At 44.9% G+C, this 272,500-nt stretch overlaps 7 protein-coding genes across 16 annotated transcripts; 3 read left to right on the forward strand and 4 right to left on the reverse strand.

Annotated features, from left to right (window-relative positions):
• Window positions 1-8,877: 8,877 nt before the first annotated feature.
• RHBDL1 (rhomboid like 1) lies at window positions 8,878-61,275 on the forward strand (the record flags this gene model as incomplete). Its single annotated transcript, XM_056536558.1, is given in 8 exon segments — window positions 8,878-9,109; window positions 34,172-34,330; window positions 34,945-35,169; window positions 42,657-42,805; window positions 55,066-55,178; window positions 57,296-57,396; window positions 59,302-59,362; window positions 60,555-61,275. Coding segments are annotated over 8 exon segments (1,119 nt in total). The 3' UTR covers window positions 60,827-61,275.
• A 3,354-nt stretch (window positions 61,276-64,629) lies between these two features.
• On the reverse strand, window positions 64,630-70,589 carry LOC130285226 (uncharacterized). Of its 4 annotated transcripts, none has more exons than XM_056536563.1 (6): window positions 70,492-70,589; window positions 68,157-68,305; window positions 67,248-67,341; window positions 66,135-66,294; window positions 65,427-65,579; window positions 64,630-64,930 (listed from the first exon to the last, which is right to left on the reverse strand). In XM_056536563.1, exons 2-6 carry the CDS (start codon window positions 68,282-68,284, stop codon window positions 64,788-64,790), a joined length of 678 nt encoding a protein of 225 aa, XP_056392538.1. In that variant the 5' UTR covers window positions 68,285-68,305; window positions 70,492-70,589; the 3' UTR covers window positions 64,630-64,787. The 4 variants fall into 4 exon arrangements, with proteins under 4 accessions (XP_056392538.1, XP_056392537.1, XP_056392536.1 ...); XM_056536562.1 differs by lacking the exon at window positions 70,492-70,589 and adding an exon at window positions 70,423-70,443; XM_056536561.1 differs by lacking the exon at window positions 70,492-70,589 and adding an exon at window positions 70,386-70,439.
• A 72-nt stretch (window positions 70,590-70,661) lies between these two features.
• On the forward strand, window positions 70,662-105,172 carry STUB1 (STIP1 homology and U-box containing protein 1). Of its 2 annotated transcripts, XR_008847299.1 has the most exons (8): window positions 70,662-72,263; window positions 76,984-77,182; window positions 95,527-95,692; window positions 97,008-97,098; window positions 102,653-102,709; window positions 102,813-102,929; window positions 103,713-104,257; window positions 104,428-105,172. XR_008847299.1 is itself a non-coding variant. In XM_056536559.1 (7 exons), the coding sequence occupies exons 1-7, from the start codon at window positions 72,081-72,083 to the stop codon at window positions 103,836-103,838; spliced, it is 939 nt and encodes a 312-aa protein (XP_056392534.1). In that variant the 5' UTR covers window positions 70,662-72,080; the 3' UTR covers window positions 103,839-105,172. The 2 variants fall into 2 exon arrangements, 1 of the variants encoding a protein (XP_056392534.1); XM_056536559.1 differs by having other exon boundaries at window positions 103,713-105,172.
• Window positions 105,173-109,670: 4,498 nt separating this feature from the next.
• On the reverse strand, window positions 109,671-119,788 carry JMJD8 (jumonji domain containing 8). 5 transcript variants are annotated; one of them, XM_056533194.1, is made up of 11 exons: window positions 119,404-119,540; window positions 117,213-117,307; window positions 115,544-115,676; window positions 115,282-115,374; window positions 115,148-115,196; window positions 114,969-115,065; window positions 112,731-112,799; window positions 111,317-111,436; window positions 111,178-111,245; window positions 110,949-111,083; window positions 109,677-109,980 (listed from the first exon to the last, which is right to left on the reverse strand). In XM_056533194.1, exons 3-11 carry the CDS (start codon window positions 115,636-115,638, stop codon window positions 109,900-109,902), a joined length of 807 nt encoding a protein of 268 aa, XP_056389169.1. In that variant the 5' UTR covers window positions 115,639-115,676; window positions 117,213-117,307; window positions 119,404-119,540; the 3' UTR covers window positions 109,677-109,899. The 5 variants fall into 5 exon arrangements, with proteins under 5 accessions (XP_056389171.1, XP_056389168.1, XP_056389169.1 ...); XM_056533193.1 differs by lacking the exons at window positions 117,213-117,307; window positions 119,404-119,540 and adding an exon at window positions 115,870-115,889 and having other exon boundaries at window positions 109,675-109,980; XM_056533195.1 differs by lacking the exons at window positions 117,213-117,307; window positions 119,404-119,540 and adding an exon at window positions 115,763-115,857.
• Window positions 119,789-123,762: 3,974 nt separating this feature from the next.
• Window positions 123,763-145,334, reverse strand: LOC130283763 (E3 ubiquitin/ISG15 ligase TRIM25-like). Its single transcript, XM_056533191.1, has 2 exons — window positions 145,234-145,334; window positions 123,763-128,862 (listed from the first exon to the last, which is right to left on the reverse strand). The coding sequence occupies exon 2, from the start codon at window positions 128,824-128,826 to the stop codon at window positions 127,255-127,257; it is 1,572 nt and encodes a 523-aa protein (XP_056389166.1). The 5' UTR covers window positions 128,827-128,862; window positions 145,234-145,334; the 3' UTR covers window positions 123,763-127,254.
• Window positions 145,335-153,499: 8,165 nt separating this feature from the next.
• Window positions 153,500-168,133, forward strand: LOC130283762 (E3 ubiquitin/ISG15 ligase TRIM25-like). 2 transcript variants are annotated; one of them, XM_056533189.1, is made up of 2 exons: window positions 153,500-153,692; window positions 164,900-168,133. In XM_056533189.1, the coding sequence occupies exon 2, from the start codon at window positions 164,974-164,976 to the stop codon at window positions 166,570-166,572; it is 1,599 nt and encodes a 532-aa protein (XP_056389164.1). In that variant the 5' UTR covers window positions 153,500-153,692; window positions 164,900-164,973; the 3' UTR covers window positions 166,573-168,133. The 2 variants fall into 2 exon arrangements, with proteins under 2 accessions (XP_056389164.1, XP_056389165.1); XM_056533190.1 differs by lacking the exon at window positions 153,500-153,692 and adding an exon at window positions 153,705-153,834.
• Window positions 168,134-260,484: 92,351 nt separating this feature from the next.
• LOC130285330 (olfactory receptor 2A14-like) lies at window positions 260,485-261,243 on the reverse strand. The gene has a single exon (XM_056536688.1). It carries the CDS (start codon window positions 261,241-261,243, stop codon window positions 260,485-260,487), a length of 759 nt encoding a protein of 252 aa, XP_056392663.1.
• Window positions 261,244-272,500: the final 11,257 nt, after the last annotated feature.

A 272,500-nucleotide genomic window follows, 5' to 3' on the forward strand; every position in this document is an offset into this window, starting at 1 on the left:
TCCGGGAGGAGGATATATATAGTGTCCGGGCGGAGGATATATACAGTGTCCGGGAGGAGGATATATATAGTGTCCGGGAGGAGGATATATACAGTGTCCGGGCGGAGGATATATATAGTGTCCGGGCGGAGGATATATATAGTGTCCGGGCGGAGGATATATAGTGTCCGGGCGGAGGATATACAGTGTCCGGGCGGAGGATATACAGTGTCCGGGCGGAGGATATATAGTGTCCGGGCGGAAGGATATATATAGTGTCCGGGCGGAGGATATATACAGTGTCCGGGCGGAGGATATATATAGTGTCCGGGCGGAGGATATATAGTGTCCGGGCGGAGGATATATATAGTGTCCGGGCGGAGGATATATATAGTGTCCGGGCGGAGGATATATATAGTGTCCGGGCGGAGGATATATAGTGTCCGGGCGGAGGATATATATAGTGTCCGGGCGGAGGATATATACAGTGTCCGGGCGGAGGATATATAGTGTCCGGGCGGAGGATATATAGTGTCCGGGCGGAGGATATATACAGTGTCCGGGCGGAGGATATATATAGTGTCCGGGCGGAGGATATATATAGTGTCCGGGCGGAGGATATATAGTGTCCGGGCGGAGGATATATACAGTGTCCGGGCGGAGGATATATAGTGTCCGGGCGGAGGATATATACAGTGTCCGGGCGGAGGATATATATAGTGTCCGGGCGGAGGATATATACAGTGTCCGGGCGGAGGATATATATAGTGTCCGGGCGGAGGATATATAGTGTCCGGGCGGAGGATATATACAGTGTCCGGGCGGAGGATATATATAGTGTCCGGGCGGAGGATATATACAGTGTCCGGGCGGAGGATATATACAGTGTCCGGGCGGAGGATATAAATAGTGTCCGGGCGGAGGATATATAGTGTCCGGGCGGAGGATATAAATATTGTCCGGGCGGAGGATATATACAGTGTCCGGGCGGAGGATATATATAGTGTCCGGGCGGAGGATATATACAGTGTCCGGGCGGAGGATATATATAGTGTCCGGGCGGAGGATATATAGTGTCCGGGCGGAGGATATATATAGTGTCTGGGCGGAGGATATAAATAGTGTCCGGGCGGAGGATATATACAGTGTCCGGGCGGAGGATATATACAGTGTCCGGGCGGAGGATATATACAGTGTCCGGGCGGAGGATATATACAGTGTCCGGGCGGAGGATATGTACAGTGTCCGGGCGGAGGATATAAATAGTGTCCGGGCGGAGGATATATAGTGTCCGGGCGGAGGATATAAATAGTGTCCGGGCGGAGGATATATACAGTGTCCGGGCGGAGGATATATATAGTGTCCGGGCGGAGGATATATAGTGTCCGGGCGGAGGATATAATAGTGTCCGGGCGGAGGATATATACAGTGTCCGGGCGGAGGATATATATAGTGTCCGGGCGGAGGATATATAGTGTCCGGGCGGAGGATATATACAGTGTCCGGGGGGAGGATATATAGTGTCCGGGCGGAGGATATATAGTGTCCGGGCGGAGGATATATACAGTGTCCGGGCGGAGGATATATACAGTGTCCGGGCGGAGGATATATATAGTGTCCGGGCGGAGGATATATACAGTGTCCGGGCGGAGGATATATACAGTGTCCGGGCGGAGGATATAAATAGTGTCCGGGCGGAGGATATATAGTGTCCGGGCGGAGGATATAAATAGTGTCCGGGCGGAGGATATATACAGTGTCCGGGCGGAGGATATATACAGTGTCCGGGCGGAGGATATATATAGTGTCCGGGCGGAGGATATATACAGTGTCCGGGCGGAGGATATATACAGTGTCCGGGCGGAGGATATAATAGTGTCCGGGCGGAGGATATATAGTGTCCGGGCGGAGGATATAAATAGTGTCCGGGCGGAGGATATATACAGTGTCCGGGCGGAGGATATATATAGTGTCCGGGCGGAGGATATATAGTGTCCGGGCGGAGGATATAAATAGTGTCCGGGCGGAGGATATATACAGTGTCCGGGCGGAGGATATATATAGTGTCCGGGCGGAGGATATATAGTGTCCGGGCGGAGGATATATACAGTGTCCGGGGGGGAGGATATATAGTGTCCGGGCGGAGGATATATATAGTGTCCGGGCGGAGGATATATACAGTGTCCGGGCGGAGGATATATACAGTGTCCGGGAGGAGGATATATATAGTGTCCGGGGGGGAGGATATATAGTGTCCGGGCGGAGGATATATATATAGTGTCCGGGGGGAGGATATATAGTGTCCGGGCGGAGGATATATAGTGTCCGGGCGGAGGATATATAGTGTCCGGGAGGAGGATATATATAGTGTCCGGGCGGAGGATATATAGTGTCCGGGCGGAGGATATATATAGTGTCCGGGCGGAGGATATATATAGTGTCCGGGCGGAGGATATATAGTGTCCGGGCGGAGGATATACAGTGTCCGGGCGGAGGATATATAGTGTCCGGGCGGAGGATATATACAGTGTCCGGGCGGAGGATATATACAGTGTCCGGGCGGAGGATATATATAGTGTCCGGGCGGAGGATATATACAGTGTCCTGGCGGAGGATATATACAGTGTCCGGGCGGAGGATATAAATAGTGTCCGGGCGGAGGATATATAGTGTCCGGGCGGAGGATATAAATAGTGTCCGGGCGGAGGATATATACAGTGTCCGGGCGGAGGATATATATAGTGTCCGGGCGGAGGATATATACAGTGTCCGGGCGGAGGATATATATAGTGTCCGGGCGGAGGATATATACAGTGTCCGGGCGGAGGATATATACAGTGTCCGGGCGGAGGATATAAATAGTGTCCGGGCGGAGGATATATAGTGTCCGGGCGGAGGATATATAGTGTCCGGGCGGAGGATATATAGTGTCCGGGCGGAGGATATATACAGTGTCCGGGCGGAGGATATATACAGTGTCCGGGCGGAGGATATAAATAGTGTCCGGGCGGAGGATATATAGTGTCCGGGCGGAGGATATAAATAGTGTCCGGGCGGAGGATATATACAGTGTCCGGGCGGAGGATATATATAGTGTCCGGGCGGAGGATATATACAGTGTCCGGGCGGAGGATATATATAGTGTCCGGGCGGAGGATATATACAGTGTCCGGGCGGAGGATATATACAGTGTCCGGGCGGAGATATAAATAGTGTCCGGGCGGAGGATATATAGTGTCCGGGCGGAGGATATATAGTGTCCGGGCGGAGGATATATACAGTGTCCGGGCGGAGGATATATACACTGTCCGGGCGGAGGATATATACAGTGTCCGGGCGGAGGATATATACAGTGTCCGGGCGGAGGATATATACAGTGTCCGGGCGGAGGATATATACAGTGTCCGGGCGGAGGATATAAATAGTGTCCGGGCGGAGGATATATAGTGTCCGGGCGGAGGATATAAATAGTGTCCGGGCGGAGGATATATACAGTGTCCGGGCGGAGGATATATATAGTGTCCGGGCGGAGGATATATAGTGTCCGGGCGGAGGATATAAATAGTGTCCGGGCGGAGGATATATACAGTGTCCGGGCGGAGGATATATAGTGTCCGGGCGGAGGATATATATAGTGTCCGGGCGGAGGATATATAGTGTCCGGGCGGAGGATATATATAGTGTCCGGGCGGAGGATATATAGTGTCCGGGCGGAGGATATATAGTGTCCGGGCGGAGGATATATATAGTGTCCGGGCGGAGGATATATATAGTGTCCGGGCGGAGGATATATATAGTGTCCGGGCGGAGGATATATAGTGTCCGGGCGGAGGATATATAGTGTCCGGGCGGAGGATATATAGTGTCCGGGCGGAGGATATATAGTGTCCGGGGGGAGGATATATAGTGTCCGGGCGGAGGATATATAGTGTCCGGGCGGAGGATATATAGTGTCCGGGGGGAGGATATATAGTGTCCGGGGGGAGGATATATAGTGTCCGGGCGGAGGATATATACAGTGTCCGGGCGGAGGATATATACAGTGTCCGGGCGGAGGATATATACAGTGTCCGGGGGGGAGGATATATAGTGTCCGGGCGGAGGATATATATAGTGTCCGGGCGGAGGATATATACAGTGTCCGGGCGGAGGATATACAGTGTCCGGGCGGAGGATATACAGTGTCCGGGCGGAGGATATATACAGTGTCCGGGAGGAGGATATATATAGTGTCCGGGGGGGAGGATATATAGTGTCCGGGCGGAGGATATATATATAGTGTCCGGGCGGAGGATATATATATAGTGTCCGGGGGGAGGATATACAGTGTCCGGGCGGAGGATATATAGTGTCCGGGCGGAGGATATATAGTGTCCGGGGGGAGGATATATAGTGTCCGGGGGGGATATATAGTGTCCGGGGGGAGGATATATAGTGTCCGGGGGGAGGATATATAGTGTCCGGGCGGAGGATATATAGTGTCCGGGAGGAGGATATATATATAGTGTCCGGGCGGAGGATATATATATAGTGTCCGGGGGGAGGATATATATATAGTGTCCGGGCGGAGGATATATATATAGTGTCCGGGGGGAGGATATATAGTGTCCGGGCGGAGGATATATAGTGTCCGGGCGGAGGATATATAGTGTCCGGGGGGAGGATATATAGTGTCCGGGGGGGGGATATATAGTGTCCGGGGGGAGGATATATAGTGTCCGGGGGGAGGATATATAGTGTCCGGGCGGAGGATATATAGTGTCCGGGAGGAGGATATATAGTGTCCGGGCGGAGGATATATAGTGTCCGGGCGGAGGATATATAGTGTCCGGGCGGAGGATATATAGTGTCCGGGGGGAGGATATATAGTGTCCGGGCGGAGGATATATATAGTGTCCGGGCGGAGGATATATATAGTGTCCGGGCGGAGGATATATATAGTGTCCGGGCGGAGGATATATATAGTGTCCGGGCGGAGGATATATATAGTGTCCGGGCGGAGGATATATATATAGTGTCCGGGCGGAGGATATATATAGTGTCCGGGCGGAGGATATATAGTGTCCGGGCGGAGGATATATATAGTGTCCGGGCGGAGGATATATATAGTGTCCGGGCGGAGGATATATATAGTGTCCGGGCGGAGGATATATATATAGTGTCCGGGCGGAGGATATATATAGTGTCCGGGCGGAGGATATATAGTGTCCGGGCGGAGGATATATATAGTGTCCGGGCGGAGGATATATATAGTGTCCGGGCGGAGGATATATATAGTGTCCGGGGGGAGGATATATATAGTGTCCGGGCGGAGGATATATAGTGTCCGGGCGGAGGATATATATAGTGTCCGGGCGGAGGATATATATAGTGTCCGGGCGGAGGATATATATAGTGTCCGGGGGGAGGATATATAGTGTCCGGGAGGAGGATATACAGTGTCCGGGCGGAGGATATATATATAGTGTCCGGGCGGAGGATATATAGTGTCCGGGCGGAGGATATATAGTGTCCGGGCGGAGGATATATAGTGTCCGGGGGGAGGATATATAGTGTCCGGGCGGAGGATATATAGTGTCCGGGGGGAGGATATATATAGTGTCCGGGCGGAGGATATATAGTGTCCGGGGGGGGGGGATATATAGTGTCCGGGGGGAGGATATATAGTGTCCGGGGGGAGGATATATAGTGTCCGGGCGGAGGATATATAGTGTCCGGGGGGGGGGGAGGATATATAGTGTCCGGGCGGAGGATATATAGTGTCCGGGGGGGGGGAGGATATATATAGTGTCCGGGGGGAGGATATATAGTGTCCGGGCGGAGGATATATAGTGTCCGGGCGGAGGATATATAGTGTCCGGGGGGAGGATATATAGTGTCCGGGGGGAGGATATATAGTGTCCGGGCGGAGGATATATAGTGTCCGGGGGGAGGATATATAGTGTCCGGGGGGAGGATATATAGTGTCCGGGCGGAGGATATATAGTGTCCGGGCGGAGGATATACAGTGTCCGGGCGGAGGATATATAGTGTCCGGGCGGAGGATATATAGTGTCCGGGCGGAGGATATATAGTGTCCGGGCGGAGGATATATAGTGTCCGGGGGGAGGATATATAGTGTCCGGGCGGAGGATATATAGTGTCCGGGCGGAGGATATATAGTGTCCGGGCGGAGGATATATAGTGTCCGGGGGGAGGATATATAGTGTCCGGGCGGAGGATATATAGTGTCCGGGCGGAGGATATATAGTGTCCGGGCGGAGGATATATAGTGTCCGGGGGGAGGATATATAGTGTCCGGGCGGAGGATATATATAGTGTCCGGGCGGAGGATATATATAGTGTCCGGGCGGAGGATATATATAGTGTCCGGGCGGAGGATATATATAGTGTCCGGGCGGAGGATATATATAGTGTCCGGGCGGAGGATATATATAGTGTCCGGGCGGAGGATATATATATAGTGTCCGGGCGGAGGATATATATAGTGTCCGGGCGGAGGATATATAGTGTCCGGGCGGAGGATATATATAGTGTCCGGGCGGAGGATATATATAGTGTCCGGGCGGAGAATATATATAGTGTCCGGGGGGAGGATATATAGTGTCCGGGAGGAGGATATACAGTGTCCGGGTGGAGGATATATATATAGTGTCCGGGGGGAGGATATATAGTGTCCGGGCGGAGGATATATAGTGTCCGGGCGGAGGATATATAGTGTCCGGGCGGAGGATATATAGTGTCCGGGGGGAGGATATATAGTGTCCGGGCGGAGGATATATAGTGTCCGGGGGGAGGATATATATAGTGTCCGGGCGGAGGATATATAGTGTCCGGGGGGGGGGGATATATAGTGTCCGGGGGGAGGATATATAGTGTCCGGGGGGAGGATATATAGTGTCCGGGCGGAGGATATATAGTGTCCGGGGGGGGGGAGGATATATATAGTGTCCGGGGGGAGGATATATAGTGTCCGGGCGGAGGATATATAGTGTCCGGGGGGGGGGGGAGGATATATATAGTGTCCGGGGGGAGGATATATAGTGTCCGGGCGGAGGATATATAGTGTCCGGGCGGAGGATATATAGTGTTCGGGGGGAGGATATATAGTGTCCGGGGGGAGGATATATAGTGTCCGGGCGGAGGATATATAGTGTCCGGGCGTAGGATATATAGTGTCCGGGCGTAGGATATATAGTGTCCGGGCGGAGGATATATACAGTGTCCGGGCGGAGGATATATATATAGTGTCCGGGGGGAGGATATATATAGTGTCCGGGGGGAGGATATATATAGTGTCCGGGGGGAGGATATATATAGTGTCCGGGCTGAGGATATATATAGTGTCCGGGGGGAGGATATATATAGTGTCCGGGCGGAGGATATATAGTGTCCGGGCGGAGGATATATATAGTGTCCGGGCGGAGGATATATAGTGTCCGGGCGGAGGATATATATATAGTGTCCGGGCGGAGGATATATAGTGTCCGGGCGGAGGATATATAGTGTCCGGGGGGAGGATATATAGTGTCCGGGCGGAGGATATATAGTGTCCGGGCGGAGGATATATAGTGTCCGGGCGGAGGATATGTAGTGTCCGGGCGGAGGATATATAGTGTCCGGGGGGAGGATATATAGTGTCCGGGGGGAGGATATACAGTGTCCGGGGGGAGGATATATAGTGTCCGGGGGGAGGATATATAGTGTCCGGGGGGAGGATATATAGTGTCCGGGCGGAGGATATATAGTGTCCGGGCGGAGGATATATAGTGTCCGGGCGGAGGATATATAGTGTCCGGGGGGAGGATATATAGTGTCCGGGCGGAGGATATATACAGTGTCCGGGCGGAGGATATATAGTGTCCGGGCGGAGGATATATAGTGTCCGGGGGGAGGATATATAGTGTCCGGGCGGAGGATATATACAGTGTCCGGGCGGAGGATATATACAGTGTCCGGGCGGAGGATATATACAGTGTCCGGGCGGAGGATATACAGTGTCCGGGCGGAGGATATATAGTGTCCGGGCGGAGGATATATAGTGTCCGGGAGGAGGATATATAGTGTCCGGGCGGAGGATATATAGTGTCCGGGCGGAGGATATATAGTGTCCGGGGGGAGGATATATAGTGTCCGGGCGGAGGATATATAGTGTCCGGGGGGAGGATATATAGTGTCCGGGGGGAGGATATATATAGTGTCCGGGCGGAGGATATATAGTGTCCGGGGGGAGGATATATAGTGTCCGGGCGGAGGATATACAGTGTCCGGGCGGAGGATATATAGTGTCCGGGCGGAGGATATACAGTGTCCGGGCGGAGGATATATAGTGTCCGGGGGGAGGATATATACAGTGTCCGGGCGGAGGATATATACAGTGTCCGGGCGGAGGATATATACAGTGTCCGGGCGGAGGATATACAGTGTCCGGGGGGAGGATATATAGTGTCCGGGGGAGGATATATAGTGTCCGGGGGGAGGATATATACAGTGTCCGGGCGGAGGATATATACAGTGTCCGGGCGGAGGATATATACAGTGTCCGGGCGGAGGATATATACAGTGTCCGGGCGGAGGATATACAGTGTCCGGGGGGAGGATATATAGTGTCCGGGCGGAGGATACGCTGCTGCGCTGTGATGGATTCGGGGTCTCAGGTGATGAAGCGCCCGCATCGTCCCCTCCTCCAGGCTTGGCCCCCCGATCCCCGGGCTGCCATTGGCTGCTGCCCGCCACACACCCCCGTCCAGCCTCATTGGCATTCGCAGGCGGTGCCCGGGCCTGTGTGCGGGGCGGGGGATGTGACTGCTCTCCGCCGTGTGTAGACGCGTGTATCGGGTGGGCATCACCTGGATCTCCGGTGGCCTCGGTGTGTGCAGCCCCCGGCCCCGCACCTGTCATCTCCTCTGCACTGGGCAGGACTGGGAGCTGTCAGTCATCCCTCCATCCTCCCTCCTGTCACCGCTGCATGTTCCCCCTTCTCCTCCCGCTCCCCACTCTCTGCCTGTAACCCTGGAGTGGGGGGCTGCTCTGCAGGAAGACATCTCCCCCCACCACAGTGCAGCGCCCCCCACAGCCCCTCTGCGGGTATATGGACAGGAGCTCCCTGCTGCGCCTCATCCAGGGGCAGGTAAGACACGGGGAGGAGGGGGGAGAGGGGGCACAGGGGGGGAGAGGGGTACGAGGGGCTCAGAGAGGTAGGATGAGTGAGAGAGACAGAGGTGAGAGAGACAGAGGGTGAGAGAGACAGAGGATGAGAGAGACAGAGGGTTAGAGAGACAGAGGGTGAGAGAGACAGGATGAGAGAGACAGAGGGTGAGAGAGACAGAGGGTGAGAGAGACAGAGGGTGAGAGAGACAGAGGGTGAGAGAGACAGAGGGTGAGAGAGACAGAGGGTGAGAGAGACAGAGGGTGAGAGAGACAGAGGTGAGAGAGACAGCATCTACTGAGTGTATGAGAGAGACAGAGGATTAGAGAGACAGCATCTACTGAGTGTATGAGAGAGACAGAGGATGAGAGGGACAGAATGAGAGAGACAGCATCTACTGAGTGTATGAGAGAGACAGAGGATTAGAGAGACAGAATGAGAGAGACAGCATCTACTGAGTGTATGAGAAAGACAGAGGATTAGAGAGACAGCATCTACTGAGTGCATGAGAGACAGGATGAAAGGGACAGCATCTACTGAGTGTATGAGAGAGACAGAGGATGAGAGGGACAGAATGAGAGAGACAGCATCTACTGAGTGTTTGAGAAAGACAGAGGATTAGAGAGACAGCATCTACTGAGTGCATGAGAGACAGAGGATGAAAGGGACAGCATCTACTGAGTGCATGAGAGAAAGAGAGAGAGGATGAGAGGGACGACAGAAGATGAAAGGGACAGCATCTACTGAGTGTATGAGAGAGATGGAGAATGAGAGGGACAGGATCTGATGAGTGTATAACAGCGACAGAGGACAAGAGAGACAGCATCTATTGAGTGTATGAGAGAGACAGAAAATGAGAGCTAGAGCATTTACTGAGTGTATGAGAGAGACAGAGGATGAGAGAGAGAATGTGAGAGAGACATCATCTACTGAATGTATGAGATAGACAGAGGATTAGAGAGACAGCATCTACTGAGTGTATGAGAGACAGAAGATGAGAGGGACAGCATCCACTGAGTGTATGAGAGACAGAAGATGAGAGGGACAGCATCCACTGAGTGTATGAGAGAGACAGAGGATTAGAGAGACATCATCTACTGAGTGTATGAGAGACAGAAGATGAAAGGGACAGCATCCACTGAGTGTATGAGAGAGACAGAGGATTAGAGAGACATCATCTACTGAGTGTATGTGAGACAGGAGATGAAAGGGACAGCATCTTCTGAGTGTATGAGAGAGACAGAGAATGAGAGAGACAGCATCTACTGAGTGTGTAAGAGAGACAGAGGATGAGAGAGAGACAGCATCTACTTAGTGTATAAGAGACAGGATGAGAGAGACAGAATCTGCTGAGTGTATGAGAGAGACAGAGGATGTGAGAGACAGCATCTACTAAGTGTATGAGAGAGACAGAATCTACTTAGTGTATGAGAGACAGGATGAGAGAGACAGCATCTACTAAGTGTATGAGGGACAGAGGATGAGAGGGACAGCATCTACAGAGTGTAAGAGAGAAACATCATCTACTGAGTGTATGAGAGAGACAGAATGAGAGAGCCAGCATCTACTAAGTTTATAAGAGACAGATGAGATGGACAGCATCTACTGAGTGTATGAGAGAGACAGCATCAACTGAGTGTATGAGAGAAACAGAATATACTGAGTGTATGAGAGAGACAGAGGATGTGAGAGACAGCATCTATTGAGTGTATGAGAGAGACAGAATGAGAGAGCCAGCATCTACTAAGTGTATAAGAGGCAGATGAGATGGACAGCATCTACTGAGTGTATGAGAGAGACAGAATATACTGAGTGTATGAGAGAGACAGAGGATGTGAGAGACAGCATCTATTGAGTGTATGAGAGAGACAGGACTAGAGGGACAACATCTACTGAGTACCAGAGAGAGAGAGACAGAATCTGCTGAGTGTATGAGAGACACAGAGGATAAGAGGGACAGCATCTAGTGAGTGTATGAGAGAGACAAAGGATGAGAGGGACAGAATCTACTGAGTGCATGAGAGACACAATGAGAGGGACAGCATCTACTGAGTGCATGAGAGAGACAGAATGAGAGAGCCAGCATCTACTAAGTTTATAAGAGACAGATGAGATGGACAGCATCTACTGAGTGTATGAGAGAGACAGCATCAACTGAGTGTATGAGAGAAACAGAATATACTGAGTGTATGAGAGAGACAGAGGATGTGAGAGACAGCATCTATTGAGTGTATGAGAGAGACAGAATGAGAGAGCCAGCATCTACTAAGTGTATAAGAGGCAGATGAGATGGACAGCATCTACTGAGTGTATGAGAGAGACAGAATATACTGAGTGTATGAGAGAGACAGAGGATGTGAGAGACAGCATCTATTGAGTGTATGAGAGAGACAGGACTAGAGGGACAACATCTACTGAGTACCAGAGAGAGAGAGACAGAATCTGCTGAGTGTATGAGAGACACAGAGGATAAGAGGGACAGCATCTAGTGAGTGTATGAGAGAGACAAAGGATGAGAGGGACAGAATCTACTGAGTGCATGAGAGACACAATGAGAGGGACAGCATCTACTGAGTGTATGAGAGACACGATGAGAGGGACAGCATCTACTGAGTGCATGAAAGACACGATGAGAGGGACAGCATCTACTAAGTGTATAAGAGACAGACGATGAGATGGACAGCATCTAGTGAGTGTATGAAAGAGACAGAGGATTAGAGAGACAGCATCCACTGAGTTTATGAGAGAGATAGGACTAGAGGGACAACATCTACAGTGTATGAGAGACAGCATCTGCTGAGTGTATGAGAGAGATAGAGGATGAGAGAGACTGCATTTATTGAGTGTATTAGAGACAGCAGATGAGAGAGACAGCATCTACTAAGTGTAGAAGAGACAGGATAAGAAAGAAAGTATCTACTGAGTGTATGAGAAAGTCAGAGAAGAAGAGAGACAGCACCAATTGAGTGTATGAGAGAGACAGGATGAGAGGGACAGCATATACTGAGTGTATGAGGGAGACAGGATGAGAGGGACATCATCTACTGAGTGTATGAGAGAGAGAGAGAGGGTGAGAGGGACAGCATCTACTGAGTGTATGAGAGAGACAGGATGAGAGGGACAGCATCTACTGAGTGTATGAGAGAGACAGGATGAGAGGTACAGCATCTACTGAGTGTATGAGAGAGACAGGATGAGGGAGACAGCATCTACTGAGTGTATGAGGGAGACAGAGGATGAGAGGGACAGCATCTACTGAGTGTATGAGGGAGACAGAGAATGAGAGGGACAGCATCTAGTGAGTGTATGAGGGAGACGGGATGAGAAGGAACATAATCTGAGTGTAAGAGAGACAGAGGATGTGAGAGACAGCATCTACTGAGTGTATGAGAGAAACAGGATGTGAGAGACAGCATCTACTGAGTGTATGAGAGAAACAGAGGATGAGAGGGATGGTATCTACGGAGTTTATGAGAGAGACAGAGGATGAGAGGGATGGTATCTACTGAGTGCATGAGAGACTACATTGATTGAGTGTATGAGAGACAGGATGAGAGATATAGCATTTACTGAGTGTATGAGAGACAGGATGAGAGAGACAGCATCTACTGAGTGTATGAGAGAGACGGAGGATGAGAAGGACAACATCTACTGAGTGTGTAAGAAACAGACAATGAGATGGACAACATCTACTTAGTGTATGAGAGACAGACAATGAGAGGGGCAATATCTAGTGAGTGTATGAAAGAGACAGCGTATTAGAGAGACATCATCTACTGAGTGTGTGAGAGAGACAGATAATGAGAGAAATAGCATCTACTAAGTGTATAAGAGACAGACGATGAGATGGACAGCATCTTGTGAGTGTATGAGAGTCAGAGGATAAGAGGGACAACATCTAGTGAGTGTATGAAAGAGACAGCATCTACTGAGTGTATGAGGGACAGGATGAGAGAGACAGCATCTACTGAGTGTATGAGAGAGACAGGATGAGAGGGACATCATCTACTGAGTGTATGAGAGAGACAGAGGATTAGAGAGACAGGATGAGAGAGACAGCATCTAATGAGTGTATGAGAGAGACAGAGGATGAGAGAGACAACATCTACTGAGTGTATGAGAGAGAGAGGATGAGAGGGACGGGATCTACTGAGTGTATGAGAGAGACAGAGGATTAGAGAGACAGGATGAGAGAGACAGCATCTAATGAGTGTATGAGAGAGACAGAGAATGAGAGAGACAACATCTACTGAGTGTATGAGAGAGATAGGATGAGAGGGACAGGATCTACTGAGTGTATGAGAGAGACAGAGGATGAGAGAGACAGCATCTACTGAGTGTATGAGAGACAGCATCTACTGAGTGTATGAGAGAGACAGGATCTACTGAGTGTATGAGAGAGACAGGATCTACTGAGTGTATGAGAGGGAAAGGATCTACTGAGTGTATGAGAGAGACAGAGGATGAGAGAGACAGCATCTACTGAGTGTATGAGAGAGACAGAGGATAAGAGAGACAGCATCTACTGAGTGTATGAGAGAGACAGAGGATAAGAGAGACAGCATCTACTGAGTGTATAAGAGAGACAGCATCTACTGAGTGTATGAGAGAGACAGAGGATGAGAGAGACAGCATCTACTGAGTGTATGAGAGAGACAGAGGATGAGAGATACTGAGTGTATTAGGATTTGGGAGACAGTACGTAGTGAGTGTATGAGAGCACTTTGGTTCTGTGAGCAGAGACATCTAGGATTTGGGTAATGTAGCATCATGTATAAATGATGAGACCTGAGAGATATCACTGGGAGATTACAGAGAGCACAGCCATATATGTGACAGCAGGGACACCATGAGACAGGTATGATCCAGGAGACAGGCGGGTTGTACAGAATTCCTTTCATTATACCTGTCACTCTTGGTTTCTTTATCTGACTTGTTATAGAAGGTGTCAGTCCGGGGCTGGAGCGGTAGAGCACATGGGGAGGGTGAGTGACTCTGTGCGGTAGGATCCTGACCTGTAAGTAGTATAAAACCGTCTGTGTGTGTGATACTGAGAGATGTTCTATAGACTGCACCGGCCTCCATATCAGGCGGCACAATGGGCCAGTGCGTCAGTGAATGTAAACCATAATGTGCCAAGGGCCTCACTACAAGGGGTTAAAGGCCAATGCAGAAATTACAGATCAAACAGGGTCTCTATTGGTTTTTACATTTAAAAGCAGTTCTAGATTTATTTGTCACCGTTATATATGATGTGATACTTTTTACTACATGATATACTGATCCCTAAAAATGTGTTTATGTTCATACCATAAGGTGGACCTAAAATCCTATTGTCTAATATACTGTTGGTATACAGAGTAAAGGAAGTAACAATATACAGTAACTACTATAATACTGCCTCCTATATACAAGAATATAACAACTATAATACTGCCCCTATATACAAGAATATAACTACTATAATACTGCTCCTATATACAAGAATATAACTACTATAATACTGCTCCTATATACAAGAATATAACTACTATAATACTGCTCCTATATACAAGAATATAACTACTATAATACTGCCTCCTATATACAAGAATATAACTACTATATTACTGTTCCTATATACAAGAATATAACTACTATAATACTGCTCCTATATACAAGAATATTACTACTATAATACTGCCTCCTATATACAAGAATATACCTACTATAATACTGCTCCTATATACAAGAATATAACTACTATAATACTGCTCCTATATACAAGAATATAACTACTATAATACTGCTCCTATATACAAGAATATAACTACTATATTACTGTTCCTATATACAAGAATATAACTACTATAATACTGCTTCTATATACAAGAATATAACTACTATAATACTTCTCCTATATACAAGAATATAACTACTATAATACTGCTCCCTATATACAAGAATATAACTACTATAATACTGCTCCTATGTACAAGAATATAACTACTATAATACTGACTCCTATACACAAGAATATAACTACTATAATACTGCTCCTATATACAGGAATATAACTACTATAATACTGCCTTCTATATACAAGAATATAACTACTATAATACTGCCCCTATATACAAGAATATAACTACTATAATACTGCTCCTATATACAAGAATATAACTACTATAATACTGCTCCTATATACAAGAATACAAGAATATAACTACTATAATACTGCTCCTATATACAAAAATATAAATACTATAATACTGCTCCCTATATACAAGAATATAACTACTATAATACTGCCCCTATATACAAGAATATAACTACTATAATACTGCTCCTATATACAAAAATATAAATACTATAATACTGCTCCCTATATACAAGAATATAACTACTATAATGCTGCTCCTATGTACAAGAATATAACTACTATAATACTGCTCCTATATACAAGAATATAACTACTATAATACTGCCCCCTATATACAAGAATATAACTACTATAATACTGCTCCTATATACAAGAATATAACTACTATAATGCTGCTCCTATATAGAAGAATATAACTACTATAATTTCAACAAGTAGAAAGACAGGTGGCTGGCACTGGTATGGTATGGATGTACGCGTCTGGTCAGCAATCAAACATACCGGTCTCAGCAGCGAGGCTATAGTTCGGAGCCCTCTCTCCGTCGCACCTTGGTGCACAAACCGCCAAAGGAAACAAAGTCCATGCATAGACCAAGAAAGAAACACTGCGGTGGCACTCACATTTCAGGTGATCAGGTAGGCTTCTTTATTTTCTTTGTGCATATAAAATCAATGCATAGCGGGGCGTCAGAGGACGTCCTCTGACGCCACGCTATGCATTGATTTTATATGCACAAAGAAAATAAAGAAGCCTACCTGATCACCTGAAACGTGAGTGCCACCGCAGTGTTTCTTTCTTGGTCTATAACTACTATAATACTGCTCCATATACAAGAATATAACTACTATAATACTGCTCCTATATACAAGAATATAACTACTATAATACTGCTCCTATATACAAGAATATAACTACTATAATACTGCTCCTATATACAAGAATATAACTACTATAATACTGCCCCCTATATACAAGAATATAACTACTATAATACTGCCTCCTATATACAAGAATATAACTACTATAATACTGCTCCTATATACAAGAATATATCTACTATAATACTGCTCCATATACAAGAATATAACTACTATAATACTGCTCCTATATACAAGAATATAACTACTATAATACTGCTCCTATATACAAGAATATAACTACTATAATACTGCCCCCTATATACAAGAATATAACTACTATAATACTGCTCCTATATACAAGAATATAGCTACTATAATACTGCCCCTATATACAAGAATATAGCTACTATAATACTGCCCCTATATACAAGAATATAACTACTATAATACTGCTCCTATGTACAAGAATATAACTACTATAATACTGCTCCTATATACAAGAATATAACTACTATAATACTGCTCCTATATACAAGAATACAAGAAGATAACTACTATAATACTGCTCCTATATACAAGAATATAACTACTATAATACTGCCCCTATATACAAGAATATAACTACTATAATACTGCTCCTATATACAAGAATATAACTACTATAATACTGCTCCTATATACAAGAATACAAGAATATATTTACTATAATACTGCTCCTAGATACAAAAATATAAATACTATAATACTGCTCCCTATATACAAGCATATAACTACTATAATACTGCTCCTATATACAAGAATATAACTACTATATTACTGCTCCTATATACAAGAATATAACTACTATAATACTGCCTCCTATATACAAGAATATAACTACTATAATACTGCCTCCTATATACAAGAATATAACTACTATAATACTGCCTCCTATATACAAGAATATAACTACTATAATACTGCTCCTATATACAAGAATATAACTACTATAATACTGCCTCCTATATACAAGAATATAACTACTATAATACTGCTGTGGTGAGGGTGTGATGAGGGCAGATGGAATTACCCTAGGGGCAGATAGCATTAACCCCTTGTGTTCGTGACGCCAGTGTGTGGTTTAACTGCTTCACCACCCGAAGATAGGCCACTGGATCCTGGGCTTGGCACAGGGGCAAATAATGACTCAGACGCCAAGTTACGGAACAACGGCAGCTTTACTGAGTCAGACAGGTGTAATAGTTTATACAGCTTAGCTAGGCCCACAGAGGTGACCAGTGACTTCAGAGACCACAGGGCTTGCTGGGAATTATAGAGGACTTGGACAATTTGATGCAGGACCACGATGACTTGAGACAGATTGACTTGGACTGACTTGACTGAGACTGACTACACCCCGTTTGTCGTTTACCAGGTTTTGACTTGGACCTGGGGGTTGTGGACTTGTGGATCCGTGGCTGTGTGGTAGACTTTAGGCCTCTTCTGGACTCCAAACTCTGACAGGACTTGACCTCACTGCAACTCAGCTAAACAGAAAGAGAGAGAGAGAGCAGAGGCTCCACCCAGGGCTTATATGGGGGAGACTCTGGAGGGGTCTCATAGGTCGTCCTGTAGGTCACATGGTCACTGGTACCTTCCCTGGTTACAATTACTTGACAACAGGTCTTAAAGGCATAACACATTTTATATTCAATACACTATACAACACGGGCACTTAGGAATATACTTAGGGTACAGGTGCAGGGGGGGGGGGGGTACGGGTCAGGTGTCACTGTATGGAGGCTGCCTGACAAGGCAGCATGGGTACAGGGGTGCAACTCCTGTACTGGGCCACCACAAACTCCCAGTCTTAACAACAGCCGCCCTTGGCGCCCTGTCCTGGAGGGCAGACGACATTAAAGTGGCCACTGGGGCCTGGTGATACAAACAGCTCCTGGGGCATTGATACCGAATGTCCTTCTCAGGTCTGAGGAATAAACAGGGCTGTGGAGTCAGTAGAGAAATGTTCCGACTCCGGAGTTTTCTGTACTTCCGACTCCGACTTCCCGACTCCGACTCCTCTGTATTAATATGCAAATGTATTTTATACATTCCTTGAAGGAAAGAAAGGTAACATACCTGTCATTACCACAGGACTACTGGCTGGGAAGCCAACAGTCTACTGTATTGAACAGTTTGTGTGCTGATCTGCTGCTGAAAATAGGGCAGTGGGAGGATCATGATTTCCCTAGTAGAATTCCATAGTCATGTTTAAAGTTTAAAGCGGTACTCCGCACCTAGACATCTTATCCCCTATCCAAAGGATAGGGGATAAGATGTCAGATCGCCGGGGTCCCGCTGCTGGCGACCCCCGGGATCGCCGCTGCGGCACCACGCTTTCATTACTACACAGAGCGAGTTCGGGGGACGGATACAGAGCGATACAGTGGACGGAGCAGCGTAATGTCATAGCTCCGCCTCTCGTGACATCACGGCCCGCCCCCTTAATGCAAGTCTATGGCAGGGGGCGTGAAGACCGCCACGCCCCCTCCCATAGACTTGTATTGAAGGGGCTGGCCGTGATGTCACGAGAGGCGGAGCCATGACATTACGCTGCTCCGTCCACTGTATCGCTCTGTATCCGTCCCCCGAACTCGCTCTGTGTAGTAATGAAAGCGTGGTGCCGCAGCGGCGATCCCGGGGGTCGCCAGCAGCGGGACCCCGGCGATCTGACATCTTATCCCCTATCCTTTGGATAGGGGATAAGATGTCTAGGTGCGGAGTACCCCTTTAAGCTAACAATCGAGTTTACAAGTTTTTATAGCCTTAGCTGAATGGCAGCAGTTTTTCCAATGGTTTACCGCTTCAGTCTTGAACTATTGACCCTCCATTCCCTTCACTTATACAAGTGTCTCTAGTCCTGCAAAAAACATATTTCCTTTACCCCCTATCAGTGAGAGGCTAGGTTACCCATGGGTTCCCTGTAACAGCAGAACACAACACTATGGAAAGTATTGCCGCTCCTAATTGTGCGTTGTCTGCCATATAGTAAAGCACATGAAAAGCTTCTTCACGGTCACTTAACGTGTTCGTTTTGCGGTTACGTGAGGCACTGCATGCATTGGTCTTTATTCTTAAAGTAGAGAAGATATTAATTATAACTTTTTGTGAATTGGGACATTTAAACTTGCTTTTCTTTTTTTTTTATTCCAATCTAAATTTAGTAGGAGTCGGAGTCGGTGCATTGTTTGCCGACTCCGACTCCAGCTACCCAAAATTTCGTCCGACTCTGACTCCTCGACTCAGACTCCACGGCCCTGGGAATAAACAACAAATAACTGGGGACGGGTCCATGTAGCATTGGTGAGAATGTCCTTACAGGCTCCTTTGTTAGCAAGGGTATGGATAACCGGGATGGTTAGACATATAAAGTTTTTGAGTCTTGCAGCTGTATACATAAACACATTTGATTCAGACAACATAACAATATTACCTTTATACATGGTAGCTCTGTCACAATACGTGTTTATCTAGCTCCCAGGAGAACTCTCTGGCCAGTAGAGCACCGTGGACACGATGGACAGGAAAGTGGTTAGACATTCGACATTATTGACTATTATGGACTGGGATTATAGACTGATTAGCTACAGTCCTACCTAGGCATGACATTTGACTAGGTTATACACAAAGCACTATGTACATGACATTAGCATTATCTATGCTGGACTGACCAGATATCACGGTATTTTATACTGATAACTTTATACAAAGGTACTATTACTATTCTCTGTACCTGGCTGATAACTGTCCCTGGCAGTGAGTACGCTTCACCTGACCTAGTCAGGATACCTCCTATACAAATTACCATTGGTATTAAAGACATTAAACTCTCAGATGTTTTTGTACAAACACATTATATACGTTTATTACAATGTGCCTGAAACAATACAACAACGACAATAATTGCATTACTTGTGCCAATATGAATAAACAAAATATATTACTCTGAAAATATATTTTTGGTGTACCACTCCGCAGTTCTGGTACGTTTTGAAGTTCTCAGTAAAGGATCACGGCTAGAAGCTGGGCACGTACACTTACGCAAATTGTTACAGGAGTTCTTGGTAAGTCCACCAAGCACTTTTCTTAAACGTTGCAGGAACCTGAAAACAACACTAGTACTTCACAAAACAAAGTTAGTAACTTGGTAGCAAAGTTATCACATGTGTACTCTTCAGCTTGGGTATTTGCCATCCCAGCCTCGCCTGTCAGACTGCTTCCGAAGCTGGGATATATAACGGGGTCCATTGGACTGTGCCCCCTCCAATTGACTCACTCTTGTATTCCAGTTTACCCGGGATAAGGTAGACTTGGTAATGGTGGGGCTGATGGTAACCACAATTTGCACTGCAGCAGCTTGCGCCACTGTGGGAACAGTAGTTGGTGCCTGTTGGGCCGGCCAATTCTCCTTCTCAACAGGAATAGGCTGAGGCACTTTAGTTGGTCCCCGCTGATTAAGCCAAAACTCCTCAACCACAGGAGTAGGCCTGGGCACATCCGTAGATGACTTGTGCAGGAACTTTGGTGCCATGACAGGCGCCTTGGGCAAGTAGACCTCCTCCTCTTGGACGGGGTCTCTGACTTTAGGCGGCAGCAAACCAAAGGGATCTGTGTCCCAGTCGTCCGATGGGAAGTAAGCAAAAGGAATCTATGTTGGATTTTTTGGATGGATCACCACTGCCGCCCACTCTCCTCTCTAACTTTGTACAGGAGTGTATTCCATGATCTCCCAGCTCTCTAAAGAATGCAGTGGTGTGGGGAGATAGTCTCTTTGTTTGGCCCGACGATTGACCAAGATGGTCCCACCATGACGACAGTCCATTAGGGTGCCAAACCCCCGCACTTTGTCGAATTTTACTACTGTGGCTCTGCGCCGTACCAGGGGTGGCTCTCCCTCTCGGGGATGGTCCAACATTCTAATGTACAGGGCCTCCAATGCTTTGGTGTCTTTCTGCTGTGCTTGTCGCTCCTCATACGGTAGCAGCTTCGGCCCATATTCCTTCATTCTTTGTGCCCTCATGCCCTCTACAATTTCGGCCACCTGGGCTTCTCTCCTAGCCCTCTCGGACTGGGCCGTCGGCACTGGGGGATGGGGCTTACCTGGCAGGGGAAGAGGGGGCTCTCTTATGTACTGGATCAATCCTGGCTCATCGTCAAATAGCCACCAGGGCAACAGTGGTGACCGGGAATGTACTACAGACTTCTGGACCTGGGGGGTTTGCTCTGGGCTAGGGGTAGAAGGAGCGGTAGAGAAAGCGGCCTCAGTCGGGGTACTCACTTCTGACTCCTCTGTATGGATCTCCGCCCAGGATCCCCAGGTCCGATGGTGAGGGGGCAGCCTCATCGGCGATGATCCTCGGAAAGATGCCAGCGTTCCCTCCACCGGGGTTGCTTGCCAGTCTCCATCATCTTCAGGCAGCGGGACTTGTTGGCAGGTTTTGGAACGATCTGCCAGCTCTTGGAACATTTGCGCCATGGCCGCCGCAACTTACCGGGCCTCTGGCGCCATCTTGGGACTCTCGGACCTTGTGCTTGCCTGTTCATGTTACTCCACTCATAGACTTCCGACAAACTTAGAGCATCCGGCAGCGCTGCACCTTTTATGCAGAGCTTCGGAAAAATGGCCGCTGGTTGGAAGTGCGTCAGCTGTGCAGCGCTGACTTCCGCTCCCCCAGCAACAAGGGATGGATCTTTACAGTTCCACTTTGGCATAGATAAAGCAACATGGTTTCCACGCCCAGGGGTGGGACGTTGACCAGCGAGGGACATTTTCGCGCGCTTCTCCAGCACATCTTTAACCCTTGCAGGTACAGGCAATGGTTTGTTACATAGCATGACTTCGAGCCTGATTTTACACATGGTTGGCACAGTTCTAGGACAGTTCACAATGGCAGATAACAGTCTTTTCTTCACCTCCCCTTCTATTTCACAAGCGCCTCAGATTAAACACTTTTTATTGATAAAGTCCCGTACACTTTCTGGTGCAATTTTTGTTCGCATTTTCAGTTCAATTTTCACAATACTGGACACAGTTCAGACAGGGGGGAGGGGGGGGTAATTTTCGCATAAGGTGTACACCCATATCCTGCCAAAAGTTGTGGTAGGGTGTGATGCCGGACAGATGGAATAACCCTAGGGGCAGGTGGCATTAACCCCTTGTGTTCGTCACGCCAGGGCATGGTTTAACGCTTCGCCACCCGAAGGTAGGCCGCTGGATCCTGGGCTAGGCACTGGGGAAAATAATGACTCCGACGCCAAGTTACGGAACAACAGCTTGGCCAGGCCCACAGAGGTGATCAGTGACTTCTGAGACCACAGGGCTTGCTGGCACTTATGGTGGACTGGGACAATTTGATGCAGGCCACGCTGACTTTAGACCAGGGGTCTCATACTCAAATTATCCAGGGACCAATGGAGGTAGCAGCTGGGTGAGGCTGGGCCGCATGCGCCCCTTACATATAATGCCCCCCATCATGCGCCCCTTATCATCTACCAGCAACACCCCCCACCAGCAGTAGCACCCCCATCATCCACCACCAACCCCCCATTCCCCCTACCCCGTGTGGTAATAGCATGAGCTAACGGATGATGGGGGTGCTACTTCTGGGGGTTCCCCACATTAAGTAGGCAGCAGGTTCCCCACATTAGATACGCAGCAGTTTCCCCACATTATGTAGCCAGCAGGTTCCCCACATTAGGTAGTAGCAAGTTCCCCACATTAGGTAGAAGCAGGTTCCCCACATTAGGTAGAAGCAGGTTCCCCACATTAGGTAGTAGCAGGTTCCCCACATTAGGTAGTAGCAGGTTCCCCACATTAGGTAGGTGTAGGTTCCCTACATTAGGTAGTAGCAGGTTCCCCACATTAGGTAGAAGCAGGTTCCCCACATTAGGTATTAGCAGGTTCCCCACATTAGGTAGAGGCAGGTTTTCCACATTAGGTAGTAGCAGGTTCCCCACATTAGGTAGGTGTAGGTTCCCTACATTAGGTAGTAGCAGGTTCCCCACATTAGGTAGAAGCAGGTTCCCCACATTAGGTATTAGCAGGTTCCCCACATTAGGTAGAGGCAGGTTTTCCACATTAGGTAGTACCAGGTTACCCACATTAGGTAAAAGCAGGTTCCCCACATTAGGTAAAAGCAGGTTCCCCACATTAGGTAGTAGCAGGTTCCCCACATTAGGTAGCAGCAGGTTCCCCACATTAGGTAAAAGCAGGTCCCCCACATTAGGTAGAAGCAGGTTCCCCACATCAGGTAAAAGCAGGTTCCCCACATTAGGTAGTAGCAGGTTCCCTACATTAGGTAGTAGCAGGTTCCCCACATTAGGTAGTAGCAGGTTCCCCACATTAGGTAGTAGTAAGCTCACCACATTAGGTAGTAGCAGGTTCCCCACATTAGGTAGTAGTAAGCTCCCCACATTAGGTAGTAGCAAGTTCCCCACATCAGGTAAAAGCAGGTTCCCCACATTAGATAAGAGCAGGTTCGCCACATTGGGTAGTAGCAGGTTCCCCACATTAGGTAGAAGCAGGTTCCCCACATTAGGTAGTAGCAGGCTCCCCACATTAGGTAGTAGTAAGCACCCCACATTAGGTAGTAGCAAGCTCCCCACATTAGGTAGAAGCAGGATCCCCACATAAGGTAGTAGCAGGTTCCCCACATTAGGTAGAGGCAGGTTCTCCAAATTAGGTAGTAGCAGGTTCCCCACATTAGGTAGTAGCAGGTTCCCTACATTAGGTAGTAGCAGGTTCCCCACATTAGGTAGTAGCAGGTTCCCCACATTAGGTAGTAGTAAGCTCACCACATTAGGTAGTAGCAGGTTCCCCACATTAGGTAGTAGTAAGCTCCCCACATTAGGTAGTAGCAAGTTCCCCACATCAGGTAAAAGCAGGTTCCCCACATTAGATAAGAGCAGGTTCGCCACATTGGGTAGTAGCAGGTTCCCCACATTAGGTAGTAGCAGGCTCCCCACATTAGGTAGAAGTAAGCACCCCACATTAGGTAGTAGCAAGCTCCCCACATTAGGTAGAAGCAGGATCCCCACATAAGGTAGTAGCAGGTTCCCCACATTAGGTAGAGGCAGGTTCTCCAAATTAGGTAGTAGCAGGTTCCCCACATTAGGTAGAAGCAGGTTCCCCACATTAGGTAGAAGCAGGTTCCCCACATTAGGTAGAAGCAGGTTCCCCACATTAGGTAGAAGCAGGTTCCCCACATTAGGTAGAAGCAGGTTCCCCACATTAGGTAGTAGCAGGTTCCCCACATTAGATAGAGGCAGGTTCTCCAAATTAGGTAGTAGCAGGTTCCCCACATTAGGTAGTAGCAGGTTCCCCACATTAGGTAGAAGCAGGTTCCCCACATTAGGTAGAAGCAGGTTCCCCACATTAGGTAAAAGCAGGTTCCCCACATTAGATAAAAGCAGGTTCCCTGCTTTCACTGTATGGAGGCTGCCTGACAGGGCAGCAAGGGTACAGGGCTGCAACTCCTGTACTGGGCCACCACACTGCCTTCTATATACAAGAATATAACTACTATAATACTGCCTCCTATGTACAAGAATGTAACTACTATAATACTGCTCCTATATACAAGAATATAACTACTATAATACAGCTCCTATATACAAGAATATAACTACTATAATACTGCTCCTATATACAAGAATATAACTACTATAATACTGCCTCCTACATACAAGAATATAACTACTATAATACTGCTCCTATATACAAGAATATAACTACTATAATACTACCTCCTATATACAAGAATATAACTACTATAATACTGCTCCTATATACAAGAATATAACTACTATAATACTGCCTCTATATACAAGAATATAACTACTATAATACTGCTTCTATATACAAGAATATAACTACTATAATACTGCTCCTATATACAAGAATATAACTACTATAATACTGCCTCTATATACAAGAATATAACTACTATAATACTGCTTCTATATACAAGAATATGACTACTATAATACTGCTCCTATATACAAGAATATAACTACTATAATACTGCCCCCTATGTACAAGAATATAACTACTATAATACTGCTCCTATATACAAGAATATAACTACTATAATACTGCTCCTATGTACAAGAATATAACTACTATATTACTGCTCCTATATACAAGAATATAACTACTATAATACCTACTCCTCTGTGTATGATGGAGGTACAGGATATATTATACTGTGTCTGTGTATAATGGATGTACAGGATATATTATACTGTGTCTGTATAATGGAGGTGCAGGATGTATTATACTGTGTCTGTGTATGATGGATGTACAGGATATATTATACTGTGTCTGTATAATGGAGGTGCAGGATGTATTATACTGTGTCTGTGTATGATGGAGGTGCAGGATGTATTATACTTTGTCTGTGTATAATGGAGGTACAGGATGTATTATAATGTGTCTCTGCATAATGGAGGTACAGGATGTATTATACTGTGTCTCTGTATGATGGAGGTGCAGGATGTATTATACTGTGTCTCTGTATAATGGAGGTGCAGGATGTATTATACTGTGTCTGTGTATAATGGAGGTGCAGGATGTATTATACTGTGTCTGTGTATAATGGAGGTAAAGGATGTATTATACTGTGTCTGTATGATGGAGGTACATGATGTATTATACTGTGTCTGTGTATAATGGAGGTACAGGAAATATTATACTGTGTCTGTGTATAATGGAGGTACAGGATGTATTATACTGTGTCTGTGTATGATGGCGGTACAGGATGTATTATACTGTGTCTGTGTATGATGGAGGTACAGGATGTATTATACTGTGTCTGTGTATGATGGAGGTAAAGAATGTATTATACTGTGTCTGTATAATGGAGGTGCAGGATGTATTATCCTGTGTATGTGTATAATGGAGGTACAGGATGTATTATACTGTGTCTGTATAATGGAGGTGCAGGATGTATTATACTGTGTCTGTGTATGATGGAGGTACAGGATGAATTATACTGTGTCTGTGTATAATGGAGGTACAGGATGTATTATACTGTGTCTGTGTATGATGGAGGTACAGGATGTATTATACTGTGTCTGTGTATAATGGAGGTACATGATGTATTATACTGTGTCTGTGTATGATGGAGGTACAGGATGTATTATACTGTGTCTGTGTATGATGGAGGTACAGGATGTATTATACTGTGTCTGTGTATGATGGAGGTACAGGATGTATTATACTGTGTCTGTGTATAATGGAGGTACAGGATGTATTATACTGTGTCTGTGTATAATGGAGGTACAGGATGTATTATACTGTGTATGTGTATAATGGAGGTACAGGATGTATTATATTGTCTGTGTATAATGGAGGTATAGGATGTATTATACTGTGTCTCTGTATAATGGATGTACAGAATGTATTATACTGTGTCTGTGTATAATGGAGGTACAGGATGTATTATAGTGTTTCTGTGTATAATGGAGGTGCAGGATGTATTATACTGTGTCTGTGTATAATGGAGGTACAGGATGTATTATACTGTGTCTGTGTATAATGGAGGTGCAGGATGTATTATACTGTGTCTGTGTATAATGGAGGTACAGGATGTATTATACTGTGTCTGTGTATGATGGAGGTACAGGATGTATTATACTGTGTCTGTGTATAATGGAGGTACAGGATGTATTATACTGTGTCTGTGTATAATGGAGGTACAGGATGTATTATACTGTGTCTGTGCATAATGGAGGTACAGGATGTATTATACTGTGTCTGTATATGATGGAGGTAAAGGATGTATTATACTGTGTCTCTGTATAATGGAGGTACAGGATGTATTATACTGTATCTGTGTATAATGGAGGTACAGGATGTATTATACTGTGTCTGTGTATAATGGAGGTGCAGGATGTATTATACTGTGTCTGTATATGATGGAGGTACAGGATGTATTATACTGTGTCTCTGTATAATGGAGGTACAGGATGTATTATACTGTGTCTGTATGATGGAGGTACAGGATGTATTATACTGTGTCTGTGTATGATGGAGGTACAGGATGTATTATACTGTGTCTGTGTATAATGGAGGTACAGGATGTATTATACTGTGTATGTGTATAATGGAGGTACAGGATGTATTATACTGTCTGTGTATAATGGAGGTATAGGATGTATTATACTGTGTCTCTGTATAATGGATGCACAGAATGTATTATACTGTGTCTGTGTATAATGGAGGTACAGGATGTATTATACTGTGTCTCTGTATAATGGAGGTACAGGATGTATTATACTGTTTCTGTGTATAATGGAGGTACAGGATGTATTATACTGTGTCTGTGTATAATGGAGGTACAGGATGTATTATACTGTGTCTGTGTATGATGGAGGTACAGGATGTATTATACTGTGTCTGTGTATAATGGAGGTACAGGATGTATTATACTGTGTCTGTGTATAATGGAGGTACAGGATGTATTATACTGTGTCTGTGCATAATGGAGGTACAGGATGTATTATACTGTGTCTGTATATGATGGAGGTACAGGATGTATTATACTGTGTCTCTGTATAATGGAGGTACAGGATGTATTATACTGTATCTGTGTATAATGGAGGTACAGGATGTATTATACTGTGTCTGTGTATAATGGAGGTGCAGGATGTATTATACTGTGTCTGTGTATAATGGAGGTGCAGGATGTATTATACTGTGTCTGTATATGATGGAGGTACAGGATGTATTATACTGTGTCTCTGTATAATGGAGGTACAGGATGTATTATACTGTGTCTCTGTATAATGGAGGTACAGGATGTATCATACTGTGTCTCTGTATAATGGAGGTACAGGGTGTATTATACTGTGTCTGTATATGATGGAGGTACAGGATGTATTATACTGTGTCTCTGTATAATGGAGGTACAGGGTGTATTATACTGTGTCTGTGTATAATGGAGGTACAGGATGTATTATACTGTGTCTGTGTATAATGGAGGTACAGGATGTATTATACTGTGTCTGTATAATGGAGGTAAAGAATGTATTATACTGTGTCTCTGTATAATGGAGGTACAGGGTGTATTATACTGTGTCTGTATATGATGGAGGTACAGGATGTATTATACTGTGTCTGTGTATAATGGAGGTACAGGATATATTATACTGTGTCTCTGTATAATGGAGGTACAGGATGTATTATACTGTGTCTGTATGATGGAGGTACAGGATGTATTATACTGTGTCTGTGTATGATGGAGGTACAGGATGTATTATACTGTGTCTGTGTATGATGGAGGTACAGGATGTATTATACTGTGTCTGTGTATAATGGAGGTACAGGATGTATTATACTGTGTCTGTGTATAATGGAGGTGCAGGATGTATTATACTGTGTCTGTGTATAATGGAGGTACAGGATGTATTATACTGTGTCTGTGTATAATGGAGGTACAGGATGTATTATACTGTGTCTGTGTATAATGGAGGTACAGGATGTATTATACTGGTTCTGTGTATAATGGAGGTACAGGATGTATTATACTGTGTCTGTGTATAATGGAGGTACAGGATGTATTATACTGTGTCTGTGTATAATGGAGGTGCAGGATGTATTATACTGTGTCTGTGTATAATGGAGGTACAGGATGTATCATACAGTGTCTGTGTATAATGGAGGTACAGGATGTATTATACTGTGTCTGTGTATAATGGAGGTACAGGATGTATTATACTATGTCTGTATAATGGAGGTAAAGGATGTATTATACTGTGTCTCTGTATAATGGAGGTAAAGGATGTATTATACTGTGTCTCTGTATAATGGAGATACAGGATGTATTATACTGTGTCTGTGTATAATGGAGGTACAGTATGTATTATACTGTGTCTCTGTATAATGGAGGTACAGGATGTATTATACTGTGTCTCTGTATAATGGAGGTACCGGATGTATTATACTGTGTCTGTGTATAATGGAGGTACAGGATGTTTTATACTGTGTCTGTATAATGGAGGTGCAGGATGTATTATACTGTGTCTGTGTATGATGGAGGTACAGGATGTATTATACTGTGTCTGTGTATAATGGAGGTGCAGGATGTATTATACTGTGTCTCTGTATAATGGAGGTACAGGATGTATTATACTGTGTCTGTGTATAATGGAGGTACAGGATGTATTATACTGTGTCTCTGTATAATGGAGGTACAGGATGTATTATACTGTGTCTGTGTATAATGGAGGTACAGGATGTATTATAATGTGTCTGTGTATAATGGATGTACAGGATATATTATACTGTGTCTCTGTATAATGGAGGTGCAGGATTTATTATACTGTGTCTCTGTATAATGGAAGTACAGGATGTATTATATTGTTTCTGTGTATAATGGAGGTACAGGATATATTATACTGTTTCTGTGTATAATGGAGGTACAGGATGTATTATACTGTGTCTGTGTATAATGGAGGTACAGGATGTATAATACTGTGTCTCTGTATAATGGAGGTACCGGATGTATTATACTGTGTCTGTGTATAATGGAGGTACAGGATGTATTATACTGTGTCTGTATAATGGAGGTGCAGGATGTATTATACTGTGTCTGTGTATGATGGAGGTACAGGATGTATTATACTGTGTCTGTGTATAATGGAGGTGCAGGATGTATTATACTGTGTCTCTGTATAATGGAGGTGCAGGATTTATTATACTGTGTCTCTGTATAATGGAGGTACAGGATGTATTATATTGTTTCTGTGTATAATGGAGGTACAGGATGTATAATACTGTGTCTCTGTATAATGGAGGTACCGGATGTATTATACTGTGTCTGTGTATAATGGAGGTACAGGATGTATTATACTGTGTCTGTATAATGGAGGTGCAGGATGTATTATACTGTGTCTGTGTATGATGGAGGTACAGGATGTATTATACTGTGTCTGTGTATAATGGAGGTGCAGGATGTATTATACTGTGTCTCTGTATAATGGAGGTGCAGGATTTATTATACTGTGTCTCTGTATAATGGAGGTACAGGATGTATTATATTGTTTCTGTGTATAATGGAGGTACAGGATGTATTATACTGTGTCTGTGTATAATGGAGATACAGGATGTATTATACTGTGTCTGTGTATAATGGAGATACAGGATGTATTATACTGTGTCTGGGTATAATGGAGGTACAGGTTGTATTATACTGTTTCTGTGTATAATGGAGGTACAGGATGTATTATACTGTGTCTGTGTATAATGGAGGTGCAGGATGTATTATACTGTGTCTGTGTATAATGGAGGTACAGGATGTATTATACTGTGTCTCTGTATAATGGAGGTACAGGATGTATTATTCTGTGTCTGTGTATAATGGAGGTACAGGATGTATTATACTGTGTCTGTGTATAATGGAGGTACAGGATGTATTATACTGTGTCTCTGTATAATGGAGGTACAGGATGTATTATACTGTGGCTGGGTATAATGGAGGTACAGGATGTATTATACTGTGTCTCTGTATAATGGAGGTACAGGATGTATTATACTGTGTCTGTGTATAATGGAGGTACAGGATGTATTATTCTGTGTATAATGGAGGTACAGGATGTATTATACTGTGTCTGTGTATAATGGAGGTACAGGATGTATTATACTGTGTCTCTGTATAATGGAGGTACAGGATGTATTATACTGTGGCTGGGTATAATGGAGGTACAGGATGTATTATACTGTGTCTCTGTATAATGGAGGTACAGGATGTATTATACTGTGTCTCTGTATAATGGAGGTACAGGATGTATTATACTGTGGCTGGGTATAATGGAGGTACAGGATGTATTATACTGTGTCTCTGTATAATGGAGGTACAGGATGTATTATACTGTGTCTGTGTATGATGGAGGTACAGGATGTATTATACTGTGTCTGTATAATGGAGGTAAAGAATGTATTATACTGTGTCTGTGTATAATGGAGGTACAGGATGTATTATACTGTGTCTCTGTATAATGGAGGTACAGGATGTATTATACTGTGTCTCTGTATAATGGAGGTGCAGAATGTATTATACTGTGTCTCTGTATAATGGAGGTAAAGAATGTATTATACTGTGTCTGTGTATGATGGAGGTACAGGATGTATTATACTGTGTCTGTGTATAATGGAGGTGCAGGATGTATTATACTGTGTCTGTGTATAATGGAGGTGCAGGATGTATTATACTGTGTCTGTGTATAATGGAGGTACAGGATGTATTATACTGTGTCTGTATAATGGAGGTAAATGATGTATTATACTGTGTCTCTGTATAATGGAGGTGCAGGATGTATTATACTGTGTCTGTGTATAATGGAGGTACAGGATGTATTATACTGTGTCTCTGTATAATGGAGGTACAGGATGTATTATACTGTGTCTGTGTATAATGGAGGTGCAGGATGTATTATACTGTGTCTCTGTATAATGGAGATGTGGGTGTGCAGTGTATAGACCAGGAAAAGCACTTGGGTTGCAGATCCTTTCGGTGAAGGTGAATGTATGTGAGTGGGAGAGATCTGTGATGTGGGGAGAGGAGGTCACGGAGCCGGATGTGTGGGCGAATCGTGATATGAAAATAAACTACAAGATGGAATCAATAGAAGATGTAATAATAGGAAAGAAGGTATGAATGGGAGACAGTCTGCCCTGATGGTGGGGGAAGGGGGCACATAGGGCAGGTAGGTGGGAGCACTGTAAGGGGGAGGGGGGGGCACTGTGCAGCGATGACTTCTTCCTTGGGCTCTATTTACATCATGTTTGGTTCATTCCTTCTTAGTATCCATCAGATGTGTCTGTGTACATAATACTGTATATACTATGCTATTCTACAGTGTCTTGCAGAAGTATTCACCCCCTTAGAACATTTCTACATTTTATCCTGGTAGAACCACAGATTCAGATTCCTGTCATTGGGATTTTATGTAATGGACCAGCACAATATAGTAGAGTGGTCTTCAAACTGTGGCCCTTCAGATGTTGCGAAACTACAATTCCCAGCATGCCCGGACAGCCGTTGGCTGTCCGGGCATGCTGGGAGTTGTAGTTTTGCAACATCTGGAGGGCCACAGTTTGAAGACCGCTGATATAGAACATCTACAGGGATGTGGAATTCCTTTCGGACGTGCAGTACCGGGCGTCGGGCAGGTGAATTTTTCAGGCCCTTAGCCCGGCTTCCAGCAAGTAGGGCCGGACCTAAAAGCTCCCGACAAGTACGGCAGCACTTACAGGGGTGTATGGAGGGGGCTCCAGACTTGTGCCCGCTCCATACGCTGCGGCCTCCAGCTGTTTTCAGTAGCGTTCTTAGTAGCTCCGCTCAGAAAAAGCGTTCTAAAGTTATTACAAACTTACGGTAAATTCGATTCGTCACGAACTTCTCGGCTCGGCAGTTGATGACTTATCCAGCATAAATTAGTTCAGCTTTCCGGTGCTCCCGTGGGCTGGAAAAGGTGGATACAGTCCTAGAAGACTCTTTCCTAGGAATGTGTCCACCTTTTCCAGCCCACCGGAGCACCTGAAGGCTGAACTAATTTACGCAGGATAAGTCATCAACTGCCGAGCCGAGAAGTTTGTGACGAATCGAATTTACTGTAAGTTCGCTCATCTCTAGTTATTACCATTTAAAGAGACCCAGTCAAACTAAAAAAAAAAAAAAAAATTAAATTAAAAAAAAGCACCTGGTCATTAAAGGGGAACTCCAGTGGAAAACTTTTTTTATTTTTTATTTTTTTTTAAATCAACTGTTGCCAGAAAGTTAAACATATTTGTAAATTAGATATATATAAAAATATAGCACCGGCGCAATGTCAGATCGTTTTATGCAGCCTAGATACAATAGAGTGGATCCCTGTGTTTCCACTCAAAAAATAGTTAGAACTAATAAAGAAAAAATATGTATCGGCACAATTGGAGATATATACAAGAAGCTAACTGATAAATCACTAATAGGTTAAATGTAGAAGGTTCCTACCAGATCAGCTTTAGAGGTGCGGCACTGTGTGATCCACCCTCTTTATAGCGATGGCGATAGTTGTACCACTCCGGTATAAAGTTCCGTTCACTTCATTATGTTCTGATATCCTGCGATGATTGTGATAATTGGATGGAGCTTGAGTAGTCCTGTAGCATGTGCGATGTACCGGGACAGAAGAGAGCCAAACGCCGGGAGATGATGCTCCGGCCGGAAGCTATCCAAAGGATAGGGGATAAGATGTCTGACCGCGGGGGTCCCGCCACTGGGGACCCCCGCAATCTGTAATTCGGCACCCACCTTTTTGAGCTCTCCGCAGCGCTGGAGACTCCAAGTGTGAAGGGTGATGTCCACAGGGCCGGAGTATCGTGACATCATGCCCGCCCCCTCAATGCAAGTCTATGAGAGGGGGCGTGAAGGCCATCAAGCCCCGCCCCCTCAATATAAGTCTATGGGAGGGGGTGTGAAGGCTGCCAAGCCCCGCCCCCTCAATGCAAGTATATGGGAGGGGGCGTGAAGGCCGCCAAGCCCCTGCACCCTCAATACAAGTCTATGGGAGGGGGCGGGAAGGCCATCAAGCCCCGCCCCCTCAATACAAGTCGATGGGAGGGGGCTGGGAGGCCGTCAAGCGCCGCCCCCTCAATACAAGTCTATGGGAGGGGTGGGAAGGCCATCAAGCCCCACCCCCTCAATACAAGTCTATGGGAGGGGGAGTGATGACCGTCACGCCCCCTCCCATAGTTTTGCATTGAGGGGGTGGGACGTCGTCACGATACTCCGGCCCCGTGGTCGTCACCCTTCACACTCGGAGCCTCCAGAGCTGCGGGACCCCTGCGATCATACATCTTATCCCCTATACCTTGGATAGGGGATAAAATGCATTATGGCCGGAGTACCCCTTTAACAGTGAGGCGGTGTTGTTAGGTGACACATTGTGCCACGTGACGTCGTGTTTTATGATTGTGTTGCACCTTATGTACCGTAATACCAGCTGCTTTGTCTTTTCAGCTTGACCCAGATAACACGGGTTTTGTATGTGCTGAAACCTTCGCTGCTCTGGTAAACAACCATGAGCTGCCCCTGGACCCCGCCAAGCTGGAGATGCTATTTGCCCTATCACAGGGCAATGAAGAGGGACAGATCTGTTACTCGCAGCTTGTGGACCTGGTAAGGAGTACAAGAGGCTGTTTTCTCCTTTATGAGGGGATCACTTACAAACGATTCCAGGAATGAATTCAATACTGCCTTTGAAGGGGTACTCCACCGCCCCAGCGTTCGGAACACTTTGTTCCGGAAATGCCCCTTGTGATGTCACGCCACGCCCCCTCAACGCAAGTCTATGGGAGGGGGCGTGGCGGCAGCCACGCCCCCTCCCATAGACTTGCATTGAGGGGGCGCGGAGTGACGTGATGTCCCGAGGGTCGAGACGTTACGACCCTCACAGCCTGCACCCAACGTTTGGAACTAACGCTGGAAATAACGAACGCAGGCGCAGTGGTGTACCCCTTTAAGACCAAATTAGGAATGTTGGCAGTATTGCCACTACTGCAGTATATGATTTCGATCCGAACGCTGGCGCCAGAAGCTCGTGACGTCATAGCTCCGCTCTCTCAATGCAAGTCTATGGGAAGGGGCATGACATTACACATTTATGTAACCAACATAACAAATATTATTTCTTGCCAACACCAATGTAATCCAGTACTGATGGTAGTCAGCACGAAGAATCGTACATGGCGGTCATATTATCTGACATGGACGTCCTTCCTGTCACCATACAGATAAGCAGCAAGCGCTCCAGTAGTTTCCGAAGAGCCATCAGCAGCGGTCAGAGAGCTCTCCCCCGAGATGTGCTGCTGGATCAGGCTGGGCTGGGGGTCTATAAAAGATTTGTACGCTATGTGGCCTACGAAATCCTGCCCGGGGAGATGGAAAGGCGGTGGTACTTCTACCAGCATCGGCCATGCCCACCGCCTATATTCATGGCAGCCGTGACCCTGACACAGGCAAGTAACCAATGAGAACTGGTCAGATGGTAAATGTATCTAATATATATCTCATATCTATCTTCTAGCTAATATCTATCTATCTTCTATCTAATATCTATCTATCTCATATCTATCTATCTAATATCTATCTGTCTATCTATCTCATATCTATCTATCTCATATCTATCTAGCAACAGAAGAATACAGCAGCACACTGCTAGCATAAAGATATAGATAAACATGAGTATATAGATGAAACATGAGTATATAGATAAAACATGAAAAGCTATACAGCTGTAATGCAACAAATGAAAATATGAAATTATGAAACAGTGAGGTACTTAGCTTGCAAATTTGGCGGCCAAATAGCTTGGACCGTCGCACCACGGTAAGGTGACCTCATTTTGGGACGGACCCTATGAATATGAATATGCCTCTGTGTGATCAGTTCAGCAGGCATTGCAGGATCTGAAACATCCAAGGCACCTTATATACACCTGATAGAGGTGGGTGGGGTGCAAGAGCCAACATGGAGGTAGCCACTCCTTCGTATGTGTAATTCAACCAAAGAATAAGTTGGCCAGCACTATTGATTCCAAACTATTATATGGACCTGGCTGCTGTATTCTCCTGTTGCTGTATATTTAGCCCAGCAGCCTGCACCTGTAAGCCAGGTCCTTATAATAGTTTGGAATCAATAGTGCTGGCCAACTTATTGTTTGGTTGTATTACACATACGGGGGAGTGGCTACCTCCATGTTGGCTCTTGCACCCCACCCACCTCTATCAGGTGTATATAAGGTGCCTTGGATGTTTCAGATCCTGCAATGCCTGCTGAACTGTTCACACAGAGGCATATTCATAGTGTAGGGTCCGTCCCAAAATGAGATCACCTTACCGTGGTGGGACGGTCCAAGCTATTTGGCCGCCAAATTTGCAAGCTAATTACCTCACTGTTTCATAATTTCATATTTTCATTTGTTGCACTACAGCTGTATAGCTGTTCATGTTGTATCTATATACTCATGTTTCATCTATATACTAATGCTTTATCTATATCTTTGTGCTAGCAGTGTGCTGCTGTATTCTCCTGTTGCTGTATATTTAGCCCAGCAGCCTGCACCTGTAAGCCAGGTCCTTATAATAGTTTGGAATCAATAGTGCTGGCCAACATATTCTTTGGTCATATCTATCTATCTATTTCATATCTATCTATCTCATATCTATCTATCTCATATCTATCTATCTCATATCTATCTATCTCATATCTATCTATCTCATATCTATCTATCTATCTCATATCTATCTATCTCATATCTATCTATCTCATATCTATCTATCTATCTATCTATTTCATATCTATCTATCTCATATCTATCTATCTGTGGTGTCCCGGTACCGCATCCAATACGGTACCTATATAGAGGTCCCCATAGCCAGAGTACCTAGGACGTCGGGGTCCTTCTTATCTAGTCCGCCCCTTGTCACCTGTCATATAGGTATTAGTAATCTAACAGTTTATTCAGAATTTATATAAATATAATTGTACAAATGTATATAATCGGTTAATTACCTGTACGGAGCGTAGCAGGACCTGCGGGTCACGTGATCAGGTAAACTCTATGGTTTTTGCTTAAGGACCTTTGGAGGTCCTTATGACGTATTGCACCCATCATTCCTTGAATGACAGTTATTCAGACCAATCAAAGTGGCCCTGCTCATATAAGGGAGCGGCGGCCATTGTTAGCTCTCTTTCCTCGTGGGCTGTTGTTAGAGGAGGATCTGCGCTGCTGTCATCCGTGAGTTTCGGCCCGAGCCTTGCGGCGACGGCTGATCATTACAAAACCGTGAGTGTATCAATCCCTAAGCACTCTGCAAGATCACCGGACCTTATCTATCCCCTAAATCCGGACGGATCTTCGCAATTAACCCTAAATTCTGAGATTTATAACAAAAGTCAAGGTCCGCAACAACTGTCAGTCACTGAAGTGTATGGAGACTGTTTGAATGAGACTGTTACTGTTCATTGGATGTACCGCAAGTCTTTAAGTAAAGTTTACCCAAGTTCAAGTTCAGCTACCTTGTGGACCTTCAGTCATTTTTTGCATACACCTATCGTTACTGGGAAGGGCGGCGATAGGCCGGAGAATTATCTCAGCATACTAGCCCTCAGCCTGGCAGCACGAACAATAGGGTTAACCTTAACCCCTGATATACTGAAGCAAAACCCTGATTACACTACCCCTACCCCAGAGGCCTACCACAAAGCCTTATTGGCGTTGCACGAACAGGATTCGGGTGTGCCTACTACAGTCGCCACTAGTGAAAGTGTACTCCCCCCCCCCCCGAAAATTAATCTACAACTAAGATGTGTAAAGTGCGCAATGAGTTCATGCTGCGATCCTCTGGTCTGGTCGGCAGAGGCGGAGCCGAACTGCTGCCGGAAAAGCGCGCGAAGAAAGCCCGCGCTGCGCCACGCCACGCCCCGCCCCTGGGCGTGGCTGCCAAGTTGCTGTGTCACAGCCGAAAAGGGAATTTGGAGATCCAGGAGTCGTCTCTGGAGGGACCGGAAGTCGGGGCTGCACCGATAACATCCTTCCTGCCGGCCGCCATTTTGGGGAAGCCCACTATAAAAGACGCCACGCACAGCGACCTCTTCAGTCTGCACAGAGAGCCGGAGAGTACAGACATGGCGGAGAGCAGCGTTCCACGTGGTGAAGTTGGCAAAATGGCACCGGAAAAGCGGAAAGTTGTGGCAGTCGCATCCTGACTTTTCCAAGAACTTGCTGACCGTCTGCAGCGGTTGTCATTAGACTAAGAGGGGGCCTGCAATCTTCCCCCACTGCCTGATGATGATGACGATTGGTCAGATACACCTCCAGCGGAGAGCGCAGGGACACCTGGAGGTGCATCGCTGGTGAGATTGTCCTCTCACCATAGAACTTGGGGCCTGTGAGCCGAGATCCCATTGGAGGAGTCTGCAGTGAGTACCCCGCCAGAGGCGGCCTATTCTTCCTCCTCCAGCCCTGAGGTCATACTTCGATCAAGCTTGCCAAGTGCACGATCGTGCTCACCAAAATTGCCGCAATGGGTGTTCGGAGATGAGCTGGAGCTGAACGAGTACATGCACAGAGTACTTCAACCATTACCTGGGAAGCCACTCCCACCAATCCCAACTGCAGAAAAAGAAAGGGCCCGTCAAGAAGCCGAGCTGTCCGAATTGATGGAAAAGCTAAAGGCCCGACACAAAGAACTTTATGCCCCCAAACATGTGCATTTGCCCCGTGAAGAGAAAGTACGGTGGCAAGAAAACACCAAAGAAATGGAGGCATTGTACATTCGTAAGTGGGATCACCCCCGAGAAGGGGAGGAGCCATTAGAAAGAAGAAGAGCAACTGTGGCCAAATTCGACAAGGTCAGAGGTTATGGGACACTCCTTGACTGCCACACTGGGCAGACCATCCTCGTAAACCGGCGAGCAGTGCAAAGGCCATATCTCCATAAGAAGTTCTACACCTTGGAGGTGGGTGAAATTGTGGAGTACACCCCTGTCCAGAGCCTTCGTGCAGAATGGGCTGCAGCGGTCACCAGACCAACAGCCCCAACACGGCTTCCCTTCAAATATTTTCCGTCAACTGATTGGGAGTCTGATCCCCTCAACTTGAGGCCGAAAAGGTCTGCTCCTAAAGCCTCCACCAGCGTACCCAGGGAGGAGGAGCCTCAACAGCCAAGTTCATCATCTTCTATGTACAGCAATGAGTCAAGTTCATCATCTTCTATGTACAGCAAAGAGTCAAGTTCTTCATTTTCTACATACCATCGAGAGTCAAGTCCTGCTCAAGTTCAGGAAAGTAAGCCCAAATTGTGGGCACCAAAGACCGTACCTAGACCCTCTCGGAGCAATGAGAGCTTGTCTGTTCCAGTGGTACCAACGCACGTACCTAGGCCCTCTCGGAGCAATGAGAGTTTGCCTCCTGCACAGGTACCAACGTATGTACCAAGGCCCTCTTCTGACATGGAGAGTTTGCCTGCTTCCAGGGTACCAACGAAAGAGTCATGGGTCCATCCTAGTTTGGAGATGGTACTCAAGCCCTATTGCTCCACTTTAATCCCGGCTAGAAAGCCTGTGTCCCCTTCTAATGCTGCCATCCACCACTCCATCCTCACCAATGTGGTGTGGCAAAGCTATGTCAATCCCATACCTGCCCCTGATGTTGGCAGATACAGAGGAACCCAGAGAGGCACTAGAAGAGTGAAGAGGAACATCCTCTAAAGAGACTCTAAAGTAATGTCCTATTGTTTCTTGTGTTAACCACTTTAATTTTGCAGCAACCAAGTTCAAGAATTGTGCCTAGCAGGACTGTGCTAAGATTGTTCCAGTTCAAAGTTCAGCAACGTAACCACTAAGCTTGTGCCTGACTATTAAAGGAGTACTCCTGTGCGCACTTTTTTCCTTTTATCCCGTCCGGGCTGCAAAATAAAAGAAAACACACTTTATCTTACCTGCCAACGAGCCCCCGGAGCTCCGGTACAGGTGTTCGGTCCCCGGGCTGTATTCTTCTTACTTCTTTTTAGCCCGGCACGTCACACAGAGCTTCAGCCTATCACCGGCCGCAGTGATGTCCCGCCTCGGCCGGTGATAGGCTGAAGCTCCGTGTGACGTGCCGGGCTAACAGGAAGTAAGAAGAATACAGCCCGGGGACCGAACACCTGTACCGGAGCTCCGGGGGCTCGTTGGCAGGTAAGAGAAAGTGTGTTTTCTTTTATTTTGCAGCCCGGACGGGATAAAAGGAAAAAAGTGCATGTCGGAGTACTCCTTTAAGTCAAGAGACTCCTAGCCTGTAGGAGATTCATTAAGGACTGTACCCGGCTGAGTTGTGGTTAAGGCCGTGTTTACCTTTCCCTTCCATGGACTCATAGTGTAGGTGGACTGCTGATCCTTACACGTCTGTTTTATGTATATGCCAGCAGCTTCATAAGAACTCTTATGCTAAATGTTGCACTTATCAGGTGAATGCGCCTGAACTATGTTGGAGTGTTGATAATTGTGTATTGTGATAATTGTGTATTGTGATAATTGTGATAATTGAGTCTGTATAGTAAATATGTATATGGTTCTTGTACACAGGAAGGTATCCTTGTGTCTATGTACATAAAAAGTGAGTCAGAGCTGTACACGAAAAATGTTGGTGTGCTGCACGTGTACACTCAACACTAAAAACGTAAATTATTCTTGTACATACAAATGTATAGAATGCTAAAGATGTTTAGTAGTTGCTAAATAGGTGACCCCCCGACTCCTCCGAGGGTAGTATTATTGCTGTCGCCAATCGCTAGCACCTGTCTCAACAAAAAAATATATATATAGGGAAGATTACCCTTAAAATAGTACTTGCACACATAGTACCTTTGATAACCCACTTCAATGCTCTGCCTATAACTTTTCAGTACTCTAGATTGCTGACTTAAATGTACTACTTCAAGTTTCTCTAGTACATACACCAAAATAAATATCTCACTTAAGAAAACACTTTAGGGATTGTAGCCTATTGAAATTCAATTCCTGCAATTGTTAGGTACACTTCTTCTTCTCCTTCTTTGCGTGTGTGAGATGCTCTACCTGGCCAGTAGGTGCTCTTGCGAGCTAACAAATGAAACACGTATTTCCTAAAGTAACCTAGGTAGGTTATGTGAAGTGCTCTAGGGGTAAGTAGCATGTAGCCGATAGACCCTAGCAGCCAACCTTGCTGTGACCTATCTTCCGGCTAGCCAGTATAACTTTTGTGTACTAACAGGTAACTCATTGTTGACGGGAAAAAAAATGTGTGAGATAATAAAAATGTCTAGTCAACTTGACGCTAAAGGTATATAGAGCTGTACTAATGTCTAGTTAGCCTCATAAAATGTGTAGAGAGCTAATAAAAATGTCTTAGGAGCTAGTAACTAGATATCAGATAGCTGCCTAATTGTCAAGTAAGCTTTAAAATGTATAGTAAGCTTAATAAAATGTCTAAGAAGTTAGAAACTAAAGGTTAGATAGCTTCGTTAATGTCTAGATAGCATTAATGTCTAGATAGCATTAATGTCTAGATAGTATTAATGTCTAGATAGTACCAATGTCTAGAAAGATTTCTGTTGTCTAGTCCAGATACTAGTAAGAGTATCAGAAAATGTAAATGTGTTCAATGTTTACTTAGGATGTATAGCAAATTTATAAGTGTCATCCTGGTCTAGTCCTAGTTCCTCTGCCTTACGGTACAGGCGTTGAGGTCGACTTATCTTAAGTAAGGGGGTTTGTGGTGTCCCGGTACCGCATCCTAAACGGTACCTATATAGAGGTCCCCATAGCCAGAGTCACTAGGACGTCGGGGTCCTTCTTATCTAGTCCGCCCCTTGTCACCTCTCATCTAGGTATTAGTAATCTAACAGTTTATTCAGGATTTATATAAATATAATTGTACAAATGTATATCATTGGTTAATTACCTGTACGGAGCGTAGCAGGACCTGCGGGTCACGTGATCAGGTAAACTATGGTTTTTGCTTAAGGACCTTTTGGAGGTCCCTATGACGTATTGCACCCATCATTCCTTGTAACGGTGAATGACAGTTATTCAGACCAATCAAAGTGGCCCTGCTCATATAAGGGAGCGGCGGCCATTGTTAGCTTTCTTTCCTCGTGGGCTGTTGTTAGAGAAGGATCCTTGCTGCTGTCATCCGTGAGTTTCGGCCCGAGCCTTGCGGCGACGGCTGATCATTACAAAACCGAGTGTATCAATCCATAAGCACTCTGCAAGATCACCGGACCTTATCTATCCCCTAAATCCGGACGGATCTTTGAAATTAACCCTAAATTCTGAGACTTATAACAAAAGTCAAGGTCCGCAACAACTGTCAGTCACTGAAGTGTATGGAGACTGTTTGAATGAGACTGTTACTGTTCATTGGATGTACCGCAAGCCTTTAAGTAAAGTTTACCCAAGTTCAAGTTCAGCTACCTTGTGGACCTTCAGTTATTTTATACATGCACCTATCGTTACTGGGAAGGGCGGCGATAGGCCGGAGAATTATCTCAGCATACTAGCCCTCAGCCTGGCGTCACGAATAATAGGGTTAACCTTAACCCCTGATATACTGAAGCAAAACCCTGATTACACTACCCCTACCCCAGAGGCCTACCACATATCTATCTCATATCTATCTATCTCATATCTATCTATCATGAATTGAGGAGGTTGGCTAATGACTGCAGAGATCTGGTGTGTTTGCTCAGTAGATCTGACGGGCTGCAGATCACCTTTAGTAGATCCTTTGTGGGGTTTTCGGGAGCCCTATGGAACGACAGCTGGGCTTATTTAGAATTGATATAGTATATATATATATATATATATATATATATATATATATATATATATATAAGAAAGCACCACCCTGCCCTGCTACCTAAGGGGTTAATAGCCCGCTGGCCTTCTTCTGCTGTTCTTAGGCCTGTCTCATCCACTCTAGATCATCGTGTTCCTGTGTTACGGGGTCAGGCTGAACAAGTGGGTCTTGCAGACGTACCACCCTGAGTACATGAAGAGCCCTCTGGTATACCACCCGGGACATCGGGCAAAAGCTTGGCGCTTCCTTACCTATATGTTCATGCATGTTGGGTAAGTGTCAACCTCCTTAACACACCATACATTGATTTCCTTTTTTTTAAATATTTCTAGTTTGAAAAAGCTCCCAGCATTCCCGGACATGCTAGGTGTTGTAGTTTTTCAACAGCTGTATATCTACAGTTTGTAGACCTCTGCCTTTTACCATAAGCGTAGAAAAGGTTCTTTTATATAAGATAACAAATATCAATAAATACAAATTGGTTAAAAGTGACTGCTCTGCCTGCTGATGGTTCCCTAGTGGTAAAAGGAGATTTAAAAAAAAAAAAAATTATATATATATTTGTATACAGCAACAGGAGAATACAGCAGCAATAATGCAATAAATGAAAATATGAAATTATGAAACAGTGAGGTACTTAGCTTGCAAATTTGGCGGCCAAATAGCTTGGACCGTCCCACCACGGTAAGGTGACCTCATTCTGGGACGGACCCTACACTATGAATATGCCTCTGTGTGAACAGTTCAGCAGGCATTGCAGGACCTGAAACAACCATATGTTTGTATAGTTATTTCTAATATAAATGTATTCTTTATTTATTTATTTATTTATTTATATATATATATATAGATATATATATATATATATATCAAATAGAAAGTAGAAGCGGCACTCCAAAATATCAATAAAGCTTTATTGATATTTTGGAGTGCCACTTCTACTTTCTATTTGATATTACTTGGGAATTGGTCTGTTCCTGAAGCTGTAGCACCCAGACGGATCTGGAATCCTTGAGCACGGTGCTCCCCTTCATCCATACTGTCTATATATATATATATATATATATATATATATATATATATATACACACACATTCATGGCCATAAATGTTGGCATTCCTGAAATGTTTCTAGAAAATGAAGTATTTCTCACAGGAAAGGATTGCAGTAACACATCTTTTGCTATACACATGTTTATTCCCTTTGTGTGTATTGGAACTAAACCAAAAAAGGGGGAAAAAAAAAGCAAATTGGACATAATGTCACCAAACTCCAAAAATGGGCTGGATAAAATTATTGGCACCCATAACGTAATATTTGTTTGGACACCCTTTGGAAAAAATAAGTGAAATCAGTGTCTTCCTATAACCATCAATAAGCTTCTTACACCTCTCAGACGGAATGTTGGACCACTTTTCCTATAACCATCAATAAGCTTCTTACACCTCTCAGACGGAATGTTGGACCACTCTTCCTTTACAAACTGCTCCAGGTCTCTTATTGGAAGGCGCCTTTTCCAACAGTAATTTTAGGATCTCTCCACAGGTGATCAATGGGATTTAGATCTGGACTCATTGCTGCCGCTTCAGAACTCTCCAGCGCTTTGTTGCCATCCATTTCTAGGGGCTTTTTGACGTATGTTTGGGGTCATTGTCCTGCTGCTTGAAACAATCTTGTTTTTCCCCCAATTTTGAAAGGGGGCCAATAATTTTGTCCAGCCCATTTTTGGAGTTTGGTGACATTATGTCCAATTTGCTTTTTTTCCTCCCTTTTTTGTTTAGTTCCAATACACACAAAGGGAATAAACCTGTGTATAGCAAAACATGTGTTACTGCAATCCTTTTCTGTGAGAAATACTTCATTTTAGTGAAAAATTTCAGGGGTGCCAACATTTACGGCCATGACTGTATATATATATATATATATATATATATATATGTATATATATATATGTATATATATATATATATATATAAAATTTTTATATATATATATATATATATATATATATATATATATATATATTTTTTTTTTTTAGGAAAAGTAAATTAAAAAAGCATAATTGACAAATTATGCTTATTTAATTAGTATTAAAAAACAAATTAAAATAAAACCTGACTCGACTGGTAGGGCTTTACTGTACAATCTCTTCCGTCTCCCATCCCCCCCCCCCCCCCCCCCCGCCGCCATGAAATTCCTCTCCGACGGGTTTTGCAGAAGCATGTAGGTTTCATTAGGTAGAGATGGTGTTAAATAAATCTGCTTGGAAATACAGGAGATATGTTTTTCCTGTGATTTTCGAGTCACCATGGTAACCAGGTACTTGAGATTGTACATGGAGGCTCTATAGATGTTTTTTTTTTTTTTTTTTTTTTTTTTTTATAAAGGATTCCGGCGCATTAAACATCAATCCTGTTCTATGAAAAAAAAAAAATATGTGTCGCTCCCAGGGTAAATAATACAAGATGAGACGTAATCTGTGAGAAATACGCAGAACAGACGGCAAGGAAGCGAGTGAAAAAGATTTCTCCCAAATAACCTTTTTTTATTTTTTATTTTTATTTTTTTACATTTTACACTACAGATTTGTAAATTACTTCTATTTAAAAATCTTAATCCTTCCAGTACTTATCAGCTGATGTATGCTCCACAGGAAGTTCTTTTCTGTTTTCCTTTCTGTCTGACCACAGTGCTCTCTGCTGACACCTCTGTCCATGTCAGGAACTATCCAGAGTTAGAACTAATCCCTATCTGCTGCTCTGGATAGTTCCCGACACGGACAGAGGTGGCAGCAGAGAGCACTGTGGTCAGACTGGAAAGAACTACACAACTTTCTCTGGAGCATACAGCAGCTGGTAAGTACTGGAAGGATGAGGATTTTTATATAAAAGTAATTTAGAAATCTGTTTAGCTTTCTGGCATCGGTTTGATTTGAAAACATTTTTTTATCCAATGAACCACCAAAAATGGGTGGAGCTCCCTTAAAGGGACATGGTCTTGTTATTTTAGCTCCGCCCAATTTTCAAAATTCTTCATATTGGAAGAGATGAATACTTTTATATGTGTATATATATATATATATATATATATATATATATATACACACACAAATAATATAAACACCAGTAGCTTTTGGGGTAAGGTAAAAAAAAAAAAAAGGATTTAGTAGGACTTTTTCCCAAACTTTGTTACAACCCATTGGGGTCCACAAGCTAATGAAGACCCTGAGATATACATGTTTGGTATCCAATGCTTTATTCCAGTGGTCTGCAAACTGAGGACCCTCCAGCTGTTGCAAAACTACAACTCCCAGCATGCCCGGACAGCCGATGGCTGTCCGGGCATGCTGGGAGTTGTAGTTTTGCAACCACTGGAGATCCACAGTTTGGATAGCACTGCTTTATTCAGTCCTGTGCTGGACTGTCATTCAGGAGCCTGGCAGAGCTGGGTGACACCCTTGTATTTGAGGATGTACAGTATATAGCGGTGAAATGTCTCATACGTTCCGAGTGTAGTATTGTAATTCACATTTTTGCACGCTCACTGCTCCCATAATTCTCTTCTGCTTTACTGAAGCACCCAGGGCCTATTCTAATGGATTGATCCCAAGGCCTTGGTCGTGGTTGTCATGGTAACACAAGAGCATAACTGTGACATCCTAATTATAGGCCCCGCTGTGGTTCCTCTTCACCCCCGGGGGGGGGGGGGGGGGGGTGCAGCAGCCTGCGTGCCGCCGACTGCTCTTATTATAGCAATATTATTATCAGGAGGATAATACTGACCCGGTTACATCCTAGAAAGACGTTATCAGCTACAGACCCAAATCTAGGGTTCTATATTGTGTCCCACTTTCGGAACATAAAACAGTTCAGTTGAATTCAAGAAGCGGCAACTACTCCGTTCGCCTTTAGATGGCGCTGGCAAGTTGTCACCTTTTGAGCGTGGCCTGATTAGATCTGATTTTACATGTCACCCTTCCCTACCTGTCAGAGGGTTTTTAGAATATAAATTAAGGCCACAATTGTGTAGGGCTTTGGGCCCTGAATCCGTACATATCTCTCATTAGTTAATTGACCCTTCCAGTGCCGAGATATCAAAGTTGAAAAATAGATGCAAATTAGGCTGAAGAGCCCACTGGGCGTTCCCATTGGAGTCCAGGACCGCCCCTTCACCAGTTAATCACTCCCCTCTGTGTGCTGGTCACCTTCTCTACCCCCTGATTGACAGCCCCTCCCCTGTAATCTAGAGGCCGAGGGGAACGCCCAGTTGACTCCAATGCCTCATTTGCATATCTTTTTAAACTCCCATATCTCAGCACTGAGGGGGTCAATTACCTAATGAGAGGTATATACAGATTAAGGATCAAAAGCCCTATACAGCCATGTCCTTACTTTATACCCTACAAATCTGCTGACAGGTCCACTTTAAAGTGTCACCAAATCCCCCCCGCACTGGTAGTGCGGGGACGCTGATCAATATGATTCCTACCATGCCCGGAACCTGCGCCGCCGTGGAGTCATATACAGAGCGGGGAGGAGAGGGAGGGCACGAATATGCATAAACCGGCCGGTGCTGCGGGACGAGTGGCGATGACGTCACAGTGCCAGATGAAGGCAGTAACCCCGCCTGTGCCAGTTAGAAGATGATTTACACATCTGGAATAATGAAGATAACGGGCGAACGGTGGGGCGGATCCGGGCATGGTAGGAATCATATTGATCAGCGTCCCCGCACTACCAGCCGGTACATCTGGTTAGTGCGGGGAGGGGGGGGGGGGGTAATTTGGTGACAGTTTTCCTTTAAGGTGAAGTTAAAAGATAACTCCCATTGGCAAAAAAAAAAAATGCCGTGATTCGCGGGCTGCCTTAAAATTAAACAATAAACAGGACTTACCTACCTCCGCTCCCCCAGTGTCCCAGTATCTGGCTCCGTTACTCCGCCGGTGACTTCTTCCTGGTCAGCACTTCATGCTGACGGGCAGCTAATTGCAGCCACAGTGATGTCCCACCCTGGCTGGTGATGCACTGAGCCTAGGCGACCAATGGCGTGGCTCAATGCATCACACCAGCGCTCAGTCTATGGTCGGCCATACGGGACATCGATGTGGCCTGTGATTGTGACGTGCGGACCATAGTCGGACCAGGAAGAAGACGCTGTGGGGAGGATACCGGGACACTGGGGGAACGAAGGTAAGTGAATCCTGTTTATTGTTTTATTTAAGGCAGCCCGGCATTATGGCATTTTTTTTGCCAATGGGAGTTATCCTTTAAAGGGGTACTCCGGTGGAAAACGTTTTTTTTTTTTTTTTTTTTTGTAATCGACTGGTGCCAAAAAGTTAAACAGATTTGTAAATGACTTCTATTAAAAAATCTTAATCCATCTAGTACTTATTAGCAGTTGTATACTACAGAGGAAGTTTTCTTTTTAATTTATTTTCTGTCTGACCATGGTGCTCTCTGCTGACACCTCTGTCCGTGTCAGGAACAGAGTAGGAGAAAATCCCCATAGCAAACATATGCTGCTCTGGACAGTTCCTAAAATGGACAGAGGTGTCAGCAGAGAACACTGTGGTCAGACAGAAAATAAATCCAAAAAAGAATTTCCTCTGTAATATTCAGCAGATTTTTTAATAGAAGTCATTTACAAATCTGTTTTACTTTTTGGCACCAGTTGATTTAAAAAAAAAGAATTCCACCGGCGTACCCCTTTAACCCCTTAAGGACGCAGCCCTTTTTAACCTTAAGGACTGAGCCCTTTTTCGCAATTCTGACCACCGTCACATTACAAATTAATAACGCAAAAACGCTTTTACCGAATATTCTGATTCTGAGATTGTTTTTTCGTGACATATTCTACTTTATTTTGGTGGTAAATTTTCGGCGTTACTTGCATCCTTTTTTGGTGAAAAATCCCAAAATTTCATGAAAATTTTGAAAATGTTGCATTTTTCTAACTTTGAAGCTCTCTGCTTGTAAGGAAAATGGATATTCCAAATAAATTTTATTTTTCTTCACAAACACAATATGTCTACTATATGTTGGCATCATAAAATGCGACATATTTTTGGTTTTTGAAAAAATTAGAGGGCTTCAAAGTAGAGCAGCAATTTTCAAAAATGTCATGAAAATTGCTAAATCTGAAGGGACAGATGTTACAGAACTACAACTCCTAGCATGCCTGGGCAGTCGAGGCATGCTGAGAGTTGTAGTTTGGCAACATCTGGAGGGCTACTGTTTGGGCACCACTGTAACAGTGGTCTCCAAAATGTGACCCTCCAGATGTTGCAAAACTACAACTCCCAGCATGCCCAGACAGCCTTTGGCTCTCTGGGCATGCTGGGAGTTGCAGTTTGGCCCCCCTAGTGGTTGCCACAGTAAAGATCGATTTACTTTCACTTTCAATTCCCCCCCACCCAAGTGCAGGTATATAGGGGGAATCAGCAGAAACTAGTGCGGGTGTATGGGGGGGATCAGCAGAAACGAGTGCAGGTGTAGAGGGGGGGATCAGCAGAGACGAGTGCAGGTGTATAGGGGGGGGATCAGCAGAAACAAGTGCAGGTATATAGGGGGAATCAGCAGAAACTAGTGCGGGTGTATAGGGGGGGATCAGCAGAAACGAGTGCAGGTGTAAAGGGGGGGGGGGGGGGTCAGCAGAAACCAGTGCAGGTGTATGGGGGGGATCAGCAGAAACGAGTGCAGGTGTAAAGGGGGGGGGGGTCAGCAGAAACCAGTGCAGGTGTATAGGGGGGATCAGCAGAAACCAGTGCAGGTGTAAAGGGGGGGGGGGGGGGTCAGCACAGCAGAAACCAGTGCAGGTGTATAGGGGGGATCAGCAGAAACTAGTGCAGGTGTATAGGGAGGATCAGCAGAAACTAGTGCAGGTGTATATGGGGGATCAGCAGAAACAAGTGCAGGTGTATAGGGGGGATCAGCAGAAACTAGTGCAGGTGTATAGGGGGATCAGCGGAAACGAGTGCAGGTGTATAGGGGGATCAGCAGAAACCAGTGCAGGTGTATGGGGGAGATCAGCAGAAACTATTGCAGGTGTATGGGGGAGATCAGCAGAAAAGAGTGCAGGTGTATGGGGGAGATCAGCAGAAAAGAGTGCGGGTGTATGGGGGGGATCAGCAGAAATGAGTGCAGGTGTAGAGGGGGGGATCAGCAGAGACGAGTGCAGGTGTATAGGGGGGGATCAGCAGAGACGAGTGCAGGTGTATAGGGGGGGATCAGCAGAAACAAGTGCAGGTATATAGGGGGAATCAGCAGAAACTAGTGCGGGTGTATGGGGGGGATCAGCAGAAACGAGTGCAGGTGTAAAGGGGGGGGGGGTCAGCAGAAACCAGTGCAGGTGTATAGGGGGGATCAGCAGAAACCAGTGCAGGTGTATAGGGAGGATCAGCAGAAACTAGTGCAGGTGTATAGGGAGGATCAGCAGAAACTAGTGCAGGTGTATATGGGGGATCAGCAGAAACAAGTGCAGGTGTATAGGGAGGATCAGCAGAAACTAGTGCAGGTGTATAGGGGGATCAGCGGAAACGAGTGCAGGTGTATAGGGGGGATCAGCAGAAACCAGTGCAGGTGTATGGGGGAGATCAGCAGAAACTATTGCAGGTGTATGGGGGAGATCAGCAGAAAAGAGTGCAGGTGTATGGGGGAGATCAGCAGAAAAGAGTGCAGGTGTATGGGGGAGATCAGCAGAAAAGAGTGCAGGTGTATGGGGTGATCAGCAGAAACGAGTGCAGGTGTATGGGGGGGATCAGCAGAAACGAGTGCAGGTGTATAGGGGGGATCAGCAAAAACTAGTGCAGGTGTATGGGGGGGATCAGCAGAAATGAGTGCAGGTGTATGGAGGGATCAGCAGAAATGAGTGCAGGTGTATGGGGGGGGATCAGCAGAAACGAGTGCAGGTGTAAAGGGGGGGGGGGGGGTCAGCAGAAACCAGTGCAGGTGTATGGGGGGGATCAGCAGAAACGAGTGCAGGTGTATGGGGGTGGGGGCTGGGAGGATCATCTATAGCAAAACAAAGCGTACATGTGTTTGGGTTATTGTGAGGAACAGCATCAGCAGAACATGCGTATGGGGGGGGGATTTGCTTCAGCAAAAGAGTGTGCACGAATGGGGGTGGTATTGGGATGAACAGGTTCATCAGAAATGAGTGTGCATATATTCGGGGGGATTGGGACAGACAGCTTCAACAAAAAGTGTGCATGTATGGAGGGGGAGGTATTGGGACGAATAGGTTTAGCAGAATTGAGCATGCATGTATACGGGGGATTGAGAGTGTGCAGGTGTTGAAGGGGGATGAATAAGTTCAACAGAACAGAATGTGCATGTATATGGGAGATTGGAACGAACAACCTTAGCAAAAGAGCGGGCGTGTATGGGGGGGGGGGGTTTACTGGGACGAATAGGCTGTAGGCTGGGAAGAGTGTGCATGAATATGGGGGGCATTGGGGCAAACAGTTGACAAGCAGCTCATTTATGTTTCAATGAGAGGGGTGGCTGATGTGTGGGAGGGATGTGTGGGAGGGAGGAAATGAAATTTTGGGATTTGTAGGCAAAAGAAGAAAACTCAAACAGGAAATACCAGTTCACAAAAAACTTGCCACAGTGTTATGGTAATCTCATGACATTTAGCCCCCATTTAGCCCCAAGACAAGCGCAGATCCTTCCTAAGCATGTCCATTACTGCCTGCCAGGTACCTACTAAAATCACCTTATGGTGGAGAACCCCTTTAACACAAGAATAGCACCTGAGGCTTAAAGGGGTACTCCGCCAAATAATATCTTATCCCCTATCTAAAGGATAGAGGATAAGTGGCTGATCGCGGGGACCCGCGATCAGCCACTTATCCCCTATCCTTTGGATAGGGGATAAGATGTTTTAAGGCGCAGTACCCCTTTAATAGCAAAAATACATCCAAATAAACGGATATAAAAGGACATAAGGTCTGTGAATGGCAGCGTACTGATTGTTTCCTGGAGACAATCGTTTTCTTTCTACGACACGAACTGAGAAATGGCAGAATCACTATACAACAAAGATGGCGGGCTTTACACCTGCAGACTATAGAGCCGGTGATAATTGTGGGTGGAGCATCTCCCGAAATTGCGGGGTAATTTGCCGTTTTCTCCTTCGTTGCCATGAAAGGCGCTGTTGAGGTTGAAAGCCATTCGTCACATCTTGTATTTAATGCAAATAAAGCCGGCTTATTTCAGAAATACTACCGCATGCCAAAAGCGAGTAGGGGGAACGAAGGCGACGATTGTTCTGGGCACCCTGCCAGGAAATAGGCTTTACTCTCCCGCACGGAAGCAACGCCAAGAGTCATTTTAATGGCGCACGCTATAACAAAACGCCTGAACCTTAAAAGGTTTTACTCAGCAAGGCCCTGGTGGTTCACAGTGGATCAAACAAGCACTTAATAGATGTTTTTCCGTGACCGAGGGGTAAAATCACCGACGCACGGATTTGCTTTCAAGGTATTTGTTGACTTGGTGGTTTGTCCTCAAAGAAATAGCGCATTAATCCGGATGAATATTTACGGTGTCACTAGAAAATTCTAGAATTTTCTGTCTGGAAACAACAGAGCGGTTATGAAGTGGATCTGGAGACAAGTATTCTGGCTATGTTTACTAGAGATGAGCGAACTTACAGTAAATTCGATTCGTCACGTACTTCTCGGCTCGGCAGTTGATGACTTTTCTTGCATAAATTAGTTCAGCTTTCAGGTGCTCCGGTGGACTGGAAAAGGTGGATACAGTCCTAGGAAAGAGTCTCCTAGGACTGTATCCACCTTTTCCAGCCCACGGGAGCACCTGAAAGCTGAACTCATTTATGCAGGATAAGTCATCAACTGCCGAGCCGAGAAGTTCGTGACGAATCGAATTTACTGTAAGTTCGCTCATCTCTAGTGTTTACACTACAAAATATTTCGGCCGGATTACGTTCGGAAATTCCTTCGCGGCAGCGTCCCGTTGCTTTCAGTGGATTCTGCTGCACCGTGCACGCGACGGAAACATCTGCCACGGAAATCCTGAATTCGGTTTCCGCCGAAAAAACTGACACGTCAATTCTTTCAGCAGAATTTGCTCAGAAACGCATTTCCCAGCAGTCCTAGAGCCAGCGTTTTCTGTTGGCGCCGGCCTTTATGTGGAGTGTCCGCAAGTCTTCCCCTTTTTTGTTGCCTAGTTTATGGGATTGTCCGGCCAAAATTGGGCTCTATGATCAACTATGAGCTTAAAGGGGTACTCGGGTGGAAAACATTTTTTTAAATCTACTGGTGCCAGAAAGTTAAAACAGATTTGTAAATTACCTCTATTAAAAAAATCTTAATTCTTCCAGTACTTATCAGCTGCTATATGCTACACAGGAAGTTCTTTTCTTTTTGAATGTCTTTTTTTCTGTCTGACCACAGTGCTCTCAGGAACTGCCCGGAGCAGGAGAGGTTTGCTATGAGGATTTGCTATTACTCTGGACAGTTCCTGAGACAGACAGAGGTGTCAGCAGAGAGCACTGTGGTCAGACAGAAAAAGGACATTCAAAAAAGAAAAGAACTTCCTGTGTAGCATCTAGCAGCTGATAAGTACTGGAAGAATTAAGATTTTTTAATAGAAGTAATTTACAAATCTGTTTTAACTTTCTGGCACCAGTTGATTTAAAAAAAAAAAAAAATGTTTTCCATCGGAATACCCCTTTAAGCTCATAGTTGATCATAGAGCCCAATTTTGGCCGGACAATCCCATAAACTAGGCCACAAAAAAAGGGGAAGATTTGCCGACACTCCATATAAAGGCCGGCGCCAGCAGAAAACGCTGGCTCTAGGACTGCTGGGAAATGCGTTGTCAGCAGAGAGCACTGTGGTCAGACAGAAAAAGAAATTCAAAAAGAAAAGAACTTCCTCTGGAACATACAGCAGCTGATAAGTACTGGAAGGGTTAAGATTTTTAAATAGAAGTAAATTACAAATCTGTTTAACTTTATGGAACCAGTTGATTTAAAAAATAAATAAATAAAAAAAAAATGTTTTCCAGTGGAGTACCCCTTTAAAGCAGAGGTCATTAAACTATGGACTTTCAGCGGTTGCAAAACTACAACTTCCAGCATGCCCGGACAGCCGTTGGCTGTCCGGGCATGCTGGGAGTTGTAGTTTTGCGACAGCTGGAGGGCCACAGTTTGGAGATCGATGACTTAGAGCCTCCTGTATAAATTCCACGAAAAGTGTCTCAATGGATGCGTGGCCTAGAAAAACCATTCGGGGGTCACAGAACTATGATTGGACAATAAGGCGGCCATTTTGAGGGTTAAGCCCATAGGTGTTGCCAATAGCTACCAGATTCCAGCTCTTATTATTGGAGGCTTTATTTTTTTTACCTACCTCAGAGCAGCCAGTACACGCGGACATCTGCGGTCCCTGTGTGTTTACTCCACATGTCATTATACCGCATAAGTGGTTGACTATAATGGATACATAGGCTACATCCTATCCAGCAATATTTTTGCTATAAGAAATGAGTGGATTGGTTACAGTAGCTGGTTCTGTGTAGTTGTCTTTAATATGCAGGCAATACTATCTCCATGCGCAGGCAATATCATTTCTAGTACTAAATTGCTTATTTAGGCCTCCCCTGAGGACGCCGGTATATACTGGGAGAAATGCGTCGGAGGTCTGTTTGAAAATATAGCAATTGATCTTCTATCTGACTTTAAAGGGGTAAAAAAAAAATTTTTTTTAATCAACTGGTGCCAGAAAATAAAACAGATTTGTAAATTACTTCTATAAAAAAATCTTTACCCTTCCAGTACTTATTAGCAGCTGTATGCTCCCTTTACTTTCCTGTGGGTGGTGGTCGGGGGGGGGAAACGTCAACCTCACACGTCGCACTTTCTGGATCATAGTAGCGGGACACTTGTTACGTTTTGGTGTTCCAATTGAGATGAGATATTATACTGTAATGAATATTCAAAAAATAATAATAATAACCTGTAAACCAGGTTGGTCCCATTATCAGTCATAGATGTTATGACAGGTACGTCGACGATATTCCCCCGTATTGTGTCAAATTCTGCTAATATATGAAAATTAATTGGCTTTACGTAGATCAAATTAGTCACATTTCCCTGTCCTCATTTGCTCCGAATACGACAATGTGTGAAATTTCAAAGGATTATTAGTCACCGACTAAAACGCTATGTTCATTGTAACTGGAACAGAGACACCTGCTGGACATAAATTACCTGCAGTTTATTTTTTTTTATCTAAATTTTTCCACAGCAGTGTTTTCTCAACCTGGGTTCCTTTTCAGCTGCTGCAAAACTACAACTCCCAGCATGCCCAGACAGCCAACGGCTGTCTGGGCATGCTGGGAGTTGTAGTTTTGCTTTGTAATAGCTGTTCCCACACTGGGCCTGAGTATTTGTGATGTATATATATGTATATATATTTTATATTTTTCTAATCTCTCCTGATCCTATATGAGCCCTACGTGGGTTTTCTGCTCTCTATGTGACATATTGATGTGTGTTCTTACAGCTTGGAGCAGCTCGGGTTTAACACCCTCTTACAGCTTATGATCGGCGTCCCCCTAGAGATGGTTCATGGGGTGCTAAGGATAAGCTTCCTGTATCTGGCTGGGGTGCTGGCAGGTGAGTCTATCATTATATTGACATATAGTGGACTGATATAACATCTGCCAGTGACTAGTGATAACATGAATTGTGCAGGAATCATTACTGTATTATGTGGTAAATAAATCATATAAATTACTTATAATACTGATCCTATATACAAGAATAGAACTACTATAATACTGCCTCCTATATACAAGAATATAACTACTATAATACTGCCCCTATATACAAGAATATAACTACTATATTACTGCTCCTATGTACAAGAATATAACTACTATAATACTGCTCCTATAAACAAGAATATAACTACTATAATACTGCCACCTATATACAAGAATATAACTACTATAATACTGCTCCTATATATATACAAGAATATAACTACTATAATACTGCTCCTATATACAAGAATATAACTACTATAATACTGCTCCTATATACAAGAATATAACTACTATAATACTGCTCCTATATACAAGAATATAACTACTATAATACTGCTCCTATATACAAGAATATAACTACTATAATACTGCTCCCATATACAAGAATATAACTACTATAATACTGCTCCTATATACAAGAATATATCTACTATAATACTGCTATATACAAGAATATAACTACTATAATACTGCCCCTATATACAAGAATATTACTACTATAATACTGCTCCTATATACAAGAATATATCTACTATAATACTGCTCCTATATACAAGAATATAACTACTATAATACTGCTCCTATATACAAGAATATTACTACTATAATACTGCTCCTATATACAAGAATACATCTACTATAATACTGCTCCTATATACAAGAATATAACTACTATAATACTGCCCCTATATACAAGAATATAACTACTATAATACTGCCCCTATATACAAGAATATTACTACTATAATACTGCTCCTATATACAAGAATACATCTACTATAATACTGCCTCCTATATACAAGAATATAACTACTATAATACTGTCTCCTATATACAAGAATATAACTACTATAATACTGCTCCTATATACAAGAATATAACTACTATAATACTGCTCCTATATACAAGAATATAACTACTATAATACTGCTCCTATATACAAGAATATAACTACTATAATACTGCCTCCTATATACAAGAATATAACTACTATAATACTGCTCCTATATACAAGAATATAACTACTATAATACTGCTCCTATATACAAGAATATAACTACTATAATACTGCTCCTATATACAAGAATATAACTACTATAATACTGCCCCTATATACAAGAATATAACTACTATAATACTGCCTCCTATATACAAGAATATAACTACTATAATACTGCTCCTATATACAAGAATATAACTACTATAATACTGCCCCTATATACAAGAATATAACTACTATAATACTGCCCCTATATACAAGAATATAGCTACTATAATACTGCCCCCTATATACAAGAATATAACTACTATAATACTGCCCCTATATACAAGAATATAACTACTATAATACTGCCCCCTATATACAAGAATATAACTACTATAATACTGCTCCTATATACAAGAAAATAACTACTATAATACTGCCCCTATATACAAGAATATAGCTACTATAATACTGCCCCTATATACAAGAATATAGCTACTATAATACTGCCCCCTATATACAAGAATATAACTACTATAATACTGCCCCTATATACAAGAATATAGCTACTATAATACTGCCCCCTATATACAAGAATATAACTACTATAATACTGCCCCTATATACAAGAATATAACTACTATAATACTGCCCCCTATATACAAGAATATAACTACTATAATACTGCTCCTATATACAAGAATATAACTACTATAATACTGTTCCTATATACAAGAATATATCTACTATAATACTGCTCCTATATACAAGAATATAACTATTATAATACTGCCCCTATATACAAGAATATATCTACTATAATACTGCTCCTATATACAAGAATATAACTACTATAATACTGCCCCTATATACAAGAATATAACTACAATAATACTGCTCCTATATACAAGAATATAACTACTATAATACTACCTTCTAGAATATATGTACTGACACATAACATTGTCTTTTTCCCCCAGGATCTCTTGCTGTTTCAGTCACAGACATGAGAGCGCCCTTAGTGGGAGGCTCAGGCGGTGTATATGCGCTATGTTCCGCCCACCTCGCTAATGTGGTTATGGTACGTTATTACCTCATCAGTCATATAAATGTCTATAGCCAAGCACCAGCCATTTTGAATTTTTAGAAGAGCCAATATACAGTTCTGACAGTAGGTTTAGGTTTCATAAACAAAATGTCCGCCAGTCTCCAACCATGTGAATAAATGTCCAGTAGCCCGGCTGAGTAGGGGGCCCTCCGGGGCGAGTCAGTGCAGTCCACTGAATATAATGAGTGCCCTCCATAATGGCCATGCTCCTGTCAGATAATACATACATTTATGATGGCAGCAGGAAAATAAATATAAAGAAGTCTCTGCTCTCTAGTAGCCCGTGTCACCGTCTGTCATAGTCCTGACATGTGGGGAGGTGACAGCCTGACAGCAGGGACATGGAGCGCGATGCGTGGAGCTGACAGCACACAGAGCACGGACAGGATTTCCACAGCTGGAGGATTGTTGGGACCGGACCTGCAGCATACGGGAAGGCTATCCGTCTTCTCAGGAGCTGTCACTGCGCTCTCCATATTGAGACGACCTAATAACAGGAGGTTTTGATGACTGTGGCCTAGTCATAGTTGCCATAGCAACTACATCCTGACCTAAATTTAATCAAAAGATGAACATCCAGCCTAACATTATCTCCTGTCATGTTGTTATGGTGCTGTTTGTCATGTCAGGTAACAGTCGCTCTTAGCTCCAAAATTGAATGGGTTGTCCCGCCTGCTGTCAGGTTGGTCAGCAGCCCCCCAAGGCGGCCATCTTAGCCCATCTATTCACTGGACTCGACCTAGAGCAGTATTTTCCAAACAGAGTGTCTCCAGCTGTTGCACAACTACAACTTCCAGCATGGATACTGTACATGTGAATACTCCCTTAAAGGGGTACTCCAGTGGAAAACTTTTTATTTATTTTTTTTAAATCAACAGGTGCCAGAAAGCTAAACAGATTTGTAAATGACTTCTATTAAAAAATCTTTACCCTTCCAGTAATTATTAGCAGCTGTATGCTTCAAAGGAAATTATTTTCTTTTTGAATTTCTTTTTTGTCTTGTCCACAGTGCTCTCTGCTGACACCTCTGTCCATGCCAGGAACTGTCCAGAGCAGCATTTCTTTGCTATGGGGATTTTCTCCTGCTCTGGACAGTCATCAGGTGTCAGCAGAGAGCACTGTGGACAAGACAAAAAAGAAATTCAAAAAGAAAAGAACTTCCTCTGTAGCATACAGCTGCTAATAGGTACTGGAAGGACAAACATTTTTTAATAGAAGTAATTTACAAATCTGTTTAACTTTCTTGCACCAGTTGATTTAAAAATCAATGTTTCCACCGGAGTACCCCTTTTACTGAGGAGGCAGATCTTTTGGGATCAGCGGTGAGCAGTGAGGACTGGAAGTGGCGGATTGGGGCAGGGGAGTATGAATACTTTTTTTTTCTTATGGGGCTAGACAACATGTTTAATAAAAGTTGATAAATAGGCCCTGAAATGGTGTCACTGAAAAACTTACTTGTCCTATAAAAGAACAGAAACTGTTTACGGCTACATCAAAAATAATAAATAAAAGTTATGGATTCCAGATTTTAAATTTTTTTTTTTAAATCAAGGCGCCACTAAGAACAAAACTAGAAAGGAGTAAGGAGGGTCCAAGTGCCCCCCCCCCATCAGTGGTGTCAGCGTTCCCCTATACCAGTGTTTTCGAAAACAGTGTGCCTCCAGCTGTTGCAAAACTACAACACCCAGCATGCCCGGACAGCCTTTGGCTGTCCGGGCATGCTGGGTGTTGTAGTTTTGCAACAGCTGGAGGCACACTGTTTTCGAAAACACTGCCCTATACACAGTGCCGTCCTCCAGTAGTGGTAGTCTCACATTTACGGTAATATATGTGATGTGTTTACAACCAGTAACATCCTGTATTTTTTTTTACTGGCAGAACTGGGCTGGGATGCGCTGCCCTTACAAGGTTCTCCGGATGGTTCTTGCGTTGGTCTGCAGTAAGTATCGACCATCTGATCGTATAGCGTGTGCGCAAAATCTGAAGCCAATGGGGAAGATTTATCAAAACCTGTCCAGAGGAAAAGTTGCCTAGTTGCCCATAGCAACCAATCAGATGACTACTTTCATTTTTGAAAAATGAAAGAAGCGATCGGATTGGTTGCTATGGGCAACGCAGCAACTTTTCCTCTGGACAGGTTTTGATAAATCTTCCCCAATATCCTTTAAAATTATAGGCGGATTTTAACCCTTTGTTAGGTTCTATTCACACTATGGAATTTCCACGAGCAAATTCTGGGTGGATGGATTCTCCTTTACAGCAGCCACCTCCGGAATCAGTGCTTAAAGGGGTACTCCGCCCCTAGACATCTTATCCCCTATCCAAAGGATGGGGATGTCCAAAGGTAGGACCCCTATGATCAGACATCTTATCCTCTATCCCAGGCATAGGCAACCTTTGGCACTGCAGATGTTTTGGACTACATGTCCCATGATGCTTTTGCAGCATTTTGGCTGTAAGAGCATCATGGGAGATGTAGTCAAAAACATATGCAGTGCCAAAGGTTGCCTATGCCTGCGGGGGATAAGAGGTTTAGGGGCAGAGTACCCCTTTAACGTTGGCGCCATCCCATTCACTTCAGCGTACCGAACTCCCACAGTGCGAATGGGCCTTAGTCAATCAGATTTTTCTAAGGATACATTAAAGGGGTACTCCAGTGGAAAACAATTTATTTATTTTTTTTAAATGAACTGATGCCAGAAAGTTAAACAGATTTGTAAATTACTTCTATTAAAAAAAATCTTAATCCTTCCAGTACTTATCAGCTGCTGTATACTACAGAGGAAGTTCTTTTCGAATTTCTTTTCTGTCTGACCACAGTGCTCTCTGCTGACACCTCTGTCCATGTCAGGAACTGTCCAGAATAGGAGCAAATCCCCATAGCAAACCTATCCTGCTCTGGACAGTTCCTGACATGGACAGAGGTGTCAGCAGAGAGCACTGTGGTCAGACAGAAAGGAAATTCAAAATACTTTCTCTGTAGTAAACAGCAGCTGATAAGTACTGGAAGGATTAAGATTTTTTTTTTTTTTAATAGAAGTCATTTACAAGTCTGTTTAACTTTCTGGCACCAGTTGATCGCCGGAGTACCCCTTTTAATCCAGGAGTGACAGTGTCTTCTTTCTCCACAGTGAGTTCAGAGGTGGGGCGTGCAGTGTGGCTTCGTTTTTCGCCTCCTTTACCAGCCGCTGGTCCCCAGCCCAGTTTCATGGCGCACCTGGCGGGGGCAGCAGTCGGTGTCAGCATGGGATTGACCATTTTGCGCAGTTACGAGGAGAACCTTCAGGACCAGTGCGGCTGGTGGGTGATCTTGCTGTGTTACGCCACCTTCCTGGCATTCGCTATTTTCTGGAATGTTTTTGCTTATGACCTGCTCGGTGTCCAGATCCCGCATCCTCCATGACAGTCACCCCCCCCCCCCCCCCCCCTGGACGCATCACACCCTTCAAGGACTTATTCTGGTGCTGATTCGGTACAAACTTTCTTGTCGACAAATGGCCAAAGCATAATGGAGATCGATCGACAAGGGTGACCGCAGGAGGACGGGGGGAGAAGAGTGACCTTCTTCAGTACTGCAGGGTGATGTCATGATGTTTGCTATGTATATGTGTGGTCAGGTGACTTTTATAATCTTTTTTTTTTTGCTGCCTTTAGAAGCTGAGCAGAAGGTGGGTTATCATCAGGCGGGTGTACCCCAAAATATTCATCTTCTTGACTGAATTGCAGGGCGATTTCTACACTGTGATATCATATCCGATACCAGCCTACTGGCCCTTTAAGGTAGTACGACCTTAAAGGGGTACTCCACTAGCCAGCGTGGAACTAAATGTTCCGAACGTTGTTTTTGCGCTGCTGGGGTCGGCCACGCCCCCTCAATGCAAGTCTATGGGAGGGGGCGTGACGGCTGTCACGCCCCCTCCCATAGACTTGCATTGAGGGGGCGTGGCCAACCCCAGCAGCGCAAAAACAACGTTCGGAACATTTAGTTCCACGTTGGCCAGTGGAGTACCCCTTTAACATGATGAAGCAGGGTTCAATACAATTCACCTAAAATGGTGGTCGTCACTACTACTGTTAGTAGCATACACTGCCCACTAGTGGTAGATGGCGGCAATAAATATTAAATATGTACCTAGCTGGTAGGGTTAAATTTATCTTCCCTATAAAGGGGGAAAAAACAATCCCATCCATGCATTACAACGATCTTCCATTCAGGACTATGGAAAAGCTGAGAAATGACACAAGTGAGGGTGGCAGTAGCAGATTTTATACATAATATAAACTTACTATATATATATATATATATATATATATATAAAATGTTTCTGGGAAAGCTTGGTGGCAAGATATATATTATATATATATATATATATATATATATAGTGGGATTTTTTTTTTTTTTTTTTAAAGGGGAAAGGGGGAAGTGCTCTTTCAAATGTATGCCTTATATTTCCTATAATTATGAACCATTAACCTCGGGTTCAACTGGGCTCACACTATGTCACCATTTCACTGTTTCCATTAAAGTCCAGGGTGCCTCCAGCTGTTACAAAACTATAATTCCCAGCATGCCCGGACAGCCTTTGGCCTTTAACCCCTCAGATGCCGTGCTCAATACAAATCACGGCATCTATGGCAATGGGGAACTTTAAATGGATGATCGGATAGCCTGCAGGACTGCAGCGGGGATCCGATCATCCAAGATGGAGGACGGAGGTTCCGTCATCTTCTTCTCAGCACTAATCAGTGCTGTGCATATGCATAGCACTGTTCAGTATCTACAATCTTAAGATTGCAAAAAATAGTTCCAAGTGGGAACGTAAAAAGTATTTGAAAAAAAAATAGTAAAAAAAATAAATAAAAATAAGTTTTGAAAATGTGAAAAAGCCCCTCTCCCAATAAAGAATTAAATGGTCCATTTTACCCCATAAAGTGTAAAAAAAATGTCCAAACTACCAAAATATAATGAGAATGACCCCGTACAGTGAATGGTGTAAATGTAAAAGTCAAGAAATTTGTCACATCATATTCCCCCAAAAAATTCATAAAAAAAACTAATAAAATATCACATATACGCTATACCGATAAAAGCTTCAGATTATGGCACAAAATTGCCGAGATAACGGGACGCTGGCACGTCAGGACGTACAGAGGGACCGCAAACGTCATCAGGGGGCTGGCTTGCGAGGAAATACAAGAAATAGCCAAGCCCCCTGATACCAGCTGCCGCCTCGAGCCGCAAAGGATTGTGAGACGAACGTCATCAGGACCTGAAAGGAAACGCTAGAACTGGGGGGGACCATATAATGAAGAAAAAGAAGACGATCCACGGCAGAGCGGTATAGCAAGCAAATGCAAAACTAGCATAGTTATTCATAAAGGGCAGGATAGTTAAAAGGTAGTTAACCCCGGTATACCCCTTTAAGGCCAAAATGGGCTGTGTCCTTAAGGGGTTAAGTTGCGTTATACGGAAACGAAAAAAAAAAAAAAAAAAAAACAGTGTGAACCAGGCCTAAATTAAAATTAACAATTGCTTTACTATTTTTATATTTGTTTAAGGGGTTCTCCACTGCCCTGCCTTCCGGAGCTCCGCTCGCAGTGTCCGGAAGTTTATTACTCCGAACGCTGTGTGCGGGCTTCCGTGTTCGAGGCCGCCCCCTTGTGACGTCACACCTGCCCCCTCAACGAAAGTCTATGGTAAGGGGGCGTGACAACGGTCGCGTCCCCTTCCCATACACTTTCGTTGAGGGGACGTGCGTGACGTCACAAGTGGGCGGCCTCGAACACGGAAGCCCGCACACAGCGTTCGGAGTAATAAACTTCCGGACACTGCAAGCGGAGCTCCGGAAGGCAGGGCAGCGGAGAACCCCTTTAAAGATAACACCTGATGATAACCCAGCGCTGACATTTTGTAGCACTCACAAAGTTGCCTCAGTTTTGCTCTCAGAAACATTTCCATTGACCCAAGTACTGAGGAACATGGTGCCAATCTGACCGCAACTTATGTTTGGGCAGAAGACACATGAATGTTTATTGGCTTTTAGAAATTTCTCCATCTGCGTGAAGGATCCTGTCACATTAGGACTTAACCTAGAAAATGGTTGGAAAAAAAAAAAAATATAATAATATTTCAGTCAGTCCACATAGTAAAATTATATAGATATAGGAGACCAAAAAAGAAAAAACATGTATTTTACCTCACATTTTTAAATTGACAGCAATTTGTAATGTCAGAAGATTAACTGGCGGCCATTTTGAACAATACAAATCTTACTGTTGGGCCTCGTGTATTGAAAATGACCTGGTTGCCCATAGCGACCAAGCTGCTGTGGTAAAGTGAAAGTTGCACTCTGATTGGCTGCTGTGGCCAGTCATGACAGTGAGGCCTACTGAGCCCAGTTTAAAAACTGCCTTGTTGCCCACAGCAACCACAGTGCTAGTTTCAGTATTTAAAAAATGAAAGTTAAGCCCTGTTTGGTTGCCATAAGCAACAATGGAGGCGGGGCAGAAAAAAAACCTAGGACAAGATTAACTGGCAGCCATTTTAAATATTACAACCAATTCCGATATAAGATGAACTGTAGTGGCGGCCATTTCGATTAAATGTTAATGGCGGCCATTTTAAAGAACACTATCATGTGCAATATTTAGATACTATACAAAATTCTATAATATTTAAATTCTATAATATTTAAATTTAATTCTATAATATTTAAATTACAAAAAATAAACCAACTATGTATTATAAGTATTTATTTATTTCAGAGTAGGCAGCTAATACAGAAAAAGATTAATTTATCGAACAAAATAGAATAGAAAGAAAAAAAAATGTAAAAAAAATATAAATTATGAACGTATATTGGATGAGGGAGTATTTAAGGCAGTGTTTCCCAACAAGGGTGCCTCCAGATGTTGCAAAACTACAACTCCCAGCATGCCCGGACAGCCAAAGGCTGTCCGGGCATGCTGGGAGTTGTAGTTTTGCAACACCTGGAGGCACCCTGGTTGTTAAACAGCGATACAAGGTGACACATTGTATCGCCATAGAAACGGTCTCTCTGCAGTTAACCCTTGACACACATCTTAAGTGCCAAAACCCTATACCCGCCGCAGCTGAAGGAGTCAGGAGCAGGGATGAGCCCCTTTATTTTCTATGAATAATGACGGAGATTGTGTCGCAATTTTTTTTTCTTTTATATATATATATATATATATATCAGAAAGATTGTATGATGGCTTCAAAAAGGACTTAATAAAATCAACATGCTGTACATGACGGAGCTTATGGCGTCCAGTTACTCAGAAAAAAGCAGACATATTGATAGTCAGTGATGGACATTGTTGTCCTCCATCTTGGCCAAGTCTCACTGCTTGGTCTTAAGTTTCTTGAAGGGTCTTTCTTCCTCATCTTCCAAAAACTCCAGAAGTTTTGGGCACAGTTTTTGGGCTACATTCCAAGTCCAAAGACAAAGCTCCACGCGGTGAGGTGTCCACTTCTCCTCTGAGGCTGCAAAACACATTGTCGCATTCTTGGTAGTGAGAAATTACATTACTTGTAATTAACTGATCCTGAGTTATATCCTGTATTATACTCCAGAGCTGCACTCACTATTCTGCTGGTGAGGTCACTGTGTACATACATTACATATCCTCTACTGATCCTGAGTTATATCCTGTATTATACTCCAGAGCTGTACTCACTATTCTGCTGGTGAGGTCACTGTGTACATACATTACATTACTTATCCTCTACTGATCCTGAGTTATATCCTGTATTATACTCCAGAGCTGTACTCACTATTCTGCTGGTGAGGTCACTGTGTACATACATTACATTACTTATCCTCTACTGATCCTGAGTTATATCCTGTATTATACTCCAGAGCTGTACTCACTATTCTGCTGGTGAGGTCACTGTGTACATACATTACATTACTTATCCTGTACTGATCCTGAGTCCAGCACCTTGCTTTACACTGCAGGTCCTGCTCCCTCCTTTTTACCTTTGTTTAGGGCGTCAGACTTGAGCTGTATCTCTTCCAGATACCTCAGATAGTGCTTCACGTTATACTGTATAGGACTGAGCCCGGGCACACTCTCCACGGATTCATCTGCCATGAAAGCCGCCAACTCTGGAGCCCCAGCCGCTAGGACCGCTGGATGGGAAGAAGACAGGATAGGAGCCATGAACTTATCACTATTGAGCCAAGCTATTAAAGGGGTTATCTGGGAAAAAACTTATATATATATATATATATATATATATATCAACTGGCTCCAGAAATTGAAACAGATCTGTAAATTACTTCTATTAAAAAAAAATCTTAATCCTTTCATTACTTATGAGCTGCTGAAGTTGAGTTGTTCTTTTCTGTCTAAGTGCTCTCTGATGACACGTGTCTCGGGAACTGTCCAGGGTAGAAGCAAATCCCCATAGCAAACCTATTCTACTCTGTGCAGTTCCCGAGACAGACAGAGATGTCAGCAGAGAGCACTGTTGCCAGACAGAAAAGAACAACTCAACTTCAGCAGCTGATAATTATTGGAAGGATTAAGATTTTTTTAATAGAAGTAATTTACAAATCTGTTTAACTTTCTGGAGCCAGATGATATAGAAAAAAAAAGTTTTTCGTGGAATACCCCTTTAAATGGTTAATGTCACCATCGCTCCTATTGGGGATGAACCAGTATAAGTAGAGGTTCATACCCACCTGAAGCCGTGGCTGGCCCAATGCCCTTCAGCTGGCACAGCTCATCGATGGCGGCAGATACATCAGGGAGAAGCTGAAACGCTTTCCTGGTACAACTCTCCACTGTCCCCGCCGGGTTAGATGCCACCATCTGCTTCAGGCGCGGACGGAACTTTCCTCTCTGCCCAGTAAAAATAAGATTTTAATTATTCTATTTTAAAGGGGTACTCCACAGCCCGAGCAATGCTGGGTGCAAGCTGCAGGGGTGTCGTGAAGTCACGTCCAAGCCTCTTGTGCCATCACACCACGCCCCCTCAATGCAAGTTTATGGGAGGGGGTGTGGAGGATGCCACACCCCCTCCCATAGACTTGCATTGAGGGGGCGTGGCTGTGATGTCACAACCCCCCGCAGCCTGCATCCAGCATTGGAAACAAAATGTTCCAAGTGCTGGGGCAGTAGAGTAACCCTTTAAAGGTGAACTCCCCTGAAATAGCCCTCCCATAGGGGTTATCACTCAGCTTTTCCAGGCTCCTGAATGGAAACCCCTGGCCAGCCATGCAGCAATTTACGACTTTGGGATACATTGCTGAAGATCAAAGCAGATCAGGAGCCCAGGAAAGGTGAGTGATATGAGAACACACCTAGACTACCAGAATGGCAGATCTGCTGTGATAGTCCTCTATTAACAAAGACAGTTCTGCCATTCAGGAGATCAGGAAGGCTGGGTGATAGGGAAACACACTCCTAGACTACTGAATAGCAGATCTGTAGTGATATTTTTCTACTATAAAAGGGAGATCTGCCATTCAGGAGATCAGGAAGGCTGGGTGATAGGGGAACACACTCCTAGACTACTGAATAGCAGATCTGTAGTGATATTTTTCTACTATAAAAGGGAGATCTGCCGTTCAGGAGTTCAGGAAGGCTGGGTGATAGGGGAACACACTCCTAGACTACTGAATGGCAGATCTGTGGTGATATTTCTATACTATAAGAGGTAGATCTGCCATTCAGGAGAACAGGCAAGCCAAGTGACAACTTCAGTAAGAGCACCCATACTGGCAGTCACCCAGCTTTCCCAGGAACACACACTTCTTTAAAAAAATGAAGCCCATTCCGCAGTAATCACTCACCATGAGTTTCCACTCCATGAGTCTCCCCAGCTCCTCCAGTGTCAGTGACTTGTGTGACTGAGCGGCCATCTTTGCGGGCAGCTCCTCCTGATACCTGGTATTATTGGAGAGAAATAAATCACGTTTCCTCCCGATCTTAAAGTGGTACTCCGGTGGAAAACTTATTATTTTTTTTAAATCAACTGGTGCCAGAAAGTGAAACAGATTTGTAAATTACTTCTATTAAAAAAACCTTAATCCTTCCAGTACTTAGCTGCTGAATACTACAGAGGAAATTATTTTCTTTTTGGAACACAGAGCTCTCTGCTGACATCACGAGCACAGTGCTCTCTGCTGACACCTCTGTCCATTTTAGGAACTGTCCAGAGCAGCATATGTTTGCTATGGGGATTTTCTCCTACTCTGGACAGTTCTTAAAATGGACAGAGGTGTCAGCAGAGAGCTCTGTGTTCCAAAAAGAAAAGAATTTCCTCTAGTATTCAGCAGCTAATAAGTACTGGGAGGATTAAGATTTTTTTTTTTTATAGAAATAATTTACAAATCTGTTTAACTTTCTGGCACCAGTTGATAAAAAAAAAAGAAATAAAATGATATATATCTATATATAAAAGATTTCCCCCTTAAGAGCTCAGGCTAAAATGGCTGATAACAGGGAGCAATATTAGACTGATCTATAGGCCATAGGGGAGATTTATCAAAACTTGTGCAGAGAAAAAGCTGACCAGTTACCAATAGCAACCAATCAGATCGCTCCTTTCATATGGCAGAGGCCTTTTCAAAAATGAAAGAAGCGATCTGATTGGTTGCTATTGGTAACTGGTCAGCTTTTTCTCTGCACAAGTTTTGATAAATCTCCCTCCATGTGTCTAACCTATGACACAGCCCACAAGATGGCCGCCTGACCCTCACCATTTGTCCAGCTCCATCAGTTGTTTCTTCTTGGCTCCTTTTTCGGCCACCACCTCCCAGTACACCTCAGAGAGCCGCTTCCACTTTTTTGGATCGCTGCACTGGAAAAAGCTGGATGTGGAAGCCATTTTTCCTGGGAAAGCCAAAATCTGCAAGAATTCCGAAAAGAACGTATTACCCTGTGTGATCCGTCCCGACACCTTCATGTTCTTAAACGGGTACTCCGCCCCTAAACTATCCCCAATCCAAAAGGATGGGGCATGTCAGGAACCATCCAGATCCGGAGCAAATCCTCATAGCAAACCTCTCCTGCTCCGGAAAGTTCCTGACACGGACAGAGGTGTCAGCAGAGAGCACTGTGGTCAGATTGGAAAGAACTACACAATGGCAACAATGCAAAACTTTATGTTTGGTGTAAAAGCAACACAGCTCATCCCCCTGAACACACCATCCCCCACTGTCACACATGGTGGGGGCAGCATCATGGTTTGGGCTTTTCTTCAGCAGGGAAAGGGAAGATGGATGCAGCCAAATACAGGACCATTCTGGAAGAAAACCTGATGGAGTCTGCAAAAGACCTGAGACTGGGACGGAGATTTGTCTTCCAACAAGACAATGATCCAAAACATAAAGCAAAGTCTACAATGGAATGGTTCACAAATAAACATATCCAGGTGTTAGAATGGCCAAGTCCCAGCCCAGACCTGAATCCAATGGAGAATCTGTGGAAAGAACTGAAAACTGCTGTTCACAAACGCTCTCCATCCAACCTCACTGAGCTCCAGCTGTTCACAAACGCTCTCCATCCAACCTCACTGAGCTCCGGCTGTTCACAAACACTCTCCATCCAACCTCACTGAGCTCCAGCTGTTCACAAACGCTCTCCACCCAACCTCACTGAGCTCCAGCTGTTCACAAACGCTCTCCATCCAACCTCACTGAGCTCCAGCTGTTCACAAACGCTCTCCATCCAACCTCACTGAGCTCCAGCTGTTCACAAACGCTCTCCATCCAACCTCACTGAGCTCCAGCTGTTCACAAACACTCTCCATCCAACCTCACTGAGCTCCAGCTGTTCACAAACGCTCTCCATCCAACCTCACTGAGCTCCAGCTGTTCACAAACGCTCTCCATCCAACCTCACTGAGCTCCAGCTGTTCACAAACACTCTCCATCCAACCTCACTGAGCTCCAGCTGTTCTGCAAGGAGGAATGGGCAAAAATTTAAATCTCTCGATGTGCAAAACTGATAGAGACCTACTATTTGTTAACAAAGTTTGAAATATCCAATAAATTTCGTTCCACTTCATGATTGTGTCCCACTTGTTGTTGATTCTTCACAAAAAATTCCAGTTTTATATCTTTATGTTTGCAGACTGAAATGCGGCAAAAGGTCGAAAATTTCAAGGGGGCCGAATACTTTCACTATGCACTGTAAGTTCAGAACGCCTGCATCTGGCTTCTGTGTTCATGACGTTGAGCCACGCCCCCTCCATTTTTGTCTATGGGAGGGGCGTGACGGCAATGGAGCGGAAGTACACAGCCGTCACGCCCCCCTCCCATAGACATGAATGGAGGGGGCGTGACTTGACATAACAAACAGAGACGCCCAATGCCGGAGTTCTGAACATTCTGGACATCTTACGTGCTATGCTTCAGGACATATCAGATGCTGTATGCTCCACAGGAAGTTGTGTAGATCTTTCCTGTCTGACCACAGTGCTCTCTGCTGACATCTCTGTCCATGTCAGGAACTGTCCGGACCCAGAACAAATCCTCATAACAAACCTCTCCTGCTCCGGAAAGTTCCTGACACGGACAGAGGTGTCAGCAGAGAGCACTGTGGTCAGATTGGAAAGAACTACACAACTTCCTGCGGAGCATACAGCAGCTAATAAGTACTGAAAGGATAAAAATTTGTTTTTTATATAGAAGTAATTTACAAATCTGTTTAACTTTCTGGCACCAGTTGATTTGAAAACTTGTTTTTTTCTCCGGTGTACCCCTTTAATCTTGTTCTATGACCTTCTTGAATAACTTAGCTACCACGTTTTCTTAGTGCTTCTCAACCATGGTTGCAAAACTACAACTCCCAGCATGCCCAGACAGCCAAAGGGAGTTGTAGTTTTGCAACACATGCAACTGTGTAACAAATCCGCAGCTGTGAGAAGTATGGGCAAGTTTTTGGCTTCTGAGCATGAGAACATTTTTTTTCCCCTATTCACTGACAGCAAGCAGAGGTCTTGCAAAACGGTACAGAAGTAACATGCAAAATATAGTAGAAATTTGCAAAACTTTGCATTGCACAAAACTGGAAATCTTCTTATGTGCTCACCCCGCTGATCTCCCGCTCACCGGCTCAGTGTCACATGGTTGCGTTCCACCTTAGATTTGCGTTCCACGCCAACAAGTATCTGATTGGCCGAAGGGGTTGCCTGTTTAGAAATCTGACTAATCAAGCGCGAAGTTGCTCTAACCGCTAGAGGTCCAACAGTGCTGACAGTTTTGTCGCCGCTCTCGGCGGCCATTTTTGAGTGGGCTGTTCACGTACGGTCTGTTGTAGTTTTTGCTCTACGACAATATGGCTGCAGCCGTAGAAGACAGCGTGATCTACCGGGGACAATCACGGGAATCCTTCAAGACTGCTCTGTCAGCCGTCTCCTGGGTCGCTGGACGGGCCGGAAGTTCCGGTTGGAGACTTCTGGTGTAGGTTCCTGGGGCTCCTGGGCTGTCCGGACCGGAGTTGAGTCAGTGCTGGAGGTCCTTCCCGGGAGTGTCGTGTTGGGAGGCCCTGATATAGTGGGGGTACTTAGAGGTCAGGAGGGCTTATACCTGCTAAATGTGACAGGGGGCAGTATACTGTGCCCTACCCTCTGATATACCTTGTACAGGGCTCTTATATAGTGTGTTACCCTCTAATATACAGTGTATAGAGTCCTATCATCTAACATACTGTGTATAGGCCTTTAATATAGGGTCCTCCCCTCTAATATACAGTGTATAGGGTCCTCCCCTCTAATATACAGTGTATAGGGTCCTCCCCTCTAATATACAGTGTATAGGGTCCTCCCCTCTAATATACAGTGTATAGGGGCCTACCCTCTAATATACAGTGTATAGGGGCCTACCCTCTAATATACAGTGTATAGGGTCCTCCCCTCTAATATACAGTGTATAGGGTCCTCCCCTCTAATATACAGTGTATAGGGTCCAACCCTCTAATATACAGTGTATAGGGTCCTTCCCTCTAATATACAGTGTATAGGGTCCAACCCTCTAATATACAGTGTATAGGGTCCTCCCCTCTAATATACAGTGTATAGGGTCCTACCCTCTAATATACAGAGTATAGGGTGCTACACTCCTAATGCACAGTGTATAGGGCCCCATCCTCTAATACACAGTTCATAGGGTCCTACTCTGTAATATATGGTGTATATAATTCTCTCTAATTTGCAGTGTATAGGGCTCTTATATAGAGTAATCTCCTCTGCTATACAGTGAATAGGGTCCTATCCTGAGATATATAGGGTGCGGGATCTTATGCGGGTTTCTTGGCGCTAATATGCTAGTGCATTGACATTCAGCACACAAAGGGTTAATTGTGTCCCTCCCTTCACTGCCGACACAGGCAGTATTATGAGGAATAGCGCCCCCCGTGGCAGGTTGTAGCTGCTCTTTTTTTTTTTCCCTGTATAACTTGTCTCCAGTGACTTTTGAGTTTTTTGGGTTTTTTTTCTAAGTATTTTGAGACTTTTCTCCCCCCCACCCTAACTCCTTGAGAGGAGGAGCCTGAGCTGCGACACCTCCTGTTACCAATACAAAGGGGTCCCCTCCAGATCTAGGGGTCCCGTCTCAGCTGTGAAATTGGGGGTGACACCGAGCATCCCGAGGTTTGGAGGGGTGACCCCCGGAGGCCCCGGAATGAAGGGGAAGGAAGAGAGCAGCAGCGGCGGAGGTCGCCCTTCTGGGGTCACCATCGGCCAGGGAGGCATCGGTGGTAGCCCGGAAAAAAGCGTCAGCGCCCAGGAGCTGAAGGAGCAGGGCAACCGGCTGTTTGTGGCCCGTAAATATCAAGAAGCCATCTCCTGCTACAGCAAAGCCATTGTGAGTATCCGCACATCAACCCGTCTCCTAAAATACTCTGTGCTGCTGTGAGACCTCCTGTCATTCTTCACTAAGGCTGCATTCACACCACGTTTTTGCAATACAGTTCCCATATCAGGTTTTTGATGAAAAACTAATTCCTCAAAACCGGACTAAACTGTCTCAAAACGTGTGTACAAATTTCAACTCGTATACGGTTTGAAAAATGATGTCCGGTTGCATCGTTTTTACGAGACAAATTTATATATTTTTACCTTTTCACTCCATTTTGAATAAAGTTTAACTTGTTTGATTGAAATTCCAAGAAAAAAAACTGCAGAGTCAAAAACCGTATGGTGAAAACTGCATGTAACCGTATGCACATACAGTTCTGTACGGTTCCCAATGACTCTCATGTTAGAAATACGGTTTATCACCCGGACCAAAAAACATGGTAGACTACAGTGTTGGGTACTGGTAAAAATAAACGGACAAAACCGTACAGGACACAAAACAAACTAAACCGGATGATGCGTTTGACATACGTTTTACAATGTTAAGTCAATGCATACGGTTTTTTATACAGTTCCGTACGGGTTTTAACTTGAAACTGTATACGGGAACTGTACAGCAAAAAACGTGGTGTGAATGCCGCCTAACCTTGACACAAGTGGGCAGGTCCCTGTCACTCTCCAGAAACACTCTGCAGCTGAGAGGATCCATTTCATGTATTTATATGATGCTCAATCCATTACCTCTGGCTGTCCGGGCATGCTGGGAGTTGTAGTTTTGCAACAGCTGGAGGTCTGCAGTTTGGAGACCACTGTAGTAGCGTAAGGTAACGGATTGAGTGTTTGGAGACCAATAGATCACTTCTCTTCTCTCCTGAAATAGGACCTGAGAGGACCCATTTCCTTCCTTTATGACACAGTCGATCATTATTCTTTTCTCCTGAAATGCTCTGTGCTGCGGGGACCTTGTTTCTTCAGTCTATACCTGTCAGTCTTTCTTTCTTCCCCTCCTCACACCATAACGCTGCCGGGTCATGTACAACCTGGCCCTCCACATCATCATCATCAATCCTTATCCATCCTCATCATCCATTCTCATCATCGTTCCATCCTCATCATCCATTCTCATCATATCCATCCTCATCATCCATCCATCCATCCTCATCCATTATCATCATATCCATCCTCATCCATCCCCATCCATCCATCCATCCTCATCCATCCATCCATCATCCATCCATTCATTCCCATCCATTATCATCATATCCATCCTCATCATACATCCATTCTCATCCATCCTCATCATCATCCATCCTCATCATCATCCATCCTCATCATCATCCATCCTCCTCATCATCATCCATCCTCCTCATCATCATCCATCCTCCTCATCATCATCCATCCTCCTCATCATCATCATCCATCCTCCTCATCATCCATCCTCATCATCATCCATCCTCATCATCATCCATCCTCATCATCATCCATCCTCATCATCGTCACCATCCATTCCCATCCGTCACCATCCATTCCCATCCGTCACCATCCGTCACCATCCGTCACCATCCGTCATCCATCCGTCACCATCCGTCATCCATCCATCATCATGTCCATCACCATCCATCCCCCCATCCATCCTCATCCATTATCATCATATCCATCCATCCTCATCACCATCAATCATCCATCCTCATCATCCATCCTCATCATCCATCCTCATCATCCATCCTCATCATCCATCCTCATCATCCATCCTCATCATCCATCCTCATCACCATCAATCATCCATCCTCATCATCCATCCTCATCACCATCAATCATCCATCCTCATCATCCATCCTCATCATCCATCCTCATCATCCATCCTCATCATCCATCCTCATCATCCATCCTCATCATCCATCCTCATCATCCATCCTCATCATCCATCCTCATCATCCATCCTCATCATCCATCCTCATCATCCATCCTCATCATCCATCCTCATCATCCATCCTCATCATCCATCCTCATCATCCATCCTCATCATCCATCCTCATCATCCATCCTCATCATCCATCCTCATCATCCATCCTCATCATCCATCCTCATCCATCCTCATCCATCCCCATCCATCCTCATCCATCCCCATCCATCCTCATCCATCCATCCATCCTCATCCATCCATCCTCATCCATCCATCCATCCATCCTCATCCATCCATCCTCATCCATCCATCCTCATCCATCCATCATCATATCCATCCATCCATCTCCTGAAATACTCTGGGGGAGATTTATCAAAACCTGTCTAGTGGAAAAGTTGCCCATAGCAACCAATCAGATCGCTTCTTTCATTTTTAACAATGCCTCTGCAAAATGAAAGAAGCGATCTGATTGGTTGCTATGGGCAACTTTTCCTTTGCACATCTATTGATAAATCTCCCCCTCTGCGCTGCTGAGAATCTTCACTATATACAGGTGAAACTCGAAAAATTAGAATATCGCGCAAAAGTTAATCGTATTTCATTAAAGGGGTACTCCCCTGGAAAACATTTTCTTTTAAATCAACTGGTGCCAGAAAGTTAACCACATTTGTAAATGACTTCTATTAAAAAATCTTAATCTTTCCAGTACTTATCAGCTGCTGTATGCTCCAGAGGAAGTTATTTTCTTTTCTTTTTGAATTTCCTTTCTGTCTGACCACAGTGCTCTCTGCTGACACCTCTGTCCACGTCAGGAACTGTCCAGAGCAGGAGTAAATCCCCATAGCAAACATATCCTGCTCTGGACAGTTCCTGATACGGACAGAGGTGTCAGCAGAGAGCACTGTGGACAACACAAAAAAGAAATTAAAAAAGAATAGAATTTCCTCTGTAGCACACAGCTGCTAATAAGTACTGGAAGGATTAACATTTTTAAATAGAAGTAATTTACAAACCTTTTTAATTTTCTGGCACCCCTTTAATGAAGCACAGTGGACCAGCTCCAGCAGATGAGAGGGCTCCCCAAATCATATCATATATTGTGGATTTGGGGTTTTCATGAGCTGTAACCGTAATCATCACAATTATGACAAATCACGACTTGATCTGTTTTGCTTTGCATGTAATGAGTCTCTCTCATATATTAGTTTCATTACTGAAATAAATGAACTTTCCACGATATTGTAATTTTTTGGGTTTCACCTGTATATCTGTCAGTCTGTGACATTTCGGGTGGGAACACACTATGTTTTAGCCCCCGTTTTAATCGTATCTGTTAACAGGAGCAGCGCACCCCCTTCACTTCTGCTGCCGTCACTCCTAGTGACTCCGTTCGGGACATATGCGCTGTGTTATGCGCACTCATGATAGGGGCTGTTGCGCTTTTGAAATGGCGCACACATCCCGAATGGAGTAAGTAGGTGACTCCTTTCAGCCATAGAATGAAATGGGGGTCCGCTGCTCCCGTTAACAGTATAGGTCAGCTTCTTGTTTTCTGCATATTTACCTTCCTTGGCCGGCTCCCGATCTGTGAAGCGCGCTCAGCTTCTGAGCGCGCTTCACAGATCGGGAGCCGGCCAAGGCCGGGTCGCGGTTAATACCGGACGTTGCCGATCCGGCTGATGTCCGGTATTAGCCCTTTTAGACACTGTGATCAAATTTGATCGCAACGTCTAAAACGGGAGAATATGCTGCCGGTTAGCTCAGCGGAGCTGTTCAGGACCGCCGCGGTGAAATCGCGGTGTCCCGAACAGCAGAGAGGACAGCGGGAGGCTCCCTACCTGGCTCCACACTGTCCGATCGGCGTTTGATTGCTCCAAGCCTGAGATCCAGGCTTGAGCAATCAAGCGCAGATAACGCAGATCAATGCTATGCTATGGCATAGCATTGATCAGTGTCTGCAATCAGTATAATGCATGTTATCGCCCCCTATGGGAGCTATAACATTGCAAAAAAAGTGTTAAAAAAAAAATTAATAAATGTGTTTTAACCCCTTCCCTAATAAGTCTGAATCACCCCTCTTTTCCCATTTAAAAAAAAAAAAAAAAAAAAACTGTGTAAGAATTTTTTTTAAATAAACATATGTGGTATCGCCGCGTGCGTAAATGTCCAAACTATAAAAATATATTGTTAATTAAACCGCACGGTCAATGGCATATGCGCAAAAAAATCCAAAATAGCGTATTTTTGTTCACCTTTTAGACCATAAAAAAATTTATAAAAACCGATCAGAAAATAAGGTCACAACAAAAATGGTACGGATAAAAACTTCGGATCACGGCGCAAAATATGAGCCCTCATACCGCCCCGTATGCGTAAAAATAAAAAAAAAGTTATAGGGGTCAGAAGATGACCTTTTTTTAAACTTATTAAAAGGAGATATCCAGTGCTGAAAAACTTATCCCCTATCCTAACTGTGGTCAGACAAAAAAATTGAAAAGAAAAGAATTTCCTCTGTAGCATACAGCTGCTAAAAAGTACTGGAAGGATAAAGATTTTTTAATATAAGTAATTTTCAATTCTGTTTAACTTTCTGGCACCAGTTGATTTAAAAAAAAAAAAAAAAAATGTTTTTCAGTGGAGTACCCCTTTAAGGAGAACTGTAGTGCAATATAACTTATAGTCTATCCTTCAGATAGGGGGATAAGTTATATTGCACTACAGTTCTCCTTTAAATCAGTAATCTCTGCTTCTGAAATACTCTGTTCTGCTGTGATAACGTCTTTTATCTATTTATAATTATTATAATTTTTTCCCACCCCGTCAGACTCGGAACCCTTCCATCGCAGTGTACTACACTAACCGGGCCCTGTGCTACCTGAAGATGCAGCAGCTGGACAAGGCGTTGGCAGACTGTAAGCACGCCCTGGAGCTGGACTGCCAGTCCGTGAAGGCGCACTTCTTCCTGGGGCAGTGCCAGATGGAGATGGAGAACTACGACGAGGCCATCGCCAATCTGCAGAGAGGTCAGCGCCCGTCATCGCTTGTCCGTGTGTTTCCAAACCAGTGCGCCTCCAGCTGTTGCAAAACTACAACTCCCAGCATGCCTGGACAGCCAATGGCTGTCCAGGCATGCTGGGAGTTGTAGTTTTGCTGACACTAGGCGTGATCTGAACTTCAGTTAGGTTATTCTTATATATATCGACATGCTACACAAAATCCAATGTACTTTGATTCGATTCCTCCTAGTTTTTCTAGATCTCTGCTTGCTGTCATCATTTTGATACCTTTTTAATTAAAGAGTAGCTCCCACCATCCTATATATTTTTTTTTCTATCCCTGCCTATTGCCCATCTATCCCTAACCCCCTTCCTGCCTTTAATTATTATTATTATTATTTTTTTTACCTTCTTAGAAATAACTTTGTCTGCCTGATAGTGTGCTCATCACCAGACAGCCTTCCCCAGGAGGCGTGATGTCACTGCTGGGGGGCCGACTTCTGCCCTTAGTTCAAATATACAGGGTGCCTCCAGCTGTTTCACCACTACAACTCCCAGTATGCCGCAGCACAAATCCCCCCCCCCCCCCCATCGCCCCCCGGCCCGCCTCAAAAAAACTCCCAATAAATTCACGGCCGCGCTACCCGATCCCTTACAGCTCCCTGTCCAAGACAGAAGCAGCAGCACAGCATGCCGGCGGGGCAGGCGCGAGGCTAGGGAGCCAATGCACTCAAGCCCCGGCTTTCACAGCGCTCGCTCCCGCCTGTCTGATTGACAGGCAGGGAGCGAGCGCAGGCAGAATGAATTAGGACCGATGCCCGGCTGGCAATGGTCCGAATTCAAGCGTGACGTCATGCCAGCCTGCAGCCGGCCAATAGGAGGGAGACCCCTAGTGGCCGGTTTTCAAATGTAAATTAAACCATTTTAATAAAAAATTCAACTGTATTAGAGATATGGTGTAGTACCATAAGTACTACAACATATCAAAAAAAAAATGTTGGTGACAGTGCCCACTTAAAGGCAGAGCAAAGGGATAGATCAGCTCACCAACAAAGCGTCCCGTCCACAGCACGGCAGGTGCGCGGCAACACCAACATCCAAGACAAAGAGAAAAGTGCCAGCGTGGAAATTTGCAGAGTCAAGTTTTAATGGTCTAAAATCAGCAACACAGGTCAGTGCCATTTAACTCTTGACATGCCAAAAATTGAACACACCAATATAAATAAATATATTTTTATATTTATTTTTGGTATGTCAAGGGTTAAATGGTCCGGCACAGGTGTGTCCCGCCTCCTCCGGATCATTCCCCACATATAAGTTGGAGATGTTCACTTCTATTGTTATATGACGCTGTGTTGCTGATTTTATACCATTAAAACGGGAATCTGCCAATCTCCACGCTCCACGCACTTTTTTTCTCTTTTTAATTAAAGTCAGTTCTGGTCATGTGATGTGCAGCTCATTTCAAGACAGCTGTGATACACGGCTCGTTCACAATACGCAGGTTCCGCTTGCAGCAGCCTACCATTCATCCCAATGGGATTCTGCTACTCTGGAAACTCCGTTGTGGAATTGGATTCCGGAACATGTTTTAAGGGGTTATCCAGAATAAGCTAAACGGCACCACATCTGCCCTCAGGTTGTGTACAGTATTGCAGCTCCGTTACATGGAAGTGAATGGAGGCCAGTTGTAATACCACACACAGCCTGAGGACATGTGTGGCGCTGTTTTTTTGCATGGTATTAAGGCTTTCTTTTATGTTCCTGGATAAACCCTTTTATTCTGTTCCCTTGGAGTGGCGCTCAAGCACCGAATCTGGATAATTTCGGCTCCGTGCTGGAACAACACGGATCCACTGTGAAAATCCAGCAAGGTAATACTCCACTGAATTTTTGTAGTGTGAATGAACCCTACGGGTCAGGCTACATTGGGATAAGCTTTTAGCTGGCTGAAGACTTCAGGGTGAATATAAGAAGATGGAGCCGTGGGTGAGTATGTACTACAACCCCCCTTCCCCCTCTCCCCCTCTCTTGCTCATCTGGGGGTCCCCTTTCTCTGATGTGCCCAGCTTCTCAGCCGCCATTTCACGTGGCTGTGCTGGGCCGGACCCCTCATGGCCTCCGGCGCCATTCTGGATGGGACAGTGCAGGGGGCCTGCCCTCCCCCCTCTTCAGGCCCCACGTGTCCACATATATTGTGGCCAGACACACTGCCCTGGCCGCGTTTCCTTCTCATTCGGCCGGGGACTTATTGCTGCTACCTTTGTTTCAGTCTCTGGGGCAGCGGGTCCCCAATCCCATGCGGCCATCCGCTTCCCAGGTGGGGGCGCAAAAAACCCGTTTACTACCCTTATTTCCGGGCAGGCACGGAATTTTTGTAAGAATGACCTGAGACCTACAGCTGCAGGCAGCGGGTCTCTGGTCCCACGCGGCCGACCGTGGCCTCATTACGAGCGCTCCAGCCCACCTACTGCTCTTACCTGTGGCCAGGTGCAGTGTCCTGGCCGCGTTCTCTTATCTGCTGCCGGAGACCCTCTGCATCTACCCCCTCGATGGTTTTCTTGGGACAGCGGCCGAGCGCTTTATTTACGGGGGAGGAACTGGCCGCGTCATTCTGCCTGTTCCCCAGCCCTGTACCTGTAATGGCCACCGATCGTTCGTGTGGCCAGGAGATGGAGGGGGCAGCCGCGTCCTGCTACAAGTTTCCTGCCCCCCGTTGCTCCTTACAGTATTTGGCTGTTGGGAGGTTGCTGTAAGCAGAATCCACCTGCCATCTTCGTAATGTGAACGGGGCCCTATGATGCCGTGCAGCTTTATTATTTCCATTCACTGACAGCAAGCCTGAGGAATTGATACAGAATGTCTATGGGATAGAGCTGGAGCTGTGGTGTGTAGCCTGCGGCTTTGACACAGGAATGTTCCATGACACGTGGGGGGGGGGGGGGTCGCCTACAGCGGCGCTGCTCTGTTTATATCCGGTTACCAACAACAGGTTACAGGAGCTCCGGTGCCGTGTACTACATGTCTCTGCTTAATCATTAATGCGGAGCCGACCGCCAGACGCAAACAGATTCCTCATTGTCCTCGCAACGCAGGATTCACCCATTGTGTCCTCCATTACACGCTGAGGGTTGTAGTTTAGGGACGTTACATTCACAGGTCTCTGTGGGCAGGGAATAGAGCTTCCCAACCAGGGTGCCTCCAGCTGTTGCAAAACTACAACTCCCAGCATTGGAGCATTGTTTCCGAACCATTGGGACCCCCTACCAGTCCCTATAACAGTTCCCCAACCAGGGTGCCTTCAGCTGTTACATAACTACAACTCCCAGCATTGGAGTATTGTTTCCGAACCATTGGGACCCCCTACCATTCCCTAGAACAGGATTCCCAGAACAGGGTGGCTTCAGCTGTTGCAAAACTACAACTCCCAGCATTGAAACATTGTTTCCGAACCATTGGGACCCCCTACCAGTCCCTAGAACAGGACTCCCAGAACAGGGTGCCTTCAGCTGTTACAAAACTACAACTCCCAGCATTGGCACATTGTTTCCGAACCATTGGGACCCCCTACCATTCCCTAGAACAGGACTCCCAGAACAGGGTGCCTCCAGCTGTTGCAAAACTACATCTCCCAGCATTGTTTCTGAACCATTGGGACCCCCTACCAGTCCCTAGAACGGATCCCCAACCAGGGTGCCTCCAGCTGTTGCAAAACTACATCTCCCAGCATTGTTTCCGAACCATTGGGACCCCCTACCAGTCCCTAGAAAGGTTCCCCAACCAGGGTGCCTCCAGCTGTTGCAAAACTACCTCTCCCAGCATTAGAGCATTGTTTCCGAAACATTGGGACCCCCTACCAGTCCCTAGAACAGGGTTCCCCAACCAGGGTGGCTTCAGCTGTTGCAAAACTACAACTCCCAGCATGCCCGGACAGCCAACGGCTGTCCGGGCATACTGGGAGTTGAAGTTTTGGAACAGCTGGAGGCACGCTGGTTGGGAAGCACTGCTTTATAGGACAAGTGGATGCAGTCAGCTACAGCCATTTTAGGCTAAGGAGACAATGGGGGAGATTTATCAAATCCTGTGCAAAGGAAAAGTTGCTGTGTTGCCCATAGCAACCAATCAGATCGCTTCTTCCATTTCGTAGAGGCCTTGTTAAAAATGAAAGTAGTCATCTGGTTGGTTGCTATGGGCAACAGGGCAACTTTTCCACTGGACAGGATTTGATAAATCTCCCCCAATGACTGTAATGCACATAAATACAGACTATTGTTCTCTGTTATCAGCCATTGCTCTGTATATAGAGACTGACTGTAAGATAGGTGACTATATAGTCTATTGTTCTCTGTTATCAGCCATTGCTGGGTATATAGAGACTGACTGTAAGATAGGTGACTATATAGTCTATTGTTCTCTGTTATCAGCCATTGCTGGGTATATAGAGACTGACTGTAAGATAGGTGACTATATAGTCTATTGTTCTCTGTTATCAGCCATTGCTGGGTATATAGAGGCTGACTGTAAGATAGGTGACTATATAGTCTATTGTTCCCTGTTATCAGCCATTGCTCTGTATATAGAGACTGACTGTAAGATAGGTGACTATATAGTCTATTGTTCCCTGTTATCAGCCATTGCTCTGTATATAGAGACTGACTGTAAGATAGGTGACTATATAGTCTATTGTTCCCTGTTATCAGCCATTGCTCTGTATATAGAGACTGACTGTAAGATAGGTGACTATATAGTCTATTGTTCCCTGTTATCAGCCATTGCTGGGTATATAGAGGCTGACTGTAAGATAGGTGACTATATAGTCTATTGTTCCCTGTTATCAGCCATTGCTCTGTATATAGAGACTGACTGTAAGATAGGTGACTATATAGTCTATTGTTCCCTGTTATCAGCCATTGCTGGGTATATAGAGACTGACTGTAAGATAGGGGACTATATAGTCTATTGTTCTCTGTTATCAGCCATTGCTGGGTATATAGAGACTGACTGTAAGATAGGTGACTATAGTCTATTGTTCCCTGTTATCAGCCATTGCTCTGTATATAGAGACTGACTGTAAGATAGGTGACTATAGTCTATTGTTCTCTGTTATCAGCCATTGCTCTGTATATAGAGACTGACTGTAAGATAGGTGACTATATAGTCTATTGTTCTCTGTTATCAGCCATTGCTCTGTATATAGAGACGGACTGTAAGATAGGTGACTATATAGTCTATTGTTCCCTGTTATCAGCCATTGCTGGGTATATAGAGACTGACTGTAAGATAGGTGACTATATAGTCTATTGTTCTCTGTTATCAGCCATTGCTGGGTATATAGAGACTGACTGTAAGATAGGTGACTATATAGTCTATTGTTCCCTGTTATCAGCCATTGCTGGGTATATAGAGACTGACTGTAAGATAGGTGACTATATAGTCTATTGTTCTCTGTTATCAGCCATTGCTCTGTATATAGAGTCTGACTGTAAGATAGGTGACTATATAGTCTATTGTTCTCTGTTATCAGCCATTGCTGGGTATATAGAGACTGACTGTAAGATAGGTGACTATATAGTCTATTGTTCTCTGTTATCAGCCATTGCTGGGTATATAGAGACTGACTGTAAGATAGGTGACTATATAGTCTATTGTTCTCTGTTATCAGCCATTGCTGGGTATATAGAGACTGACTGTAAGATAGGTGACTATATAGTCTATTGTTCTCTGTTATCAGCCATTGCTGGGTATATAGAGACTGACTGTAAGATAGGTGACTATATAGTCTATTGTTCTCTGTTATCAGCCATTGCTCTGTATATAGAGTCTGACTGTAAGATAGGTGACTATATAGTCTATTGTTCCCTGTTATCAGCCATTACTCTGTATATAGAGACTGACTGTAAGATAGGTGACTATATAGTCTATTGTTCTCTGTTATCAGCCATTGCTGGGTATATAGAGACTGACTGTAAGATAGTTGACTATATAGTCTATTGTTCTCTGTTATCAGCCATTGCTCTGTATATAGAGACTGACTGTAAGATAGGTGACTATATAGTCTATTGTTCTCTGTTATCAGCCATTGCTGGGTATATAGAGACTGACTGTAAGATAGGTGACTATATAGTCTATTGTTCTCTGTTATCAGCCATTGCTCTGTATATAGAGACTGACTGTAAGATAGGTGACTATATAGTCTATTGTTCTCTGTTATCAGCCATTGCTGGGTATATAGAGACTGACTGTAAGATAGGTGACTATATAGTCTATTGTTCTCTGTTATCAGCCATTGCTCTGTATATAGAGACTGACTGTAAGATAGGTGACTATATAGTCTATTGTTCTCTGTTATCAGCCATTGCTGGGTATATAGAGACTGACTGTAAGATAGGTGACTATATAGTCTATTGTTCCCTGTTATCAGCCATTGCTCTATATATAGAGACTGACTGTAAGATAGGTGACTATATAGTCTATTGTTCTCTGTTATCAGCCATTGCTGGGTATATAGAGACTGACTGTAAGATAGGTGACTATATAGTCTATTGTTCTCTGTTATCAGCCATTGCTCTGTATATAGAGACTGACTGTAAGATAGGTGACTATATAGTCTATTGTTCTCTGTTATCAGCCATTGCTGGGTATATAGAGACTGACTGTAAGATAGGTGACTATAGTCTATTGTTCTCTGTTATCAGCCATTGCTGGGTATATAGAGACTGACTGTAAGATAGGTGACTATATAGTCTATTGTTCTCTGTTATCAGCCATTGCTCTGTATATAGAGACTGACTGTAAGATAGGTGACTATATAGTCTATTGTTCTCTGTTATCAGCCATTGCTGGGTATATAGAGACTGCCTGTAAGATAGGTGACTATATAGTCTATTGTTCTCTGTTATCAGCCATTGCTCTGTATATAGAGACTGACTGTAAGATAGGTGACTATATAGTCTATTGTTCTCTGTTATCAGCCATTGCTCTGTATATAGAGACTGACTGTAAGATAGGTGACTATATAGTCTATTGTTCTCTGTTATCAGCCATTGCTGGGTATATAGAGACTGACTGTAAGATAGGTGACTATAGTCTATTGTTCTCTGTTATCAGCCATTGCTGGGTATATAGAGACTGACTGTAAGATAGGTGACTATATAGTCTATTGTTCCCTGTTATCAGCCATTGCTGGGTATATAGAGACTGACTGTAAGATAGGTGACTATATAGTCTATTGTTCTCTGTTATCAGCCATTGCTCTGTATATAGAGGCTGACTGTAAGATAGGTGACTATATAGTCTATTGTTCTCTGTTATCAGCCATTGCTGGGTATATAGAGGCTGACTGTAAGATAGGAGACTATATAGTCTATTGTTCCCTGTTATCAGCCATTGCTGGGTATATAGAGACTGACTGTAAGATAGGTGACTATATAGTCTATTGTTCCCTGTTATCAGCCATTGCTCTGTATATAGAGACTGACTGTAAGATAGGTGACTATATAGTCTATTGTTCTCTGTTATCAGCCATTGCTCTGTATATAGAGACTGACTGTAAGATAGGTGACTATATAGTCTATTGTTCTCTGTTATCAGCCATTGCTGGGTATATAGAGACTGACTGTAAGATAGGTGACTATATAGTCTATTGTTCTCTGTTATCAGCCATTGCTCTGTATATAGAGACTGACTGTAAGATAGGTGACTATATAGTCTATTGTTCTCTGTTATCAGCCATTGCTCTGTATATAGAGACTGACTGTAAGATAGGTGACTATATAGTCTATTGTTCTCTGTTATCAGCCATTGCTGGGTATATAGAGACTGACTGTAAGATAGGTGACTATATAGTCTATTGTTCTCTGTTATCAGCCATTGCTGGGTATATAGAGACTGACTGTAAGATAGGTGACTATATAGTCTATTGTTCCCTGTTATCAGCCATTGCTGGGTATATAGAGACTGACTGTAAGATAGGTGACTATATAGTCTATTGTTCCCTGTTATCAGCCATTGCTCTGTATATAGAGGCTGTAAGATAGGGGACTATATAGTCTATTGTTCCCTGTTATCAGCCATTGCTCTGTATATAGAGACTGACTGTAAGATAGGTGACTATATAGTCTATTGTTCTCTGTTATCAGCCATTGCTGGGTATATAGAGACTGACTGTAAGATAGGTGACTATATAGTCTATTGTTCCCTGTTATCAGCCATTGCTCTGTATATAGAGACTGACTGTAAGATAGGTGACTATATAGTCTATTGTTCCCTGTTATCAGCCATTGCTCTGTATATAGAGACTGACTGTAAGATAGGTGACTATATAGTCTATTGTTCTCTGTTATCAGCCATTGCTCTGTATATAGAGACTGACTGTAAGATAGGTGACTATATAGTCTATTGTTCTCTGTTATCAGCCATTGCTCTGTATATAGAGACTGACTGTAAGATAGGTGACTATATAGTCTATTGTTCCCTGTTATCAGCCATTGCTGGGTATATAGAGGCTGACTGTAAGATAGGTGACTATATAGTCTATTGTTCCCTGTTATCAGCCATTGCTGGGTATATAGAGACTGACTGTAAGATAGGTGACTATATAGTCTATTGTTCTCTGTTATCAGCCATTGCTCTATATATAGAGACTGACTGTAAGATAGGTGACTATATAGTCTATTGTTCTCTGTTATCAGCCATTGCTCTGTATATAGAGACTGACTGTAAGATAGGTGACTATAGTCTATTGTTCTCTGTTATCAGCCATTGCTCTGTATATAGAGACTGACTGTAAGATAGGTGACTATATAGTCTATTGTTCCCTGTTATCAGCCATTGCTCTGTATATAGAGACTGACTGTAAGATAGGTGACTATATAGTCTATTGTTCTCTGTTATCAGCCATTGCTCTGTATATAGAGACTGACTGTAAGATAGGTGACTATATAGTCTATTGTTCTCTGTTATCAGCCATTGCTCTGTATATAGAGACTGACTGTAAGATAGGTGACTATATAGTCTATTGTTCTCTGTTATCAGCCATTGCTCTGTATATAGAGACTGACTGTAAGATAGGTGACTATATAGTCTATTGTTCTCTGTTATCAGCCATTGCTGGGTATATAGAGACTGACTGTAAGATAGGTGACTATATAGTCTATTGTTCTCTGTTATCAGCCATTGCTCTGTATATAGAGACTGACTGTAAGATAGGTGACTATATAGTCTATTGTTCCCTGTTATCAGCCATTGCTGGGTATATAGAGACTGACTGTAAGATAGGTGACTATATAGTCTATTGTTCTCTGTTATCAGCCATTGCTGGGTATATAGAGACTGACTGTAAGATAGGTGACTATATAGTCTATTGTTCTCTGTTATCAGCCATTGCTCTGTATATAGAGACTGACTGTAAGATAGGTGACTATATAGTCTATTGTTCCCTGTTATCAGCCATTGCTCTGTATATAGAGACTGACTGTAAGATAGGTGACTATATAGTCTATTGTTCTCTGTTATCAGCCATTGCTGGGTATATAGAGACTGACTGTAAGATAGGTGACTATATAGTCTATTGTTCTCTGTTATCAGCCATTGCTGGGTATATAGAGACTGACTGTAAGATAGGTGACTATATAGTCTATTGTTCTCTGTTATCAGCCATTGCTGGGTATATAGAGACTGACTGTAAGATAGGTGACTATAGTCTATTGTTCTCTGTTATCAGCCATTGCTGCGTATATAGAGACTGACTGTAAGATAGGTGACTATATAGTCTATTGTTCTCTGTTATCAGCCATTGCTGGGTATATAGAGACTGACTGTAAGATAGGTGACTATATAGTCTATTGTTCTCTGTTATCAGCCATTGCTGGGTATATAGAGACTGACTGTAAGATAGGTGACTATATAGTCTATTGTTCTCTGTTATCAGCCATTGCTGGGTATATAGAGACTGACTGTAAGATAGGTGACTATATAGTCTATTGTTCTCTGTTATCAGCCATTGCTGGGTATATAGAGACTGACTGTAAGATAGGTGACTATATAGTCTATTGTTCTCTGTTATCAGCCATTGCTGGGTATATAGAGACTGACTGTAAGATAGGTGACTATATAGTCTATTGTTCTCTGTTATCAGCCATTGCTGGGTATATAGAGACTGACTGTAAGATAGGTGACTATAGTCTATTGTTCTCTGTTATCAGCCATTGCTGGGTATATAGAGACTGACTGTAAGATAGGTGACTATAGTCTATTGTTCTGTTATCAGCCATTGCTCTGTATATAGAGACTGACTGTAAGATAGGTGACTATATAGTCTATTGTTCTCTGTTATCAGCCATCAGGTAGGGTTTGTTTATTTATAAGGCTGCAGGCCTGCGGTTTGATTCATCACATTTCGGAGCCCGGGTTATTTTTGTATTTTTTTGCAGGGTAATGTCGTTTATTATTTTTTTATTTTTCTTTTTTAAGCTAATGCCCGGTTGGCACTTGTCATCTGCCCAGTAATATCTCCTATAAATAGCTCTGGCACGAGGATGAGGGAGAGAACGGGCACTGCGCCACACACAGCGTCATAGGGACTGAATGGAGAACCGACTTCAAGAAGCGCTCAATATATCCAGATCTCATTGAGAGAGAGCTGGAGAGGAGGTGTATAACTACTATATATCCTGATCTCATAGAGATTGCAGCAGCAGTATACAGATAGAGCTGGAGGGGAGGTGTATAACTACTATATATCCTGATCTCATAGAGATTGCAGCAGCAGTATACAGATAGAGCTGGAGGGGAGGTGTATAACTACTATATATCCTGATCTCATAGAGATAGCAGCAGTATACAGATAGAGCTGGAGGGGAGGTGTATAACTACTATATATCCTGATCTCATATAGATAGCAGCAGTATACAGATAGAGCTGGAGGGGAGGTGTATAACTACTATATATCCTGATCTCATAGAGATTGCAGCAGCAGTATACAGATAGAGCTGGAGGGGAGGTGTATAACTACTATATATCCTGATCTCATAGAGATAGCAGCAGTATACAGATAGAGCTGGAGGGGAGGTGTATAACTACTATATATCCTGATCTCATAGAGATAGCAGCAGTATACAGATAGAGCTGGAGGGGAGGTATATAACTACTATATATCCTGATCTCATAGAGATTGCAGCAGCAGTATACAGATAGAGCTGGAGGGGAGGTGTATAACTACTATATATCCTGATCTCATAGAGATTGCAGCAGCAGTATACAGATAGAGCTGCAGGGAAGGTGTATAACTACTATATATCCTGATCCCATAGAGATAGCAGCAGTATACAGATAGAGCTGGAGGGGAGATGTATAACTACTATATATCCTGATCCCATAGAGATAGCAGCAGTATACAGATAAAGCTGGAGGGGAGGTGTATAACTACTATATATCCTGATCTCATAGAGATTGCAGCAGCAGTATACAGATAGAGCTGGAGGGGAGGTGTATAACTACTATATATCCTGATCTCATAGAGATTGCAGCAGCAGTATACAGATAGAGCTGGAGGGGAGGTGTATAACTACTATATATCCTGATCTCATAGAGATAGCAGCAGTATACAGATAGAGCTGGAGGGGAGGTGTATAACTACTATATATCCTGATCTCATAGAGATAGCAGCAGCAGTATACAGATAGAGCTGGAGGGGAGGTGTATAACTACTATATATCCTGATCTCATAGAGATTGCAGCAGCAGTATACAGATAGAGCTGGAGGGGAGGTGTATAACTACTATATATCCTGATCTCATAGAGATTGCAGCAGCAGTATACAGATAGAGCTGCAGGGAAGGTGTATAACTACTATATATCCTGATCCCATAGAGATAGCAGCAGTATACAGATAGAGCTGGAGGGGAGGTGTATAACTACTATATATCCTGATCCCATAGAGATAGCAGCAGTATACAGATAAAGCTGGAGGGGAGGTGTATAACTACTATATATCCTGATCTCATAGAGATTGCAGCAGCAGTATACAGATAGAGCTGGAGGGGAGGTGTATAACTACTATATATCCTGATCTCATAGAGATTGCAGCAGCAGTATACAGATAGAGCTGGAGGGGAGGTGTATAACTACAATATATCCTGATCTCATAGAAATAGTAGCAGTATACAGATAGAGCTGGAGGGGAGGTGCATAACTACTATATATCCTGATCTCATGGAAATAGTAGCAGTATACAGATAGAGGGGTGGTGTATAACTACTATATATCCTGATCTCATAGAAATAGTAGCAGTATACAGTAGGGATCGACCGATATCGTTTTTTTAGGGCCGATAGCCGATAACTTATACCGATATTTCGGTATAAGTTATCGGCTATTTAACCCCCTGCGTCACCGCTGCAGATCATTGATTTAAAGCGGGCGCTTTAAATCAATGATCTGCAGTGGCTTTTGCGGGGCCATAGGCCGCCACCGCCACCACCCGCTTCTCTCCCCCTACCTGTCAGGGTGCTCCGGGCCATCCATCGTTCCTGTAGTGTCCGGGGGCGTTCCGGGTGGAGGGTGGTCCGGCGGGCCTCTTCTCCACTCCGGGCAGGCTCCGGCCTAGTACGCTGCATAGACGTCGCTGCGCAGTGATGCCCGTGTGCAGCGACGCACCTGACGTCACGGCGTAGCGGCGTCTATGCAGCGTACTAGGCCGGAGCCTGCCCGGAGTGGAGAAGAGGCCCGCCGGAGAAGAATGACAGCCTGGACCGGACCGGACCACCCTCCACCCGGAACGCCCCCGGACACTACATGAAGGAAGGATGGCCTGGACCACCCCCATTACGGGTAAGTTTAATTTTTTTATTCACTCGGAGGGTGGGGAAGGGGCCCGACCGGTATAGCGGTATGGGAAAAAATCCATACCGGTATACCGCCTAGCATCACGGTGGGGGGTGCGACGCGGTGCGGTGGGTCGGCGGTGCGGCGGGTCGAGGGGGGTGCGGTGGGGGCGGGGCATTATCGGCTTATCGGCAAGATAATTGCCAATACCGATAATGCCCAAAATCGTGATTATTGGCCGATAATATCGGCCATACCGATAATCGGTCGATCCCTAGTATACAGATAGAGCTGGAGGGGAGGTGCATAACTACTATATATCCTGATCTCATAGAAATAGTAGTAGTATACAGATAGAGGGGTGGTGTATAACTACTATATATCCTGATCTCATAGAAATAGTAGCAGTATACAGATAGAGCTGGAGGGGAGGTATATAACTACTATATATCCTGATCCCATAGAGATAGCAGCAGTACACAGATAGAGCTGGAGGGGAGGTGTATAACTACTATATATCCTGATCCCATGGAGATAGCAGCAGTACACAGATAGAGCTGGAGGGGAGGTGTATAACTACTATATATCCTGATCCCATAGAGATAGCAGCAGTACACAGATAGAGCTGGAGGGGAGGTGTATAACTACTATATATCCTGATCCCATAGAGATAGCAGCAGTACACAGATAGAGCTGGAGGGGAGGTGTATAACTACTATATATCCTGATCTCATATAAATAGTAGCAGTATACAGATAGAGCTGGAGGGGAGGTGTATAACTACTATATATCCTGATCCCATAGAGATAGCAGCAGCAGTATACAGATAGAGCTGGAGGGGAGGTATATAACTACTATATATCCTGATCCCATAGAGATAGCCACAGTATACAGATAGAGCTGGAGGGGAGGTGTATAACTACTATATATCCTGATCCCATAGAGATAGCCACAGTATACAGATAGAGCTGGAGGGGAGGTGTATAACTACTATATATCCTGATCCCATAGAGATAGCAGCAGTATACAGATAGAGCTGGAGGGGAGGTGTATAACTACTATATATCCAGATCCCATAGAGATAGCAGCAACAGTATACAGATAGAGCTGGAGGGGAGGTGTATAACTACTATATTTCCTGATCCCATAGAGATAGCAGCAGTATACAGACAGAGCTGGATGAAAGGTGTATAACTATATATCCTGGTTCCATAGATAGCAGCAGTATACAGATAGAGCTGGAGGGGAGGGGGGGGGGATGTATGAGTACTATATATCCTGATCCCATAGAGATAGCAGCAGTATACAGATAGAGCTGGAGGGGAGGTGTATAACTATAACTACTATATATCCTGATCCCAATGAGATAGCAGCAGCAGCAGCAGTACACAGATAGAGCTGGAGGGGAGGTGTGTATCTACTATATATCCCGATCCCATAGAGATAGAGCTGGAGGGGAAAAACTACTATATGTCCTGATCCCATAGGGATAACAGCAGCAGCATACAGATAGAGCTGGAGGGAAGGTGAATAACTACTATACATCCTTATCCCATAGAAATAGCAGCAGTATACAGATATAGCTGGGAGGGGTTTGGCAGCTGTCAGGTGCGATCTGATGTCATCCTGTAGTATATATGAAGTCTTCTGACCCAAGACTGACCACTTTTTTTTAACATTAAGCACTGATCTAATCTGCGGCTCTCTACCAGTGTTTTCCAGCCAGGGCACCTACAGCTGTTGCAAAACTACATCTACATCATGCCCGAAGTTTTGCAACAGCTGCAGGCACCCTGGTTGGGAAACACTGGTATAGAGCCTTTTATTCTATAAATTGGTGAGCATCAATTCAGGAGACTGCTGCCCTCTTGTGGTTAAGTTTAGAACCTCCATAGGTCACACTACTTTCTACAGCTGCGACCAGTAAATTATAGAGCAACAAATAAAGTACAAAAACCTCGATGTAAATATCCTACCCAAAATGGCTGAAGAGACAAAGCAGTCGGCGATGTTTGACCTCTAGTGGTTAAAGAATTTCCCTGTTTGTCAGTATTTTAAATAGGAGACCCACTAAACCAGTGTCTCCCAATCAGGGTGCCTCCAGCTGTTGCAAAACTACAACTCCCAGCATGCCCAGACAGCCGAAGGCTGTCTGGGCATGCTGGGAGTTGTAGTTTTGCAACAGCTGGAGGCACCCTGATTGGGAAACACTGCTCTAAACCAATCAGGTCTGGTTTGTGTGCGACGTAATCATGTGATGCGACCTAACCTGGGGAAACCTAGTGAGTCGAATCTGCAAGATCAGCCTTTTTTTGTGCGCCTAATTAATTGTTCAGCTTTTTTTTTTTTATTTAAAATTTTTTATTTTTATTTTTTATGGCAACTTTCTATTATATTTTTTGTTTCGCTTTTTCCAGATCTCTTCTCGCCGCCATTGAAAAATCTTTTTTTCCATTCAGATTCCAGAAGCCTGTCCCTGTTATACTTTTCACAGCTGAGGGTTTGTTACAGTTCCTTGCAGTCAGGACAGTTTTCTGTTGGATAAACAGCCCGAATAGGTTTTACCTGCACCGATACATTGTAACGAACCATCAGAACAGGAGATAGAACAGAGCTGATGTGTGTGTAACTTACAGTGAAAAGGTGGCAAAGCCATAGGTTGTTCTCCATTTGGGCAACTCTGAGACGGACGGGGGGGGGGGGTGTTTAACTCATTGAGTGTTGCAAACCCTGTTGCTCTACCGTCCTGCGGCTGTCCGGGCATGCTGGGAGTTGCAGTTTTGCAACAGCTGGATGGGCCGCAGGCTGAGGAACATTGAGGGAGATTTATTAGAAACTGTGTAGAGGAAGAGCGGTGCAGTTGCCCCTAGCAACCAATAAGATTACTTCTTTCATTTTTTTTTAAAAGGCCTCTAAAGGTAAAAGACGTGATCTGATTGGTTGCGATGGGCAACTGCTTCACTTTTTCTTTGCACAGGTTTTGATAAATCTCCCCGATTGTCCTAAGTAAACCAATAGTGATCTATGATTACTAAGCCGTCCTGTGCTCAGAGGTCTTAGAGTGGGTAGGGCATTACTATTGTCTTTAAGATATTATATATACAGTATATATATATATATATGTATGTATGTATGTATGTGTGTGTTTATGTATGTAGATGTATACAGTGATCCCCCGACTTATGATGGCCCCGACATATGATCATTTCTACATATGATTGCCTCTCAGAGCCCATTGTATGTTGAGGGCAGCCTCGACATATGATGCTGCTGTGTGTCGGGCCATCGTACAAACAGCTATCTGACAGCGCTGACAACTTCACCATCTGACCGATAGTTGTTTAATGTGCCCCGTTCTGCCTCCTGTTACTCACATGCTGTCCTGCTAACTCATACAGGCTTCCACTGTGAGCTCCGTGTAAGCCCCGCCCCCCCAGTGCAGCCATAGCCAATAGCCTGCAGCATCTTGCTGCAGGCATCCAATGAGCTGCTGGCTGCCCTCCCCTTCCTTTCCTATAGAGCTGTAGTCGGCAGGATGGTAATGGAGGACATTCTGTCCCCCTGAAGGTATTTAAAGAACTGTACAGTACTGTATGCAATGTCACACATCACATACAATACATATACACACTATACACCCCATACATCAATGTTTCCCTATCAGTGTGTCTCCAGCTGTTGCAAAACTATAACTCCCAGCATGCCCAGCCAGTCAATGGCTGTACATACATGCTGGGAGTTGTAGTTGTGCAACAGCTGGAGGCACCCTGGTTTGTTAAACACTCCCCATACACTCCACATACAATGGTCATCCCAGAACCAATTAGCAGTTTCCCATAGAGATATGTATTCAACATACAATGGTTCCGAGGCCCCAGAACCAATTACCATTTTTATATAGACATATGTAATCGACATATGATGGTTTCAACATATGATGTTGAGGGACCACTGTATATTATTTATATTTATTATTTAATTATTATTTTATTTATACTTTATTTAATTATTATTTATTTATAATAATTATTATTTTATTTTTATTAATGTATTTATTTAGTATTATTAGTAGTATTTTTTTTTAGTATTAATTATTGTTATATAAAAAAATATATATATGTGTGTAGATGTATATATTATATATTTTTATTATTTATTTAATAATAATTATTTTTATTTATTAATTATTTTATAATTTATTTAATTATTATTTATTTATAATAATAAATAATTTATTTTTATTAATGTATTTATTTAGTATTATTAGTAGTATTGTTTTTTTTGTATTAATTATTGTTATATAAATAATTAAATATATATATATATATATATATATATATATATATAAAAATATAATATATGGAATATATTTAGGAATATGCAAAGCAGCTCATCACACCACGTTCTCAGGTAGCAGCCCTGAGATCAGCTTTGGCTCTGGTTACGAAGTCTCAGAAACTGATCGGGATTAATGCCAGAATTCTCCCCAGAGGGGAAGAAGACCCATCTGCAGAAAGCTGTTTTGGCCGAGCCAAGTGTTCTCTATCACCAAAAGTGCAAAGGTGTCACACTAAAAAATCGTGCACAAAGGATGCGGTCTATCGCTAAGCCCTTCTCCAACAGGAGAGAGGCCCCCAACAAACCTACCCTTCACCTCCGGGCCAAAAGGCACCTGCAAGGATCCAGGTTCGATGTCCCTTTTCGCCGAAGCTACTAAGGGGCCACAAATGCACCTGGCTTCAACCTGGGTGTTAACCAAGGTATCAGCCAAGGAGCCGTATACTGATGGAATCTCAACCGAAGCCAAGATGCCCGGGGGTTACAGGGAGGTGAGGAGCCTGATGGTCACACACACCTCCCCTAGACCACCAGGAGCGACACCCAGAAGGGCTACCGCAGCCTGACAATCCTGTGTACAAAACCAACGCGTAAAAGGGGCACAGTGACATACAAAAATAATAAATAAGTGGATGAGTGCAGATATACTGGATATATTTTGGATCATCTATCCGGATCTATAAAAATTTCCCTGATCCTAGCCAGAAGGCCGGGATACCAAGGGTGAGTGCCAAAAGGGAAGGGTTAATGGTGCAGTGCTTCCACTCAATGGGGAATCCATCCAGTGAGTTTCGGCACCTCAGGGTCACCACAAATGTACCTCAGCTCTACACCCCGCAACCTCATGGCGAGACCTGGAGGAAACAGAGCACATCAGAGCAGCCATTGAGATGGTTCTATGGCACCAGCCCCGGAACGTCCCGGTACACCAGCTCCTCCATGCAGCCATCCATTCCTACCAGTGGACTACCTGATCAGAACAGATACTACACTTGATCTTAGCCAAAAGAGAACACCCTGCTCTGTACTGAGGGGCAACCCCCCCGAAACAGCTCTGGCTGAGACTTTGTAACTGGAGCCAGAGCTGATCTTAGGGCTGCTACCTGAGAAGGGGGTGTGATGAGCTGCTTTGCATATTCCTTACCCAGAAGGCCCGCGGAGTGCTAATGGTTTTTTTGAATACACTAAACTTGCCTCCCCCTCCCTTCCAGCATACAATCTGGCCAAAGAACAGCGACTAAACTTCGGAGACGACATCCCCAGCGCCCTGCGGATCGCCAAGAAGAAGCGATGGAACAGCATAGAGGAGCGGAGGATCAACCAGGAGAACGAGCTGCACGCCTATCTCACCAGACTCATCCTGGCGGAGAAGGAAAGGTGAGGACCCGGAGATGGAAGGACTAGGCCGATCTCCCATTCACGAGTATGAGAAAGCTGAGTATCTGCACATGACACAAGAGAAGGACGGTTGTATGTACATCCAGCAATGTAATCCTGTGGCTTCTGTCCCACCCCTTCTCTTGTCCTATCAAAAGGGGGTACTCCGGTGGAAAACTTTTTTTATTTTTTTTATTTTATTTTTTTATTATTTTTAAATCAACTGGTGCCAGAAAGTTAGAGATTTGTAAATTACTTCTATTAAAAAATCTTAATCCTTCCAGTACTTATTAGCTACTGAATACTACAGTGGAAATTCTTTTCTTTTTGGAACACAGAGCTCTCTGCTGACATCATGACCCCAGTGCTCTCTGCTGACATTTCTGTCCATTGTTAGGAACTGTCCAGAGCAGCATATGTTTGCTATGGGGATTTTCTCCTACTCTGGACAGTTCCTTAAATGGACAGAAATGTCAGCAGAGAGCACTGTGCTCATGATGTCAGCAGAGAGCACCGTGCTCATGATGTCAGCAGAGAGCACTGTGCTCGTGATGTCAGCAGAGAGCACTGTGTTCCAAAAAGAAAATAGTTTCCTCTGTAGTATTCAGCAGCTAATAAGTTCTGAAAGGATTAAGAGGTCAGAATCCTATAGCAGTTCCTATAAATAGATACTATATACATTAAAGGGGTATACCGGGAAATAAACTTTTATATATATATATATATATATATATATATATATATATATAATTTGTAAATGACTTCTATTAAAAAAATCTTAATCCTTCCAATAATTATCAGCTGCTGAAGTTGAGTTATTTTCTGTCTGGCACCAGTGCTCTCTGCTGACATCTCTGCTTGTCTCGGGAACTGCACAGAGTAGAAGAGGTTTGCTATGGGGATTTGCTTCTAAACTGGGCGGTTCCAGAGACACGTGTCATCAGTGAGCACTTAGACAGAAAAAAACAACTCAACTTCAGCAGCTCATAAGTATGAAAGGATTAAGATTTTTTAATAGAAGTAATTTACAAATCTGTTTAACTTTCTGGCACCAGTTGATAAAAAAAAAAAAAAAAATGTTTTCCACCGGAGTACCCCTTTTAAGGCAGTGTTTCCCAACCAGGGTGCCTCCAGCTGTGACAAAACTACAACTCTCAGCATGCCCGGACAGCCAAAGGCTGTCCGGGCATGCTGGGAGTTGTAGTTTTGCTACAGCTGTAGGTATTCTGTTCGGGGGTTGGCCTTAGTAGATTAGCGCCTTTTTATAGATGCAGTCTCTGTGTAGCGCAGCCTCTTACCTACTTTCTCGTCACAGGGAACTAGAAGACGCCAAGAGGAAACACGAAGAGGAGAACGTGGACGAGAACCGGGGCCGGACCCAGCTTTCCTGCGTAGCCACCAAACATGTAAGTGCAAGGCGTCCCCGGTGATCAGGACACTGCTCCGTTACACTGAGAGATTACAGATTTGTAAATTACTTCTATTAAAAAATCTTAATCCTTCCAGTACTTATTAGCTGCAGAATACTACAGAGGCAATTATTTTCTTTTTGGAACACAGAGCTCTCTGCTGACATCTCTGTCCAGATTTAAGAACTGTCCAGAGTTGGAGAAAATTCCCATAGCAAACATATGCTGCACTGGACAGTTCCTAAAATGGACAGAGGTGTCAGCAGAGAGCACTGTGTTCCAAAAAGAAAAGAATTTCCTATGTAGTATTAGGCAGCTAATAAGTACTGGACGGATTAAGATTTTTTTTTAATAGAAGTAATTTACAAATCTGTTTAACTTTCTGGCACCAGTTGATGTCGCTGGGGTCTGACTGCTGGGACCCCCGCGATCTCCCGTACGGGGACCTGGCACTGCCGCGACTGTGCAGCTAATGCTTTGTGTTGTCGCCCTCACTAATAGGTCGACAGACATCCCCCCCTCCATACAGCTGTATGGGGGGGGGGGGGGCACGAACGCTGCATCTCCACCTCTCCCATAGAGACACATGGAGGGGGCGTGTCGGCCGGGGTGTCATGCTGCGGTCAACACGCCTCCTGCATGGGGAGAGCCGGGGCCCCGTACAGGAGATTGCGTGGGACCCAGCGGTCGGACTAATTCGGCACCAATTCCCTATCCTTTTTAGTTAATAAAAGTGAATAGGCCCCTTCCCTATTAAAAGTTTGAATTGCCCCTTTTCCTATCTTTTATAATAAAATAATGTAAACAAAAATAAACATAATCCACAATTGTGCATTTTTGGTCATTTCACATGGCAGAAAAAGCAATCATGAAGTCATATCAAAAGAAAAATGGTACTGATAAAGACTACAGTCTCGGCGCAAAAAAATCACCCGTATACAGAAAAATTTGTGTCAGGGATTGTAAGAGAACCATTTCTAGCATGCAAACATTTTTTGTACAAAAAGTTAAAAAAATTTTAGTAGTGAAATAAAACCTATATAAACTGGGTATCGTTTTAATGGTATGGACCTACAGAATAGGGAAGGTGTTATTTTTACTGAAAAGTGCGCTGCGCAGAACCGGAAGGTAACAAATGTTGCTAAGGCTGCATTCACATCTCGTTTTTGCAATACGGTTCCTGCATGAGGTTTTTTGTATAAAAAAATAAAAAAAAATTCCCAAAACTGGACTGAACCGTGTACAGCATTATATACCTCTGTGCAGTTTTAAACCAGATATGGTTTGAAAATGGATGTCCAGTTGCATACGGTTTAAAGGGGTACTCCGCCCCTATACATCTTATCCCCTATCCAAAGGATAGGGGATAAGATGTTAGATCGCCGCGGTCCCGCTGCTGGGGACCCCGGGGATCTCTGCTGCGGCACCCCGCTATCATTACTGCACAGAGCGAGTTCGCTCTGTGCGTAATGACGGGCGATACAGGGGCCGGAGCAGCGTTACGTCACGGCTCCGCCCCTCATGACATCACGACCCGTCCCCTTAATGCAAGTCTATGACAGGAGGCGTGACGACTGCCACACCCCCTCCCATAGACTTGTATTGACGGGGGCGGGCCGTGGCTTCACGAGGGGCGGAGCCGTGATGTAACGATGCTCCGGCCCCTGTATCGCCCGTCATTACGTGCAGAGCGAACTTGCTCTGTGCAGTAATTATGGCGAGGTGCCGCAGCAGCGATCCCCAGGGTCCCCAGCAGCGGGACCCCGGGGATCCTTTGGATAGGGGATAAGATGTCTAGGGGCGGAGAACTCCTTTTAATAAGTTTTTTGAAGAAAAAAAAAATGGATACGGTTTTATGTTTGTCCTTAATTAAAGTTCTTCTTCTTCTATTTGTGGGAAGAACTTTCGGCGTGCACTGCGCATGTGCAAACTGCAAAACCGTATCGTGCAAACCGGATGAAACCGTACGCACATACGGTTCTATACAGTTCCCATTGACCACCATTTTATTTTTATTTTTTTAAACATACACAGGTTTAATCCGTTTTTTTCACCCAGACATAAAACTGTAGTAGACTACGGTTTTGTGTACGGGAAAAAAAACAGATAAAACCGTAAATGATGCAAAATGTACACAACAGGATGTCACGTTTGGCCTACGGTTTTCAATGACAGGTCTATACATACGGTTTGCAATACACTTCCATACGGTGTTTACACTGAAACCGGATACGGGAACCGTATTGCAAAAACGAGATGTGAATGCCGCCTAAATGGCGTTTTTCTTTTGCCCCACAAATATTATAATTTTTTTTTTTGTTCACTGTAATTTTGGGGTAAAATAAGTGATGTTATTACAAAGTACAGTTGCTGGCGCAAAAAACCAAGCCCTTATATGGGTCTGGAAAATGTTAAATTTAATCCCTTTTAGAAGACAGGGAGGAAAAAATTTAAGTGCAAAAAAATAAAAATAAATAAACTCAAGGGGTTAACAAGAAAAAAAATTAAGTATATATAGCTCCCTTCCAGAGGTTATAGAATCCTAAAATATCCTGTGCAGTCAGACTCTGCCACCTAAGTGGAATACAGATGGGTGAGGAGGTGGCAATGTGTTCGGCGCGCATGCGCGGGATCAGACCGCGCATGTCTGTAGTCTGTTACTATGGAAACACAGATTTGCATAGGACCTGTAGACACACAACTGATTATATATATATATATATATATATATATATATATATATATATATATATATATATATATATATATAAATTTTTTTTTTTTTTTTTTTTTTTTAATCAAGACTTTTCAAGGTTTCTTAATTTCTTATTTTAGATGCACTGGAGCAATCAAACATATAGCAACAGTATTCATGATGGGAGTTGTAGTTTTTTCACAGTTTGTTTAAACACTGCTGTACAGGATACAAAAAGCTTAGGTTGAAGGGTTACTCCGCTGCTAGACATCTTATTCCCTATCCATAGATGTCTGATTGCGATGGTCCCCCTGCTGAAGCCCCCGCAATCTCCTGCAGCACCTGGTGTTAACAAACGCCAGGTTCCTGTGGCAGTGAGGTCACAGCCACGCCCCTCGTGAAATCACACCACGCCCCCTCCGGGGGCGTGGTGTGACTTCACGAGGGGCGTGGCCGTGACGTCACGATCACAGCCTCCGGCTCCGAGCAAACAAAATGTTAAGAACGCTGGAGCACCCCCTTTTAACCGCTTAACGACCACGGACATAAATGTACGTCCTGGTGCGGAGGTACTTGGCGCACCAGGACATACATTTACGTCCTGTGTATGACCGCGAGCATCGGAGCGGTGTTCACGCCATACATGGCAGGTCCCGGTGGCTATCGGCAGCCGGGGACCCGCCGGTAATGGCCGACATCGGCGATCGCACAGATGTCCGCCATTAACCCCTCAGATGCCGTGATCAATACAGATCACGGCATCTGTGGCAATGCGCATGTTAAAATAGATGATCGGAACGCCCGCAGGGATCCGATCATCTGTAATAGCGGCCAGAGGTCCCCTCACCTGCCTCCATCCATCTCCCGGCATCTCCTGCTCTAGTCGGAGATCGAGCAGACCTGAGCAGAAGATTGCCGATAATACTGATCAGTGCTGTGTCCTATGCATAGCACTGAACAGTATTAGCAATCAAATGATTGGTATAGATAGTCCCCTATGGGGACATAAAAAGTGTAAAAATAAAATTAATAAATTGAAAAATGTAAAAATAAAAAGTAAAAAAAAATGAAAAATCCCCTCCCCCAATAAAAATTGTCCATCTTGTCCCCAAAAAGCAAAAAAAATTATTTTTAATAAACATATTTGGTATTTCCGCGTGTGTAAATGTTCGAACTATCAAAATATAATGTGAATGTTTCCTTTATTTATTTATTTTTTTGTCACGTTTTATTCCCCCAAAAAATTTATAAGAAGTCTAATCTAAAAGTTTTATATATGCAAATGTGGTATCGATAAAAAGTACAGATGACGGCACAAAAAATGAGCCCTCGTACCGCCCTATATACGGAAAAAGTTATAGGTGGTCAAAATAGGGCGATTTTAGATGACTGATTTTGTACAAAAAGTTTTAGATTTTTTTTAAGCATTACAAAAATAGAAAAGTATCCATGGGTATAATTTTAATTGTGTTGACCCACAGAATAAAGAACACGTCATTTTTGCCGTAAAGTTTACAGCGTGACAACGAAACCCTGCAAAATGTGCAAAATTTTGGTTTTCATTTAAATTTCCTCCCTAAAAAAATTATTCTTTGGGTTCGCCGTACATTTTATGGTAAGATGAGAGGTTTCATTATAAAGTACAATTGGTCACGCAAAAAACAAGCCCTTATATGGGTCTGTACATGGAAATATAAAGGAGATATGGATTTTAGAAGGCGAGGAGGAAAAAACGAAAACGAAAAATAAAATTGGCCTGGTCCGTAAGGTGAAAATGGGCTTGGTCCTTAAGGGGTTAAAGGGGTACTCTGGTGGAATTTTTTGTTTAATCAACTGGTGCCAGAAAGTTAAACAGATTTGTAAATGACTTCTATTAAAAAATCTTAATCCTTCCTGTATTTATCAGCTGCTGTATGCTCCACAGGAAGTTCTTTTCTTTTTGAATGTATTTTCTGTCTGACCACAGTGCTCTCTGCTGACACCTCTGTCCATGTCAGGAACTGTCCAGAGCAGGAGAAAATCCCCATAAGCAAACCTCTCCTGCTCTGGACAGTTCCTGACATGGACAGAGGTGTCAGCAGAGAGCACTGTGGTCAGGCAGAAAAAAAATTAAAAAAGAAAAGAACTTCCTGTGGAGCATACAGCAGCTGATAAGTACTAGAAGGATTAAGATTTTTAAATAGAAAGTTAAACAGATTTGTAAATTACTTCTGTCACCAGTTGATAAAAAAAAAAAAAGTTTTCCACAGGAGTACCCCTTTAAACACCAAAGGGGGTATTCTGATCTCAGGTAAAAAAAAAAAAAGAAAAAAAGTCAATTCTGCAGAAGCATAAAGTATCGCTTACTTGTCGCCCCCAGTTCTGAAACCACCAAAAATCCATTTGATTAACACTCGCAACTAGAGATGAGCGAATTTACAGTAAATTCGATTCGTCACGAACTTCTCGGCTCGGCAGTTGATGACTTTTCCTGCATAAATTAGTTCAGCTTTCAGGTGCTTCAGTGGGCTGGAGACTCTTTCCTAGGACTGTATCCACCTTTTTCAGCCACCGGAGCACCTGAAAGCTGAACTAATTTATGCAGGAAAAGTCATCAACTGCCGAGCCGAGAAGTTCGTGACGAATCGTATTTACTGTAAATTCGCTCATCTCTGCTCGCAACATTTTGACATTTGCACAAGTTATTTTTTTTCAATCAATGCATCAATAAACAAAGTTGGTATATATGTACAGAGTGGCGCCATTAATTCCTCATCGGGGGTACACAATGTGGGTGCAATAATCTGCAGGTATAATGCTGGGTCGGCTTCGTCTGACCACGTCCGAGATAACACTTTATTTCTTTATTGTACAAAGGACAAACATTTGGCAGAAATGGATGAACTCTTCTCCCAAGTGGACGAGAAACGTAAGGTAGGTGACTCCAGTCCGGCAGCCATATTGGTTGTCACCCAGGTAACTGTTCACTTGTTCCAATGCTGCTGCTGTTAACCCCATGTTTTTCGTGTGTGTGTAGAAGCGAGACATCCCGGATTACTTATGTGGAAAGATCAGCTTTGAGCTTATGAGGGAGCCGTGTATAACCCCCAGCGGGATCACCTACGACAGAAAGGACATCGAAGAGCACCTGCAGGTAATGTTCAGTGGAGACAGTTGTGGTATAGATCACAGCGCTGGGTCACAAGTTTAGAAGTAGAGCAGGAAAAAACCCTCAGGTATGGCGCTGCAGATCCTGATCTGAGGAAGGGAGGGATCCTCCCGAAACGCGTAATCTTGTCCATTTTATTGTTTTTTTAAATAAAATGTCCTCCTGAGGACTTTCCTATTACCTTTGGCATCCGCCTCATCTGTCTACAAGAGTCTGCAGCGCCATACCTGAGGGTTTTTTCCTGTTCTACTTCTAATATTGACTCCCAGGACGACTTGTTTCCTCCTGCAACCCATCGGCATAGCAGCGACTCGCACTACAGTACCCAGATTATATCGTGGGTGATATGCTTTTTTGCATAGATCTCAAGGTGAGCGGCCATCTATAAGCCCCGTGGGGTTGCCTCCCCACCCACCACCCGATCTATTGAGGGTAAATACACGAGGCGCCGTCCGTCGGTCCTTTCTTTTCTTTTCTCTACTGGGTCACAAGTGACTCTTAAAGGGGTATTCCGCTGCCTTGGTGTGGGCGGTGGAGGTCGGGACATCATGGCCACGCCCCCTCAATGTAAGTCTATGGGAGGTGACCGCCACGCCCCCTCCCTTAGACTTACATTGAAGGGGCGTTGTGTGATGGCACAAGGGGCGTGGCCGTGACATCATGACCCCCACACCCAACGTTCTAAACGAACCCCCTGGTTAAAAAAGTGCAGCCTTTTTTTTTTTATAAAGTTTTATTAACCGTAGATGTGACTTTCTTTTCCTGCAGCGAGTCGGACACTTCGATCCTGTCACCCGGAGCCCATTGACCCAAGATCAGTTGATCCCCAACCTAGCCATGAAAGAAGTCATCGACGCCTTCATATTGGAGAATGGTTGGGTGGAGGACTATTAGGTTAATGCCACCTTCCCGAGCACTTATTATTATTATTATTTTTTTTTTATATCTATATAATTTTGGTGGTGGATCGCACCAGTCGCAGAGTGACGTAACGTGCCTGTCTTGCCTTCATGCCTTACTTGTCTTGCTCACGTCCATTGCTGTCCACTGGGGCAGAGCTTTTCCCATCTCCAAAACCATCATCGATCACAAGCTCCGTGGTCGTCCGCTCCAGCACCTGTCTCGTCTCTCCCCAAGCAAACGCCAATAATCCGCTCTCCATACAGTGGTGGACCAGCAACAGGTCAAACTAGAGCTGCACAAAGCAGGAGGACTATGCAGCAGTACAACGTCAGATACGCAAACATGGCCGCCTGCATCCCCAGCGTGTTTCTTCTTCTACCTTCTGTTTACTGTTATGTTTTTGAGTCCAGGTTTCTCGGAGGCTTCTTCAGTTTTTGAGTCCAGGTTTCTCAGCGGCTTCTTCAGTTTTTGAGTCCAGGTTTCTCGGAGGCTTCTTCAGTTTTTGAGTCCAGGTTTCTCAGAAGCTTCTTCAGTTTTTGAGTCCAGGTTTCTCAGAGGCTTCTTCAGTTTTTGAGTCCAGGTTTCTCAGAGGCTTCTTCAGTTTTTGAGTCCAGGTTTCTCGGAGGCTTCTTCGGTTTTTGAGTCCAGGTTTCTCAGAGGCTTCTTCAGGTTTTGAGTCCAGGTTTCTCAGAGACTTCTTCGTGCAACTCAAGTACATGGAGGAAAACTCCCATTTGCCATTACATGACACCCTAGGTCATAGACTATTTACCCGTGCTGCTCTTTACTTTAACAGAGAAATCCCTTGCGCCGAACAGTCTGGATTAAATCTGAGAAGCAGTGTGAACTTGGCTTTCGTACATGGACTCCTTCCGTCAGCAATCCTTAGCTATCATGGTGGTTTGAGCCGTATTACTCTGTGTGCTGCTCCAGTGACCTCCAACCGGTGAAATGATGGCTCCCGTGTTCTGATGATGATGGGAGTTGTAGTTTCATAATAGGTCTCAGGCCTTTGGCCTACACAGATGATAACCGTATTGTCACAGGCTGTAACTTACTAACCCGCTGGGGGAATGGAGCGCTGACGACTATAGACAATGCCCCCCGTCCTCCATCGTAGCCGCCATCGACACCAATCGTATATTACTGGTGATCAGGACGGACGCCCCACCCCATCGGATTTCTTCAGTTGAATTTGTTAGCTTTTTTTTTCCCCCCTTGTACATAGACGATGTAAATATGTTCTAGTGTCTCGTATATATGCGGCTGCAGGACTATACACCTTTATGATTGGTCAAAATCCGGACACGGAGGAGGGTGGGGGGTGGGGGGGGATATAGTGTGTCTGCTTTTTCTGTGAATGCACCGTGCAAATATTAAAGAGGTTATGCGGTTTCTCTGTGACCGGACTGGTGAATTGTTTCAAGGGTTAAAGGCTCTGACTGTCAAGGTTGTCTTTATAGGTAACATCCTCTGTAGCAGTGGTCTCAAACTGTGGTCCTCCAGATGTTGCAAAACTTCAACTCCCAGCATGCCCGGACAGCCAACGGCTGTCCGGGCATGCTGGGAGTTGAAGTTTTGCCACATCTGGAAGACCACAGTTTAAGACCACTACTCTATAAGGAAGAAGAGACCCCACAATTTTAGAAACCTTCGATAGGTAGTTTAAAGGGGTAGTCCCCTGGAAAACTTTTTTTTTTTTTTTTAAGATCAACTGGTGCCAGAAAGTTAAACAGATTTGTAAATGACTTCCATTTAAAAATCTTAATCCTTCCAGTACTTATCAGCTGCTGTATGATCCACAGGAAGTTATTTTCTTTTTATATTTCCTTTTTTTTTTTTTTTTTTTTTGTCTGACCACAGTGCTCTCTGCTGACATCTCTGTCCGTTTTAGGAACTGTCCAGGGCAGCATATGTTTTCTATGGGGATTTGCTCCTACTCAGGACAGTTCCTAAAATGGACAGAGGTGTCAGCAGAGAGCACTGTGGTCAGAGAGAAAGGAAATTCAAAAAGAAAAGAACTTCCTCTGGATCATATAACAGCTAAGTACAGGAAGGGTTAAGATTTTTTTTTAATAGTCATTTACAAATCTGTTTAACTCTTTGGCACCAGTTGATTTAAAAAAAAATAAATACATGTTTTCCAGTGGAGTACCTCCTTTTAAAAAGGTTATCCACCATAAGGTGATTTTTGTACATACCTGCCAGGCACTAATAGACATGCCTAGGAAAGATCTGTGCTTGTCTTTGGGCTAAATGGCTATGTTGTGAGATTACTATAATACTGTGGCTATTTCCTGTTGGAGTTCGTTCTCTCAAACTACAAATCCCATAGTTCCTTGTTTGTAAGTGTGAGGTCACTTTCTGCCATCCCACACATCAGCCACATCACCCATTGAAACACAAATGAGCTGCAGTCCATTCAAAAGACCAGTGTTTTCTATCCAGCTGTTCCAAAAATACAAATAGTTGCAGAATGATCTCCCTCCCACCCAGCGGTCATTCCACCCATTGAAGCAGACAGGCTCCCTTTGCACATCTGACTAGTGATGTCATGTCTCGGCCACACTGCAACATGGGAAAACCCGAGACTTGAGTCATTTTGTATGCTATTAAAAATAAATATTGGGGTGGAAATCACAGAAGAAATGTGAGAGAACCTTCCCACACAGGTACAGACACTATATTATGAACTACACGAACTTTACAGCCCCTGTAGCACAGTCAAATAAAAAAAAAAAAATTCCTGGAATACCCCTAATGGTTCTGGCTGTCTACTGTCACCATGAGGGCGCACTCACTGTTTATACATTGGCCCCTGCATTAGAATCTGTTGTAGCATAAAATCTGTTTATTATGTGAATCCATATTAGATGGGCAAATTCAGTGATCACGGTGACTTAGGGTCAGGACTTGGATTTAACTCCTAACCTTGTGGGTATTCTCGGAACAGTGTGGAGAGTATACGGAGAATTGTATGATGGAGGAAAAACATCCTGTAAATACAACTTGTCAGAGGATAATGTCAGGAATTGTTCTGAGGAGCAGGCGGAGCAGTCAGGAAATTGCAGCTGAATACAGAGATGGTGTCCGGCTTCCATGTTCAATTCCACAACTCAACGCTCCTCAGTACGGATGAGCTGTAACAGAAAATAACCAGAAAGACAAGACTCCTGGGGAGGGCAAGAGAGCAAAAACATGGCCTGGTCAGATGGATCCAGATCTCTATATACACTGCTCAAAAAAATAAAGGGAACACCTAAACACCACAATGTAACTCCAAGTCACTGACACTTGTGTGAGATCCCACTGTCCACTCAGGAAGAACACTGATTGACAATCAATTTCACATGGAACAGACAACAGGTGGAAATTATAGACAATTAGAAAGACACCCCCAATAAAGGAGTGGTTCTGCAGGTGGTGACCACAGACCACTTTTCATTTCCTATGCTTCCTGGCTGATGCTTTGGTCACTTTTGAATGCTGGCGGTGCTTTCACTCTAGTGGTAGCATGAGACGGAGTCTACAACCCCCACAAGTGGCTCAGGTAGTGCAGCTCATCCAGGATGGCACATCAATGCGAGCTGTGGCAAGAAGGTTTGCTGTGTCTGTCAGCGTAGTGTCCAGAGCATGGAGGTGCTACCAGGAGACAGGCCAGTACATCAGGAGATGTGGAGGAGGCCGTAGGAGGGCAACAAATCAGCAGCAGGACCACTACCTCCGCCTTTGTGCAAGGAGGAGCACTGCCAGAGCCCTGCAAAATGACCTCCAGCAGGCCACAAATGTGCATGTGTCCACTCAAACAGTCAGAAACAGACTCTATGAGGGTGGTATGAGGGCCAGACATCCACAGATGGGGGTTGTGCTTACAGCCCAACACAGCGCAGGACATTTAGCATTTGCCAGAGAACACCAAGATTGGCAAATTCACCACTGACGCCCTGTGCTCTTCACAGATTAAAGCAGGTTCACACTGAGCACATGTGACAGAGTCTGGAGACGCCGTGGAGAACGTTCTGCAGCCTGCAACATCCTCCAGCATGACCGGTTTGGCGGTGGGTCAGTAATGGTGTGGGGTTGCTTTTCTTTGGGGGCCACACAGCCCTCCATGTGCGTGCCAGAGGTAGCCTGACTGACATTAGGTACCGAGATGAGGTCCTCAGACCCCTTGTGAGACCATATGCTGGTGCGGTTGGCCCTGGGTTCCTCCTAATACAAGACAATGCTAGACCTCATGTGGCTGGAGTGTGTCAGCAGTTCCTGCAAGAGGAAGGCATTGATGCTATGGACTGGCCGCCCGTTCCCCAGACCTTAATCCGATTGAGCACATCTGGGACGTCTCGCTCCATCCAGCACAGACTGTCCAGGAGTTGGCGGATGCTTTAGTCCAGGTCTGGGAGGACATCCCTCAGGAGACCATCCTCCACCTCATCAGGATCATGCCCAGGCGTTGTAGGGAGGTCATACGGGCACGTGGAGGCCACACACACTACTGAGCCTCATTGGGACTTGTTTTAAGGACATTACATAAAGTTGGATCAGCCTGTAGTGGGGTTTTCCACTGTGATTTTGAGTGTGACTCCATATCCAGACCTCCAGGGGTTGATACATTTGATTTCCATTGATAATTTGTATGAGATTTTGTTGTCAGCGCATTCAACTATGTAAAGAGGAAAGGATTTCATACGATTAGTTCATTCTGATCTAGGATGTGTTCTCTGAGTGTTCCCTTTATTTTTTAAGCAGTATATAAACAATGCCTGGTCAGATGGGTCCAGATCTTTGTGCTACCAGGCAGATACAGAAGTAACATGAATGGAGATATTCCTGTTAGGTGTGAATGGTTCAGACTGGTGGGGGGAGGTTTTCTCTGTGCACTGACTCCTGATACCTGTGGGTGGACACTGGGACTGTAGGACTTATATAAGCACTGTGCAACCATTTCCTGTTGTCTGTATGGCAGAAGATTGTCACCAGGATGAGGCGCCATCCACAAGTGTCAGTCATGAATTGGCTCAGGGAACATGACAGGGGGGATTTATCAAAACCTGCACAGAGAGAAATTGACCAGGTGCCCATAGCAACCAATCAGATAGCTTCTTTGGTTGCTATGGGTGACTGGTAATCTTTTCCTCTGCACAGGTTTTGATAAGTCTCCCCCAGTGAGTTGTCCCTGCTTCCCCAGCCTTCATAGTCCCCAAGTCTAAAAAGGATACTCCGGAGGGAAAAAAAAAGCTTGTAAATTACTTCTATTAATGAATCTTTACCCTTACAGTACTTATCAGCTGCTGTATGCTCCAGAGGAAGTTGTGTAGTTCTTTCCAGTGCTCTTTGCTGACACCTCTGTCCATGTCAGAAACTGTCCAGAGCAGGAGAGGTTTGCTATGAAGATTTGCTCCTGCTCTGGACAGTTCCTGACATGGACAGAGGTGTCAGCAGAGAGCACTGGAAAGAACTACACAACTTCCTCTGGAGCATACAGCAGCTGATAAGTACTGAAAGGATTAAGATTTTTAAACAGAAGTAATTTACAAATATAGCATCAGTTGATTTAAAAATATATTTTTTTCCTTCCCCTTTAACCCCATATAGACATATCTGAGGTAGATGGGGCTGGTCAGAGCATGTCAGGACCTCTTTCTAATCTGTGATGAATAAGTGACTGTCTATCGGCCATAGTTCTGCTGAATAATTTTATCCCCTAGTGGAATCTATTCTATGACAAAACAATGACAACATTCTATGAAGTTCTGAACCATTATATTTTAGAAGGTTTCAGCCATAAAACACCATTGCAAATCTGGATTATAAAAAATCAATAAAATTAGCAAAAAATGACATGGAACTTGTCAGTTAAACGAAATACATTAGAAAAATATAAATATACCCCCCCCCCCCCAGTGGTCCATGGGCAGCGCCATCAGCTTGGTATCACCAGTGCGTCCTCCATCGTCAGGTCAGTTTTGGAGGAGACGCCGGATATCGCTGCGGGTCACAGGTTCAAGCCTCATAGTAGTTTTCTGATTTCTAAAGATAAGAAGCAGCATCTCTACCCCAGGAAGGTGGAGATGAAGACACTGGTGTCCAGGTTCAGTGTTGCGTGCCACCAGCGGTCTGGGAAGTAGAGAACCTGAGGACGGAGCGAGAGCAGAGATCACCAGTCAGTACCTGCGGGAAAGAACAGGACTCTGCTTCTGGGATTTACACACAAATCTACTTCTGTGCACTGGATTGACCCCTGACCCCCCCCCCCCCATCATCTGCAGGCTCTCTATGACCCCCACATAAAGCCATCATCCTGCTCATACTTAAAGGAGAACTCCAGAATATAAAAATTGTCCCCCATACTGCCGGCAGTAAAAAAAATAAGGATGTACATACCTTCCCCCGGGACCTCTGGTAACCGTCTCCGGTCTCCGCCGCGATCCTCTTCCTGGTTGGTGGTGGTCAGCGAGTCATACTGTGCTCAGCCAATCACTGACCGCAGTGAAGTCCCAACTCGGCCGGCCATAGGCTGAGCGGCAGTGTGAGAACGCTTCAAGACACAAAATTCTTCACTACACCGGCACCTGCTGCCAGGGCCGAAAAAGTCACACTGCCGCTCAGCCTATCGCCCGCCGAGTCGGGACTTCACTGCGGTCGGTGATTGGCTGAGCGCAGTATGACTCGCTGAGACCGGAGCCGGTTACTGCCGGCAGTATGGGGGACAATTTTTATATTCTGGAGTTCTCCTTTAAAGGGGTACTCCACTCCTAGACATCTTATCCCCTATCCCGCAGCTGGGACCCCTCCCGATCTCTGTGCAGCACCCGACATTCGTTTAGAACACTGGGAGCGGGCAGCGTGATGTCATGGCCACACCGCCTCAATGCAAGTCTATGGGAGGGGCGTGGTCATGACGTCACGACCCCCGCTCCAAGCGTTTGGAACTGCTCGGGCAGCGGAGTGCCCCTTTAATGCGCCCCAAATCCAGCTCACTCTCCAACCCCCCCATATACAACCATCACCCCGCTCACTCTCAGTGTAGGCAACACCCCAAGTCCTCCCGTCTTGCCACACTTTATATCACTCATTTACCAGACGCCCTTTGGTCCTCACCTCCCCAGGTCTGATCGTGCACTCTACAGGCCGTTCTGCTGCAGGTAACAGCGGGTAGGTCTCCAGCACCCAGGACAGTGTGGTTCTGTTAGGGTTAAACCCAGGCGTCTTGTCGGGCGGGTAAAGAAACCAGCGCTGGATGTTTAAAAGGAAAACATTTTGTTCTGAATAAATTAGATGTAAAATATAACAGAATAAAATCATAGAAGTCCCCTGAGGATTCACTCACCTTTCTGCCATATATCACCTCGGAGTAGCCGGGCCCGTGCCAGTGGAATGGGACCCCCGTACCGGAACCTGCGGAACGGGTGAGAACCATTCATATAAATGGATTGGTAGGGGAAATGAAAGCTAAGCTTATCACTTACCAGCTATGCCAAAACTATAAGCCCCGGTGGTGCCAGGCAGCCGGAACGGAGGAGGGGTGTATTTCTGAAACAGAGACCCCCATTCTGTGAAGTTATTATCACCAAAGAAATACAAAGTATCTGCAGGTAAAAAGAGGACGTCGTAAATAACTTACAGTCAGGATCTGGTAGGGCTCATCCTGCTCACACCCGGTGACATCACTGCCCCCCCCCGGAATATACCACAAAAGTGACATCACTGCCCCCCGGAATATACCAGAAAAGTGACATCACTGCCCCTCCCCTATATCCTACAGAAGTGACATCACTGCCCCCCCTTATATCCTAAAGAAGTGACATCACTGCCCCCTCCCCTTCTATCCTACAGAAGTGACATCACTGCCCCCTCCCCTTCTATCCTACAGAAGTGACATCACTGCCCCTCCCCTATATCCTACAGAAGTGACTCACTCACTGCCCCTCCCCTTCTATCCTAAAGAAGTGACATCACTGCCCTCTCCCCTATATCCTACAGAAGTGACATCACTGCCCCCTCCCCTTCTATCCTAAAGAAGTGACATCACTGCCCTCTCCCCTATATCCTACAGAAGTGACATCACTGCCCCCCTCGCCCCTTCTATCCTACAGAAGTGACATCACTGCCCCTCCCCTATATCCTACAGAAGTGACATCACTGCCCCCTCCCCTTCTATCCTAAAGAAGTGACATCACTGCCCTCTCCCCTATATCCTACAGAAGTGACATCACTGCCCCCTCCCCTTCTATCCTAAAGAAGTGACATCACTGCCCTCTCCCCTATAACCTACAGAAGTGACATCACTGCCCCTCCTTATATCCTACAGAAGTGACATCACTGCCCCCCCTTATATCCTACAGAAGTGACATCACTGCCCCCCCTTATATCCTACAGAAGTGACATCACTGCCCCCCCTTATATATCCTACAGAAGTGACATCACTGCCCTCTCCCCTATATCCTTCAGAAGTGACATCACTGCCCCCCCCTTATATATCCTACAGAAGTGACATCACTGCCCTCTCCCCTATATCCTTCAGAAGTGACATCACTGCCCCCCCCTTATATCCTACAGAAGTGACATCACTGCCCCCCCCCCTCATAACCTACAGAAGTGACATCACTGCCCCCCTTATATCCTACAGAAGTGACATCACTGCCCCCCCCTTATATCCTACAGAAGTGACATCACTGCCCCCCCCTTATATCCTACAGAAGTGACATCACTGCCCCCCCCTTATATATCCTACAGAAGTGACATCACTGCCCCCCCCTTATATATCCTACAGAAGTGACATCACTGCCCCCCTCCCTTATATACACAGTGACTATAATTGTGTATCTTACGGGTTATACTGTGGCTATGCTGTATGTCCCAGTATATTTTAGGAGAACTCACCCACACCCAGAGAGTCCAGGTCCTGTGGTCTCAGGAAGTGCTCAATGTATTCCTGGAACGGGACGTCAACTGTACAGAAGGGAAGAAAAGAAACAGCTTTATACATCGGGTGGGCCCTCAGCGACCGACCTCCTTATATCCTCATGTGACCCCTCCTCCTTATATCCTCGCTCCTGTACACTGTGACCCCTCCTCCTTATATCCTCGCTCCTGTACACTGTGACCCCTCCTCATATCCTCGCTCCTGTACACTGCGACCCCCTCTTATATCCTCGCTCCTGTACACTGTGACCTCCTCCTCATATCCTCGCTCCTGTACACTGCGACCCCCTCCTCCTTATATCCTCGCTCCTGTACACTGTGACCTCCTCCTCATATCCTCGCTCCTGTACACTGTGACCTCCTCCTCATATCCTCGCTCCTGTACACTGTGACCTCCTCCTCATATCCTCGCTCCTGTACACTGTGACCTCCTCCTCATATCCTCGCTTCTGTACACTGTGACCTCCTCCTCATATCCTCGCTTCTGTACACTGTGACCTCCTCCTTATATCCTCACTCCTGTACACTGTGACCTCCTCCTTATATCCTCGCTCCTGTACACTGTGACCTCCTCCTCATATCCTCGCTTCTGTACACTGTGACCTCCTCCTCATATCCTCGCTCCTGTACACTGTGACCTCCTCCTTATATCCTCGCTCCTGTACACTGTGACCTCCTCCTCATATCCTCGCTCCTGTACACTGTGACCTCCTCCTTATATCCTCGCTCCTGTACACTGTGACCTCCTCCTTATATCCTCGCTCCTGTACACTGTGACCCCCTCCTCCTTATATCCTGGCTCCTGTACACTGTGACCTCCTCCTTATATCTTTAGTCTTATACACTGTGACCCCCTTCTCCTTATATTCTCGGTCCTGTACACTGTGGCCCCTTCTCCTTTTACCATTGGTCCTGTACACCGTGGTTCTTCCTCCTTATATCCCGTGGCCCCCTTCTTCCTCCTTATATCCCGTGGCCCCCTTCTTCCTCCTTATATCCCGTGGCCCCCCCTTCTTCCTCCTTATATTCCCGTGGCCCCCCCTTCTTCCTCCTTATATCCCGTGGCCCCCCCTTCTTCCTCCTTATATCCCGTGGCCCCCTTCTTCTTCCTTATATCCCGTGGCCCCCTTCTTCCTCCTTATATCCCGTGGCCCCCTTCTTCCTCCTTATATCCCGTGGCCCCCTTCTTCCTCCTTATATCCCGTGGCCCCCTTCTTCCTCCTTATATCCCGTGGCCCCCTTCTTCCTCCTTATATCCCGTGGCCCCCTTCTTCTTCCTTATATCCCGTGGCCCCCTTCTTCTTCCTTATATCCCGTGGCCCCCTTCCTCCTTATATCCCGTGGCCCCCTTCCTCCTTATATCCCGTGGCCCCCTTCCTCCTTATATCCCGTGGCCCCCTTCTTCCTTATATCCCGTGGCCCCCTTCTTCCTTATATCCCGTGGCCCCCTTCTTCCTTATATCCCGTGGCCCCCTTCTTCCTCCTTATATCCCGTGGCCCCCTTCTTCCTCCTTATATCCTGTGGCCCCCTTCTTCCTCCTTATATCCTGTGGCCCCCTTCTTCCTCCTTATATCCCGTGGCCCCCTTCTTCCTCCTTATATCCCGTGGATCCCTTCTTCTTCCTTATATCCCGTGGCCCCCTTCTTCCTCCTTATATCCCGTGGCCCCCTTCTTCCTCCTTATATCCCGTGGCCCCCTTCTTCCTCCTTATATCCCGTGGCCCCCTTCTTCCTCCTTATATCCCGTGGCCCCCTTCTTCCTCCTTATATCCCGTGGCCCCCTTCTTCCTCCTTATATCCCGTGGCCCCCTTCTTCCTCCTTATATCCCGTGGCCCCCTTCTTCCTCCTTATATCCCGTGGCCCCCTTCTTCCTCCTCATATCCCGTGGCCCCCTTCTTCCTCCTTATATCCCGTGGCCCCCTTCTTCTTCCTTATATCCCGTGGCCCCCTTCTTCTTCCTTATATCCCGTGGCCCCCTTCTTCCTTATATCCCGTGGCCCCCTTCTTCCTCCTTATATCCCGTGGCCCCCTTCTTCTTCCTTATATCCCGTGGCCCCCTTCTGTTTCGGCCCGTAAGGGCAGTGTTACACAAACCATATATTGCTGCTGTATATTTTGCTAACAATTGACTTCAATGACCCTAAAGGTAACACAGTTATATGAGCAGTGTCAGGGACACACGTCTACCGTCTCACTTTTATCATAGGAATAGGTGTTTGCGGTGCTCAGCCGGACGCTGCGATCTCCGTACATCTGAAGCAGCTGCTCCTTCCTGCACAGTGACCGGAACGCCTGATGGATAAAAGACGACACATAAGTTAGAAGAGGATGACACCCGCCATTGAAGGAGCGGACATAACCGAAAGACACTCACCGAATTATCAGTGATTCCCTGAATGATGACCGGCCTCTTGTAGGCGTACCTATGAAGAAAGACAGGGGGCTCAGTATTCGTGCTGCGGGGTGACAGGAGAACATGGCGGGGGCACTCAGGCTGACGTCACTCACTGATTGATGAACTCTGAGTAAGTGATGGAGGCGTCTCTCCTCTCCACCGTACAGCTCTCCTCCTCCTGCACCGGACAGTAATGGTTCCGCTGCCTGCAGACACAAACCACAAAGACGCCATGTTTCTAAAATGATTCTAAACAGCCAATCATAAAAGGGGAACTCTGAGTATACATGGGACGGTCCTAAATCCATAAACAGAGAATGGGATGTCTCTCAGTCACAGCAGAGGAGTTAGACGTAATGTTATGACTAGACCTACCAGCCGCCATGACATTCTGTGTATTCCGTCTGCTCGTCCAGCGACAGCGCTATCGTGAATTGGAAAAGGAGGTAAAGATGGATGAAAAGCCCCATTTGGTCCTGCGGTGCCCCCTCTGCACCCCTACCTACAGCTAAAAAGAAGATGGACAACATATAAAACAGGTTATAAATTCCTGTACATAATATCAGTACAAAAAGACAGTCCTGAAGTCCCTACACAGGGGGATTCAAAAGGGATGGTGCAAAAAGAAAGGCCTGAAGGTGCAGGAACATCAGAAGTCAATGGCTGATGACTGAATAGCAAAGATAAACTGGCTTAGTTACCCATAGCAACCAGTCACAGCGCAGCCCATAGCAACCAGTCGCAGCGCAGCCCATAGCAACCAGTCGCAGCGCAGCCCATAGCAACCAGTCGCAGCGCAGCCCATAGCAACCAGCCGCAGCGCAGCCCATGGCAACCAGCCGCAGCGCAGCCCATGGCAACCAGCCGCAGCGCAGCCCATGGCAACCAGCCGCAGCGCAGCCCATGGCAACCAGCCGCAGCGCAGCCCATGGCAACCAGCCGCAGCGCAGCCCATGGCAACCAGCCGCAGCGCAGCCCATGGCAACCAGTCGCAGCGCAGCCCAAGGCAACCAGTCGCAGCGCAGCCCACGGCAACCAGTCGCAGCGCAGCCCACGGCAACCAGTCGCAGCGCAGCCCACGGCAACCAGTCACAGCGCAGCCCACGGCAACCAGTCACAGCGCAGCCCACGGCAACCAGTCACAGCGCAGCCCACGGCAACCAGTCACAGCGCAGCCCACGGCAACCAGTCACAGCGCAGCCCACGGCAACCAGTCACAGCGCAGCCCACGGCAACCAGTCACAGCGCAGCCCACGGCAACCAGTCACAGCGCAGCCCACGGCAACCAGTCACAGCGCAGCCCACGGCAACCAGTCACAGCGCAGCCCACGGCAACCAGTCACAGCGCAGCCCACGGCAACCAGTCACAGCGCAGCCCACGGCAACCAGTCACAGCGCAGCCCACGGCAACCAGTCACAGCGCAGCCCACGACAACCACTCACAGCGCAGCCCACGGCAACCAGTCACAGCGCAGCCCATAGCAACCACAGCGCAGCCCATAGCAACCAGTCAGAGTCTTCATTTTCAAGAGCCAAATGTGAGACAAGATGGCGACATAGAAACATAGAAAAGCTTTTGGCATGGTGGAATTTGCAAGAACGGGCTCTGTTGTGAACGTACAGCAAAACTTCAGAATTTGGTAAATTTGGTAACTGCGTTCCGCATAGAAACGGTGAAACAATTCAAAACCACCAGGAGTTTACGTCAGGGGGAAAGTGACCAGGATTGGAGCCATGTAGGAGCGTGGTCCTATGTAGTTGTCCAGACTGACTAGTATAAACCTACAGACGCCACAAACCACAATATGGCCGACCTCATAAAAACATCTGGGCTGTAATCCGTACAGATCGCGTCTTCTTCAGGACCTGTAACTAGACAACAAACCAAAAACACTGACGTCTGCATCGATTTGCAGGAACGATAGAAGAGGATGAATTCGTGATGGAGCGACCTTTCACCACAGTGGGAAGTCCAGGCGCCATAATGTTAGAATTTGGGGCTGAGTAGAATCCGGTGACCTTATCAAGTGCATGAGGGACTCACCCTAAGTAATCGTGTTCTATGCAATGAGAAGGCACAAAGTCTACGGTCCCTTCTGTTTTGGATCCAGTCTCTGATCGCTCCTATCTGGACATTTACTGGAATAGAGGAAGATCTGATGAACGTATCTATAAGCTGAACTGTCGCCTCCACATCTACAATGGATGTTCGCCGATCCTGAATGAAACTCTACCGGAACGCTGGATCGGCCATGGTGGAAACAACGATTCCCAATGTTGCACTGATCTCCACGATCACCAGATCTAACACTATGAGACTTCTTTCTGTGGTGACTAGAGATGAGCGAACTTACAGTAAATTCGATTCGTCACGAACTTCTCGGCTCGGCAGTTGATGACTTATCCTGCGTAAATTAGTTCAGCTTTCAGGTGCTCCGGTGGCTGGAGACTCTTTCCTAGGACTGTATCCACCTTTTCCAGCCCACCGGAGCACCTGAAAGCTGAACTAATTTACGCAGGATAAGTCATCAACTGCCGAGCCGAGAAGTTCGTGACGAATCGAATTTACTGTAAGTTCGCTCATCTCTAGTGGGGACATCAAGGACTCAAGCGTATCTGCCACCCCAGCCACGGGATTTGACCCACCCGAGAAATGCATCACTGACACAGTGGAGTCCAGGTGCGGAACTATAAGGGGTGCAGAGGTAGTAGTCGCATTGGGGCCCTGGTGCCTAAGGGGCCCCCATAGCACATCAGCATCATAAGAGAACAGTATTATAATGGGCACATGGGGCCCTGTTTCAGATTTTGCATCGTGAGGCCCAGAAGCTACAGGTTATGTCTCTGGTGGAGTCCATATCCGAGGAGATGCTGGACCACAATGTGGACAGGACCGGACCACCGCCTAGACACCGATGGACATCACTCTGAACACTACTCATAGTAATAAATTGGTGTAATGTCCTCTCGATCATGGATACAAGGGACATACTCCTCCACCACACTTTTTGAATAACCATGTGTGTATGAATATATCAGAGATACATAGAACCCCTTATAGATGGTGGTTTAAAGGGGTACTCTGGTGGAAAACTGTTTTTTTTTTTTTTTTTTTTTTTTTTTTTTAAATCGACTGGTGCCAGAAAGTTAAACAGATTTGTAAATTACTTCTATTAAAAAAATCTTAATCCTCCCAGTACTTATTAGCTGCCGAATACTACAGAGGAAATTCTTTTCTTTTAGGAACACAGAGCTCTCTGCTGACATCACGACCACTATGCTCTCTGCTGACATCTCTGTCCATTTTGGGAACTGTCCAGAGTAGGAGAAAATCCCCCATAGAAAACATATGCTGCTCTGGACAGTTCCTAAAATGGACAGAGATGTCAGCAGAGAGCACTGTGGTCATGATGTCAGCAGAGAGCTCTGTGCTCCAAAAAGAAAAGAATTTCCTCTGTAGTATTCAGCAACTAATAAGTACTGGAAGGATTAAGATTTTTTTTTTCCAGTAGTCATTTACTAATTTGTTTAACTTTCTGGCACCAGTTGATTAAAAAAAATAAAAATAAATAAAGTTTTCCACTGGAGTACCCCTTTAACAATAACTTTCTGCTTTCGCAATTCAACCCCCGGCATTGTGACAATAAAGCAGGGGTCTCCAAATGGCGAACCTGCAGCTGTTGCAAAACTACAACTCCCAGCATGCCCGGACAGCCTACGGCTGTCCGGGCATGCTGGGAGTTGTAATTTTGCAACAGCTGTAGGCCCACCATTTGGAGACCACTGATTTATACTGTCGGGGGACAGTTTAAATAAAGTTTATTCAAAAACAGCATATGACATGCTCAGGCATGGTAATGCCACATACTGCTGCCAGCCAATCAAAACTCTTCTTTCATTTTCGAATATGCACTGGGAAATGCAAACTGTAATCTGATTAGTTGCTACCGACAACAAGAACCTGGGATACAGAATATGGACCAATCGGATTCCAGCTTTCATTTTCTATTGCTGGTTAGAAAATGAAAGCAGTGATACGATTGGTGGCTCTATGAACACGTTGCCCTTTCAACAAACTTTATTTGCAAATTTACAGAAAACGCTTCTAAAGGTTATCAGAGCATGCTGGGAGTTGTAGTCTAACAGCTGGCACTGTGTGCTGCACCAGATACTGATGTAGATAATACAGCGCTCCCTGCTGGCACAGCAGCAGTATACAGAGGTATATACCGTACCTGACAGTGAGGATCCCGGGGATCTGATGATGTGGACGGAGAATGACGGATAAATCTCTGCAGGAAAAGCCGACGACCTGCCCGGCCATTCACTGACAACCACACGTCCCTCGCCGCTCTGCATTCTGGGAAACGTAGTTTGTTGGACGTCACCCGAGTACCAGGCGCGGGGCGGGAGGAGGAGCGCGAGCGCACTACATTACCCGCCATGCAACGCGGCGCGGCTTCACCCGTTAACTCCTTCGCAGCCGCACTGGTTATTCAGAGATGACGATTCCAGCGCGTTCAGTTTTCCCCCGCGGGAAGCAATCACGTGACAGGCCTCGGCATGCGATTGGAAGATGAAATAAGTCACGTGATCGGTGAAGCTTGAAGCTGTGTGGTTGCCAAGAGCAACCGAACCAAGATGATCACACATAGGTAATCTGCTGCGGATTTTCTGCAGTGGAAAATACACCAGATTTTCTTGCTACCCATGGACCACGATGGAAAATCAGCTCGGAATTCTGCATGAATTTTCTGCTGTTGCCCATAGCAACCAATCAGATCACTTTCTTTTTTGAAAAGGCCTCTGCAAAATGAAAGAAGCGATCTGATTGGTCGCTATGGGCAACTGGTTAAAGGGGTTCTCCGGTGCTTACACATCTTATCCCCTATCCAGTGGATAAGATGCCTGACCCCCGGGATCATCCACGCGGCACCCCGTTTGTAATACGTCCCCAGAGCGTGTTTGCTCCGGGTCTGATTACCGACGACCACAAGGCCCTCCCGTAGGCTTGCATTGAGGGGCGGATCGTGACGTCACACGCCGCCGGCCGGCGAACACGCTCCGGGGACTGATTACAAACGGGGTGCCGCGTACATGATTCCAGGGGTCCCCAGCGGCGGGACTCCCGCTTTCAGGCATCTTATTCCCTATCCTCTGGATAGGGGAAAAGATGTGTAAGGACCGGAGTACCCTTTTAACTCATAATTTTTCATAATTCTCCTCTTCTTCTTCTTAGTGAGCTGTGGAATCATGCGGGAATGTCTGCATACATTTCCGCATGAATTCCGCAAATGTAAAAAAAAAAAAAAACTGCGGAATTCAGCAGAAAATGCGAATTCTTGCTGACATGCAGATTTTCTGTCGTGTAAATGCAGCCTTTAATGGGTCTTAAAGGAGTACTCCAGCACAAAATAACTTATCCCCTATCCAAAGGATAGGGGATAAGTTACAGATCGCGGGGGGTCCGAGTGCTGGGGCGGATCTCCTGGACGGGGCTGCCGCAGTCTGCCGGAAGTGAAGTTTCGACCCCAGCAGAAAGCCGCGGCAGACACTCCCCCCTTCATGTATCTCTATGGGATTCATGGAGGGGGCGTGTCGGCCGCCGCATCATGCGGGGATGGAATGCCCCCTTTCCTGTATATTGCCGCGACCCCGTACCGAAGATCTATAACTTATCCCGTTATTTTGCACTATAGATGTCCTTTAAAGGGGCACTCCGGTGGAAAACTTTTTTTTTTTTTTTTAAATGAACTGGTGCCAGAAAGTTGAACAGATTTGTAAATTATGAAAGTGGTGAAAAAAGACCATTTAATTCATTAAAGGGGTACTCCACTGGCCCAGCAGCCGGAACATTTTGTTCCAAACGCTGCAGGGGTCGTGACGTCACGGTCACACCCCCTCAATGCAAGTCTATGGGAGGGGGCGTGGCTCCCATAGACTTGCATTGAGGGTGTGACATGACAAGGGGTATGGCCATGACGTCACGACCCCCCAGCCCCCACCCAACGTTTGGAACAAAATGTTCCGGATGCTGGGCCAGTGGAGTGCCCCTTCAACACTTCCATTTAGGGCAGAATTGGATCTGAATACTGACATGGAATTACACAAGTAAATTTATCCTCAATTCATCAGTGTGAACAAACCCTAAAACGAAAGATGGTCTCTGTTGCCCGTAGCAACCTATCAGAGCGCAGCTGTAATTTTATTTAGTAAAAGCTGGAAGGTGCTCATAAATCAAGACATCAACCTGTATATACGAGATACATAGATGTTATTTATAGATGGCGGTTTATATGACATTATTCTGCTTTCGCAACTACTTGTGATATCAAGGAAAACTGTTCACCCACTGTTCGCCAATACACTGGGTAATAGTATGGGAGAACAGGAGACCGATGAGGGGTTAATGGGTTATATTCGTACCTGCACTCTGGAGATCTGTCCTATCTTCAGTAAATTGCACGCTGGAGGCGGCCTGTCGGCTCAATTTGAATATTCATTACCGCGGGTCACGTGATCACTCAGTCGGCGCAGCGCTCACATGACGACCTCCAGCTGTTGTAAAACTACAACCCCCAGCATGCCTGAACAGCCTTTGATTTTTTGCATAAAGCAGGTGTTTGTGCAAATAAAAAAATTACATTAAAAACTAAAAAAACAGAATTGTGCCTTTTTGACAAATAATCCAGATGATAAATCCCCTACTGATCAGTAGAGTGCGCTTAGTGCAGTGTTTTCCAAACAGTGTGTCTCCAGCTGTTGCAAAACTACAACTTCCAGCATGCCCAGACAGCTGAAGGCTGTCAGGGCATGCCGGGAGTTGTAGTTTTGCAACAGCTGGAGACACACCGTTTAGAAAACAGTGGCTTAGAGCATTGTCTCCCTGGTCTGTGTCACATGACCGGACAGACTCATATTGCAAGTCAATCCCTAGGACATGTCAAAAGTTCTTTCAAATGATAATGCACCTTGGTCCTACTTTGCCATCCACCTTATTATCTTCAGTGACAACCAACACGGCCACCATGCTTTCCAAGACCCCTGAACAGCAAATGAGCCTAGCAACGCTGTAATACAATGTTTCCCAACCAGGGTGCCTCCAGCTGTTGCAAACGTACAACTCCCAGCAGTGTGCCAGGACAGCCTAAGGCTGTCCGGGCACATTGGGAGTTGTACGTTTGCAACAGCTGGAGGCACCCTGGTTAGGGAACCTTTACCGGCAGCTTCAGTTATGTTGTTGTAGTTGTGAAATTTGTCCACTAGATGTCACTATTGACATATGATTCTACCAGTTATTCTTTAGAGAGGACATAGGGCTTCACTGGGACCCCTGACTTTTTATATCAGCAGCTCATACGGTCTCCACACGTTATGAAGTGCAGACAACATGGGGGTCCAAGAGGTCAGAATCCTATAGCAGTTCCTATCAAAAGATACTATATACATTAAAGGGGTATTCCAGGAAATAAACTTATATATATAAAAAGCAAAATCATCGGTAGTTGCAGTATCTTGTAATCACCTTTTTTATTGGACTAACAAGATTATGTAGAGAAGCTTTCGGGATTCCTCCCTTTATCAAGTTATAAGCATTTCTGAGCTCACAAGGAGAAAACACAGGTTCTATCTCACAAAATATGCAGGGGTTAAAACAACATATGTGGAGAATCTCCAATATCAGAGGACTTAATGTGGATTTAAGCTTCTTATCCCATTATCAAAATTTCCTATAACCTTTGCTAAACTCTCTCCCCTCTCCCTGCTCTAACACCATCACACCCCTGCTCCCCCTCCCCTGTCTAGTCTTATCTTCAGTCTATGGCTCTATAGTAAAATTGTCCGTCCAGCGTAACCACTATTCTCACCTCTGCTCTCCAGCCCCCCCCCCCTCATCCTTATCTGTATCTATCGTCCTATTGCTATACAATTTATGGCCCAACTTAATGTCCATTCTCCACATATGTTGTTTTAACCCCTGCATATTTTGTGAGATAGAACGTGTGTTTTCTTCTTGTGAGCTCAGAAATGCTTATGACTTGATAAAGGGAGGAATCCCGAAAGCTTGTCTCTACAAAATCTTGTTAGTCCAATAAAAAAGGTGATTACAAGATACTGCAACTACCCATGATTTCGCTTTTTGCATCACTGGACTAATACGGCTACTCCTAACTAATCTATATATATATATACATATATAATTTGTAAATTACTTCTATTAAAAAATCTTAATCCTTCCAATAATTATCAGCTGCTGAAGTTGAGTTGTTATTTTCTGTCTGGCAACAATGCTCTCTGCTGACATCTTTGCTTGTCTCGGGAACTGCACAGTTTAGAAGATGTTTGCTATGGGGATTTGCTTCTAAACTGGGCGGTTCCCGAGACAGGTGTCATCAGAGAACACTTAGACAGAAAAGAACAACTCAACTTCAGCAGCTCATAAGTACTGAAAGGATTAAGATTTTTTAATAGAAGTAATTTACAAATCTGTTTAACTTTGTGGAGCCAGTTGAGATATATATATATGTAAGGTTTTTTCCTGGATAACCCCTTTAACACCACTATCCTTCTTATGGGGGGGGTGTAGAACGTTCTCAGCTGCAATGATATGCCCTGGAACCCAGTGTTACCCAATTGGTGGTTTTCCAGCTGTTACAAGACTACAACTCTCAGCATGCCCTCAAATGATTGGAGTTATAGTTTTCTAACCGCTGGAGAGCCAAAGTTAGGAAACACTGCTCTATGCTCTAACCTAAGATGCGCTATACTTTATAATGGCGGAGGGGTGCGGCGTAGCCCCTAATAAACACGGTCAGAACAACTTAATGTATAACAAACATTTATTATAACAACCGGACAACCAAACGGAAGATTCACAAGCGGCCAATCAGAATTCAGCATTCACTAATCATCTTTAGTAATTGAGCGCAGTCATTTGCTATGTGTAGAAAGGCATGCTACACTATATACAGCGGTGTGCACGTCTGATGGCTGACTGCTGTGGTAAAGTGAGATGCTGCAAAACAGGTTGGGACAGGTTACCGATGCAGGAAGAGACATTAAACAGACATCTGCTGTGATAGTAACATCATCCCCCATCTTGTAGTCTCCCCTGCTTCTTACTTTCCCTCCTCACTCCCTTCCATAGGTAAAATTATTTTTGCGAACTTAAGTTATAACAAAATCTTTTTAAACTTAAAAAAAAACTTTTAGGCATAATTGTGTCCTATTTTCTATTCATATGAAGTCCTGTGTATCCAGAGATAAGAGGAGCCTGGACTATAAACGCAGCTCTGGATGTGAGTGCAGTATTTGCTAAGATTTATTTTAACAATCTTGGTAAAACAGAAAAAAAAAAAGATACTTACTCGGCCCTGGTCTTCCTTCTACTGTTCGGCTCCGTCCAACCCCCCAATCTTATGCTCAGCCAATTGGTGGCCAAGATGGCGCTGCGGCCAGTGATTGGCTGATCAGGCAGGTGCTATACCAAGCAGGGAGACAGAAGATACGGGACTTAGCGGAACGGGAGCTAGGGAAGGGACCAGGGCTAGGTAAGTATATATTTCTTTTCTATTTTACACACCTCCAGCAGGATATACATTTTAGCAAAATGCAGGGAAACCTCCAATTTAAGAGGTCCCCAATAATGGAGTATGATACTAAAGTTCCGCTAACACAGAGCTGGGAACTTCATGGTCATATATTTTGCTTTTAATAAAATATCAAATAAAGCCGAACATTTTCCACACATTTCCCTCAGTGTGAACAGATGTTGAGTTATTTTGTGTCTTCCTCCAGGCAATTCCAAAGGAGTTTTTCCGAAATTGTGTTGGACGTCTGTTAAAGGGGTATTAAATACAAAAATATACAGCACCAATCTACAGTGTCTAAGTATTTACCCCTCATCATAAATATACAGTGCCGGGGTCTCACTAATAGGAACTCAGTAGCTTTATGCAAAACATAGTATACAGAGAAGAAACTAGAGCAATTGCTACCGATCAAACAATAATTTTATTAACACATTATTTAAAAACATACATGAAAAAATATGTATGTTTTTAAATAATTTATTAATAAAATTATTGTTTGATCAGTAGCAATTACTCTAGTTTCTTCTTTGTATACTATCAGTTAAAGGGGTGGCCGGGATTAGAAATACAGAGGTGATTTCTTTCAAAAACAGCACCACCCCTGTCCTCAGGTTATGTGGGGTATTACATCATAGCTCCATTCACATCAATGGAATTGAGCTGCAATACCACACTTATCCTGAGGACAGGTGTGGTGCCGTTTTTTTTTTTTTTTATGGAAGAAATTAGCTTTGTTTTTCAAATTCTGTATAACCCCCTTTAAAGGGGTATTCCAGGAAAAAAAATATTATTTTTTTTTTATATCAACTGGCTCCAGAAAGTTAAACAGATTTGTAAATTAATTATTAAAAAAATCTTATTAAAAACCTATAAAAAAAATCTTAATCCTTCCAATAATTATCAGCTGCTGAAGTTGAGCTGTTCTTTTCTGTCTGGCAACAGTGCTCTCTGCTGACACCTCTGTCTGTCTCGGGAACTGCACAGAGTAGAAGAGGTTTACTATGGGGATTTGCTTCTACCCTGGACAGTTCCCGAGACACGTGTCATCAGAGAGCACTTAGACAGAAAAGAACAACTCAACTTCAGTAGCTCATAAGTACTGAAAGGATTAAGATTTTTTAATAGAAGCAATTTACAAATCTGTTTAACTTTCTGGAGCCAGTTAATTTTATATATATATATATATATATATAAATAACCCGTTTACGCCCCATTGTCAGACTCGTGACGTCACTGCTGACCGAGCTCTATAACCATGAGTTCCCACAATGCTCTCTGCTATAGAGCAGAGTCCGTAATGTAGCTTTAGGTGTTACTGTTGTTAAACTATCTATGAAGTGACATCTAACTATGAAGGATCGCACTTCACTCTGAACAATGAAGGCGGAGAAACACAACATTATGTAGAAAAGATATAAAAAACGTAAAAGTGTTAAAACGTCTTGTGAGAGGGAAGTTCTGCCCCCAACAGGCACAAAGTCGGAACTGCAGCTACTGTGATTGGGCATCTGATAGAATCAACAACTATCAACAATTTTACCATAGAAATACCCATGAATATGCCTTAGATACATTTACTCAGACTTCCCTATCTCAGTGTTTCCCAATCAGGGTGCCTCCAGCTGTTGCAAAACTACAACTCCCAGCATGCCCGAATTTGTAGTTTTGCAACAGCTGGAGGCACCCTGATTGGGAAATACTGCCCTATCCTGATAATCATCTGATTGCTGGGACCGCCACCATTCATAAGGTCGGAGGTCAGTCGTCCCTGGAATGAATGGAGTGGTAGCAAACTTAAAGAGGCAGCATGTATTGTGTATATTTGCTCAGGGAAAAGGAAATTAAATGGCCACTGCAATTATTAAAAAGTTTTGAAACATCCTAGCGACGTGTCAAAAGTTTTGATGGTGGGGGTCTTTTTAGACCTCGGTCAATTGGGAGAATGAGCCGGGAGAAGGTTGAAATCGTGATTGAGACAAACTCGCCATGTAAGTCTATGAGATTGTCTTGATCATGTGACACAGGCAGGGGAGGAGGCAGGGAAGGGAGCGCGGTCTTCTCCCGGTTCGTTCTCCTGAAAGGCGGAGGTCTGAACACTCAGATACCCACTGATTAAAAGTTTTACATGTGGCTAGGAATCGGAGCTCCGTAATACCGGTGGCGTATGGGAGAGACGAAGGTTAAAGGGGTACTCCGGTGGAAAACGATTTTTTTTTTTTTTAATCAACTGGTGCCAGAAAGGTAAACAGATTTGTAAATTACTTCTATTAAAAAACGTAATCCTTCCAGTACTTATCAGCTGCTGAATACTACAGAGGAAGTTCTTTCTTTTTGAATTTCCTTTCTGTCTGACCACAGTTCTCTCTGCTGACACCTCTGTCCATTTTAGGAACTTTCCAGAAAAGGATAGGTTTGCTATGGGGATTTGCTACTACTCTGGACAGTTCCTGACATGGACAGAGATGCCAGCAGAGAGCTGTAAATGTAATGTTTTTAAGGTCTGATCTCGATCCAGCTGTCAACTAAATAAAAAATGGCATGGAGGGGCTCATTGAATTTGGCCATAAAGGTAAAGAGGTGCTCGACTGTGGGGAAGGTCCTGTAGAAGGAGAGCTGCCCGGCATCATAATCTAAATACACAGCTACCGAGGATATGGCGGAGCCTTCGGATGTGATCTGCCAAGACTGGGAGTTGTGAAAGGCGGCTGTGTATTCGTGGCTCCAGGTAAGACACCAAGACTCCTGGTTGTAGCCTATAAAGGAGTCTGGGCCTTCTTTCTTGATCGAGGGATACGCCACGCCGATGCTCTTAGTGCCCTTTTTGCTCGTTTTCACCTCCCAGCAGTGTTTTCCAAACAAGAAGGCCGTCTTGCTGAGAACGTGACATGTTTTGAATTGACCCGACCTACTTTGACCATGTTCACTTTTAATGGAGACATATCCAACAGCTTTGAGGTTAGAGGATACTGTGAGGTAGTTGCTTGCCGTGAGGACGTCCAGCAGGATGTCGGCTTTGTGTTTTAGGTGGGGACACTGGGTGGACAGCAAGGCTTGAACTAATTTAGCAAAGTTTTCAAAGCTTCTCTTAAGTTTCAGGGAGAAAAGTATGGTGTCAAAATGGTAATGTAGGATGGGCAGTCTGCGCCGGTGCTCTGTCTTCTGCCTCTTAAGGGGCGTTTTGTCCTGCAGGACAAGCAGGGGATCATCCTGGTTACACAAATCCACAATTTTTTTCATCTTCAGGGACAATCGTTTTTGCTTCTCCTCTAGAAACATAATTTCATCTGTTATTTCCTTAAAGACTTCAATTTCCTGATCATTAATGTCGGTCTCCAAATTCTTTGTTACGTCCCGCAAGTAGTTAAGGAGGGAGCTGCATAAGTTCTTAGAAGTATCTTTCACCTCTTCTACACTCTCTTTGTTCACCTTTATCTGCTGGTTCAGAGTATTTGTCCTTTTCTTAAGACGGCCGAGTTCAGTTTCCATGTGGCCCGCCATCTCCTGAAGCTCCTCTATTTTATGGCGGGAGGCTTCCTCCAATAGCTCCACCCCATGGCGCTGGTGATCACCACTTAGGAAGCACAACATGCAAATGACAGTCTTATCGTCAGTGCAGAAAAACTTTAGGATTTCACCATGGAGGCTGCAAATCCTCTTCTGCATAGGGAATGTAATGTCCGCCAACAAGTGCTCTGAGGTCTTGCTGTGCACCTGGAGGTGTCTCTCACACAATGAGGATTCACAGTGAAGGCAGATTTTCACTGCTGGGCTCTGGTACTCCAGACAGTAGGTGCAGCAGGAGTCACCCAGACTGTAGTGATTCTCCACTGACTGACATTTTTGGGCGATGTTCTGCAATGCTGTGTTGATGGTCAGCGGGGCCTTGCTTTTGGACGCTTGCTTACACTCTGGGCAGAGGTATACACCGCTCCGGTCATGGTTACAGATATGAGTCTTAATGCAGTCGCTGCAGAAGTTGTGTCCACAATGCAGCAGAACAGGGTCGGTGTAAATAGCTGAGCAGAGGGAACACGTGATTTCCTTCTTTAGGAACATGTACGCCATTGTTGGCAGCCGTACAGGTGCAGCCGGACAGTATGTCTGAAGGAAAGAAAAAACACATAAGTCACAGCACAAAAACATTGGGTGTTACCCTTACCTGTGCCTCAGACATTTTACCTTTAACCCCTTAAGGACTCAGGGTTTTTCCGTTTTTGCACTTTCGTTTTTTCCTCCTTACCTTTAAAAAATCATAACCCTTTCAATTTTCCACCTAAAAATCCATATTATGGCTTATTTTTTGCGTCGCCAATTCTACTTTGCAGTGACATTAGTCATTTTACCCAAAAATGCACGGCGAAACGGAAAAAAAAATCATTGTGAGACAAAATCGAAAAAAAAACGCCATTTTGTAACTTTTGGGGGCTTCCGTTTCTACGCAGTGCATATTTCGGTAAAAATTACACCTTATCATTATTCTGTAGGTCCATACGGTTAAAATGATACCCTACTTATATAGGTTTGATTTTGTCGCACTTCTGGAAAAAATCATAACTATATGCAGGAAAATTTAAACGTTTAAAAATGTCATCTTCTGACCCCTATAACTTTTTTATTTTTCCACGTACGGGGTGGTATGAGGACTCATTTTTTGCGCCGTGATCTGAAGTTTTTATTGGTATGATTTTTGTTTTGATCTGACTTTTTGATCACTTTTTATTCATTTTTTAATGTTATAAAAAGTTACCAAAATACGCTTTTTTGGACTTTGGAATTTTTTTGCGTGTACGCCATTGACCGTACGGCTTAATTAATGATATATTTTTATAGTTCGGACATTTACGCACGCGGCGATACCACATATGTTTATTTTTATTTTTTTTTACACTGTTTTATTTTTCTTATGGGAAAAGGGGGGTGATTCAAACTTTTATTAGGGAAGGGGTTAAATGACCTTTATTAACACTTTTTTTTAACTTTTTTTTTGCAGTGTTATAGGTCCCATAGGGACCTATAACACTGCACACACTGATCTCTCATCCTGATCACAGGCGTGTATTAACACGCCTGTGATCAGCATTATCGACGCTTGACTGCTCCTGCCTGGATCTCAGGCACAGAGCAGTCATTCGTCGATCGGACACCGAGGAGGCAGGTAAGAGCCCTCCCGGTGTCCGATCAGCTGTTCGGGACGCCGCGATTTCACTGCGGCGGTCCCGAACAGCCCGACTGAGCAGCCGGGATACTTTCAGTTTCACTTTAGAAGCGGCGGTCAGCTTTGACCGCCGCTTCTAAAGGGTTAATACCGCACATCGCCGCGATCGGCGATGTGTGGTATTAGCCGCGGGTCCCGGCCGTTGATTAGCGCCGGGACCCACGCGATATGATGCGGGATCGCGGCGCGATCCCGCTTCATATCGCGGGAGCCGGCGCAGGACGTAAATATACGTCCTGCGTCGTTAAGGGGTTAAAGGGGTACTCTAGTGGAAAACTTTTTTTTTTTTTTTTTTTTTTTAATGAACTGGTGCCAGAAAGTTAAACAGATTTGTAAACTACTTCTATTAAAAAATCTTAATCCTTTTAGTACTATTTAGCAGCTGTATGCTACAGAGGAATTTCTTAACTTTTTGAATTTCTTTTTTGTCTTGTCCACAGTGCTCTCTGCTGACACCTCTTTTGGGTGCTTCCGTTTCTACACAGTTCACTCTTTGGTTAAAATGACACATTATCTTTATGCTCTCTCCTGTCTGATAGTACTCCTCTGTGCTCTCTCCTGTCTGATAGTACTCCTCTGTGCTCTCTGGCTGATAGTACTCCTCTGTGCTCTCTCCTGTCTGATAGTACTCCTCTGTGCTCTCTGGCTGATAGCAATCCTCTGTGCTCTCTCCTGTCTGGTAGCACTCCACTGTGCTCTCTCCTGTCTGATAGGTCTCCTCTGTGCTCTCTCCTGTCTGATAGTACCCCCACTGCGCTCTCTCCAGTCTGATAGGTCTCCTCTGTGCTCTCTCCTGTCTGATAGTACCCCCACTGTGCTCTCTCCTGTCTGATAGTACCCCCACTGCGCTCTCTCCAGTCTGAAAGACTCCACTGTGCTCTCTCCTCTCTGATAGCACTCCTCTGTGCTCTCTTAAGGTCTGATAGTACTCCATTGTGCTCTCTCCTGTCTGATAGTTCTCCACTGTGGTCTCTGACTGACAGCACTCCTCATTGCTCTCTCCTGTCTGGTAGCACTCCACTGTGCTCTCTGACTGATAGTACTCCTCTGTGCTCTCTCGGGTGTATAAGACTCTTCTGTGCTCTCTCCTGTATGAAAGACTCCTCTGTGCTCTCTCCTGTCTGATAACACTCCTCTGTGCTCTCTCCTGTCTGATAGTACTCCTCTGTGCTTTTTAACCCCTTAAGGACTCAGGGTTTTTCCGTTTTTGCACTTTAGTTTTTTCCTCCTTACCTTTTAAAAATCATAACCCTTTCAATTTTCCACCTAAAAATCCATATTATGGCTTATTTTTTGCGTCGCCAATTCTACTTTGCAGTGACATTAGTCATTTTACCCAAAAATGCACGGCGAAACTGAAAAAAAAATCATTGTGCGACAAAATCGAAGAAAAAAATGCCATTTTGCAACTTTTGTGGGCTTCCGTTTCTACGCAGTGCATATTTTGGTAAAAATGACACCTTATCATTATTCTGTAGGTCCATACGGTTAAAATGATCCCCTACTTATATAGGTGATTTTGTCGCACTTCTGGAAAAAATCATAACTACATGCAGGAAAATGTATACGTTTAAAAATGTCATCTTCTGACCCCTATAACTTTTTTATTTTTCCACGTACAGGGCGATATGATGACTCATTTTTTGCGCCGTGATCTGAAGTTTTTATCGGTATGATTTTTGTTTTGATCGGACTTTTTGATCACTTTTTATTCATTTTTTAATGGTATAAAAAGTGACCAAAAATGCGCTTTTTTTGACTTTGGAATTTTTTTGCGCGTACGCCATTGACCGTACGGTTTAATTAATGATATATTTTTATAGTTCGGACATTTACGCACGTGGCAATACACGTATGTTTATTTATTTATTTTTTTACACTGTTTTATTTTTTTTATGGGAAAAGGGGGGTGATTCAAACTTTTATTAGGGAAGGGGTTAAATGACCTTTATTAACACTTTTTTTTTACATTTTTTTGCAGTGTTATAGGTCCCATAGGGACCTATAATACTGCACACACAGATCTTTTACACAGATCACAGGCGTGTATTAACACGCCTGTGATCAGCATTATCGACGCTTGACTGCTCCTGCCTGGATCTCAGGCACAGAGCAGTCATTCGTCGATCGGACACCGAGGAGGCAGGTAGGGGCCGTCCCGGTGTCCTGCCAGCAGTTCGGGATGCCGCGATTTCACTGCGGCGGTCCCGAACAGCCCGACTGAGCAGCCGGGTCACTTTCACTAAGCTTTGACCGCCGCATCTAAAGGGTTAATACCACACATCGCCGCGATCGGCGATGTGTGATATTAGCCGTGGGTCCCGGCCGTTGATGAGCGCCGGGACCGACGAGATATGATGCGGGATCGCTGCGCGATCCCGCTTCATATCGTGGGAGCCGGCGCAGGACGTAAATATACGTCCTGCGTCGTTAAGGGGTTAAAGGTCTGATAGTACTCCATTGTGTTCTCACCTGTGTGATAGCACTCCTCTGTGCTCTCTCCTGTCTGATATAACTCCTCTGTACTCTCCTAAGGTCTGATAGTACTCCATTGTGCTCTCTCCTGTCTGATAGGACTCCTCTGTGCTCTCTCCTGTCTGATAGGACTCCTCTGTGCTCTCTCCTGTCTGATAGGACTCCTCTGTGCTCTCTCCTGTCTGATATAACTCCTCTGTACTCTCCTAAGGTCTGATAGTACTTCATTGTGCTCTCTCCTGTCTGATAGGACTCCTCTGTGCTCTCTCTTGTCTGAAAGACTCCTCAGTGCTCTCTCCTGTCTGATAGCACCCCACTGCGCTCTCTCCAGTCTGAAAGACTCTTCTGTGCTCTCTCCTGTCTGATAGCACTCCTCTGTGCTCTCTTAAGGTCTGATAGTACTCCTCTGTGCTCTCTCCTGTCTGATAGCATTCCTCTGTGCTCTCTCCTGTCTGATAGGACTCCTCTGTGTTCTCTCCTGTCTGATAGGACTCCTCTGTGCTCTCTCCTGTCTGATAGCTCTCCTCTGTGCTCTCTTAAGGTCTGATAGTACTCCTCTGTGCTCTCTCCTGTCTGATAGCACTCCTCTGTGCTCTCTCCTTTCCTATCAGATAGGAGAGAGCACAGAGAAGTGCTAGCCCACTTATTGGACTTTGTCTATGCCTGTGCTTCAGCTTGGACAAAGTTATGATTTCTACAAAAAGGAAATAACATTTTCTTATGAAGTATATTAGAAAGGTAAATTTTTGGCCAAAATGTAGAACTTAGAAAATTTTTTGTATTTGACAGTGCTTATTGAAAATTTTCCTCTTCTCTTTTCGTTTTACTCCATATATGATGTATGAGGGTAATTTTTTTTTGTGCTGTGATCTGATCTTTATCAGTACCATTTTTGCTTTGATGGGACTTTTAGATCCCTTTTAACCTCTTAAGGACGCAGGACGTACCTGTACGCCCTGCGCCCGGTATTTTAACCCCTTAAGGACTAGGCCATTTTACACCTTAAGGACCAGAGCATTTTTTGCAATTCTGACCACTGTCACTTTAAACATTAATAACTCTGGAATGCTTTTACTTATTCTGATTCCGAGATTGTTTTTCCATATTCTACTTTAACATAGAGGTAAATTTTTGTGGTAACTTCCTTTCTTGGTGAAACATCCCCAAATTTGATGAAAAAAATGAAAATTTAGCATTTTTCTAACTTTGAAGCACTCTGCTTGTAAGGAAAATGGATATTCAAAATAAAAAAAAATTTGGTTCACATATACATTATGTCCACTTTATGTTTGCAGCATAAAATGTATGAGTTTTTACTTTTGGAAGACACCAGAGGGCTTCAAAGTTCAGCAGCAATTTTTACATTTTTCACAAAATTTTTCAGTGACCAGTTCAGTTTTGAAGTGGATTTGAAGGGTCTTCATATTAGAAATACCCCACAAATGACCCCATTATAAAAACTGCACCCCCAAAGTATTAAATGACATTCAGTAAGTGTTTAACCCTTTAGGTGTTTCACAGGAATAGCAGCAAAGTGAAGGAGAAAATTCAAAATCTTCATTTTTTACACTCGCATGTTCTTGTAGACCCAATTTTTGAATTTTTACAAGGGGTAAAAAGGAGAAAATTTTTACTTGTATTTGAAACCCAATTTCTCTCGAGTAAGGACATACCTCATATGTCTATGTAAAGTGTTCGGCGGGCGCAGTAGAGGGCTCAGAAGGGAAGGAGCGACAAATGGTTTTTGGGGGGCAGGTCACCTTTAGGAAGCCCCTATGGTGCCAGAACAGCAAAAAAAAAACCCACATGGCATACCATTTTGCAAACTAGACCCCTCGGGGAACATAACATGGGGTACAGTGAACCTTAATACCCCACAGGTGATTCACGAATTTTGCATATGTAAAAAAAATAAAAAAAATTTTTTACCTAAAATGCTTGGTTTCCCAAAAATTTTACATTTTAACAAAGGGTAATAGCAGAAAATACCCCCCAAAATTTGAAGCCCAATTTCTCACAATTCAGAAAACACCCCATATGGGGGTGAAAAGTGCTCTGCTGGCGCACTACAGGTCTCAGAAGAGAAGGAGTCACATTTGGATTTTAGAAAGCAAATTTTGCTCTGGGGGCATGCCGCATTTAGGAAGCCCCTATGGTGCCAGAACAGCAAAAAAAAAAAAAAAACACATGGCATACCATTTTGGAAACTAGACCCCTCGGGGAACGTAACAAGGGGTAATGTGAACCTTAATACCCCACAGGTGTTTCACGACTTTTGCATATGGAAAAAAAAAAAAAAAAAAGATTTTTTTTACCTAAAATGCTTGGTTTCCCAAAAAATTTAAATTTTTAAAAAGGGTAATAGCAGAAAATACCCCCCAAAATTTGTAACACAATTTCTCCCGAGTACGGCGATACCCCATATGTGACCCTAAACTGTTGAAATACGACAGGGCTCCAAAGCGAAAGAGCGCCATGTGCATTTGAGGCCTGAATTAGGGATTTGCATTGGGGTGGACATAGGGATATTCTATGCCAGTGATTCCCAAACAGGGTGCCTCCAGCTGTTGTAAAACTCCCAGCATGCCATGTCAGTGGCTATCTGGCAATTCTGGAAGTAGTTGTTTTGCAACAGCTGGAGGCTCCGTTTTGGAAACAGTGGCGTACCAGACGTTTTTCATTTTTATTGGGGAGAGGAGGGGGGCTTATTTTATTTTGTGTTAGTGTAGTGTTTTTAAGGTACAGTCGCACGGGCGGGGGTTCACAGTAGTTTCTCGCTGGCAGTTTGAGCTGCGGCAGAAAATTTGCCGCAGCTCAAACTTGCAGCCGGATACTTACTGTAAACCTCCGCCCATGTGAGTGTACCCTGTACGTTCACATTGGGGGGGGGGGGGGGGAACATCCAGCTGTTGCAAAACTACAACTCCCAGCATGTACGGTCTATCAGTGCATGCTGGGAGTTGTAGTTTTGCAACAGCTGGAGGCACACTGGTTGTGAAACACTGAGTTTGGTAACAAACTCAGTGTTTTGCAACCAGTGTGCCTTCAGCTGTTGCAAAAGCTACAACCCCCAGTATGTACGGACAGAGGAAGAGCATGCATGGACTTGTAGTTATGCAACAGCTGGAGGCATACTACTTTGGCTGGGGATTGTAGTTATGCAAAAGCTGGAGACACACTGGTTTGCTACTTAACTCAGTGTTTCACAACCAGTGTGCCTTCAGCTGTTGCAAAACTACAACTCTCAGCAGTCACTGACAGCCAACGGGCATGCTGGGAGTTGTAGTTATGCAACCAGCAGATGCACCACTACAACTCCCAGCATGCACTTTAGCTGATTGTGCAAGCTGGGAGTTGTAGTTATACAAGAGCTGAAGGTACACTTTTCCACAGAAAAGCTGTTGCAAAACTATAAGTCCCAGCATGCCCATAAGGGAATGCTGGGAGTTGTGGTGGTCTGCCTCCTGCTGTTGCATAACTACAGCTCCCAGCATGCCCTTTTTGCATGCTGGGAGCTGTTGCTAAGCAACAGCAGGAGGCTGTCACTCACGTCCAACTGCTGATCCACGCTGCAGGTCAGACCCTCGCCGCCGCCGCTCCTGGGGCCCCGATCCCAACAGGGACGCTGGGGATCGGGGTCCCCAGCTGCCGGGGTCCTCTTCCCGCACCCGATCGAGTCCTCCGGAATAGGGGCGGAGCGGGTTGTGGGAGTGACACCCGCAGCAGGTGCCCTGATTGGTCGGCCGGTAAACCGGCCTACGAATCAGGGCGATCGTGAGGTGGCACCAGTGCCACCTCACCCCTGCTGGCTATGGCTGTTCGGGGCCGTCAGAGCCCTGAACAGCCTGTAATTCCGGGTCACTGGAGACCTGATTGACCCGGAATTCGCCGCAGATCGCTGGGCTGAATTGTTCAGCGATCTGCGGCCATCGCCGACATGGGGGGTCATCATGACCCCCCTGGGCGATATGCTGATCGATATCAGCAGGTATCGGACACCGGCTCACCTCCGGCTAGCGGCAGGGGGCCGGGAATGGACAGGAAGTACTCATACGTCCTCGGTCCTTAAGGACTCGGAAACGGGGGCGTAGGAGTACATCCATTGTCCTTAAGGGGTTAAACAGTGTCATACCGGGTCGGTCCCGGTGGCTTATTATAGCCGGGACCCTGGGCTAATAGCGTGCGGCACAGATCGTTGGGCCACGCACTATTAACCCTGAAGACGCGGCGATCGAAGTTGATCGCCGCATCTAAAATGAAAGTAAAAGCTTCCCGACAGCTCAGTTAGGCTGATCAGGACTATCGTGATAAAATCGCGATGTCCCGATCAGCTAGGACGCGAGCGGAGGCCCCCTTACCTTGCTCCGTCGCGTCCGATCAGCATTTGATTGCTCCAAGCCTGAACTACAGGCTTGAGAAATCAACCCCTATTACGCTCATCCATGCAAAGCTATGGCTTTGCAGGGATCAGGGTAAAAGATCAGTGTGTGCAGTGCACTGCAAAAAAAAAAAAAGTGGAAAAAAAAAAGTTAATAAAGGTCATTAAACCCCTTCCCTAATAAAAGTTTGAATCACCCCTTTTCTCATAAAAAAAAACTGTGTAAATAAAAATAAACATATGTGGTATCACCACGTGCGTACATCTCCGAACTATAAAAATATATTGTTAATTAAACCGTACGGTCAATGGCGTACTCGCAAAAAATTCAAAAGTCCAAAATAGTGTATTTTTTGGTCACTTTTTATATCACGAACCTCACAATGGCTTTGAATTGAGCTCAGCTCCTAAGTCCGCTTCAAAGTCCCATATCAGGAGGGCAGGGCATGCATGTACATATACACCCTGAAGCGAGCTCAGGATCCGGCCAGGACCAACAGCTAATCCCAGACACACAAAAAAAAATGAGCCCTGATATAGCCCCATAAGCGGAAAAATAAAAAAGTTATAGGGGTCATAAGATGACAATTTTACACATACTACCGTATTTATCGGCGTATAACACGCATTTTTTAGGCTAAAATTTTTAGCCTACAGTCTACCTGCGTGTTATACGCCGATAAGCCGCTGCAATTCACCGATTTAAAGCAGGCGCCGCTTCTCTCCCCCTTGCTATCGGCGTCGCTGCCCCTTCTCTCCCCCTGTCTATCGGCCGCTGCTCCATTGCCGGCGTCGATAGCCAGGGGGAGAGAAGCAGCGCCGGCAATTGGGCAGCGGCGCCGACAGACAGGAGGAGAGAAGGGGCAGCGGTACCCATTGCCGGCACCGCTGCCCCATTGCCTCCCCCATCCCTGGTTGTATAATTAGCTGTTGCCGGGGTCGGGTCCGCGCTGCTTCAGGCCTCCGGTGTGGCGTCCCCTGCGTTGTTGCTATGCACTGCGAGACGCAATGACGTCATTCGTCATTGCGCCGCGCATAGCAACGACGCAGGGGACGCACACCGGAGGCCTGAAGCAGCGCGGACCCGAACCCGGCAACAGGTAATTAAACAACCGGGGATGGGGGAGGCAACGGGGCAGCGGCGCAGGCAATGGGTGCCGCTGCCCCTTCTCTTCCCCTGGCTATCGGCGCCGCTGCCCCATTGCTGGCGCCGATTCTCTCCCTCTGGCTATCGGCGCCGGCAATGGGGCAGCGGCACCGATAGCCAGGGGGAGAGAAGGGGCAGCGGCGCCGATAGCCATGGGGAGAGAAGCGGCGGCAGCAGGGCTCTAGACCCCAGGAAAGGCAGGGGCAGAGAAGCCGGCAGCGACGGCCTCTCTCCCCCTGCCTTTCATAGGGGCTTCTGTGGGGTCAGAAACAGTGTATCGGGGTATACACAGACACACACACGCACCCTCATTTTACCAAGGATGTTTGGGTAAAAAACTTTTTTTTGGTAAAATGAGGGTGCGTGTTATAGGCCGGTGCATGGTATACCCCGATAAATACGGTAATTTTAGTGCATGTAATTATGATTTTCTTAAGTAGTAAAATAAAACCCATATGAATTGGGTATCCTTGTAAACGTATGGACCTACGGAATAAAGCTATGTTGTCAATTTTACCAAAAAGTGCACTGCATAAAAACAGAAGCCCCCAAAAGTTACAAAATTGCATTTTGTTTAATTTTTTTATTTCACCCCACAAATAAGTTTTTTTTTTGTTTTGTCACAGATTACGTTATAAAATAAGTGATGTCATTACAAAGTACAATTTGTGACGCAAAAAACAAGCCACTTATATGGGTCTGTAGGTGCAAAATGGTAATCGGGCTGATGTCCGGTATTAAAGGAGTAGTCCGGCACACACTTTTCTTATTTTATCTGGTCCGGGCTGCAAAAAAAAGAAAGAAAACAAACTTTCTCTTGCCTGCCTACGTTCCCCCGGAGCTCCGGTACAGGTGTTCGGTCGCCGAGCTGTTTGCTTCTTACTTCCTGTTAGCCAGCCACGCCACATGGAGCTTCAGCCTATCATTGGCCGCAGCGATGTCTCGGCCCGTGATAGGCTGAAGCTCCGTCTGACGTGCCGGGCTAACAGGAAGTAAGAAGCTAAAAAAAAAGTGTAAAAATAGTAAAAAAGAAAAGTGAATGTGATTTAACACCTTCCTAAATAAAAGTTAGAATCAACCCCCCATTTTCCCATTAGAAATAAATAAATATGTAAACAAAAATGAATATATGTGGTATCGCCGCAAGCGTACAGGTAAAACAATTCTGAAGTCCAAAATTGTGTATTTTTGGTCACTTTATATACCCTAAAAATATGTATAAAAAGTGATCAAAAAGTCTGATCAAAACAATCATGGTACCGATAAATAAAATGTAAGTTATAGGGGTCAGAAGAGGACAATTTTAAACATACTAATATTGGTGCATGTAGTTATAAAAAAAAATTCAAATAGTAAAATAAAGAAAAACCTATATAAATTGGGTATCAATGTAACCGTATGGACCTACAGAATAAATATATGGAAGGAGATTTCTCATTCTTTTCAAACGTATGGCTTTTATATGACAATTTTTTTTTAACTTACATGCAACCTATTTATCAAATAGTCGCACAACCTTGATAAATAAATCGCACGAAAGCAAAACCCGGGAAACCCGCTTACAAAAGCATTTTTTAAAGCAGAAAAGTTTTCCCTTATGTTAATAGCCGAAGTTCTTTATCTACCCTTTATTACCAGTAGCATTGCTAGAGAGTGACGGGGAGGGGGGGGGGGCGTACCGCATCAGGTGAAACCCTGACTAGCCTGCCTGGCATTAAATAGCTGCACTCCAACTTTCCAACCCATCCACCCTCCTCAGAAATTAAAAAATATTAAAAACATACTATGCCACACCACGAATATCCATTCTCTGGAGGCTTTTTTGTTTAACCCCTTAAGGATCGGGGGTTTTTTCACTTTTGTTTTTTTGCTCCTTGCCTTTAAAAAATCATAACTCTTTCAATCTTTCACCTAAAAATCCATATGATTGCTTATTTTTTGCGCCACCAATTCTACTTTGTAATGACGTCAGTTATTTTTGTTACGCCGAGCGCTCCGGGTCCCTGCTCCTCCCCGGAGCGCTCACGGCGTCTCTCTCCCTGCAGCGCCCCGGTCAGTCCCGCTGACCGGGAGCGCTGCACTGACATGGCCGTCGGGGATGCGATTCGCACAGCGGGACGCGCCCGCTCGCGAATCGCATCCCAAGTCACTTACCCGTCCCGGTCCCCTGCTGTCATGTGCTGGCGCGCGCGGCTCCGCTCTCTAGGGCGCGCGCGCGCCAGCTCTCTGAGACTTAAAGGGCCAGTGCACCAATGATTGGTGCCTGGCCCAATTAGCTTAATTGGCTTCCACCTGCACCCTGGCTATATCTGCTCACTGCCCCTGCACTCCCTTGCCGGATCTTGTTGCCTTGTGCCAGTGAAAGCGTTTAGTGTTGTCCAAAGCCTGTGTTACCTGAACTCCTGCTATCCATCTTGACTACGAACCTTGCCGCCTGCCCCGACCTTCTGCTACGTCTGACCTTGCCTCTGCCTAGTCCTTCTGTCCCACGCCTTCTCAGCAGTCAGCGAGGTTGAGCCGTTGCTAGTGGATACAACCTGGTTGCTACTGCCGCAGCAAGACCATCCCGCTTTGCGGCGGGCTCTGGTGAACACCAGTAGCCTCTTAGAACCGGTCCACCAGCACGGTCCACGCCAATCCCTCGCTGACACAGTGGATCCACAACCTGTAAGCCGAATCGTGACAGTAGATCCGGCCATGGATCCCGCTGAGGTGCCGCTGCCAAGTCTCGCTGACCTTCCCACGGTGGTCGCTCAGCAATCGCAGCAGATTGCCCAACAAGGACAGCAGCTGTCGCAGTTGACCGCCATGTTACAGCAACTTCTGCCTCTGCTACAGCAGCAACCATCTCCTCCGCCAGCTCCTGCACCTCCTCCGCAGCGAGTGGCCGCTCCTAGCCTCCGCTTGTCCCTGCCGGACAAATTTGATGGGGACTCTAGACTCTGCCGTGGATTTTTGTCTCAATGTTCCCTGCATATGGAGATGTTGTCGGACTTGTTTCCTACAGAACGGTCTAAGGTGGCGTTCGTAGTGAGCCTTCTTTCAGGAAAGGCCTTGTCTTGGGCCACACCGCTCTGGGACCGCAATGATCCTGCCACAGCCACAGTCCAGTCCTTCTTCGCTGAAGTCCGTAGTGTCTTCGAGGAACCAGCCCGAGCTTCTTCTGCCGAGACTGCCCTGCTGAACCTGGTCCAGGGAAATTCTTCAGTGGGCGAGTACGCCATCCAATTTCGTACTCTTGCTTCCGAATTATCATGGAATAACGAGGCTCTCTGCGCGACCTTTAAAAAAGGCCTATCCAGTAGCATCAAGGATGTGCTGGCCGCACGAGATTCCTGCCAACCTGCAAGAACTTATCCATTTGGCCACACGCATTGACATGCGTTTTTCTGAGAGACATCAGGAGCTCCGCCAGGAAAAAGACTTAGATCTCTGGGCACCTCTCCCACAGTATCCTTTGCAATCTACGCCTGGGCCTCCCGCCGAGGAGGCCATGCAAGTGGATCGGTCTCGCCTGACCCAGGAAGAGAGGAATCGCCGTAGGGAAGAAAATCTTTGTCTGTACTGTGCCAGTACCGAGCATTTCTTGGTGGATTGCCCTATTCGTCCTCCACGTCTAGGAAACGCACGCACGCACCCAGCTCACGTGGGTGTGGCGTCTCTTGGTTCAAAATCTGCTTCTCCACGTCTCACGGTGCCCGTGCGGATCTCTCCTTCTGCCAACTTCTCCCTCTCAGCCGTGGCCTGCTTGGACTCTGGTGCCTCTGGGAATTTTATTTTGGAGTCTTTGGTGAATAAATTCTGCATCCCGGTGACCCGTCTCGTCAAGCCGCTCTACATTTCCGCGGTCAACGGAGTCAGATTGGATTGCACCGTGCGTTACCGCACAAAACCCCTCTTAATGTGTATTGGACCCCATCACGAAATGATTGAATTCTTCGTCCTTCCCAACTGTACCTCTGAGGTCCTCCTCGGTCTGCCATGGCTCCGGCTTCATTCTCCCACCCTTGACTGGACCATCGGGGAGATCAAGAACTGGGACTCTGCTTGCCATAAGAAATGCCTCTCCCCCCCTCCCAGTCCCGTCAGGCAAGCCTCAGTGCCTCCTCATGGCCCCCATCCTGGTGACACACTGCCCCGTGCCAAGCTTCACCCTCTGCCCTCCCTCCCCATTCCCACTCCTGCTGTACTGCCTGCCTTTGAGGAAACCCTCCATTCACTCCCGGTGTCCTCGTCCCAGGTAAAGCAGTTGTCGGACAAAAAAAGGGGGAGACCTAAGGGGGGGGGGGTACTGTTACGCCGAGCGCTCCGGGTCCCTGCTCCTCCCCGGAGCGCTCACGGCGTCTCTCTCCCTGCAGCGCCCCGGTCAGTCCCGCTGACCGGGAGCGCTGCACTGACATGGCCGTCGGGGATGCGATTCGCACAGCGGGACGCGCCCGCTCGCGAATCGCATCCCAAGTCACTTACCTGTCCCGGTCCCCTGCTGTCATGTGCTGGCGCGCGCGGCTCCGCTCTCTAGGGCGCGCGCGCGCCAGCTCTCTGAGACTTAAAGGGCCAGTGCACCAATGATTGGTGCCTGGCCCAATTAGCTTAATTGGCTTCCACCTGCTCCCTGGCTATATCTGCTCACAGCCCCTGCACTCCCTTGCCGGATCTTGTTGCCTTGTGCCAGTGAAAGCGTTTAGTGTTGTCCAAAGCCTGTGTTACCTGAACTCCTGCTATCCATCTTGACTACGAACCTTGCCGCCTGCCCCGACCTTCTGCTACGTCTGACCTTGCCTCTGCCTAGTCCTTCTGTCCCACGCCTTCTCAGCAGTCAGCGAGGTTGAGCCGTTGCTAGTGGATACGACCTGGTTGCTACTGCCGCAGCAAGACCATCCCGCTTTGCGGCGGGCTCTGGTGAACACCAGTAGCCTCTTAGAACCGGTCCACCAGCACGGTCCACGCCAATCCCTCGCTGACACAGTGGATCCACAACCTGTAAGCCGAATCGTGACAATTTTGCCCAAAAATCGACGGTGAAACGGAAAAAAAATCATTGTGAGACAAAATTGAAAAAAAAACAAATGCTGTTTTGCAACTTTTGGGGGCTTCTGTTTCTACGTAGTACATTTTTCGGTAGAAATTACACCTTCTCTTTATTCTGTAGGTTCATACGATTAAAATGATCCCCTACTTATATAGGTTTGATTTTGTCGTACTTTTGGAAAAAAACATAACTTCATGCAGGAAAATTAATAGGTTTAAAATAGTCATCTTCTGACCCCCTATAACTTTTTTATTTTTCCGTGTATGGGGCGGTATGAGGACTCATTTTTTGCGCCGTGATCTGAAGTTCTTAACGGTACCATTATAGCATTGATCGGACTTGGAGATCACTTTTTATTCATATTTTCATGATATAAAAAGTGACCAAAAATGCACTATTTTGGACTTTGGATTTTTTTTGCGCGTACGCCATTGACCGTGCGGTTTAATTAATGATATATTTTTATAATTCGGACATTTCCGCACGCGGTGATACCATATATGTTTATTTTTATTTACACTGTGTTTTTTTTTTTTATGGGAAAAGGGGGGGTGATTCAAACTTTTAATAGGGAAGGTTTTTTTTTGCAGTGTTATAGCTCCCATAGGGACCTATAACACTGCACACACTGATCTTTTACATTGATCACTGGTTTCTCATAGGAAACCAGTGATCAATGATTCTGCCGTTTGACTGCTCATGTCTGGATCTCAGGCTCTGAGCAGTCATTCGGCGATCGGACAGCGAGGAGGCAGGTAGGGATTTCACCGCGGCTATCCCAAACAGCCCACTGAGCTAACCGGCACTTTTTACTTTCACTTTTAGCTTTGAGCGCGCAGCTAAAGGGTTAATAGCGCGCGGCACCGCGATCAGTGCCGCACGCTATTAGCAGCGGGTCCCGGCTTCACTATGACGCCGGGCCCGCCGTGATATGATGCGGGGTCACCGTGGGACCCCGCGTTATATCACGAGAGCGGGACCAAGGACGTACTCATACGTCCTTGGCCCTTAAGGGGTTAATTATGAGCCCCCATTTTGTGACGTTGGTGGGTGGAGTCTTGCGTCGCTGTGCTGAGGCCGGAGTTTACGCCAGGAAGGAAGACAGCGCAGCACCAACAGTGCTACATAAACAATAGTGAAGCCACAATTTAAAAAAAATGGCTCGGTACGTTACCCACCCAAAAATGTGCATGAAGCTGTATTACTATGGATGTTTCATTTTTTTAAGGAAAAATTTTTGTGCCACATATGGGGCATTTCGATAGTCTGTAAACATTCTTACACAATTATTTTGTGCCTTATTCTATTTTAACACTACATTAATTTTAAAATTTAGTGGGTACGCCAGCATGTACGTGTCCTAAAATTAACAAGGCGTGCAGTGTGTATTTTCAACGTAAAAATTAATAGTGTTAATAATATTAGTCATATACTGTATTTTTCGCCGTATAAGACGCACTTTTTCTTCCCCAAAATTGGGGTGATGCCCTGTATTAACCCTTGAGACGCCGCGATCAAAGCTGACCGCCGTGTCTGAAGCAAAACAACACTAACCCAGCTGCTCAGTAGGGCTGTTCGGGACCGCCGTGGTGAAATTGCAGGACACCAGGAGGGACCTTACCTGCCTACTCGGTGACTGCTCTGTGCCGGGATCCACTGCATGGCCGGCGCTCTCCTTCGACATCATCACGTCGTCGCGCAAACCGTCCCATCATCCAATAGGAGCGGCGTGTGTAGCGACGTGATGACGGCGACGGAGAGCGTGGATCCCGGGGAAGAAGACGTCCAGAGCGTCAAGGGACACCATGGGGACGCGGTGACAGAGATGGAGGGCGACATCCAGGGCATCGGTGATGGGTACGGAGCGGCGGGGACACGTGAGTATTAGCTCCTATACCAGTGGTCTTCAACCTGCGGACCTCCAGATGTTGCAAAACTACAACTCCCGTTGGCTGTCCAGGCATGCTGGGAGTTGTAGTTTTGCAACATCTGGAGGTCCGCAGGTTGAAGATCACGATTGGGTTCAGAATCTTTTTTTTCCTACATTTTGGACCTTTAAAATAGGCACCCTATTTTATGTCTTATATGCCGGTGCGTCCTATAGGGCGAAAAATACGGTAATTAATTTTTTCAATAATTAACATTAATGTAATAGCTTTGTTTCATGATGCAGAACAAGAACAGTTGTTAAAGTGGGTGTTAATGTCCTTTTCTGCAGACGTACGAACTTTCTGTAAGTCAGGTTGGACCTGGAATACGTAATCGACTTTTAAACGGAGATGCAACTTTTTTTCTTCATAAATAGCGACTATGGCATTTGATAAATCCATGACCACTGCAAAGTAAAAATTACTACGTGAGCAGATTTCAGAAATGTGCTTTGGAATAAGAAAAAAACAAAAAACAAAAAAAAAACTATTACGGAGTTTGACAAATCTCCTTCATATGTCATTTTTATCAAAAAGTGCACTGCGTAGAATCGGAAGCCTCCAAAAGTTACAAAATGGCATTTTTTTTTTCAACTTTGCCCCACAAATATTTTTTTTTTGGGTGAAATGATTGATGTCATTACAAAGTGCAATTGGTGGCAAAAAAATATAAGCCCTCATATGGGTCTGTAGGTGCAAAATTTTAAGAGTTATGATTTTTTAGAAGGTGATGAGGAAAAAACAAAAGTGAAAAAACGGAAAAACCCGTGGTCCTTAAGTGGTTAAAAGACGAGGTGGAAAAAATAAAAATGCAAAAAATTGCTGCATCATTAAGGGGTTAAATGCGACCGCCTACTTGAGTAACAACAAAGTAATATACAATACACCAGTGTTTTCCAACCAGGGTGCCTCCTGCTGTGGCAAAACTACAACTCCAAGCATGCTGGGAGTTGTAGTTTTGCAACAGCAGGAGGCACCCTGGTTAGGAAACACTGCTATATACTATAGGGTGTTTAGGGACCCATCCGATAAGAGGCCACCTCCGCGTGGTGGATGGGGGACACGTTTTGATCAAAAAGTGCGCTAAGAGCCTCCATTTTGTTGACCAAGTGTGCTGCTGCCATTTTCTTTTTTTACATGTTTTGTACTTGCCACAGCAGCATGCACCCGTGTATTGGGTTTAGGTGCTGGCTACATTTTCATTTTTTTTTTTTTCTTTGCTGTGCAAATTTGGGGGGAGTGGCTCCCTCTGTAGCCGTGCATCCCCTCCCCTATTTTCACAGGAGGTGGTTTGGATCGTTAGTGGATCCAACATGTCACCCAGCCTGAGGTAGGTGAGTGTTTAGGGACCCATCCGATAAGAGGCCACCTCCGCATGGTGGATGGGGGACACGTTTTGATCAAAAAGTGCGCTAAGAGCCTCCATTTTGTTGACCAAGTGTGCTGCTGCCATTTTCTTTTTTTATATATATATATATATACTTTTCCTATATTATTCAGTAGGGATCGACCAATATCGTTTTTTTAGGGCCGATACTGATAATCGGTGGAGGTTAGTGTATACCGATATTCCGGTATAAGTTATCGGCTATTTATCCCCCTGCGATACCGCTGCAGGTCATTGATTTAAAGCAGTGCCCAGAGACCGCCGCTGCCACCCGCTTCTCTCCCCCTGCCTGCCCGGGGGTCCTGAGTCCTATCACCGGCACCGCCCCCCCACCACACCGCATCGCACCCCCCACCGCATCGCCCTGGCCCCATTGCCTCCCCCATCTCCGGTTTAATAATTACCTGTTCCCGGGGTCCACTCTACATCTGGCTCCGGTGGCGTTCTCCTGAGCTGTCGCTGTGTGCACTGACGGTGACGTTGCGTCACTCGTCATTGCGCACAGCGTAACGCAGGACGCAGCAGGAGCCAGAAGTAGCGTGGACCCCGGGAACATGTAATTATAAAACCGGGGATGGGGGAGGCAATGGGGCCAGGGCGGTGCGGTGGGGGGTGCGACTCGGTTGGGGGGGCGGTCGCGGTGCGGGCATTATCGGCAAGGTAATTGCTGATACCGATAATGCCCAAAATCGTGATTATTGGCCGATAATATCGGCCAAACCGATGATCGGTCGATCCCTATTATTCAGTATATAACACTATATTTTTATATATACCTGTATATATATACATACATATATATATATGCTTTTCCTATAATGTTCAGTATATAACACTATATATTCTTCCTATATACACTTTTCCTATATTGTTCAGTATATAACACTATATATTTTTTCCTATATTGTTCAGTATATAACACTATATATTTTTCATATAACCTTTTCCTATGTTTAGTATATAACACTATATATTTTTCCTATATTGTTCAGTATATAACACTATATATTTTCCTATATACACTTTTCCTATAATGTTCAGTATATAACACTATATATTTTTCCTATATTGTTCAGTATATAACACTCTATATTTTCCTATATTGCTCAGTATATAACTCTCTATATTTTCCTATATAGTTCAGTATATAACTCTCTATATTTTCCTATAATGTATTGTTCAGTATATAACTCTCTATATTGTTCAGTATATAACTCTCTATATTTCCCTATAATGTATTGTTCAGTATATAACTCTCTATATTGTTCAGTATATAACTCTATATTTTCCTATAATGTATTGTTCAGTATATAACTCTCTATATTGTTCAGTATATAACTCTATATTTTCCTATATAGTTCAGTATATAACTCTATATTTTCCTATATAGTTCAGTATATAACTCTCTATATTTTCCTATATAGTTCAGTATATAACTCTCTATATTGTTCAGTATATAACTCTCTATATTTTCCTATATAGTTCAGTATATAACTCTCTATTTTCCTATATAGTTCAGTATATAACTCTATATTTTCCTATATAGTTCAGTATATAACTCTCTATTTTCCTATATAGTTCAGTATATAACTCTCTATATTTTCCTATATTGTTCAGTATATAACTCTCTATATTTTCCTATATAGTTCAGTATATAACTCTATATTTTCCTATATAGTTCAGTATATAACTCTCTATTTTCCTATATAGTTCAGTATATAACTCTCTATTTTCCTATATAGTTCAGTATATAACTCTCTATATTTTCCTATATTGTTCAGTATATAACTCTCTATGAGGGGCATTTACTAATCTTTTACTATGTAGTCTGGTTTTTACCCTGTTTTTTTCTACTTCATTTTTGACTATGTGCGACAAATTTACTAAATTGTTGCACGGCATTAATAAATTTGGCACACATAGGCAAAAGTGGGAAATTTACTTCATGTAGTAGAAAAAATAGTCTGTTCCTTTTTCCTGCTGTCTGAATAGGTTTGGCTGCTGGTTTCCTTCTGGATCTTTTGTTTTTGATTTTTTTTTTAGCTTTTTCACCACATCTAAATAATTCAATAACTACAGTGGTCCCTCAAGTTACAATATTAATTGGTTCCAGGAAAACCATTGTAAGTTGAAACCATTGTATGTTGAGACCATAACTCTATGGAAACGTGGTAATTGGTTCTAAAGGCACCAAAATGTCATCCAAAATAGGAAAAAGTGACAAAGAAAAATAAGTAGAACTAATATAGATAAAGCAAATCCTTACATATAAAAGTAAGAAAGATCTGCTGGGAGCTGTAAATCACTGTCTATGTCAGTGTTTCCCAAGCAGGGAGCCTCCAGCTGTTGCAAAACTATAACTCCCAGCATGCCTGGACAGCTAAAAGGCTGTCCGGGCATGCTGGGAGTTGTAGTTTTGCAAAAGATGGGGCCACCCTGCTTGGGAAACACTGGTCTATGTAGAGGACAGGATCTTCTTCAGGGGTCCTGTACAGTACAGGCAATGTCCCAAACAAGTAATGGAGTCGCCCTCACCTGGTGTCCAAAAGAGCAGCTAACCCTGATACAGGTAAAGTGTACAGAACATGTAATACCAGACACCAGTCAGTGCATACACTTCAGTAATACAGGGGTTTTACCAGTGAATGCCCATTTTGATTGGTTGGTTCTTCCAGCCATTGACACGTTTTACAGATCTGGACTGTCTGTAGCATTGTATGTTGAGTCTGGTTTCAACTTACGATGGTCCAGAAAAGACCATTGTATGTTGAAACTATTGTATGTTGAGGCCATTGTAAGTTGAGGGATCACTGTAAATTGTAGTCATGGCTCAGAAGTGGTAAACGGCGTTTAGTGTGTGTGTGTGTGTTTATTACATTTTTTTAACACAGTTTTTTTCTCCCTAAATGTACTTACACTTTTTTTTTTTTTTGGTTACTTCTTCTACAGATCTGTGTATCCTGTGGACTCCTTCGGATTCGGTGGACTACTTCGATGACCAGCGTTTTTCTTTGCTTGATGTTAATAAAATGGTTAACGAGGGCTTGTGGGGGAGTGTTTTTTGTAATAAATTTTTTTTTAAACCTGTTGTGTTTGATTTTTATTTTACTTTACTAGACAGGCTTAGCAGTGGAAGCTGTCCATTACTAAGCCGGGCTTAGCGTTAGCCACAAAAACAGCTAGCGCTTACCCCCAATTATTACCCCGGTACCCAACACCACAGGGGTGCCGGGAAGAGCCGGTACCAACAGGCCCGGAGCGTCAAAAATGGCGCTCCTGGGCCTAGGCGGTAACAGGCTGGCGTTATTTAGGTTGGGGAGGGCCAGTAACAATGGTCCTCGCCCACCCTGGTAACGTCAGGCTGTTACTGTTTGGTTGGTATTTGGTTGACAATAAAAATAGGGGGACCCTATGCGTTTTTTTAATATATTTAATTATTTATTTAAAAAAAAAAAAAACGCATAGGGTCCCCCCTATTTTCATTCTCAGCCAAATACCAACCAAACAGTAACAGCCTGACGTTCCCAGGGTGGGCGAGGACCATTGTTACTGGCCCTCCCCAGCCTAAATAACGCCAGCCTGTTACCGCTTAGGCCCAGGAGCGCCATTTTTGACGCTCCAGGCCTGTTGGTACCGGCTCTTCCCGGCACCCCTGTGGCGTTGGGTACCGGGGTAATAATAGGGGGTTAGCGCTAGCTGTTTTTGTGGCTAGCGCTAAGCCCAGGTTAGTAATGGACTCTGTCTATAAGACAGCTTCCACTACTAAGCCTGTCTAGTAAAGTAAGAAAAAAACACAACAGGTTTTAAAAAAATTTTATTACAAAAAACACTCCCCCACAAGCCCTCGTTAACCATTTTATTAAAATCAAATAAAGAAAAACGCTGGTCATCGAAGTAGTCCACCGAATCCGAAGGAGTCCACAGGATACACGGATCTGAAATGAGAAGAAAACAAAAAACATGGGTTAGTACATTTATTATCACCTGCTCACACATCTCCCGCCCCGCACGACTACAACTGCCAGCATGCCCTTACAGAAGGACATGCTGGGAGTTGTAGTTGTGTGGTGCAGGAGATGTGTGGGCAAGTGACAAGCTTGTCCCCTGCCCCCAGCTGCAGGACTACAACTCCCAGCATGCCCTTACAGTAAGGTGGGGCGGAGGCCGGGCACAGTATTTCCCAACCTGGGACTTGTAGTTTTGCAACATCTGGAGGCACCCTGGTTGGGAAACACTGTTTTAGGCCAGTGTTTCCCAACCAGGGTGCCTCCAGATGTTGCAAAACTACAAGCCCCAGCATGCCTGGACAGTCAAAGGCTGTCTAGGCATGCTGGGAGTTGTAGTTTTGCAACATCTGGAGGCAACCTGGCTGGGAAACACTGGCCTAAAACAGTGTTTCCCAACCAGGGTGCCTCCAGATGTTGCAAAACTACAAGTCCCAGCATGCCTGGACAGTCAAAGGCTGTCTAGGCATGCTGGGAGTTGTAGTTTTGCAACATCTGGAGGCAACCTGGCTGGGAAACACTGGCCTAAAACAGTGTTTCCCAACCAGGGTGCCTCCAGATGTTGCAAAACTACAAGTCCCAGCATGCCTGGACAGTCAAAGGCTGTCTAGGCATGCTGGGAGTTGTAGTTTTGCAACATCTGGAGGCAACCTGGCTGGGAAACACTGGCCTAAAACAGTGTTTCCCAACCAGGGTGCCTCCAGATGTTGCAAAACTACAAGTCCCAGCATGCCTGGACAGTCAAAGGCTGTCCAGGCATGCTGGGAGTTGTAGTCTTGCAACATCTGGAGGCACCCTGGTTGGGAAACACTGGCCTAAAACAGTGTTTCCCAACCAGGGTGACTGTTTTAGGCCAGTGTTTCCCAACTGTTTTAGGCCAGTGTTTCCCAACCAGGGTGCCTCCAGCTGTTGCTAAACTACAACTCCCAGCATGCCTGGACAGCCAAAGGCTGTCCAGGCATGATGGGAGTTGTAGTCTTGCAACAACTGGAGGCACCCTGGTTGGGAAGCCTGCGCAACTTACCGGCTTCCGTAGGATCCAGCGCTGCACGACACTGCCGCGCGACACTGCCGCGCGACACTGCCGCGCGACACTGCCGCGCGACGATCTCCGACAGCGATCGTCGCTGGAGCCTCGGAAGGGTAAGTGAACTTCTTCGCCGGTCCCCTTCAGCTGTTTAGTTTTGCAACAGCTGGAGGACTACAGTTTACAGACCACACACCAGTGGTCTGCAAACTGTGGCCCTCCAGCTGTTGCAAAACTACAACACCCAGCATGCCCTGACAGCCAAAGCCTATGGCTCTCAGGGCAGGAGCCCGGGCTGACATTACAGTGCAGCCGCCCGGGCTCCTCATACGGTCTCCCCGCTACCCACCCCCCCCTTGTCTCCCGCCCGGGCTCCTCATACGGCCTCCCCGCTACCCCCCCCCCTTGTCTCCCGCCCGCGCCGCTCAGCTCCCGCTGCTACAAGACTACAACTCCCAGCATGTCCTCACTGTAAGGGCATGCTGGGACTTGTAGTCTTGCAACAGCAGACACATGGGAGTTGTGTGGCGCTGGCAGGTGAGAGGGGGGGGATATAAATCACTGCTGTGTCCCGGTAGCGCAGTGAGGGTAGCGGGGAGAAAGTATGTCGGAGCCCGGGCGGCAGTAGCTTTTCCTGCTCCATGTTGGAGCTGGAGTAAATTTAGTCAATTTTTATGGCCGTTGCGACAGTTTATTGCGCAACTGCGACTGTCTCAGTTAATAAATTCCTGACCACTGCAAGTAAAAAGTGAAAACTTGCGTAAATTAAGCGGGAATTTTTTTTTTGACTTTCTAGCTCTTGCTAGGGAAAGTCGCACAATTTATAGGGTAGGCGCAATTGCGACAATTTTGCGCCAAAAATAGTCAGAAAAAAATGACTAAACCCCTTAGTAAATGCCTGTCTATATTGTTCAGTATATAACTCTATATTTTCCTATATTGTTCAGTATATACCTCTATATTGTTCAGTATATAACTCTCTATATTTTCCTATATTGTTCAGTATATACCTCTCTATATTGTTCAGTATATAACTCTCTATATTTTCCTATATTGTTCAGTATATAACTCTCTATATTTTCCTATATAGTTCAGTATATAACTCTCTATATTTTCCTATATAGTTCAGTATATAACTCTATATTTTCCTATATAGTTCAGTATATAACTCTCTATTTTCCTATATAGTTCAGTATATAACTCTCTATTTTCCTATATAGTTCAGTATATAACTCTCTATATTTTCCTATATTGTTCAGTATATAACTCTCTATATTGTTCAGTATATAACTCTATATTTTCCTATATTGTTCAGTATATACCTCTATATTGTTCAGTATATAACTCTCTATATTTTCCTATATTGTTCAGTATATACCTCTCTATATTGTTCAGTATATAACTCTATATTTTCCTATATTGTTCAGTATATACCTCTATATTGTTCAGTATATAACTCTCTATATTTTCCTATATTGTTCAGTATTTAACTCTCTATATTTTCCTATATTGTTCAGTATATACCTCTCTATATTGTTCAGTATATAACACTCTATATTTTCCTATATACACTTTTCCTATAATGTTCAGTATATAACACTATATATTTTTCCTATATTGTTCAGTATATAACTCTCTATATTTTCCTATATTGTTCAGTATATACCTCTATATTGTCCAGTATATAACTCTCTATATTTTCCTATATTGTTCAGTATATAACTCTCTATATTTTCCTATATTGTTCAGTATATACCTCTATATTGTTCAGTATATAACTCTCTATATTTTCCTATATAGTTCAGTATATACCTCTATATTGTTCAGTATATGACTCTCTATATTTTCCTATATAGTTCAGTATATAACTCTCTATATTGTTCAGTATATAACTCTCTATATTTTCCTATATAGTTCAGTATATAACACTCTATATGCCGCCCGCTGTCTCCCACCCGTTACTTACTTCAACAACTACCAGAAGGACACTACACACAGCCCCGCCGCGGAAGAGCCGCGCACAAGCTCCGGCAGCCAATCACAGGCGACGGCGAACGAATCAACCAATCAGCGTTCACTTTTCCCCCGGCGCTGATTGGTCAATCACCAACGACGTTACGCTGTGTTTCCAGAAGGTTCTTTTTTCCACCTATTCCTAACCTGATTGGCTGTTATATATCACGGCGGTATATTTTAAACCAATCAGGAGCGAGCGCTTTTCTCCAGTCACCGTGCAGCTTCCACCAATCAGGAGGCCGTGTGACTATTGGCTGTGACAACAGTAGCGTTTGGTTTATCTGCTGCTGCTTTTGGCGCCATAACTACTACATTCTCCTCACAGGTGGGTCGGTCGGGTGTTACATTGTACTATCTGCTCTGTCATGGCTGCCGTGTGCTGTGGAGTCTCTCACTTACCACATATAACAGGATTGAGGGTGTCAGGAAGGTGGAGACATACTTTATATTACTGATATTTTTGTCAGGTGAGGAGAATTGGCGCCGCGCCATTGATTTTCCTCACAGAAATTCTTATTTTCTTCTATGGCATGGCCTCCTGTCACCATTTTTACCACAGAAAATAAAATGTTACCTCAAAAATTATCAGAATATTGAGCGACACCACAGATTTTCGTTAAGACGCAAAATATTGTCAATGTGCGCCGATTTATAGACTTATGACCTGTCTGATTTTTATTTATTTATTTCACATTACTTTTGTACGCATCCTAAACTGGATTGTATCATAAACTGTCCAGAGGAAAGGTTGCTGTGTCCATAGCAACGAGTCAGATCGCTTCTTTCATTTTTGAAAAAGGCCTGTGAAAAATTAAAGAAGCGATCTGATTGGTTGCTATGGGCAACACAGCAACTTTTCCTCTGGACAGGTTTTGATATATCTTCCCCGGACTGTTTAGACCGCCATTCACATTGGTGTTTACAACGCTATTTTGGCTCAGTCTCCCTCCGGCGCTGTAGAAACTGATCATTCGCTTTACATTTACAGTCACACGGAGCGCATCAGCAGCGTATTTTATGTGGCACATGCAACAGCGGCCGGGGAGCTCGCTCTTGTAACTGCCGTCGGCGCATCCGCAGCGTTAAAGGAGTTCTGTAATGAAATATAACTTATCCCCTATACAAAGGGGGTCCGACTGCTGGGACCCACCACAATCTCCTGATTGGAGCCCCAGCAATCTGCAGGAAGGGGGCCTACCGAGCTCCGCACAGAGCGGCGGCCAAGACGCACCCTACATGTATCCCATAGAGATACATGGAGGTGGCGTGTCGGCCACAGCTTCTTGCAGGGTCGGAACGGCCGCTTCCTGCATACTGCTGGGACTCCGTTCAGGAGATTGCTGACCCAGTGGTCCGATGCCCCTCGATCTATAACATATATAACTTATTTCCCTTCACTACTCCTTTAAATACGCGTGGATGCGCTCTTTGGGACCCTCCCATGACCCCTTAAAGGACATCTGTAGTGTAAAATAACTCGGATAGGGGATAAGTTATAGATTGCGGGGGGTACGGTGGCTGGGACCCACTTTGATTTCCTGTACAGGGCCCCGGCATTCTGCTGGAAGGTTGCGTGTCCCTTCCCAGCTTGACGCGGCAGCGGACACCCCCCCCATGTATCCCATAGAGATACATGGAGGCGGGCTTTTCAGTCGCTGAGTCATGGGGGGACGAAATGCTCCCTTCTGGCAGAATGCCGGGGCCCTGTACAGGAGATCAAAGTGGGTCCCAGCACCCGGACCCCCCGCAATCTATAACTTATCCCCTATCCTTTGGATAAGTTAGGGGATAAGTTATTTTACACTACAAATGTCCTTTAAAGGGGTACTCCGGTGGAAAACTATTTTATTCTTATTTTTTCAAATGAAGTGGTTCCAGAGAGTTATACAGATTTGTAAATTCTATTAAAAAAAATCTTAATCCTTCCATTAGTTATCAGCTGCTGTATGCTCCAGAGGAAGTTGTGTAGCTCTTTCCAGTCGGACCACAGTGCTCTCTGCTGCCACATCTGTCTGTGTCAGGAACTGTCCAGAGCAGGAGAGGTTTGCTATGGGAATTTGCTCCTGCTCTGGACAGTTCCTGACATGGACAGAAGTGTCAGCAGAGAGCACTGTGGTCAGACTGGAAAGAACTATACAACTTCCTCTGGAGCAATGCAGCAGCTGATAAGTACTGGAAGGATTTAGATTTTTTTTTATAGAAGTAATTTACAAATCTGTTTAACTTTCTGGAGCCAATTGATTTGAAAAAAAAATTGGAGTACCCCTTTAACGACGCAGGACGTAAATGTACGCCCTGGTGTGGCGGTACTTAACACATCAGGACGTACATTTATGTCCTGTACATGACCGCGAGCACCACTATCAGCAGCCAGGGACCCGCTGGTAATGGCGGACATGAGTGATCACACTTATGTTTGCCATTAACCCCTCAGATGCCGTGATCAATACAGATCAAGGCAGTGCGATTGGTAAAATGGATGATCCGAGCACCACGGAGGTCCCCTCACCTGCCTCTGTCCGTATCCAGGGGTCTTCTGCTCTGGTCTGAGATCGAGCAGACCAGAGCAGAAGATCGCCGATAGTACTGATCAGTGCTATGCCCTATGCGTATCACTGAACAGTATTAGCAATCAAGTGATTGCTATCAGGGGTGTGGAAATTTAAATAAAAGCTGCTTGTCCACGGGACTAAAACAGAGCAAAATCTACTTGTCCCTCGTGACGATCCACTTGTCCTGGCCAATTTTTGCTTTTAGACTCTTTTTTCCTCCTCGCCCCAATAATAGCCATAACTAACTACTATAATGATACCTTTTAACCTCTTTGGGGCGCAGGGCGTATGCATATGCCCTGCATCCCCGATCCTTAACGACCAAGGACGTATATTTACGTCCTCCGTCGGCTCCCGCGATATGCCGGGTCGGTCCCGGCGGCTATCAACGGCCGGGACCCGCGGCTAATACAGGACATCACCGATCACGGTGATGCCCTGTATTAACCCTTCAGACGCCCCGTCTGAAGCGAAAGTGAAAGTATCCGGGCTGCTCAGTCGGGCTGTTCAGGACCGCAGTGGTGAAATTGCGGCATCCCGAACATCTTGAAGGACACCGGGAGGGCCCTTACCTGCCTCCTCGGTGTCCGATCGGCGAATGACTGTTCCGTGCCTGAGATCCAGGCAGGAGCAGTCAAGCGCCGATAACACTGATCACAGGCGTGTTAATACACGCCAGTGATCAGCATGAGAGATCAGTGTGTGCAGTCTTATAGGTCCCTATGAGAGCTATAACACTGCAAAAAAAAAGTGTTAATAAAGATCATTTAACCCCTTCCCTAATAAAAGTTTGAATCACCCCCCTTTTCTCATAAAAAAAATAAAACAGTGTAACTAAAAATAAACATATGTGGTATTTGCTACTTGCAAACTATAAAAATATTTTGTTAATTAAACCGCATGGTCAATGGCGTACACGTAAAAAAAATTCCAAAGTCCATTCTCCTGCATATCTATCTATGCAGGAGAGCGCCGCTTCCGGGTGTACGGCGCGTGGCGCATGCGCGGCGCTACCCACGTGACCTACACCAGGAGGAAGACTGCGATGAGGCAGCCATGAATATTCATGAGCCGGGCAGCCGCTCCACCGGCGAAAATGACGTAAGCGAGTCCGTGCTGATGCTGCGGACCTCCCACTGAGCCCCCAGCCTGGGAATACCATATAACTATAAATGAAGATATCTGGCGAACCGCTGCACAGTTTTTAATGAGGTAAGAAGTGTTTTAATCAGGATCACCCGCACTACAAGCCTGTGTAACAGGTTTAGTGCGGGTGATTCTGATGACAGATTTCCTTTAAACGTATACATTTTCCTGCATGTAGTTATGATTTTTTCCAGAAGTACAACAAAATCAAACCTATATAAGTAGGGTATCATTTTAATCGTATGGACCTATAGAATAATGATAAGGTGTCATTTTTACCGAAATATGCACTGCGTAGAAATGGAAGCTCCCAAAAGTTACAAAATGGTGTTTTTTCTTCGATTTTGTCGCACAATGATTTTTTTTTCCGCTTCGCTGTAGATTTTTGGGTAAAATGACTAATGTCAACGCAAAGTAGAATTGGTGATGCAAAAAATAAGCCATAATATGGATTTTTAGGTGGAAAATTGAAAGGTTTATGATTTTTAAAACTGAAATAAAAAGGATGGAAAAGCGCTCCACTGTGAAGGACAATATATAAAGGAGGTGAGCCCCTATCAATAGAGTAACTCACCAGATAGTGTTGTGCTAAGGGAGCGGCACAACACTCTTGTAGGCATGTTATCCTTTCGGAGGGTTGTAGTGGAGATCCCACCCGGACATCCACCTAGGACTGCAGCTTATCCCGTCCTCGGCAAGGCATAGGGAACGTAAAATGAAGATTGTGCACTTTTCCGGTGCACAGATGATAGGGATATTACAGCGCTGTCCACAACCAAGGTAAGTAGTTTAGAGGTTTTTTATTTTACATGTAACGCGTTTCTTGAACCGGAAGCTCAGTCGGGCTGATCGGGACTATCGCGATAAAATCACAATGTCCCGATCAGCTAGGACGCGAGCGGAGGCCCCCTTACCTTGCTCCGTTGCGACCGATCAGTGTTTGATTGCTCCAAGCCTGAGCTACAGGCTTGAGCAATAAACCCCCTATTACGCTCATCCATGCAAAGCTATGGCTTTGCAGGGATCAGGGAAAAGATCAGTGTGTGCAGTGTTATAGCCCCCTATGGGAGCTATAACACTGCAAAAAAAAGTTAATAAAGGTCATTTAACCGCTTCCCTAATAAAAGTTTGAATCACCCCCTTTTCCCATAAAAAAAAAAAAAACTATGTAAATAAAAATAAACATACGTGTATCGCAATGTGCGTAAATGTCCGATCTATAAAAATATATCTTTAAGTAAACCGCACGGTCAATGGCGTACGCGCAAAAAAATTCCAAAGTCCAAAATAGTGTATTTTTGGTCACTTTTTATAACATAAAAAAATGAATAAAAGCGATCAAAAAGTCCTATCAATGCAAAAATGGTACCGATAAAAAATACAGAACACGGCGCAAAAAATGAGACCTCATACCGGCCCCTACGCGGAAAAATAAAAAAGTTATAGGGGTTATAGATGACAATTTTTCACGTATACATTTTCCTACATGTAGTTATGATTTTTTTCAGAAGTACGACAAAATCAAACCTATATAAGTAGGGTATCATTTTAATCATATGGACCTTCAGAATAAAGAGAAGGTGTCATTTTTACCGAAATCTGCACTGCGTAGAAACGGAAGCCCCAAAAAATTACAAAAGGAAATTTTTTCTTCAATTCTGTCGCACAATAAAAAAAATTTACGTTTTGCCGTAGATTTTTTGGTAAAATGACTTATGTCACTGCAAAGTAGAATTAGTGGCGCAAAAAATAAGCCATCATATGGAATTTTGTGTGCAAAATTGAAAGCATTATGATTTTTAGAAGGTGATGAGGAAAAAATGAAGATACAAAAACGGAAAAACGTTAAGGGGTTAAGGACCAGAGCATTTTTTGCACATATGACCACTGTCACTTTAAACATTAATAACTCTGGGATGATTTTACTTATGAATTTGATTCCGAAATTGTTTTTTTGTGACTTATTCTACTTTAACAGTGGTAAATTTTCGTCGATACTTGCATAATTTTTTGGTGAAAAATTCAAAATGTCATGAAAAATTTGAAAATTTTGTATTTTTCTAACTTTTAAGCTCTCTGCTTGTAAGGAAAATAGACATACCAAATAAATTATATATTGATTCACATACAATATGTCTACTTTGTGTTTGCATCATACAGTTGACATGTTTTTGCTTTTGGAAGACATCAGAGGGCTTCAAAGTTCAGCAGCAATTTTCCAATTTTTAAAAAAAAATTCAAAATTGGAATTTTTCAGGGACCAGTCCAGTTTTGAAGTTTATTTGAGGGGCCTTTATATTCGAAATACCCCATAAATGACCCCATTATACAAACTGCACCCCTCAAAGTATTCAAAATGACATTCAGAAAGTTTGTTAACCCTTTAGGTGTTTCACAGGAATATCAGCAAAGTGAAGGAGAACATTCAAAATCTAAATTTTTTACACTAACATGTTCTTGTAGACCCAGTTTAAATTTTTTACAAGGGGTAAATGGAGAAAAAGTCCCCCAAAATTTATAACCCAATTTCTCTCGAGCTGCGTGGTTGTCAGGGTGATGTGTGACCTCCCCTGACATTGCGCATAGTTGCCGCACAGCGCAGGAGGACGTCACACGTCAGTGCGGCCCCGCCGAACGGGACACGCTGCATGAAGGAGCAGGCAACAGGACAGCAGGACGCCAGGTAAAACAAAAAAAAAAAAAGTTTAAAACTACTGTATGGGATGAAGGGGGACTGTATGGGATGGAGGGGGGATGTATGGAAAAATGGATTAAAATGGAGGGGGGAATAATGGCAAAAGGGGATTAAGATGGAGGGGGAATAATGGCACAAGGGCATTAAGATGGAGGAGGGAATAATAGCACAAGGGGATTAAGATGGAGGGGGGGAATTGCCCAAGAGGATCAGAGGGAGGGAGGAATAATGGCGCAAGAGATTAAGATGGAGGGGGGGTTGATTATCCCCCCCCCCCCCCCATCTTAATCCCCTTGTGCTATTATTCCCCCTCCATCTGAATCCCCTTGTGCTATTATTCCCTCTCCATCTTAATCCCCTTGTGCTATTATTCCCCCTCCATCTTGATCCCCTTGTGCTATTATTCCCCCTCCATTTTAATCCCCTTGTGCTATTATTCCCCCTCTATCTTAATCCCCTTGTGCTATTATTCCCCTCTCCATCTTAATTCCCTTGTGCCATTATTTCTCCCTCCCTCTGATCCCCTTTTGCCATATTGGATAATAATGGCACAAGGGGATTAAGATGGAGGGGGAATAATGGCACAAGAGTATTAAGAGGGAGGGGGAAATATTAGCACAAGGGGATTAAGATGGAGGGGGAATAATAGCACAAGGGTATTAAGATGGAGGGGAGAATGCATTAGTATAAAGTTAAGAACATGCCTTTTGTCCACGGGTACCCCTCGCGTTCAAGTTCCGCGCGAGGGGGTACCCGTGCACATACTTTCTGCCTTTGGGGGAACAGTCGCCAAAAAGTTTGAGAACCACTGCACTAGAGGGCTCAGAAGGGAAGGAGCGACAATGGGATTTTGGAGAGTTTTTCTGAAATGGTTTCTGGGAGGCATGTCACATTTAGGAAGCCCCCAGGTGCAAGAACAGCAGCAAAAAAAAACAAAAAAAAAAACACGCATGGCATACTATTTTTGAAAATGAATGTATGTGTAAATGTCTAAAACGCTGGTTTTCCCCCAATTTTTTTTTACAAGGGGTGATAGGAGAAAATGCCCCACAAAATGTGTTACCCCATTTCTTCTGAGTATGGAAATACCCCATGTGTGGCGCACTACAATGCTCAGAAGAGAAGGAGTCACATGTGGCTTTTGGAAAGCAAATTTAGCTGAAATGGTTTTTGGGGGGCATGTCACATTTAGGAAGCCCCTATGGTGCCAGAAAAGCAATAAAAAACCCACATGGCATATTTTGAAAACTACACCCCTCAAGGAATGTAACAAGGGGTACAGTGAGCCATAATACCCCACAGATGTTTGACAAATTTCCACTAAAGTTGGACATGAAAATGAAAAATTAGATTTTTTTCACTAAAATACTGGTGTTACCCCACATTTTTCATTTTCACAAGGGGTAACAGGAGAAAAAGCCTCTCAAAATTTGTAACCCCATTGTATGGAAATACCCCATATGTGTGTTACGCCGAGCGCCCCGGGTCCCTGCTCCTCCCCGGAGCGCTCGTGACGTTCCTCTCTCTGCAGCGCCCCGGTCAGACCCGCTGACCGGGAGCGCTGCACTGACACTGCCGGCGGGGATGCGATTCGCATAGCGGGACGCGCCCGCTCGCGAATCGCATCCCAAGTCACTCACCTGTCCCAGCCCCCGGCTGTCATGTCCTGGCACGCGCGGCTCCGCTCCTTAGGGCGCGCGCGCGCCAGCTCTCTAAGATTTAAAGGGCCAGTGCACCAATGATTGGTGCCTGGCCCAATCAGCCTAATTAGCTTCCACCTGCTCCCTGGCTTTATTACCTCACTTCCCCTGCACTTCCTTGCCGGATCTTGTTGCCATGTGCCAGTGAAAGCGTTTAGTGTTGTACAAAGCCTGTGTTCCAGATCTTCTGCTATCCACATTGACTACGAACCTTGCCGCCTGTCCCGACCTTCTGCTACGTCTGACCTTGCCTCTGTCTTGTCCTTCTGTCCCACGCCTTCTCAGCAGTCAGCGAGGTTGAGCCGTTGCCGGTAGATACAACCTGGTTGCTACCATCGTAGCAAGACCATCCCGCTTTGCGGCGGGCTCTGGTGAAAACCAGTAGCAACTTAGAACCGGTCCACCGACACTGTCCACGCCAATCCCTCGCTGACACAGAGGATCCACATACAGCCTGCCGAATCGTGACAGTGTGGATGTAAAGTGCTCTGCGGGAGAACTACAATGCTCAGAAGAGAAGGAGTGCCATTGAGCTTTTGGAGAGAGAATTTGGAATAGAAGTCAAGGGGCCATGTGCATTTACAAAGCCCCCGTGCTGCCAGAACAGTGGACCCGCCCAACATGTGACCCCATTTTGGAAACTACACCCCTCACAGAATTTAATAAGGGATGCATTGAGCATTTACACCCCAATGGCGTTTGACAGATCTTTGGAACAGTGGGCTGCGCGAATGAAAAATTAAATTTTTCATTTTCACGGACCACTGTTCCAAAAATCTGTCAGACACCTGTGGGGTGTAACTGCTCACTGTACCCCTTATTACATTACATGAGGGGTGTAGTTTCCAAAATGGGTCACATGTGGGGGGGATCCACTGTTCTGGCACTATGGGGGCTTTGTAAACACACATGGCCTTCAATTTCGGACAGATTCTCTCTCCAAAAGCTCAATGGCGCTCCTTCTCTTGTGAGCATTGTAGTGTGCCCGTAGAGCACTTTACATCCACATATGGGGTATTTCCATACTCAGAAGAAATGGGGCTACAATTTTTGGGACCCTTTTTCCTATTTTCCCTTGTGAAAATGAAAAATGTAGGGTAACACCAGCATTTTATTTTATTTTTTTACTTTCACATCCAACCTTAACAGAAATGCATCAAACACCTGTGGGGTGTTAAAGGGGTACTCTGTTACCTTGCTGTCGGAGCTCCGCTTTCCAGCATCCAGAAGTTATTATTCAGAACGATGTGTGTGTGGGCTTCAGGGCCGCCCCTCGTGACGTCACGCCCGCCCCCTCGTGACAGTCAGTGGCTGTCCGGCAATACTGGGAGTTGTGGATTTTCAACAGCTGGAGGCTCCGTTTTGGAAACAGTGCCGTACAAGACAGTTTTTTATTTTTATTGGTCGGGGGGGGGGGGGGGGGGGACTGTGTAAGGGTATATGTAGTTTTTCAACCTTTATTTTGTGTAGGTGTAGTGTTTTTAGGGTACATTCACACAGGCGGGGGTTTACAGTGAGTTTCTCGCTGGGAGTTTGAGCTGCATCGGAAAATTTTCCGCATCTCAAACTTGCAGCAGAAAACTCACTGTAAACCCCCGTCCGTGTGAATGTACCCTGTACATTTATATGGGGAGGGTGGGGGGGCAAACCTTCAGCTGTTGCAAAACTACAACTCCAGGCATGCACTGACAGACCATACATGAGTTGTAGTTATGCAACAGCTGGAGGCACATTGGTTGCAAAACACTGAGAATTTGTTACTTAACTCAGTGTTTTGCAACCAGTGTGCCTCCAGCTGTTGCAAAACTACACCTCCCAGCATGTTCGGTCTCTCAGTGCATGCTGGGAGTTGTATTTTTGCAACAGCTGGAGGCACACTGGTTGCGAACACTGAGTTAGGACACAAACTCTGTTTCACAACCAGTGTGCCTTCAGCTGTTGCAAAACTGCAACTCTCAGCATGCATTGACAGCTGTAGGGCATACTGAGAGTTGTAGTTTTGCACCAGCTGGAGGCACACTGCTACAACTCCCAGCATGCCCTTCGGCTGTCCTTGCATGCTGGGAGATGTAGTTATGCAACAGCTGGAGGCACACTTTTTCATAGAAAAAATGTGCCTCCAGATGTTGCATAACTACAACCCCCAGCATGCACCGACTACCAAAGGGCATGATGGGAGTTGTAGTTGAACTCCAGCTGTTGCAAAACTACAACTCCCAGCATGACCTTTAGTTGTGCATGCTGAGTTGTTGCTGGCCCACCGGGCCAGGTAAAGGTAGGAGGCCCACGCCGGTCCTGATCACCGCCCAGCAGGGTAGTGATTGGTCGGTCGTTCCAAACAATCACGTAATCGTGAGGTTGCACCTGTGCCACCTCACTCCTGCTGGGTAAGGGTGAATGATTTGCAGGCATCCTGGTCTGGTTCCCGCAGCATACAGGTTCGCCTTTGGTCCTTAAGTGGTTAAACGTTTATGCCGTTTACCATAGAGGATTATTAACATTATATTTTGATAGTTTTGACATTCACACACATGCTGATATCAAATATGTTATTAATTTTTTTTGGGAGGGGGGGGGTTAAAATGGGAAATTTTAATGGGGTAATGGCTTATTCACATTTTTTTTACTTTTTTTTTTTACATTTATTTAATATTTTTTAATGGGCAAATATTTATAGCAATCACTAGATTGCTAATACTGTTCAGTGATATATATAGGCATAGCACTGATCAGTATCAGGGATTTACTTCTCTGGTCTGCTAGAAGGCAAACCAGAGAAGAATACCCATGGCGAGCGGCAGAGGCAAGTAAGGGGACCTCCATTAACCTTCTTGGCTGATCTAATCCCTGTGGTCAGTCATTAGAAGTGCTACCTTGCCGCAGATGCCGTGATCAGTATTGATCTCGACATCTGGGGGGTGAATGGCGGACATCAGTGAGATTGCTGATGTTCGCCATTACCAGCAGGTCCCTGGCTGCCGATAGCAGCCGGGACTTGCCGTGCGCGATCTGACACTTATCCTCTATCCTGTGGATACATTTTATACAGTCTGCCTTTTGCTGCAGATCCACTGCATTAAATTAGAATGCATTAACTATATGAAGTGTCTGCCCACATTCCATTCACAGCAGGCTGACCGATTGGACATGCGCCATCACATTGACGGCAATGCATATGCGAGTGGATTTTCCCGAATGAATAAACATGGTGACATGGTGGGAATTTAAATTTCCATTGCAGAATTTTATACTGAAGAAATTCAGCCCTGACATGCTGCACAGAATTTGTGTGGACTTTTCTTCTACAGTGGGTTCATTTTAAAATTTTATTCATTTTATTGCTATGGTAAATAAAGTGTTTGGCCATACTCTAACATTATGTGACCTTCTTCTGTATTGACCTTATTTCTTGTTGATCACCTGCATTATTTCTCTCTAGAAAAGATACTGGAATCTACATTTGGCGCTTGACATCCATCTCAATCTTTGTGAGAAACCACTGAAAAGGGCATTATGGCTACACTGGCACTAAAATATGACCTGACATGCTCAATCTGTTTGGACTTTTACACTTGCCCTGTAATATTAGACTGTGGGCATAACTTCTGCAGGGTCTGCATTCAACAGTTGATAGAGCAGCAGGCAGAGAATGGATATTGTCCAGAATGCAGGAGAACATGTTCACCAGAAAACTTACACCGAGTCAACTTTAAACTGGGAAGTATAGCAGAGTATTATAAATCCATTCAGGGCTCTTATAGCTCCAGTGAGCTGCCTTGTACCTTTTGCATTCAGTCTCCTAGCACTGCTGTAAAGACTTGTCTGCATTGTGAGGCTTCTTTTTGTAGACCACACCTGCATGTCCACTGCAAAAGCCAAGAACATGTTTTAGTTGACCCCACAACATCACTACAGAATAGAAAATGCAGAATCCACAATGAAGTTTTAAAGTATTTCTGCATAGAGGACAAGTCATGCATTTGTGCTTCCTGCTGCTTGATTGGAGAACACCAAGGGCACCTATTTGAGCTCCTGGAAAAAGCCTCTCTGAAAAAAAAAGAAGAATTGAAAAAAGTTCAGGAAAATTTAAAGTTGGAGCAGGAAGTTTTGGAGAAGAGAACAAATGTTTTGCATGATACTCTCAGTCAAGAGAAAGGAAAAGTAGTAAAACTTAGAAAAGACTTAGAAGCCATATACAGTAAATTCTATGATCACATTGTAGATGCTCACGTTAACGTGCTTAATGAGGTTGGACGACATTTGGGACAGGTCTCAAAGCACATTTCACTTGATATTTTGTCTATAGAAAAAAGAACAGCTAAGCTGTCCGAGGACCTAGAACATGTTCAGACTGCTTGCAGCAATATGGATCCACTCACTTTATTACAGGACGAAGTATGCAGTGCTATTTATGATAGGAAGTTTTCAGCACAACCTGATACAGACAACAAACCGGCTTCTCTAGCCCAGAGAATGGACATGTTCCTGATTTCCTTAATCTCACAGAAACATATTGAAGGCATTTTGGACCATCTACCGCTCCTCCTGTCCAGTAAGTTGGCCTGTTTAAAGTATCATTTCAGTTTTTTGCTAAATGAAGCATCAGCCAGTAATTATCTTGCACTCTCTGCTGACCTCAAAACTGTAACATACTCCAAGGAGAAACTTTTCCGAGAACCCAACCCAGACCGGTTTAAAACCAGTCAGGTTCTCAGTATCTCATCTTTCTCTTCTGGAAAATACTTTTGGGAAGTGCATACCAGCAAGACTGGGGTGAAGGCCATTGGCGTAGCCTATCCCACTATTGAGAGAAGTGGTTTAAACGCCTTTTTAGGATACAATGACAAGTCCTGGTGCTTAATCTGGGGTAATGACCACATTGAAGTATGTCACAACTCTGATTGTAAACAGATTGTATCTTATGATCCCAACATGTGTACTGTCGGGGTGTTTTTAGATTATGAGGCTGGATTGCTCTCCTTCTACAAAACCTGTACACATATTCAGCACCTGCACACTATCAAAGCCACGTTCTTGGAGCCTCTTCACGCTGCCTTTTATGTAGTTGATAGCTGGATGAAGATCAATCCCCCAAAAAAGCAATGGAAATAGGATTTCATTGCAATGGACGCATAACTTGTAATACTGTAGAGATGCGGCAATGATTGTAGTTTTTTTCACGGTTAATAAAACCTTCATACAAAACTGTTTAAAGTGACATTTCATGTTTAGGAAGGGTTCATTGTTGGGGTTTGGGGCAAGTTAATAGTATTTCAATTTTTCTTAGCATATCCATTGGTAAGGTAGATTTGATAGGGAATAGATGTCTGGTCTCCCTAGAAGTTATGCAAAATGTTTTTATTTTATTTCATAACTGTTATGGAGATTACGCTTGTTATAAAAGCAGTTGTTTTAGCAGCAGAATAGGTTTGTGAAGGAAGGTTTCTATCCTGAAAAAGCATCACCTATATCTGACTCAAAATCAGGTTTTACATGGCCACATTGTACAACCACATTTGTGAGTCCATATTATGGCCCCAAGTCCTGGCCTGACAGATGTCAGATTGGGTCATCAAAATCATCAGGTGTGAACTTGCAGTGGAAATGCAGTCGTATAAATGCAGTCCTATAAATGCAGCTATATTACATCTATGTGAAACCAGCATCAGGGTGAATTCACCCTGGTTCGGTTTATCTGAACGGGGTTGATTTGGTGACAGACAGTTAGATTTCTTTAAAGGACATCTGTAGTGCAATATAACTTCTCACCTATCCGAAGGACGGGATAAATTATAGATCGCGGGGGGGGGGGGCGCTCCTAGACGGGGCCGCGGCAGTCTGCAGGAAGTGCAGTGTTGTCCCCAGCAGAAAGCCACATGTGTCGGCCGCCGCGTCATGTGGGGATGGAGTGCCCCTTTTCCAGCATACTGCCGCGGCCCCATCCAGGAGATTGCGGGGGGCCTTTGGATAGGGGATAAGTTATATTGCACTACAAATGTCCTTTAAGCTACATTTAGATGAATGGAAGGTTGCAGATAATTCTGCAACACATCTGTCATGTGTGATGGTATCCTAATAATAGCACTGATATTCTTTTATATTTAGCAGCCTTTCCCTGTTTCTGTTGTTTATTCTCATTTTTTTATAGTTGAAAAGGAACTTTAGATTTGGGGCCAGTTTTGAAGACTGTCATAGAGAACTTCAAGAGTTTTACACTAAAAAAATTATAATAAAAATAATCATATAATGCTTGGGCCATATCAAGATAAAAATATATATATATATGTGTATATATATATATATGTGTGTGTAAGTATATATATATATATATATATATATATATATATATGTATCTAGCCCCACTTCCCTCTGGTCTCCCATTTCTGTCTGGCTCTGTCCTATCCCCCAGTCTTTTCTTCCTGCTTTCAAGATGGTAGCCGAGAAGGTACCAACCACTGGCCGAGAATGTGCACCACTCTGGCCACTGATTCACTAAATTGGCAGGTCCTACACTAACCTTTTGTCTTTAAAGCATGAAGAAGACAGAAGATGTAGAGTGGTGAATATTCATACTGTTTATGATTAGATGATGTTGTGCTTTTGAATGTAGCTATATTGGGCTTAATGTTAAACCTCTGTGTTCGCTCTGCTGTTAATATTAAACTATTTTCATCGTAAACCTTTTCTATTCAAATATTGCTTGTTTATTTATCCTATACTAGTTGAGTACCAGGCGTTGCCTGTTTTTTTCTTCCTAATCCTTGTTGGGTAGGAAAAGCAAGGAGGAAGCTTTTGACCTCATATTCCGTCCTCATATATTGTCCTTATATCCTGACCACATATCCTGTCCTCATATCCTGACCTCATATCCCGTCCTCATATCTCGACCTCATATGCCGTCCTCAGGTGAGTTGTGATGAAGATATTGTGATCCAAAAATAGAAGGGGGCCTGGCTTTGCACACAAAGATTAGAAAATAAAAGGGGTGTGACTTAAAGGATGGAGGTGTCTTTGCAAAACAGGGTGTGGCATGTGTGGAGGGTGTGGCTTGCAAGCCAGACTGATGCATAAACCAGGAGATGCAGAGCGGAGATTGTGGAGTAAGACAACAGATGTCCCATATACTTGCATGGGACTTGAAACACAAACCCCATCCTTCACATAAGGAGGTAGGTTAGGGTTAATTTAACCCCTTAAGGATGCAGGGTTTTTCCGTTTTGGAATTTTCATTTTTTCCTCATCACCTTCTAAAAATCATAATGCTTTCAATTTTGCACATAAAATTCCATATGATGGCTTATTTTTTGCGCCACCAATTCTACTTTGCAGTGACATTAGTCATTTTACCCAAAAATCTACAGCGAAACAGAAAAAAAATTCATTGTGCGACAAAATTGAAGAAAAAATGTCATTTTGTAACTTTTGGGGGCTTCTGTTTCTACGCAGTGCAATATTCGGTAAAAATAACACCTTATCTTTACTCTGTAGGTCCATAAGATTAAAATGATACCCTACTTATATAGGTTGGATATTGTCGTACTTCGGAAAAAAATCATAACTACATGCAGGAAAATTTATATGTTGAAAATTCTCATCTTCTAACCCCTATAACTTTTTTATTTTTCTACGTACGGGCCGGTATGAGAACTAATTTTTTGCGCCATGTTCTGAAGTGTTTATCGGTATCTGTATTGATTGGCCTTTTTGATCGCTTTTTATTCATTTTTTCATGATATAAAAAATGACCAAAAATACACTATTTTGGACTTTGGAATTTTTTTGCGCGCACGCCATTGACCATGCAATTTAATTAACGATATATTTTTATAGTTCGGACATTTCCGCACGCGGCGATACCACACATGTTTATTTTTATTTACAGTTTTTTTTTTTTATGGGAAAAGGGGGGTGATTCAAACTTTTATTAGGGAAGGGGTTAAATGACCTTTGTTAACTTTTTTTTTTACTTTTATTTTGCAGTGCTATAGCTCCCATAGGGACCTATAACACTGCACACACTGATCTCCTATGCTGATCCCTGCAAAGCCATAGCTTTGCATGGATCAGCGAGATAGGGGTTCGATTGCTCAAGCCTGTAGCTCAGGCTTGGAGCAATCAATCGACGATCGGATGCCGCGGAGAGAGGTAAGGAGACCTCCGCCTGCGTACCAGCTCATCGGAACATCGCGATTTTATCGCGATGTCCCGATCAGTCCGACTGAGCTGCCGGGAAGCATTTACTTTCGCTTTCAGATGCGTTGGTCAACTTTGATCACCGCGTCTGAAGGGTTAACAGCGTGCGGCACAACGATCGAGGCTGCGCGCTGTTAGCCCAGGGTCCCGGCTATGATTAGCAGCCGGGACCGCCCCGGTGTGATGCGGGGTCACGGCGTGACCCCGTTTTTCACACCGGGACCGCGTGTAGGGCGTACAGGTATGCCCTACGTCCTTAAGAGGTTAAGGACCAGGCGCATTTTGGCCTTAAGGACCAGACCAATTTAATTTTTGCATTTTCGTTTTTTCCTCCTCGTCTTCTAAAAATCATAACTTTTCACGCTGTACACTTTCCGGTAAAAATTACATGTTTTCTTTATCGTGTGGGTCAAAATGATTAACCTCTTAAGGACGTAGGGCGTACCTGTACGCCCTACGCCCGATCCCGGTGTTAAAAACGGGGTCACACCGTGACCCCGCATCACACCAGGTCGGTCCCGGCTGCTAATCATAGCCAGGACCCTAGGCTAACAGCGCGCGGCATCGATCGTTGTGCCGCGCGCTGTTCACCCTTCAGATGCGGCAATCAAAGTCGACCGCCTCGTCTGAAAACGAATGTAAACGCTTCCCGGCAGCTCAGTCGGGCTGATCGGGACATCGCAATAAAATCGCGATGTCCCGATCAGCTGGGACGCAGGCAGAGGTCTCCTTACCTCTCTCCGCGGCATCCGATCGTCGATTCATTGCTCCAAGCCTGAGCTACAGGCTTGAGCAATCAAGCCCCTATCTGACTGATCCGTGCAAAGCTATGGCTTTGCAGGGATCAGCATAGGAGATCAGTGTGTGCAGTGTTATAGGTCCCTATGGGAGCTATAGCATTGCAAAAAAAAATGGAAAAAAAAAGTTAACAAAGGTCATTTTACCCCTTCCCTAATAAAAGTTTGAATCACCCCCCTTTTCCCATAAAAAAAAAAAAGCAAACTGTGAAAATAAAAATAAACACATGTGGTATCGCCGTGTGCGAAAATGTCCAAACTATAAAAATGTATCGTTAATTAAATCGCACGGGCAATGGCGTCAATCAAAAAAAATTCAAAATAGTGTATTTTTGGTCACTTTTTATATCATGAAAAAATTAATAAAAAGCGATCAAAAAGTCCGATCAATAATCAGCAAAAAATGAGTCCTCATACCGGCCCGTACGCGGAAAAATAAAAAAGTTATAGGGGTTAGAAGATGAGAATTTTTAACATATAAATTTTCCTGCATGTAGTTATGATTTTTTTCCGAAGTACGACAATATCCAACCTATATCAGTAGGGTATCATTTTAACCGTATGGACCTACAGAATAAAGATAAGGTGTTATTTTTACCGACAAATGCACTGAGTAGAAACAGAAGCCCACAAAACGTACAAAATGAAATTTTTTCTTCAATTTTGTCGCACAATGAATTTTTTTCTGTTTCGCCGTAGATTTGTGGGTAAAATGACTAATGTCACTGCAAAGTAGAATTGGTGGCGCAAAAAATAAGCCATCATATGGAATTTTATGTGCAAAATTGAAAGCGTTATGATTTTTAGAAGGTGATGAGGAAAAAATGAAACAGCAAAAACGGAAAAACCCTGCGTCCTTAAGTGGTTAAAATGATACCCATGTTATATGCTTTTCTATAATTGTACCGCTTAAAAAAAATCTCAAACCATTTTAACAAAATTAGTACTTTTCTCATTTTTTCCTTTATGGAGCTAATGAGGGGTAATTTTTTGCGCCATGATCTGTAGTTTTTATCAGTACCACTTTTGCTTAGGTTTTACTTTCTATAAATTTTTTATGATTTTTTTTAAATAAAATGTGATAAAAAAGCAGCAATTTAGGACTTTTTTTTATTTATTTTTTTTACGTTTACGCCGTTCACCGTACGGGATGATTAACAATATATTTTAATAGTTCAGACTTTTACGCACGCGGCGATACCAAATATGTGTAAATTATTTTTTTTACGCTTATTTGGTGGGTAAAATGGGAAAAACGGCCGTTTTACTTTTTTAATGGGGGAGGGGATTTTTCACCTTTTTTTACTTTTTTATTTTACATTTTTTAACTTTTTTTTTTTTTACACTTTTTATGTCCCCATAGGGGACTATTCATTTCAATCAGTTGATTGCTACTACTGTTCAGTGCTATGTATAGAACACAGCACTGCTCAGTATTATCGGTCATCTTCTTCTCTGGTCTGCTCGATTTCAGACCAGAGCAGAAGACCCCGGGAGACGGCCGGAGCCAGGTGAGGGGACCTCTGGCCACCATGCTGGATGATGGGATCCCCGCGGCAGTGCTGCGGGCGATCCGATCATCCATTCAAGTACCCCACTGCCGCAGATGATCTGTATTGATCACGGCATCTGAGGGGTTAATGGCGGACATCCGCGCGATGTCCGCCATTACCGGCGGGTCCCTGGCTGCTGATAGCAGCCAGGACCTGCCGGGCATGATGCGAGCACCTCTCCCGTGCTCGCGATCATGGCGGCGCGTAAATGTACGTCATGGTGCGCTAAGTACCACGTCATCATGACGTACATTTACGTCCATTGTCGTTAAGGGGTTAACTATCATATATTGACGTATAAATAATATGTGTACCAAGTATTATAAAAATATTTCCAGCCGTACGGAAGTTATGCTGGAACATCATATCCATGGGAACATATGCATGGGACCTTAAACAAAAACCCCGACCCTCGCAAATGGGGGTAGGATAGGGTTAAATAACTATCTTATAATTTAAGTGGACAAATAACATGTGACCAAGTATTATCAAAATATATCCAGATATTTGAAAGTTAAGCAGTAACGTATATATTTCCCACAGACGTATGAGACTTTATAGGACATCTGCAGTGATATAACACTTATCCCCTATCCACAGGATAGGGGATAAGTGTTTGATCGAAGGAGGGTCCGACAGCTGGGAATGCCCCACTGTACTCTGACTAATGCACGTAGCGTTGACCTCGGCGGTACACCCTCTCCCCATACAACTCTATATGCGGGGAGGCACGAACGCTGCATCCCCGCCTCTCCCATAGAACTACATGGAGGAGGCGTGTCTCCTGCACGGGAGAGCCGTGCAGAAGATCGAGGGGGGTCCCAGCATTCTGCTCCCCCCCCCTGCAATCAAGAGTCCTATGGATAGGGAATAAGGGTTTTATCACTGCAGATTAGGGATCGACCGATTATCGGTTTGGCCAATATTATCGGCCGATATTCACGATTTTGGACATTATCGGTATCTGCAATTACCTTGCCGATAATGCCCCGCCCCCCTGCCAGAGACCGCCGCAGCTGCTCCACTGCCTCCTCCATCCTGATGTTATAATTACCTGTTCTCGGGGTCCGCGCTACTTCTGGCTCCTGCGGCGTCCTGCGCTGTTGCTGTGCGCTATGCAATGACGAGTGACGTCCTCAACGCGACGTCACCGTCAGTGCGTACAGTGACAGCTCAGGACGCCGCCGGAGCCAGAAGTAGCGTGGACGACGGGAACAGGTAATTATAACACGGGGGATGGGGGAGGCAATGGGGCAGCGGCGGTGGTTGGACTCAGGATCGGCAGGGGAGAGAAGCGGGCAGTAGCGGTCTCTGGCCAGAGGATAGGCAGGGGGAGCAGCGGCAGTGGTGGTTGGACTCAGGAGGACCCCAGGACTGGTAGGGGAGAGAAGCGGGTGGCGGCGGCAGTTTCTGGCCACGCAAAAGCCGCTGCAGTTCATTGATTTAAGGCGTCTGCTTAAAATCATTGATCTGCAGCGGCTTCTAAGGGGGAGGGGGGAATGGCCGATAACTTATAACGGAATATCTGTATAAGTAATCGGCTATCAGCCTCAAAGTTCACTAATTATCGGTATCGGCTCTAAAAAATCAACATCGGTCGATCCCTACTGCAGATGTCCTTTACCCCCTTCACGACCCGGGTTTTTCCATTTTTGCACTTTCGTTTTTTCCTCCCTACCTTTAAAAAAACCATAACTCTTTCAATTTTGCACCTAATAATCCATATGATGGCTTATTTTTTGCGCCACCAATTCTACTTTTTAAAGACATCAGTCATTTTACCCAAAAATCTACAGCGGAACGGAAAAAAATAATAATTGTGTGACAAAATTTAAGAAAAACACCCATTTTGTAAATTTTGGGGGCTTCCGTTTCTACACAGTAAACTTTTCGGTAAAAATGACACCTTCTCTTTAACTATAACTACATGCAGGAAAATTTATACGTTTAAAATTGTCATTTTCTGACCCCTATAACTTTTTTACTTTTCTGCGTATGGGGCGATATGAGGGCTCATTTTTTGTGCCGTGATCTGAAGTTTTTAGCCGTACCATTTTTGTAATGATCGTACTTTTTGATCACTTTTTATTAATTTTTTCATGATATAGAAAGTGACCAAAAATATGCTATTTTGAACTTTGGAAATTTCTTGCGCATACGCCATTGACCATGCGGTTTAATTAACCATATATTTTTATAATTCGGACATTTCCTCACCCGGTGATACCACTTATTTTTATTTACACAGTTTTTTTTTTAACTGGGAAAAGGGGGGGTTAAATGATCTTTATTCACTTATTTTTTTTAAACTTTTTTTTTTAATGCAATGTTATAGCTCCCATAGGGGTTATAACACTACACACACTGATCTTTTACATTGATCAATGGTTTCTCGTAGGAAACCATTGATCAAAGATTCTGCCGCTTGATTGCTCATGCCTGGATCTCAAGCACTGAGCTGTCATTTGGCGATCGGACAGCGAGGAGGAAGGCAGGGACCCTCCTGCTGTCTTACAGCTGTTCGGGATGTCGCGATTTCATCCCGGCGATCCCGAACAGCTCCCTGAGGTAACCGGCATTAATTTACTTTCACTTTAGACGCAGCGTTCAACTTTGAACGCCGCATCTAAAGCCACGGGTCCCGGCCGTTGCTAGGTGCGGGGGCCACACCGTGGCCCCGTGTTATAGAATGGGAGCCGACCCATGACGTACATGTATGTCATGGGTCGGGAAAGGGTTAAACAAAAAACCAGACTCTCACAAATGGGAGTGGGTAAGGGTTAAATTTCCTATCCTATGTCCTAGCTACCGTGCAAAGTAGCAGAAAGTATAGCAACCACAGTTGCATGGTGGAATGGCAGGTAGTGGTATGAGGTTGGGATATATGGGATGCTGTTGAATCACTTCCGGTCCGCGAATCCCAGAAGTAATACAACAAGAGAATGAAAGTAGGTAAAATTAACTGAATAAATGAGCAGAGTTATAAAAGAAATACCTGAGGGGAGTGGAGAGGATATTCACCCTTGCAGTGTGCAGAAATGTGGTGTTGTGCGCTTCGATGTCTGCCGAAATGCCACTATATTATACTGTGCTGTGTGTGTGGTGCGGTCACATGACCGGAAGTACGTCATGTGGAGCGCATTTGCATTCCACAGCGTACAGGGTGAAATGAAAGTAAATGGAAGCATGCTGCTCCATTTACTTTCATTTCAACCTGTACGCTGTGGTACGCCAATGTTGCATATCAAGGTTGCAGTTGACTTACTTGAGATACTTGAGACCTGAAATCATAACACAGCTTAAAGGGGTATTCTGGTGAAATATAATTTTTTATTGTTATGCATGATGTAAAAATAAACAGGAAATGCCTACCTACACCTGTCCCTTGCAGCTCCTTTTCCATAGATCCGGTTTCATGGAATAGGAGCTGTGTAGGTGTGTTAGCATTGCTCGTTTGTTAATTTTACATCATGCCCAGTAGTGCTTAAAACATTTTTTTTCCCCAAAAAATACCCCTCTAAGCCTGCGTCTATAAGGCTAAGTTTCCACTTGGTTTTTTTCTGGCAAATTTTGGAAAACTGCCATTGCAGTATTTGAGCCAAAGTCAGAAGTGTACTCAAAAGAAATAGGACATATAAATGAAGGACTTAAACTTCTCCTCCCTTATGGATCCACTTATGACTTTGGCTAAAAAAACTGCAGTGGCAGTTTTCCAAAAACTGCCAGAAAAAAACTCAAGTGGAAACTTAGCCTTAAACTGACATCAAAACAAGGCTGATTCTAAAGAATTGTATACATTTACTTTTACTGATATTGAAAGAGAAGACCTTTCTGTAAGGGATAGGGATGGCAGGGGGCCATGAAGCCTTTTGGATTTTTGTTATGAATACTCGGCATTCCGCAGATTAGGCCACACACCAGATCTCATTTTAATCTTTAGTTCTGATTATCTGTACTCTTTCTAATGTACATCCCCTTTCCCAACTAGCTCTTGTTATTACTACTATTACATATTACTATGTATGTATTCTACCTATGGTTTTATGCAGTATACCATGTAATAACCCGCCTTGTTCTGATGTTAAAATGTTTACTGGTCACCGGGCGAGTGGGAGGAATGCAACTAGAGATTTTTCTGTTTCATCGCACTATGATTAAGAGCTTTGGTTGGAAATACTTATTTGATGGAGACGGTTTTATCAGTTTTCGCCTGTATATAAAACTGCAAGTTTGTGCAGGTTCATGTCACGTGCTGGATTTTCTTTTGTCTGTCTGGCATGTCCATTGCCACATACTGCTGTGCACCATATGGAGGGGTAAACTCTTCAGACGTAGTGAGCTGAAAATAAATCTCTTTATAACACTAATGCTATTGTAAAACGTAACTATGAACAACTCAAAGAATTATCAGGACAACAGTTTCTTTTAGGATAGTATCAAACACGGTGTATTTTGCTGCGTATTTGCTGCTACATATTTTCCTACCCATTAAAGTCAATGGGGGGGAGTTCATCAATCTGTGCTTACGTACACAACTTACGTACACTGTTTTCCATGGTGTAGGTGTTTCTTACTTGTGACACATTTATCATACTATCACAGGGGGGTTGATAAATTTGACATACATAAGCAAAAACACTTTTTTTTAGCCTACATAAGCAAAAACCAAGAAATGACTTCAGAACACAACTTTGTAACACCACCTCTTCTCCTCCTTTTTCTGCTCTAAAGCCGCATTTGTGACAAAAATGTGGGATATATATTTTAATTTAGTTTTTTTAACCCCTTTTTTTTACCCTAAATGTACTATCGCATTTTTTGTATTTTTTTTTCTCTTCTCATTTTAGTTCCGTGTATGTAAAGGACTACTATGGACTACGGTGACCAGTATTTTTTTCGTTTAATATTAATGAAATGGTTAACAAGGGCTTGTGGCTTGTGGGATAGTGTTTTTTGGAATACAATTTTTTTAAACGTGTGTTTTTTTATTTTTTTTTCGTTTTCTTAACAGGCTTAGTAGTGGAAGCTGTCTAATAGGCGGAATCCATTACTAAGCCAGGCTTAGTGTTAGCCCCAAAAATAGCTAACGCTAACCCCCAATTATTATCCCGGTACCCACCGCCACGGGGGTGCCGGGAAGAGCCGGTACCAACAGGCCCAGAGCGTCAAAAATGGCGCTCCTGGGCCTAGGCGGTAACAGGCTGGGGTTATTTAGGCTGGGGAGGGCCAGTAACAATGGTCCTCGCCCACTCTGGTAATGTCAGGCTGTTGCTGCTTGGTTGGTATCGTGCTGAGAATGAAAATACGGGGAACCATGCAAATTTTTTGCATAAATAATAAAAAAAAAATGTAAAATGCATAGGGTTCCCTGTATTTTCATTCTCAGCACGATACCAACCAAGCAGCAACAGCCTGATGTTACCAGGGTGGGTTAAGACCATTGTTACTGGCCCTCCCCAGCCTAAATAACGCCAGCCTGTTAGCGCCTAGGCCCAGGAGCGCCATTTTTGACGCTCTGGGCCTATTGGTACCAGCACCTCTTTGGCGGTGAGTACCGGGGTAATAATTGGGGGTTAGTGCTAGCTGTTTTTTGTGGCTAACGCTAAGCCCGGCTTAGTAATGGATTCCGTCTGTTAGACAGCTTCCACTACTAATCCTGTTAAGAAAACTAAAAACACCACGCGTTTAAAAAAAAATGTATTCCAAAAACCACTCTCCCCACAAGCACCCCCACACTCGTTAACCATTTTATTAAAAAAAAAAAGAAAAAAACGCTGGTTATCTACCTAATCCATTGAATCCGGAGAAGTCCTCTGCATACACGGATCTGAAATGAGAAGAAAAAACCACAGGAAATATGTTAATATATTTATGGTGCCTCCAGCAGTTGCTAAACTACAACCCCCATCCCATGATGGGAGTTGTAATTTATGAACAGCGAGCCTCCAGTTTAGCAACAGCTGGAGGCTCCCTGTTACTAAACTACGACTACCATCATGGAAGTTGTAGTTTAGCAAAATCCAGGGATGCCAGCTTATCTCCCACTGCCTGCGCCGCATGACTACAGCTCCCATCATGTCCTCACTGTAAAGTCATACTGGGAGTTGTAGTTGTGAGATGCGGGCTGGTGGGAAATGTGCGGGCGGGTGACAGGAAAGCTTGTCACCCACTCGCACATCTCCCACCTGCCTGCGCCACATGACTATAACTCCCAGCAAGCCCTTACAGCAAGGACATGCTGGGAGTTGTAGTTGTGTGCGGGTGATAGATGCGGGCGGGCGGTGGGGAGTGGAGCTGGCCGGGAACCTTGAATATAATACTACGGCATTGTCATTTCATATTCTCTGCATGGAACTGTGATTGGCCAAGGGGTCTTGGCCAATCACAGCTTCAGGAGGGAAAAATTAAACAGTGCCGTAGCTTCATATTCATGGTATCCGGCCAAGCATGCCAAATCCAAGCATGCCCTTACAGTAAAGGTATGCTGAGAGTTGTAGTTGTGTGGTGTGCGCAGGTGACAAGCAATCTGCTCCACGGCCGCTGTAGTGAAGAAAACTGTTCCCTGTAGAGAAATGTGTCCAATCAGCTGATGATAAATGCTGAGTCAACAAAGCCACTGTGATTGGCTGAGACGTGCACACCCACCCCATACTATTGGTTGTTGGGGGGTGTGCAGCCTCGCACAGCTCAGTATTTGGCGCTTGGACACAATTCAGTACACCCGATCTCCGTGCTCTCACAGCAGGATAAAGCAAACTGTATCCTCGCTATGCTTTCATCAGCCTGGGGCATGTAGAAATGTGTGTCCCCTCTGCTGGCTTTCTCCATCCCGATCCCCGTGGCGAGGATGTAGGAATGTGTGTCTCCTAGTGCAGAGGCAGGGGAGACTGCTAATGTGTCCAGGGAGCTGGTGCCAAATACTGATCTGAGCAAGGGTGCACCTCCCCACCTCCCCAACAACCAATAGTATGTGGCAGTTGTACGTGCCTCAGCCAATCAGTGGCTTTGCCGACTCAGCATTTATCTTCAGCTGCTTGGACACATTTCTCACAATCAGACAGGAGAGAGCACAGAGGTGTACTATAAGACAGAAGAGAGCACAGAAGAGTGCTATCAGAGAGGAGAGAACACAGAAGAGTGCTATAAGACAGGAGAGAGCACAGAGGAGTGCTATAAGACAGGAGAGAGCACAGAGGAGTACTATCAGATAGGAGAGAGCACAGAGGAGTGCTATCAGATAGGAGAGAGCACAGAGGAATGCTATCAGACAGAGAGCACAGAAGAGTGCTATCAGACAGGAGAGAGCACAGAAGAGTGCTTGCTATCAGACAGGAGAGAGCACAGAAGAGTGCTATCAGACAGGAGAGAGGACAGGTGAGTGCTATCAGAAGGGAGAGAGCACAGAGGAGTACTATCAGACAGGAGAGAGCACAGAGGAGTACTATCAGACAGGAGAGCGCACAGAAGAGTGCTATCAGACAGGAGAGAGCACAGAGGAGTACGATCAGACAGGAGAGAGCACAGAGGAGTACTATCAGACAGGAGAGAGCACAGAGCAGTGCTATCAGACAGGAGAGAGCACAAAGGAGTACTATCAGACAGGAGAGAGCACAGATGAGTGCTATCAGACAGGAGAGAGCACAGAGGAGTGCTATCAGACAGGAGAGAGCACAGAAGAGTGCTATCAGACAGGAGAGAGCTCAGAGGAGTACTATCAGACAGGAGAGAGCAAAGAAGAGTGATTTCAGTCAGGAAAGAGCTCAGAGGAGTACTATCAGACAGGAGAGAGCACAGAAGAGTGCTATCAGACAGGAGAGAGCCCAGAAGAGTGCTATCAGACAGGAGAGAGCACAGAAGAGTGCTTGCTATCAGACAGGAGAGCGCACAGAAGAGTGCTATCAGACAGGAGAGAGCTCAGAGGAGTGCTATCAGACAGGAGAGAGCACAGAAGAGTGCTATCAGATAGGAGAGAGCCCAGAAGAGTGCTATCAGACAGGAGAGAGCACAGAAGAGTGCTTGCTATCAGACAGGAGAGAGCACAGAAGAGTGCTATCAGACAGGAGAGAGCACAGACGAATACTATCAGACAGGAGAGAGCACAGACGAATACTATCAGACAGGAGAGAGCACAGATGAGTGCTGTCAGACAGGAGAGAGCACAGAAGAGTGCTATCAGACAGGAGATAGCACAGAGGAATACTATCAGACAGGAGAGAGCACAGAGGAGTACTATCATACAGGAGAGAGCACAGAGGAGTCCTATCGGACAGGAGAGAGCACAGAAGAGTGCTATCAGACAGGAGATAGCACAGACGAGTGCTATCAGACAGGAGAGAGCACAGACGAGTGCTATCAGACAGGAGAGAGCAGAGAGGAGTACTATCAGACAGGAGAGAGCACAGAAGAGTGCTATCAGACAGGAGAGAGCTCAGATGAGTACTATCAGACAGGAGAGAGCACAGAAGAGTGCTATCAGATAGAAGAGAGCACAAAGGAGTGCTATCAGACAGGAGAGAGCACAGAAGAGTGCTATCAGACAGGAGAGAGCACAGAAGAGTGCTATCAGACAGGAGAGAGCACAGAAGAGTGCTATCAGACAGGAAAGAGTACAGAAGAGTGCTTGCTGTCAGACAGGAGAGAGCACAGAAGAGTGCTATCAGACAGGAGAGAGCACAGAGGAATACTATCAGACAGGAGAGAGCACAGATGAGTGCTATCAGACAGGAGATAGCACAGACGAGTGCTATCAGACAGGAGAGAGCACAGACGAGTGCTATCAGACAGGAGAGAGCAGAGAGGAGTACTATCAGACAGGAGAGAGCACAGAAGAGTGCTATCAGATAGGAGAGAGCACAGAAGAGTACTATCAGACAGGAGAGAGCACAGAGGAGTACTATCAGATAGGAGAGAGCACAGAGGAGTGCTATCAGACAGTAGAGAGCACAGAAGAGTGCTATCAGACAGGAGAGAGCACAGAAGAGTGCTTGCTATCAGACAGGAGAGAGCACAGAAGAGTGCTATCAGACAGGAGAGAGCACAGAGGAGTACTATCAGACAGGAGAGAGCACAGAAGAGTGCTATCAGACAGGAGAGAGCACAGAGGAGTACTATCAGACAGGAGAGAGCACAGATGAGTGCTATCAGAAAGGAGAGAGCACAGAGGAGTACTATCAGACAGGAGAGAGCACAGAAGAGTGCTATCAGACAAGAGAGAGCACAGATGAGTGCTATCAGACAGGAGAGAGCACAGAGGAGTACTATCGGACAGGAGAGAGCACATAAGAGTGCTATCAGACAGGAGAGAGCAGAGAGGAGTACTATCAGACAGAAGAGAGCACAGAAGAGTGCTGTCAGAGAGGAGAGAGCAATGAGGAGTCCTATAAGACAGGAGAGAGCACAGAGGAGAGCTATCAGACAGGAGAGAGCACAGAGGAGTCCTATCAGACAGGAGAGAGCACAGAGGAGTACTATCAGATAGGAGAGAGCACAGAGGAGTGCTATCAGACAGGCGAGAGCACAGAAGAGTGCTATCAGACAGGAGAGAACACAGAGGAGTCCTATAAGACAGGAGAGCACAGAGGAGTACTGTTAGACAGGAGAGATCACAGAGGAGAGCTATCAGACAGGAGAGCGCACAGAGGAGTCCTATCAGACAGGAGAGAGCACAGAGGAGTCCTATCAGACAGGAGAGAGCACAGAGGAGTCCTATCAGACAGGAGAGAGCACAGAGGAGTCCTATCAGGCAGGAGAGAGCACAGAGGAGTCCTATCAGACAGAAGAGAGCACAGAGGAGTCCTATCAGGCAGGAGAGAGCACAGAGGAGTACTATCAGACAGGAGAGAGCACAGAGGAGTACTATCGGGCTTAAAACTTGTACTCATGACTGCAAATGTTGCATACTGTATGTATCTGCATGATTGAAGTTAATCTTACCAAAGTGGTCAGAAGTGTGCCATAAACCGTGTCTGAGACAGGACAAAAATACTTGCCCAAGGGACAGGAGCATATTCTACTTGTCCTTCATGACCAATTTTTAGTTTTTTCTTCCTCGCCAAATAATAACCATAACTCTCTTATTTTTCCGTCTACAGACGCATATGAGAGCTTGTACTTTGTGGAATCGATTGCACTTTGTGATGACACCTTTGATTTTTCCATAACATATGCCTAGAAACAAAAAAAAATAATGTTGGCAAGGTGAAATTGAAATAATAAAAAAAAAGAAAATGTTTTCAAATTTGATGGTTTTCTTTATTTTTTATTTTTATGCCATTTACCTTGTGGTCAGGCTAACATGTTATTTTGACACTTTAGGTCGGCCTGATTACTGCAATAAGACCAAATTGGTATAGTTTCTGTCACATTTTACAAAAAATTGGATCTTTTTAGAATGTTTTGTTTTAATTGCCATTTTCTGGCAAAAAATTAACAACGGGATGGAACAGCCTAAAAAGATGGCCGGCTAAAGTCCCTGTAGAAATGTAATCATGATGGTGTCAAAATAACCAAAAACCAAGGGCTTACCTGTGGTCTCCCAGCACCAATAGCTGTCCTGTAGCTCTGGACTGTCTCGGGCAGCTTAATAGCCTCAAGGACTGTTATATTCATTATGATTGTAATCTATCGCAAAAAAAAAAAAATATTCTAAAGCAATTATATTCTTGTTATATGTGTTTGTGTATATATATATATATACATATATATATATATATATATATATATATATGACCCATAAATGAGAACAGTGAACCCCATGTGACCCTACCTGCTATGGGAACCCCTAAAGTCTCCCCTATGTTGTGTAGTGTGGGGAGGAGTTATTCAGTTTAGTTCAGTCTGAGCTACAGGTGTGCTGTGTGTCGTGTGCTCTGAGGAGAGGCCTACTTCATATCTTATTTCTCAACTGGTCATCCTGCAATGATTACTCGCAGGCAGGAAGTCCATGGTTCTGCAGAGAAGGCTTCAGGACCTTGACTGGACCCTAGCTATCAGGATCCATTCTTCTGTCTCAAAGGTCAGTATTAATCTGTTTGGTGTAAGCACAAGTCCTAGCAAGGCAACAGGTCTCCCAAGGGGTTACACTGTACTCTCTCACCTAAAGCCAGCTGTATGTGTATTACCATCTGCACCCAGCTCAGTAAAGACGGTTATCCGTAACCTGACATTGGTGTGTCCATTTACTCCTCGTGTTTGGCCCAGGAGAAGCTGTCTCCAACCTCAGACCATGTATAGGATAACGGTACCCTGGTGTCAGGAAGTGATCAGGTATTTCTATTAACACCACCCCGTGTCACCACATACCTGTACGCCCTGAATACATAAGTGACTTTGAAGCTAGTACAGGAGCTGCACTCGCTTCAGAACAGTGAGTGTCCGCTACTATCAGTAGCCAGACACTCACTGCTAATGACAGGCAGAGGCAATCCTGCCACTGCTGGTGACTATCCCTTTGGAGACCATGATCAATGCTGATCATGGCCTCTAAAGAGAAAGTGAAACATCTGCGGTAGCTCAGAGGGGCTCACGGAACCCCAGCAACGTGATTGCCGGGCTTCCGTGAGCTAAAATGGCGGAGAAGGGTCCCCTTACCTATTGCAGATCGCCGGTTCACTGATGTAGCCTAGCTTAGCCAGGCTATATCAGTAGATTAGCAATCACACTGTATAATGCTATGCCATAGGAATAACATTATACAGTAAATGCAATCTAATTAATGCATTTCAAAGTCCACTATGGAGACTTAAAATGTGTAAAAAAAAGTGTCTAAAAGTAGCGTATATAAAACCCCCTCTCCTAATAAAAAATTTAATAACCCTTATTTTACAAAAAATAAAAATAATAATATTTGGTATCGCTGTGTGCGTAAATGTCCAAACTATTAAAATTTCATGTAAAAAAATAAATCAAAAACCAAACATCACGTCATAGATCAGAAAAAAAATATAGAAAGCAATCAAAAAGTCCAATCAGAACAAAAATAATACGGATAAAAACTAAAGAACTAATATCCTTTGCATAAGATGACTAGGGCATAAGATAACTAGGGGCGGAGTACCCCTTTAACCCCTTAAGGACCAAGGACGTACCGGTACGTCCTTGGTCCTGCTCTCCTGATATAACGCGGGGTTACACAGTAACCCCGCGTGATATGACGGCGGGCCCAGCGTCATAGTGAAGCCGGGACCCGCCTCTAATAGCGCGCAGTGCCGATCGCGGCGCCGCGCGCTATTAACCCTTTAGCCGCACGCTCAGAGCTGAGCCGCGCGGCTAAAAGCAAAAGTGAAAGTTGCCGGCTAGCTCAGTCGGGCTGTTCGGGATAGCCGCGGCTAATCGCGGTATCCCGAACAGCTTACAGGACAGCGGGAGGGCCCCTACCTGCCTCCTCGCTGTCCGATCGCCGAATGACTGCTCAGTGCCTGAGATCCAGGCATGAGCAGTCATGCGGCAGAATAGTTGATCACTGGTTTCCTATGAGAAACCAGTGATCAATGATGAAGATCAGTGTGTGCAGTGTTATAGGTCCCTATGGGACCTATAACACTGCAAAAAAAAAGTGAATAAAGATCATTTAACTCCTCCCCTATTAAAAGTTTAAATCACCCCCCTTTTCCAATAAGAAAAAAAAAAACACAGTGTAAATAAAAATAAACATATATGGTATCGCCACGTGCGGAAATGTCCGAATTATAAAAATATATCATTCATTAAACCGCTCGGTCAATGGCGTGCGCGCAAAAAAATTCCAAAGTCCCAAATAGTGCATTTTTGGTCACTTTTTATATCATTTAAAAATAAATAAAAAGCGATCAATAAGTCCTATCAATGCAAAAATAGTACCGTTAAAAACTTCAGATCACGGCGCAAAAAATGAGCCCTCATACTGCCCCATACACGGAAAAATAAAAAAGTTATAGGGTTCAGAAGATGACAATTTTAAACGTATTAATTTTCCTGCATGTAGTTATGATTTTTTCCAGAAGTCGGACAAAATCAAGCCAATATAAGTAGGGTATCATTTTAATCGCATGGACCTACAGAATAAAGATAAGGTGTCATTTTTACCGAAAAATGTACTACGTAGAAACGGAAGCCCCCAAAAGTTATAAAACGGCGTTTTTGTTTCAATTTTGTCGCACAATGATTTTTTTTCCGTTTCACCGTAGATTTTTGGGCAAAATGACTGACGTCATTACAAAGTAGAATTGGTGGAGCAAAAAATAAGCCATCATATGGATTTTTAGGTGCAAAATTGAAAGAGTTATGATTTTTTAAAGGCAAGGAGCAAAAAACGAAAATGCAAAACGGAAAAACCCCCGGTCCTTAAGGGGTTAAAGCTAAGATGGACCTTGTCCTTAAGAAGTTTGGCAAGTCTACAAAATGCAGGAACTGGCACCTCCTGATCGGCTCTAGACATAAATGGGCTACTACCATTTTTACAAGTTGATTTATTATTTAGCTTATTTTGTTAACCCTTTTCTGCACCAATACAACTGTGTTTTGGGAGCAATGTATAATTTATGGTACCATGACACTGAAATACCTAAAAAGAAATAAGTTGCTAATATCCATTATCTTATTTTTTTGCCAACCAATCTTTGTACAGCTTTCTTGATTTCGTAGTTACGTAGACTGTAGATGATCGGATTTAATATGGGAACCACAGATGTGTAGAATGTGGACAAGACTTGTTCAAGAATTCTGGTGTGCTCAGAAGTTGGTATCATATAGACTGCTCCAGCAGAACAATAGTAAATAAGGATGACGATGAGGTGGGAAGAGCTGGTGGAGAAAGCTTTCTTTCTCCCTTCTGTATTCTTAATCAGTGAGATCCCATTCATGATTTTTATATAGGACTTAAAAATGTAAGAAAGTGGCAAAATTCCAAAAATTACCAGCTCAACATGGAAAAAGATAATAAATTGTTTAATGGAGCTGCCATAACTAGAGTGGAAGAGAACTTTAAAATCACAAAAGAAATGATGAATAGTCACAGAACGACAGAAGGACAATTGTAAGATTTGCTGGACAAAAATCATTGAATTTGTACAAGCGCAAAACCAAATGACGGCCATGAGGAGGGCGCAAATTTTCTTACTTAGTCTATGGTGGTAATATAAAGGCTGACAAATTGCTACATATCGGTCATAAGCCATTATTAATAAGACCATATTCTCAGCTGTGGCAGATACAAAAAAGAAATACATCTGGACGAGGCACCGTGTGAGGGAAATTGTATAGTTCCCAGATAGTATCATATAGAGAAATGTAGGGACAACAACTGTTGTATAACTGATATCACTTAGGGATAAGTTAGCAATAAATAGGTACATAGGGCTGTGTAAATGAGTATCTACCCATATCACCATTATAATAGTCATATTCACAATTAAGCTGATCAGGTATAGAAAGAAAAAGATGGTGAATAATAGAAAAATAACATGATTATGTGTGGAAAATGGCAGAAAATGGAACATTACAGAAAATGTGGCATTGTCCATAGTCATAGTCTTTGTCAGAAACAAAAATAATATAGTTATCAACATGGTGAATGAAGAATATAGGATTCACTGACAGTAATTTGGTAATGGACACCATGATAGCACATAATACTTTTCTCAACAGATATAGATTGCATATGTATTCTTTAATTCTATTCCTGTTGCTTTAAATAGATTATGAAGTGAATTCAGAGACTGCCCAGAAGAAGTGTGTTTGTCTCTGACCTAAAATTTATGCTGTTATCTTGTACGGTATGTATGTTGTCTTTATTTTAACAATAGGACAGGATGTAGTGTCTGTATATGGATCACTGTAGTAGGACACAAGAAGAAGGGTAGTGGGCAGATGATCTGCCATAGTTGTCAGATTGAGGTGGCAATATGATAGGTGAAGATCTCTTAAGAAACTCGCTCACCTGACTGTGTTGTGCTGGAGAGTCACAACACTCAGAGAATGTATGTGTCAAGATGCCGGCTGGCAGGAGGTGGATCCTCTGTGCCAGAGAGGGATTGGCGTGGACCGTGCTAGTGGACCGGTTCTAAGTCACTACTGGTTTTCACCAGAGCCCGCCGCAAAGCGGGATGGTCTTGCTGCGGCGGTAGTGACCAGGTCGTATCCACTAGCAACGGCTCAACCTCTCTGGCTGCTGAAGATAGGCGCGGTACAAGGGAGTAGACAGAAGCAAGGTCGGACGTAGCAGAAGGTCGGGGCAGGCAGCAAGGATCGTAGTCAGGGGCAACGGCAGGAGGTCTGGAACACAGGCTAGGAACACACAAGGAAACGCTTTCACTGGCACAATGGCAACAAGATCCGGCGAGGGAGTGAAGGGGAAGTGAGGTATAAATAGGGAGTGCACAGGTGAACACACTAATTGGAACCACTGCGCCAATCAGCGGCGCAGTGGCCCTTTAAATCGCAGAGACCCGGTGCGCGCGCGCCCTAGGGAGCGGGGCCGCGCGCCGGGACAGGACAGACGGAGAGCGAGTCAGGTACGGGAGCCGGGACGCGCATCGCGAGCGGGTGCCACCCGCATCGCGAATCGCATCCCGGCTGGAGACGGTATTGCAGCGCACCGGGTCAGTGGAGCTGCCCGGAGCGCTGCGGTAGCGAGAGTGAAGCGAGCGCTCCGGGGAGGAGCGGGGACCCGGAGCGCTCGGCGTAACAGTACCCCCCCCTTGGGTCTCCCCCTCTTCTTAGAGCCTGAGAACCTGAGGAGCAGACTTTTGTCTAGGATATTGTCCTCAGGTTCCCAGGATCTCTCTTCAGGACCACAACCCTCCCAATCGACCAGGAAAAAGGTTTTCCCTCTGACCTTCTTGGAGGCCAGTATTTCTTTAACGGAGAAGATGTCCGAGGAGCCGGAAACAGGAGTGGGAGAAACAAACTTAGGAGAGAAACGGTTGATGATAAGTGGTTTAAGAAGAGAAACGTGAAAGGCATTAGAAATTCGAAGAGAAGGAGGAAGAAGAAGTTTGTAAGAGACAGGATTAATCTGGCACAAGATTTTGAAAGGACCAAGATAGCGTGGTCCCAATTTGTAGCTAGGGACACGGAAGCGGACATATTTAGCGGAGAGCCATACCTTGTCTCCAGGAGAAAAAATGGGGGGAGCTCTTCTTTTTCTATCAGCAAACTTCTTCATGCGTGATGAGGCCTGTAAAAGAGAATTTTGGGTCTCTTTCCATATGGTGGAAAGATCACGAGATATTTCATCCACAGCGGGCAAACCAGAGGGCAAGGGAGTAGGGAGGGGGGGAAGAGGGTGACGGCCGTACACCACAAAAAATGGGGATTTGGAGGAGGATTCAGAGATTCTGAAGTTATACGAAAATTCGGCCCATGGTAGAAGATCTGCCCAGTCATCCTGGCGGGAGGAAACAAAATGGCGTAAATAATCACCCAGGACCTGGTTAATTCTTTCTACTTGCCCATTGGATTGAGGATGATATGCAGAGGAAAAGTTTAATTTAATCTTGAGTTGTTTACAGAGAGCCCTCCAGAATTTTGACACGAACTGGACGCCTCTATCCGAGACGATCTGCGTGGGCAACCCGTGAAGACGAAAAATGTGTACAAAAAATTGTTTTGCCAACTGAGGCGCTGAAGGAAGACCAGGAAGAGGGATGAAATGTGCCATCTTGGAGAATCGATCAACGACCACCCAAACAACAGTGTTGCCACGGGATGGGGGTAAGTCCGTAATAAAGTCCATACCAATCAGAGACCAAGGCTGTTCGGGGACAGGCAGAGGATGAAGAAGACCAGCGGGCTTCTGGCGAGGAGTCTTATCCCGGGCACAAATAGTGCAGGCTCGTACAAAATCAACAACATCCGTCTCCAGAGTCGGCCACCAATAGAAACGAGAGATGAGTTGCACGGATTTCTTGATACCCGCATGACCTGCGAGATGGGAGGAGTGACCCCATTTGAGGATTCCGAGGCGTTGGCGTGGAGAAACGAAGGTCTTCCCTGGAGGAGTTTGCCTGATGGAGGCTGGAGAAGTGGAGATCAGGCAGTCAGGGGGGATGATGTGTTGCGGAGAGAGCTCTACTTCCGAGGCATCCGAGGAACGAGAGAGAGCATCGGCCCTAATGTTCTTATCGGCAGGCCGAAAGTGAATTTCAAAATTAAATCGGGCAAAGAACAGAGACCACCTGGCCTGGCGAGGATTCAGCCGTTGGGCAGACTGGAGATAGGAGAGGTTCTTGTGATCGGTGTAAATAATAACTGGAAATCTTGATCCCTCCAACAGATGCCTCCATTCCTCAAGTGCTAATTTAATGGCTAGAAGCTCTCGGTTCCCGATGGAGTAGTTCCTCTCAGCTGGAGAGAAGGTCCTAGAAAAAAAACCACAAGTAACAGCATGCCCGGAAGAATTTTTCTGTAGAAGGACCGCTCCAGCTCCTACAGAGGAGGCATCAACCTCCAATAGGAAGGGTTTAGATGGGTCAGGTCTGGAGAGCACGGGAGCCGAAGAAAAGGCAGACTTGAGCTGTTTAAAGGCGTCTTCCGCTTGAGGAGGCCATGACTTAGGATTGGCATTCTTTTTGGTTAAAGCCACGATAGGAGCCACAATGGTGGAAAAATGTGGAATGAATTGTCTGTAATAATTGGCGAACCCCAAAAAACGTTGGATAGCACGAAGTCCGGAGGGGCGTGGCCAATCTAAGACGGCAGAGAGTTTGTCTGGATCCATTTGTAGTCCCTGGCCAGAGACCAAGTATCCTAGGAAAGGAAGAGATTGACATTCAAACAGACATTTCTCCATTTTGGCATACAGTTGATTGTCACGAAGTCTCTGAAGAACCATGCGGACATGCTGGCGGTGTTCTTCTAGGTTGGCAGAAAAAATCAGGATATCGTCCAGATATACAACAACACAGGAATATAAGAGATCACGAAAGATTTCATTAACAAAGTCTTGGAAGACGGCAGGGGCGTTGCACAGGCCAAAGGGCATGACCAGATACTCAAAGTGTCCATCTCTGGTGTTAAATGCCGTTTTCCATTCATCCCCCTCTCTGATGCGAATGAGATTATAGGCACCTCTTAAGTCCAGTTTGGTAAAGATGTGGGCACCTTGGAGGCGATCAAAGAGTTCAGAGATGAGAGGTAGGGGGTAGCGGTTTTTTACAGTGATTTTATTAAGACCGCGGTAGTCAATGCAAGGACGTAGAGAGCCATCTTTTTTGGACACAAAGAAAAATCCGGCTCCGGCAGGAGAGGAAGATTTGCGGATAAAGCCCTTCTTTAAATTTTCCTGGATATATTCAGACATAGCAAGAGTCTCTGGGACAGAGAGAGGATAAATTCTGCCCCGGGGTGGAGTAGTACCCGGGAGGAGGTCAATGGGACAGTCATAAGGCCTGTGAGGAGGTAAAGTCTCAGCTTGTTTTTTGCAAAAAACATCCGCAAAGTCCATATAGGCCTTAGGGAGACCGGTTACAGGAGGCACCACAGGGTCACGGCAGGGAGTACTGGGAACCGGTTTAAGACAGTCCTTGGAACAAGAGGGGCCCCAACTCTTGATCTCCCCAGTGGACCAATCCAGGGTAGGGGAGTGGTGTTGAAGCCAGGGTAGTCCAAGGAGAATTTCGGAAGTGCAATTGGGGAGGACCAAAAACTCAATTTTTTCATGGTGAGATCCGATGCACATTAGGAGGGGCTCCGTGCGGAAACGTATGGTACAGTCCAATCTTTCATTGTTAACACAATTGATGTAGAGAGGTCTGGTGAGACTGGTCAGCGGGATGTTGAACCTGTTGGTGAGAGAGGCCAAAATAAAATTTCCTGCAGATCCGGAATCCAAGAAGGCCATAGTAGAGAAGGAGAAGGTAGAGGCGGATACCCGCACAGGCACAGTAAGACGTGGAGAAGCAGAGTTGACATCAAGGGCTGTCTCACCTTTGTGCGGGGTCAGCGTACGTCTTTCCAGGCGGGGAGGACGGATAGGACAATCCTTCAGGAAGTGTTCAGTACCGGCACAGTACAGGCAGAGATTCTCCATGCGGCGTCGTGTCCTCTCTTGAGGTGTCAGGCGAGACCGGTCAACCTGCATAGCCTCCACGGCGGGAGGCACAGGAACGGATTGCAGGGGACCAGAGGAGAGAGGAGCCGGGGAGAAAAAACGCCCTGTGCGAACAAAGTCCATATCCTGGCGGAGCTCCTGACGCCTTTCGGAAAAACGCATGTCAATGCGAGTGGCTAGATGAATGAGTTCATGTAGGTTAGCAGGGATTTCTCGTGCGGCCAGAACATCTTTAATGTTGCTGGATAGGCCTTTTTTAAAGGTCGCGCAGAGGGCCTCATTATTCCAGGATAGTTCTGAAGCAAGAGTACGGAATTGTACGGCGTACTCGCCAACGGAAGAATTACCCTGGACCAGGTTCAACAGGGCAGTCTCAGCAGAAGAGGCTCGGGCAGGTTCCTCAAAGACACTTCGAATTTCCGAGAAGAAGGAGTGTACAGAGGCAGTGACGGGGTCATTGCGGTCCCAGAGCGGTGTAGCCCATGACAGAGCTTTTCCAGACAGAAGGCTGACTACGAAAGCCACCTTAGACCTTTCAGTGGGAAACTGGTCCGACATCATCTCCAAGTGCAGGGAACATTGAGAAAGGAAGCCACGGCAAAATTTAGAGTCCCCATCAAATTTATCCGGCAAGGATAGTCGTAGGCCTGAAGCGGCCACTCGCTGCGGAGGAGGTGCAGGAGCTGGCGAAGGAGATGATTGCTGAAGCTGTGGTAGTAGCTGCTGTAGCATCACGGTCAGTTGAGACAGCTGGTGGCCTTGTTGCTCTATCTGTTGTGACTGCTGGGCGACCACCGTGGTGAGGTCGGCGACAACTGGCAGAGGAACTTCAGCGGGATCCATGGCCGGATCTACTGTCACGATGCCGGCTGGCAGGAGGTGGATCCTCTGTGCCAGAGAGGGATTGGCGTGGACCGTGCTAGTGGACCGGTTCTAAGTCACTACTGGTTTTCACCAGAGCCCGCCGCAAAGCGGGATGGTCTTGCTGCGGCGGTAGTGACCAGGTCGTATCCACTAGCAATGGCTCAACCTCTCTGGCTGCTGAAGATAGGCGCGGTACAAGGGAGTAGACAGAAGCAAGGTCGGACGTAGCAGAAGGTCGGGGCAGGCAGCAAGGATCGTAGTCAGGGGCAACGGCAGGAGGTCTGGAACACAGGCTAGGAACACACAAGGAAACGCTTTCACTGGCACAATGGCAACAAGATCCGGCGAGGGAGTGAAGGGGAAGTGAGGTATAAATAGGGAGTGCACAGGTGAACACACTAATTGGAACCACTGCGCCAATCAGCGGCGCAGTGGCCCTTTAAATCGCAGAGACCCGGCGCGCGCGCGCCCTAGGGAGCGGGGCCGCGCGCGCCGGGACAGGACAGACGGAGAGCGAGTCAGGTACGGGAGCCGGGACGCGCATCGCGAGCGGGCGCCACCCGCATCGCGAATCGCATCCCGGCTGGAGACGGTATTGCAGCGCACCGGGTCAGTGGAGCTGCCCGGAGCGCTGTGGTAGCGAGAGTGAAGCGAGCGCTCCGGGGAGGAGCGGGGACCCGGAGCGCTCGGCGTAACAGTATGAAGATTATGTCAACTGCAGCGGCTTCCCACACTGACTAGCAGACGTGAAGACATTGGAGGGCGGAGAGACACCCAAGAAGGTGGAAGCTGGGATTGCGCTGTCGAAGAGAGAAAGGTAGGTCCAGAGTTGTAGTAACAATAACTATTTTATTCAAGATACATGAGCACACAACACGTTTCAAAACCCATCTGTTTTTTTTCATCAGGCATCAGATGCCTGATGAAAAAAACAGATTGGTTTTGAAACGCGTTGCGTGCTCATGTATCTTGAATAAAATAGTTATTGTTACTACAACTCTGGACCTACCGTCCTCTCTTCGACAGCGCAATCCCAGCTTCCACCTTCCTGTGTGTATCTCCGCCCTCCAGATTGAGAGCTAAACATAGACATGGGCCTAATGACCTGAAAAAGCGAGTTTGTCCTTCTGTGGGAGAGAAAGATAATGCCTAAGGACTTTGAAGAGGTTGTCTACTAGAAGCTAGGAGACATGACAATGTTAAAGAGGACTGACTGCTGCATATGAGTGAGTCTCAGAGGGAGAAATGGTTACTTTGCCAAGAAGGGCCTGGAGGAAATTTTACAGATCAATTGGTGAGGTTATGGTCTGACCGCAAATTTTCTAGGGTTATGTGCATCTAGCATGTAAGGGGGTAGCTTACAATTTTCTGGGTGGACCATCACTGAAGTGGTAGAGATCAATAGATTTGTACCCTATTCAAAGTATAGAGGAAAAGTGTCAGATCGCGGGATGTCCAACTGCTGGGACCACCGTGATCACCTCTATGGCACTCCATCTCTTTTCATGCACAATGCGATTCCGCACCAGCCCTCCATGCATCTCTGTAGGAGAACACACAGCTTATTTATCTTCGGCTCTCTCATAGAGATGCAAGGAGGGCATTTCCTATCTTTACATCCAGCCTGGACCAACAGCCATGACTTCTTCCCACCATGTCATGTCTCTGCAAATTTGATGAACAGACATCTTGCTTTTAAAGCACCCTTCTGACCAAATATATACAAACTATACCAGCTCCTAATTAAACATCCACACCAAAATAGGGGTCCTTTGTGCCCCCGTACTGTAATTGACCCTCTTCCGCTCTCTTATTGCCTCTATGTTCTAATTAGTCCCCTTTGTGTTTCCACATAGTAGTAGCTCCTCCTTGTGCTCCCCTACTGTAATTAGGGCCCCCTTCTTTCCCTACTTAGTAGTTAGGTTTGGCTTCTTCGTCCACATGGTACTTGGGTCCCTATTTCTATCCCCATACATTAGATTTGGTCTTCACAATGTAGTAGTCCCCCCCTTTATTCACCCTACATACCAATAAGTGTGTGCCCTAAAATATTATTTAGTCCCCCTTGCGTTCATAGTGATTAGGTCTCCTAGTGCCCCCACATAGTAGTAAGATCTCTGTGCCCCCACATAGTAATGAGGCCCTCTTTGTGCCCCAACATAGTAGTATGGCCCCCTTTATGCACACACCTAGTAGGCGCCACATGTACCTCCATGTAATAGTTAAGCCCCCCCCCCCCTGTCATGATACAGTAGTTAGGTTCTGCTTGTTCTCAAAATAGAAGTAATGCCTTCTGGCCATCACCAAGTAGTTAGGTCCCCTTATACCTCCACATAAAACCTAAGCCCCCTTGCCCCACATAGTAGTTGGGTTTTCTTGTACCTTCACATAGTAGCAAGGCCAATAAAAATCACTACTTTCATGGCAGATACTTTCCTCTTTTAAGCCTCCCAGTTGAGGCATTGAAGTACAGCCTGTGCCAGGAAGCTGAGATCCTTGCCTGTTCCAAAAAGGAAGTGATAGGGCAGGAAGCTGATGACTCTCTGTTCTGTTGTTCTTTTCAACTGTGTGCGCATCATGAGAAAGCATATACAGTTGAAAGGAGCATTTGAAGGAGATATCCAGCCAAAAGGGGTAAAAATATAATAAGTTATTTATATATGCTCTCAATGACTCCACAATGCATTCTAGCTAATTTGTTTCAAAATCAGACCTTGCTAGAACAAAGATGAAACAAGTTGATGTCCAGTAATGTATCTAACTCTAAAATGGGAATTGTCTAGGGGTGTAAAATCTATAAAATAGAGAAGAAGATCAGATAAAGCATTTACTCCTTTAAACTGAGGTGTTGGTGAATACTTTCGAGAAGTCCATTGATGCCAAGGGAAATAAACAAACGGATTCTTCTAATATCAAACTTCTAATTTAAGCAAAAATTGCTAAACTAAAGCTTCATCTTTTTCTTAATATAATATGAAAAGACCCAACTCACCAGAAAATACTTTTTATAACCAGTAGAGAAGGGGGGAAAGACGGTAAGAAACAAATCCATCTATTTCTCTCCCCAACTGAAATAGAAATACATATTATTGTATATGTTAGTACAGTAGATTAGGTACTCTCCAGCTGAATAGTATGGTACTTGTAAGAGGTGCCAACTTGATGGCTTTTTGGTTAACTTTTTTAAGGATAAGATGGAGGTGACCTTTACAGGCTGTTTGTAATGCTGCAAGGGGCTGAGAAGTGACCACCCTGCTGTGGAGATAGCGCTGAATTGATAGAGATCAAAGAAAACTCTTCTCATGGTGCAAACAACAGTTGGGCATATAGATTTCACTATGGGATGATCACATGGTCACTTTTTCCTTAATCATAGTCATACTAGCTAATGGCCTTATAGCGTCCAAGGACAAACTTTTCTGCTGCCATGTTGCCAAACTGCACAGATGCCAAAGCAAGAAACATCAAGTATATGACACATTAAAGGTACAATGTTCAAGTGACAAATACAACGTTCCTGCAAAAAACATTAAGAATTACCACAATATAACAATATTTGTAGGAAGCGCACCTATATGGCCAAAGGGGATCTTGATCAGTTTGTTTTCCTCTCTCTCTATAGGCTTCTTAGGTTGTGGTCCTCATTATATGATGGGATGGACCGATGGAGACAGATTTTATAAACCATAGACTCTTTTTTTGATCTTGATGGTTAATATTACACTATATACATATAGCATATACTTTGTAAGTGTTACGCCGAGCGCTCCGGGTCCCCGCTCCTCCCCGGAGCGCTCGCTACACTCTCCCCACTGCAGCCCTCCGGTCAGATCCACTGACCCGGGGCGCTGCGATTCCGCTTCCAGCCGGGATGCGATTCGCGATGCGGGTAGCGCCCGCTCGCGATGCGCACCCCGGCTCCCGTACCTGACTCGCTCTCCCTCGGTCCTGTCCCGGCGCGCGCGGCCCCGCTCCCTAGGGCGCGCGCGCGCCGGGTCTTTGCGATTTAAAGGGCCACTGCGCCGCTGATTGGCGCAGTGATTCCAATTAGTGTGTTCACCTGTGCACTTCCCTATATCACCTCACTTCCCCTGCACTCCCTTGCCGGATCTTGTTGCCATTGTGCCAGTGAAAGCGTTTCCTTGTGTGTTCCTAGCCTGTGTTCCAGACCTCCTGCCGTTGCCCCTGACTACGATCCTTGCTGCCTGCCCCGACCTTCTGCTACGTCCGACCTTGCTTCTGTCTTCTCCCTTGTACCGCGCCTATCTTCAGCAGCCAGAGAGGTGAGCCGTTGCTAGTGGATACGACCTGGTCACTACCGCCGCAGCAAGACCATCCCGCTTTGCGGCGGGCTCTGGTGAAAACCAGTAGTGACTTAGAACCGATCCACTAGCACGGTCCACGCCAATCCTTCTCCGGCACAGAGGATCCACTACCTGCCAGCCGGCATCGTGACAGTAGATCCGGCCATGGATCCCGCTGAAGTTCCTCTGCCAGTTGTCGCTGACCTCACCACGGTGGTCGCCCAGCAGTCACAACAGATAGCGCAACAAGGCCAACAGCTGTCTCAACTGACCGTTATGCTACAGCAGTTACTACCACAGCTTCAGCAGTCATCTCCTCCGCCAGCTCCTGCACCTCCTCCGCAGCGAGTGGCCGCTCCTGGTCTACGCCTATCCTTGCCGGATAAATTTGATGGGGACTCTAAGTTTTGCCGTGGCTTTCTTTCCCAATGTTCCCTGCATCTGGAGATGATGTCGGACCAGTTTCCCACTGAAAGGTCTAAGGTGGCTTTCGTAGTCAGCCTTCTGTCTGGAAAAGCCCTGTCTTGGGCCACACCGCTCTGGGACCGCAATGACCCCGTCACTGCCTCTGTACACTCCTTCTTCTCGGAAATCCGAAGTGTCTTTGAGGAACCTGCCCGAGCCTCTTCTGCTGAGACTGCCCTGTTGAACCTGGTCCAGGGTAATTCTTCCGTTGGCGAGTATGCCGTACAATTCCGTACTCTTGCTTCAGAATTATCCTGGAATAATGAGGCCCTCTGCGCGACCTTTAAAAAAGGCCTATCCAGCAACATTAAAGATGTTCTGGCCGCACGAGAAATCCCTGCTAATCTACATGAACTCATTCACCTAGCCACTCGCATTGACATGCGTTTTTCCGAAAGGCGTCAGGAGCTCCGCCAAGATATGGACTCTGTTCGCACGAGGCGTTTCTTCTCCTCGGCTCCTCTCTCCTCTGGTCCCCTGCAATCCGTTTCTGTGCCTCCCGCCGTGGAGGCTATGCAGGTCGACCGGTCTCGCCTGACACCTCAAGAGAGGACACGACGCCGCATGGAGAACCTCTGCCTGTACTGTGCTAGTACCGAACACTTCCTGAGGGATTGTCCTATCCGTCCTCCCCGCCTGGAAAGACGTACGCTGACTCCGCACAAAGGTGAGACAGTCCTTGATGTCTACTCTGCTTCTCCACGTCTTACTGTGCCTGTGCGGATGTCTGCCTCTGCCTTCTCCTTCTCTACTATGGCCTTCTTGGACTCTGGATCTGCAGGAAATTTTATTTTGGCCTCTCTCGTCAACAGGTTCAACATCCCAGTGACCAGTCTCGCCAGACCCCTTTACATCAATTGTGTAAACAATGAAAGATTGGACTGTACCATACGTTTCCGCACGGAGCCCCTTCTAATGAGCATCGGATCTCATCACGAGAGGATTGAACTTTTGGTCCTCCCCAATTGCACTTCTGAAATTCTCCTTGGACTTCCCTGGCTTCAACTTCATTCCCCAACCCTGGATTGGTCCACTGGGGAGATCAAGAGTTGGGGGCCCTCTTGTTCCAAGGACTGTCTAAAACCGGTTCCCAGTAACCCTTGCCGTGACTCTGTGGTTCCTCCAGTAACCGGTCTCCCTAAGGCCTATATGGACTTTGCGGATGTTTTCTGCAAAAAACAAGCTGAGACTCTACCTCCTCACAGGCCTTATGATTGTCCTATCGACCTCCTCCCGGGCACTACTCCACCCCGGGGCAGAATTTATCCTCTCTCTGCCCCAGAGACTCTTGCCATGTCTGAATACGTCCAGGAAAATTTAAAAAAGGGCTTTATCCGTAAATCCTCCTCTCCTGCCGGAGCCGGATTTTTCTTTGTGTCCAAAAAAGATGGCTCCCTACGTCCTTGCATTGACTACCGCGGTCTTAATAAAATCACGGTTAAGAACCGCTACCCCCTACCCCTCATCTCTGAACTCTTTGATCGCCTCCAAGGTGCCCACATCTTTACTAAACTGGACTTAAGAGGTGCTTATAACCTCATCCGCATCAGAGAGGGGGATGAGTGGAAAACGGCATTTAACACCAGAGATGGACACTTTGAGTATCTGGTCATGCCCTTTGGCCTGTGCAACGCCCCTGCTGTCTTCCAAGACTTTGTTAATGAAATTTTTCGTGATCTTTTATACTCCTGTGTTGTTGTATATCTGGACGATATCCTAATTTTTTCTGCCAATCTAGAAGAACACCGCCAGCATGTCCGTATGGTTCTTCAGAGACTTCGTGACAATCAACTCTATGCCAAAATTGAGAAATGTCTGTTTGAATGCCAATCTCTTCCTTTTCTAGGATACTTGGTCTCTGGCCAGGGACTACAAATGGATCCAGACAAACTCTCTGCCGTCTTAGATTGGCCACGCCCCTCCGGACTCCGTGCTATCCAACGCTTTTTGGGGTTCGCCAATTATTACAGGCAATTTATTCCACATTTTTCTACCGTTGTGGCTCCTATCGTGGCTTTAACCAAAAAAAATGCCGATCCCAAGTCTTGGCCTCCTCAAGCGGAAGACGCCTTTAAACGACTCAAGTCTGCCTTTTCTTCGGCTCCCGTGCTCTCCAGACCTGACCCTTCCAAACCCTTCCTATTGGAGGTTGATGCCTCCTCAGTGGGAGCTGGAGCTGTTCTTCTACAAAAAAATTCTTCCGGGCATGCTGTCACTTGTGGTTTTTTTTCTAGGACCTTCTCTCCGGCGGAGAGGAACTACTCCATCGGGGATCGAGAGCTTCTAGCCATCAAATTAGCACTTGAGGAATGGAGGCATCTGCTGGAGGGATCAAGATTTCCAGTTATTATCTACACCGATCACAAGAACCTCTCCTACCTCCAGTCTGCCCAACGGCTGAATCCTCGCCAGGCCCGGTGGTCTCTGTTCTTTGCCCGATTTAATTTTGAAATTCACTTTCGGCCTGCCGATAAGAACATTAGGGCCGATGCTCTCTCTCGTTCCTCGGATGCCTCGGAAGTTGAACTCTCTCCGCAACACATCATTCCTCCTGACTGCCTGATCTCCACTTCTCCAGCCTCCATCAGGCAAACTCCTCCAGGAAAGACCTTTGTTTCTCCACGCCAACGCCTCGGAATCCTCAAATGGGGTCACTCCTCCCATCTCGCAGGTCATGTGGGCATCAAGAAATCTGTGCAACTCATCTCCCGCTTCTATTGGTGGCCGACTCTGGAGACGGATGTTGTGGACTTTGTGCGAGCCTGCACTATCTGTGCCCGGGATAAGACTCCTCGCCAGAAGCCCGCTGGTTTTCTTCATCCCCTGCCTGTCCCCGAACAGCCTTGGTCTCTGATTGGTATGGATTTTATTACTGATTTACCCCCTTCCCGTGGCAACACTGTTATTTGGGTGGTCGTTGATCGATTCTCCAAAATGGCACATTTCATCCCTCTTCCTGGTCTTCCTTCAGCGCCTCAGTTGGCTAAACAATTTTTTGTACACATTTTTCGTCTTCACGGGTTGCCTACGCAGATCGTCTCGGATAGAGGCGTCCAATTCGTGTCTAAATTCTGGAGGGCTCTCTGTAAACAACTCAAGATTAAATTCAATTTTTCTTCTGCATATCATCCCCAATCCAATGGACAAGTAGAAAGAATTAACCAGGTCTTGGGTGATTATTTACGACATTTTGTTTCCTCCCGCCAGGATGACTGGGCAGATCTCCTTCCATGGGCCGAATTCTCGTATAACTTCAGAGTCTCTGAATCTTCCTCCAAATCCCCATTTTTCGTGGTGTACGGCCGTCACCCTCTTCCCCCCCTCCCTACCCCCTTGCCCTCTGGTCTGCCCGCTGTGGATGAAATTTCTCGTGACCTTTCCATCATATGGAGAGAGACCCAAAATTCTCTCTTACAGGCTTCATCCCGCATGAAGAAGTTCGCGGATAAGAAAAGAAGAGCTCCTCCCATTTTTTCCCCTGGAGACAAGGTATGGCTCTCCGCTAAATATGTCCGCTTCCGTGTCCCTAGCTACAAGTTGGGACCACGCTATCTTGGTCCTTTCAAAATTTTGTGTCAGATTAATCCTGTCTCTTACAAACTTCTTCTTCCTCCTTCTCTTCGTATCCCTAATGCCTTTCACGTTTCTCTTCTTAAACCACTCATCATCAACCGTTTCTCTCCCAAATCTGTTCCTCCCACTCCTGTTTCCGGCTCCTCGGACATCTTCTCCGTCAAAGAGATCCTAGCATCTAAAAAGGTCAGAGGGAAAACCTTTTTTTTAGTGGATTGGGAGGGTTGTGGTCCAGAAGAGAGATCCTGGGAACCTGAGGACAACATCCTAGACAAAAGTCTGCTCCTCAGGTTCTCAGGCTCTAAGAAGAGGGGGAGACCCAAGGGGGGGGGTACTGTTACGCCGAGCGCTCCGGGTCCCCGCTCCTCCCCGGAGCGCTCGCTACACTCTCCCCACTGCAGCCCTCCGGTCAGATCCACTGACCCGGGGCGCTGCGATTCCGCTTCCAGCCGGGATGCGATTCGCGATGCGGGTAGCGCCCGCTCGCGATGCGCACCCCGGCTCCCGTACCTGACTCGCTCTCCCTCGGTCCTGTCCCGGCGCGCGCGGCCCCGCTCCCTAGGGCGCGCGCGCGCCGGGTCTTTGCGATTTAAAGGGCCACTGCGCCGCTGATTGGCGCAGTGATTCCAATTAGTGTGTTCACCTGTGCACTTCCCTATATCACCTCACTTCCCCTGCACTCCCTTGCCGGATCTTGTTGCCATTGTGCCAGTGAAAGCGTTTCCTTGTGTGTTCCTAGCCTGTGTTCCAGACCTCCTGCCGTTGCCCCTGACTACGATCCTTGCTGCCTGCCCCGACCTTCTGCTACGTCCGACCTTGCTTCTGTCTTCTCCCTTGTACCGCGCCTATCTTCAGCAGCCAGAGAGGTGAGCCGTTGCTAGTGGATACGACCTGGTCACTACCGCCGCAGCAAGACCATCCCGCTTTGCGGCGGGCTCTGGTGAAAACCAGTAGTGACTTAGAACCGATCCACTAGCACGGTCCACGCCAATCCTTCTCCGGCACAGAGGATCCACTACCTGCCAGCCGGCATCGTGACAGTAAGCTTTTCCAGTGTCCTTGCTAAATGTGATGCGAACACAGCTTTACCTACCGCCCGCAGCCCCAGTGTCTATTAAAAAAACTTTTACATCGGAATAAGGATGAATCTAAATGATCTATTAAAGTGACTAAAGATTTTTATATTGTCATAAGGGGATTTTTCTACATTCACTTTTACTGGTATTGAAAGAGATGACCTTCGTGTGAGGGGTGGGGAGGTAGGAGGTAGGATGAAGCCACAGACCAGATCTCATTTTTTTATGTACATCTCTTTTTTAACAAAAATTATAATATAATAATATAAATTATTATTATTATGATAATTATTACCATTAGTATTATGAGTATATATATATATATATATATAAAACACAGAGGGAGCCAGCACTGGATGACCACTGGGGATGTGCCCGTAATCCACCCGAACGCCAAGGACGGGTACACTTCATAATCTCTCCAAAGGAAACAGCAACAATTGCCAGGTCCAGTATAGTAGTAAACTGATATTTATTGCATCAATAACAGCAACGTTTCGGCTAAAAGTGAGCCTTTCTCAAGCATGCTTGAGAAAGGCTCACTTTTAGCCGAAACGTTGCTGTTATTGATGCAATAAATATCAGTTTGCTACTATACTGGACCTGGCGATTGTTGCTGTTTCCTTTGGAGAGATTATATATATATATATATATATATTCCTCCTATAGTTTTATGCTGTATAACATGTAAAATCACCGGGGAAGCAGGAGGAATGTAACCAGAGAGTTTTCTATGTTTCACCGCACTGTGATTGAGAACTTTGGTTGGAAACTTGAAGCTAATGGAGACAACTTTTTCATATATCATCTGGATATAAAGCTGCGAGTTTTTACAGGTCTAAGTTTTGGTTTTTCTTTTGTCTGTCGAACAAGTGCATTGCCTCATACTGCTCCATGGGGAGTAAACTCTGCAGACTTAGTGAGCTGACAATATATCTCTTTATAATACTACTGCTATTGTAAAAACTCAACTGTACCAGCAGGGTATGCACGGCGTCTGTGTTCTCCTGTTTTATTCTGCTTCATATAGACCTGATAGTGATTTTATTGGGGCTGTTGGGGTCTTTTTCACTTCTGAGGTGCCAACTTATATAGCCTAGTACTTGTTGTGGGAAAGTTGGTATCCCCTTTCTTTCTGCCTGGGAGAACGTATCTGCACTATATGTTGATCTCTACTGAACACTATTTTCTTTGATGAGCAATGGGTATTTGTAGCCATTTATTTTTTTTATTTTACGCTCAGATTCACACATACCTAATGTTCCTTTTACGCATATGTAGAGATATTATATATTGTTCTACCTTGTATTCTAGCAGTCTATAATCTGGATGCTATAGTCTCCATGTTATATATATATATATATATATTGATTATATTGAGTAAACTAATAAAGGATTGATACTTTTTACAATACTGTGCCTAATGCATTATTGTAGATTTACATGATATATATGGAAATCTAAATATCACACCTACCAGAAGGACAGTATGCAGAGTGCTATGCTGCAGCATTTTCTGTATGATATGGGACAATTTATAAGCCAATTGTTCCTCTGAGGGTAACTACAGAATATTCTAATGACATCCCCCTAGGAGCCGGCTCTAGTCTCCTGATTATAAGTTCTACTCTTGTTTTGTAACATAACGTTAAAGTTAGAATTTTCTTACTCAGTTTCTAAACTGTAATTTACACTAATCTTGTTTTGTAACATAACATTAAAGTTAGAGTTTTCTTATTTGGTTTCTCTACTGTAGTTTACAGAGCAGCACATGTAGGCAATACAGAAATAGTGCTCCATGGTGTAATAAGACAAGCCGGTAAACAAGACTGAACGAGTACTCCTTACTTCGGGTGGTTGTACAAAACCATACACAACAATGGGAATTGTGCGTATGGATAAATCCAAGTCCTGGCTGCAGCCTCCCTGCTTTAAACAATCAACACAATGAGGAAAATATTTCAGAGAAAGTTTCAGGAATGGCACGATGCCATGCATGAAATCCACATATAGCAATAATAGTAACTTTAATGGACCAACATGCGGCGCGTTTGACTGCACATGGGCAGCTTGTGCTGGCACAATGATACACGTTGCATGTTGAAGTATTTCCCTCATTGTGCACATACAAATGGGCATTTGCCCCCCCTTAACACATGTTTAAAGGGGTACTCCGCCCCTAGACATCTTATCTCCTATCCAAAGGAAAGGGAGTAAGATGTCTGATCGCGGGGGGGTCCAGCCGCTGGGGACCCTTGCGATCTCCCTGCTGGACCCGGCACTGCGCCAGAGGCTTGTGACGTCACGGCCGTGCCAAGCTCGTGACGTCATGGCCACACCCTCTCAATGCAAGCCTATGGAGTCCCATAGACTTGCATTGAGGGGGTATGGCCGTGACGTCATGAGCGGGGCGTGATCGAGACATCACGGGCCTCTGCCCCGCATCGCCAATCATCCGGCTCGGAGCAAACTTTGCCACAGCCGATCAGACATCATATCCCATTTGGATAGGGGATAAGATGTCTTGGGGTGGAGTATCCTTTAAGGAGAGTTGACACATGGTTCATTTTATTTGAACAATCCTAGAAAAGAACCTTTACTCTTCCACTCCATTGTGTATTTTTTATGACCACCAGAAAGTTTTATTTAGGCTATAGGAAAGAGGAATCACGTTTGTATTATGTAACTTTCCTGGGTGTTTTTCACAGCAACACATACATAGAGAGTTTTGTAGAAAGATCCCTTGATAGTGGAAAACACCCATCCAAAAGATTAATCCTCCCATCTCGAAAAGTCCAGTTCATAATGATGAATTATGATGAAGTTTACGGTCTTAATGTGGCTGCCAGGCAGAAATGTTCTCAGCTGGTACGTGAGCTTTATCTTCATATGAAGTAGCTGTAGCTCTTGTTAAATAAGCTTGAGCTAATAGTTATAGGGGTCAGAAAAGGACATTTGTAGACATGCTGATTTTGTTAGAAAAAAAAATTGGACTTTTTAAAGTAGTACGGTAATACACTGCTCAAAAAAATAAAGGGAACACTTGAAAAAAACACAATGTAACTCCAAGTCAGTGACACTTCTATGAAATCACACTGTCCACTCAGGAAGCAACATTGATTGACAATCAATTTCACATGGAACAGATGTCACGATTCGGCTTACGGGTTGTGGATCCGCTGTGTCAGCGAGGGATTGGCGTGGACCGTGCTAGTGGACCGGTTCTAAGAGGCTACTGGTTTTCACCAGAGCCCGCCGCAAAGCGGGATGGTCTTGCTGCGGCAGTAGCAACCAGGTCGTATCCACTAGCAACGGCTCAACCTCGCTGACTGCTGAGAAGGCGTGGGACAGAAGGACTAGGCAGAAGCAAGGTCAGATGTAGCAGAAGGTCGGGGGCAGGCGGCAAGATTCGTAGTCAGGATGGATAGCAGAAGTTCAGGTACACAGGCTTTGGACACACTAAACGCTTTCACTGGCACAAGGCAACAAGATCCGGCCAGGGAGTGCAAGGGAGGAGATCAGATATAGCCAGGGAGCAGGTGGGAGCCAATTAAGCTAATTGGGCCAGGCACCAATCATTGGTGCACTGGCCCTTTAAGTCTCAGAGAGCTGGCGCGCGCGCGCCCTAGAGAGCGGAGCCGCGCGCGCCAGCACATGACAGCAGGGGACCGGGACGGGTAAGTGACCTGGGATGCGATTCGCGAGCGGGCGCGTCCCGCTGTGCGAATCGCATCCCCGACGGCCATGACAGTGCAGCGCTCCCGGTCAGCGGGACCGACCGGGGCGCTGCAGGGAGAAAGACGCCGTGAGCGCTCCGGGGAGGAGCGGGGACCCGGAGCGCTAGGCGTAACAGTACCCCCCCCCTTAGGTCTCCCCTTTTTTTTGTCCGGAAACTGCCTCCCCTGGGATGAGGACACCGGGAAAGAATGGAGGTTTTCCTCAACGGCAGGCAGTACAGCAGGAGTTGGAATGGGGAGGGAGGGCAGAGGGTGAAGCTTGGCACGGGGCAGGGAGACACAAGGACGGGAGCCATGGGGAGGCACAGAGGCTTGCCTGACGGGACTGGGAGGGGGGGAGAGGCACTTCCTGTGGCAGGCAGAGTCCCAGTTCTTGATCTCCCCGGTGGTCCAATCAAGGGTGGGAGAATGAAGCCGGAGCCATGGCAGACCGAGGAGGACCTCAGAGGTACAGTTGGGGAGAACGAAGAGCTCAATCCTTTCGTGGTGGGGTCCAATAGACATCAGGAGGGGTTCTGTGCGATAACGCACGGTGCAATCCAATCTGACTCCGTTGACCGCGGAAATGTAGAGCGGCATGACGAGACGGGTCACCGGGATGCTGAATTTCTTCACAAAGGACTCCAAAATAAAATTCCCAGAGGCACCAGAGTCCAAGCAGGCCACGGCTGAGAGGGAGGAGTTGGCTGAAGGAGAAATCCGCAGGGGCACCGTGAGACGTGGAGAAGCGGACTTAGAACCAAGAGACGCCACACCCACGTGAGCTGGGTGCGTGCGTGCGTTTCCCAGACGTGGAGGACGGATAGGGCAATCCACCAAGAAATGCTCAGTACTGGCACAGTACAGACAAAGATTTTCTTCTCTACGGCGATTCCTCTCTTCCTGGGTCAGGCGAGACCGATCCACTTGCATGGCCTCCTCGGCGGGAGGCCCAGGCGTAGACTGCAAAGGATGCTGTGGGAGAGGTGCCCAGAGATCTAAGTCTTTTTCCTGGCGGAGCTCTTGGTGTCGCTCAGAAAAACGCATGTCAATGCGGGTAGCCAAATGGATGAGTTCTTGGAGGTTGGCAGGAATCTCTCGTGCGGCCAGCACATCCTTGATGCGACTGGATAGGCCTTTTTTAAAGGTCGCGCAGAGAGCCTCGTTATTCCATGATAACTCGGAAGCAAGAGTACGAAATTGGATGGCGTACTCGCCCACTGAAGAATTACCCTGGACCAGGTTCAACAGGGCAGTCTCGGCAGAAGAAGCTCGGGCTGGCTCCTCGAAGACACTCCGGACTTCAGCGAAGAAGGACTGGACTGTGGCTGTGGCAGGATCATTGCGGTCCCAGAGCGGTGTGGCCCAAGACAAGGCCTTTCCTGAAAGAAGGCTTACTACGAACGCCACCTTAGACCGTTCTGTAGGAAACAAGTCCGACAACATCTCCATATGCAGGGAACACTGAGACAAAAATCCACGGCAGAGTCTGGAGTCCCCATCAAATTTGTCCGGCAGGGACAAGCGGAGGCTAGGGGCGGCCACTCGCTGCGGAGGAGGTGCAGGAGCTGGCGGAGGAGATGGTTGCTGCTGTAGCAGAGGCAGAAGTTGCTGTAACGTGGCGGTCAACTGCGACAGCTGCTGTCCTTGTTGGGCAATTTGCTGCGATTGCTGAGCGACCACCGTGGTAAGGTCAGCGAGACTTGGCAGCGGCACCTCAGCGGGATCCATGGCCGGATCTACTGTCACGATTCGGCTTACGGGTTGTGGATCCGCTGTGTCAGCGAGGGATTGGCGTGGACCGTGCTAGTGGACCGGTTCTAAGAGGCTACTGGTTTTCACCAGAGCCCGCCGCAAAGCGGGATGGTCTTGCTGCGGCAGTAGCAACCAGGTCGTATCCACTAGCAACGGCTCAACCTCGCTGACTGCTGAGAAGGCGTGGGACAGAAGGACTAGGCAGAAGCAAGGTCAGACGTAGCAGAAGGTCGGGGGCAGGCGGCAAGATTCGTAGTCAGGATGGATAGCAGAAGTTCAGGTACACAGGCTTTGGACACACTAAACGCTTTCACTGGCACAAGGCAACAAGATCCGGCCAGGGAGTGCAAGGGAGGAGATCAGATATAGCCAGGGAGCAGGTGGAAGCCAATTAAGCTAATTGGGCCAGGCACCAATCATTGGTGCACTGGCCCTTTAAGTCTCAGAGAGCTGGCGCGCGCGCGCCCTAGAGAGCGGAGCCGCGCGCGCCAGCAAATGACAGCAGGGGACCGGGACGGGTAAGTGACCTGGGATGCGATTCGCGAGCGGGCGCGTCCCGCTGTGCGAATCGCATCCCCGACGGCCATGACAGTGCAGCGCTCCCGGTCAGCGGGACCGACCGGGGCGCTGCAGGGAGAAAGACGCCGTGAGCGCTCCGGGGAGGAGCGGGGACCCGGAGCGCTAGGCGTAACAACAGACAACAGGTGGAAATTATAGGCAATTAGAAAGACACCCCCAATAAAGGAGGGGTTCTGCAGGTGGTGACCACAGACCACTTCTCAATTCCTATGCTTCCTGGCTGATGCTTTGGTCACTTTTGAATGCTGGAGGTGCTTTTACTCTAGTGGTAGCATGAGACGGAGTCTACAACCCACACAAGTGGCTCAGGTAGTGCAGCTCATCCAGGATGGCACATCAATGCCAGCTGTGGCAAGAAGGTTGTAACATACCGGTCAGGAGACAGGTGGTGGATCCACTGGACCGGAGGGGCGATGACGTGGGCCGTACCTTAGGAACGGAGTCTAAGGGGCTACTGGTCTTCACCAGGGCCCGCCGCAAAGCGGGATGGTCTTGCTGCGGCAGGTAACCCCAAGGTCATTCCACCCGGTAACGACTCAACCCCTCCGGTTGCTGAGATGGACGCAGTACAGGAGGAGCAGGCAAAGAGTAGTCGGACGTAGCAAAGGTCAGGGCAGGCGGCACAGGTTCACAGGCGATAGTCAGGAAACAGGTCAGGGCAGGCAGAAAGGTTCACAAGGCGGTTGTCAGGAGCAACAGGTCGGCAAGGGCAAACACAACAATGGGAAAGCTTTCACTAGGCACAAGGCACTAAAGATCCGGCGAGGGCAGGAAGGGGCTGGGAACCTTCATAGAACAGTGAGGACCAGGCACCAATCAATGGTGCGCTGGCCCTTTAAATTTCATGAAGCCGGCGCGCGCACGCCGGGGGACAGAGGCAGCGCAGGTGGACGGAGCCGGGGGTAAGGAGATACGGGGTGCCACGCTAACCGCATCCCCGACGGAGGAGACCCTGCTCTCCCGGTCAGTGTGTCTGACCGGGACTCACAGGGACATCGGAGACTGGCGCAGGGACAGCGAGCGCTCCTGTCCAGAGGAGGGGACCGGAACGCTCACTGTAACAGTACCCCCCCCTTTGGTCTCCCCCTCCTTTTGCTACCAAGGAAACTAAGGATAAGGCTGCGGTCCAAGATGTTCTCCTCAGGCTCCCAAAATCTCTCCCCAGGACCGCAGCCCTCCCAGTCGACCAGAAAAAATCTTCTGCCCCGCATGTACTTGGACGCCAAAATCTCCTTGACAGAGAACACATCCGTTGTGTCGACCACAGGGGTAGGAGTAGGGACCTTGGGGGAGAAGCGATTGAAGATGGCAGGCTTTAGGAGGGAGACATGGAAAGAGTTTGGAATCCTGAGGAAGGAAGGAAGATGGAGTTGATAAGAGACTGGATTGATTCGTTTCTTGATTCTATAGGGTCCCAAGTAACGGGGACCCAACTTGTAGCTTGGGACCCGAAATCGGATATATTTGGAGGAGAGCCACACCTTGTCACCAGGGAAAAACTCAGGAGGGGCTCTGCGTTTCTTGTCTGCCTGAAACTTCATGCGGGCGGAGGCTTTGAGGAGAGCGGTGTGCGTCTCTCGCCAGATAGAGGAGAAATCCCGAACAAGGTCGTCAACTGCAGGTACGGGAGAAGAGGACGTCAGCGGCAGAGGTGGAAGAGGATGGCCACCAAAAACTACAAAAAATTGAGACTTGTTAGAGGCAGAGTAGTGCTTGTAATTATAGGAAAATTCTGCCCAGGGAAGCAGATCAGACCAGTCATTGTGGCGAGAGGAGACGAAGTGGCGTATATAGTCTCCCAAAATTTGATTCACCAGTTCCACCTGGCCATTAGACTGAGGATGGTGGGAAGACCCCTAGCTGACCACATAGAGCCCTCCAAAATTAAGAGACAAATTGTACCCCACGGTCTGAGACAATGTGTTTGGGAAGACCGTGGAGGCGGAAAATATGCTGGAAAAATTGTCTGGCCAACACTGGCGCAGATGGAAGACCAGGTAGAGGTACAAAGTGGGCCATCTTCGAGAAGCGATCTACTACGACCCAAATGACCATCATACCATGGGAGGAGGGGAGATCGGCAACAAAGTCCATGGCGATGTGAGACCACGGAGCCTCAGGAATAGGGAGGGGCAAGAGGAGACCAGCAGGTTTTTGGCGAGGTGACTTGTCCCGAGCACAAATCATACAAGCTTGGACGTAATCCGAGGCATCCTTCTCCAAAGTAGGCCACCAGTATCTCTGGAAGATAAGCTGGAGAGTTTTCTGTACCCCAGGATGACCTGCAAATAAAGAGGCATGGCCCCACTTGAGGACTTGTAGGCGCTGATGTGGAGGCACATAGGACTTGCCTTAAGGGAGAGAGTGTAGATCCACTGGAGCAACGGCAATTAGGCGCTCAGGCGGAATGAAAGGCTGGGGAGTTATTTAGTCGCCCACCACATCGGAAGAGCGGGAAAGGGCATCTGCCCTGATGTTCTTGCTCGCTGGACGAAAATGAATCAGAAAATTAAAGCGAGCAAAGAGCAACGACCAGCGAGCCTGACGTGGATTCAGCCTTTGTGCGGATTGGAGGTAGGCCAGGTTCTTGTGGTCCGTGAAAATACTCACAGGGTGGATGGAGCCCTCGAGAAGATGCCTCCACTCCTCGAGTGCCAATTTTATAGCCAACAGTTCCCTGTCACCAATAGAATAGTTTTTCGGCGGGAGTGAAGGTCTTGGAGTAGAAGCCGCAAGCGAGTGTCTTACCCTTGGGTGACTTTTGGGTGAGTACGGCTCCTGCTCCCATGGAGTAGGCATCCACTTCCAGGGAGAATGGCTTAGTGGGGCAGGGATGTGGAATTCCTATCGCCCGACACCCGGGACTAGCAGTTTTGGGCGCCGGGCAGGTGAATTTGTCCAGCCCTTCGGGCAAGCAGGGCCGGACCTGACAAGTGCGGCGGCGATCTGCAGTCTGTATGGAGCAGGCCGCCGACTCCTGCCCACTCCATACTCTGCAGCCTGTGTCCTCCGAAGCAGAGCATGGGAGAGGAGAAGCTGTGTATTTGCCTTCTCTCCCCTGCTCTGCAGACATGCGGGGGGAGATGAGGGGGCGTGGCTTATTTCTCCCCGTGCAGACCTGCGTCCTCTGCCTTCACTCCCCCCAGCTGTAGCTTCGGAGAGCTGAGGGGAGGAGGCATGTCTGCACGGGGAGATGCTTGCGGCGCTCACAGGGGAGTATGGAGCGGGCTCGGAATTCCTGCCCGCTCCATACTCTGCAGCCCCCGGCTGTTTTCAGTAGTCGGGGGCCGCCGCTAATAGCCAGCATGCGGCGATCGCCGTGGCTAGCTATTAACCCTTTAGATCGCCGCTGTCAAAGCTGACAGCAGCGTCTAAAGGGACATGTGAATGCTCCCTGGTGGGCTAGTGGGGTGGATCGCCCCCCCCGCAGCACGATTGCAGGGGGGGCGATCCACTATGGAGGTAGCCGGAGGGCTTACCTCTGTTCCCTGCTGTCCTGCTCTGTCATTGATAGAGCCTGGCTGGACTTGGCTCTATCAATGGATCACAGAGCACACAGATTAATAGAATTCAATAGAACTCTATTCATCTGTCTGAGGAATCTAATGATTCCTCCTATAAGTGTAATAAAGTGTAAAAAAATAAAAAAAAAGTTTTAATTAACCCCTTAAGGACTCAGCCCATTTTGGCCTTAAGGACTCAGACAATTTAATTTTTACGTTTTCATTTTTTCCTCCTCGCCTTCTAAAAATCATAACTCTTTTATATTTTCATCCACAGACTAGTATGAGGGCTTGTTTTTTGCGCGACCAGTTGTCCTTTGTAATGACATCACTCATTATATCATAAAATGTATGGCGCAACCAAAAAACACTATTTTTGTGGGGAAATTAAAACGAAAAACGCAATTTTGCTAATTTTGGAAGGTTTTGTTTTCACGCCGTACAATTTCTGGTAAAAATGACATGTGTTCTTTATTCTGAGGGTCAATACGATTAAAATGATACCCATTATTATATACTTTTATATTATTGTTGCGCTTAAAAAAAATCACAAACTTTTTAACCAAATTAGTACGTTTATAATCCCTTTATTTTGATGACCTATAACTTTTTTATTTTTCCGTATAAGCGGCGGTATGGGGGCTCATTTTTTGCGCCATGATCTGTACTTTTTTTTGATACCACATTTGCATATAAAAAACTTTTAATAAATTTTTTATAATTTTTTTTTTAATAAAATGTATTAAAAAAGTAGGAATTTTGGACTTTTTAATTTTTTTTTCGTTCACGCCGTTCACCGTACGGGATCATTAACATTTTATTTTAATAGTTCGGACATTTACGCACGCGGCGATACCAAATATGTCTATAAAAAATGTTTTTTACGCTTTTTGGGGGTAAAATAGGAAAAAACGGACGTTTTACTTTTTTATTGGGGGAGGGGATTTTTCACTTTTTTTTTACTTTTACTTTTACATTTTTTTACATTTTTTTTTACACTTGAATAGTCCCCATAGGGGACTATTCATAGCAATACCATGATTGCTAATACTGATCTGTTCTATGTATAGGACATAGAACAGATCAGTATTATCGGTCATCTCCTGCTCTGGTCTGCTCGATCACAGACCAGAGCAGGAGACGCCGGGAGCCGCACGGAGGAAGGAGAGGGGACCTCCGTGCGGCGTTATGAATGATCGGATCCCCGCAGCAGCGCTGCGGGCGATCCGATCGTTCATTTTAATCGCGAACTGCCGCAGATGCCGGGATCTGTATTGATCCTGGCACCTGAGGGGTTAATGGCGGACGCCCGCGAGATCGCGGGCGTCGGCCATTGCCGGCGGGTCCCTGGCTGCGATCAGCAGCCGGGATCAGCCGCGCATGACACGGGCATCGCTCCGATGCCCGCGGTTATGCTTAGGACGTAAATGTACGTCCTGGTGCGTTAAGTACCACCTCACCAGGACGTACATTTACGTCCTGCGTCCTTAAGGGGTTAAAGTTTGAAAGACACACATTAACCTAGTGGTCTTCAAACTGTGCCCCTCCAGATGTTACAGAACTACAATTCCCAGCATGCCAGGACAGCCGTTGGCTGTCCGGGCATGCTGGGAGTTGTAGTTTTGCAACATCTGGAGGGCCACAGTTTGAAGACCGCTGCATTAACCCCTTCCATGTTAAAAGTTCAAATCACCCCCTTTTCCTATTTAAAAACATGCAACAATAAAAATAAACATATTTGGTATCTCTTCGTGCGTAATTGTACAACCTATTAAAATATAACATTATGTATCCCGTACGGTAAATGTAAAAAAATACCAAACCACAGATTTGCAATTTTTATAATATCCCAGAAAACAAAGTTAAAAAGCTATTAAAAAGTCAGATCAATACCAAAATGGTACCGATACAAAAACAGATTATGGTGCAAAAAATTAGTCCTCATACAGCCTGGTATGCGGGAAAAAAATAAAGCTACAGGGGTTAAAAAATGGCAATTAAAAAAATGAGAAAAAGTTCAGAATTAGTAAAACATGACGTAAACGATACAAATCTGGTATTGCTGTAATCAGGCGGCCTAAAGTATAAAACTAACATGTTACCTCAACCACAAGGTAAATGGCGCAGAAAAGAAAACCACCAAATCTGCAAAATTATCTTTTACTATTTCAATTTCACTTCCCTTAATATATATATATATATATATATATATATTATTTTTTTTTGGTTCAGAGAATATGTTATTGAAAAATTAAAAGGTATCCTTATAGTAGGTAGTTATGGCTATTATAGGGCGAGGAGAAAAAATTAGAGCGTAAAAGGGAAAATTGGCCCGGACAAGTGGATCGTCGGGACAAGTAGATTTTGCTCCATTTTAGTCCTGTGGACAAGTAGTTTTTTTATAAAATATCCACACCCCTGGTGGGGTCAGGTCTGGAGAGTACAGGTGCGGTGGCAAAAGAGGTTTTCAAAGACTGGAAGGCCTCTTCAGCTTGGGAAGGCCAAGATTTAGAATTAGCCCCTTTCTTGGTCAAAGCTACTATGGGAGTAATGGGGAATGAATTGCCTATAATAATTGGCGAAACCCAAAAATCTTTGAATGGCACGGAGACCTGAGAGACGAGGCCAGTCCAGTACCGCAGAGAGCTTGGCCGGGTCCATCTGTAAACCCTGGGCTGAAATGACGTACCCTAGGAAGGGCAGATTGGACCGCTCGAACAGACACTTCTCGATCTTAGCATACAAGCGATTCTTTCTAAGGCGTGAAAGAACTAGACGAACATGGACTCGATGTTGGTCCAGGTTGGAGGAAATGATGAGGATGTCGTCAAGGTATACAACCACGCAGGTGTAGAGCAAGTCTCTAAAATGTCTTTGACAAATTCTTGAAACACAGCAGGCGCATTGCAAAGACCGAATGGCATCACCAGGTATTCGAAATGGCCATCCCGTGTGATGAAAGCGGTCTTCCACTCGTCACCCTCTCGGACTCGGATTAGGTTGTAAGCTCCTCGCTGATCCAACTTGGTGAAGATCCTAGCCCCACGGAGACGGTCGAATAGCTCAGATATCAAGGGGAGAGGGTAACGATTCTTGACAGTAATCTTGTTTAGCCCTCTGTAGTCTATGCAAGGACGGATGGATCCGTCCTTTTTGGTAACAAAGAAAAAATCGGCCCCAGCAGGAGAGGAAGATTGTCTTATGAAACCTCTCTGAAGATTCTCACGAATGTACTCCGACATGGCGAGAGTTTCAGGTGGTGAGAGTGGGTAGATTCTACCCCGGGGTGGTGTGGTTCCGGGTACCAAGTCGATAGGACAATCGTAGGGTCTATGAGGAGGAAGGACTTCGGCTTGCTTTTTGCAAAAAATGTCAGCAAAGCAGTGGTAAGGCTCCGGAAGACCAGGTGGCGGAGGAACAGCGGGGGCTTGCTTGACAAAAACAGATTTGAGGCAATGGCTGGAGCAAGAGGAACCCCACCTCATGATCTCTGGAGGACCAAACCAGGATGGGACAGTGACGCTGTAGCCATTGCAAGCCCAGAAGGAGTTCTTAGGAGCAGTATGGAAGGACCAGGAACTCCAAAGTCTCTGTATGCGAAAAGCCGATGTCCATCTGTAAAGGTAAAGTGCGGTACTGCACTGTGGCAGAAAGTCTCTCACCATTGACAGTAGAAATGAAGAATGGCTTGGGCAAACGGACCACAGGGATTTGATGCTTGTCAATCAAGGAGGCATGGATGAAATTGCCGGCAGATCCAGAGTCCAAGAAGGCGGTGGCAGTGAAGATAGACTTGGGAGAAACGGAAAGCTGCACTGATACCACAAGACATGGATAGGAGATATCCACACCTAGCAACGCCTCTCCCACGTTTACTAGGTGCGAGCGTTTCCCGAACGCGGTGGACGAAGAGGACAGTCTCTGAGGAAGTGCTCGGTACTGGCGCAGTACAGACACAAATTCTCATCTCTGTGACGGCTTCGTTCCTGCGGGGTCAGGCGAGACTGGTCCACCTGCATGGCTTCCACGGCGGGAGGCCCAGAGACGGGTTGCGGTGGACGCTGAAAAACAGGAGCCAAACGAGGATAGTGTCTTGGACGAACCCTCTCCTTCTCCTGAAGGAGTTCCTCTTGTCTCTCCGCGAAACGTTTGTCAATCCTAGTGGCCAATAGTATAAGGTCACTGAGGGTCGCTGGTATCTCCCGTGCAACTAGGGCATCTTAATTTCACTGTTTAGTCCCATCTTGAAAGTGGCACAAAGGGCATCATTCCAATTCAGCTCAGAGGCGAGGGTGCAGAATTGGATGGCGTATTCACCCACGGTAGAGCCTCCTTGGGTCAGGTTCAGCAAAGCAGTCTCTGCAGAGGAAACCCGGGCAGGTTCCTCGAATACACTCCGGAACTCTTGACAAAAACTCTGGACGGAGGTAATGGCTGGATCAAAGCGGTCCATAAAGGTGTAGCCCAGGCCAGGGCCTTCCCAGAGAGCAAGCTGAGAATGAAGGCAACCTTGGCTCGTTCAGACGGGAACTGGTCAGACAGTTTAACTCGAGATGAAGTGAGCATTGTGACAAGAACCCTCTGCACTGCTTAGGATCACCGTCATACTTGTCCGGCAAGGACAAGCGGATTCTGGCACCGGAGACGACAGCAGGCTGTGAAGAAGCAGCGGGTGCTGGCGGAGGTGACGGCTGTTGCTGAGTAGGCAGGAGTTGCTGCATCATGGCGGCCAATTGGGCCAGCTGTTGAACTTGCTGGGCAAGCTGCTGAGTCTGTTGAGCCACTACGGTGGTAAGATCCGCAAGGCTAGGAAGTGGCGTCTCAGCGGGATCCATGGCCGGATCCTACTGTAACGTACCGGTCAGGAGACAGGTGGTGGATCCACTGGACCGGAGGGGCGATGATGTGGGCCGTACCATAGGAACGGAGTATAAGGGGCTACTGGTCTTCACCAGGGCCCGCCGCAAAGCGGGATGGTCTTGCTGCGGCAGGTAGCCCCCAGGTCGTTCCACCCGGTAACGACTCATCCCCTTCGGTTGCTGAGATGGACGCAGTACAGGAGGAGCAGGCAAAGCATAGTCGGACGTAGCAAAGGTCAGGACAGGCGGCACAGATTCACAGGCGATAGTCAGGCAACAGGTCAGGGCAGGCAGCAAGGTTCACAAGGCGGTTGTCAGGAGCAACCGGTCGGCAACGGGCAAGGGCAAACACAGAACAATGCACAAGGCACTAAAGATCCGGCGAGGGCAGGAAGGGGCTGGGAACCTTTATAGAACAGTGAGGACCGGGCACCAATCAATGGTGCGCTGGCCCTTTAAATTTCATGAAGCCGGCGTGCGCGCGCCCTAAGGAGCGGGGCCGCGCGCGCCGGGGGACAGAGGCAGTGCAGGAGGACGGAGCCGGGGGTAAGAAGAAACGGGGTGCGGCGCGTGTGCGGGGACCGGCCGCCACGCTAACCGCATCCCCGAGGGAGGAGACCCTGCGCTCCCGGTCAGTGTGTCAGACCGGAACACGCAGGGACATCGGAGACTGGCGCAGGGACAGCGAGCGCTCCTGTCCAGAGGAGGGGACCGGAGCGCTCACTGTAACAAAGGTTTGCTGTGTCTGTCATCATAGTGTTCAGAGCATTGAGGCGCTACCAGGAGACAGGCCAGTACATCAGGAGACGTGGAGGAGGCTGTAGGAGGGGAACAATACAGGAGCAGGACCACTACCTCCACCTTTGTGCAAGGAGGAGCAGGAGGAACACTACCAGAACCCTGCAAAATTACCTCCAGCAGGCCACAAATGTGCATGTGTCCACTCAAACAGTCAGAAACAGACTCCATGAGGGTGGTAAGAGGGCCCAACGTCCACAGGTGGGGGTTTTGCTTACAGCCCAACACTGCAGGACGTTTGGCATTTGCCAGAGAACACCAAGATTGGCAAATTCGCCACTGGCGCCCTGTGCTCATCACAGATGAAAGCAGGTTCACTATGAACACATGTGACAGACGTGACAGAGTCTGGAGACGCCGTGGAGAACGTTCTGCTGCCTGCAACATCCTCCAGCATGACCGGTTTGGTGGTGGGTCAGTAATGGTGTGGGGTGGCATTTCTTTGGGGGGCCGCACAGCCCTCCATGTGCTTGCCAGAGGTAGCCTGACTGCCATTAGGTACCGAGATGACATCCTCAGACCCCTTGTGAGACCATATGCCAGTGCGGTTGGCCCTGGGTTCCTCCTAATGCAAGACAATGCTAGACCTTATGTGGCTTGAGTGTGTCAGCAGTTCCTGCAAGAGGAAGGCATTGATGCTATGGACTGGCCCAGCCCGTTCCCCAGACCTGAATCCGATTGAGCACATCTGGGACATCATGTCTCGCTCCATCCACTAACGCCACGTTGCACCACAGACTGTTTAGGAGTTGGCAGATACTTTAGTCCAGGTCTGGGAGGACATCCCTCAGGAGACCATCCACCTCCTCATCAGGAGCATGCCCAGGTGTTGTAGGGAGGTTATACCGTCAAGTGGAGGCCACACACACTACTGAGCCTCATTGTGACTTGTATTAAGGACATTACATAAAGTTGGATCAGCCTGTAGTGTGGTTTTCCACTTTGATTTTGAGTGTGACTCCATATCCAGACCTCCATGGGTTGATAAATTTGATTTCCATTGATAATTTTTGTGTGGTTTTGTTGTCAGCACATTCAACTATGTAAAGAGGAAAGTATTTCATACGATTAGTTCATTCAATCAGATCTAGGATGTGTTATCTGAGTGTTCCCTTTATTTTTTTGAGCAGTGTAGAAAAGCTGTATAATTTTTAATCAGTTTGACCTACAGAATAAACAGAACAGGTCTTTTTTAACCATAAAGTGCACCGCGTACAAAGCAATCCTTCCAAAAATTGCTAAATGAAAATTTCCTGAGTATTTCCTGTGTCCTCAAGGCTAAAATGCAGCCCTTAAAGGGGTACTCCGGAGGTCAACGTGTTTTTCCGTTTTTGACTTACCCTATTTGTTTTGTTTCATTTCTTTTCTTGTTGTTTAGGCTACTCTATTTCTGTTCTTTGTTGTCTTTTTATCCCCCACTTTGTTTTCCTATCTTTGCTTCTATTTCCTGTTTCTTGCTGTGCTGAAAACTACAAATTCCAGCATGCCTCATGCCTTGCTGGTTTAGGGTGGCTCCTTTTTATTTATTTTTTGTTCCACCCTTTACCCACCTTACTATTTTCCCGGGTCGGCCCCTTATACACAGCACACTATTATAATCAGCCCTGGTTGGGATACACTGGCATACACACCCAAAAGGGACTACAACTCCCAACATGTGTCATTAAGGAGTCTTCAGTCTGTGGTATTACACCAGCCTGCTGCCTCTGTAGTCTCCTGGGGGTTGTAGTTCACCACACCTCTATAGGGTATACACCAGTGATTCCCAACTAGGGCGCCTCCAGGTGTTGCAAAACTACTACTACCAGCATGCCCAAAGGCTGTCAGGGCATGCTGGGAGTTGTAGTTTTACAACAGCTGGAGTCCTACTGGTTTGTAAACACTAGCATACACACACATAACAGGGACTACAATTCCCAACATGTGTCAGGAATCCCCCCCTTCACACATAGAAATCATCCCCAGCCTGAGATTTATTCCCCCTGCAGTCTATACATCCCCAGCCCGTGCACCTTGTTATCCTCCCCTTCAGATAACACTCTTATCTTCTCTGTCTTCTTTCAGTGCAGACCTGCGCCCTCAGAAGACAGAGCAGGGGGAGGGGAGATGAGGAGCTGTGTATGTCCTCTCTTTACCCCTGCTCTGGCTTCTTTCTCTCATGCAGACCTCCATCCTCCAGGAGGGGGAGATGAGGGTGTGTGGCTTCTTTCTCTCATGCAGACCTGCGTCCTCTGGGAGATGGAGATGAGGGGGTGTGGCTTCTTTCTCTCATGCAGACCTCCGTCCTCTGGGAGGGGGAGATGATGGGGCGTGGCTTCTTTCTCTCGTGCAGACCTGCATCCTCCGGGAGGGAGAGATGAGGGGGCGTGGCTTCTTTCTCTCATGCAGACCTGCGTCCTCCGGGCTCTGAAAGAACAGAGAAATAAAAATGCCCAGACACGTTGTCCACAGCCTAATCCTAACATGGCTGACGCTGTGGACGACAGTGAGTGATCAAACACAGAACTACAGAACATCCTGGCCCACAAACAGGTAAGAAAAAAAGTCACATGCTACACAAACATATAATACATGTCAATTGCAAAAAACATGAACATTAAAAGAAGATGCAACATAGCCAAAAATCTTAACCACCGGAGTACCCCTTTAAGTGGGTTTCTTTGAAAACTGCCCTCAATTCCTTGGCATTGGAGGACAAAACACTACCCTAAGGAGTCTTGAGACCTTGAGCTTTCTCTCCTAAAGCCTAGTTACCTCATCCTTGAATGAATGCATCGGTAATATGAACTGCCTTTAAAGGGGTACTCCGGAGGAAAAAAAATGTTTTCAAAATAACTGGTGCCAGATTTGTAAATTACTTCTATTTAAACATCTAAAGCCTTCCAGTATTTATCAGCTGCTGTATGCTAGACAAGTTGTGTAGTTCTTTCCAGTCTGACCACAGTGCTCTCTGCGGTCACCTCTCTGTGTCAGGAACTGTCCAGAGTAGGAGCAAATCCTCATAGAAAACCTCTCCTGCTCTGGACAATTAATGACATGGACAGAGGTGGCAGCAGTGAATACTGTGGTTAGATTGGAAAGAACTACACAATTTTCTCTGTATTATACAGCAGCTGATAAGCACTGGAAGGCTTAAAGGGGTACTCCGGCGCTAAGACATCTTATCTCCTATCCAAAGGATAGGGGATAAGATGCCTGATCGCGGGGGTCCTGCGTTAGAATCAGCCCCCGGAGCGTGCTCGCTCTGGTTCTGATTACTGGCGATCAAGGGGACAGAGCATAGTGACTTCACGGCTCCGCCCCGTGTGACATCACGGATCCGCCCCCTCAATGCAAGCCTATGGAGGGGGCGTCACGCTGTCACGCCACCTCCTATAGGCTTGCATTGAGGGGGCGGAGCCGTGATGTCACACAGGGGCGGAGCCGTGATGTCACTATGCTCCGTCCCCGTGATCGCCTGCAATCAGACCAGGAGCGAGCACGCTGATTCTAACGGGGTGCGGCGCGGAAGATCACGGGGGTCCCCAGCTGCGGGACCCCCACGATCAGGCATCTTATCCCCTATCCTTTGGATAGGGGATAAGATGTCTTAGCGCCAGAGTACCCCTTTAAAAAGGCTTTTAAATAGAAGTAATTTACAAATATGTATAACTTTCTGGCTCCAGTTGATTAAAAATAATTCACTCTGGACTACCCCTATAAGGTGGTATCCCATTTCTGCCATATTTCAGATCTGATAGAGAGAGGAATCCTTTATTTTGGTGGGATAACCTTAACATCTGGTTTAGGATGTCCTTCTGTCTTTCTCATGTTTCTAGGACTTCTGATGTAGGGGGCTCAAAGGGGTTCTCCGCACCTAGACATCTTAAACCCTTTCCAAAGTATAGGGGATAAGATGTCTGATCGTGGGGGTCCCACCGCTGGGGATCCCGACAATCTCGGCTGCGGCATCCCAGACATCCGATGCACGGAGCGAACTTTGCTCTGTGCCGGATGACTGGCAATGCGGGGAGGAGGCTCATGATGTCATGGCCAGCCACACCCCCTTAATGCAAGTGTATGGGAGGGGGCGTGACACCCGTCACAAACCCTCCAATAGACTTGCATTGAGGGGCATGGACGTGAAGTCATGAGCAAGGCATGGACGTGACATCACCAGCCTCCGGCGGGGGAGACGACTCCCGCGATCAGACATATTATCCCTTATCCTTTGGATAGGAGAAAAGATGTCTAGGGGCGAAATATCCCTTTAACCTTTTAAGGACGCAGGGCATACTTGTACTCCCTGTGCCCGCCCCGTACTATAGCGGGTCAGTCCCGGCGGCTAACGATAGTAACATAGTTTATAAGGTTGAAAAAAGACCAGAGTCCATCAAGTTCAACCTGTATCCCTAATGAGTCCCTACTGAGTTGATACAGAGGAAGGCAAAAAAAAAACTCATACTCGAGGTAAAAATTTCTTCCCGACTCCAAATATGGCAGTAAGAATAAATCCCTGAATCAACGTTCTGTCTCTCTAAATCTAGTATCCATAACCTGTAATGTTATTACTCTCCAAAAATGCATCCAGACCCATTTTGAACTCTTACAGAGTTCCCCTTGACCACCTCCTTTGGCAGAGAGTTCCATAGTCTCACTGCTCTTACAGTAAAGAACCCCCATCTGTGCTGGTGTAGAAACCTTCTTTCCTCAAGTCATAGAGGATGCCCCCTTGTTATAGATACAGTTCTGGGTATGAATAGATCATGTGAGAGATCTCTGTACTGTCCCCTGATATATTTATACATAGTTATTAGGTCGCCCCTAAACCTTCTTTTTTCTAAACTAAATAACCCTAATTCTGATAATCTTTCGGTACAGCGGTAAAATTATTTCCTTGTCGTGAGCATCTATGCCCCTATTGATGCACCCCATGATTTTATTTGCCTTGGCAGCAGCTGCCCGACACTGGTCACTACAGCTAAATTTACTGTTAACTAAGTCCTTTTCCATGTCAGTCGTCCCAAGTGTGTTCCCATTTAATACATAATTTCTTCCCCATGGGCATTACCTTACATTTATTAGTGTTGAACCTCATCTGCCACTTCCCAGCCCAAAGCTCCAACCTATCCAGATCCATTTGTAACAGTGCACTGTCCTCTATTGTGTTATCTACTACACACAGTGCACTGTCCTCTATAGTGTTATCTACTATACACAGTGCATTGTCCTCTATAGTGTTTACCGCTTTACAGAGTTTAGTATCATCTGCAAAGATTGCTACTTACTATTCAACCCCTCTACAAGGTCATTAATAAATATATTAAATAGAACAGGACCCAAGACTGACCCCTGTGGTCCTCACTAGTAACAGTCACCCAATGAGAATAAGTACCATTAATAACCACCCTCTGTTTCATATCACTGAGCCAGTTACTTACCCACGTGCACACATTCTCCCCCAGCCCAATCCTTCTCATTATCAAATGCTTTGGAAAAATCCAGATATACAACATCCAGCGATTCCCCTTGGTCCAGTCTGGAGCTCACCTCCTCATAAAAGCTAATCAGGTTAGTTTGACAGGACCGATCCCTCATAAATCCATGCTGATATGGGGTCATGCATTTATTTTTATTAAGATACTCCAAAATGGCATCTCTCAGAAAACCCTCAAACAATGTACATACAACGGAGGTTAAACTAACAGGTCTATAATTCCCGGGGTCAACTTTTGACCCCTTTTTAAATATTGGCACCACATTTGCTATGCGCCAGTCGTGGGGAACCTTCCCTGTCAATATAGAGTCCTTGAATATTAAAAATAGGCATCTGTCTATTACTTTACTTAATTCCTTTACAACACAGGGGTGAATGCCATCTTGACCTGGCGATTTGTCTATTTTGATTTTTTGTAGGCGGCACTGTACTTCTTCCTGGGTCAGACAGGTGATCTGTAATGGGGAGTTTACCTTATCTCCCTGTATTTAACCTGGTATTTCATTTTCCTTGGTGAATACAGTGGAGAAGAATTTGTTTAATATATTTGCTTTTTCCTGATCCCAGTCTATAATTTCTTCCTCATCATTTTTTAAAGGGCCTACACTTTCATTTTTGAACTTTTTGCTATTTACAGTATATACCGTATTTATCGGGGTATACCACGCACCGGCCTATAACACGCACCCTCATTTTACCAAGTATATTTGGGTAAAAAAAGTTTTTTACCCAAATATCCATGGTAAAATGAGGGTGCGTGTGTGCGCGTGTATACCCCGATACACCCCCGAAAAGGCAGGGGGAGAGAGGCCGTTGCTGCCCGCTTCTCTCCCCCTGCCTTTCCTGGGCTCTAGAGCCCTGCTGCCGGCCCCTCTCCCCCCCTGGCTATCGGCGCCGCTGCCCGTTCTGTCCCCCTGACTATCGGTGCCGGCGCCGATAGCCAGGGGGAGAGAAGCGGCGCCGACAGCCAGGGGGAGAGAAGAGGCAGCGGCACCCATTGCCGGCGCCGCTGCCCCGTTGCCTCCCCCCATCCCCGGTGGCACAATTACCTGGGTCGGGTCCGCGCTGCTGCAGGCCTCCTGCGCGCGTCCCCTGCGTCGTTGCTATGCACGGCGCGGCGCACTGATGTCATGCGCCGCGCCGTGCAGCGCATAGCAACGACGCTGGGGACGCACGCCGGAGGCCTGCAGCAGCGTGGACCCGACCCAGGTAATTATGCCACCGGGGATGGGGGGAGGCAACGGGGCAGTGGCGCCGGCAATGGGTGCCGCTGCCCTTTCTCTCCCCCTGGCTGACCGATAGTCAGGGGGACAGAACGGGCAGCAGCGCCGATAGCCAGGGGGAGAGAAGGGCCGGCAGCAGCGCTCTAGACCCCTGGAAAGGCAGGGGGAGAGAAGCGGGCAGCGACGGCCTCTCTCTCCCCCTGCCTTTCCTGGGGGTGTATCGGCGTATAACACGCACATAGACTTTAGGCTAAAAATTTTAGCCTAAAAAGTGCGTGTTATACGCCGATAAATACGGTAGTTAAAGGGGGATTCCAGGAGTTTTGTTTATTTGACTATGCTACAGGGGCTGTAAAGTTAGTGTAGTTCATAATATAGTGTCTGTACCTGTGTGTGACGGTTTTCTCACAATTCTTATGTGATTTTCACCCCAATATTTATTTTTACCAGCATACAAAATGACTGTTGTCTCAGATTTTTCCCAGCTTGCAATGCGGCCGAGACCTGACTCACTAGTCAGCTGATGACAGGGAGCCTGTCTGCTTCAATGGGTGGAGGGAACACTTGGTGGGAGAGAGATCAATCTGCACCAGCTTTAGGCACCCTGATTGAAAACCACACTGATTTGAATGGATGCAGCTCATTTATGTTTCAATGGGTGGGGTGGCTGATGTGTGGGAGGGAGGAAGATGGAATTGTGGGATTTGTAGTCAAAAAAAGAAAAGTCAAACAGGAAATACCAGTCCACAAACAGCTAGCCACAGTGTTAAGGTAATCTCATAACATAGCCCCAAGACAAGCGCAGATACTTCCTAAGCATGTCCATTACTGGCTGCCAGGTACGTACTAAAATCACCTTATGGTGGATAACCCCTTTAACCCCTTAAGGACTCAGTGCGTATGGGTATGTCCTGGGTCCCGGTCCTGCGATATAACGCGGGGTCACACGGTGAAGCCGGGACCCGCCACTAATAGCGTGATCGCTATTAAAAGTGCCTGGCTAGCTCAGGGAGCTGTTCGGGATCGCCGCGGTATAATTGCGGCATCCCGAACAGCTGTAGCACAGGAGTAGGTCTTCTTACCTTCTCCTGCGCTGTCCGATCGCCGAATTAATGCTTCAAGCCTGAGATCCAGGCTTGAGCAATCAATCGCCGAAAACACTGATTGATCCATTCCTATGGAGATGCATCAATCAGTGTAAAAGATCAGTTAATGCAATGTTATAGCCCCCCCTATAGGAGCTATAATATTGCATAAGAAAAGTGTAATCATTAACCCTTTCAATTATCCCTTCCCCTAATAAAAGTTTGAATCACCCGGCATTTCCAAGAATAAAAAAAACAGTGTAAATAAAAATAAACATATGTGGTATTGCCGCGCGCGGAAATGTCCGAATTATAAAAATATACCGCTTTTTAAACCGCACGTTCAATGGCGTACGCGCAAAAATATTCCAAAGTCCAAATTAGCGCATTTTTTGATCACTTTTTATACCACAAAAAAGTGAATAAAAAGTGATCAAAAAGTCTGCTCAGAACAAAAATGGTACCGCTAAAAACTTAAGATCACGGCGCAAAAAATTAGCCCTCATAGCGGCCTGAAGACAGAAAAATAAAAAATGTATAGGGGTCAGAAGATGACCATTTTAAACGTATACATTTTCCTGTATGTATTCATGATTTTTTTCTCAAGTGATACAAAATCAAACCTATACAAGTATGGTATCATTTTAACCGTATGGACCTACAGAATAAAGATAAGGTTTCATTTTTGCCAAAAAATTTACTGCGTAAAAACGGAAGCCCCCAAAACTTACAAAATTGTGTTTTTTCATCAATTTTGTCGCACATTGATTTTTTTCCCGTTTCACTGTAGATTTTTGGGTAAAATGACTAATGTCATTACAAAGTAGAATTAGTGACGCAAAAAATAAGCCATCATATAGAGTTTTAGGTGAAAATTTTAAAGAGTTATGATTTTTTAAAGTTAAGGAGGAAAAAATTGAAAATGAAAAAACGGAAAAAGCCCGGTCCTTAAGGGGTTAAATGACATTTTGGGGTTAGTTTTACTCTCTTTGGCAATGAGTCTTTCTGTCTCTATTTTTGTGTTTTTTATCTGTTTTTTTACATATTTTACGTTATAGCTTTTTAATGCTTCTGCACTGCTCTCCTGTTTTAATAGGTTAAATGCTATAGTTTTTGTCATTTATTGCCCCCATAGCATTGGCTTTCATTCCTGACCCTTTTATTTCCATTAGGTATATACCTCTTACAGTGAGAATTTTTATTCTTCTTAAAAGTCTCCCATTTAGTGTCAGTATTCTTGTTTTTGAGGACATTATCCCATTTTATATTGTTAAGGGCTTCTCTGAGTTGATCAAACTTTGCCTTCCTCAAGTTCATTGTTTTTGTGGCCCCTCGAGAGATTCCCTAATTGCAGAACAAGTTATAATGTATTATATTTTGATCACTATTCCCTAGGTGTCCTTCTACCTGCACATGAGTTACTCTGTCAGGTCTGTTGGTTAATATTAAGACTAGTAGGGCGCCCCCTCTGATCAGGCCCTGCACCATTTGGGACAGATATTTGTCTTTAGCTATAGTCAGAAACCTGTTTCCTTTATAAGACTCACAGGTCTCAGTCTCCCAGTTTATATCAGGATAGTCCCCCATTTTTATCACCTCATTCTGATTTGCTGCCTTGTTTATTTGCCTCAGTAATTGATCTTCTGCCTCTTCCATTATGTTTGGTGGCTTATAGCAAACCACTACCAGAATTTTTATCTCCATATATTTCTACCCATAGTGACTCCACATTATTATTTCCCTCCCGTATATCCTCCCGCAGTGCGGCCTTCAGACTGGACTTTACATAAAATCATTTTGTCCGATCCTTCCTGAATAGACTATAACCCTGTATGTTGACCGCCCAGTCATAGCCATCGTCCAACCAAGTCTCTGTTATACCCACTATGTCATAATTCTCCATCGCAGTGATACCCGGTATTAACCCTTAGATACCCGGTATTAACCCTCAACTTTGATCGCCGCGTCTAAAGTAAAAAAAAGCATACCCGACAGCTCAGTCGAGCTGATCGAGACCACCGCGGTGTCCCAATCAGCTGTGAGGACACGAGGAGGGTCCCTAGCGGCCTCTTCGTTATCTGATCGCCGGAATTCCTGTATTGTATTCTAATTGTTACACATCCACACCGTCTATCTGGTGTAGGATTCTATTGTGGCACTTGTAGTCCGCTGCAGGCATCCTCCATTGTATGCATTTTTATGCTGGAAATCGCCCCTAGCAACAGACTACAAGGGCAGGATCTGCTCCCCCAGTATAAATGCACAACCGCATTTGGGGTTGAGCACCTCCAGCCATTTGAGACCACGTTTTTTGTTGTTGTTATCATTTTAAAGGAGTACTTCGGCGCGCACTTTTTTCCTTTTATCCCGTCCGGGCTGCAAAATAATAGAAAACACACTTTCTCTTACCTGCCAACGAGCCCCCGGAGCTCCGGTACACTCAGGTACAGGTGTTCGGTCCCCGGGCTGTATTCTTCTTACTTCCTGTTAGCCCGGCACGTCACACGGAGCTTCAGCCTATCACCGGCTGAGGCGGGACATCACTGTGGCCGGTGATAGGCTGAAGCTCCGTGTGACGTGCCGGGCTAACAGAAAGTAAGAAGAATACAGCCCGGGGACCGAACACCTGTACCGGAGCTCTGGGGGCTCGTTGGCAGGTAAGAGAAAGTGTGTTTTCTTTTATTTTGCAGCCCGGACGGGATAAAAGGAAAAAAAAGTGCGTGCCGGAGTACTCCTTTAATCTTATGGACCTACAGAATAAAGAGAAGATGTCCTTTTTACAGAAAAATGTACTGCGTAGAAACGGAAGTCCCCAAAAGTTACAAAATGTTTTGTTTTTTTTCAATTTTGTCCCACAAATATTTTTTTTTTTAGTATTGCCGTAGATTTTGGGGTAAAATGACTGATGTCATTACAAAGTAGAATTGGTGGCGCAAAAAACAAGCCATCATATCGGTCTGTAGGTGCATAATTGAAAGGGTTATGATTTTTAAAAGGTAAGGAGGAAGAAACGAAAGTGCAAAACTGGAAAACACTCAGTCCTTAAGGGGTTAAGATGCCATTTGGCCAACAAGGCCGTGTCTGTCACAACTCACATTAGGACTTGCAGGACCCGTTGTATTGAAACTGAAATGGGTTTGAACAAATGTCCTTTTTGAAATATCAGGGCGCAGGGACTGGCACCTCCTGATCGGCTCTAGACAACTACCACTTGGACACATTTATTTATAACTAGCTTAATACCCGGCGTTGCCCGGTTTTTCATTCCTAATCCTTGTTGGGGAGGAAAATAAACAAAGGAGGAAGCTTTTGACTTCATATCCCGTCCTCATATATTGTTGTCATATCCCAACCCCATATCCCGTCCTCATATCCCGACCTCCTATCCCATCATCATATCTCAACCTCATATCCAGTCCTCATATCCCGTCCTCATATCCCAACCTCCTATCCTGTCCTCCTATCCCCACCTATCCCATCCTCCTCTCCTGTCCTCCTATCTTGACCTCCTATCTCGACCTCCTATCTCGACCTCCTATCCCGACCTCCTATCTCGACCTCCTATCCCGACCTCCTATCCCGACCTCCTATCCCGACCTCCTATCCTGTCCTCCTATCCTGTCCTCCTATCCTGTACTCCTATCTCGACCTCCTATCCTGACCTCCTATCCTGTCCTCCTATCTCGACCTCCTATCCCGACCTCCTATCCTGACCTCCTATCCCGTCCTCATATCCCAACCCGTAATATGTGTATTAGGTAATGAAATATCTCCAGCTGTACGGAAGTTATGTGGGAACATACATTTCCCATTGATTTGCATGGGACTTTAAACAAAAACCCTGTCACTCACAAATGGAGGTAGTTAAGGGTTAAATTAACTATCCTATATTTTAAGTGGACATATAAGTAACATGTGACCAAGTATTATCGAAATATCTCCAGCCGTTTGGAAGTTATGCAGTAACATATATTTCCCATTGACTTGTATGGGACTTTAAACATAAACCCCTCCCCTGGCAAATGTGGGTGAGTAAGGGTTAAATCACCTATCCTTTGTTTGTTGTTGACATATAAGTAACATGTGGCCAAGTTTCATGTTAATATCTTTAGCCGTTTGGGTTTTACACGTTGAGTTTTATATATATAAAGATTCAGCTTATTTTGTTAACCCTTTACTGCACCAACATAACTGAATGTTGAGAACAATGGGTACTAATTTATGGTACCATGACACTGAAATTCCCCTAAAAAAATAGTACTATACATGTCCGTTATCTTATTTTTTTGCCAACCAATCTTTGTAGTGCTTTTTTAATTTCATGGTTACGTAGACTGTAAATGATTGGATTTAATATGGGAACCACAGATGTGTAGAATGTGGACAAGACTTGTTCAGAAATCCTTGTGCGCTCAGATGTTGGGCTCATATAGACTGCTCCAGCAGAACAATAGTAAATAAGGATGACGATGAGGTGGGAGGAACTGGTGGAGAAAGCTTTCTTTCTCCCTTCTGTATTCTTAATCAGTAAAATCCCATTCATGATTTTTATATAGGACTTAAAAATGTAAGAAAGTGGCAAAATTCCAAAAATTACTAGCTCAACAAGGAAAAAGATAATAAAATGTTTAATGGAGCTGCCATAACTCGAGTGGAAGAGAACTTTAAAATCACAGAAGAAGTGATGAATAGTCACAGAACGACAGAAGGACAATTGTAAGATTTGCTGGACAAAAAACATTGAATTTGTACAAGCGCAGAACCAAATGACGGCCATGAGGAGGGCGCAAATTTTCTTACTCAGTCTATGGTGATAATATAAAGGCTGACAAATTGCTATATATCGGTCATAAGCCATTATTAATAAGACCATATCCTCAGCTGTGGCAGATACAAAGAAGAAATACATCTGGACGAGGCACCGTGTGAGGGATATTGTATAGTTCCCAGATAGTATCATATAGAGAAATGTAGGGACAACGACTGTTGTATAACTGATATCACTTAGGGATAAGTTAGCAATAAATAGGTACATAGGGCTGTGTAAATGAGCATCTACCAATATCACCATTATAATAGTCATATTCACAATTAAGCTGATCAGGTATAGAAAGAAAAAGATGGTGAATAATAGAAGAATAACATGATTATGTGTGGAAAATGGCAGAAAATGGAACATTACAGAAAATGTGGCATTGTCCATAGTCTCTGTCAGGAACAAAAATAAAATAGTTATCAACACGGTGAATGAAGAATATAGGATTCACTGACAGTAATTTGGTAATGGACAGAACGATAGCACATAATAGTTTTTTTTTTAAGAGCTCATAGGTTGCATGTCTATTCTTTAAAGGGACCCTGTCCATAAGATTTTACCATATATAATATACATCTGTATAGAAACAAGCCAACGGGCACCAGAAAGCCTTCGAAATAATTAGAACAATGTCCGAAGCCCGCATTGCGCAGGGACCAGGTGTGTCGGCAAGAGTGGAGGTGCTAACGAAGTGAAAAGCTATATGTGGTATACAGGTAATAGAAAAAATAACGTTGCACTCAACACAAGACACAGCATGGAGGTTTTCAAATCCGGGTTTATTCATTAATATGAAGTGCTATACAGTCAAAGCAGGTTGGAGGGAAGCAGACATCAGCTCCGTGGAGCTTGCTGAGTGCAACAAATCGTTTTGCAGTGAAACTGCTTGATCACGCTACTGCAGGTAGCGTGATCAAGCAGTTTCACTGCGGAACGATTCGTTGCACTTAGCCAGCTCCACGGAGCTGATGTCTGCTTCCCTACGGTAGCTTAGCTGATGTCTGCTACCTACAGTAGCGTGATCAAGCAGTTTCACTGCAAAACAATTTGTTGCACTCAGCCAGCTCCACTGAGCTGATGTCTGCTTCCCTACGGTAGCGTAGCTGATGTCTGCTACCTACAGTAGCATGATCAAGCAGTTTCACTGCGAAATGATTCGTTGCACTCAGCCAGCTCCACGGAGCTGATGTCTGCTTCCTTCCCTCCAACCGGCTTTGACTGTATAGCACTTCCTATTTACGAATAAACCCGGATTTGAAAGCCTCCATGCTGTGTCTTGTGGTGAGTGCAACGTTATTTTTTCTATTACCTGTTTACCATATATAATGCATACCGTTCCTGCCCACAGGGATGGTGAGTAGATATAGGTTAAAAATGTCCCCCGCAGGCCTAGTGAGTAGTCCCTTCGGTGGGGAGCTATACTCACCTAGTCCCATTATCGGCACTGTAATTCTGCCTCCTCAGCATGATTGACACTAAGGACATGGCCTTCATCATTGTCTTGCTCCATCTGCTCAGGGAGCAGAGCGATGACAACGGCTGTCAATCTTGCTGAGGGGGGTGGGATTACAGTGCAGCAGACAGGACTAGGTGAGTATAGCTCCCTGTCCTGGGCAGGGAACACTTTTACATTTTTATATCATCTTATATCATTGGTGATGGTAAGGAAGAAGATTTTATCATATATAACGCGCTGCTATGAGTGCTCAGAAGACGTTTATCCATCTCTGTCATGATTACTGTATATCACTGCATAAAGTAGGAAAGCACTCACCGCATCTTTTAGATCTGACAAACTTCACTTTTATTCCTTAGTGAAGCGCAGGAAACATATGCGAGGATGGGAGTATAGGACGCTGCAATGGATAGGAATGGTGATGTCAGCCCCATTATATGTGTCATGGGTATTGACGTCACCAGTCAGGTGTTCGTAGGTAATCATGTGACCTTAAAAACAATATAGCTAAAAAAAAAATATATATATAGATATATATACCTAATCACAGTGCAAAGTACTATATACAATTATAGTTCAACGGTAGATAAGATCAAAGGCACTGACCCAGTGCTGTGAAGCATTCATCTTTTATTCATTGTGCGTAAAACAGGATAACGGCGGCTTGCCGTGATGAGTTCAGAACTTCAGTGTGTACAATTGCTGGTGACAGCTGTTTCCTTCCCAAAGGAACTTCAACGGACCATTGACTCCTCCCAGACTCAGAGCAGATGAGTCATCCACAGTGAGGGATAGAGATGGACACACCCACAAGGCAAATGTTAGCTATTTGTTTGGGATATATGGGTCCTAGACATATAAAAATTACATGTACATGATCGGGATTAGGTACTGAGTAACATCACTTTTTTTTTCACTATGACAGGTACGCTTTAACTTACCTATCAGACGTCTATAAGGGACAGTATTAAACGCTTTAGCAAAATCCAAAAACACTATATCCACAGCCAATCCTCTGTCAAGGCTTCTAATCACATCTTCATAAAAGCAAATTAGATTGGTTTTACCACTTCTATCCTTAGTAAACCCATGCTGGCTATCACTTATAATACCATTATGCCCTAAGTATTCCTGTATGTATTCCCTTATGAGTCCTTCAAACAATTTTCCCACAATGCATGTTAAGGCAAATTTCTCTGGGCTAAGAACTGCACTTCAGGACATAGACTTGGAGGAGGTGTTTTCAAATACTGGTACAGATGATAAATGGAAAATGTTCAAATCAACATTAAATAAATATACAGAAAGTATAAACGATTAAAACTTTATTTAAAAAAAATACAAATCTGAGGGATCAGCTATAATATTTAAACATTACAAAGAGATCAATAAAATCTGTAAAAAAAATTTATAAAAACAGCAACGATTCAAAAAGAGAGACAGGTGGCTAAAGAAAGCTAAACAAATCCAAATTTTTTTTTTAGATATATAAATGCAAAAAAACAAAACAAAGACAGAGCATGTAGGACCCCTTAATGATAATGGCGAGGTGGTCACTGGTGATCAAGAGAATGCAGAGCTAATGAATGGGTTCTTTAGTTCTGTATATACGAAGGAAGAGGGAGGAGCTGATGCAGGCTGGGCCAGTGCAGGTAACACATCATGTAATGTACTGAACTTGCTTAATGTAGATATGGTCCAAAGTAAATTAAAGGGGTATTCCAGGCAAAAACTTTTTTTTATATATCAACTGGCTCCGGAAAGTTAAACAGATTTGTAAATTACTTCTATTAAAAAATCTTAATCCTTCCAATAGTTATTAGCTTCTGAAGTTGTGTGGCTGTTTTCTGTCTAACTACTTTCTGATGACTCACGTCCCGGGAACTGTCCAGCTCCTATGGGGATATTCTCCCATCATGCACAACTCCCGTGACGTGACATCATCATTGAGCAGTTCTTATGAGTCCTTCAAACAATTTTCCCACAATGCATGTTAAGCTTACCGGTCTATAATTACCTGGGGAAGACCTCTTTTGGAAGATTGGCACCACATTTGCCTTGCGCCTGTCCCTCGGCACAATACCAGACACCAGAAAATCTCTAAATATCATGAGCAAGGGTACAGATATTACTGAACTTAGTTCTCTAAGAAATCTTGGGTGTAATCCATCTGGTCCTGGAGATTTGCTTACATTTATTTTACTTAAAGGGGTATTCCAGGCAAAAACATTTTTTTATATATCAACTGGCTCCGGAAAGTTAAACAGATTTGTAAATTACTTCTATTAAAAAATCTTAATCCTTCCAATAGTTATTAGCTTCTGAAGTTGAGTTGCTGTTTTCTGTCTAACTACTTTCTGATGACTCACGTCCCGGGAGCTGTCCAGCTCCTATGGGGATATTCTCCCATCATGCAAGGGATATTCTCCCATCATGCGCAACTCCCATGACGTGACATCATCATTGAGCAGTTAGACAGAAACTTCAGAAGCTAATTGACCATTGGTTCTTCTCACAGACTTGGATTGTTATATTCTATACTGTTATGTCTTTACACATGACAATTCATGTTCTGTACATTGTAATGATGATACATGTAATACTTTAGTTACTTTGCTTACTTCTACACTGGAGATGATTTTATACTTTTTTGCTTTACCTTTTACATGTTATTTGATGTGTATAAAATGTCTTGGAAAATATTTCTACATAAACAAACAGTTATTTAAAAAAAAAAAGATTTTTTAATAGAAGTAATTTACAAATCTGTTTTAATTTCTGGCTCCTGTTGTGCATCATTACTATACTGCCTGAACCTGCTGTACATGATCACCGAATTCTATACTGTCTTCTGTCTTGGGACTGTAGCTTGGAGTTACTATTGGAGCTACACGCAGCCGTCGGACCCCCCCCCCCCGTCATCTCCCAAACTGGGCCTCCACATTGCCGTGCTGTGCTCTCTGAGGTCGATGGTCCGCCCCCTCCATTCCCCCTCCTCATACAGCTCTATGGGAGAGGCCGGGAGGCACGAACGCTGCCTCCCCACCTCTCCCATAGAGATACATGGAGGGGGCGTGTAAGCCACAATGTCATGCTGCGGCTAACACCTCTCCTTCACGGGAGATCCGCAGCAAAGCCGTGGCTCCATGCAGGAGGGGGGGGGGGGGTCTGAATGATCAGACAGGGGATAAGTTGTTTTTGCCACATATTTCCTTTAAGAGTAAATCCAGGATTCAGTCATTGCCTAGCGCTGCTGAGATCTGTTGTTGTGTGCTACAATATGAGAAGACCCAACTCACTGGAATATACTGTTACAACCAGGAAACAAGAGGGGAAAGACAGCTAGCAACAAATCCAGTTGGCCCATCTAGTCTGCTCTCTCTCAGCACTCAGTAATTGTCATAACCAGGAGTGGACACAGACAGCAGAGGGCCCCTGTGCAAAGAATGTGCTTACCTCCCACCCCCCAAAGAAAGATGGAAAAAAAACTGTACTATGCCATAAAATTGAACTGCAACTCACATTAATCTGCAGCATTAGGTAGGCAGCAGTTCCTTCCACTTTAGGTAGCATAGTTTCCCCACATTCGGTAGCAGTTACCCTACATTCGGTAGCATAGTTTCCCTACATTAGGTAGCATAGTTTCCCCACATTAGGTAGCATAGTTTCCTCACATTAGGTAGCATAGTTTTCCCACATTAGGTAGCAGACTTCCCACATTAGGTAGCATAGATTTCCCACATTAGGTAGCATAGATTCCCCACATTAGGTAGCATAGTTTTCCCACATTAGGTAGCAGCCTTCCTACATTAGGTAGCATAGATTCCCCACATTAAGTAGCATAGTTTCCCTACATTAGATAGCATAGTTTCCCCACATTAGGTAGCATGGATTCCCCACATTAGGTAGCAGTTTCTCCACATTAGGTAGCAGTTTCCCCACATTAGGTAACATGGATTCCCCACATTAGGTTTCATAGTTTCCCCACATGAGTTAGCATAGTTTCCCCACATTAGGTAGCATAGTTTCCCCACATAAGGCAGCATAGTTTTCACACATTAGGTAGCGCAGTCTCCCCACATTAGGTAGCATAGTTTCCTCACATTTGGTAGCATAGTTTCCCCACTTTAGGTAGCATAGTTTCCACACATTAGGTAGCATAAATTCCCCACATTAAGTAGCACAGTTTCCCCACATTAGGTAGCATAGATTCCCCACATTAGGTAGCATAGATTCTGAAATATGAAACACAATTACTCCAGAGTGCTTGGCCTGGAGTACAGATATCCCTATATGGCAGGATGCCCTTGTTACGCCGAGCGCTCCGGGTCCCCGCTCCTCCCCGGAGCGCTCGCTACACTCCTCTCACTGCAGCGCTCCGGGCCCGGGGCGCTGCGATACCGCCTCTGGCCGGGATGCGATTCACGATGCGGGTAGCGCCCGCTCGCGATGCGCACCCCGGCTCCCGTACCTGACTCGCTCTCCGTCAGTTCTGTCCCGGCGCGCGCGGCCCCGCTCCCTAGGGCGCGCGCGCGCCGGGTCTCTGCGATTTAAAGGGCCACTGCGCCGCTGATTGGCGCAGTGGTTCCAATTAGTGTTTACACCTGTGCACTTCCCTATATCACCTCACTTCCCCTTCACTCCCTCGCCGGATCTTGTTGCCTTAGTGCCAGTGAAAGCGTTTCCTTGTGTGTTCCTAGCCTGTGTTCCAGACCTCCTGCCGTTGCCCCTGACTACGATCCTTGCTGCCTGCCCCGACCTTCTGCTACGTCCGACCTTGCTTCTGTCTACTCCCTTGTACCGCGCCTATCTTCAGCAGCCAGAGAGGTTGAGCCGTTGCTAGGGGATACGACCTGGTCACTACCGCCGCAGCAAGACCATCCCGCTTTGCGGCGGGCTCTGGTGAAAACCAGTAGTGACTTAGAACCGATCCTCTAGCACGGTCCACGCCAATCCCTCTCTGGCACAGAGGATCCACTACCTGCCAGCCGGCATCGTGACAGTAGATCCGGCCATGGATCCCGCTGAAGTTCCTCTGCCAGTTGTCGCTGACCTCACCACGGTGGTCGCCCAGCAGTCACAACAGATTGCGCAACAAGGCCAACAGCTGTCTCAACTGACTGTTATGCTACAACAGTTACTACCACAGCTCCAGCAACCATCTCCTCCGCCAGCTCCTGTACCTCCTCCGCAGCGAGTGGCCGCTTCTGGACTACGACTATCCTTGCCGGATAAATTTGATGGGGACTCTAAGCTTTGCCGTGGCTTCCTTTCCCAATGTTCATTACACTTGGAGATGATGTCGGACCAGTTCCCCACTGAAAGGTCTAAGGTGGCTTTCGTAGTCAGCCTGCTGTCTGGAAAAGCCCTGGCTTGGGCCACACCGCTCTGGGACCGCAATGACCCCGTCACTGCCTCTGTACACTCCTTCTTCTCGGAAATTCGAAGTGTCTTTGAGGAACCTGCCCGAGCCTCTTCTGCTGAGACTGCCCTGTTGAACCTGGTCCAGGGTAATTCTTCCGTTGGCGAGTATGCCGTACAATTCCGTACTCTTGCTTCTGAATTATCCTGGAACAATGAGGCCCTCTGCGCGACCTTTAAAAAAGGCCTATCCAGCAACATTAAAGATGTTCTGGCCGCACGAGAAATGCCTGCTAATCTTCATGAACTTATTCACCTAGCCACTCGCATTGACATGCGTTTTTCCGAAAGGCGTCAGGAGCTCCGCCAAGATATGGACTCTGTTCGCACGAGGCGTTTCTTCTCCTCGGCTCCTCTCTCCTCTGGTTCCCTGCAATCTGTTCCTGTGCCTCCCGCCGTGGAGGCTATGCAGGTCGACCGGTCTCGCCTGACATCTCAAGAGAGGACACGACGCCGCATGGAGAACCTCTGCCTGTACTGTGCTAGTACCGAACACTTCCTGAGGGATTGTCCTATCCGCCCTCCCCGCCTGGAAAGACGTACCCTGACTCCGCACAAAGGTGAGACAATCCTTGATGTCCACTCTGCTTCTCCACGTCTTACTGTGCCTGTGCGGATGTCTGCCTCTGCCTTCTCCTTCTCTTCTGTGGCCTTCTTAGACTCTGGATCTGCAGGAAATTTTATTTTGGCCTCTCTCGTCAACAGGTTCAACATCCCTGTGACCAGTCTCACCAGACCCCTTTACATCAATTGTATAAACAATGAAAGATTGGACTGTTCCATACGTTTCCGCACGGAGCCCCTTCTAATGAGCATCGGATCTCATCACGAGAGGATTGAACTTTTGGTCCTCCCCAATTGTACCTCGGAAATTCTCCTTGGACTTCCCTGGCTTCAACTTCATTCCCCAACCCTGGATTGGTCCACTGGGGAGATCAAGAGTTGGGGGCCCTCTTGTTCCAAGGACTGTCTAAAACCGGTTCCCAGTAACCCTTGCCGTAACTCTGTGCTTCCTCCAGTAACCGGTCTCCCTAAGGCCTATATGGACTTCGCGGATGTTTTCTGCAAAAAACAAGCGGAGACTCTACCTCCTCACAGGCCTTATGATTGTCCTATCGACCTCCTCCCGGGCACTACTCCACCCCGGGGCAGAATTTATCCTCTCTCTGCCCCAGAGACTCTTGCCATGTCTGAATACGTCCAGGAGAATCTAAAAAAGGGCTTTATCCGTAAATCCTCCTCTCCTGCCGGAGCCGGATTTTTCTTTGTGTCCAAAAAAGATGGCTCTCTACGTCCTTGCATTGACTACCGCGGACTTAATAAAATCACGGTTAAGAACCGCTACCCCTTACCCCTCATCTCTGAACTCTTTGATCGCCTCCAAGGTGCCCACATCTTTACTAAATTGGACTTAAGAGGCGCCTATAACCTCATCCGCATCAGAGAGGGGGATGAGTGGAAAACAGCATTTAACACCAGAGATGGACACTTTGAGTATCTGGTCATGCCCTTTGGCCTGTGCAACGCCCCTGCTGTCTTCCAAGACTTTGTTAATGAAATTTTTCGTGATCTGTTATACTCCTGTGTTGTTGTATATCTTGATGATATCCTAATTTTTTCGGCCAATCTAGAAGAACACCGCCAGCATGTCCGTATGGTTCTTCAGAGACTTCGTGACAATCAACTCTATGCTAAAATTGAGAAATGTCTGTTTGAATGCCAATCTCTTCCTTTTCTAGGATACTTGGTCTCTGGCCAGGGACTACAAATGGATCCAGATAAACTCTCTGCCGTCTTAGATTGGCCACGCCCCTCCGGACTCCGTGCCATCCAACGTTTTTTGGGGTTCGCCAATTATTACAGGCAATTCATTCCACATTTTTCTACCATTGTGGCTCCTATTGTGGCTTTAACCAAAAAAAATGCCGATCCCAAGTCTTGGCCTCCTCAAGCGGAAGACGCCTTTAAACGACTCAAGTCCGCCTTCTCTTCGGCTCCCGTGCTCTCCAGACCTGACCCATCTAAACCCTTCCTATTGGAGGTTGATGCCTCCTCAGTGGGAGCTGGAGCTGTCCTTCTACAAAAAAACTCTTCCGGGCATGCTGTTACTTGTGGGTTTTTTTCTAGGACCTTCTCTCCGGCGGAGAGGAACTACTCCATCGGGGATCGAGAGCTTCTAGCCATTAAATTAGCACTTGAGGAATGGAGGCATCTGCTGGAGGGATCAAGATTTCCAGTTATTATTTACACCGATCACAAGAACCTCTCATACCTCGAGTCTGCCCAACGGCTGAATCCTCGTCAGGCCAGGTGGTCTCTGTTCTTTGCCCGATTTAATTTTGAAATTCACTTTCGGCCTGCTGATAAGAACATTAGGGCCGATGCTCTCTCTCGTTCCTCAGATGCTTCTGAAATTGAACTCTCTCCTCAACACATCATTCCTCCTGACTGCCTGATTTCCACTTCTCCAGCCTCCATCAGGCAAACTCCACCAGGAAAGACCTTTGTTTCTCCACGCCAACGCCTCGGAATCCTCAAATGGGGTCACTCCTCCCATCTCGCAGGTCATGCGGGCATCAAGAAATCTGTGCAACTCATCTCTCGCTTCTATTGGTGGCCGACTCTAGAGACTGATGTGGTGGACTTTGTGCGAGCCTGCACTATCTGTGCCCGAGATAAGACTCCTCGCCAGAAGCCCGCTGGTTTTCTTCTTCCTCTGCCTGTTCCCGAACAACCTTGGTCTCTGATTGGTATGGATTTTATTACTGACTTACCCCCATCCCATGGCAACACTGTTATTTGGGTGGTCGTTGATCGATTCTCCAAAATGGCACATTTCATCCCTCTTCCTGGTCTTCCTTCAGCGCCTCAGTTGGCTAAACAATTTTTTGTACACATTTTTCGTCTTCACGGGTTGCCTACGCAGATCGTCTCGGATAGAGGCGTCCAATTTGTGTCTAAATTCTGGAGGGCTCTCTGTAAACAACTCAAGATTAAATTAAATTTTTCTTCTGCATACCATCCTCAATCCAATGGACAAGTAGAAAGAATTAACCAGATCTTGGGTGACTATTTACGACATTTTGTTTCCTCCCGCCAGGATGACTGGGCAGATCTTCTACCTTGGGCCGAATTCTCGTATAATTTCAGAATCTCTGAATCTTCCTCCAAATCCCCGTTTTTCGTGGTGTACGGCCGTCACCCTCTTCCCCCCCTCCCTACCCCCTTGCCCTCTGGTCTGCCCGCTGTGGATGAAATTTCTCGTGATCTCTCCATCATATGGAGAGAGACCCAAAATTCTCTCTTACAGGCTTCTTCACGCATGAAGAGATTCGCGGATAAGAAAAGAAGAGCTCCTCCCATTTTTTCCCCTGGAGACAAGGTATGGCTCTCCGCCAAATATGTCCGCTTCCGTGTCCCTAGCTATAAGTTGGGACCACGCTATCTTGGTCCTTTCAAGATTTTGCGCCAGATTAATCCTGTCTCTTACAAACTTCTTCTTCCTCCTTCTCTTCGTATTCCTAATGCCTTTCATGTTTCTCTTCTTAAACCACTTATCATTAACCGTTTCTCTCCCAAATCTGTTCCCCCCACTCCTGTCTCCGGCTCCTCGGACATCTTCTCCGTCAAGGAAATTTTGGCATCTAAAAAGGTCAGAGGGAAAACCTTCTTTTTAGTGGATTGGGAGGGTTGTGGTCCTGAAGAGAGGTCCTGGGAACCTGAGGACAATATCCTGGACAAAAGTCTGGTCCTCAGGTTCTCAGGCTCCAAGAAGAGGGGGAGACCCAAGGGGGGGGGTACTGTTACGCCGAGCGCTCCGGGTCCCCGCTCCTCCCCGGAGCGCTCGCTACACTCCTCTCACTGCAGCGCTCCGGGCCCGGGGCGCTGCGATACCGCCTCTGGCCGGGATGCGATTCACGATGCGGGTAGCGCCCGCTCGCGATGCGCACCCCGGCTCCCGTACCTGACTCGCTCTCCGTCAGTTCTGTCCCGGCGCGCGCGGCCCCGCTCCCTAGGGCGCGCGCGCGCCGGGTCTCTGCGATTTAAAGGGCCACTGCGCCGCTGATTGGCGCAGTGGTTCCAATTAGTGTTTACACCTGTGCACTTCCCTATATCACCTCACTTCCCCTTCACTCCCTCGCCGGATCTTGTTGCCTTAGTGCCAGTGAAAGCGTTTCCTTGTGTGTTCCTAGCCTGTGTTCCAGACCTCCTGCCGTTGCCCCTGACTACGATCCTTGCTGCCTGCCCCGACCTTCTGCTACGTCCGACCTTGCTTCTGTCTACTCCCTTGTACCGCGCCTATCTTCAGCAGCCAGAGAGGTTGAGCCGTTGCTAGGGGATACAACCTGGTCACTACCGCCGCAGCAAGACCATCCCGCTTTGCGGCGGGCTCTGGTGAAAACCAGTAGTGACTTAGAACCGATCCTCTAGCACGGTCCACGCCAATCCCTCTCTGGCACAGAGGATCCACTACCTGCCAGCCGGCATCGTGACAGCCCTAAAACTTAACTTTTATTAATATGTATTAAAGAAGAACAAAGCGAAATAATGGTGCTCAAGGTGAGTTTTAAAATGACATGCCCTTTATGCCTGATCACATCATGTTACAGGTGGAACACCACTCACTAAAGTGCTATTAGTGGGAAACCAGACAGTCCCACATTAATTGGCATATATGGCATGAGCTAAAAACGTATAATGATTTGGGGACTATGTCTGGTTTCCCACTAAAAGCACTTTAGTGAGTGGTGTTCCACCTGTAACATGATGTGATCAGGCATAAAGGGCATGTCATTTTAAAACTCGCCATGAGCACCATTATTTTGCTTTGTTCTTCTTTAATACATATTAATAAAAGTTAAGTTTTAGGGAATCCTGCCATATAGGGATATCTGTACTCCAGGCCAAGCACTCTGGAGTAATTGTGTTTTACAGTTAATCAGATCCCGGTTTGCCCTTTGGGGTATTTTGTGATTGGTAGCATAGATTTCCCACATTAGGAAGCACAGTTTCCCCACATTAGGTAGTATAGTTTGCTCCCAATAGGTAGCATAGATTCCTTTTCCTTTTCTTCGGCACCACGGGTATAGGTGCAATTTCTGGTCAGCGCTGTTATTTGCTGTGTGGGTGATTGTGTTGAGAGCCATTTCAAATATTCAGATTATTCTAAATTAACCAAAAATGCAAATACAATAAGAATAAAAAGTAATATGGGCACTAACCCTACAAAACGTAACTTTTATTCCTCTTACATCTTAAAAAAATGGTTCCACAGAAAAAGGTGTTGGGCCATGAAGCTTTTTGTGTTTTTGTGGAGTGTTCATGGCCTTTGAAGCTCCACACACCATTAATGGTGTCCCGCAAGGAGAATTCTTATCCCTTTTAACGGGATTTGTTCGGAATACTCAGCATTCAGCCGGGTTAAACCACAGACCGGATCTCATGTTTCAGTCTTCAGTTCTGGATAGCTGTATGCTTTTTAATGTACATCTCTTTTTTCTTATTAACCTAATAATAATAATTATTTATATTATTATTATGACTATTATAAGGTATATATTCTTCCTATAGTTTTATGCTGTATAGTATATAATCACCTGCCTTGTTCTGATCTTAAAATGGTTACTGATCACCAGCGCGGTGGGAGGAATGTAACGAGAGTTTTCTGTGTTTCACCGCACTATAATTAAAGCGGTTATCCACCATAAGGGGATTTTAGTACATACCTCGCAGACAGTAATGGACATGCTTAGGAAGGATCTGCTCTTATCCTGGGGCTAAATGGCTATGTTGTGAGATTACCATAACACTGTTGCTAGCTTTTTGTGAACTGGTATTTCCTGTTAGAGTTTTTCTTTTTTGCCTACAAATCCCATAATTCCATTTTCCTCCCTCCCACACATCAGCCACCCCACCTATTGAAACATAAATGAGCTGCATCCATTCAATAGACCTGTGGTTTTCAATCAGGGTGCCTACAGCTGTTGCATTAGTTGCAGATTGATCTCTCTCCCACCAAGCGATCGCTCCACCCATTGAAGCAGACAGGCTCCCTGTCATCAGCTGACTAGTGAGTCAGGTCTCGGCCGCATTGCAACCTGGGAAAAATCTGAGACAACAGTCATTTTGTATGCTGTTAAAAATAAATCTTTAGGTGAAAATCACAGAAGAATTGCGAGAAAACCGTCACACACAGGTACAGACACTATATTATGAACTACACTAACTTTACAGCCCCTGTAGCATAGTCAAAAAAAAAAAAAAAAAAACATGGAATATCCCTTTAACCCCTTAAGGACGCAGGACGTAAATGTACGTCCTGGTGAGGTGGTACTTAACGCACCAGGACGTACATTTACGTCCTGTGCATAACCGCGGGCATCGGAGCGATGCCCGTGTCATGCGCGGCTGATCCCGGCTGCTGATCGCAGCCAGGGACCCGCCGGCAATGGCCGACGCCCGCGATCTCGCGGGCGTCCGCCATTAACCCCTCAGGTGCCGAGATCAATACAGATCCCGGCATCTGCGGCAGTGCGCGATTTGAATGAATGATCGGATCGCCCGCAGCACTGCTGCGGGGATCCGATCATTCATAACGCCGCACGGAGGTCCCCTCTCCTTCCTCCGTGCGGCTCCCGGCGTCTCCTGCTCTGGTCTGTGATCGAGCAGACCAGAGCAGGAGATGACCGATAATACTGATCTGTTCTATGTCCTATACATAGAACAGATCAGTATTAGCAATCATGGTATTGCTATGAATAGTCCCCTATGGGAAAAAAAATGTAAAAAAATGTAAAAGTAAAAAAAAAGTGAAAAATCCCCTCCCCCAATAAAAAGTAAAACGTCCGTTTTTTCCTATTTTACCCCCAAAAAGCGTAAATTTTTTTTTTATAGACATATTTGGTATCGCCGCGTGCGTAAATGTCCGAACTATTAAAATAAAATGTTAATGATCCCGTACGGTGAACAGCGTGAACGAAAAAAGAAAATGCCAAAAATCCTACTTTTTTAATACATTTTGTTAAAAAAAATTATAAAAAATGTATTAAAATTTTTTTATATGCAAATGTGGTATCAAAAAAAAGTACAGATCATGGCGCAAAAAATGAGCCCCCATACGGCAGCTTATACGGAAAAATAAAAAAGTTAGAGGTCATCAAAATGAAGGGATTATAAACATACTAATTTGGTTAAAAAGTTAACATAAAGGTATGTAATAATGGGTATCATTTTAATCGTATTGACCCTCAGAATAAAGAACACATGTCATTTTTACCATAAATTGTACGGCGTGAAAACGAAACCTTCCAAAAATAGCAAAATTGCGTTTTTCGTTTTAATTTCCCCACAAAAATAGTGTTTTTTGGTTGCGCCATACATTTTATGATATAATGAGTGATGTCATTACAAAGGACAACTGGTCGCGCAAAAAACAAGCCCTCATACTAGTCTGTGGATGAAAATATAATAGAGTTATGATTTTTAGAAGGCGAGGAGGAAAAAATGAAAACGTAAAAATTAAATTGTCTGAGTCCTTAAGGCCAAAATGGGCTGAGTCCTTAAGGGGTTAAGAACCTTGGTTGGGAACTTGAAGCTAACGGAGACTGTTTTATTGTTTGTCATTTCAATATAAAGCTGCATGTTTTTAGAGAGTCCATGTCAAGTGCTGGATTTTCTTTTGTCTGTCGGATTGCCTCATACCGCTGTGCACTATATGGGGAGTAAACTCTGCAGATGTTGTGAGCTGACAATATATCTCTTTACAACATTAATGCTATTGGAAAAACTCAGCTGTACCTGCAGGGTATGTACGGTATCTGCATTATAGACCTGTATTGTGTTTCAATTGGGGCTTTGTGGATCTTTTTTACTTGTGAAGCGCCACTTTTTGTGGTAAAGTTAGTACTCTCTTTCTTTCGACCTATTTGACAACAGTGCTGCCCAGGAGAACAACCACACTATTTGTAGATTATCTCTGTCTATGTTTTTTCCTGTGATGAGGTGGGCTTCTTTGTGTGATCTGAGGCAATGCACCAATTATTTTTTCATTTTGCGTTCTATCAGGTTCACACATACCGCCTTTTCCTTTGACACATATGTTGAGTCGTTATATACTATTCTTCCAAATTCTGTATCAAATTCTATATCTACTATTCTTTATCAAATGGATGGTGTAGTCTCGCCTTTGTTTATCCATTTTTATATGTACGGTATTTAGTGATCTAATAAAGATTTGATACTTTTTGCAATATTACTATGTCTAATGCATTATTGCAGGTTTATAGGATATAAATTATACAAATCAACATATAACACTTACCTAAAGGACAGTATGCAGAGTGCTATGCTGCAGCATTTGCTGTATGATATGGGACAATTTATATGCCGATTGTCCCTGTGAGGGTAACTATAGTATAATCTAATGACGTTCCCCTAGGAGCCGGCTCTGGTCTCCTGATTATAATATCTACTTTTAAATCTCACAACCATCCAAACCTCAAGGATAACACCAGTACACTAATGGTGCTAGTGCATGATGAAATTATTTGAATTGATTGTAAGACCATGCTTGAAATACATAATAAATTTAATGTGATTATAATAATTACCACAATATAAATAATTTTCGCAACACAGGGCCCTTGTATATGGATACAACAATAAAATATAAATTAAAAAAAATCATAGTACAATGTGGAACACTTCAATATATTGCATACTCCGGCATCTGATAGTATGGAAAACAGCAGCGATGTGCTAGTGTAATTAACTTATCAGATCTAACTTATACAATGTCTCCACTTATATGCAATAGTCCCAATTTTTAGTATAAAACATTGATGGTACAGTGTGCATATATGTTGGTGGTACAGTATACCTCTCACCTGGCTGGCTCCTGTGAGGCAAGGGCAGCCTGTGATATTAATCTGAAGACTGGGGCCTTGTCCGGCAAGTAAGGCAGCCGATGCTGTGTAGGCCCTTATGACAGGGGGCAGGAGACGCCGCACTACACAAGATAATACGAAGTGTCCATAAGCTGCCTTCAGCCCTGACCTGAGGAAGAGGGGTGCAGACCCCCTCGAAACGCGTCTTACTCTATGAAATAAACAACACTTTGGCATTTGGGTCACACAATATTTTTATTTTTAATATGAAGTCGATAAGAAGATTTGGATAACAAAGTGATGCATTTCCTTTCAAAACATAAGCCTGAGAGCACACTTCTTTTACTATAGATTAAGGCTAGGTTCACACTACGGATTTTCCGCCTGCAATTCCGCTTTGAAATTGCAGGCAGAAATTCCGCTTACTAAAGTGTACTGTATAGTGAATGGGTTTCTGTTCACAAATTCACACTTCGGAATGAACTTATGAACGGAAAATCCGCTTGAAAATTTCCGCCTGAAGAATGGCGTTGCTCATTCTTCAGGCGGAAATACTCGCGGAACACATTGCAGTCTATTGGAGACTGCAGTGCCCACGCGGTCCTAGCGCCGACTGATTCAGTTGGTGTTAGCCGCACTCAGAATCTCCAGGCAGAAAATTTCTGCCCGGAGATTCCGCAGTGTGAACCTAGCCTTAGGGTCTATTCACACGGCAAAATATCCGCTTGCGGAATTCCAACTCAAGTTAAAGCCCATAGACTTCTATGGGATTCTGCACTCCCATTCGCACTTCTGAATTTCCGCTTGAAGAATTCCGCAAATGGAAATTCAGAAGTGTGAATGGGAGTGCGGAATCCCATAGAAGTCTATGGGCTTTAATTTAAGCCGTAATTCCGCAAGTGGAAATTCAGAAGTGTGAATGGGAGTGCGGAATCCCATAGAAGTCTATGGGCTTTAATTCGAGGCAGGATTCCGCAAGCGGAAATTCAGAAGTGTAAATAGACCCTTCTGTTGCCAACCAATCCCATTTGTTTTCCACCTACAGACCCATATGAGGGCTTGTTTTTTGTGCCACCAATTTTACTTTATAATACCATCAATCATTTCACCACAAAATCTACGGAGAAACCAGAAAAAAAAATTGTCGGGAAATTTGAAAAAAACTCCATTTTGTCATTTTTGGGGGCTTTCGATTCTATGCAGTGCACTTTTAGGTAAGAATGAAACCTTATCTTTATTCTGTAGGTCTATATGGTTACAAGGATACCCAATTTATGTAGATTTTATTTTATTTTACTACTTAAAAAAATTATAACTACATGCACCAAATTTAGTATGTTTAAAATTGTCATGAGGGCTCATTTTTTGCGCCGTGAATTATTTTCATGGGACTTTTTGATTGCTTTTTATACATTTTTTAGGGTATACAACGTGACCAAAAATATGCAACTTTGGAATTTTTTTTACATGTACGCTATTGACCGTGCGGTTTAATTAACATTATATTTTTGTAGTTCGGAAATTTATGCACATTTTTAAATGGGAAAAGGGGGGTGATTCAAACTTTTATTAGGGATTATGTTATAGTCCCCATAGGTAACTATTACATGCAATCTTCCGACTGCATACACTGTTAAATGCTATGCCATAGCATAGCACACATCAGTGTTATGCAGAGCAGGACTGGAGCATCCTAGCAACGATTATATGGCGAGCAGGAAGGTAAGGGCCCTCCTGCCATCCTCTGAGCTGATCCGGACACCGCGGTTTCACTATGGTGGTCCCGATCAGCTCCGCTTAACTGCCAGGATACATTTTTTTATTTATTTTAGACGTCGCAATCAACTATGATTGTGGCGTCTAAGGGGTCGTAGCTATACATCATCGCGATCGGTGATGTCTGGTATTAGCCACGGGTCCCGACTGCTGATAGCCGTCAGGACCACCCCGCTTTGACTTGGGGTCAGCCCGTTACCCCACTTCCTAGAAGGGGAGCGAGACGAGGGCGTACATGTATGCCCTTGGTCCTAGAGGGGTTAAACAGTAAGGACAGGAATGCTATCAGTAGCAAAATAATTAAGGAGAGTGCCATATCATGTAACTAACCCCTTTTCATTTTATAACATACATGTAAGATCTACTAGTACAGCTGTAAAGGCCCCTTGTGTAGTGGTACCTGATTTCTATACAAATGCTCTACAGATTCCCAGAAAGGCATTTATGTTACTCTATGTGAATGAATTTCCCCCAGAAAGGTATTCCAGCACATTTAAACATTCCAGCTTTATTATATCATTGTTAAAACATAATCATTTGGACTACAAAAATAGGTAAAAATTTACATTTTTCTGATAAGCCTTTATCAAGGTATGGCACTTTAACTGGACTAGATTCCCACCGGGACTATAAATATTCTGCAGGTGGATAGTTTCTCTCTCACATTCATTTCTTGTTAACCTGTGACTTTTGTGGGAAAGACACCATTGACTTACAGTGCTTCTTCTACAGTACTTCCTGTACAGTAAGTGTCATGTATGGGCAGGGAACAGTGAAGCCCTAACTCACCCATAGCCACTGTCCCTACCTATTGCCTATCCGTCCTAAGTGATGGATCGACAACCATGATGACAAACCCTCCCTGCTAGGGCAGCGTTGTCAAAATAATAAAATGTAAAAACAGTAGGAGTTGGGGAACAGCTGGGGGCACACAAACTAACAGAGACGGTCAATGCAATGTTAGTCTAGCCGAGCTCGGTACCAGGAAATAGCGGAGTATAGGAACACAGAGCAAGAGAAGATTCAAGGAAAAAGCCAAAGATCAATAAACAAGCAGGTATCCAGTAAGCAGGAGTTATCAGGTATAACTTCTCAAAGACAATGAACTGATCACTGCTCCAAGCTTATATAGGCAGGTGATCAGGGATACACCTTCCTGATAGGTAGCAGAGCTGAGAACCACACCCTGACGACACAGGTGAGCTCCAAGAAGATCCAGCCCAACTATAGTCATTTAACTCTTCATGTTCGGCCAGAGCCAGACTTTACAGTAAGGCTTTAGGCTCGCTTACAGAGTCTAATACAAGGCTAAATCACCCTGTGGGGCCCATTTCTGCCCTCACTTGCCAGATGTACATTTCCAATTACATAGGACGATTTGTGAATGACGGCCACAAATTTTTTTTGACTGGCTTGGTCCTTAGGCTCTGCAGCATTGGCCTTTCCTCTAGGTTTTGGTGACTATTGTGATAATGATTGATAAAGAAGATGAAATTATCTTTGCATCAGCAGCTGAGCCCTGGTTCCTGAATCTGTGCATACAATGGGGGGGGGGAGGGATTTATCAAAGCTGTCAACTTTCTGCATCAATATAGACCAACCTATTAAGCCGGTCTGTTGTGTGCCTAATTTATCAAGAGTCGCACGGCTCTTGATAAATTCTGCGTACAGACTTTGGGGTCTAGGGTTTTGACTGTATTTAAACCTGCTTCAGCATGGTCTGACATTTCAGCATACCTTCGCGCGATGCGACTTTTTGCCAAAATGTCACTATTGATAAATTCAGCACCAATAAATTTTTCTGTCTAAAATAGCCTTGAATTCATCATGTACTAAAAATCCTCTAAAGCAAAATTCGCAAAAAAGTTGCATGTATTTAGACTTTCTGTGCGACAATTTTTGACAGGAAAAAACAGTCTAAATCCTTTGATAAATACCCCCCCCCCCCATGTTTTTATTTTCGTTCCTTTACTCCGCTATTTCCTGGTACTGACCTCGGCTAGACTGACATTGATTTGAACGTGTGTGTGTCTTAGTGTATCTCTGTTAGTTTGTGTGCCTCCATCTGTTTCCCGACTCTCACTGTTTTTGTATTTTATCATTTTGACAATGCTGCCACAGCACTTAGCAGGGAGGGTTTGTCATCGTGATTGTCGATCCGTCACTTAGGGTGGACAGGCAACAGGTAGGGACAGTGGCTGTGGGTGAGTCAGGGCTTAACTGTTACCTGCTCATACATGACCACCTGTCTCCAGCCCAACAGATAGAAGACAGAGTTTTAGGAAGATGAAGCTTCAGAGACGTGAAACTGCAAGAACATTTCACAATACTGAATTATTATTTTTTAAGCAAGTGCACATTTTTATGTAACCCAATTAATCTCAGCAAAGCGCTCTTAACCTCTTTATTCCTAAGACTGTATATTATTGGATTTATCATGGGAGCAACTGTGGAATACAGAACTGTGAAGACCTGCTCGAAGAGGTCTGAGTACTGCGAAGATGGCATCACAATCACCACAGCCACTGTAACATAGTAGATGAGGAGGACCATCAGGTGGGACGAGCAGGTGGAGAAGGCTTTTTTCCTTCGATCTATAGATTTAATACACAGGATGACATTGATAATATTCACATATGAGGCCACAGTGCATGCAAATGGACAAAGTCCAAACAAAATGAATTCTATGTACATAACAATAGAAAATAGGTCTGTCCCACTGCAGGAAATTTTCGTGAGGGCCTTCGCATCACAGAAGAAATGTTGAACAGTAACAGAATGACAAAAGGACAATCCAATGAATGGAAATAAAAGGAAAATTCCATTTAAACATCCACATACCCAGATGGAAATGATCATCAAAATGCAAGAATTCCGGCTCAAGATAAGTTGATAGTGTAAGGGGATGCAGATGGCAATGTAACGGTCGTAGGCCATGGCAAGCAAAAGCAGGTCCTCGGTGCTTCCCGTCCAGAAAAAGAAGTACATCTGAGTAAAGCATTGGCTAAAGGACATCAAATTGTTTCCAGATAATAACATGTCCAGCAGCTTTGGAATAATGACTGTTGTGTAGCAGATATCTACTATCGATAGGTTACATAGGAGTAAATACATAGGGGTGTGCAAGTGGCTATCTCTGTATATCACTGCAATAGTAATGGAATTGACTAGTCCTCCAAATAGATATAAGACGGTAAATACCATGGAAATAAGCAGCTTATCCTCTGATGTACTTAAAAATGGCACAATGTGGAAATATCGAGGGGAGGTGAGGTTTGCCATTGCATTTTTTTTAACATGCACTGTAAGAAAATAGCAGAATTAATTTACCCTTAATGGGGAAAAACTATTACACACTTCCTAAGACCCAGTTTAAAGGGGTACTCCGGTGAAAAACTTTTTTTTTTTTTAAAGCAACTGGTGCCAGAAAGTTAAACAGATTTGTAAATAACTTCTATTAAAAAATCTTAATTCTTCCTGTACTTATTAGCTGCTGAATACTACAGTGGAAATTCTTTTCCGTTTGAAACACAGAGCTGTCTGCTGACATCACGAGCGCAGTGCTCTCTGCTGACATCTCTGTCCATTTTCTGAACTGTCCAGAACAGCATATATTTGCTATAGGGATTTCCTTTTACCCTGGACAGTTCCTAAAAATGGACAGAGATGTCAGCAAAGAGCACTGTGCTCATGATGTCAGCAGAGAGCTCTGTGTTTCAAACGGAAAATAATTTCCACTGTAGTATTCAGCAGCTAATAAGTACAGGAAGGATTAAGATTTTTTTAATAGAAGTAATTTACAAATCTGTTTAACTTTCTGGCACCAGTTGATTTAAAAAAAAAAAAAAAGTTTTTCACCGGAGTACCCCCTTTAAGCTGTTTCACGGTACCTTCTTAAGTGCAAGAGTTTAAAGGGGTACTCCGCCCCTAGACATCTTATCCCTATCCAAAGGGAGACTCCCGCGATCTCCCTGCTGCACCTGTCATTCGTTTAGAGCATCGGATGCAGCACCGAAGGCTCGTGACATCACGGCCATGCCCCCTCAATGCAAGTCTATGGGAGGGGGCATGACGGACGTCATGCCCCCTTCCATAGACTTGCATTGAGGGGGCATGACCGTAACGTCACGAGCCTCCACCCTGCATTGCCGTTCAACAGATGTCTGGGGTGCCGCAGCCGAGACCCCCGCAATCAGACATCTTATCCCCTGTCCTTTGGATAGGGGATAAGATGTCTAGGGGCGGAGTACCCCGTTAATTCCAATTTCCAAGTATCAAAGTCAAGCATTATTTGCTCCTAAACTCTTTGCTGTTTTGAAATGTTATTAGAAAAGCCATCCAAAATGTCATATGTAATGTTTCGGTCCAACATAGAAGGACCTTCTTCAGAAGGAGATTGCCAACTGGCATGTGGGAACCATAGTCTGTGTGTAGAGTTTGTGTATAGTAGTATCAAACCACAAACAGTATATAAGACACTACAACTGGCTAGTTCCAGACCTTGGCCACACTTGCTGAATTCTGTGTCTAAAGAACCTTGTATGTTGGACGAAAATGTCACATATAGGCAAGACTTTTCAAACTGTGTGAGAAAACAACTGGAGACATTCCCCCCAGCCACCAATCACAGCTTAGCTTTCACTTTACCAGATTTTTTTACATTTTTTTTAAACTTTGTTAAAATAGGAAAGCTGAGCTGCGATTGGCTGTTATAGGAAAATCTTTCCAGTTGTTTTATTTCACCCTTTGATAAATCTGGGCCATGGAATTTTAGGTTGGCTTTTTAATGGCAAAGAGTCTAAAAGTGAATATTACTTGATTTTGTTCCCAGTATTGCAATTATATCCCTGAAACCAACGATATTCAAATTTAATCACTATTTATTAAAATAGAGCCAAAATTAAACTTATATTCCCATAAAAACCAGTTTAAATACTTATTTAGAGATAGTAGTCTAGACAGTGGTGTACATAGATGAAAGGGGGCCCAATAGCAAATATCGATTTTGGCCTCATGTAATGGTGGCTAACTTTGCCCCCAGGGCAGAAAGATATTTCCCCTTTCTTTTCATACCCCATTTTTTTGTATTATCCCCCTCCAATAATTTGAATAATTTGCTGACAATGCAGTTTCCTGGAATACGAAGTCCTCCACAGTTTCTTTCCAATAGAAAGATGAATAGGACCAACCAGGATGGGGCCCCCACTCTCCAAGGGCGCCATGGCAGGTTCGTTCTATAAATGATTATGATTTATGAAATAACATAAATCAATCTTTATTGAAGTAGCCACAGGTAACTATATATTCAGACCTAACCTTTAGAGAAACTAAATTATTATCTGGGGATAATAACGAGATAACCATGGATGACATACATCTACATGTTCACCACTGCAAATGGTTAGAAAGGAATAGTGGACACATAGACGTATAGTAAATGTAATTAAAATTTTTACTTCAGATAAAAGCAAGAAAATATATTGTCCACACATGTTCCAAGTCTACAGTCATTGGCTGCAAATATCTCTGGCATCAGTGTACATTGTGCATCATCCCATTTTGTTCTCCACTTAAATGGGTACTCCGATGGAAAACTATTTTTTTTTTAAATCAACTGGTGCCAGAACAGGTTTGTAAATTACTTCTATTTAAAAATCATAATCTTTCCAGTATTTATCAGCTGCTGTATGCTCCACAGGAATGTAACGATGCAGGATGTGGATCCACTGACTTGTGAGGCCGATAACTTGGGTCATATCGGGGAGCAGAGTCTAAGATGCAGCTGGTCTTCACCAGAGCCCACTGCAATGCAGGATGGGCTTGCTGCGGCAGGCGGCACCCAGGTCGCTACCCCCGATATGACTCAACCACACAGATAGCCGGACGAAGCGAGGTACAGTAGGATGAGGCAGAGGCGTAGTCATACTTAGCAGAATGTCAAGGCAGGCGGCAAGGTAGTGTTGTCAAGAAACGTAGCGGAAGGTTCTAATACACGGGCAAACAACAGACTTGGGAACGCTTAATCTCAGGTTACGAGGCACTGAAGATCCGGCAGGGGAGAGGTGGAGGTGAAGGAACTTATAGAGTGGGGACAGGTGAAAGACATAATTATGGGCGTTTAGAGCTCGCGCATGCCCGAAGGACAGGTAGCTGCGACCCGGAGCTGAGAAAGAGCGAAGGCAGCAGGGGAGCGAGGAGGTGAGTGATGTGCATGGATTCGCATGCAGGCGCATCCCGCAATGCGAATCCCAGCCCTGCCTGCAGTAGCAGGAGACCGGGACATAGCGGAGGCAGACGAGAAGTAGGGAGGGGAGCGCTCACGGTCAGAGCGCCAGACCGTAGTGCTCATCGTGACAAGGAAGTTCTTTTCTTTTTGAATTTCTTTTCTGTCTGACCACAGTGCTCTCTGCTGACACCTTTGTCCATGTCAGGAACTGTCCAGAGCAGGAGAGGTTTGCTATGGGGATTTGCTCCTACTCTGGACAGTTCCTGACATGGTCTGAGGTGTCAGTATAGAGCACTATGGTCAGATTAAAAAAGAAAATAACTTCCTCAGTAGCATACAGCAGCTGATAAGTACTGGAAGAATTAAGATTTTTTTTTAATAGAAGTAATTTACTAATCTGTATAACTGTCTGGCATCAGTTGATTTAAAAAAAAAATTTCCACCAGAGTATCCCTTTAAGGTCTGATTTTAATTTTAGCTTCTTATCACAGTTCTTCTTTATGACAGTTCAACATATTGTGTCCTGATGAATATAGACAATTGGACCTTTCATTCCTTCTAAATTAGTCCCTGTCATTCCTTGCCTATCTGGCAGAAATGCAGCCCAGAAAGGAGTGCTTTCACTTTATGGAGGCACTGCCCCCTACAATAAGGCTACTTCTTTCCCTTGTTTTAAATCAAATCACTATCCTAAGTCAAATTACCCTCCCGACACATTTCCCTGCATCACTGATTCATCAGGGAACTTTGGCTCACAGATGAAAGCTAGAAGTAAAAATGTATTACGGTATATAATTTGTCAATGATAAAAACACATCAGGAAGAGACACTTGACAGCATGGGTCCATCACCGCAATCTATACACATTCATGTCACCGCATATACAGTGACATGATTAAGTATAGAAAGCAGTGAGTGTACATAACAGTCTTCTTGGTCCTATAAATAAAATGATTACATTACATTTCAATAAGTTGTGCAGCATAAAATTCCTTATATGTAGAATTATTCAAAATATTTATGAAAATTGTGTAAATTGGATAAAATTTGGGTTCTGAATGAGAAAGTATTAGCAGAGGCTTCAGGTGTATAAATGATGGCTTTCATAACTAGTTAAATGATCCAATTCATAGTTTCTTCAAATCAAAGATACATCTAATGAACAATGGACAGAATTCTATAGAAAGTTACTGATGAAAATCCAAGATATGTCACGTACAATTTCAAGATACATTTCAGTCAGGAGATAAAGGAATAAAGGGGGATATTTATATTACACTGATCCACGGGGGATATCCAGAGACTGGTAACAATTCTACTGGGAGATAATTAAATAAAGAGAAAACCTCCCTGCGTGTGTCTCCTCTGAGGATCGAGAAAATTAACTGGTTTATATAAATTGTCATACCCATCATTAAAATATAAACTTTTTACTTTTGTCTACAACAAATTACAAAAAAGGGTGGCCCTGTTTCTATCCCTATACAAGCTGTAATGAAGCATAAGCAAACTGCAACACTACTAGAGTCAAAAGTGACTTTACCTGGGATCCCTAGAGGGCAGTATTATAGCTGTTATATTCTGCTACATTGAAGAGAGTATGAGTTTATTTTTATTCTTGTACATAGGAGCAGTATTATAGTAGTTATATTCTTGTATATAGAAGGCAGTATTATAGTAGTTATATTCTTGTATATAGGAGCAGTATTATAGTAGTTATATTCTTGTATATAGGAGCAGTATTATAGTAGTTATATTCTTGTATATAGGAGCAGTATTATAGTAGTTATATTCTTGTATATAGGAGGCAGTATTATAGTAGTTATATTCTTGTATATAGGGGCAGTATTATAGTAGTTATATTCTTGTATATAGGAGGCAGTATTATAGTAGTTATATTCTTGTATATAGGAGCAGTATTATAGTAGTTATATTCTTGTATATAGGAGCAGTATTATAGTAGTTATATTCTTGTATATAGGAGCAGTATTATAGTAGTTATATTCTTGTATATAGGAGCAGTATTATAGTAGTTATATTCTTGTATATAGGAGGCAGTATTATAGTAGTTATATTCTTGTATATAGGAGGCAGTATTATAGTAGTTATATTCTTGTATATAGGAGCAGTATTATAGTAGTTATATTCTTGTATATAGGAGCAGTATTATAGTAGTTATATTCTTGTATACAGGAGGCAGTATTATAGTAGTTATATTCTTGTATATAGGAGGCAGTATTATAGTAGTTATATTCTTGTATATAGGAGGCAGTATTATAGTAGTTATATTCTTGTATATAGGAGGCAGTATTATAGTAGTTATATTCTTGTATATAGGAGGCAGTATTATAGTAGTTATATTCTTGTATATAGGAGGCAGTATTATAGTAGTTATATTCTTGTACATATGAGGCAGTATTATAGTAAATATATTCTTGTATAAAGGAGCAGTATTATAGTAGTTATATTCTTGTATATAGGAGCAGTATTATAGTAGTTATATTCTTGTATATAGGAGCAGTATTATAGTAGTTATATTCTTTTACATAGGAGCAGTATTATAGTACGGTAGTTATATTCTTGTACATAGGGGGCAGTATTATAGTAGTTATTTTCTTGTATATAGGAGGCAGTATTATAGTAAATATATTCTTGTATAAAGGAGCAGTATTATAGTAGTTATATTCTTGTATATGGGAGCAGTATTATAGTAGTTATATTCTTGTATATAGGAGCAGTATTATAGTAGATATATTCTTGTATATAGGAGCAGTATTATAGTAGTTATATTCTAGTATATGGGAGCAGTATTATATTAGTTATATTCTTGTTTATAGGAGGCAGTATTATAGTAGTTATATTCTTGTATATAGGAGCAGTATTATAGTAGTTATATTCTTGTATATAGGAGCAGTATTATAGTAGTTATGTTCTTGTATATAGGAGCAGTATTATAGTAGTTATATTCTTATATATAGGAGGCAGTATTATAGTAGTTATAGAACAAGAAAGAAACAATGCAGGGGCACTCACGTTTCAGGTGATCAGGTAGGCTTCTTTATTTTCTTAGTGCAAATAAAATCAATGCATAGCGGGGCGTCAGAGGACGATAGCTATTTCGTGACGTTCCCGGCACTTCTTCAGGTCACGCCCCTCCAGGTGGACTGGGGTCAGGTAAATACTTCCTGCATCCCCACGTCATCAGGGAGAGGGCGTAGCAAACATATTATATATAAATACAAAAATGCTAAATACAAACACTTCTTTAAAACCAATATAAATAGTTTTATCACATCTTGTTTGGATACAAAATTGAACAACACGTATGATGACCTTCTAAACGGGTGAGTGTTTTACTAGTAGGATCTTCATTCTGTCATACATCTATCAGGAAAAAACTCTCATGTCGAGACGCTCATTCAGACCAAGGTTTCCCTCTGCAGAGGTCCGAATGATCCATCTCGCTTCAGTTTGTAATAAGCGTTTTTACTATCTGTTCCTGGGATTGAAAAAATATTTTCTATACCGACAAACTTCAATACTTTCATGTTCCCCTCAAGCTCATTTTCCACATGCGAGATGAATCTAGGGCACCCTTTTTTTGTAACTAATGACCTAACGTGTTCCCTAAAATGCACGTTCATAGGTCTAGTGGTGCAACCTATATAGAATCGTTTGCATGTGCAAAAAATTGCATAGACAACATTACTGGTTCTGCAGCACATAGTGCTTTTGTGGACAATATTGACACCCCCTAGTGATAAGGCCCCATCTATGTACGCATGCTGACACCAATTACAGGTGCCGCATCTGTACATTCCTGGGGACAAAGAACGATTTAACGAGTTTTCTTTATTCGATTTTTCTTTGAAAGCTGTCTTCACTAGTACATCTTTTATATTTTTACATTTTTTGAAAGCCACAATAGGTTTTTGGCTCGTACATTCAGCAAGATCTGCATCATTCTGAACCAAAAACCAGTTGTCACTTATGGCTTTTTTGATCTTTTCTGCCATGTGGCTAAATGAAAAAGAGAACGTAAACCGGGCACTCTCTCCTTTCCTAGGACCTTGTTCCGTGATAACAGACGATGCGATTTCTGTCCTGCCCTCTGTCTCTGCAATCTGTCTAATTGCCTCTCTATTCTCTCCATATTTTGGGGGTTTTCTGTTCTTATTTTTTCTCCTATTTTCGCCATTCAGCAGCATTTTCCTATCTTGACGTTTTGCTCTATCCAATGCTTTTTTCAGAAGATTTTTAGGATACCCTCTACTCATCAGGCGGCACATCAGGTCATTCGCTTGTTCTGAAAAATCCTTGTCCCTACTATTTATGCGCCTTAGGGGCAGAAATTGTCCGTAAGGGACAGCCTTCTTGACGTGCTCGGGGTGGTAGCTATCAAAGTGCAGCAGTGCATTGCACGCTGTAGGTTTTCGGTAACCCTTGGTAACGATGCTACCTTCCTCTACCACCACGAGCACGTCAAGAAATTCTAATTCTCCTTGTCCCACCTTAGAAGTAAAGGAAAGATTCATGTCATTGCTACCATTAAGTTCTGCTACGAATTCACTGAATTCTGACTCTGTCCCCGTCCACATGATAAAAATATCAACAAATCGATGGTAACCTGCAACATACTTCAAAAAACGGTTTGAACTTGAAAATACATACTTTTTTTTGGAACATTGCGACATAAATATTCGCTAAGGTGCAAGCCATGGGCGTACCCATGGCAACGCCACCTACTTGTTTGAACCACTTTTTGCCGAATTTGAAGGTGTTGCAGGTTAAAATAAGGTGGACAGACTCACATATGAACTCTATATAGCCTAATGATTTATTTGAATCCTGTAAGAGTTCACGAATGGCTGCTACACTCCTCTCCTGGGGGATACTCGTATAAAGGCTTTCAATGTCTAGTGACCCCTGCGGATGTTTATGCTCCAGCTCTCTTTATTTATCATTATGGCCCCCTGAATGTGCAGACACTGGTTGAGATCTTTTTATTTTAAATTTTTTCATTCCATTTTTATTTTATTTCCATTTCATTATTTTGAAGTTTATCCTTATTCTAACCCATTCATTTATACTCTTATTTATTTTATTTCTCTCATTCACTACATACTCTAAATTGTGCTATTCATCTACATTTTAGCCAATCTATTGTTAATGTTGGTCTATGTTCTTTGGTATTCACTATGTACATTGCCCTCACTTGAGCCCTTTAGGATGATGGCCGCGGAGTATTCTTCGCTCTGCTTCATTGGTATTCACTATGTACATTGCCCTCAATTGAGCCCTTTAACATGATGGCCGCTGAGTATTCTCCGCTCTGCTGCGCATGCGTCAATGCGCCTGTTTCCGGTTGATCTCCTGAGCTTCCGTTCACTCTGTACACGCCGCGCTCGCGCCTGTCACAGGGTGATGACGCAGCCGGCGTTTGTTTTTTGCATCAAGCAGGTTCTGCCCAGAGCTTCCGTCTATGGGAGTTACTTTTATGTTATAATTATGTTTATTTTACATACACATGCACGATTTCGATATCACCCTGTATCGCTATAGATATGTTCTATGCCACTGTATACTCACACTATTGAATGTTTGTACCGATCGCGAGATCGCTTATGTTTTCTTATGTATTATGATTATTATGCAAATGTTTGATGTAATGATGATGTCACAGTTTCTACCATATTTATACCACTACCTGTACACTGTGTGTTTGCTTGATAAAGGCTGCAGGTACGCAGCTGAAACGTTGCCTTTGAACTAGATGGAATAACCGCTATCTTTATTTTCACCTGATCTTGGAGTACTGCGGTCTTCTTGGAATATATATATATATATATATATATATATTTTTATTTTTTTATTTTTTATTTTTTTGAAACAGGGGCAACAAGAAGCAGGGGCGAACCAACAAAGAAACACCCCACCGATAACAAACATACATAGGAACAGAAAAAAGCGGTGGGAGGGCAGGACAAGAATCTTCCCACGCTGGTGAGTGATCACAGAGGGGGAGGGAAGTGAGGAAGGGGGCTATATACCCAGTAGGCGGGCTCTAGAGTTCCCTCCAAGGAAAGGAATGTTAACCTCTAGTGGTCCGGCTGTTAACCCCTCTTCTCCCAAACCCAGGTCCCAGCAGTCGGAGTCACCTAGCCCTAAGCGGGCTGGTGACTATCAATTCAGAGTACAGATCTATTGAAAGGCAAAATTGTCCTGAATAACTATGGCAATTCTCCTCTATTTAGACAGAGCTACAGACACAAAAACATGGGGAAAATATCTATGTTTTAACCTAAAAGTATCCTCGTATTCAGATTTAGCATCTCTGGCATCCTTCCGCAGCTGTGCGCTTTCAAGGGGGCTATTAAAGGTGTACTCGGGTGGAAAACAAGTTTTTTTTAAATCAACTGGTGCCAGAAAGTTAAACAGATTTTTAAATGACTTCTATTTAAAAATCTTAACCCTTCAAGTACTTATTAGCTGCTGTATGCTACAGAGGATGTTCTTTTCTCTTTGAATTTCCTTTCTGTCTGACCACAGTGCTCTCTGCTGATTCCTCTGTCCACATCAGGAACTGTCCAGAGCAGGAACAAATCCCCATAGAAAACCTCTCCTGCTCTGAAAAGTTCCTGACATGGAAAGAGGTGTCAGCAGAGAGCACTGTGGTCAGATAGAAAGGAAATTAAAAAAGAAAAGAACTTCCTGTGGAGCATATAGCAACTGATAAATACTGGAAGGATTAAGATTTTTACAAATCTGTTTAACTTTCTGGCACCAGTTGATTTAAAAAACAATATTTTTTCACCGGAGTACCCCTTTAGTCATCTGAAATATCCCTGTTGGAACTGATTTTCAACTAAAAACATTTCTCACATAAAATATAAGATTCTAGTATCTCGCTTCTGCAATATTCATTCCTCTGTACAGAAATAGAAAAGTTTGTCTATTTTATTTGATTAGAAATTGGAGTAGAAAATACAGGACCTATTACAAGCTTTATTAGAAGAACAGTGACAAAAATAATGATGGTTTTGCAACCAAAGACCATATGGTAGCGTGGTAATAGTAGACTAAATAGTTAAAGGGGTACTACGCCCCTAGACATCTTATCCCCTATCCAAAGGAGATTCCTCCTATCTCCTATCGCCATTGGGGACCCCCGCGATATCGGCTGTGGCACCCCAGACATCCGGAGCACGGAGCAAACTTTGCTCTGTTTTGGATGACTGGCGATGCAGGGCGGATGCTCGTGATGCCTCGGTCACGCCCCGTTTTTGACATCATGGTCATGCCCCCTCAATGCAAGTCTATGGCCGTCACGCTCCCTCCTATAGACTGGCATTGATGGGGCATGGCCATTACATCACGAGCGGGGCACGGCCTTGACGTCACGAGCCTCCGGTGCTGCACCCAATGCTCTAAACGAACGCCAGGTGCAGCAGGGAGATCGAGGCAGTCACCAGATTAGGGACTCCCGCGATCAGACATCTCATCCCCTATCCTTTGGATAGGGGATAAGATGTCTAGGGGCAGAGAACCCCTTTAAACTCTATCTTAGCTCTTCATTTTTGCTTCTGAGAAAAACACAGTTATGATAATTTTTTCTTCAACAATTTCTGAAGAGCTTTCTTGACTTCATGGTTGCGTAGACTATAAACCAGTGGATTTATCATGGGTACCGCTGTAGTGTAGAACATGGACAGGATTTGGTTGAGGAGATCTCCTGTGTGGTGAAATGAAGAAACAAAGTGTAGTGCTCCTGTAGAGTAGTAGATCATCATGACAATAAGGTGGGAAGAACAGGTGGAGAAGGCTTTTCGTCTTCCTTCCTTGGATTTTATACGAGCAACGATAACAAAAATTTTGATGTATGACACCAAATTGCAAAAGAACGGGCAGATTCCAAGTAGAACCCATTCTGTACAGAATACAATAAAAAACCTGTTGGAGCCTCCATAGGATGCATTATATACCGAAAGAATGTCACAGTAGAATTGATGAAAACTAACTACCAGATCAAACGTCAGGTTCAAAAGTGGCATGATGAAGAAATATGAGTTAATGAAGGCGACAACCCACATGATGACCATGGTCAGTGTGGAGTTCCTCATACTCAAGATTTGGTGATAGTGCAAGGGATGACAAATCGCAAGGTATCGGTCATATCCCATTATAAAGAGAAGTATCACCTCAGCACTGGCTGCCATAAAGAAAAAGTACATCTGGGTGAAGCACTGGGTGAAGGATACCAGGCCATTCCCCGATAATAGGATATATAGCAGCTTAGGTACAACGACGGTGCTGAAGCAGATGTCTATCACCGATAAGTTGCAGAAGAATAGATACATTGGGGTGTGTAGATGCGCATCCAGACATATCACTGCAATAACAACTGAATTCAAAATAATTCCCGATATGAAAAAGATGGAGAAGATGCTGAAAATGATACGTTTGTCATTAGTATTTTGAGAAAACGGAATAATGTGGAATACTATATTTGAGCGATTCTCCATGAGATGTGACAATATTCTGGAAGAGAAGAAAATGTTGTAAAAAAGTATTTCAAGAAGCCTATCCCAACCCATGGGCATCCTTTTAGTGATTAGACACCCTTACGTATTGTTACTGTCAAATTGTGGCCTTTTTATGAACTCCCTTGAACCTGCTTAGAATACATGCAAATGACTGACATACACATAATGGCTGACATTACATTTTTGAAGGGCTTGGTCATTCATTTTGGGGCCTACAATAAGCATGACATATTGTTTAGTGGAATTGTATGTACTTTCAGCTATATAATGACGCCAGCAGGTCCACTTGATGGCAGAACTGGACATTTAGCAGTTGCCTTTCCTAGGTCCTAATTGTGTTTCCCAATATTTAGATTCCCCCAGGACTTACAGCATAATTGAATAGTATGTCGCGCAAACAGTCATGAGAACAAGAATAACAACACACCCATAGTCAAGAACTGGACTAGATGAAATGGATGATGGCATAAATGGTTGATAAGAGAAGTAGTCAGGAATTAAGCAGAATATGACTAACAAGAACTAGTGGCCCTATAAGATCTCCATTACCAGTATGTGGACACCAGAACTATAAATGAAGTGTTATGGCTCAGGGGCCATGTTACAGATTTAACATTGTAGCCCAGCAGTTTTAAAGGGGTATTCCAGGAAAAAAACTTTTTTTTTTATCAACTGGCTCCAGAAAGTTAAACAGATTTGTAAATGACTTCTATTAAAAAATCTTAATCCTTTTGATATTTATCAGCTGCTGAAGTTGAGTTGTTGTTTTTTGTCTGGCAACAGTGCTCTCTGCTGACATCTCTGCTTGTCTCGGGAACTGCACAGAGTAGAAGAGGTTTGCTATGCGGATTTGCTTCTTCTCTGGACAGTTCCCAAGACAGGTGTCATCAGAGAGCACTTAAAAAAGAAAAGAACATCTCATCTTCAGCAGCTCATAAGTACTGAAGGATTAAGATTTTTTAATAGAAGTAATTTATAAATCTGTTTAACTTTCTGGAGCCAGTTGATATATAAAAAAAAAGTTTTTTCCTGGAATACCCCTTTAAGTTTAGCAGAAACAACTAGAAAGTGCCAGGATCCTGAGAAACAATGGTGATAAGACAAAAATAAACCTACAAACTGATAAACTGACAGAAACAGCAGTCACTTCAAAATACCTAAACCAAAATCCCTCTGAGAAGGACTTAGAAGAAACTGAAGAACGAGGAACTAGACTAGAACAGAATGTTAGAAAGATCTGGACAAACAATCAGCGTAGAAATGCACAAAACAAGGATTTATAAAGAGAGAGGCTAAACATTAAAGGGGTACTCGGCCGAAAAACATCTTTTTGGATAGGGGATAAGATTACACCAAAAAGAAAGGGTACCAATGCAACAAACTATAATCCAACATTAATAAGCTTTATTATAATGAATGCACATACATTTAAAACACTGTAAAAAACTGAATCTTATAGGCACTTAAAAGGGTACTCTGCCCCTAGACATCTTATCCCCTATCCAAAGGATAGGGGGTAAGATGTCTGATCGCAGGAGTCCCGCCACTGGGGACCCCCATGATCTCCCTGTTGCACTCGGCATTCGTTCAGAGCGTCGGGTTCAGCGCCGGAGGCTCGTGACGGCATGGTCACGCCCCCTCAATGCAAGTCTATGGGATGGGCCTAACGCCCCCTCCTATAGACTTGCATTGAAAGGGCATGGCCGTGACACGGCCGGGTTACGCCACGAGCCTCCGCCCCACATCGCCATTCATCTGATGAGGATCGAAGTTTGCCCCATGCACCGGATGTCTGGGGTGCCGCAGCCAAGATCGCGGGAGTCCCCAGCGGCAGGAACCCCACGATCAGGCATCTTATCCCCTATCCATGTCTAGGGGCGGAATACCCCTGTAAGGATGAAAAATACAGAGAACAAGATGTTGGAATCAAGTAGGTACTGATAAAAATCAGCGATACAGAGTAAATCAATATGCATTTGCACTATCCCAATATAAAAATAACAGTTAAAGGTTAGAGTAACAATATAAAATTAGGAAGTGTGCATAATAACAATGAGTATAGTACAAGTACAAAAAGCTAACTCCAAAATGCTCTGCAGCAGTGGTCTCAAACTGTGGTCCTCCAGATGTTGCAAAACTTCAACTCCCAGCATGCCCGGACAGCCAACGGCTGTCCGGGCATGCTGGGAGTTGAAGTTTTGCAACATCTGGAGGATCACAGTTTGAGACCACTACACTATAAGGAAGAAGAAACCCCACAATGCTAGAAACCCTCGATAGGTAATTTAAAATCAACTGGTGCCAGAAAGTTGAACAGATTTGTAAATTACTTCTATTTAAAAATCTTAATCCTTCCAGTATTTATTAGCTGCTGTATTCTCCACAGGAAGTTATTTTCTTTTTGAACTTCTTTTTCAGTCTGAGCACAGTGCTCTCTGCTGACACCTCTGTCCATCTCAGGAACTGTCCAGAGCAGGAGAGGTTTGCTTTGGGGATTTGCTTGCCATGTACCCAGGTAGATACCAGAACACCTACACCCCAGCATGCCAAGATGTGTGTTGGAGTGGCACCTTCCCGGTCCCTGCATTTCATTTCCACCATCGTGATTAAGTGGGTATTACATGCTCCAGGCTATATACACTGTTGCACTTGTGGTTTTTGGCACTTTATGCATACGGCACTTTACCATCTAAGATGTACTTACTTCACTTACTATGCTGTGTGCTGCTCTACATATGTTAAAAGGGTACTCCAGTGGAAAACCTTATTTTTATTATTTTTTTTTAATCAACTGGTGCCAGAAAGTGAAACAGATTTGTAAATCCCTTCTATTAAAAAAATCTCAATCCTTCCAGTACTTTTTAGGGGCTGTATACTAAAGAGAAATCCAAAAAAAGAAATGCATTTCCTCTGATGTCACGACTACAGTGCTCTCTGCTGACATCTCTGTCCATTTTAGGAACTGTCCAGAGCAGGAGAAAATGTCCATAGCAAACATATCCTGCTCTGGACAGTTCCTAAAATGGACAGCAGAGGTCAGCAGAGAGCACTGTGGTCATGACATCAGAGGAGATGGATTTCTTTTTTGGATTTCTCTTTAGTATACAGCCCCTAAAAAGTACTGGAAGGATTGAGATTTTTTTAATAGGAGTGATTTACAAATCTGTTTTACTTTCGGGCACCGGTTGATTAAAAAAAAAAAAAAAACTTTTCCACGGGAGTACCCCTTTAAGTGTATTGTGTAGGTGTAACCTTTACCCATATAATACCAACATGTTCTGATGCATTGGGTTCGGTGATATGGCTGTTTATTGGTGCTATTCCTCCTTTTTATTGATCTTTTGGTATTTTTAATGCATATCGATAACATTTATATTTTTACATAGTTATTCAAGTGACTCCATTCGTTTTTCTTGGTTTGATATTGGTTTGGTAGTTTACTATACACAGTGCTTTATGATACACAGGGGTTACAATATTAATACTACTATACCCTGTTCTAGTGCTTTGTCTCTTTGGTTAATTCTGATAGCTTTGATTTGAGGGGGAAATTCTGCCGTGTGAATAGACCCTTAGGCTAGGTTCACACTGTGGAATTTCTGGGCAAAATTTCTGTCAGAGATTGAGCCGGCGCTACTACGGTAAGACAGCGCAGACTACATTGTCGTTCCCATAGATGGCAATGCATTTCTGAGCAGCTCTCCCAAAAGATCCACCCAGAAATGCATTGCAGTCTATGGAGGCAGCAATGCAGTCTGCTCGGTCCTAGCACCGCCGGCTCGATCTCCAGCAGAAATTCTGCCCAGAAATTCTGCAGTGTGAACCTAGTCTAACTGACAACTCACAGCAATAGGGTATGAGCTTGTAACTATATAAATGTATTGATCTATGTTTAGCATGTCATTTTTAAAAATATTTTCAAAATAGTACAATATGGGGGGGGGGGGTATTTATCAACAGATTTCTGTGTTTATTTCCCGTAACTTTGGCGCAATTTGGCACATTCTTTCCACTGTAATTTTTTTTTAACTTGCTCAAAATCACACAGCCCTCTGTGTGATTTTTGCTTTGGTCAGTAATTCATCATTTGCGCCAATTGATCTTTGGTGCAATTTTGCGCCTTTAGGGTTTTTTTTGGCGCAATTCACCTCCAAGAAATTTTGTACTTGGAAAACACGCAAAGCAATGTCAGAAAATGTAAAGGCTTCAAAATTCATTCAAAAATTTTTTTGTGAATGCAGCGACGCCTCCGGGGCTGCGTACGACTATCTTGCGACATGGTTGTCTCTGAGGGACCTTCACCCTCCGTTGAGCCTGCATCGGACATGGCCACACAGGTTCAGGAAAGGTGAGCACTAAAGTAACCAAAAAACAAAAGACACTCAAGATAAAAATAAAATCCATTTCACATGGTGGCTATAAACCCCACAAAAGAAAATAACTCACGTCACTTGCTGATATCCTGCTGAAATGGCTGCTCTGCAGGGTAAAATACGCTGTTCGTGGCAGTAAGCTCTGTGCAAAAGGCGTTGGCGCCAAAATTACTAACAACCAAATTTATCATTTGGCGCATGTCCGCAAAAACCAAAGTGAAAAAAAAGGGTAAAAAGAAACTGTCAACAGGCAAAATTGATAAATACCCCCCTATATCTTTTGAATGGAGAAGAAAGTCGGTCATTGTCGAAAAACCAGCGTTTGACATGAGTTAGTAAACCTAAGACAAAATGCTTGACATACGGTATTGGCACGATAACCAGAGTATACGGAAGAAGCTTTCCTCTTCTCTATGGGGGGCGATCATCATTGTAGGTGAAGCATTTTTCGACACCTTTTTGTGTGCGCTGGTAATAGTGCAGGAGCGCCAAATGTATTAAATCGTCACAGGACATTTGATACATTTTGTGCAGGTCACATTTTCTGAAACTTCTCTCTTATCATACACCAAAAAACTAGAGGTGCACCGAAATGGAAATTTCAGAACCGAAACCGAAATTTAAAAAAATGTCCGGCCGAAACCGATACCGAAACTGAAAATGACTTCTCCCCGTCTTTTGGTATAATGCAGCGCTCCGCTCATTAGATTCCCCCACATTAGATTGCCAGCTCCCCCACATTAGGTCGGGAGTTCCCCCACATTAACAGGCAGCTCCCCCACATTAATAGGCAGCTCCCCCACAATTGTAGGCAGCTCCCCCACAATAGTAGGCAGCTCCCCCACATTAATAGGCAGCTCCCCCACAATAGTAGGCAGCTCCCCCACAATAGTAGGCAGCTCCCCCACAATAGTAGGCAGCTCCCCCACATTAGGTCAGCATTTCCCCCACAATATTAGGCAGCTCCCCCCAACAATATTAGGCAGCTCCCCCCCACATTAGGTCAGCAGTTCCCCCACAATAGTAGGCAGTTCCCCCACAATATTAGGCAGCTCCCCAAAAAATATTAGGCAGCTCCCCCCACATTTGTAGGCAGCTCCCCCCCCCACAATATTAGGCATCTCCCCCCCCAACAATATTAGGCAGCTCCCCCCCCCACAATATTAGGCAGCTCCCCCCCAACAATATTAGGCAGCTTCCCCCAACAATATTAGGCAGCTTCCCCCAACAATATTAGGCAGCTCCCCCCAACAATATTAGGCAGCTCCCCCCCACAATATTAGGCAGCTCCCCCAACAATATTAGGCAGCTCCCCCCACAATATTAGGCAGCTTCCCCCCACAATATTAGGCAGCTCCCCCCCCCCACAATATTAGGCAGCTCCCCCCACAATATTAGGCAGCTCCCCCCACAATATTAGGCAGCTCCCCCCACAATATTAGGCAGCTCCCCCCACAATATTAGGTAGCTTCCCCCCACAATATTAGGCAGCTTCCCCCCACAATATTAGGCAGCTCCCCCCACATTTGTAGGCAGCTCCCCCCCACATTAGGTCAGCAGTTCCCCCACAATAGTAGGCAGCTCCCCCCCACATTAGGTCAGCAGTTCCCCCACAATAGTAGGCAGCTCCCTCCACCCCACAGACATACAGCTTCCAGCCATATACAGTGTATGGCTGGAGGCTGTATGTCTGTAATGCTGCCCCCACAGTGTTTCGGTCACCGCTCCTCCGGCCCGGGGTCACATCTACTGCTATGGCCTATGGACCATAGCAGTAGGTGCCGGGACCGGGGGAGCGGTGACCGGAACACTCAAGAAGATGACGTGGTCACTTACCAGGCTCCGGCCGGCGTGCGTTCTCCTGCGACGATCCTGCGGTCCTCCTGCGTCTCTATGGTTGTACGCACGGGACGTCAGTGACGTCCCGTGCGTACGACCACAGAGGCGGAGAAGCGAAGGACCGAAGGAGGATCGCAGGAGGACGCCGGGGAATGGTGAGTGACCGCCGGACATCCTTATGTCCCGAAAAGATTTTTCGGGACACAGGGATGTCCGGGATAGGATTAGGAATACTTCTTTTTATGTGCCCGGGCCGGCTCCCGTGTGTGGCTGCAGGCGGGGGCCGGCCAGAGCATATAAAAACTAATACTGTATACTAAAAACCAGGGGGCCTCCAGCTGTTGTGAAACTACAACTCCCAGCATGTCCGGACAGACTTTGCCGGTCCGGGCATGCTGGGAGTTGTAGTTTCACAACAGCTGGAGGCCCCCTGGTTTTTAGTATACAGTATTAGTTTTTATATGCTCTGGCCGGCCCCCGCCTGCAGCCACACACGGGAGCCGGCCCGGGCACATAAAAAGAAGTATTCCTATCCCGGAGAGCGCAACCCCCCCCCCCCAGATGTTGCGGCCGGCCCCCCCCTGCACCGCCCACGAGTGCCTCTGCCACTGGCAGTGTTTGCAACTTGTGCTGTGGGCGGGCAGGGGAGGTGGGTCATTATCGGCACATTTTTAGTTGTTTCGGCATTTCCCCGAAACAGCTATTTTCGGCCGATATGTATCGGCCGCCGATATATCGGTGCATCCCTACAAAAAACTAAGCTAAGTCTGGCCGGGTGTAGTTTAGAGACTTTTTTTTTTTTTTTTTTTTTCACCTTTTCTTGCACCATTTCACAAAAAGTCTCAGTTGATAAATTCTTTATCACTTCATAAGACTAACCTTAAAAGGGTACTCTGGTGGAAAACATTTTTTTTTTTTTTAGGTCTTTATAAGTGAACTGGTGCCAGAAAGTTAAACAGATTTGTAAATTACTTCTATTATCCAGCACTTTTTAGCATCTATATGCTACAGAGGAAATTCTTTTCTTTTTGAATTTCTCTTTTGTCTTGTCCACAGTGCTCTCTGCTGACACCTGATGCCCGTATCAGGAACTGTCCAGAGCAGGAGAAAATCCCCATTGCAAACCTATGCTGCTCTGGACAGTTCCTGACACGGACAAAGGTGTCAGCAGAGAGCACTGTGGACAAGACAAAAAATTTCTTAAAAAAGAACAGAATTTCCTCTGTAGCATACAGCTGCTAAAAAGTACTGGAAGGGTAAAGATTTTTTAATAGAAGTAATTTACAAATCTGTTTAACTTTCTGGCAACAGTTCTTAAAAAAAAAAAAAAAAGTTTTCCACCGGAGTACCCCTTTAAAGGGGTACTCCGGTGGAAAACAATCTGTGAAATGATGGCTCCCGTGTTCTGATGATGATGGGAGTTGTAGTTTCACAATAGGTCTCAGGCCTTTGGCCTACACAGATGATAACCGTATTGTCACAGGCTGTAACTTACTAACCCGCTGGGGGAATGGAGCGCTGACGACTATAGACGATGCCCCCCGTCCTCCATCGTAGCCGCCATCGACACCAATCGTATATTACTGGTGATCAGGACGGACGCCCCACCCCATCGGATTTCTTCAGTTGAATTTGTTAGCTTTTTTCCCCCCTTGTACATAGATGATGTAAATATGTTCTAGTGTCTCGTATATATGCGGCTGCAGGACTATACACCTTTATGATTGGTCAAAATCCAGGGGGTGGGGGGGATATAGTGTGTCTGCTTTTTCTGTGAATGCACTGTGCAAATATTAAAGAGGTTATGCGGTTTCTCTGTGACCGGACTGGTGAATTGTTTCAAGGGTTAAAGGCTCTGACCGTCAAGGTTGTCTTTATAGGTAACATCCTCTGTAGCAGTGGTCTGAAACTGTGGTCCTCCAGATGTTGCAAAACTTCAACTCCCAGCATGCCCGGACAGCCAACGGCTGTCCAGGCATGCTGGGAGTTGAAGTTTTGCAACATCTGGAGGACCACAGTTTCAGACCGACCACTACTCTACAAGGAAGAAGAGACCCCACAATGCTAGGAACCCTCGATAGGTAGTTTAAAGGGGTATTTCCCTGGAAATGTTTTATTTTTTTATTTTTAAATCAACTGATGCCAGAAAGTTAAACAGATTTGTAAATGACTTCTATTTAAAAATCTTAATCCTTCCAGTACTTATCAGCAGCTGTATGCTCTACAGGAAGTTCTTTTCTTTTCGAATTTATTTTCAATCTGACCACAGTGCTCTCTGCTGACACCTCTGTCCATGTCAGGAACTGTCCAGCACAGCATATGTTTGCTATGGGGATTTGCTCCTGCTCTGGACAGTTCCTGACATGGACAGAGGTGTCAGCAGAGAGCACTGTGGTCAGATTGAAAAGAAATTCAAAAAGAAAAGAACTGGAGCATACAGCAGCTGATAAGTACTGGAAGGATTAAGATTTTTTAATAGAAGTCATTTACAAATCTGTTTAACTTTCTGGCGCAAGTTGATTAAAAAAAAATAATTCCACTGGAGTTCCCCTTTAACAGCTAGTCTGTACACACTTTTTCTTAAATCTACGCATGAAAAAAAAGGTCTAAAGGCAATGATAAATGCCCCTCTATATCTTCAACACTGTGTGGGTATTTCAAGGACGCACTACGCTATCAAATCCGAAAGTTCATCTTTCCCGTGACTCCTTGTGGTGATATCCAATAAGACCCGTCAACTAGTTATATGTCATGAATAGAAGCGATGGACAGGACCCCGATGGATAATACAAATCATGTGTATCCACTGATTCTGTGTTAAAAGAAATCTAAAAACAAAAAAGCACAAAAAAAAGCAAAAAAATAAATAAATAAGTAAATGTAAGAAACACATAAGTAATATACATGTATAATAAACCTACCAACAAAATGATAAACAGCTTGTTCAGCAAATGTGCAAGATGCTGAATATTTTGGACCCTCCTTATATAGTCTATTACTGCAAAAACATCTTTGAAAAAAATAAAGTATTATTTTAATCATCTCCCTCCAGGAAACTTCCCTAAGGTCCCTATTATTACAGTGTCTACTTCTCTCATACTGTATACATGTACATATTTTTTTTTAGCTATTTTTACCAAGATTTTAGGCAAAGAGAAAAAAGAATATAGCAGCAAAAGGACAACAACACAGAAGTACATGGACATCTGAACATTCTAATGCTACATTCAAAGCCGTTGGGGGAGCCTGAGAGAATAGAGGGAGAAAAAATACTGCTTGCACCGTAATTTTCTCCTACTATTCCCGTCAAAAAGCAATGCCACCCAACAGCCCCCATAATAGTAAATGAGAGTTGTTGGGACCTGTTGTTGCCCGTTGCTCTCTGTCACGAGAATTGTGACAGATTGTGCCGCGAGCGCGATAGATCCACAGATTGTGCCGCGAGCGCGATAGATCCACAGTGCTATCGGGATCCCTATGCCCAATAGCGTTGTCAGCATGCCTCCCTAGACCCACAGCGCTATCGGGATCCCTATGCCCGATAGCGCTGTCAGCGTGCCTCCCGCCAGCGCTAACTACACCCCGCGCCCGCAGCTCTACTCCCCGTCCCCTGTTAACGCTCAGGGAGCGGGGAACAGAAAGTAGAGCATCGGGTGCAGGTAAAGTAGTACTGCGCATGCGTGTGCAGCTAAAGCAGTAATACGCATACGCAGCACTACGCAAATAGCGTAGGGAAGGACAACTGAGCACACGCAATACTAACTTTAGCCCTACGCTATTTGCACAGTGCTGCGCCGGCGCAGTACTACTTTACCTGCGCCCGATGCCCTACTGTATGTTCCCCGCTCCCTGAGAGTTAACGGGGGACGGGGAGTAGAGCTGCAGGCGTGGGATGTAGTAAGCGCTCGCGGAGAGGCACACTGATGACAGCGCTATCGGGCATAGGGGTCCCGATAGCGCTGTCGATCGATAGCGCTGGCGGGAGGCACGCTGACAGCGCTATCAGGCATAGGGATCCCGATAGCGCCGTGGATCTATCGCGCTCACGGGGAGGCACGCTGACAGCGCTATCGGGCATAGGGATCCCGATAGCGCTGTAGATCTATAAAACAGTAAATGTAATAAAAGAGTAAATGTATGAGCCGTATGAGCTGAGTAAATGTATGAGCTTCTGTGGCCCGATTGAATCGGGCCACAGAGCCCATGTGAGCTCCGTGCAGCTTCAGCTGAATCGGGCCACAGAGGCCATGAGAGCTCCGTGCAGCTCCGTGCAGCTTCAGCTATCACAGGGAGAAGAGATCCTCTCCCTGTGATAGCCAAACTGAGACTGCTGTGCGCATCGATGTGTGACGGTTAAATATGTCACGTGACAAGTGTGAGCCAATAGGATGTGATGGAGGCGGAGCATCTCATTCTATGGCAAATCTCATTCTATGGCAATGCACTGGCGTCGGGACTCAGGACGTCACGGCCTTGTCCCTTCGGGACTTCACACCCCACACCCTCAATGTAAGTCTATGGGAGGGGGTGTGGGCTGTTCTCAGCCGGAAAGAATGGTTTAACCCCTTAAGGACTTTTTGTACTTTCACTCTTTCCTCCTTGCCTTTAAAAAATCATAATTCTTTCAATTTTCCTAAAATTCAATATGATGGCTTATTTTTTGCACCACCAATTTTACTTTGTAATGACATCAGTCATTTTACCCAAAAATCTACGGCGAAACGGAAAATAAAATCATTGTGTGCCAAAATTGAAGAAAAAACGCCATTTTGTAAGTTTTGGGGGCTTCCATTTCTACACAGTAAATTTTTCGGTAAAAATGACACCTTCTCTTTATTGTGTAGGTCCATACGATTAAA

The sequence above is a fragment of the Hyla sarda genome, chromosome 8 (assembly GCF_029499605.1).
Source record: "Hyla sarda isolate aHylSar1 chromosome 8, aHylSar1.hap1, whole genome shotgun sequence".
Classification (NCBI taxonomy): domain Eukaryota; kingdom Metazoa; phylum Chordata; class Amphibia; order Anura; family Hylidae; genus Hyla; species Hyla sarda.

Excerpts from the sequence above, each read along its gene's own strand:
- LOC130285226 (XM_056536560.1), bottom strand. The coding sequence starts at position 68,962 with ATGGAGAGCGTTTGTGAACAGCTGGAGCTCAGTGAGGTTGGATGGAGA. Across the intron at positions 68,306-68,860 it reads AGATTCTCCATTGGATTCAG|ATTTTGGCTTTCCCAGGAAA; the intron begins GTCTGGGCTGGG and ends GAATTCTTGCAG. Across the intron at positions 67,342-68,156 it reads CTGATGGAGCTGGACAAATG|GTATCAGGAGGAGCTGCCCG; the intron begins GTGAGGGTCAGG and ends CAATAATACCAG.
- STUB1 (XM_056536559.1), top strand. The coding sequence starts at position 72,081 with ATGAAGGGGAAGGAAGAGAGCAGCAGCGGCGGAGGTCGCCCTTCTGGG. Across the intron at positions 72,264-76,983 it reads CCTGCTACAGCAAAGCCATT|ACTCGGAACCCTTCCATCGC; the intron begins GTGAGTATCCGC and ends CCACCCCGTCAG. Across the intron at positions 77,183-95,526 it reads CATCGCCAATCTGCAGAGAG|CATACAATCTGGCCAAAGAA; the intron begins GTCAGCGCCCGT and ends CCTCCCTTCCAG.
- JMJD8 (XM_056533192.1), bottom strand. The coding sequence starts at position 119,527 with ATGCAGAGCGGCGAGGGACGTGTGGTTGTCAGTGAATGGCCGGGCAGG. Across the intron at positions 115,375-115,543 it reads ACAGAATGTCATGGCGGCTG|GCAGCGGAACCATTACTGTC; the intron begins GTAGGTCTAGTC and ends TTGTGTCTGCAG. Across the intron at positions 111,246-111,316 it reads TTATAGTTTTGGCATAGCTG|GTTCCGGTACGGGGGTCCCA; the intron begins GTAAGTGATAAG and ends CCCGTTCCGCAG.
- LOC130283763 (XM_056533191.1), bottom strand. The coding sequence starts at position 128,826 with ATGGCGTACATGTTCCTAAAGAAGGAAATCACGTGTTCCCTCTGCTCA.
- LOC130283762 (XM_056533189.1), top strand. The coding sequence starts at position 164,974 with ATGGCTACACTGGCACTAAAATATGACCTGACATGCTCAATCTGTTTG.
- LOC130285330 (XM_056536688.1), bottom strand. The coding sequence starts at position 261,243 with ATGTATCTATTCTTCTGCAACTTATCGGTGATAGACATCTGCTTCAGC.